This window comes from Triturus cristatus, chromosome 7, assembly GCF_964204655.1.
Source record: "Triturus cristatus chromosome 7, aTriCri1.1, whole genome shotgun sequence".
NCBI lineage: Eukaryota > Metazoa > Chordata > Amphibia > Caudata > Salamandridae > Triturus > Triturus cristatus.
In genome coordinates, this window is record NC_140590.1 from 1,688,225,756 (window position 1) to 1,688,514,113 (window position 288,358).

Here is a 288,358-nt window from a genome sequence, read left to right on the forward strand (position 1 = left end):
GAGTATTTTGAAGGTAATTTTCTTATCAACAGGGAGCCAGTGTAGGTTCCGCAGATGTTGGGTGATGTGTTCGTGTCGAGGGATGCCGAGGACGAGTCTGGATGCTGTGTTCTGTATGGGGCTGTGGTGTTCTGTATGGTTGTGGGGCTCATGCCAGTCGGTGATAGACTTAATGCCTTATGAGGCAGCAGCCCACTGGGGCAGTGGTCTTAGCCCATGGTCTGGGAAACCCTTTGGGTGTAACACACCTTATCAGGGGGTCTGTGGGTGCTAAGAAAATCAAATATTAGCAGATTAATGAAGCACATATTCTTTAAAATGCAACATTCAAAATGTAAAGTTTTAAAACACTCTGCAAATGTGAAGGAATTTGAAACTGGAAGCTAAAAAATAAGTTATTATCTTATATTGATTCGTGGGAGCAGCACAAGTACAGCAAACCAAATGTAGAATAGACGATTGGTGTTCTCAATTGAAGCATCACTGGAATGTGTCAATAAAAAAGAGCAAAAAGGCAAAATGATGTCCTAGAGTGTAGCATATTGATTCATCTTTTAGAAATAAAACTACATTTTGAAATGTTTCAAACTGCCTGTTAAAATGTTATTTTTTGTTAGTGACTTAAATGAAAGATATTATAATTTGTGTATTTGCTTGACATATAATTTTTTCTGTATTTTTCTGTATTGTTTGTGGGTTTAAATAATAGAAATTGCTTACTCGGCTGTCGGCTTCGAGAATCAATTCATTAAGGTTCCTCAGAAGTCAAAAGTTTAAGAACCGCTGTTCTAAGGCATATAGAAGAGCAGTGTTAACCTGGAACTCCTAGTCTGCTCACCTCCCTGCTTGATACAGTGGTCTCAGGATGCTGTAGGGAAAAGGAGCCGCACCAAATGTCCAGGGCCAGACTGGCCGTTGCAGGCACCGGGCGTTTCCCTGGTGGGCTGCTAGGGTGGGGACTGGTTTTAGACCCCTGGGTGGCCGTTTTTGTTACCGGGGGTAGGTTTTGCAGCATAGATACAATATTGGCCCCCTGTAACAAAAGCGGCCAAAACCGGCCCTTTGCAAACAGCTCGCATGCCCACTCCCAGGGGCCGGACGAGCTGTTTGCCAGGGCCTGTTTCGGTATCCAGTGTGGCCGTGCACATGTCTACGCTTGTAATGGCCGAATAGCTGTCTCTAGGACAGGGGTGTTGAATGAAAGTGCTGAGAATCGAAGCCCTCTGTGCATTCAGTACAGAGGAGACACTGACAGTGCCTTGAACTGAAGCCGCGAGGACAACTCCAGGGCAGGGGATGGACTTCAGAAGACCGCAACTATAAAAGGGGTAGCTAACTTCTTTGGATAATCACACTAAAAGACTGTTTTTGTTACTAAATATATACAGTTTTATAAAATAAAGTTCTAAATAGGAAACACCAGTCATTCTGCCATTGGGCCAGAGTCTGTCTGCTACCCGTTGGGGGACAGTCCTGAGGTTGGGCCCGCAAAGCTTCATGGGATGGCTCTATGATGTCATCGAAGAGTGGGTCAAGCTTCTCAAAATCCAAACAGCCCCCTGGACTTGGAGTACCCCAGCTCGGCCTTGCTGCTGATGAAGGAGACCAGTCCCACGTAGGTGTCCATTGGAATCGGCTTCTCCAGCACCAGGAGGCCATTGGCACGGCCCGGCAGAGGGTCCACGGCATGTTCCGCCTGCACCCGCTCCACCAGCTGCGCCTTGAACTTCTCCAGCTGTGGGCGAGAAGGACACACTTTCAGAGGACTGTCTACTCTGGCATACTAGACAACCCTAGGTACTGTCATAAGGGATAGGTGCAGAGGAGCGGTCTGTTACCATAAGAGCTAGGTCAACTGACATAAACCAAACTGAGTCTAAGGAATAAAAATACAACATTTGTGATTCTAATAGAACAATAATTGTTACTAACTAAGGCGTCTTCATATCCACAGTCAAAACATTTGCATTCATTCTTTTTAAATAAGCACCATTTATTGGCTGATCCTAAGATATAGTGAAAAGATTAAGTTGGACCCAAGTGTACAGCTGTACTGTATTTGCATCTGAAGAATAACAACACAGCGCCATATTTTCTTATAAAATATTTTCCCCAGGGGAAATACCATCAAAACCAAAAGAACATAGTAAAATAGCAAGTCTAGGAGGAAAAACTTATGAGATAGTTTGCCAATTAATATTTTTCGTCTATATTTTCACACTATGTTTTTTTTCAGTTCATGTTTTCACATTCTACAAGGGTGTGATGGGTTGTATTTTATGCCGAAAGAGAGGACTGCATACTGGTTAACAGGTACAGGGGACATGGATGTCTCTTGGGGTAGGAGATGTAACCAGGGCAGTGCTTAACTTGAGCCAGAGGTTTTCAGTGCTCGTCCTTATTTGTCAACACCTTCACTTATGACAGTTTGCCACATGGTGGTGATGTTTGCCTAAATTAGAGATGACCACAATAACAGCTGTTTATTAATTCAATATATATTAAAGATGACTAATACCTGCTATCCAAGCCATTCTTATAGCTTTGGAGGCCTGGAATAATCTGTATTGTCACACTTGTAGGGTGTGATAGTAACTGCGCTGGTACTAACTATCACACCGTTGGTTCTGTTATTGGCTGTGCTTGCAAGGGCAATGTGTTGTGCAAGCTGCAATGCCCTCCTGATGAGGGCCAAGGACTTATTTTTATACAAATTAAGCACTGCACAAAGCCGGAAACCAAAAGCAGTCCTAGCAAAAATGCGATTCTTTTGTCATCTTCGTCAATCCCTCTCTTTCCATTCATCTGTTTTCCTATTCTGATCTCTCCCTCTTTCATTCTTTTTCTCCCTCTCTTTCTCCCTCATGAAGCCCCGCTGCACTTACTGCTCTCAACCTTGGGGAGCTAGGGAAATGGCAGAGGTGCCAGCAGCAGTACAGAAACTCCAAAAATGGTCCTCCAATGGCTTCATCCCCGTGGAATAAAACTAATCCAGTCCTAGGTGTTACAGACCTGCCAACTCACACGGTGCCAGATTTGGACACACAATATCAGCTCCCATTACCCGGACTGGGAACAGAAACCGGCCCTGGCAAACTGCTCAGCCGCCCCCCCCTGTGTTGAGGGGGAGTGCAGCCGAGCAGTTTGCGAGGGCCGGTTTCGGACGATTTTGTTACAGGGGGATGACATTGCCGACCCCCGGTAACAGAAACGGCCCCCCAGGGGACCAAAACTGGTCCCCACCCTTGCGGCCTACCGGGGAAACGCCTGGTGCCTGCTAATGCCAGTCCGGCCTTGGGTGGCAGGGAAAAAGAGCTGAAAACCACTGTAAATAGTGGATTCCACCTCATTTTCGAGGCTTTGAAATGCCAACGTCCATTAACGGGTGTGAAAACACTCCAGGACATCGGAACCAGCTTCAGCAAGCTTCTTGTTTTTAGGAGGAGGGGGGATTGGCGGCGGGGTGGCGGCAAAAGGGCTATTTATGTACTTCTCACATGAGGTCCCGTCCCCTCCTAAACCCCGCCCGCTCCTCACCCTATTAGATTTTTAGGTCTCGCTGAGCCAGCGCATGCGCTGCTCAGCGAGACATTTAGTTAGTGGCTTTTCAAAGTGCTACCACAATCTTTTCCTGGCCTCAAGCTTGCGTTCACGAGCGTGTGCACGCGCGCAGCCTCCATGTGGCTTTAATGGCTCATTAAGCCTTGCTCTCCCAAGCGCCTCGCTCTGCCCCTCCCCCACCACAGAGCGCGTCCCTGCCATCACTTTCGCTTTCACGGCCGAAGGGAGGAGAAATTATAACAAAAGAAAACTTTTAATTGGAGTTTTAGGGAGAAACTCCTTCTAAACAGACAGAAGCTAGTGGAGAATTACAATGAGGTCCATCTCCATTGCTGTAACTAATCTAATAATTGTCTTTACCGTATGACTTTTTTCCAGGACCCTCATGGATCTCTCTGAAGCACTCCTCCACTAGAATGGAGTAGATGCCTAAGTTAAGTGCTGGTCAGGTTGGGTTACACATATACGGTAGCAGCACTGAAAAAAAGAAGTCCATGAAGGAGTTTTAAATTGCACCTGGGTTTACTTCAATGGCACAACCAATCCCTTACGTTACCATGTTAGTCTTTTTCTTCCTTTAGTTCTTAAAAAGTTGACCTTCCACCCTTCACTCAAAACTGCTGCTTTTCAGACGTTATTGAATTCATAATAAGAAACACAATCAAGCTGTTCTCACAAATACATACCCGTTATCTGTATGATACTTATCTGTGTGACTTCTGGATCACATGTGGGTTGACTTCACAAGTGCATTTTTAGTAAATACCGAACACTCCTTGTGGCTCTGATGACAACAGTCACCACAACTACATTCTTAGGAAATAAGTTATTCTGTGTCCCTTGTGTTTGAATTGAATTGAATATACACTTGTATAGCGCATGGCTACCCAAGGGCATCCCAGTTTGACACCTGGGTCGACCATACAAATGCACATTGAGGAGCTAAGCAAATCTTTGTTTCCTTTCAAGTATATTGAAGTATGCAGTGCAAATACTACTATGTTCTGAGAAATTCAGTAATTCCATAAGTTTCATTTAAAACCCATATTTTAATGTGTCTCAAATACTAATACACTACGAAAGATAGTAACCCTGTATTTCACTTACAGGAAGAACTTAAACAAGCATTGGCATAGCCAATAGGTCTCGCCTTTGGGACCTTATAAGTTTTTAACTATGCAACAGTTAATGTTGTTGCACCAAGGATATTATGCTGCATAACTAAATACTTATAAGGTCCCAAAAGCGAGACCTATTGGCTATGCCAATGCTTATTGTTCAAGTTGGCAGGTATGGTGTTACTAATTATAACTTTATAGGTGCAGGGGCCACTTGTCTTTTATGGTGTAGGAGATATCAAACGAAGGCCAATTTGTCCGTCATTACCTGGCACATGTGGGCCACCGTTTCGTCTCTCCCGGCTGCCGGGTGATCTGCCAGCGTGACGTATGGGAGGTCACTCGCCCACGGGTTCCAGCGTGAGAGGAAAGATGGCTCGCGTAGTTTGTCCCACTGGATACGCAGGGCCTGTCCCTCGCGCCTGCAGTGGATAGAAAGCAAGATAGACCAAACATTGTAAGCCGGAGCGAGGGAGGGTGAAAGAGAGGGAGCAGTAGAGTAGGGAGGAGAGAGATGGAAAGACTGCATTAACCAATCAGAGATCTGCTCCTATAATTTCCAATCCACGTAATAAAATACCTTTTCCCATGCAACAGACACATAAAAAGGGAGCAAAACAAAATGCCTCTCCTCATTGGACGAACAAGACACATTAGGGGGGGAACTGCCCTTATTTACCGCCCATTTAAATTTTTTGTTTTCTACGTATTACAGATGACAGTGACGTGTCTTACTGCTTAGCCCAGGGGTGAGCACTTCACACAAAGCAGAGCACGCAGTACAAGATTTTAACACAGGCTCCTGTCTAACCGCCACATAACGGTGTCTGTTCATATGAAAATGCCTTCTATTGGATACAAGTGGTTGACGGGCCACTCCAAAAACAGAATCCAGTTTGGGATTAAGAACTGCCAGGTTGCTAAAACTGTAGTGCCCACCAACCCCGAAAATCCCTATCTTGGGAAATGGTACACAGCTAGGTTTGTTAGCTCAAGAGAATAATCGACCAATGACAACTATTCTAAACAAGCATTTGCAGCGCAATAGGTCTTGCATTTGCAAGAGTGTAAGCTATTGGCATTGTAAATGACAATGCCTTTTCTCGAATTGTTTTGATAATTAACACAGACATAAAAGACATTGTTATTTACAATACCTATAGCTGAAACTCTTGTACATGCAAGACCTATTTCATTTCAAAGAAGCGGGCGCCATTGTGCCAAACTGCTTGAAATGTTAAAGCGCGCATGGTGCCCTGAATGTTGCAGGAAAGCATGTTGTGCCTGCAGTAGGAGAAACTCATTAATGAAAATAGTGCTTACAGACTAACTAAGACATACCGTGTAACACCCGAAGTAAAAGGGCCAGTCCTCATGGGAGGTTGCATGGCTGTACTAAGGAGAGATTAAGAAGCCTACTAACGAATCAGAAGCCAGCTTTTACAAAGGACAGTGACACAAGCCAATTAAAAATATGGGCGGAGAGTGGGCAGAGCTTCAACTCATACTCGAATACAGCATGCCTCGAAGTGCAGGGCATGCGCTGCCCAGGCTCGACCTAAAAATGAGAAAAGCAAACCTCACAATTATAGCTTTGTCATATATGTATGAATATGCATGTAATTTGATAAGGACATTTTACATGGCAGAGACTCACATGTTCTTATGCTAAGAACGTTGCACACTGAATTCTCTTTAAAGGCGCACTCCAATATTGGTTGTATATACATTTTGTTCATTAACTATGACTCGTGGAAGTTCTAGATAATGTCTGTGACATCATGTGATGGATCATTAAAACAAGAGACAGGGCACAAATTGTACCCATTATTAAACAAAATACCAATAGGAATAAAATTGGACATTATATTTGCCATTAATTAGATTCAGAAAACCTTTCAATGGTTGAATTTATCCCCATACACTATAGTGCTATTCTAACTAGACTCTGTCCTAGTTCTTAGTCGTGTCTTATTAACCCAAAGCAAAAAGTACTAAACCATCAATACATGGACACCTACACATATCTTGGAAGTGAGAGGTGTACAGGTCTGACCGTCCGAGGTCTGTCCTCCCATCACTTTCACATCTCATGAGAGCGGCAATATTGCTCCCTTGAGAGGTTCTTCGATCTTCAAAGTTTCTGGTTTGGCATGTAGCACCAAATGAGGTAAAAAGATGCACCGCAGGGGAATGCGGACCTTCTCGCCTTCTTCTGGCATCAGTCCATGCGCATCCGCAGCAACGCATGCAGCCCTAGGACCTCTCGCCTCTGGCTCCAAGGACAAGAGCTTATAAAGGACATCAAAACCACTCCTCCTACCCAAGTTAAACCCCTACTCACATGTGATTGGCTGGAATGTAACCACAATGATCTCACCTTCAGATTTTCACCTATCATATCAGCAGTGCCGGATTAAACCCTGTGGAGGCCCCTAGATAGGTGAAATTTCAGGGCCCTGCTCGCAAATTATCTACTAATACCAAATGCACGGTATTTTTTTTTACAAACTGCCAGCTGCCAGAAGATGAGATGAGCTTTTAAGAGACAAACTATTATGTGAATCTGATGTCTCTGGTTTATGTACTTTAAGTTGTTAATGGGTACATTACACAAATACAGTATTTTCTCTAAGAGTCTTTAATGTCAAGTTTTCGTTTCTTTGAGTTGATTCATTTTTTTCAATTTTTTTGAAACAATATGTTGATGACCGGCTTGAACCTATTTGCATAATTGCGTCATTATTTCCCTTTTGGTGTGATTGTTTATCTTTTGTCTATGCCAAATAGTAGTCTTCATAACTTACTCTTCACTTGTTATGTCTCGGTTAAGGTTTGTTTGTTGTTTTTCTATGCTAGGCTATTGCAAGTTAATTGCTATATTAACAATCAAATGTTGTGCTGCAAGTTAAGTGAGTGTCATACTTCTTTGAGGGTGGTGTATGCTAGTGTTCATGGAGGGGGGGGCAACGAAGATGATCATGGGAAGTATCATGCTGTGAACAGACTCCAGGGTGTGGGTACTTCCTGTGAAGAGACTGGTGCCTGCTGGACCAATCTACCCCTCTTACTTGGTTGTGCATCTTAGCAGTGACTCAGGGGATTAAAGCGAAAAAGAACCTGAGCCATTTCTGAGATGATCCTTAAAGGCGGGAAAGTGTAGCTGATGAGCTGTTCAGCATGAGGCCTCCTCGCAGCCTGGTGCCAGAAGCATCAACTCTGGAGGAACAGAGCTACCTTGGCATGGGGGACACAGGCCTTTCACACCCCCCACTTATTCAGGAAGGAGAGCCAGTGACAGAGATCCCAGAGACTAGGCTGATCTTTTTGCAATTATTGATTCTGTCAGGAGGTCCCTGATACTCTCTTTGTGTCCATCAAAGAGACACAACACCCTGGTTTGCAAGCCATTGTGTGTAATTTATCTTTTCTGGGTCCGCGTACCCTATGGTGGCCTGCATGTGGTTTCATCCCACAGAACTTGTATGATTGTCAGCTTGCCCATAACACCATCCCTGCTCCCCAGTTCCCTTATTGTGGCTACTGCAGAGCCAAAACCCACCACACAGAGCACCGTAGCATCTTCTGTGACCACCATGATTATCCACCAATAGGCTGCCTGCAGTTAATAGTGGCCATGGGATTGTTCTTAATGCCGGGGGATATTGTAGCATTGTATCTAGCTCATTGTGCATTGTTCAGTGTGTAGTGCAAGAATTAGATTGTGTATATCCCAAACTTTCTGGTCCCAGCCCGTATATATATATATATATATATATATATTCACCTAAAAAAACATAGGTTTGTCTTTTACAAAAAAAACCATAGGTTTCACACATGTTATAGTTAGGTGGACATTTCACTCGTAAAAAAACAATGAAATTCCCCCGTTATAGTTAGTTCAGATAACTATAACTCGCGCGCCCGCAATCCACTGCTCATGACGTCACATATTACATCACTCATGACTTGGTCAGTGGCATCACTCATGACATCATCCTTGTGATAGAGTGGCGGTCGCGCGAGTTATAGTTATCTGAACTAACTATAACGGGGGAATTTCATTGTTTTTTTACGAGTGAAATGTCCACCTAACTATAACATGTGTGAAACCTATGGTTTTTTAAGTGAATTTGCAAGGTTTTTTAAATGCTAATTCCTAACTATAACGTGTGTGAAACCTATGGTTTTTTCAGTGAATCTGTACGGTTTTTTAAATGCTAAGTTATGTATGTATTATTATATTTTTTATATATTTATTTTACAATAAACTACGTATTAAAAAGTGTATTTTTTTTTTTAGGGTTTTTCACAGTGCGCGCACCGTGCGCGCACCCCGCGATTTTTTGAAAAAAATGTACATTTTTTTTCTGCCTTCGGTGTCCTTCAGGGACCCCCTGACAAAGGCTAGGGGGTCAGGAACTCTCTACCCTGCCCCCTTTTCACGTTCGCCACCTTCCTTTTTCACTCTCGCACTCAAAACAAACAAAATGGCGGCCGACACTTCCTGATTTCGACCGATTCGAACGTTGGCTAACATTTAACCACCAATCAGAATTACGCTCGCGCATGTTAGGGTGCGCGCAGGGTGCCCGGCTATAGATATTTATGTGCTTTTAACTCAATTTTCTCAGGAACTACTGAACAGATTGACTCCATATATGCAAAAGGCACTTCCCTGACCTGAGGACTACCTCTTTGCCAAATTTCAAGTAATTCTGTTCAGCCGTTCGGGCTGTACCTTCGACTAAAGGTCCTATGAGAAAATGCATGGGGAAAACGCGTTTTGGGACCCCCCTTTTTTCTCGGCCCCCGCTTGACGAATCCCCCCGAGACTTTCAGGGTAGGAGCGGAGCACCCCATTAGTTTTGAAAATTTCACGAAGATTCGTCAACCGGCGCCAAAGTTATTCAAAATAGAATTTTGAGATTTCCTATGGAAACACGGTCCTAACTATAACTATCTACTGGCGACCGCCAGTAGATAATATATATATATATATATATATATTTTTTGTTGCTCCTCCTCGCTCAGGTAACTGCCGCCACGCTCCTAATCAGAGGGTGCGTCGTCTGCCACGGGCTACCCCAGCACAGCCCGATTCATATAACCAAGTCCTCTGTACAAAGGCAAAGGATGACGACGCCGTGTCCAGGTTCAGAAAGATATTTATTTCTTATACAGCCGGTTTGGACGCGTTTCGCCTGCCCAGCAGGCTTGTTCATATATATGTGACGCGTTTCAAACTATCTTCCTCAGAGGCCATTCTCATGTGTTCAATGGCTCAGGCACCACACCTTTATTTCCAATTTGCTGCCTTCTGATAGGCTCCCGCTCCAATGAGCAATTCAGCAGTCTCCCACAGATTTGTGGTACTTGTAGTGTGGTGCTAATTTTCTCTGGATGGGTGCCATGTTCACACGATCACTGATTCATACCCTGTGTAGGTTCCATGCGCTTTGAAGCCTCTCATACTGGCACTGCTTCCTTCGTTGCAGACTGGAAACAATTTCCAGCCCACCGACCCGGTAGCAATATATATATATTGCTACTGTTGTCCCCTCAACCCTTAGTCACCTGGACAAACTTCGTTGGAATAACTTAACATGACGTACCTTCAGCTCTAAAGCCCAGTTATCTAGGCCTCGCTGGGCCAGCAGACCCCAGAGACAGCGGTGAGAAACAATACTCCTGTTTACTACCTACTCATATGAATGGTGCCAGCACCAGCTACAACTCATATAAAGACATCACAAATCATTACACCCTTGTGATTCCGCTTAATTACACCCCCCCACCATTCCGCTAAAGTGCTGACAGATGCTTATGTCTCATTTACAAGTACCGTTCAAGCCCTTGTACTCATGCATGTGAATAGTGGCAACTCCCTGCTCCACGCCCGCACACCCAGATTAATGCTGGCATTCATAAGAGCCTCCTGCAAACCACATCACGCTTTTCAAAATGCTAAAGAAATATGACTGCGTCACCCCCACTGTGATGGAACCCCACCCGCTCCTCTTGTCGGCCGGCGCCATCTTGAAAACCAGCTGCTTCATTTACAAAGCCATCACAGCCATCACCACTGCCTGTCGGGCTAACACGCTCACCATCTCCGGTGGCTCTTGGCACACCCGCAGCAAGGACACCAGCAGACTGGAGATGAAGACGTGCACAAAAGAAAACAAACAGCAACAGATCTTCTCCAGCTATGCACCCAGGATCTGGAACAAAATCCAGCTCCAGTTTAGGAAGGAGATGCAGGCCCCTCACTTGAAAGAACAGTACATCACGATGAACCAAGAACCCAGACATTCGGTTATTCTGTCGTTGCCTTCGACCCTGTACAGCACTCGCACCTTTCGGCTATAAGCAGGATAGACAAACGCCTAGTAAGTACATACAGACGTACTTGTTCAGAGAGGTGGAAGGATATGTAAAGGGGCCCCAGGTGATGGTGTCGATGAAGTTGAGGGGCACCCGGAAGAGCTGCGAGCTGCAGAGACCCACAAAGTCATACTGGCAGAGCAGCAGAGAGTGCTGTGTCAGCAGCACCAGGCGTTCCTGGTCCTGGTTCCAGTGGTCGACCCTAGAGTGGAGAAAAATCATGAAGAAAGGGCCTTAAACACTCTTCACATCTTCTCATTGTAGTTCTATCCTAGCTATGGAAATACGTAAGTCTACTGACGCAGACACATGGCCTTGGCATTAGATGACAAGTAATAAGCATCACATATATATCGCCTTATGTGGTTCCTTGAGCGCTGGCGTGTCAAACTTGGCCCCATAAGCCACACATGCATGTGGTCTCACTAAAGGGATTCTTCGTGAGACCCCCATGAATGACGTAGGCCCCAGTAACACCCATGAATGTCTCTTCTCTCAGCAGGCCTCTCTTCTGTCCAATCCTGTTAGGTCTCCCCTCTGACGTCTGTCCTTCCGCCAACCTCTACTCTGTCCCTGTACACCTTGCTTGGCTGCTTCACTGTCCAGCCCTTTTGCCACCTCCTACCCTGTTCTAACAGCTGGTGGCCTGACGCCCTACACACTTTTACCAACAATCCTCTTTTCTCACCAGCTAAGGGCTGGTCTTTTGCCCTGCACACCACTGTCCACCCCATCATATGAAATGAAATGAAATAAAGTAAACTTATAGAGGAGCACGAATACCCCAAAGCGTCAAGGTGCTAAAGACAGTGCCAGACCAGATGGTAGGAGCAGACTCTCGTCTCATAACCTCCAAGGGCTGCATTTTATAAAAGTGAAGAGACAAGTTTTAAGGGCTTTACAAAAAGCCATGTGGTTTCTCATACTCGTAACATGATGGGAGAGGGAAATCCATAATTTGGTAGAAGAAGTCTGGTTGGTACAGACCAGTGAAACAACGCTCTGATTACGTTTTTTCACTACTAGCCAGGGAAGCTTAATTCATTCCGCCGAGATTGATTGAAATTTGGGGATTCCAGTATAAATTAGGCCAGGACGGTAAATTCCGTTCTGCTCGCGGAATTTGTGGAATTTGGGTAATTTCGTGTTCCGCAGGGAACGCTGAAGTGCCCAAAATTCTGCGTTCCGCGGCATTTATTGCTTGTTCGCGTTCTCAAAATGCGTGTTCGCAAGATATTTCCTCCCGAGCATGCAAAAAGCGTTCGCGAACAAGAAAAAAGCATTGCGTGTTCGCGGAATTTCTGCGTGATCGCGGAGATTTTTTACCGTTTTGCGGAGCTTTGCATAGCGGGACTACGCAAATTCCACCCACCCCTAGTATACATCTCGCTGCTGCATTTTGATCAGTTTTCAGCTTGGTCAAAGATGACTTATTGATATTCAGATAAAGTGCTTAGAAATCAAGGCCAGAACCACTACTTGTGTGCGTTGATACTTGGATATAAAGGAAACCTTTGCAGAGGATCCTGATAACGTTAAAACATGTGTAAACTGTACGGTTAACCTGAAGATCAAAAGCTAGATGTTGGTCCACAATAACACCCAGATTTTTTTCCGAATTGGTAGGTACAGGCAGCGATCTCAGCATATCTGGCCACCAGCTATTATTCCATATGGAGGGACTTCTGTTTTGTCTGCATTTAATTTTAGACTATTAGTTCTCACCCAATTGGCAACTGTCTTCATGCAATTGTTAAAATTGATGGATATAGAATGTCTGCCATCTGTTATAGAAGCAATTATTTGAGTGTCATCTGCATATGAGAATGCCTATAACCCAAAAATCAAATAATTTAGGCAGCGTAAATACATATAGATTAAACAGTATTGGACTTAGGGAAGATCCCTGAGGCGCCCCAAATGGCAGAGCAAAAGAGCCCGACTTAAATTGGTTGTGGGACACAACTTGAGATCTCCCGGAAAGGAAAGATTTTAAGAGTTTCAGGGCCAAGTCTTGTTTACCTAGTTGTAGTAGTTGATCTGTCAGAAGGGTTGGGAGATGGTATCAAAGGCTGCGGACAGATCCTATAGGATCAGTGCCCCAGCCTGACCCGCATCAACTAATGTTCTAATGCTGTCCACAGCTGAGACTGTGGCAGTTTCCGTGCCATGGTTGCTCCTGAATCCAAATTGAGAAGTGTCCAGCAGTTCCTCTTCCTCAAAATAGAACATAAGCTGGACATTTAGATGTTTTTCTGAAAATGTTGGAGGTATTGGGACAAAGATATGGGACGACAGTTTAAGTCGTTGGGGTCTAGATTAGGTTCTCTCAACAAAGGCCTAACTGCGGCTTCTTTCCACAAGCGTGGCTAGCATCCTATGATGATGGCCCTGTTTATGATTGAGGTCAAGGGGGCAGCAATTGTGCTGGCTACTAGTTGGATAACTTTAGGAGGGCACCGATCAAAAGGGGACCCAGACTTTACGTTAAGAAGATGGGACTCTGTTCTTCTGTCATTTCTGTGACGGAACAGAGGAAAACTTCAAACTCTATAGTACCACTACAGTATATATCACATATATGTATCCCTCTCACTAATCTATAAACCATCCTCCCACCACCCCATTGGCCTGTCTTCCATCGGTAGTTCATGCTACCCCCTACCCCCATCCACTGTCATTATCACTCAAATAAACTTGTCTCCTACATATGTGACAGATATGTTTTTGAACTCAAAATGCCCACTGCAAATGAAGGTGACAAAGTTGAGGAAGCCCTAAGTAGCTAAAGAGAACACATGCATGGCGTGCTCAACCCGAGAGGGGACATCATCAATTTCCCACCCTGACAAGGTCACGTGTGGAGCATTTTATTCCAGGGGAAGTTCGTAAACTATCACAGTGTGGTTGGGTGACCTCTATACAACATGGTAGGAGTTCAGGCTCCACTGATAATCATTGAAGTGGTCACTAGTAGAGGTGAGAGGGTGAAAACCACGTACCCCGTGAGGATCCAGGCACTCTGCACATCTCCATCGACAGCCGGCGAGAGGATGCCCGTCACATCTTTGATCGCCTGCTCCAGGACTCCAGACTGGGGGAATTCAGATAAAGGAAAATGAGAGAGACATAGACAAGCAAGGAGAATAGGAGAAGGCAAGAGAGAGATGGCTCAGCTCCACATTGGAGACCTCAGGACTATATACATTTTTCCGATCTTTTGGATTCCTCTTTTTTAGCCCTGGCGGGGGTCCCCCACATCCGCAGAAAGAGAACGGGCGGGAGAGCCTTCGCCTCCATCGCAGCCAAGACCTGGAACAAGCTCCCTGTGAACATCAGATGTTCCTTGACCCTGCGCACTTGAAGGAAGGACCTCAAGACCTGGCTCTTCGACTAATCCGGAGCTGCTCCCCCCCCCTTCCCAGCGCCTTGAGACCCTCAAGGGTGAGTAGTGCGCTTTACAAACCCCTGATTGATTTTCTCTGCCTTTCTTGTTTAATTTACCACCATACTATTACTATTACCTTGAAACTACAACCGCCATCTTCTTTTTCATGAAAATTAACCAGGATAGGCATTGATTTTTTTTTAAAAAACATTTGAAATTTAGAAAGGGGGAAAAATACCTCCTTTACAGCATTTGTAAAAGCTTGGACCTTTTCTTTTTTTATTTCAATATACTTTTTATTGCTTTTTACAACATATAACATGTAATCACACAGTCAATTAAGTGGGGCTATTTCCCCTAGAATCCTTCCTTGGGAGGATTTCCAAATATTTGGGGAACCACAAAAATCCCCCAAAATCTCCTGGAAACCTTGGCCAGCTCTAGATTCCTAGGAGTGCGCCTACTGGGCAACATTTACTCGAGCAGATTTTCCACAGGGCGGAAAAAAACCCAAAATGAAATCTTGCAGAAACATACATTTATTTACATATATAACTTTTTTCTTCTCTGTATGGAAAATATTTTTCCCTGTGAAAAAGACCTCTTCCATAGCACCCCCAATGAAATATTATTGGGGTGCTGCCTTCTCTCTTCCCTACTGAAAAACGCTTAGTACTAGCTTGAAAAATATAGGACTTGTAGCTATTGTAGTAAGCGCTTCGAAAATGTCACTCATTGCGATTCTGTGAATTGGCATTTGGAATTCTGAATCCTGGACTGTCCTTTGTTCCATCCAAATCAAACTTGGGCGCTCAAAACCTTTTGTGAACCAGGCGCAAATGTTTCATGCATAAATGTATAAACAACTTTTTGTAGACGCTAAGGTTCCACATCACCCTTTGACAAAGAACAAGTTAATTATAATGGAAGGAATAATGGAAAGAAAAAAAAGAAAAACATTGAAGAACGTCTCTAAGGACGGGAGGAAAGATACAAGGATGGACATATCAGTGGGAGGAAAGATGACAGGAAGGATTTAAACCCCCAAAAAAGCATATTGTGGTGTTTTCCTTTTCAAAATGTGCACGGGGGACACCAGCCGCTCCTACTTAGGGCAGTGTTTGCTCCACTCGCTCACTTAGTGCAATTCAGCCTGTAGTTCAAAGCGGGGGCACCCTATTGCTCGTTGTTTCACTTACCCACTCCATCACAGTTTCACTCACGCTTCCAAAGCCTCGCTCACGCACCCCCGTGAGTTTATTCACGCATGCCCTCCTGCTTCACTCACACTCTTGAACTTTCACAAGTGCACTCTTTCGCTGCTTCACTCGTGCACCTGCGTTGGTTCCATGACCCCGTGCGTGGCCTTGTGCTTTCAGTTATTCGCCCACCCTCACGCCTTCACTCACTCACATGACATACTCCTTCACAGCTCCTTCACATACTGGCACACTGGATCACTCACACACTCCCTCAGTGACTGACTCCCTCTACAAGAGAGGCGGGAGTCATCAGTCCGACGACATTGTGCGTCGCCGGTTCCTCTTACCCTCAGGATGAAGTAATCGCCGCCGCTCCTCCTCGGAGCCGGCTCCAAGGCGCTAGGGGCGTACCCCGTGCGGGGCTCTTTGGGGTACAAGTGCGCAAGGGCCTCCTGATGGTCCACGTGGGAGGCGGGAGAGGGGCTGGGGTCCGCGGGGGTGTCCTGGAGCCCTCCGCACACCGTCGTCACCGGCTCCATGGCGCTCTCTCGCCGTCTCTCTCCTGGGACCGTCTCTCTAGTTCTCGCTCTACTATTTCTGTATTTCCTGCCGCACCTGCTTTTCACCCTCTCTCTCCTCCCCTTAGACACCCGGAAGATACACAAAACAGAGCGCTGTCAAAGGCGCCTCCCGCCCCTTCCCGCCCGCCCTCCCGCTTTCTAAATAGCAACAACACATACATTTTTATATAGCGCTTCATGCTGGACCTCTGCTGCTTCTGGGATTTTATGACAGTCAGTGGCACAGCCCATGTGAGTGAGGCTCGAGGCCCCCATCCCGGAAAGATGTGAGACTAAACGAGTCTGTTCTGCACGGTTCAAAGATGCGGCACACAGGTCAGCAGATCTCTGCTGCAGGCGCGCTACCCAACTGAGCTGGTTTCTGCGTGACTGTTGACCCATAATCTCCAGGTTACACAGATTCCAGCAGGTGGTGCATCTTTCCTGCTATGTTGTCTGCCACATGTTTACAATTGTATCATTTGTATGGATCTGGTTACCAACTGCATGCCCCAGAGACAGCTTGTTTCTGGTACTTAGTGTATTATGGGAGTTGTAGTCTTCAACTGAATGCAATCGGTTGGGCTAACACACCTGAATCAATGGTTTGTGGAATGACAGCCCAGACCTGGAAAAACAGTATCCGGTTGTCATGGAGTCGTCTGGTTAGCCTGCTTCTAGAGCTGAAGACAATGTCGCTAACTAGCTGCTGGCCTCATAGTACATAGTCTCTGCTGTTTAGCCTGCGACCGGATACTAAGCAAATTAACTTCACCGTTTGGCAGTGGTGGCTGGTGAAGTTTGAACAGGTGGGGCAGAGAGAAGCAGCCTGCATTGCAGCGAATAACCACGCCCAGTTCTTCCAAGGGGATTCGGAATGGTGGCGTCCCATCTTATTTGCATATGGCCATGTCTGAACTGGGGTGGCGGAGTGAGCTAAAGAATGATGATGGATTAAACCCAGATCAGTTGACTGGGGGTGAGTGCTTGCAATGTTCAACACTCCGTCCACCATCCCCTTTGGTTTTGCGGCGTTCCATCTTGACGTTGTGGGCGGGATTCACGAAGAGCCTCCGTACTCGTGGCGGAATCATCGCAATGAGAAACTGCAGTGCGGAGATTACACCAAAAGGCTCGTGGTGAACCGGGCCACAGATTGCTAAAACATCACTAACCGGACTAAGGCCTGCCATTCACCTGAGAAAAAAGGCTCAATAAAGGGGAAAAACATGATTCCCTGTCTCAGGAAGTCCAACATCCACTACCCATGTGCACCTAAGGCATCCCAAAGTGCTGCCTGTTTACATTCTGCTCAAGTATTGCCTGATATGTCTTCTATTGAGAAAGGGGTTCACGGTACATCTTCGAATCCTGGAAACTGCAGGCCAAAAGGCAAATCATGCACTTTGTGGCCTTGTGTTCTTGAAACTTTCACTTCTGCCACGGCCACACTTGTCCCTTTTCTTGTCCTCAAACTTTGAAGTTAGTTTTGCTCCATAACCAATCGCAGCTGATATCAGTTGGTGTCTACCTTACGGAAATCATGGGCTGTTAACAGGTAAGCCCTATGTAAAACGGATTCTTGCAGATGCACAGTGGCCCTCCCATCCTTACCTGACCGCCTCGTTACACTCGGGGAGACTGGTACGCAGCACGGCCTTTCAAATAGAAAATGTAAAGCCTCGTAAATAAGGTGGGAAGAGCCCCAAAGCCCCAGGAAAGAAGCCGCCGCATGACCCTCATAAAGGACGGCCTCTGGAGTTCTACATTTCAAATACTCCAGGCAGGCCCGGCTCCAGGAATTTTCATTTGGATGAGCCAAGGGTTTGTTGGGGTGGGCCAATGCGGATCCAATGTTTGTCAATTCTGTAAGTCAGCCTACAAGCACAAGATTGACATCATATCCTCTTCCAAACAGGCACACAGAGCATCTAGAGAGTTATTGAAGAGTAAGAGCTGATGTCTATACTCAAAAGCCCAGTTCTTATAATTTCCGGCAAACTCGGCTTTAGCACCAGCCCCAGGATTCCAAGCAGATTGTGATAGCAGTTCAAGGGTAAGAAGGTCCGTGATCACGCCTAAGGCTTGACATTTCACACTAGGAAGACTGGCACTGAAAGCTTCATCTGGGCTTGAGCCTGAAGCCTGCCTTAGCTTGAGGTCCCGTTGGAAATTCGAGCCCATAATGAGCCGAGCTATTACGTACCTTCCGCGTGCCACCCTCGATCTACTCAGGATGTGGCGTTACAGCGAGAGCTTCCAAATTTGGAACTGAACAGGCTAGGTTCGAGTCTCGGCCATGACTTAACATCCTATGATTCTGGGCAAATCTCCAGTGCCTAAAAGAAATGAATGTGACCTTGTATAATGTAACTGGTGTTCATGTGAAGCGTTTCAATATCTCCAGGTAGAGTTCACACTATATAAAAAACAAGCATTTACAATGCAATAGGTCTCGCAATGACATTGTTTCGAGCTATTGGCATTGTAAATGTTATTGTTTTTTTTCCCTTCGTGAAGCATTCATCAAATGCATTAATCAAATGGTGCAATGCAAAATGGCAATAGCTTACTGTGTTGTAATTGCGAAATCTATTGCATTGCATTTGTACTATAGTACATTCAATCTCGAGCACAAATGGTCATGCCCCAAGGCTCCATCTTCGTTTAAGACTTGCCCCCACAGAACTGGTACTGTGCAGCACTGCAAGCTTGGGGGAATAAAAAACGGGCACAGACATAGCAGTCAGTAAAACAGGGACACTGCACAGATGCAAGACATAAGCAGTGCAGATTGAACATCACCGTGTTTACATGCACCGTGTTCACCACAGTAAAGGCAGATCAAGTGGTTATGCCAATGCTTGTTTTTACAAATAGAAGGCAGTTAATCTCATAGTTGAAGCAGATGATTTTCTTACCATATGGCTAGAACCTCCGGCCGTGCAAGCCAGCCCTTTTCAAGTGGTCCACTAGGGGGTGCAACAGCAAGGCGGGAAACAGCCTTTACCACGAAGCATTTTCTACGCGATACGTTTACAACGGCACACTTACCTCGTAAACGTCTTCACAACACGTATTGCTTCAACGACGTCTTTAGCACGCAAGCAACGTCATCACGGAAAAACGTCTTCCTGGTCGGAAAAAAAAGCGTCAGACCATCGTTAGTGTCGGAGAAGACCTAAGAAAAAGGAAAAAAAAGAATAAAGGGGGCTTGGGGGGGTCTGCCCCCCAAAAACGAAAAAGCGGGGTAAAGGCAAGATCGAGGTAAGGGCAATGCGAGGAAAAAACATTTCGTTGTAACGCATGCGTGGTAAAGGCATGCGTTGCAACGGAATGCGTAGTAACGACATATATTCCAGCAAGGCTATCTATGTCCCCGCCTCTAGAATGACACGCCCCCTCGCGTCATGAATCAATCAGCCACTGGTTTATTTAAACGATCTTCCAACACGTCAGTGTGTTCTTCGGACCATCTGGCCACGAGTATTTTCGCCTATCCTCTTGAAGAGACGTGCGTTGTCATAGATCTTCTACCTGGCGGCTCTTTCGTCTGTTACATCTCTTAACAGGTATTTTGCTCAGATGGTGCGTCTAACTACAGCGCATTGCATTTTCCCTTTTGTGCACTAGATTTATCTAGATTATATTCTTGTCCATTATAATTTTCAGTTCGATTACAGCACCGCAACGAAGAGTAGCTTAAACGGATCCGCCAACGGCGCGCTTCACGTTTCAAAGCAATTTTAAACGCCGCCTCGATTGACATGGTTGGTGTTCTATTTATTTTTGCCTTTTGAGCATGTTTTAGTACTGTTATCGATTTATGAGCGTTTTTCTTCATTACATCTTTCTCCCTGACCATCCAGGACCCTGTTTAACCCCTTCTCTGAAAACTCCGATCAAGTTCTTTGAGCCCCTCACATTCTCCAACAGGTGAAGTCTTTTCACTCGCTTTCCATTCAAGTATATTTTCTTCGATAGCACTGAAAGACATTAAATGAGCTTGCCGGCCTAAGAGTCCCCTGCCTATGGCCCATATATTGCCGTATTAGGGTGCTATCACCTTGTACATGCTATAGTTAGATCGTCATGATTCTGAATTTTCTATTTTTAATTGTTCCTTTTTAGTGCTTGATGTTTGATTCTCCTAGAGGACTTTTGTCTCGGTTTGCTCCCAGTATCCGTGTACAACCAGAGCTTTCTAGCCGCAATTTTGCCAGCATGATCCGACATTCAGAGTTATAACCGCTACAGGTAAGCGGGAAAGCCTTTATTTTCCCCGCCCCTTTCCTTTCCCCCTTTTTTCACGCTCTTTCAGTCGCCTTGGAATCCCTACCAGGCACCTATCACATGCTTTTCTCTTTCTTTTTCTTTCCTTTTTTCTTTCTTCTACCCTCTGGTTCATATACGCCTTAGATCTACCTTTCCAATCTTTTGTCTTGAGCTTATCTTACCTCTTTTATCAGGTTTTCCAGGTTTCTTTCTGTGCATTGTAATCCCTATGTTAATACATTATCTGACACTTATAACTAATGGTCTGCTCTTAAAATATCCATTGAGACATATCATGTTATTTTTCTTTTATTGATTAACTTTTGGAATGTAATTTGAATTATTATCTTCTTGTTAGGTCCCAGCAAAGTATACCTTAATTCCATTCTGTTCGCCCTGAGGAAGGTGGCACCCACTGTTTGGTGCGCTCACCGAAACGCGCGTCGGCGCTTCTTTGAAGTCCAACCATGCCCCTATCACTCAGATGCAACATGGACCTTTTAATATTGTATTGAATGTTTTCTTATGATTTCATTTATACATTGTTCATTGCGGCTAAATTTCAGCCGGTCATTTCCGGGTCATTTTGACCATTTCTTTATTTTTGTAAGTATGAAGTGTGATGTTGGTGTGTTGTGATACCGGTATAAGTTTGTGATTTTGTGTGCAGTTGATGATGTCTGGGACCTTCTAAATTTATGGTTTTTGTATATGTTCTGATGTCTACTCCATTAAGTCACGAATAAGTACGTGTTTTGAATACGACTGTCTGAATAACGACCACTTTGAAAAATAAAAGCACTCATTAACTGACCTTTGTTTATGCATTCAAACTGTTCTTGTGTTTTTGTTATGATTAGCCTTAGTTTGAGTGTCAACCTATTTATCTAATGATACAGAGTACATTTTGGAACAAACAGGTAGAGAACTTTTTCTTTATTATTGATCCCGCCTCTAGAATGATCGAGCCAGACTGCACGATGCAGAAATTCTACATGAATTTCCATCGCTGCTCAAGTTCCACCGGTTCTTCTAAGGAAGCTTCGAGATTCACACCCCTTTGATTCTCACCAATTAAGTAATGCCCCTATGTATTAGACTGCAAAACATGGTAAATCCTAATATTTTTCAAAAGGTCTTTTGAATTTCAAAAACACAAAGGTCTGCAACTTAAGGCGTGTAGCCTCAGCAAGTGGGAGAAAAATCAGGCGGTTGTTTACAGTCAAGTCAAGTCAAGTCAAGTGGAAGTGGCATCATCAGGTTGACCACAGAAAAGGAACATGTCGACAGCGAAGACCACAGAAAATACAGAAAGGGAAGAATCTAAAGTCGAAACTAAAGTGAAGTCCACTACAAACTGCAGTATAAGCAACCTAGTTTCAAGTTAACATTGTTTTATGCATCTTGGTAGCCAACTAGTGCATTACGCCACTGAATCTTGTAGCCCTGCAGATTATGACCCTAGGGCCCTCTTTGGTGTGAAATGCTGCCAGTAGTGTCCCTCCCACAGATTTACTATTTCTGAGCGTGCCGCTAACTCAACAAATGAAGAATTATTAGGTATCAGAAGGTTTTGCGGAAAATATAAGGAAACCTGGTTTACTGTGCCGATTCCCCCGAGTTGAAGGGCTCTTGGGCTAAAGTCTCTCAGGAGCCCATCTCCGAAAATGCCACGAGAAAATATGCGGAGAAACAAAGTAATAGTACTATTTCAAAGCTTTTTTTGATAACGCGTAAGCTAATTTAAGTAATTCCGATCTCGTAACCAGTTGCAGACAGGACTGGCGTTTTATGTGAATCCGTTGTGTTCTGAAAATATTCTTGAATCCTTTCTGAAGATTTGACGTCTATGCAAAATTGTCTTTAGGTAGGGTCGTAATACAGCGTTGGGCCTTCCTTACTAAGATCGTAGCCAAATTATTAAGACAGGAAGCTGATATGTAGAAACAAAGATATGTATTTCAAGTAATAAATACCAAAGGCCCACCGGCGGGTGAAAGCCAGTCGTGCTGGTCCTGACAGAAGTACATATGAATAATGAATCTATGTTCCATTACATCATGTAAATAGAAACACAGATTCCATGATGTTAATACATCATAATGTGGACTTAACTAATTTGACACTGGAGTCAAACTAATGAACAAACGTTGGCAATGCAAAAGATTGTATATGTACAATAGTCGGTCCCCCAAAATGTATTCTACATTGCGGAAAGAGGCCAGTGGGAGGTTATTCAGAAGCATCATTTCACAGGACGAACTAAAGGTACCTCCGCTGTCGGGGCTGGGGCGCGGCAGCACAATTTCAATCAGTCGCATTCCAAAACTTGGAGGCCCCCTGCCTCCCTGCTAAAGCCCTCACCCTCCAGACCCAGTTACGAATTCTAGGCGTGTCAGTGCCAGTGGGGACCCCCGGAGCTCGTTACGCCACTGATTCCCAAATATTTATAAAGCCGCCTCAACAGCACCTGTCTTTCAGTGTCCCTCGGCAGCAAGCGGTGCGGCGCTTAGATTAAAGTTGTAAAGCAAAAAAAAAACAAAAAACCCAGAAGGATCAAGCCCTAATACTGCTTGCACTCAATAGAAAAGGAAAGCGGACATAGGAGGGGGGGCGGGAACAGGACAGCAACAGAAAGGGCGCTTAGAGTAAAGTTAACAAAAGGAAACCCAGGGATCAAACCTTAACACTGCTTGGCTAATGTACATCTACGTATGAATCCGCTGGTGCCTCCTTTCGCAGCCCTTCCCTCCCTGGGACTGGAAAATATTCAGCCCACTGAGCCGTCAGGAATGCAGCGAGGGCATTGTCTCAGCACACGAAACTGAAAGCGCGGTGGGAGCGCACAAGACGCCGTGAGCGTGCACATCGGATGTCCCGGCGTAAGCTGAGGATCGCCAGAGAAGACACGCTGTTTATCTGCGCTGAGGCTCCAAGTCTGAATCGGAGGCTGAACTGTCCTTGAGCTTGGCATGCTCGCAGGACGGCCAGCGTGACGGCGGCCGCCTGAGCTGAGAGGTACACCGAGCACCCTGTAAGCTCTGGGGATACGCTGCAGGGCATCGCGCTGAAGAATGGCGGAACGACGGTAAGGAATGTGGGGAGAGAGTAGCTGTATGGAGACGGCGTCAGTGTGTAGTCGTGGAGGGAAATGGTGGGGGTTGGCAGATGGCGCATGGCTGGCTGACACTGGAGGGGGTGCAAGGACAGCTGGGGATTGTAGATTTAATAACTTGCTGGCCACACGTGTTCACGTAAGTGTGGCGCGCACAGACAGGAGATGTGCATGCGTATGGTGTCAGCTGGAGTTGTGATAATGCCACGAGCAGTATGCGTGCACAGCTCATGTCTTGCGGTACGCGCGTGCACAGGTCCTGTCCCGCTTCTGACTTCAAGTCGGCAACAATAGATTTCACCGAGTGAGCAGCGCTTTGCACTGCGTCGCTAGGCGAGACCTAAAAAGCAGAGAACCTGGGATGTAAAAACACAGCATTAATATAAAAGGGAGAGACAAATAGCCATTTAGTGACTGATTCATAGAAAGTGAAAACATAAAACCTGGATAAATTGCAGCATTCCCACTTTAATTGTGTGAGCTTGGGCAAATATTTTATTTCACTAAAACTCGTTTTTCTTCATATTTGGGCATGAAAGCATATTCAAATATATGAATCAGAAAACCAACTATACAAAAACCTACTGTGTTTCATTTAATAGACTAATGTTCCCCTTTAATAATCTGGGCTACATACAGGGTCCACGTGACAACTGTCTTGCCTGTTGGTTCACTGATGGCACTGTCACCAGTGTGAGGACGAGGCAGGAATGACTCTAAGCACTTGTTTAAAAACTATCACTTTTAAGAAGTACTTCTTAGTGCGGCGCTATATTGTGATAAATTATTGTCAAAGCCTCCATGTGTTAAATCCACTTTTTTGAATTTTGAAAAGACTGTATCATATTTTACGTGATGTTTGTTGTATGTTTTACATAGCAAACAACATTTTCGGGGCTCGGCTTGTGCATGGGTTCTAAGAGACAAGCCAGAGCCTGCGCTCAGCTCTCCCTGTTAATTTGTTTGCTCGCCCAACTCCAACCCCAAAACACATTGCCCAATTTCAATTTTAGAGGCAGTGAAAACAATATTTCGATGTTCTGACGTTGAGTTGGAGGAAGCACTTAACAGGTGCCTTCTCCGTGGCCTCTTCTGCCGTGATTGGGTAGGCAAAATATCATGTTTGGGTTGGCCTGGCCCCCCCGGCCCCCCTGTTAGAACCGGGCCTGACTCTAGGGCTTGTGATTAGTAGTGTCTGGGCCAAGATGTCCTATTGTCTCTCAGTAGGTCCTTGGTGTGTTGTCGGGATTTAGTGAATGGTGACTGCTTGCCATAAAACGTCAGTCTCCTTTCAAAATGTGGTTTAGGGGCTCTGAGATTTGCACTACCTGTGATAAAGCACCCAAGTGCCAGCTCCAAGGATTCCACTACCTGCCAACGTACAAAATATTTTCACGCATGAGTAGGGGACGGGGACTTTGAGGGAGCGGACCAGGTGCCGAGAGCTATCTAAGAGGCACTCTGTTCCTCACCAAGCCCCCCTCCCAAAAAAACAAAAAAGAAAGGGTCATTGAGGCTGTCGCCGACGTCCTGATGTGTTATCACACCTTTTATGGCCATTGGCTGCTTACGGCCTCCGAAAATGAGCAAGAAATCCACTGTTTACAGTGGTTTTCAGCTTGTTCTCCCTACCACTGTGTGATTTTGGCTCCTCACTGGGTGACCGTGTGAAGGGAGCTGAAATCGTGTGACACACAGTGACAGTGTGTGAGTTGGCAGGTCTGGATTCAGTCAGACCATCTCAATAATAGGTTCTTTATCTGAGGAGGGGGCACCTTTACATGTCACAGTTCAGGACCTGTTGTAGGTGTTTAGTTTTATTTTCTTACGCGGAATCTGCAGGAACTTTCCTAGGAGATCACAGATTTTTTTTTTTTTTTTAACAATGATTGTCAAAGCCAGTTGGTCAAGGCCTTGACAAGCCCGTACAAAGCTATTTTTTTTGCAAGCTTATACCATAAAATGAAGGAGAAAATGTTCTGCATCTGAACATTCAAGCCATATTCTTGCAAAACAATTTCAAATAAAATTACCCATTGCATATCATTTTTATAGAACAGTATGAGCGCTTGCAACCGGGCAGGTGTACCTAGAATGGGTATAAAAAAATAAATTTTAGGTTTAATACACATCACAGGAAAATGTGATTCTTATTGGTGCAAGGAAAGACTACCACTGCATTTGAATTATGGAAACCTTAAGGCATAGATTAAGCACACAAGGATGACAAAAAAATAAAAAAGGATAACAAATGTAAATAAATACATTAGTAACGTATTGGCCCACCTACACTGGCACTCAAGTGCATTTCTTTTTAGGTATGTGTACAGATGTGATGAGAAAAATGCCATCACTCACTGCGAAAAGAAAAGCAAGGGATGAAGTAACTGACCCACTGCTCCATGGTGTGGAAGGTGGAAGCAAAATGACAGCTGAACAAATGTCTGAAGAGAACTGATCAAAGCTCCTTTATTTATATACGTGTACTTATTTTTTAATGTACTTTTTTATTACATGAATATGGGGGTGACATCTAAAACTGTTTGTAGGCTAGACCTAAAAATATAATTGGTGCAAAGTATTGCCCAATATATGAAATTGTATGAACCGGTTTCGCCTGCGTTTGCGGATGTTACTTCATTCCCGAGTGTTACTTTAAACAACACATTGCATCTCCCCGAGTTAGTTAATGGATGTTGCCTTTGGGTGTCAAATGTTGTCTCTTTATTGTCTCAAGGACTACAGCTACTGTTGTATTCTACTTGACCACTAGATGCCACCAGTGCTCCGCGGTTGGCAGCTCCTTTCAGACGCGGGCTATGAAGCTTGTACAGACACATCCACACAGGGTGGGTCTGGTTTATCAGACGTTTTGACATGGCCAGAAGGAATGGTCTCACAGGTTCCCGCGTGGACAGGGTTTTTGACTGTTTTCGGGTCTGTTTTGTGGTTGATGTGTAGTATTTTATTTACTGTTTATTCCCCTGATAGTACCACAACCATTGCCTGCAGCAAGCACACATGCATGCCGTCTCTCATGCCTAACTAAATAAATTAAGACTGCCCCGATTTTCTGGCTTGACAGCGCAACAGCCGTTCGACCTAATGGGATCGACATAAACAAGCACTGGAAATGCACTAGGTCTCGCATTTAATTGAGTTAGAGCTATTGGGGTTGTAAATGACAATGTCTTTTAACCATGTGTTATGGAGTTTATGTATTTGGTATGTAGTGGAGTTACGTGGCTTGGATTGGAATTGTTAGTTGCCGAATTGTGTGGCGTGGAATGGATTTGTGTAGTGGAATTATGTGACATGGTGTGTAGTGGAACTATTTGAATAGTAATTATGTGGTATTGACTGTAGTGTAATTATGTGTTGTGGTGTTATGTGTCATGGAGTGGAATTATGAAGAATGGTATTTTGTGTTGTGGAGTGGTATGTAGTGGAGTTTAATTATGTGGTGTGCTGTCAAATTTTTCAGCATGATATGGAATTCTGTGGGGTGGTTTGGATGTATGTGGTGCGTTGTGCAATTGTGTTGCTGAGTTGAATTATGTGGCTTGGTGTCGAATTATGTGGTGTGGTTTGGAAATGTGTGGAGTTGAATTGTATGGCGTGGAACTGTGTGGTTAGCTTTGCCTTTTTAGTGAAAATTAAAAAAAAAAAGTAGGGGGAGGAGCCAAGATGGCGACCGGAGCAGTCGCTTGAGCGCCCGGCTCCGTCGGCCCTTGGCCTCGGACTATCATCCTGATTCCTATCCTTGCCGATTTTCGAGGTCCAACGCGTGCGACGATGCGCTGACTGCGCCGCCGCTTTCCCGAAGTCTTAGCCCGCCCGGATGCCGGAGTTCTTGGTGCCTTTGTTCCCCGCACTGGACCCCTGCTCTACTGTGGCCCCGGCCGGCCCCCTGGAGGCGTCGCAGTCACCGGACCCGCTGGTGCAAATCTGAGCCCCGAGGTCCCGATCCCGTCTCGCGCCACGGACGGCCGCCGGGGGAGCCGGGGGAGGGACGCCCGGACACCTCCTGCACCCTGCACCTGACGGGCTGGAGCTAGAGGGTAAGCCCCGGCGTGACGGGTCTCCTGCCCCGCTCTGTGGACCACGCTGTGGAAGGCTGCAGACCCCCTTCTTCTATGGTCTAGTCGGCTGCAAGAGAGCCCGAGGGAGGGGAAGCGACTGTTGGCTTTCACCTGTTGCGGCGCAGACCTGTTGGGAATTGCCTCCTTGTCACGATCCCCCCCCTGGCCACGGTACCGTTCAGCGGTAAAACATGGCGCTGATTGCCTGCTCGCTGCTGGGGGGTGATGTTCCGGTCTCGCCCGCTGCCCGCTTCGCCCTCCCTCTACCAGACTCCGGCTCCCCAGTGCCGTCCCGGATTGCTGCCGCTGTGGGGGCGCAGCTTCCGCTGACATACGGCTCCGTTCTGGCTGCCCTGCGGGACTTTCGTCTGCAATTGTGTGTCGGCTTGCAAACGCTGAGTGAGCGGTTCGACTCTACACTGTCTGCTGCGGGTCGTGAGCGCCCCGTTTGTGATCAACAAGACGTGAGTCTGCCAGTGCTGTGGTCCTCCTGCGGGGAAGTAACGACTGGGTGTAGCGGTGCTCCACTGGTGTCTGCGTTTGGCTTTCCCGGCGCTCAGGATCAATCGCTCTCCCGCTCAATGGCGGATACTTTGTTTCCCCGGTCATTGCTGCCTGCTTTGTTGTTGCCTGCCTCACCGTGCCCACAGGACCCTCCAGCTGAACTACACCTGACGACCTCGAGGAACCGTTCACAGTGGCCTACGGCTCCTTTTATGTGGAACTCATGTACTTTACAAGCCAGGTCTGGATTTTATATGGTGTGCAAGGGGATCTCAATAGATGATCGGCGGCCATTTTGTGACTCTACTTCTCCATCTTCTCCCAAGCGGCCATATTGTCTTTGTCTGTTCGGGATGCGGGGCATTCACGAGGGGGCGGGTCTAATCGTAAGCCCGCGATCGGGCCAGGGCTAGATTACTTTCTATCATCATAGTTTCACGGACGGGCTGGACTGGGACTGGAATTGTTTGCATATGTTGTGCGCACTCGTCGCGATCTGTCTGCCTTCATTTCCTTGTTGTTACATGCTATCTTCCCACGACCGCCTTTGGGTGTAGTGGGGTTTCAGTGTGTGGAGGCTTGGTTGGCCGGTGGTGTCGGGCGCTCCGAGGATACGTGGGCTCCTCCCCGCCTCCTTTCTTCTCTCTTCTCTTAGTTTCTTTACTCTATTCCTACTTTCTCTCTCGTCTATATTTCGGGTTCATTGGGCGACAGGCACTATGCTGGGGGGGGGGCAGGCCATAGCCTCCGCATTGGTGTAGGGTGGGGGGGTAATTTACTGTTTCTTTTTAGTTCTATGGGCCTCTTTCTTTCATGTCTCTGCGCTATACTTGTTTCGATTCGGGGTCCGGGTGTGGGGTGGATTGAGTGGGGGCGGCTTTTAGGGGGTGCGTATTTACTACTGTGATGATCCTGTTATCTAACTGCATCGCCTTACTGTATGAGATTTTCTATGGCTGTTTTAATGATGCTGCTGCTCTCCAGTGTATGAAGCCGACTCGCGGACTCGAATCTCCTTGTTTCTATCCTTTACTGATTTCTTTCTCGATAAAATTTTTTTTTTGAAAACCTTAAAATTAACCTTCACTTCTCCTTCCCCTGGTGTCAAGGATCCCTCCAGTGTATGAATCCTGAATCATTGCTAATCTTGACCTTGACGCACAGGGGATGTACTGTTTGTCTCTGTGCTCAACCGTATTGTGGCCGGCCTGATGGTTGTAGGCCCGTATTTGTTCTTTTACTGTACACAAATAAAGGTTTTTAAAAAAAAAAAAAAAAAAAAAAAAAAAAAAGTAGGAGCTAGGCTCCAGATCTGTCTTTGGGTGTTAAAAAAGAAACACCGCGTGAGCATGGCAAAAATATAAAGGATGCCAAAGAGCAATATTCACACAAATATAAGAGGTTTAAAATTCAAAGTCGGCACAGATACTAAAAGGGTAGCTATACAATCCGGGAGGAAGCAATGGGGTGATTTAAAAAAAAAATTCCATACAGACTAGATACAAAGGGGCAATGTATGATCTTGGAACAGAAAATAAAGGTGCGCTGTATTGTTTGTCACCAATACCTAGTAGGTTACGTATGAAGCTGACACAGACACTATGGCGGCAACTTAATCATCACACAATTTAAGCATTGAAGCCATGACTTATCCAGCCAGGGTCATTTTTACAAACAGTACTTAAATACTTACTGACCTTGAAGAAAAATTCTGCAACGTCACAAGTAGCAGATAACTACTGCAAATAAACTCTGTACTCAAGAAGGAGATTGAACGATCACAACTAATGCACAACTATTGCAACCAGTACTTGACTGTTTAAAAAAAAAAAATAAGATTATCACAAATAATTCACATCTGTCTCCAACAAACAATACCTGTCCAGAATACTGGACTATCCCAGAGCATGCAGACATATCACAAACAACACACAGCCATAACAAGCAACATCACCCCGCAATATCACACCTGTCCAGAATACTGGACTATCCCCGCAATATCACACCTGTCCAGAATACTGGACTATCCCAGAGCATGCAAGCATATCAGAAACAATGCAGAGCCATTACAAGCAACATCACCCCGCAATATCACACCTGTCCAGAATACTGGACTATCCCCGCAATATCACACCTGTCCAGAATACTGGACTATCCCAGAGCATGCAAGCATATCACAAACAACGCACAGCCATTAAAAGCAATATCACCCCGCAATATCACACCTGTCCAGAATACTGGACTATCCCAGAGCATGCAGACATATCACAAACAACGCACAGCCATTACAAGCAATATCACCCCGCAATATCACACCTGTCCAGAATACTGGACTATCCCAGAGCATGCAGGCATATCACAAACAACGCACAGCCATTACAAGCAATATCACCCCGCAATATCACACCTGTCCAGAATACTGGACTATCCCAGAGCATGCAGACATATCACAAACAACGCACAGCCATTACAAGCAATATCACCCCGCAATATCACACCTGTCCAGAATACTGGACTATCCCAGAGCATGCAGACATATCACAAACAACGCACAGCCATTACAAGCAATATCACCCCGCAATATCACACCTGTCCAGAATACTGGACTATCCCAGAGCATGCAGACATATCACAAACAACGCACAGCCATTACAAGCCATATCACCCCGCAATATCACACCTGTCCAGAATACTGGACTATCCCAGAGCATGCAGACATATCAGAAACAACGCACAGCCCTTACAAGCGTTATCACCCCGCAATATCACACCTGTCCAGAATACTGGAGTATCCCAGAGCATGCAGACATATCAGAAACAACGCACAGCCATTACAAGCAATATCACCACACAATATCACACCTGTCCAGAATACTGGACTGTCCCAGAGCATGCAGACATATCAGAAACAACGCACAGCCATTACAAGTAATATCACCCCGCAATATCACACCTGTCCAGAGTACTGGACAATCCCAGAGCATGCAGACATATCAGAAACAACGCACAGCCATTACAAGCAATATCACCCCGCAATATCACACCTGTCCAGAATACTGGACTATCCCCGCAATATCACACCTGTCCAGAATACTGGACTATCCCAGAGCATGCAGACATATCAGAAACAACGCACAGCCATTACAAGCAATATCACCCCGCAATATCACACCTGTCCAGAATACTGGACTATCCCAGAGCATGCAGACATATCACAAACAACGCACAGCCATAACAAGCAATATCACCCCGCAATATCACACCTGTCCAGAATACTGGACTATCCCAGAGCATGCAGACATATCACAAACAACGCACAGCCATTACAAGCAATATCACCCCGCAATATCACACCTGTCCAGAATACTGGACTATCCCAGAGCATGCAGACATATCACAAACAAGGCACAGCCATTACAAGCAATATCACCCCGCAATATCACACCTGTCCAGAATACTGGACTATCCCAGAGCATGCAGACATATCACAAACAACGCACAGCCCTTACAAGCGTTATCACCCCGCAATATCACACCTGTCCAGAATACTGGAGTATCCCAGAGCATGCAGACATATCAGAAACAACGCACAGCCATTACAAGCAATATCACCCCGCAATATCACACCTGTCCAGAACATTGGACTGTCCCAGAGCATGCAGACATATCAGAAACAACGCACAGCCATTACAAGTAATATCACCCCGCAATATCACACCTATCCAGAGTACTGGACTATCCCAGTGCAAGCAGACATATCAGAAACAACGCACAGCCATTACAAGCAATATCACCCCGCAATATCACACCTGTCCAGAATACTGGACTGTCCCAGAGCATGCAGACATATCACAAACAACGCACAGCCTTTACAAGCAATATCACCCCGCAATATCACACCTGTCCAGAATACTGGACTGTCCCAGAGCATGCAGACATATCACAAACAATGCACAGCCATTACAAGCAATAAAATATCACCCCGCAATATCACACCTGTCCAGAATACTGGACTATCCCAGAGCATGCAGACATATCAGAAACAACGCACAGCCATTACAGGCGATATCACCCTGCAATATCACACCTGTCCAGAATACTGGACTATCCCAGAGCATGCAGACATATCAGAAACAACGCACAGCCATTACAAGCGATATCACCCTGCAATATCACACCTGTCCAGAATACTGGAGTATCCCAGAGCATGCAGACATATCACAAACAACGCACAGCCATTACAAGCGATATCACCCCGTAATATCACACCTGTCCAGAATACGGGACTATCCCAGAGCATGCAGACATATCACAAATAACGCACAGCCATTACAAGCAATATCACCCCGCAATATCACACCTGTCCAGAATACTGGACTATCCCAGAGCATGCAGACATATCAGAAACAACGCACAGCCCTTACAAGCAATATCACCCCGCAATATCACACCTATCCAGAATACTGGACTGTCCCAGAGCATGCAAACATATCAGAAACAACGCACAGCCATTACAAGCAATATCACCCCGCAATATCACACCTGTCCAGAATACTGGACTATCCCAGAGCATGCAGGCATATCACAAACAACGCACAGCCATTACAAGCAATATCACCCCGCAATATCACACCTGTCCAGAATACTGGACTATCCCAGAGCATGCAGACATATCACAAACAACGCACAGCCATTACAAGCAATATCACCCCGCAATATCACACCTGTCCAGAATACTGAACTATCCCAGATTATCATTTTTGTGTGTCTCGCCCAGTAATTTTGTATTTGTTGAAGTTAAACTGTGGAGACCCAACAGTGCCAGGATACCATTTTTGGGCACAGTGCGCTCTATAAATAACCCCTACAATACAATGCAATACAACACTTGTTGTCGAGTATTCTACTAAAGGTTTTCAGTATTTTAAACATCGACTTACAATTCTGGACTGATCGCACTGTTACAAATGCAATGGTCGTCAATAATGTATTAATGGAGCTGTACAGACAGATTTGTAGCGGGTAGTGAACCGGGTAGTGTTTCTACAATGTTTATGTACCATACGTCGTTATATAAATAGAGAATGTGCATGGTGCTTTATGTGTCAAAAAGGCGGGTCACACAGTCAAAGTGCGTCTATGGCAAGTCATGATTGAATAAAGGCTTGTGCGAAAAAAGGATTCCAGCTGTGTTGAGCAGTCGCGACTGGCATGATTCGCGGGTGGGGGGGTTGTGCAGGGGTTCAGGGGGGAAGGGTGGGGTAATTAAAATAAATAAATAAATAAACGTACCGACCCACACCGTCTCAGCTCCGGCCAGGTCCTGCGTTTTGCTGAACAGGAAGCATGCAGAGCAGGCAGCCTCACTCCCCTCCCCAAAGCCAATCACAACACTGCATGGCAGCGTTGTGATTGGCTGGGACGCCGACCCCACCAGCCTCTATGGGTAGGCCATTTTCTCCATGTAGGCTGCAGGCTACATGAAGAAAATGCAGAGTGCGTATGACTGATTTGGTCGGCCCTGGGGCCGACCAAACAGTCACCACACTCAGAGTGGGCAAGCCACTCCTTCCCGGGACACCAGCAGACCCGCCCGCCCCCAACCATTTATCTATGTGTGTGTGTGTGTGTGTGTGTATATATATATATATATGAAAGTCACAAATCCTTCCGTTCTGAATTCCAAGAACACAGGTACAGACCACAACGTGCTGGTATCATTATCATTGCAGATTTATTGTGGTTTCAATTTGGCATATATATATATATATATATATATACATATATATATATAAGCTTCCCAAGAAAAACGGAGCACTAATGGGGCACAGCTCAATTCTTTATTTGCAAGAAGTTGCGTTTCATCATTAGCCTTTTCTAAATAGTAGAGATGCAAATGTAGTTTATATCCAAACAACATGAACCACAATTGTTTGATTCAAAGCAGCCACTCAGAAGAAGGCTGCCGCCGTCATAGTTCCAAACGTAAGTTTGTAGTCATCTTAATATGATTTTATACTCCGATAATGATGCCCTTGGTTTGTCCATTTACTTTGATGTTGAGCCTTTATGGTAAAATCTTTGATGACTTCTCCGAATGGACACACAAACGTTAGGGTATACATTGTCGATATGGCATGCTAACGGCCCAATTTGTTTTAGCCCGTCCTCCTTGCTGTTACACAAGAGGCATGCATTTCACTGACGGTACAACAAATCTATGAGCTGCCCCTCGCACACACACAGACACACGCGCGCACACACACCCCGCCGCTGCCGACCCCCCTCACCGCATCCGCGGCTGCCTAACACGCGCGCACACACCTCGCCACCGCCGCCGCCGCCGCCCCCCCCTGTTAGAGACCAGTGTTTCTTTTGTAGCTCCCTGCAGCCTGTGGCGCGGAGACACCGAGCGAAGCCATCCAGCCCAGCCACATCAGAGAGACCCTCCGGCGCTACAGCCACAGGGCTGGCCCGCTTTCCCCATTCACGGTGCGTAATAACAGAGAGATGGAGAAAAGTTATACAACCAAAAACATTCTCGGGGTCGTCTTGGGACACTTCACATCGACTGACTGAAAAACAACATTTCGCAAAAGTGAAACTATCAACCTTCCCCTTCACTCCTCTGGTTCCCTGCCCTACGAGACGCCGAGTCCCATAACCCAGATGACCTTACACTCAGACCCAAGTATCTGTCCCCACCACATGGGGGCTTTCCCCTGTCCCACGGGTAAAGATTAGGTCCGTCACGGGCGTCCACACCTTCCCGTTCCCTGGGAACCTGTAGACTCACCGCCCTGGTCCGTAAGAGTGCTCGTCCCACTGCACCGCCGGCTCTACACACGGACGCCGCCATTTTCTCCCTGACAGAAGAGAGGACGAGGAGACGCGCAGGCGCAGTGCGGAGTTCCCGTGCTCTGAGCCTGGAGCGCGCATAGGGTAGGCGTGGTCGCGCCAGGAACACGTAGAGAGAAGGTGGCCATCTTTAACGCTTGTATTCTCATTTTATGTCAACAAGGTATGTGCTCGTAAACCTTGCAAAACATCAATAAACTGTACGTTTTCAAATTTAAACTACTAAATCTTTGTTCTATTAAAAAAGACACCAAAATAATGTGTTGGTTTGGAAATGTATTCTTATAATGTGAGTGAACAAATGTTATAAGGATTAATAGCGGGCAATAAAGCTGTATGAATTTTCTATGAAAAAAATTAAATTACGTTATACGGTGGCAGGTGTTTTTCTTTTGGGGGTGATTGAGTGACAGGAACGTCAGTCTCCTATGTGTATTGTTGACGTTTGATGCGAAGGTGCTGCCAGCAAATGGAGAGCGACCATATAATATGATGGAACTTGAAGGTAGACTAGATGTGATGGAGCCGCCATCGCCTATTGGCTGAGTTGTTTCGTTGTATCAGGAAAGGGTCGAGGAAAGAAAGTCATGTCTTCACAGAAGCTTATTTAAATATCCCGGGATACCTACAGTTTTAATGGGGAAAAGCGCAAAAATAAATAACGAGCATTGGCATAGCCAATAGGTCTCGCCTTTGGGACCTTATAAGTGTTTAGTTATCCAGCACAAAATTCTTGGTGCAACAACATTAACCGTTGCATGGCTAAACACTTATAAGGTCCCAAAGGCGAGACCTATTGGCTATGCCAATGCTTTTTATTTTATTTTAGATAAGCATTGTCAAAAAGGTCTGCATTAGCAAACAAAATGTAAGACCTGTTGCCTTTGTCAGTGCCTTTTAACTAAAGGCCGTGAGAGGGATGCAAAACAGCTTGCAATTTTTGTAAAATATTTCATTAAAATTAATATGTTGTTTATAGTGATTGTTGGTTAAACCACGTTGTTTTTTTAACTTATTAAATGTTTGGAAAACACCTTGACATGATGACTTGTCTGCGTTGCTAATCCATCCAACCTTACCAATAAAGCCGACTTCATTGATATTTATTTGTGGATGGTGGCAGATTGACATTGTTGGTCAGATTTCCTGTGGATCAACTATTATCCCTACTTTCTTTATGTGACAGTTTAAGTATCTTTTATACTGTAAAACTGCTTTTTGGATTGCAAAAGTTCATTGAACACAAAAACGTAAGAAAAATATAGTTTTGCCGAGATATTTTTAGCATTTCACCAGTACAGATTTTCATCAGGTGGTAGAAACGCAGGTAAACAATAATCACACGTGCTTGAGCACAAAGGCAAAATGGTAGGTAACTTATAATGTCTGAGCAATTGATCTCTGTACCTTAAGTATTGTTAACCATAATTTTTCCTTATTCCAAACAAGATGGTCAACACACTGTATATCTTGAAGTTAAGTTTACCAGGAACGAAACCAAAACCAATGTAAGCCCTCTTGATTACGTAGGTCTTTACTTTCTTTTTTCTTTAGACTAACAATTTTGAGAGTCATAATCCACACTGAGGATGATTTTTAAAATTAACCTATATGCCTTTATAACTATTTCAGTGGGTGACTCAGGAAGGCCCTCTATGCACTTCTGCACTTCCCTTCATGGGGCCCATTGTATATTCTGAGTGGGGTAATACTACTAACGAATGTCAGTGTGACATTACGTCACTCCAATGACATTAAGTGGGTTGTTTAACTATGCATTTCCCTATACCTCATATGTTTGCAGTGATGATTTGCCATAATTGTTTTTGTTTGCCTTTCGAGCACATCATCTCTGGCTCAAAATAACCCACATGGAGCATTTTGGCCTTTTGTGTACCTGAATTAAATATTTATGTGTGTCTATTATTTTGTCATACGTTGTTCTACAGATCCCTAAAACAGAGAAGGCTCAGCCTTTGACTCAGGCATAATTCTGATGCACTTAATTGTGTGTGCGTGCGTTTCAATAGGACACCACCAACTTTGTTTGTTATAAATATAAGGCCTTATTGGGCTATTCTGAGTACAGAGATCCAGGTCCTGAATAAAGCTGTAGCTCCCCATTTGGGACCACTAAAATAGCTGAAACATGTTGCCCAGTGGGCTGCGGGTTTTATAAGTGTCCCTAACATCTCCATACTCATTTGGTGTCAATATCCCCATAGAATCCAACAATAAATATCACTTTGGACTATCTGTAGAGATCTTTAACCACTTGTGTTGTATCCCAATATTGGCATAAGGAGACAGCTCCACCCCAAATACTCCCTAAACATTTGGGAGCCCATCCTCCCCCCCCCCCTAAGAATGTCGGACAGGTGTGAGTCAAACATTATCATAATGCATACCACCTAGATTGGTGAATGAGGGTTTGGCTCCAGTTTTTTTAATTACACCCACAATTTAGGTTATATTGAAAACGTTCACAATCTCTGGGGTTACTCTACCATCTTGATTGTCAATTCTGATTTTGTAAATTAGTTATCAATCTATAATTTGATGCAATATGCCGGCCTTTCATTACTTTTTTTGATCATTTTTGATTAATTTACTGATGTAGTTTTCTAAGTGTAGGGCATAAACCTTAGAAAAGATAATGCATTTAGCTTTTATCATTGATATAGGGGTGTAACTAGAAATAAAGGTCGATTATCTGTGATGCTTTAGAAATATATTTATCATGTTTCCAAAAAAGTAAACATTTATTTTAGTGTTTTATATAGCGCGACCTAGACCCGAGACATCGGGTATCAGAGCGCTTTACATGAGCACCAGTTTTGTTACAGATTGACACATTCATTCTTAGGTCTTGCCTACGCAGCGTGCATGCGCTGCTTGGAGGAGACCTCTAGCCATCGGTCCCCTTTTTCACCCACAACCGTGCACGCGTTCCATTGCCTTCAATGGGAACGGGTGCACATGTGGAGATTCACTTGCGGGAGCGAGCGCCACCATATGGTAGCAATTATCGCTCCCGCAAGTGAATCGCGCAGGCCCCCCTCCTCCCCCTGCTACCACGCGAGGCACGCGCCTCCCCTGCTGCCACGCGGGCTTGTTTGTATTTATTATTGTACCGCCTAACTTGCGATCGGCCTTTGTAAACTTAGATAGTGCTTATGCTGTTTTATTTTGCTTAAATAATAAGCAAAATAAAACAGCATAATCGGCTTTATTAACCTTTGATCATGTGTAAGCTGTTTTATTTTGCTTAGTATTTCGCATCGTGTGTATGCTGTTTTATTTTGATTATTATTTCGCAATATACTTTATTGTTGTGTTATCTCGCCGCGTTATTTTTTATTTATTATTGTGCCGCCTAACTTGCGATCGGCCTTTGTAAGATCGTGTTTATGGTATGAAGATTACAAAAGCCAATCGTAAGTTAGGCGGCACAATAATAAATAAAATAAAACTAGTTTTTGTATTGCTGTGTTATCTCGCCATGTTATTTTTTATTTATTATTGTGCCGCCTAACTTGCTATCGGCTTTTGTAACCTTCATAGCATAAACACGCTCACTCTCTCTTGCTGCAGGTACGACGTGCTCTGGTGCCTATTTTAACCCCCTCCCTCCCATTGTTGTGCCTTCTCCCTCCCCGTACCCCCACGTCCCCGCAGCCCGCCCGCTGTTTGTGCCTTCTCCCTCCATGTCGATACTTGAATATATCATGCCTTTACAGGTCTGTTTCGCCTGCATGGGCTTTATGCCTCCTTTAAGGCGAAAGTGTGCTGTTTATTTGTTATGTCGTATGGTTTGGACGGTTGCAGCCATCAGGAATCTTTTTGCCTGATTTTAAGATGGCACCTTGAGAAGCAACGTATGCACATGCAGCTGTGTGTAAACCATAGACACAAGCATTTGCAATCCAATAGGTCTCGCATTTATGCAAGTTTAAGTTATTGGCATTGTAAAGGATAATGCGTTTTATTTATGTTTTAAAAATCAAAACATAAATAAGAAGCATTGTCATTTACAATGCCAATAGCTGAAACTCGCGTAAATGCGAGACCTATTGCATTGCAAATGCTTGTTACCTATGACCCCCGTATGTGCCTCCCCTAAAAATCACTTCTAGAGACGCCGCTGCATTCATCTGCCCCGTCCCCTGGTTTGTAGTTGGTGTACAACTCGAAAGGCCTGCCACAGATCACGTCTGTTCTTATTTGTAGTGTTGTGCTGGACACATTCTAGTGTCTCAGGAGGCACTTAGCTTGCCAGTCACTTCCTCGAGGGCTGGACACACTGGCACCCTACACCCATCCACCACAGGCATCACGAGTGACGTAACCCTGCCAATAAAAGTGCCCGGGTGCACATGCATGTGGCTGTTAACAAACCATACTCCCTGTGTCTGTGACACTCATTCTGTAGCATGTGGACCCAGGGCCCACAACACTACAGTCAGGGCAAAAGTCCTAAAAAACGGAAGGGGGGGGGTACTGACCAGGTTAGGTAGTATGCAAGTGAAATCATGCCACGTGCCATCACACTGCATGATATCACGACATGTGACATTGCACGTGACATCACAGGAAGTGACCTCACTGGAAGTGACATCGCAAGAAGTGACATCAGATACTAAGACCTCACACATATGTTCATCAGGTATATAATGAGTACATTTAAGCGCATTATGAAGTTTAACAAAAGAGATTTGGCGTTGGGGTAGTGCCAAAATCTATGCCTCAACTAATACATTTTTTTTTAAACACTGCCACAAAGAAATTGGCATCTGGTAGTAGATCTGTTATGCTTACTTGGTTGCAAAGTCTACATTTTAAAGTATTTGATTGGGTTAAGGCACCTGCTGTGAAGGTGCATGAGCTCTAACAAGCTGCATTGGGTTGCGTAGCGCTATAAAGGAAATAAAATAGTGCTATTGAAATTGTTATTTGTGTAAATACTGGGACAGACAAACACGCCTGATATTCTTACAGTGCATTCATCTCTCATATACAGGGAGTGAACAAAGGCAAAAGCTGCCTCTCTTAAGTACCTGTGAAGGGATAACAAGCTGGGTGCCTTTGTTTCCCCTCCGTGGCATTTACATTTAAGTGTGAGGTTCCAGTCAGGATAGTCAAAAAAAAGGAGGACTGATGGCCCCTTAACTGCGGCCCAGCTGGAGGTGAAACAAGCATTGGGGAGAGGAGTTGGCCTAACGGCTAGGGCGGTCGACCTCGAATCTGGTGAACTGGGTTCGAGTCTCGGCAATGACGCTGAACATCCTGTGATTCTGGGCAAATCACTTAATCTCCCTGGGGCATATTTGCAACAGGCAGCGATAATTATCGCTGACCTTGTATACTGCATATTTTTCTATCGCTGAAATATTTCGCCAGGCTAGCGTTGTATTAACAACACTTAGCGCCATGGCGATGTATATTCCAGCGATAGCGCCCTTTTCCACGGAACATCGCTGGTTTTCCAGCGATGTTCCATGTAAAACGGCGATATGCTTGATGATACGACCCTGTGGTCGTATCACATGAATCCACCTCCCATGTTAGGTATGCCTTAGTCAGGAATTTAACAGACGTTAAATTCCTGCGTTAAGGCATACTTAACGCGATTAAAATAATCGCTTCCCCGCATTGTAAATATCGTGAAGCTGCCTTCGCGATATTTACCCATGTTGTTTCCACAGGCATGCCTACTTTGCATCTCATTAGCGATGCGAAGTTAGGCGTGCTGGAAACAGGAGAAAAATCAGCAAAACACGCGATAGCCTGTCTTTGCTGATAAGGCGATAAAATTATCGTCGCTTTTCGGCCGAAAACGGCGATAATTTTTTATCGCCGCATTGTTAATATGCCCCCCTGTGCCTAAAAAAAATTATTGTGTCCTCATGTAATGCAACTGGTGCTATGTAGAGCTCTGATACCAAATTCGGGTCAAGTTCGCGCTATAGAAAACTCTGTTAAAAAAAATAGAAATTGGCAAAGCCAGCAGGTCTCGCCTTTTAAATGTGTTAACTGACCCTTTAGCTTTCGCTTGTGCTTGTTCCTGATGCTAAACAGCATTGACACAAAAGCCAAAATGCTCGCCGAGGCGTGATAACTTATTCACATTCATTTGTCTCGACACTGTGACAAACACCCATCTTGGAGTTGTAATTTAAAAACACGAGAAAAGGTGCACAAAAATGCAATAGTGGAAGAGGTGTGGCGCAGCGGCCAGGGCGACTGATTCTGGAACCCGGGGACTCACGGTTCGATCCCCGGTGCCGGCGGCAGAACAGCCAAGCACCATGTGACTCTGGGCAATAGCTCGCTTAATCTTCCCGACGGCCCCCAGCACCTTGACACCTTCGAGTAATTGTTCGCGCTTTACAAATACTGGACACATTATAAGGAAAGAAGCGGTCTGTGGCAGATTGCATCACGGGGGAACAATAACTCTGAACAGAGAGGTGTGGGAGCAACAGAGTAGCTGGGGTGAGGGGGAACTTTTAGGGGGTAAAAGCAATAAAAATATGCGGGACATGGAGCAGTGGAGAAATAATGAGTTCCCTGGGAATCATTGGGAAGAGCTACACAGAGAGCATGGGGGAGATTTGTTGAGTAAAGCAGCAGACAGAGGAGAGAACATGAAAACACATGCTACCCCGTGGGGCACTGAAGGAAAAAGAAAATAAGTCTTCCCTGTTAAAGTGAAGTAGGTCTTGTAGTTAAATTGTCTCAGCACTCAAGACACAAGCCTACTCTTTCCAATGGAAGGGACACCTGTACCCATGTAGGGTTCTCCTGAGGTGATCTTCCAGGCTCGACGTACCCAACATTCACCGGCTCCAGGGATACTTGTCACCAAAGCAGCAGGAGGGCCTAGTCTTCGTCACTACCCACCCCCTTCTGCACATGCCACCCACAAAACAAGCCCCTCTCTTTAAAGGAACAAAAATATCTCGACTTCTAACTCCTGTCTCGTGATCTATGAAGCCGTAGGCGGTCAGGTGACTGAAGTAAATCCGACATCTTTCTTTTGTTCCGTCCCCTTCAAACTACATTTCCCACAACGCAACGGGTGCTGCTATACTTAACCGGGACAAGGAGAGGTGGAGGTAACTGAGAAGGCCGCAATGACACGGGGGAGAAGTTTAGAACGTGCTGGTTGTGCCCCTTGTCAGAAATGCTATATTTTGGCCTTGTGTACAGGGACCCTTCTTTGTCTGCAGCAGTTGAAATGTATAAAAACATTTGTAATGAAATAGGTCTCGCATTTACCAAACTCGCAAAAATGCCAGACCTCTTACATTGCAAATGATTCTTTGAAAAAGTGCCCCATGCTGCGCTTATACTTTAATTGCGACCGTGCCCCTTTCCTTAGAGACGGCTCGTCTAAAGAAAGGGTCGCGGCCGCCATTAAAGTGAAAGCGCAGCATGGGGCGCATTTACAAATTAAAGTTGAAAAAAAACAAGCGCCCGCGTTCCACGCGCAAATAAACAAAGGGCACGGCCGCCACAGTGGCGTGCTGTGCTTTGAAAAAAGTAAATAAAGCCCTACCAAAGAGCGTGTCCTGAAGGCAGGCAGGAAAAAGCATTAAACAAAATAGTACTCGGAGGCCGTAATTAAAGCCTACTGAGCAACAACACACGTAACAGGGGGTGTCGCCATAGGAGGTTACAAATGAAGACAAGACGGGACTAAGGAGGGACTAACAAGCCTATTATCAAACCAGAAGCCAGCATTTACAAAGGACAATGACACAAGCCAATGAAAAATATGGGAGGAGAGTGGGCGGAGCTTCAAGTCCATACTCCAATACAACAGCCTTGCAGAGCAGCGCATGTGCTGCCCAGGCTCGACCTAAAAAGCCCCCTCCCTGCCTGCACTTTGCTGCTGGGAATCAAAAGCAGATAACGTGCTGGCGCTGCTGAACATGTCCTGTTGTCTGAACATTACACCAGGGCAATGTTAGATTTGGGGGCCTCTGGTTGGCACAGGTTGGTACTTGTGACAAGCAGGGACCCTCTCCTCTAGTCAGGACAAGGGGATTACCCTTTCAAAATAACCCCTGCTCACCCTCTAGGTAGCTTGGCGCGAGCAGTCAAGGCTTATTTCAGAGGCATTGTAGGTCAAGCATTTGTGACCACATACAATAACTTAGTGACAACACCACAAATGGACACCACGCTTGTATTATATCAAAAATAGTTTAGCTTTTATGTAAGACTTAGCACAAGACCATATAACGACAAGGCTAATCCACAATACAGTCAGCAATAATGAGTTCTGATTTTAAGAATGCTTATCTAAGAGTTCTGTGCGCTACGCACCCTTTGTCGGGCTCTTCCGGTGATGAAACGGCCCAGAAGAGGCTAACTGGTGCAGCGGACGCTTCGGTCCGATGTGCGTGCAAATGCAAGGCGAGTTGCTCACAGTACCTTAATATGGGTGTGTCCGGCACGGATCGGACGATATAAAAGAAAGCGGTGTACGCGGCGATGTCCTCCTGTCACGGTGCAAGCTACGGCTCGTAGACGGCCTCAGTGTGGTCGTTGGGAACTCAGAGCCGCGTTACTTGAGGTGAAGGTGCCTGGTGCGGTGCGATCTTGTTACGTTGCGGCGTACGAGCCGTACCTTGGGAGGGGTGCTTGTCAGTCCTTCGGCACGGTGCGAGGCGGCCAGTACGACGCGGATGGGCGAAGCGTACTTCACCTGTCAGCGCGAGTGTAGGCCTGACATCAGCGGCCGGGTGTGCTGTGATCAGCGCGGATCGAAGGGGGGTGAAACTAAGTGCGGTGCGGTGTCCTTCTGTCACGGTGCGAGCTACGGCTCGTTGACGGCGCTGGTGCGGGTCGTTGGGCTCAGAGTCGCGTTGTTTGAGGCGGACGGCGCGGCACGGGGTTTCACAGAGTTCGGGCAGATCTTACGAGGCGGACACAGCTCCCTGCCTCAGCGCTACAGGGAAAACAGCGTTTCCAGCAGCTCTCCTCAAGGCGGGTGAAGTCCACTGGTCCTGGGACTTCGTTCAGGGGACAAGCTCACTCACAAGCCCTTGGAGATCTTTGGCACGAGTTGAAAGTAAAGTCTTTGAGTCTTTCTCCTCTCCTTCAGCAGCAAGGCAACCACTGCAGGCCAATTCCCCAGGTAGGGGACAGTATTCCTCCTTCAGCTTTCCCAGTTCCTTCTTTTCAGGCAGAGGTTTCTTCTTGGCAAATCTGGACCTAATTTCTTGGGAGCAGGGTCCCAATACCTATACCCCTAATTCCTTTGTTCCTTTGAAACCAGACAGCAGATACACATCATAGCAGAGGCGGGCTGAAATGGTTAGGCAAGTGCCAGCTTTCTAAAAGTGGTATTTGCAAACACAGAATATTAAAATAAACTTTACTAAAAGATGTACTTTATTATTCTGAGTTCAGGCATACTAAACTCGAGTTTCTACCATGTTCCCTGGGTCTGTTAGGATCATAGAATGTAATAATTCTAACAGCCCATTCTGGCCTATGAGAACAGGTAGCCTTGCAATAGTGAAAAACGAAAATGGCTGTAATTCACTATTAGGACATGCCACACACATCAGGGCTTGTCCTACCTTATGCTTACAGTGCACCCTGCCCTTGGGCCAACCATAGGGGTGACTCACATGAAGTAAAGGGAAGGTTTAGGGACTGGCAAGTGGGTGCACTTGCCCAGTCAGCATGACAGTACCCGACTGCACGCAGGTTCTGCAATGGCAGACCTTGGACACCTTCTACGAGGCTGCTTCTGTGGGTGGCACAACCAGTGCTGCAAGCCCACTAGCAGCATTTGGATTTACAAGCCCTGGGCACTCCTGGTGCACTGTACGAGGGACTGACAGTAAACCAAATAAGCCATTCATGGAATCCAATCAACATAGCAATTTACACAGGGAGCACTTGCACTGTGGCACTGGTTGGCAGTGGCACAGTGCTCTGAGCAGCCAACACCAGCAAAACACATGAGGCACAGCAACAAAAAGTGGAAGGGAGACTCACGCCAAGGTGCCAGGTCTAACAGGCAAGCTCAGCATATTTCTGTGGGGCCCAACTTCTTGGCAGGGGGGACGGTATCCTCCCTGTGAAAAGAGTGGGTGGACGCCGTGTACCTGCGTGTACCCCTGACTTGTGCCCTGACTACAGTATTCTGCCCCGATGCCCCCTCCATTGAATCTCGCTCAGTTAAATTGTGACAGATTTAATAAGCCCCCAGTCACATTCAGGTTCCCGAGGGTTGGCTGCCAGGGTGGGGGCCGGTGTTGGGCCCCTGGGGTTCCATTTTTGTAACCGGGGGCTGGCAATATTGGCCTCCTGTAACAAAATGGTCCGAAACCAGCCATGAAAAACTGCTCGGCCGCACCCGCACCCTTACCCCAGGGGGGCCGGCCGAGCAGTTTGCCAGGGGCGGTTTCGGTTCCCAGATGCTTGTAGTCAGCCGTCAGACCAGCTCGACAGGCAGGTGCACACGGCTGTCAGAGATGCTCAGGTGTAGCAGGCAAGTACGGACTGGCCTTGTTACAAACCCTCCCTCAGGTGATGTGTTTACTGAGCAGTACAAATCCCTAGGCGCCTTTGTCAGTACAAAGTGTATTTTGATGCTGGCGGGGCCAATGAGGGTGTGGCAGCAGGAGGGCCCGGAGTTAAGTTAAAGGGGCCTCACATTTAGACAACTGGCCTCTGTGGAGCCCAAAAGGGCCCGGATGTGGGATGTCACCTGTAAAAACAGGTTGGCAGGCCAGAATCTTAAATGGAAAAGACGAGGCAGGGGTCCAACTTGGTTCTAAGAGGCAAACATGACGTAATGCTGCAAATATATTGTGTGAACCCTGATTTGTTTTTTTGTAAATCAAAGAAATGCTGTAAATTATGCTAAACAGATATAAGCGATATGCATTAAGCCCAATATGCACTTAAATAGCATAGACAGGAACAACGTTACAAACAAGAGACAGCAGCAACATAACATGGATAGCAGGGACATAACATAAACAGCAGCAACATCTCACATAACACAAAAAGCAGCTGCATAACGTAACATAACACAACATAGAAACCAGCTATATAACATAACAGATAGTAGCTGCATAGTACATATCATAGCATAACATAGACAGCAGCAACTTAATGTATATTTTCAATGATGGTCTCCACAAAGCTACATAACAACATACACAGGAGTTGTGTAACATAAGCAACAACAGCTACATATTACTTAACATGAAATGACATATCTGAAAACAGCTTTATAAAACAGAGACACAAACATAATATAACATAATATTGACAGCAACATAACATGACATAGACAGCAGCTGCATAATACAGCATGGGGAGCTGCAATGTAACATAGACAATAGATTGATAGCACGGCAAGTCAGCAGCTACATAACATAACATGGACAACCGCTAGGAGGACATTGGGTGCACTTACCTCGTTGGTGTGTGATGCTGCTGTGCTCTCCGGGGGGGTAGGTATCATTGGTGCAGCAGGTGCAGTGGCACAGTTTTGTTTTTAAGGGGCGGGGCCTTCCTCGGCCCAGGTAAGGATGCTTTTACTACTACATGGCTAAAGAGAGGCTCATTACCCATGCTTGGCCTAGGGACCGCGACTCCCTTGCCGCACCGCTGGTGCTCTCCTATCCCTGGATACGAATGATGGGCACCTTTTATCGAGTGCTTTCCTCACCTCCATCCTCTCACTAGCTCTCGTGATGGTCTGTGAAAGGGTTAATCATCTGCACAAAGCCAGCAGCAGTGAATGAGCTGGTGATGGTGTGTGGACCAAAGAATATGATAACGTGGGGACCAAAAAAGGTGATGGTGTGGACACCAAAGAAGGTAATGGTGTGGAGAACAAAGAGGGTGATGGTGTAGGAACCAAATAAGGTGATGGTGTGGAGAACAAAGAAGGTGATGGTGTGGGGACCAAAGAAGGTGATGGTGTGGAGAACAAAGAAGGTGATGGTGTGGGGACCAAAGAACGTGATGGTGTGGGGACTGAAGAAGGTGATGGTGTGGATACCAAAGAAATGGTGTGGAGACCAAAGAAGGTGATGGTGTGGAGACCAAAGAAGGTGATGGTGTGGAGACCAAAGAAGGTGATGGTGTAGGGACCAAAGAAGGTGATGGTGTGGAGACCTAAGAAGGTGATGGTGTAGGGACCAAAGAAGGTGATGGTGTGGAGACCAAAGAAGGTGATGGTGTAGGGACCAAAGAATGTAATGGTGCTGATATCAAAGAAGGTGATGGTGTGGAGACCAAAGAAGGTGATGGTGTGGAGACCAAAGAAGGTGATGGTGTAGGGATCAAAGAAGGTGATGGTGTGGAGACCAAAGAAGGTGATGGTGTGGGGACCAAAGAAGCCTCTAGCGTCTTTGACTTTCCTGGTGTGGTGACTGACAGTTCCTTGTGCTAAAACTAAGTTGTCCTGCTGAGGCCCATCACTTGGGATCTGGCCTGCCTAGGTGACATGGGGGAGTTATCAAAAATGCAAAAAGCCCTGCCTTTTCCATAACACACAGAGCCAAACCGTGAAAAAAAGATTGTTTTGAAAAAGATTTTATACATTCATCTGCTCCTTTCATGGACAACCCTAAACCTGCTTGTTTTATGTCTTAATATTAAAAGATAAACGTGCAAATTGTGTAAAAGAAAATGAATTGATTCTGGAAACAAAATTAATTTAAGGCGGAAATTAACCAAAAGAGCATATATGCAATTTTCCGGTCCGACCCATCTCACACATCCAGCAATTTCAAGCAAAACTGCATTTAAATGTGTCCAAGTAAAATCAAAATGTAGTGTACTTTTTTCATCCGTTTTCATTAAAATGAAATTTGCTTCCTCAAATCAAAGTAGCTTTACTTTAACAAAACAGCATTGTGCGGCCTCTTACAGAAGCTGTACCTGCTAACGCCGCCTCTATCTCCAGGCCGCATTCATTGGAAAAGACTGTTTCTTCCGAGCTCAGCTGGCTATAAATGTGGTTCACAAAGCTGTCTTTAGGGATGTGGGCAGACGAGGGATGCTGTTTTTAGGTTTCAACTGAACAGTGCACATGCGCTTTCAGCGAAATATATTATTAACAAAAAAATGCTTAAAAACGAGCTTAGAAGCCCCCATTACTTTCCAATATTTATCATTGGTTGGCTTCTACATCACTCTTGTTTCCTTGCTCCTTATTGGTCACACCTCCTATTTCCTATAGTTGCTTGCCTCTTCCTGCTTTCTCTCGGAGTCTTCTGTCCAGTTGCGGCTGGTGCAGGTAAGCGTGGTGGGGCGGTGGAGTGGGGCGGGAGTCGACAGAAGATGGAATAGCTGTTATTTATTTATTTAATTTTACCCTTGGAGTCCTTGGAGCTGTTGGGCTCTTGGGTGTTCTGAGTACCTGGTGGGCATAATTAGGAGGGGTTGGCTTAAATGTAGTTGCGAATGATATATATGTAAGGACTATACATTGGTACAATGCGGTAGAAAGAAATGGTTTGTTGGAATCTTTCAGATAAATAATTACTTTGAACAAATGAATGCGTACCGGATGTTACTGCCTTGGTACAGTAAAATAAGCATTCTATAGGTAAATCTTAATTTTATCTATTTTGTGGGGATTTAAAATTATGCTCATTTATGGTCTGAAGGAATCATCTGATACTTGCTTCGATCAACAAAATACATTGTTTTTACTTTTTTTTAGGTTTCACCTGTACAGCACTTGTGCTGTGCCTGCAAAATCTCTTGTAAAGAAAAATAAATATAAAAAGGGGCTCAAATCCCGTCCCTTTACTTACCTTTACTCACCATTGGTTGGCTTCCACATCACTCTCTTTACCTTGCTTCCTATTGGTCAGCACCACGTCCTCACCTTCGGCTTCCTCCTGGACTTCGAGTCTTCATCCCTTCCACTGAGCATTAACCAAGTACAGCTTTCTGTGGTGAGTGTCCTCCCATTGGCTGCAGGCTCGTGCAGGTACTTTGTTTTTAACATTTTGGTATGCGCTCTTAGAGAGTGCATGCATCTGCTGTCCCTCTCCTTCATCCAGGGCCTCCTCCCGCTCTCCGTCATTTCATCTTCCTCTACTCCCTCCTCCCGCTCTCCATGGTGTCAATCCTTCCCCACCATCTGATCTTTTTTACTCGCCCTCCTCACACCTTCCATTCTTTTTAAAACATACCCCACACAAATAAAACAAGCCCTATTTCATAGACTAGGACCATTTCCTTGGATAGTTGAGGATTCCCCAGTGTTACAATACGTAACAATTTGTAGGAAATTCAAAGGCGCAGTCTCTGGATTTTATAATCTCATAGGGCATAAATTACACTCATACCCATTACTAGCACAACTGCATGTCAAATGGCAAGGGTTAATTACTGTAGTTTATTCCGATGAGGAATGGGAGGATGTTAATATGAACATGGATAAGGGTATCAGAGAGGCCAGAATGAAATTTACTCTCTTCAAAATTCTTCATAACTGGTACTGGTCACCACAAAAACTCAAGTCAGCAGGTTTACTACACCGATCTACCTGTTGGAGGTGCCCAGAGGAGGTCTGCGATACACTACACATTTTATTCCAATGCCCAATTTGGAAGGAATATTGGTATTCCATATCTGCCTCTCTACACAAAGCTATACAAGTTTCCATTCCTTTAACAGAAAAATTAGTTCTATTACATGATGTTATTGATCTCTCAAATCTCCCAAACCATACAAGACGATTGATAGTTATTTCACTCACTGTAGGAAAAATTTGTATATTAAGACATTGGAGAACAGCACAATGCCCTACACCTGATAAATGGCTTATTGAAATGTATAAAATAGCATCATATGAAAAATTAATTTATAGATTGCCGGACAATGTTGGAACTTTCATCCAAATTTGGAACCCTTTTCTAGCTGATAAATATTCTATTTCTGGTAATATTTCAGATTTTTCTTCTACTTAGAACCTACAATAAGGGAATCATTCATTAATTTATTACCATCATTATTTATATTCATGCTGTTGATGTTATCATTAAGACTGTTGATGCTTTAGCCAATAACACTGTTATTTGAATTAGGACTTGCTGTTAACCTATTGGAAATTGTTGAGTTAGTGGGAATATCTCCACTTGAAATATTATATTTGTATGATATTATCGCTACTATCTTCCAACTATCTATAATACATGGTTTACTACATATTGTATACTATCTATATCATCTCCTCCCTAGTCCACCCTTCTTATTTCTTCCTTTCCAGGTTTTATGAGCATCTCAGATATTGTATCTTTTGATATCTGTATTATCTTTTTTGTATTTAGAAATCTGAGAAGTTAACATTTCATAGTAGTTTATTGTGTATAATTTGATTTGTTTATACTTCTTTTTGTAATGTATTCTTTATAAACTGACATGTACTTCTCAATAAAAATATACAACAAAACAAATTACCCCACACTTTTGTTCTCTTTAACCCACCCAACTGCCCTCCTCCTACTGCACATTCTTTGTTCCCCACCCTCTTGTTGCTTGACACCCCTAACCCCCCTGTGCTGTTTTAAGACAAATGGCACAGCAGCGTGGGCTGCTGTGCAACATGGCTTAAAGTAAATAAAAAAGGAAAGCGCTATGGCATGGACAATGCTGACCAATCCATAGGCCTTTGATTTTATTTACTTCAAGCCATGTTGCACAGCCGCCCATGTGGCTGTGCAACATCTTTAAAAAACATACTTTTTGAATGCACTTTAACCACTGATTGGGAATTTTCATTCTTAAGAAACATTCCACTTTGGCCACTCTACCTTAAAAACATTAATTCCGAGTTGGCCGCCCGGTTAGGTGAGTCTAGACTTGGCCTGCACGCACACGTCCTCTCTCCATGCCCACACAACAGAGAACCATGAGTGGGAATTGTTAACTAAGAGGTGTCAGTTGTTTCAGAGTTTGCTGGAAGTTTTACTGTGAGGTTCAGGAAGGTAGTGCTGACAGTGACCGTTGCCACGGAACACGGACAGGTACACTCTAAAGATAATTCAGATTTTGGTCTAATAATAGGAGACGGGAATGATCACAGTTTTAAATTGCGAGCAAGACTGAGAACCCTAGACATACAATAAACACTTGACTATACGCCAAAACAGAACTGGAATAGTGTAGCACTTTTTATTGTTTTCAAGAACGCACCGTCCATCTTGGATTTATTCCAGCTGCGTTGAAGGAAATGGGATAACATATTAATTGAGATATTATAGTGACCAACGCGTGTGCTAATATGTTCCCTTTGTTTTTGTATTGCTGACTGTGAACACAGTAACGGCTGGTGTAAGGGAAATTTGGCGGGGCAGTATGAGGGGGCTGAAACAATAAAAAAAACGTACCTGCCAGTTTTCTGTTCGCCGCTCTGCTCGGCGGTCTTCTCCTCTGGGCACAGGCTGAAGATCCCAGCTTCCCCTGTAGCCAGTCCCAAGGCTGCTCTCACCATGAGAGCAGTGTTGTGATTGGGTGGAGCTGGCTAGTTTTTCTCTCCATTGGGAGCTGGTATTCTGTGCCTGTTGATCTCGCCACCCAGCAACACAGCTGGGTTAAAGAGATGTGAGTGCATGTGACAGTTTGGCCTTCCTAAGACGACCGGGCAAACCATTATCTGCACTGACAGCAGGGCCCACCACTCCTCCTCCCCCTGCTGCAGTGCCCCCAAGACTCAGCCACAGGCCGAAAAATAAAATGATCTGCATTAAGATAATTTTATTGTTTGTTGCCTCTGCAGACAGTGGGGCGCCGCTCCTCTGCCATAGCGGAGGAGCTACCCCGCCATGAACAACCGGTTTTCATACCATAAACAGGTATAAAAATGATTATACATGTAAAAGTGTATTGGTGTACAATTATTTTATTATAAACACTATCATAAAGCACCTTGTCCCTCTTTGCAACATGTCTCATAAACATTGTCAAAGCCAATAGAACTTGCATAGGTGAAACCTATCGGCTTTGCCAGCGGGTGTTACATTATTTATCTTCCATGGTAAGCTGCACATCCATTTGTCTCGGCCACACATTTACTGCGCAATTTCTAAAGTCTCTTCATTGATGTGCTCTACTGGACTGCAACTCAGTAGCGGCCAGCATGGATCAGGGATGGCGAACCGGAGAGAGAGCAGAGGGAGTGGGGGGGATAAGGGGATATTAAGAAAAAACGTACCCTGCTGCCGCATCTCTCCGTCATCTCTCCTCGTATCAAAATGGAACAGGAAGCATCCAGCCTCCCCTGACCAATCACAGCACTGCAATGCAGCGTTGTGATTGGTAAGCACCGAGGCTCCCCTGACCAGTCACAACGTTGCAATGCAGCATTGTGAATGGTCTGAGCGCTGCGGTTCGGTGCTCAGCCAGGAGATGTAGGGCCTGGGCATGTTCTCCATGCAGCCTGTATAGAGAGCAGGGAAAGTGCGTATGACTGTTTGGCCGGCTCTGATGCTACCACTCCTCCCCTGCTCTGCATCCCCACCACATCACGTGAGCTGCCGTAGCAGGAACACAAAATAAAAAGATAATAACATTACGTTATTATAATTTTCCTCTTTCCTTTCTTTTACTGCTTCAAGGCAGTGGGACGACACTCCTCCGCATTCGCCGAGGAGCCACCAGTCCTGCAACAGATCCTTACATGCTCTGTTTGATTTTTCGTCCAGTACATCTTTCCCAAGAATGAATATCTGGCCATCTCTCCCTTTGACTTCCTTTCCAGTATGTCTGCTGCATGTTTGTGGCACTAATCTACCGCTCCTGACATTTCAGTTAGAAAAAGAAGCATACACATATTTTGCATTCAGCCAATGCATCTTCCTTCCAAGTCCAAGCATTGTAAAGGCCAGCAATACGCTTACAAAGTGCTATAAAAATGTTGGGAAAAATAAAACCACTAAGATAATCAAAAATATATGTTTACATAATTAACCTTAAATGGTTATCCTGAAATAAAAAGAATGAAAGCACTGACAAATATGTAACATCCCCAGGGCTGTACCAAATCAGCCGCAGGATGGAAGTTCTCTGACTACAAGCTCGTGCATCTACCAGTGCTTAATTTGAGCCGGTGGTTACCAGTGAGGGCCACTGACACTCATTTTTGGGGACCTGCACTTATTTTTCTGCCTCAGACATTTACTTAGAGCAAGGGAGGGATGAACAAAGTATTAAGATGGAGGAAGAGAACGATGGTTAAACCATAATCAAAAGAGAAAAAAGGAACCTGCAAGAAAAGGAGCAGGGAGAGTCGGGCAATAGATTAAAGAGGTCTAAGGTAGATTTAAGACTACGCAGCCTTGGCATTTGGCACCCCAACATTTAATCACACTAGCTGCAGACTTCCGAGCACAGCTTTGTGCACCGGAACTCACTTTCTTTTACACATTAAGCACTGGCTATCTCCCAAAACTTTAAAAGCTTCAATGTGGAAGAGCTTTCTGCAGACTCCTATATGACAAACTGTGAGGGGGCGGAGGCACGCTTTGAGTCTCTAATTATACTAAGCGAATCAGTATCTTCCAATCAGCTGACACGTGTCATTAGCAATGCCCTGGCTGTTAACCCACTCTCTAATATAATCTTTCCATCTAATTCCAAAGAGCAGTCAGCCATGAATGAGAGAGATCAGGTTATAATGCACAGATCAGTTTACTGCTTCAATATTTTGCCGCTGTATCCCTCCCCACCCCTGAATACAGCATTTTTGTTTACTTGTAATTTGGTGCCACTTAGTGGGTTGCATGAGGCAAGAATCTTGCTAAGATGTATGGATGCTCCTGACCTAAATCTGGCATCTTAAACAACCAGCAATGTATACGGTATTCGGTTCCATACATAGGGCCTGATTTAGATATTGGCGGACGGGGTACTTCGTCATAACGTTGACGGATAATAACCCATTCACGAAAATATAAATCCCATAGGATATAATGGGATTTGTATAGAGGCGGACAGGATATCAGTCACCGTTGTGATGGAGTAATCTGCAGTGGCGTGACAAAACTTGAGAGGTACGTGGAGGGGCCCCCTCTGGCCTCAATGGGGCGCTCTCCGGGCGGAGTACTGTGCTGAGGGGCCCCCTGGAGCTTGGGCCCCCCCCGGCCTGTGTTACGCCCCTGGTAATCCGTTCGCCAAGATCAAATTCAGGCCCTTGGTTTCATCCACCTGGCAGCTGCTCTATACACTGCTTCATTTCTCTTTTATGATTCAGATGAGGTAACATTATCCCTTTCTCCATTGACAAGAAATAATATAATAAAGCTCAAAATCAGCACCATAGAAACAGAGAGAATGCAATCCACGAGCCTCAGACTGCCTCTCATACTGCCGCAAACACTGACTCACAGTGGTGGCTGCTAGGGAATGGGGGCGGAGGGGGGGTTAGGGAGGCTAGAAAAACAATAAAGACGACTTACCTGCCGCCCCCTCTCATCCGTCCTCCCTCTGTTCCTGGCTCCCGGCAGCACCCAGGCTCCCCAGACTCCACTGGACAATCACGACACTGCTGTCACCTGCATGACAGCAGCGCGGTGATTGGTCTGAGCGGCCTGGTTCGGCTCTCAGACAGGGAGTGGGAGCCTGTGCATGTTGTCTACCCAGGCTGTGCAATACAGCCAGGAGGAGAACCTGCTAAGTGTGCATGTGACTGTTTGTCATGCGTCATGCGCACTTCAGTGCACCAACCACTCCTCCCCTGCTAGCTGTGATGACAGCCCAGCCCCGCCCCATAAAACTATCTCAGTATGGAGAAAAAAAATGAAAATAACATTGTGTTTTCATTTTATTTTTCCTTTCTGCAATGCTCAGAGAGCCGTGGGATAGACCTCTCCCGCTTTATGATTGGAGCCGCTGCTGAAACACCTGCTCCACAGATAGATCTATTCTGGCCAATTATACACACAGCTGCTGATAGACAAGAGCAGCCGACACAACAGAACACAGCACTACTGGGTGATATTTCTAATTCTCATACAAACCAGGACAGGTCGCTCTGCCAGACCGCTGCCCTCCTTGCCCTATTAGGACCTTGCATCAACAGTGACCCCAGCTCTGCCAAAGATGGTTGTTTTTGACACACAAGGATCCCTCCTGCCTTTTTACAGGAGGCCCGCCTGTTGGCGTAGGAACTCCTTCCCTGCAGGTTTCCACCAATAGCAACTTTCATTCAGACAGAGAATACACTATTTAACCAGTAATTACTCCATTTTTAAAGAGGCTGGGTAGTCTTAAGGATTTTTTGGGGCCCGGAGCAAGACATATTTTGGGTCCCCCTGTTCATAAAAATTCAGAATTTTACTACCCACTTTTCTTTGCTAATTGTAGCCTGCAAGATGCCAAACAAAGTTTCAGAAACGAGTTTCACTCAAATACAGTTGAAATATTGTGTTTCCAGGAATCCAGACATTCTGAAGATGGCACTGGGCAAACATAGACAGAGGTAGAGGTAGGCAGAGCGAAGACAATAATAGATAAAGGTGAGCTAATGAGAGAGAATGTTTACTTTCACAGGGGGTCCCTTGGAAGTTGGGGGTCCTGGGCAATTGCCCGCTTTCCCATGCCTTAAAACATCACTTGACTTGCAGCCCTTCTCCTTTGACATTCTGGCAAGGTTCAGCTATATTATTCAGAAGCACTTAGCTGTTGTGCCCACCCCGCCTGCATAAATGCATTGATTACACCCAGCACTACTCCTCTACGTATCAGGAGCTGTAGCCACTCTTTTGCTGCCTCAGCCTCCTCCTTGGGCTGTCTTCCTAGTCCTGGTGAAGACCCGCTTATTGCAACGGAACCTCAAGTCATCAACTTACCACAGGTCAACCAAAACGTACACATTTTTCTCCATTTTCAAATCACAAAACATTTTTTATACAAATGAAGGCATTTGGGGGCATATTATCAAGAAAGGCATGAAAATTTTGGGCTTGATAATATGCCCCTGAGAATTCCAATAGAAGCCCAGGTTCACACCAGAACATGGGCTTCTATGGGAATTCTCAAGGGCATATTATCAAGCCCATTATCGCCGCTTCAGCGGCAGTTTCCTGTCGCTAAAGCGGCGATAATTTTGTTATTTTGATAAGTTTGTTTTAAGTTTAACTTAAGACCAAAACTTAAGTTTAAGAGAGTCAAAATCCTAACTTTAGTACTCCTAAATGCCTTCTGTGAATACCGAAAGTCGTAAAGTTAGGATTTTGTCTCAGATTACTTTTGTGAATCGGGCCCTGAGAGCCTCTCATCTGAGTTGTTGATGTTGCCAGGTGTGGTGAACTGTATCAAACTGAGCACCAGAAAAGTCGGTAAAAAGATAAGAAGACAATGAAAGTCAGAAGTGAATGGGTGTACAGCAGGCTCGGAAATTGCATTAACAAAATCAACCTAACATAAATAACTAATTTTATAATGCACTCTCTGTAACTTCATTCTTCTACATATGAAATGCTCTATTATAAAGCACCCCCGGGAACTGTGCATGCTGCTGGCAAATCACCTGGAGAACAGAAGGCTTTTATTTGTATCCTCTTCCTGTCCTTCTGAATTTGGAAATTAACCACAGATCTGGGCTATCAGAGGCGCTGGGCCTGGGGACAAATGATTGGCATCCTGCCCAACCTTGTAATGGCCTGCTTCGGACTCCGCTGGCAGTGGTCTGGCAAGAGTGTCCGGGGCCCTGCTGCAAGCAAATAAAATGGGCCCGGTATCATTCCATTTAGGAGTGTAAGGCAGTCATAATGGTGCTGCAGTGGCCACTTCAAACCACCGGGACGCGGTGACACTGCATCTGCTCCACTAGTGATAGCTGTACCCTTGACCTCAAGCGCATCTTTAAATATCAACAGTCTCACCTGAGAGAGGTTCAGAAACCCCCCACCTGGCTCTGGGTCACCTCCAGATAGACCCAGAAACTCTCAACTCACATTCAAAGGTGATGGAACACAACCATTGGTCTTGAACATTATGTAGCGCTTAGGCTTAGAGACTCTCGACATGTACTTTGACACTCCCAAAATGGCTGTTGCTCGTGGTCCTTTTGTTTAAATGTGTCCTTGCTCAAATATAGCACAAATGACAGATTTGCATTTTGTGTAACTATATGTAATTTTGCCATCCTTTTGTGTAATTACACTTAAGCAAATTTCGCACACCCCTTCTTAGAACCTCCATCTTGTCCTCAGTTACCCACAGATGTTACTTGGATACCACTGGCATGCCCACAGAGGCTCTCGGCGTCCCTTCAGAATATAAAAGCCTGCCCTCAGAAACTCTCAGCCTTTCCGTCACCCCAGTTGGTCCTACACTCCCTTCACTGACCTTAAACTTCCTCAAATGGCCCGTAATCACCTCTCGCAAGCCCTCAACTCTAGCAATTTCTCAGAGACCTTTCTCTGATTTTCAGACACCCACAGCTATCAGCAAGTCACAGCTCACAAACAGAGCTAGCCCTTAGAGGCCCCCAGACAGCCCCATATGTTCCACCAACACCTTCATTATGCACTCAAAGAGGTTCAGAGAACCTCAAATGGCACATCTTACCACCAGACATCTCCAGCTCTCTTTCAACACACCCAGATGTCTCTTTGAGATCCTCCATATACACTCAAACCTAAAAGAGATAATATTCACAGCCCTAGATAAACAAATAAGATTGCCTAAGGAACAATTAAGCTTATATTTAAAAAAATGTTTACGCTTATCATATTTCTTTGTGAAGCAACACATTTGGTATAGACAACATAAACTAAAATAGCCATTCACAATGAGGTAAGCAATGAAAGCAAAAAACAGGTGAACATTTGGGAACTTGGCAGGTGCAACAAACTAAGCATGCATCAAGTTGCGTTCCTTCACCAAAACTCTTTTTGTACACTTGTGAGCTAGTGCTGTACCAGATGTGAACATTGGGAAACACAGATAAAATCTGTTGATGAATCTTAGATACAACAAGAAATCAACACTGGGTTTTTATTAAGAAGATGGCCAATAATGATCTTGTCCTCTGGTATAGGCCTTGATGACGTGAGGGCCCTGTGGTTTTTAGGTTGCAGCCTACTAGACTGCATGCTAAAGACATCTTGTGGACTTTCTGTAAGTTGACCTGGCAATGCATTCCCTCTGTTGCTTGCTAATAGCTTTGTAGTTTGTCTCTCATGTTTTATTGCTTTCCACTTGCTGGCTTTATTTGCTTTAGGCTGTCCAGGTTCAATTCATCCCTCCCATTGCCTAAACCATATTTACAGTATTCTTCCACAAACTCCTTTTCTGTAAACAGGTCTTTAAATCTTGTTCTTATCGCGTCACATTTGCTGTACTTTAAATGACCGAGATCAAATGTCAGGCGCGGTCTTCCGAGGGTTCTTGTTTACTTTTCTTTCCCTGACTTCAAAGTGAGAGGATTTATGTGACAATCTTGCTGGGTACTGGGGGTAGGTAGGAAAGAGGTCTTTTTTATAGCACACAATAACATTTAAATGAACTGAGTATGAGAGAGCAAGAACAGAGTTTGCACACAGCCTAGTTCTAGTAGGAGCGCCGATACAGACCTTACAAGCAACACACAATGAGCCACTAACTGTTAGTGCAGCCACAGGTAGGAGCCAAAAACCCACTACCGTATCAGACCCCGAGAGCAGCCAGTGAGCTTACACATAAAAAACACAGAGCCACTAATGCTTGATAAACAGAGGGCCTTCACTGAGTTTGCGAGGAGAAGCTAATGGACCACGGGTGCTTTATGACTTGAGAGAGCGGCCACAGGTCGTTGGTAATCTGCAGAGAGGATTATAAGACGCAGCAGCAGGCACGCTTCAGGGGCAGGAGGATCAGGTACATCAGTCCAAAAACTCTCCCCCATGATATGGGAGTTGTCTTGTTTTAGTTCCAAAGAACCTCCCCATGCGTCATAGGTGCACGTATGTTTAAAGTCATTGTAAAAGAAATGTTAAAACGCGCCCTGTCACCAATCCTGTACAAGAAACTTATAAAGAATACAATAAAAGCAAGGGGGCGTAAAGCAACTCACATCTGTATCTGGAAGTAGAGGTCTGCTTTGCCACTATACTCTAAACCACTCCACTCTATGCCAATTTACTCTACACCACTTTACTCAAAACCAACGCCCCCTAAGCCACTGCCCCTATGCTATCTACTTTGCACCAATGCCCTTTATGCTACTACACTTTACAACATTCTACTCTATCTCACTGCACAGTACATCACTCTGCACCATTGCACTCTGCATCACTTCACTCTACATCACTGCACTCTATGCCACTATTCTACTCTGCATCACTGTACTCCATGCCACTGCACTCTATGCCACTGCACTCTACGCTACTGCACTCTATGCCACTCTACATCACTGCTCTCTGCACCACTCTACGATCCTGCACTCTACGAGTCTCTGAGACTCTGCACTCTGCGACCCTGCACTCTGACACTCTACTCTGCATGATTCCACTCTATGACACTGCACTCTACTCTGCACCACACCACTCTACAGCACTCTACTCCACTCTATTCCATTCTACAACACTACTCCAATCTACAAAGCTCCATGCAACTTCCCCTATGCCACTCCATGCCACTTTACTCCACTATATTCTATGACATGCTACTCCACTCCACTCTGACAATCTACTGTGCTTTACCTCACTCTACCTTATAGCACCACTCCACGACACTCTATGCCACTCCACTCTATGACACTGTACTCAACTCTGACACTGTAGTGGAGAGGATGTGGCCTAACAGCTAGAGCAGTCGACGTCAAAGCTGGGGAACCCAGTTTGAATTTCGGCAGGGACGCTCAACATCTTGTGAGTCTAACTGGCCGTAGCAGGAATTGGGCATTTGCCCATGAGGCTGGAAGGGTGGGGGCCGGTTTTGGCATGGTGGGAGCCGGTATGTTCCTTGGAGCTGGTTTTGCAGCGATGCTGCAATATAGGCCCCGAATAACAAAAGCAGAAGTGCTGGTGGCGGGTATTGTTAGGCAGCAGTGCTTCATGCTTGCACCCCACCCCTCTCCTCAGCTAGTCCCCCAAAAAATTGCCAGGGCTGCTTTGGGTTCCCAGTCCGGCCCTGGACAAAACGAGCTAGAAACCCATCCTGAGAGTAGGTTTCTAGCTCGTGTGAGGAGGCTCTGCACAGCCGATGTCCATTCAGGGGTCTTGGAACCTCCACAGGACATCGGTGGTAGCCTCAGAAGCATTTGTTTTCTTTTTGTTTGGGGTGGGTGCTTGTGACTCTTGGCCTGTGCTAGAACAGAGCCACACCCCCTCTCCATATGCCCGCCCCACCAACTGGTCAGACATTAACAGGCTCGAGGTCCCGCCTCCTCCTCTCACACAATAATTCTTTTTTCATGTCGGCAGGTCTGCTCTCGGTAGAATACAGGATACACTACTCACCGGCCTTCCCGGTAATTGGACAGCCCCACTGAAAATGATCCTTAACACAGCTGCCAGAACGATTACAGGCATGAAGAAGTGTGAGCTTATTACGCCTGTACTAGTCAAGCTCAAATGGCTCCCTTTACAAGCCCGCCGCACTGTCAGATCAGCTTGTATCAGTTTTGAGACACTGAAACTTAACACACCCCACTGCCTCAAAAGGAAAATTACAACCTCAGGGGGATGGAGAGAGCTTCGCGACAGTACCTGCACCTGAAACCCAATGATATAATAAGACTCTTATACTATCCCCTTCCTTCTCAGGATTTGCACCCAGAATATGGAATAACAAACCTATGGAGATGAGGCAGGCCATGCTTTATCTTCTTTCAGTGCCCACTGGAAATCCCACCTGCTTCTGGATCAGTTGTTACACATCATGGAACCTCACCTACGGCCAGTGGCGGCTGGCATCAGGACAGGTTGGCGGACCGGAGTGGGAGAGGTGGGCGACCATGACGAGAAAAAAAAAGACGAAAGAAAAGAAAACGACTTACTTCCGCTCAGCGCATTGCAGACTCGTGCTCTTCTGCTGCAACTGTGCAGGCTCCCAGACTCCCCTGCGGTCTATCCTGATGCTGCTCTCATGCATGCTCTGCTATTGGGGAATCTTTCATTGAAATTCAGCATTTTTCACGTGGCAATAATAACACTGAAAATGAGACACAAAGATCATATGGGCCAAATCAAGGGGCATATTATCAAGACGGGCAATGAAATTATCGCCACATTAACGGCAGAAAACTGTAGCTAAAACGTCGATAATGGGCTTGATAATATGCTCTATGGAATTCCAATTGAAGCCCAGGTTAGAGGTGAAGGACGTCTAACCTGATCTTTATCGCCTGTCTTGATGATATGCCCCCAAGAGAGCATTTCTGAGTATGACCCATAATACTGCAGGAGTACTCTCTTGTGTACTCTAACGTTCCTTCTGTAATTGGGCGAATACGTCCAACTCCTGATTACTAAATGTGGAAAACGGCTACAGATCTTTCTGTTTGTACTAAGTGGGTATGAATGTTCCCTGAATATTTCCATTTTAGATGTTTGGGACCAATTCACAAAGGCATGTAAGAGTAGGAAAGAGAGTATTACAGGCTCCAAAGGCCCGTGCACATAGGCCCCACAGTGTCAGTTAAAACATCTGTCCAACCTGTGACAGCTTTGGAAATGTTTTCTCATATAAAATATTTGCTGTGGGTATTGTTCTGCTAGAAAAGAACAGTTGTTACTGTGAATTTGTTTTTGTACCTGCTTAAAGTACTATCAAAGCCTTTGCATTATTGCACATCAACAAAGATTTTAAATGTACCTTGAGTAAGCGTAGCCTCACTGTGAAATTGACACAGTGAAACGAGAACTGCAGATTTAGTGACGTCAGCTCTCCACCGAACCTCGCGGTATCTACACTTCAAAGTCTCATCACGTTATTCCCACGAGAAGGGGTCAGGCAACTGCTCGCTAGGGCTCTCCAGAGGTTTGTAATGTATCATAAGTTCTATCCTCTGCTTGGTGGATTATAGAGAATATATAAAAGAAATGTTGAAGTAAATTTAGCATTGTATGCTACAACCCCTCATACTGCGAAGCACTGATCTGCTGACTTGCAAATTCACACTTAGAATATTTTTGTTCCATGCTATATTTTTATATTTGGAATGTGTTAGACTTCAGTGAACTTCTGATAGGGTTGTTTTTCTTCCACATTAAGGCCCTAATTACGAGTATGGCGATCCATGTGGTGGCGGTCTGACGACCGCCATACTGCAGGACCACCCCCAGTATTACGATTGCGGGAGTCGGACCGTCACCATACCACTGGCACTGCCGGGATGAAGAATCCTGCTGGGCTGGCGGTCTTTCCCTGGCCTTGGGGTGAATGCGGGAGGGGCACATGTAGTGCCCCCCCGGATTTGCACCCTCCTTCCTGCATGGTGTGGCATGTATGTCACACCGTGCAGGAAGGTGCAGTTGGCGCACTGAGAGCAGCGGTCTTCCCATTAGGCTCTTTTCGAAGACTGAAAAAACTCCTGATCAGATGGGCAGTCACACAATCTGCTATGGTACCCCAAAACTCGTTATCAGGCCCTAAGTATCTTGAGCGAAATGACAATAAGGCATGGTAATCTATTGGTTTTCGCTCTTCACATGACTAAATAGCTGAAAGTAAATAACTGTCTCTTTCCAACTTCATGTAAGAATCTAGGGGCCCGATTCACAGAACTAACTTAAGACAAAATCCTAAACTTACTACCATTTCGGTATTCACAGAAGGCACTTACTCATTTTGGTATTCACAGAAGTTAGGAGTCCTAACTTTAGGACTCCTAAATGCCTTCTGTGAATACCGAAAGTCTTAAATTTAGGATTTTTCTCAGGTTAGGAGTAGTAAAGTTAGGACTCTAACTTCTATGAATGCCGAAATGAGTAAGTGCCTTCTGTGAATATCAAAATGAGTAAGTGCCTTCTGTGAATACCAAAATGGTAGTAAGTTTAGGATTTTGTCTTAAGTTAGTTGTGTGAATCGGGCCCTAGGTTTATACCACACTAATACTTAAGCTAAGGAAAGAACTTATAAAGTATTTGTAGTGGCCCTCTCATTGAGTATAAAATAACATCGTTTTTTATTGTTTTAACTAAGGGGATATGATTTCTGTAATAAAGGAACTTTGTAATATGATTTCAAATTACGTTTTTTGACAATGATTTAATGGAATTTTGTGTAAAGTTTGAAATACGTTTATTTGGCTGATAACTGGTTTCAAGAGCATTGCTGACATCTTGTTTAACCGCATCCTGCTCTCTCCCTTCTCCCCCTTTCTAGGGACGGCCTTTCTATACAGAATTTTAGTTGCATGTCCTCACCCTACATCTCGCTTTCCGACTCTCTCTACTCACTAGGATAACTCTAATCGGACCGCCTTCCCAGCATTGGTAATTTTTTGGTACCCATGTGTTCACTTGTATATTTATTTTCTTGACCAATACAGTTCTCTCTCTTCCGTGGCGTAGAATTATCAATGTTATATGTCATATTTTTGTACATTCATTAAACTGATTAAATAGGTTTACCTTCTCCAACCTCTGCAAAGTGTTCTAAAATCTCCTGGAATGATATCTACATTAAGGATCAATTTAATGTCTCAGTTCAGAAGGTGGCAGGCGACATAGACTTTCACGCAGTCTGGCTTGTCCATAATTAGCCCACTTGAATTGTCAGTCACCCCCTACATTAGCCTTCCTGTAAATACTCAGCCAAACAAATGCTCTTTCTAATAAGTTTAGAACGCCTCAATTTTCAGGCAGAAGAAATCCATGTTCATTCAGTGAAGAAATTACCCAGAGGTCCAGGGCCGTTTCTAAGTGTTTTGTCGCCCTAGGCGAGAATTGAAAAATGCCGCCCCCTCCCTTTTACTACCATCACTCTCCCCCCCTATCATCCAGGTGTTGGGGAATAGAGGCCTGCTTGGGTGCCTCTCTCTCTAGTCTGGACTGTCAAATCCGTATTAAAGATTTCATCCCACATACTACACCTTTCACTCATTCTCCCACCTCTCCAGGTTCACTTTGTGCCACGATCGAACACAGTCCAGCGCTCAGCTGGTCATACGTCTACCTTCTTAGATGGTCTAAGCCCACGCTCTGCATACCACCACCCTTACAAATCTTCCCTTGCTTAACAAAGACAGTTTTCTATACCACATTCTTAAACACTCCCAAATTAGTCTCATGAGATCAATATACGAAACACCGTCCCAGGGAATTATGTTCCTCTCTCTGACGTAGCTGTGTCCGTACCGGTTGTCTCTGGGTCATCTTTGGTAGAACTGAAAACAATATGAAGTTCAGTGACGTCGTCAGACCCCTGCTGCCTGCTACCTGTCCTGAAGGCCTGGCTGATGATCTGTGACTGACAAACAATGTCGTACATCAAAGGGGAGAGAGTGGGTTGACAACAACAGAGGAGACGGGCCTTCGCAGCAGGGTACCACGGTCACATTGTTACTTTGATGCACACTGTCTGTACCATCCCATCCTTTGATACATACATTGCATTGTGCTTGTTGTCAAACACCAGTTAGCCCACGGCCCTCTCCTGTCTCCAGCCCAGCCCACAGCGCTGTTAGGGAGGAAATCTTTGTAGCCCCTGATGGAGCTGCCGCCCTCTCACCTTCATGTGATGTGCTCAGTCATGAGGAGATGTTTCCTAACGGCCAGAGCTCTCCACTACCTTTGAAAAATGAATCTGACCTTGTGTAATGTAATTAATGTAATCTCTGGTGCTCGTGTAAAGCGCTGTAATGCCCGTGACCCAAGTTTGCACTCTATAAAACTGCAACAGCAAAAAAGACTTGGATATATTTACTGGGGTTCTGGTGGTCTCCTTTCTCACTGCTCAGAGTTTTCTTCAGTTATAAATTGTTTTGAGTTTGCGGTCTTGTGGGAGCTTTGCACACGTGGGAATACAAAATACGTGATTTGGACACCTGGTGAGATTGTTTAATGGCGTGCGTGTCAGAGTCTAATCCCAAAGCATGCGCTGGGTACCCGTGCGTCACGCGCTGCCTGCCCCTGAAGCCCTGCCCTATGCTTTGCTAACAGGCTGTGAAAACTTGTGAACGCTTGTGAGCTGTGGTGACTTGTACCTCCTAATTCCATATGCTTGTCTGACGTTTTTTTCTCAATTTACTTCCGAAGTGTCTATCGACTGACTGGTCCAACGCATGATACACATTTCCAATAGCAGACAACAACTTAAATGCAACAGGTCGTAAAGTGCCCCCTCCCACGCATATGATGTTTTTTGCTGCCCTCCCCCTTTTGCTGCCCTAGGCGGCCACCTAGGCTTGCCTAATGGTAGAAACAGCCCTGCAGAAGCCATTATTTCCGGTGTTGACGAAAGAGAGCCAGTGCAGAAGCGGATTCCAGCCACGGCCCGTGCAGTTAAGAGTGGTGGAGACGGGTGGGAGGCGGGGATTTCGACAAACGATGACGAGGGAAAATTAAGCTGGCAGCTTCTTCGCTTATCAGTGTCAGGCAGAGAGCAACGCCGGTGACCATGGCAGCAGCACCAGCGCAGCAGGTCACAATATCACTCCCAGGGGCGCAACACAGGCTCCTGCATCCCCCGCGGTGTGGGGTGGCCCCGAGCTGCAGGGGGCCCCCTCAGCCCAGTACTAAGCCCTTAGAGCTCCGGATTAAATCCGGAGTGGGGGCCCCTCCATGTACCTTGCAGGGGGGCCCCCTGAACTTTCGTCACGCCACTGATCACTCCCTCTTCCATGGGTGCATGGCGTCTGGAGTCATCTAGTGTATCAATGCCGGATTTCAACAGATGTCCAAACAAAGGACAAATCTGGAAGCACATTGCACACTTTCAACCCTTCTTTCTCCTCCTCTCGCTGTTAACTATTCGGTGATCCACCAGTAATTGTCCCAAAAGTTAAATTCCCATACCTGAGAGTGGCCTTATAACTTGACCTCTGGCCACAGTGCACGCAGAGGATCCCCTAAGTAAGGACACTGCATTATTTTCGAGCATGGGCTGCAGTTCTCACTATTAGCTCATTGCAGGATTGTCTTGTTTGCTTTGATTCCCCACTGAAGACTGGTCTACTTTGCCTACACTTCAGATTCATGCTTTTGTTCAATAAATAGATTTTTCAATTGCAAGGTCTCAGTTTGGATATTCAATCAATTATTTTTCACTGGCCTCTAATTGTGTGGATTTGCTGCTTTGGGATTCACCTGAAAAGAAACTTCACAAACTTGAAATATGGTAAGTCTTGCATTTGTTACAAGATAAAGAGAGCGGAGTGAAAACCAGGTCAGGCCACTCAAAATCTGACTTTGATGATTCCCTGGATGAAAGTTCTACCTTGATCTACAGGCCGCATCACTCTTTTTGTCCTTTGTTCTCAGTGGTGTTTTCTGTGTGAGCAGGGTAAAGGATATAACATGTATCACTGTGTCTTGCTTGTAAAATCAACCCCCCCCCCATATGAAGTAAGCTTCAAAAACTCCGCTTAGGGGAAAAAAGCATGGTTGATGTTCTTCCTCAAGTCTTCAAACTACGAAGTCATGCCAGCTCAGCCCTAGCACATGCAATGATTGCGGTGTAGGTCAATATATCGATAGGAACAATATAATTTTGATTGAAAGCTCTCGCTGAAGCAACAGTTACAGAAATATTGCTCCCTTTAGTATAGATTTTCAATTATGAATTCCATTTGGGGAGATATCTTTGTAAAGGATGTGGAGGACACAATGTTTTTGGCTGACAATAATGAATCCAGGATATTCTGGAACGAAGCAAGAGATTGACTTTTGCACATATGATAGCTGCCATGCAATTTCCAATTCTCCTTAGAAATAAAAGGGGCAACCCAATAACCCAGGGACCAGGGCTGGACAATATTTCACCCAAAAAAATTGGTCCCTATGGGGGAAGTGTAGCCCTTGGCATCCATGGCAGAGTGTTAGGATCAGGGCACAAACACCTCTAACACAATTAGCCCAAAGTTATACATTCATTGTTTTCAATTTATTCTTAGAGATTTTCAATTCAATTCATCAGATTGAAAACAATTGTAAGATGCTCCTCCAGAGTGACGGCGTAGTGAAAGTGTCTATTGGTACGCAAATTGCGTACGTGCTATGTACAGAAACATAAACATGCGGTTGATAGGGATAATAGGATATTCCGAGTGTTGCTATCCACCATCAATATATTAAAAACAGTCCAGATAAGTTATTTTGTCGTCATTTCAACCCCCTTTTTTTGTCAAAAGATGCTCTTAGTCAAGTTTCTGCAGACATGCTATTTTGAAAAGCAGTTTATAAAATCCTGGGTGACACGTGCACCTTTAAAAGCCCAAGTCTTGTCTCCGATGGGCTCACATGAAAGATTCAAGATACTTTGAGGATTAATGCCCCCTTAATTCTGGGACCAGTTGCCCCTATCAATTGGTGTCTCCTATGTATTTTTTGTTCTGATGATGACCCCGTTTTGAATAATACATACTTAGGGGGCCGAAACGTTGACACAATAACTTATGTGGACTGTTTTTAATATATTGATGATGGATAGTAACACTCGCTCCACTGGTGCTAACACGGAATATCCTATTATCCCTATCAGCCACATGTCTAAGTTTCTGTACATAGCACATATGCAGTTTTGGCCCCAATAGACACTTACACTGCGCCATCACTCTCTAGGACATGGGTACTCACAAACTTTCTCTTGGGGGCCAAATTTACAGTGTGGTTTGTGGCCGAGGGCTGCACCGGTGGGGGCGGGGGCAGTGGGGGAGGGGGCGGGGCTAGAGCAAAAAAAAAAACTGTGACCACGAGGTTGAACATAGGCCCCTGCAGCGGACGCCTACGTCCACTGAGCCACCAGACCCGGAATTCATACATCTCTATCTATCTATCTATCTATCTATCTATCTATCTATCTATCTATCTATCTATCTATCTATCTATCTATCTATCTATCTATCTATCTATCTATCTATCTATCTATCTATCTATCTATCTATCTATCTATCTATCTATCTATCTATCTATCTATCTATCTATCTATCTATCGATCTATCTATCGATCTATCTATCTATCTACAAGTGACTTTAAATACAAAGAAAGTGTATTCGGATATTTGAATTAAGCCTTAAAAACCCAATGATTGATCAATCTGGTAGAGGTCAAACTGAATATTAAATCTCGTAAAAAATATTTCAAGTCTGTTGATGAGTATTAAATATATGTGCTTGCCTGATATCTGCTCGACAGAGAGAAGCAGATCAGTGAATTTCCAGGTGTCATAGCCATGAGACAATCTGTGTACCTGATGTAAGGCGCATAGTAAAAGAGTGCAGCACAAGGGCGTTTCTTTAAAGTTAAGAATGAACTCTATCAGTGGTTTTTATTTTCTAGATCTTTAAATTTGGCATCACTAATATTCTGTAAAGGGTTACATTGCTGGCTTGAGTAAAAAGAAGACTATAAAAATAAGTTTGAGATGGTAAAAAGAAATGGAGTCATGGCCAACGGCTTGCGTTGCTGCCCAGAACCACTTTCTCTTTTCCGCACTCGGTGGAACCCGCCAACATTCGTGTGTGGGTTTTCTGTCATGTTCCACTCACATCAGAATCTCTGGTCAAGATGGAGAAGTCGTTCTTTATAATCCGCTACGGAAAGACCTGTTCATTATCACTCAGATAATAATAAAACCCACCATCGTCCCACAAACTTGAACAACTCATGTTCAGCTGCAATTGCTTAATCCATATTACCTCATGGAGCGCGGGAAGGTTGATTACAATGAAGAATGTAGGGAGGAACAGAAAAGCATCCCACTGGATACTAAATGGACTGCCATGGAACAGTGGCACATCTTTTCATATTTCCTTCATTCTTTTAATTAAAAACCAATGGACATTTTTATTCATCAATTTTCTGACTTGAGAGGGGGTGCTGTGCTCTTCCATTTTTGTGTAATTCTGTACAGTGATCTCTAAAGCTCCATCCCCTATGGAAGCTTCCGGCACTCTGTGTGCGGCAAACACAATGTTTTTAAAAAGTGGGAAGGTGGATCCAACTTCGAGAAGACGTGTGGTGCCCCTTGAACTGTGGAAGTCGTAGATGAGATATGGCTGAGGAGATGGACCAAATGACAATTTACAACTTTCTGTAGATCCAAAATGCACTTCCCTTGTGGGAAATTTGTTTGGAGTGATTTATTGTCCTTTTGGTCTGACAAGTGACAAGTGCTGCTCTGTGCAATCGCAAGATGCATGAAGACTGAACAACTTAAACCGATCTAGAAAACGTATTGAACCCCTTAATCTTGGATTATAGAGATCGCCAATCCAGCAACTTGGCATTGGAATCAACATAAACAGTCTGATCAATGCAGTCTGCACAAACCCTGCACACACCCGCTAACACACACTCCAGCAGGACGAAGAAAACTACAGTTGCACCCTCTACAGCACTAGGTCTGCAAAGACTCTAACAAGAGTTCAGTGGAGGCTGAAATGACACCCACCACAATACACCCCTTACAGACACCCCTGAAAACATCTCACCCTGATCCAGGTTTGGACCTTAGTTCACAATGACTGCAAATGTAGGGTAAACCCAGCATCCAGAGCAGCACCATTCTTTCCATATCAGACATGGTCTGTCGATGACCAAGCCCATCAGCGATCCTCTGTGGGCAAATCCACAAGGGCAGCCATATACATCAGCCAATAAATCCCTAGGGGGCCAAGCAATTGGGAGATATGTGCTATATAAAACTGCATATCATACCAATATAACATGTCTTCCTTTATGGATAGTCTGTGTTCAAATATTGTTCTTTCTCGTTAAACTCTTTGGATCAAAGCAAAGATATTTGTGCAAAGTAAGTGCCCTGAAATGATGTATTGTATTTGCATATTTTAAGCTCCCTATAAAAACCAGGACTGATGCTTAATTTAAGAAACAATGTTCACTTCACTTTGATGCCAAAGTGAATCTGAATGGTTTTTAATTGTAGGCTGCAGCAGGTTTCAATCTGTGCATTGAGACAAAGGCCCCAAAAGAGTCATTTTATGTGCCATGCAATGCAACAACTATATTTTCTGTGCGGAGTTGGGTAAGGGGGGAAAGAGAGGGGAGAGCCACATCTATTAAGATTGTCCTGGTGCTTCTATCATTCTTCCGCTGCTGCTGTCGTTCTTCCGCTGCTGCTTCAACAAGGCTGCCTTGCATGACACAGCCTCGTACCATGGTACAGAGGTAAGTGTGCATTGTCTTTCATAGGATTTCTACTGGAGGCATGCCCTTCAACAAAATCTTATGCCTAGGTAGATTCAGATAATCCCATGCATAAGGTGGGGCTGTGTGCTGCACAGAGTTAGCTTTTGATGGAAAGTCAGTCAGTATATCAAGCTTTGCTTCAAAACCTGTGGGTGTTTGTGCTGGTCTGCCCCAGTAATGCCCACATGACAGAGAGCAAGGCAAAGCAGCTAGATAAGGGCCCCTTTCCAGCACAGAAACATTTTGTGCTGAATATTCCTCACCATGTGCCATTTTGCGATGCTTTGCGTCAGGGCAAAGTCTTAGTAAATCTAGCCCAAATCTCAGGGCACAGGTGTCGCTGGAGGTACTTTATAACAGGCCCTGAGCTGGACACAAACAATATGAAGGCTAGGACCAAGAGAAGGGAATGAGAGAGAAGATAAAGAAATGAATCTGATGAAAAAAGTCAACACTTCGGAAATAGGACTAAGCAGAGTTGTCTTCTAAGGGATCGTTAAAGGGTAACAGAATCCAAGGGCACCTACAAATGGATGACACCTTCTTCGTGAAAGGGGGTCTGTTCTGTCTTGGCGGGGCACCAAAACCAGTGAGGCACTCTACTAATGAAAGCTTTTTTCTCCGCATCAGAGTGTTTATGCTCTCCTGTGGGTACCAAAACCCAAGGGGCACCTGGTATTGGGAGACACATTCTCTATAGCAGAACATCTGATTATGCCTATGAGTAGCAGAATGCAAAGGCATACCTAGATGTAGCAGAATGCAAGGACACCTCTTAGAAGAGGAACCTTCTCAGCAGCAGATATGCTGTCCTCTCCTGGTCCTGGGCTTCCAAGACCCATGTGGCACCTTGTATTCAAAAGTCCTTTTTCTCTGGCATAGGATTTGTTCCCATCTTGGTGTAAACAATGGGCACCTCAGAGGACCTGTTCTCTCTTCAATGTAACCTATGGGTTCCACGGAAGATATATTCTCTCCTCAGGGTAACCTCTGGGTTCCTCAGAGGATCTGTTCTCTCTTCAGGACAAACCATTGGTTCCTCACAAGAACTGTTCTCTCTTCAGGGCATACCATTGGTTCCTCACAAGATCTGTTCTCTTCTTGGGGTAATCCATGGGCTACTCAGAGGATTGGTTCTCTCCTCTGGGTAACCAATGGACTCCTCTGAGGATATGTTCTTTCTTGGGGTAACCCATGGGCACTTCAGAGGATCTGTTCTCTTCTTCAGGCAACCCATGGGCTGTTTGGAGGATGTGTCCTCTCTTTGGGGTAAACCATGAGCACCTCAGAGGATCTGTTTTCTTCGTGAGTAACCCATTGGCACCTCAGAAGATTTGTTCTCCCTTTGGTGTAACCCATGGGCACCTCAGAGGACCTGTTCTCTCCTTGGAGTAATCCATGGACCACTAGAGGATCTGTTCTCCTATTGGAGTAATCCATGGGCTACTAGATGATCTGTTCTTTCTTGGGGTAACCCATTGGCACTTCTGAGGATCTGTTCTCATCCTGGGGTGACCCATGGGCACTTGAAATGATCTGTTCTCTCCTTGTGATAACCCATGGTTCCTCAGCGGATCTGTTGTCTTATTGAAGTAAACCATGGGGGTACTAGAGGGTCTGTTCTTTCTTGGGGTAACCCACGGGCACCTCTAAGGATCTGTTCTCTTCTTGGGGTAACCCACGGGCACCTCAGAGGATCTGGTCTCTCTCATTGGGCTAACCCACAGGCCCCTCCTATTCAAAGGTCCTTTCACTCTGGCAGAGGATCAGTGTGCTCCTAGGGTCTCGGCAGAATCAATGGGACACTTCCTTCCTGACAGATGGTCTGTACACTCCAGGGGGCAACACAACCCTTTCTCTGTGGTAGTAAATCTGTGCCTCTCTCCGGCATAGTCCACTTGCCAAGTGATAATAGATGGAGTTTTCGCTGACTTTTGATGAGTATGACGATACAACTCACAGAGATAAAGATACAACCCTTCTCAAATATTATGCGACCTCTCGTCAGTGGGGCTTTCTTCAGGGCAGTAGATGGGTTCCCAGATTGACAGGCTTACCCATATGACGTAGGTCCTCGTCTCCGGGCATTATGTATGTAATATTGTACCCCGTTGAACACTGTAAGATGTATCATTCACAGAAGAGGTTTGAGGCACGGATCGCTGGGGACAGTTATCTACAGAAATAGTACTTGAAGAGGGTAAATGTTCCTGAATAATACTAAAATAATAACTGATCATCTCCTTCTGAAACAATCAGGGGATTTTCTTTCACTTAGGAGACCTTTTTTTAAAGTTTACAAAGGCTGTGCAACTAGATATCTCTTAGAGTGGGGAGTGCACCATCCGTCTAGCAGATTGGGAGAAACCATAGAAGTAGGGGGGCTTTTGTTGCAAAGAATCAGATTATCTTCAGGCTTTGCTTCAGATAGATGTTGAACACTAAACTTAAGGTGAATAGTCATGTCTTGCACAGAACAAAATATACGTTTCCATCTTAAAAAGGTGGCAAAGACTCATGACCCTGAAGCGTCCAATCCAATTCATATTTTAATTCCATTTCCGGTCACTCTCCAGTGCTCTCTCAACACTACCTTTATTCATCATGGTATTTGGGAGCCTAAGTGTGAAGAGGTCAATCAGAGGTAAAGCAGAAAGTGGGTTCCCTCATACAGTCAATACTCCCATTCCTACTCCCACCATGTGACTCCCCACCAGGTTTGCCTGAGAACTGTCACCCGTAATGTCCCACAGTGTCCTGCAGTTGCTGATATGTTAGTTTGGTGTCGCTTGGGTGTCCTGTTCCGCCATTGAGGCATCTTTGGCACCGCCATCTGGCACTCCCCATTGGGCTGCACCACCAGAATTTCTAATCATCGGGTAATAGAAAGGCCCTCAGATCCCCTCCTCTCTGTAAAGTTATAAGTTCAGTTCTTGAAAGTTTTTCAGAGAGGGGGCTTGGATCTCAGTGGGCCGGCAAGTCCTCTTAAAGGAGTGATCTCGTGGATCCACCCTGCCCCGGTATGGTGGCCCTCTAGATGGAAGGCGGTCTGCTCTGGACCGGTCAGGCGATCGCCCTGGGTCCCTGTAGATATGGGGCTTCCTGGAGTTGTATGGCTGAAGGCCTAAACCGGGATCCGTGAGTGAGCAGCGGCGGGTCCGCGTGGCATCTGGCTCAGGTGTGCTGAGAGACATGCGGCGGTCACGACGAGGGCTGGCTGCCTGGGGACGAGCTCGGTATGGGCTGCCGGAAGGTGAGGCCATTGGTGTCTCATCAATAAAGGTGGTTATTTCTTCTCGGCAGAAGAAGGCATCGTCTGCCCCATTGCCATCACGCATGCCCGCTTCCAAGAACTGACGCAGGGTAGAGAGTCCATCATCAGATTTCTGCCGCCTTCGGTGGTACTCCAGAAGGTCAGGTGGCTGGTGGATAGGCCCACGGCGTGGGCTTCCGCCCCGGATATCATCCGATGATGACCATTTCTGGATGAAAGGAGTAGTGCGTTGCGAGAACATGTCACTCTCGTCATGGGACATGCGGCGGGAAAGCGGCACCTGTGGAGAGAAAGAAAAGAAAGACTTAAAGTTATTTTTTTTTCCTTCTCTATTCTTACTTTATTATTTTGTTCCAAATATTTTATTGAGATCAAAAGACTTGAAGCTATAAAATAAAATATGTTCGACGACTTTAAAGAATAGTAATTCGAAGGCACCGCGCTCTGTACACCTTGTCATGACTTTCTGTTTCGATTTATTGCTCCCTACTCTTACATTTCTCCTGTCTGTCAGCACAACTTCTGTATGCTGGTCTGTTTTTCGATTTCCCTCATAAACAGAGCCCCTCCGATCTCCCTGTCTTAATTTCTACGCCCCTCAATCCAACTATTGTTCGCTTTAAAGGATGCATTGAATATGAATAGGGCTGCCGGTTTTATGGTATTTATTTTTTTGACATTTCCATCTGTATTTATCCATATTTATTTCTTGCTAATTTTATCTGTATTCATATTTATCTTGGGTTTTGTGAAAAAATTAGGCTGAAATTAGTATATTGCCACATTTATTTAACAGATAAAAATGCACTCATGCTTGAATGTCTGCCAGGTTTCAGCGCTGTGATCACCCACAGAAGATAAGTCAGTTCCCTTATATGAAAAATATGAAAATTTCAGTATCAACCTTGAGTATATTTACCTACTGCTGTTCAAGCCTCTTTATTATAATCCCTCTCTTTTTTAACCCCCTTACCTATCAATCCACACAGCTATTGGCTTGGCAGCCATGGTAGAAAGTATTCAGAATTACTCGAAAAGCAACGCATTTCTGTTTTGAGCCACATTTAAAAATAAATACAGACATGAAAATAAAGGTTTTCTGTCTAAAGTTATCTGTAAAATCAGTAACAAGCATTGGCATAGCTTAACTAAATACTTATAAGGTCCCAAAAGCGAGACCTATTGGCTATACCAATGCTTGTTTATAGAGGCACTACAGTTGAAGATTCTAAGGGTGGAAGAGCACTGCTCCGTTAGCAAGCATAGACACTACAGCGCTTCCAGCTTCAAAAGTAACTGCAGACACAAAAGAACATGGAAGGGGGGTGGGGTCGGTGAGTGCTAAAGCAACACAGGGAAGGCTGGCATATGGTGAGCACTTTCGCGGCCGCTTTGATGTTCTTAGTGGCCGCGCGGCTCACTGAGAACATCAGAGCGGCGCGAAAGTGATCAGCAGGCTGCCAAATGGTGCACGTGCCCGGCGCACATGCACTGTAGTTGGCGGCCTGAAAAGCACTCGTTTTCACTTCCAAATCCCGCTTTCTATAGCTCTCGCCAGAGTAGCGCTAAAGCGCTGGCTCAGGCGAGACCTAAAAAGGGAAAACAGGGAGCCTTAATTATGAATTCCTGGGTTTTCGGCAGCAGGTTTCCAAACGGCCTGCAACTCCCTTAAATTACCACCAGATGGCAGAACAAGCTTGCAAAATGCATTCATCAGACGTGTGCTTTCTAGTTGGTGCCACTGGTAGCACAGTGAACATTGGGCCTGGTAGAGAACTGGATGATAACAGAAAATCATTTGTGAAGGGAAATACAGAATTTAGAGGAGAGTCCATTGGCATAATTTCCACCACCAGAGGGCTAGCCTAGAGGATGAAATTCTCTCGGAAGATTTTCGTCTGAATCTACTACTTCCTTCATCGGACTGAGAACAAATTAGCATATTTGGTGACATCACAGGAAGTGAAGTCACATAGACATTGACATCGATGATAAAAAGAGAAATAACCGAGTAAATAATAAAAATACTAGTACTTCGTGTGCTGGATTGGGTGAAGATGGAGTCTGCCACTATTACTGCTTCCTGTGGCCCTCTGCAAGCTCCCATGGATACAATGCTATTTACTTTCAATCCCCAACGGTGCTCACTCTGCCTGGAGACGCTTGTTAAATATATATATCTTCCTGGACGGCAGCGACAGCATAACTATGTCTGTGTCACTCTCAGGTGTATTCCTGGCCTCAGATAACCTTCCTGAAAAACAGATGGGTCTTGACAGGAATTGCATTAAAAGGGTTACTTGGAGGCCTTGCACTACATATACTAGGTACTGGGTGCATCACAAGATATGTGTCCCAAAAAGCAATTCCATGTGAATATTGGTTCCTGGAAGGTGTACTTCTTATTTTACAAACAGGCACTGTCCACTGCACGTGCTGCGTGGCCCGCGCTGCAAGGGTGCAGCCGCGGTACTGCGTTCACTGGGTTCTTATGACCCGCCATTGCATGCACTAAGTCCTAGATGCTTTTTACTGAGCACAATGCATCCTAGATAACCCCCATGGCAATCCTACATACACTGGGCCTACAGGCTCCATGGTGACAGTGCAATCTGGATTTTGAATTATGTTTTGTCGTAATACAATAGTCTTACAAACGTGCTACAAAAAGCTACTCACAAAACTACATGCAGAGTTTCTGCCTCTCCTATCTCTATTTCTGTGCAGAGCTCTCTGTCCCGACTTCAGAGTCTCCACACACATTGGTATACGTTTTAGTAGTAAATGCTGAGGAACAGAGGGCTTGGCTGGAAAAAGGGGGATACATGTGGCTAAAGGAGAGGGATTAGGGAGGAGAAACAAGGGGTGCAGGGAGAGCCGGGGAGGGCGTAAGGGAGGGATGTCCACCCACCCACAAAAGAGTAAGCCCATTGCTGCTATCAAACTGCACTTCTAAAGTTACCCAAAACAGTAGTAAATTACTCCATCTCAGAGCTAAAGTAAGTCCAGCACCACACATAGCCAACCACTTGTATTGCAACCCCCTCCCATAGAAAATAACAGAGTTAGGGACTTGAAATGAACCCCCATAGGAGATTACATTACATTAAATTAAGTAATTCAAAATATTGAAAATGTAAATACCTTTAATGTAATGTTAATAAATATAAAAATAGCACATACTCATTATAAAATAGTTTAAGAACCTAATTTGAATTTAGAAATTAATGTAACAATTTTTTTAATTAAAATATAATAAACTTACTTTTCATTTATTCTATACTTCACTTTTGAATAAATATACTTCTACTAATATTACTACTATTTTTTTTCAGTAGTAACTTACACTCATACATTAATCTCCACCCTCTTTTTCAGGGGGTGGAGGAGTGTAAGTGTACACTTTCGAGCAACTTTACACTCCAATTATGTAAATAGCCATAAGTAGTAAAGTTACTAAAAAGAGTAAATTACACATGTAAATTACTCACAGCTGTAATTTACTTTGGTGAATGGTCCCACCTTTATCAAGGGTCCTCCATTACCTAGACTGTGTTGTTGACTTCCCCTAAACACACATACACCTAGCAGCATGCATTGGGTGCAGGAATGTATCTGCAAACTCTGTTGCATAACACAGGGTCCTGTGCATTCATCTTTAATAATACTGGGTGGCGGGAATCCCTACCTGCATGCACTGTATCCTTCAGGGTCCCCAGGACAGCCCAGGGCCCCGATTGCCTACACTGTGTTCTGGATTCCCCGCCCAGCACAGCACAAGCCCACCTAACTGCATAAACACAAAATTTGCCCTCAGAGGCACCCACTTCCTAAATTTGTTCACATTGGTATATTGTATATTATATAACAAATGACAAAAGACAGCATTTTCCTCCTCTTGCATATCTGTTTTAGGAACCCTTGCACTGCGTCCTTGTAATCTGCTACTGAGTAACCTTGGCACAGTGTCCCTCCACCGCATGTACACGTTTGATGACTTCCTGTGCTTCATCCAGTAGTCCAGTGACTCATATATTGCAAATACCTACCAACTTTGTCCTTAAGGCCATTGATAGAGCGCTTTCAGCACTCTATATTGTATGGGTGCACTATACTCATGGTTAAAACGCACTCACATGTATTCTTATTGTTTGCAGTGTTTTATGATCATTAACATGTATTCAGTAGAGTCATTTAAACATTCATTATAGCGAAATGTTATAGTATGACTATGTATGTATCATAATGCCTGCATATATAAAGCGCAGGACAGTCTTATAGCCACATAATGTAACTGTGTTTGGTTTAAGTTGCCCGAGTTCCTAGGCCCAAGACTATAGTTGTTTTTGCACCTCCTTAGCTTCTCAAGAAATAAATAATTAAATGCATGTTGTCTTTGAGAAATAGCAGTGTTCTCATCCTACTGCAGGTGTCGGAATACCTACTCGTTATTTTCATATTGGAAAAGATACAAGAGATGCTTTCAAGAGGGTTGGAAGCGAGAAGGGAGGATGCCTTTCGTGTCTGGCTTGCCTGGGAGCCAAGGTCAACTCGATGAACAAAGAAAAATTAATTAACAGAGCATGAAACTCGCCACATAGAAAAAGTTGCAATGGAAAGTTTTACCAGAATGACTCAGAAACAATCGAACTCTATTATTGTATGATGCGCAGGGACAGAGAGCCAGACTTCTGCTAACTTTCGGAGAGAAGAGAGCATCTTAGAACTAGCTCCTAGCCTTAAGCATTTTCACCCATTTGACGTGAGTACCTCTTATGAAGTCAACACGTGCTGACACCTTTGGGAATTGATGGAAGGGTATGAGATAGCATCTCCTTCTAGTACAGCGTAAGGACAGATTTGTTTTAATGAAAAGAGGTTTAGACTCTGCATCCATTTTGAGTTGTATTCTGATTTTGGCATTTACTATTATCTTTCTTTTATGCCAAATCACTTATATTCGTAGAATCGACTCTGTATTGATTTTTCTGTATCTATTTATGTTAATTTTGAGATGTGTAAACATCTTATTAATCTTGGCCTTATAATAAATTGACAACCCCAAAGTCGGAGTCTGTGGTCCTTTCAGGTATGATATATTGATGTATTGTCATGAAGTGTTTTTTCCCCTCCACCACTTTTAGTAGGTAAATAAAGACCATCGGCGCTACATTCTAGGAAGAAGACAAGGGCGCAATTTAGCATAATCACCATCCTTTACAAGCACTGTGTATCAATTGTACTTAAATTCATACAGTGGGCCATGGTATGTCTCTGCTGCACCCACTGTATATTGCATACACATTACATTAGTCTCTTAAAGTTATCAGAGTTCCCCGGCTCACCTGATGCCGTTGCACCTGCAGGTAGTGCACCCTCTCGCTGGGCCTTAGGGGCAGGAACTTGCCCTCTTTTGTTTCAGCCCCAATGAACTGAGGAACTCGCTTCATGGAGGCCGTGCCGTTGGCATCAAAGCGCACCTCACATAAGCGCCCATCCAGATAGTTGTCACGTCCGTTGTCTAGAGTGGAGAAAAAGACACCAGATGAATGTATAATTCCTCTGTCTTTGAATATAGTTCCTGCAAACCACCTCAGGGGTGCAGGGTACACACCTCACCGCAAAGGATGAATATGCTTTTTCGGGCACATATTGTGTTTATAATTAAGGCTTCCAGTTTTCTGTTTTTACAGATTTCTACAGTTAAAGACAGACAGAAAGCAATGTGTTTTCTGTCTGCATTTATTTTTAAACGTGGATAAATACAGAAAACTGGCCTTCTTTTATGTGACTCTCTGTGCTGTCTTTCATGAATTATAGCCCAACAGCTGAGCAGAAGGACAGCATGGGAAGTTAAAAAACAAGATGAAACTTCTTTAAATAACAGCATATGTCAACATACATTTGTGGTATAATGCTAATATTTATCTGTGGATGTATTGTTATGTAATATTTGCAGCTTAAATAGCTAAAACACGACAGACACAAAGTATGACTGCATGTCTATCAGTTGAATAAATACAGAAATGTACAGTTTGACAGCATCATTTATCTGCAAAGCACTAAATAAAGATGGATGAATAGAGATAAAATGGCCCAAAAAAATATGGATAAATACAGACGGAAATGTTAAAAAATAAATACCATAAAATCGGTAGCCCCATTTATAATCCAAGTCAGCCACATGCCGTCCTCCACTCCAGATCAGATTGCATGCAATCATCTTGACTTCCCTCCAAGTCTACATCCTAAAGGCTTTTCTTACACTCCATGAACCATGTTTAGTTTTTCTACTGAAGGCAGGCGCAGATGTGCCTGATGACTCATCTTCCCTAAGGAGGCACACGCATTGTTTGTCTTGTCTTTTGGTGCCAAGTAGCTTGCCATGTTTTAGGATGGTTCAGCTCTGACCCAGTTCATCCAAGCATCAAAATACATAGCCCCAGGTGATCACTAGCTCAGTCCTCCTTTCAGTAGAGAGACCTGCCCAAGCCTTTCCCATCATCCATTAGCAAAGGAAGTGAAAGCACTGAATTTCCCATCATCCATCTGCACAAGAAGTGACATCATGGCATTTCCACATCATTCATTTGTGCAGGAAATGACATCACCTCTTGCCTTCTGCCTACTTCAATCAATCCTTCAGGGCTTCTCACCACTTGGGTGTCCCCAGTAAATGGCTGATACATAAAAGGGTGTTGCCTGTTTTGGCCTGTGGACCCAGGGACAGCACTGGACAAGAATGCCTATTTTACTGAAACTTACCTCACGCTGTCAATCCTCACAATCACACCCAGATCTGGATGATACCAGTACTCACATAGCAGTCACACAACAAATACACCCAACTTCGGACAAATCCCGCTAACTACCACACACTCTCAAACTACAGAAATCTCATTGCAGCTAATGCCCATTAACCTTTGCTCTATAGTACTCCATTACCAGTCATCGCAGATCTCAATACCTATCACAAGCTTGACTGATGCCCTCACCCCACATCGTTGTACATCCTAGACATCCTTCTTCCCACCGGCTACAGCATCATAGTTCTGTACCCAAGGCATATAAGTAACACACAACTCAATGGAGCTGCTGACATGCCATTACCTACTCTCTTCAAACTAAACCACTGCCTTCCAGGCTCCTGGGTTCAACTAGGATTTCATTGATGAAGTTACAGATTTCCTCACCGCCTCATCCATCAAACATTCCCATACTGCACTTCAACCTCCCAGACAGCACACGCTCAAAAAAGCACAAGAAACACCATCGTCAACCCCATTGACATACTCATCGTGATACGGCATTTCACGCATTCAACAAACTCCAAAGGCCACCTTGTCTTTCCAACATCACCAACAATACCATGCAAACCAACCATACCTCTGTACTGGAATCACCACTTTGCCACACCTATCTCCCTGCTTAGTGTCCTACCAACAAATCAAGGTCAACAAAAAAAGAGAAGACTAAACCTTCAGGTCGTTCAAAGACTTCTCCGTAGACAACCTAATGCTTGAATTCATCTCCTACCCTGCCAACTCCACACCAAATGCCAACAATCTTCTAAACAACTTCAACACTTTTTGGGAAAACTATGCGAACATCCACACCTTAATTAAAACAGGCAAATTGCAGGCCAAAACGTTCAGCATCCTGGTACTCTAAAGACCTTGCTGACAATAACAATCTTTCCACAGACAGGTGGAAAATGGAAGAAAAATAGAACTGCTGGTGACCTCACAATACTGAAGTCTCTTGGGACATCATGCAGATATTTCATCTCATCAGCCAAAGCAAAGTACTGTACCAACAACACCACTGAAGCCACCAATGGAAGCCAAATGCTTTTCAGGACAATGAAGCACCGCATCAACCCTCTGCCAGACTCCCCGATCCCTCATTCCACAGAAAAGTGCAATGTCATCAACCTCTTCTTGAAAAATACATAAGATATGAAAAGACATCAACAACACCCCGTCAGCTTCCTCTCTTATGCCCAACCCGTCCCGTGGAGTCTCTCAATTGTCAGCCTTCAGAGCCCTATCTCTCCCAGATCTCACTTTCATACTCAACTCCTCCAAGTCACTTCTTTTGAAAATGATGTCTTATACTTGTGCTTCATCACTGGTCTCTTTGGGGATGTTCTCTCACCCCTATTCACGACTGTCCAAGCTTCCCTTACTCCTGGCATCTTCCCAGTAGCTCTCAAGACCGGATAGATCACCCCACTCTTTAAGAAACCTAAACAAGATCCTGATAACCTCATCAATTAATGACCCATCGCTGGTCTACCCTTCATGGAGAAGATCATTGAAAATAAACAGTCACATTAACTCCAAGATCATACTAATACTAAACATCTCCTGCACGACTACCACTCCGGCATCAGATCACATAAAGCCGGGAAACAGCTGCTTTACATATTGTAGACAATGCCCTCTCGACCACAGATGAAGATGATCCCCTGCCTTACGATATTGCTGGACCTCTCACGCACCCTGGAGACTCGAATGGGATTTACGGAGAATGTCCTTCACTGGTTCTCATCCTGTCTTTCGAACTGAAACAAGTTTTTTGACAAGGGCCCTGCCAGGTCCCAAAAGATCCCTGTCAGGTACGGAGTCCTCCAGGGTTCCATTCTGTCTCCTGTCTTCTTCAACTTCTGTGAGGACTCACTTGGTGCTCAACTCACAGATAAGAGCATCAAGATTGACCAATGTGTCAGATGCTTGAACTTAATAAAAAGATATTTAAAAAAAAAAAAGATTGACCAATGTAGCAATGATACACAACTCTACTTGAAAGTCTCCTCTGCTTCAAACATCCAATCCCTCAAACTGCCTGCACATCATTCAAACATGGATGTCCAGCGCCTACCTGAAGCTCAACCCAACCAAAACAGAATTCCAGTTATTTCCCAAGAACAACAAACAAGAATCAGTACAAACTTAATTGAACCTCATCTTTCACCGAATGCCAGGTCACTTTGGTTCACCCTCAACACCAACCTCACTCTCAAAGGACCATGCCAAAAAAGACAAAGACGACATAGTACAAGCTCTCTCTCCTATAGAAAGTGAAACCGTTTCTTCCGGAAAGCAATTTCAGGACTGCTGTTCAAGCTCTCATACTCTTGCATCTAGATGGTGGCAATGGTGTGCTCTGTGCCATCCAAGACTACACCCAGGCACCACTTAGGGGCATCCTGTATGCCAAAGCATGTCTCATCCATGGACTGAAAAAACATGATCACTTCACCCCAAATTCTGATGGAAATCCAATGGCTCCCCTTGCCACCCGCACCCCTTCAAAACTTGCTGCTTCATTTGCAAAGACATCAAAAGCAGGACAACCGGTTCTTTTTCCAACAAGCTTACCGTCTCTGGTGGTTCTCATTACACCCGCAATAGGGACACCATCAGACTACAGACTAAGAAGTGTAAGTAAAAAAAAAAAGGTACAAGGCCTTTTCCATTTAAGCACACGTGATCTGGAACAGCATCCCTAAATCCATCAGGATCTCCCCAACGGGGCTTTCATTTAGGAAAAAGTTGAAGACTCACTCCTTTACAACTACCTCACCGTGCATTAGATGTCCACAACCCAGCTACCTCTTCCATCCCTCTTTGAGTTTATGCTTGTCTTCGACCTTGTGCACTGCACCCTTGCCCCTAACTAGGTTCTCACTATGGAAATACCATATACATACATACAGAAAGCTGTCAAGTGTAGCTGCTAAGTCAAACAAGGGGTACGCACCCCATATATACTCTAATAGCCTCAGTCCACCGGTTGGGGTACTTAGGGTTGAAATATGGCTAATGGTAAATATGTATGCCACCTAATGCAGAAATCACCAAGGGGCATCTGTATCAAGCTAAATTGCGATCGCAAACGCTGAAATTCACAGAATTCCAGCATTTGCGATCGCAATTTAGCTGTATGCAATATATGAAAAAAAAAACACTCGCAAAATAAGGAATCGCAAAATTTGCGATTCCCTATTTTGCGAATGCATTTAAGGAATCGCAAATTGCGATTCCTTTAATGTAATGTAGGAAGCACAGAAAAATTGCAATTTGGCCTTAAGGTATCGCAAATTACCACCAACTTCAAGTTGGTGGTAATTTGCGATTTCTTTGAAAAATGCACTTTTGTGTATTTGTCAAAGTGCCATGTGGCACATATACATGCCCTTAGGGCATGTATGTGCGCCACATGTGCACACTTACATATTTCAGGGGTGCAACAGGGTGTCTTTTTGGCACCCTTGCAACCTTGAAATTGCGATTCTCAATTTGCGATTCTCAAACTGGTAATCGCAAATTGAGAGTTTCTTCCCATTATTTGCGAAACTCAATTTGCGATTCGCAAATAAGAAATATGTAGGATTCGCAACATTTTTAGCAAATCCTACATACATTGTATTTTGCGATTCCCTAAGTGCGATTCTCTACAAATCGTAATTTGAGAATCGCAAAACTCTTTTTTGACACATATGCCCCCACATGCAATATTACTGCCCATTTCCAAGTTAGGGAATCGGCTATAAAATTGTATTAATATGTAATTGCCCATTCTGAGCAACAAACTCTGAAAGCGATTTTTATCTGGCAATATTTTGTGAAGATAAAAATGTGGTCACATTCTTCTGTGCAGCAGGTGCAGTGGGACCAGGACCTAGGGATGTTAGAGATCCAGTGAACCCCAATTATGCTTTATTTTTCTCCCAACCGGCACTAAGGATGCCCATTTTCCTTGTTGCACTGGAGTCCATGGCACCCTTTCCCACGCCCCTGCAGCTGACTCTGGATTACACACTCATGTTCTGAGGGCTGAAGTGTCCTCAAGTGGGCGAGCAGAGTTCCCTGCACAGTGGCTAATGGGGAGGGTCCCTGAGCTACTCCCCCAGCCTGCAGGCACCAAAATGCGGATCTCCTGTACACAAGACCGGTGCGGGTGGCCTCCTACCCTCTCAGACCCGTGCACACGCCTTGAAGACACAAAGCAGGGTAGATTGGATTGGATTACCCGTGATCACCGGGAAGCCCTGCTAAATCTCCCAGGCACTGCTGAATTATGTATCATTTGGTATTTCTAAAGCGCGAGCCTAGCTGGCTAGCAATGGAGGGGGGGGGGGGGGGGGGCAAAAAACTGCAATGAAGTTGAGGGTAAAATGCCTCGGCATTAGTTAACTAAGCCTTTTATGTAGGAAATTGAAAATGCTACTTCCCCTGTATCCTTCTAATTCTTGGCCTGTCTCCACCAAACCTTACAGAGCTGAAGGCTGGCTTCTACTGTGCTGCAAGGAACGGTCAGTAAGCATTGGCGCAGCACAAAAGAGGCTGGAATACAAGCGAAGCCCCACAGATGACGCTTTCAGGGCAAATCTCTCTAAAAGAGTGGCACCAAATTTCACCAGATTTGACATTCCGAACACTTCTACCCTCCAGAAAATGAGTACGTTGGTGAAGCTGTTTTGGGGAAATGGATGTCAAAGTTTTGAGAAAGTGTATTTCTAAGATGGACGTGTTTGCCAGAATCTGAAATACTTTAATAAAAAACAGAAGTGTCACCAAACATTTTTTGAAAGAAAATTTGACCAACAAATCACTTTTTCAAAACAAAATTTACCTTATAAAATCGGTTTCTATTGAGAAATATAACAAACAGTTTTGTCAGACATCAATTTTAATAAATTGGCAAAGCAATACCTTAAACACAGCCACCGACAAACCAAGAAACACGGAGACGATATTAAAATGGACAAAAGCGTATGGTACTCTGACTAAAACTAACACATTCATTGAAATAAAACCCGTTTGAAGGAGTAAAAGCAACAATTGCTGCTCAGGCTAACAATTTTGTGAAACAAAATGTGTGCAATTCTAAATCTTTTCAACAAAGTCTGAAAAGATCTCAAATGTTGTGAATTACAAACGTTAATGTGCAAATGTGCCCATTATTAATTCAAACACCAACAATGTTTAAAAAGATAGATAATATTTCAATTTCATGGCATGCAGGTGTTAGAGTAAAGAGTCCACTTTTACTCGACTTTTTTTTCGATACTTATATCCCATAAAAAATGTTTAGTGCAAGGTGTGTTATGGTTTCAATCAATTAACAACCATTGTAGTCAGCAATGACATCACAAATGGGATAATCTGTGATACGACTGGCAATACCACACTGGGGATGCCAACCCCCTATCCCCCATCGACTCTCAAATAGTTAATTAAATAACCCTTTCAACAAATGTCCTACCCCGCCTTACCACACTTTTCAACCATTCTCTGCTATTTAGAATGTTCCAGAGTGATTTAAGGCCGTGGTTCTCCTGTTCCTTCTAAAGAAGTCGACTTGTGATGAGTGGCGGCTAGCATATCCCAAGGGTGGTAAGGTGGGGGGCACATAAACAATAAAAGGCACTTACCTTTTCTACGAGCGCAACATCCTCCTCCATCATTCTCTCCTCGAGGCACACAGGCTCCCGACCCCCAAGCCAATTATGGCGCAGCTCTCATGCAGCATGAGAGCAGTGCTAGGATTGGTGGGAGCGGCCTCTATCAGTGCTCACAAGAGCACTGGAGGCCTTTGCTTTCTATAAAGCAGTTCTCTGAAGACAGCTGGGTTAGAGAGGTTTAAAGTGCACATGCCTGGCTGGCCGTCTGAAGACGGCTGGCCAAAGAGACATGCACATTTGAAACTGGAGAGCACAAAACTCCCTCCTGCCACTCAGCATCAATGGCCCCGCCCAGTCCAGAAGCTCAGTTCAGGACAGGTCGGTTGTTGAAAAATAAAATTGTGAAAAATAAACTTTACTACCATTTTATTTTTCAGCTCTGGCCTGGGGCTTTTGTTTGTGGAGCGAAGCTCCTCCGCTCAAATGGAGGAGCTGCTAGGGCCGGACTGGGAATCGAAAACGGCCCTGGCAAACCGAGCGGTTAGCTATGGCCGGTTTCAGCCGATTTTGTTACAGGGGGCTGATATTGCCGGCCCCCGGTAACAAAAACAGCCCCAGGGGGCCAAAACCAGCCCCCACCCTAGCAGCCCACCGGGGAAATGCCCAGTGCCTGCTATGGCTAGTCCGGCCCTGGGAGCTGCCTCTGCTCGTGATCCCTCCTCCCCCTCAAACCAGTGGCGGCTGGTGACTTTTGAAAGTGGTAGGGCGTGATTAGCGAGCGTGACTGGAATAGATGGTCGTGAGGGTCCCTCACTGAACAAAATTTGAAACAAAGGACAAAATGGTACATTTTACTGCAAATCTGAATAATTGCACATTTGCTTTGCGGTATTTTGTCGTGCTGATGACGTCTTCTATTTTTTTCATGCTTCTGTCTTGTTGTACTGCATTATTTAAATGTGATTTTTATTTTGTTCCATTGTAGTTTTTGCGCTGTGTTCTGTTTTGACTGTTCTTGTGATGTGCGATGTCATGTTTTAATTGTGGTGTCATGTTGCTTGGTGTATGTTACTGTATTATATTTAGATGTTTACTTTAGATAGGTCAACAAACGCTGCTATAGTTGCAGCCGAAAGCAGCACATTCCTTTAAAGTTCCAGTCATAAACAACCATTTACCACTTTCTAAGGTAGTAAAATAGTGCTGTTGCAGCTCATCAACCACTTAAGGCACTAGTCGGCTCTAAAGTGGCAAAATGGATTTGTCTTATTTGCCACATAATCAGTCATTTGATGCAAAATGTGCAGATTTTAACTAAAAGAATTATTTGTAGCTCAAAAGTTACAAAAACACAGCAACATGTGTTGCTGCGCAGTGGAACATTTGACTGGTCAACTTTCTGTTGCTTTTTGCTGTATTTGTGTATTTGAGTGTGAAACTGATACTAAAGTGGTGAAACCCTTGCCCCTGGTGCGCCAACGTGTAAAAATGACATAATAATGAAGCAAGACTTTCACTAAATTCCGCTGCAAAATATGCCTTTTCAGGCCACATAATTTAGCCAACCCTACCTAATTTGGGTCTACATTGCCACACAATTCCAGTGACCCTGCAAATACCCAATAAAATATCTTAACTCAATTGCCTTTGCAATAATTGTCAATCACAACGTGCCAACAGTTGTAAATTACGTCAATATTAGTTCCCCTGCTAGGAAAAAATTAAAAGAAGCTCCTTCGCTCCCTCCCCTCCCCAACCGGCCCGTGTGTGAGGTTTGGAGCTACAAGTATATGAATTAGCATATATGCAGTGGTCGAAGTGGGCGGGAACGGAGGGGCACGGCGTGCCCCTACTTATTTAATTTAACAAAGTCCGTTCCCCTACTTCTTCCTTTCAAAAATGCGTCCCGGGACGGCAGGAATGCTCTGAGCTTAAAAGAAATACTACAGCATCATCCAGGCCGGTGTGCTGCATAGCGAGGAAGGCCTCTGCAGTTGCCAGGACCCCCTCCCCCTTCCCCACTGTATCTGTGGGCAGGGACCTGCCCAGCAACACTGTAGGAGCCGTGGGGCACTGGAGGAGCAATCAATCGGCACAAAAACCTGGCTACCTCTGATGGGCCCGGCTGTGCAGTGATTTACACCTCATTTAGTGAGGAGGCCACCCACCTGCCCCCACTGTGACCAATACAATGGACACATTAGGACGCATTGGCGGCCCCGCCCTTGACCTCATCTGCCCTTTATTCTCGAGCTCACCCAGACAGGGCCGGTTTTAGGGCGGTGCGAGGTTTTAGGGCGGTGCGAGCGGTGCCACCGCACCGGGTGCTGGCTTCCTGGGGGCGCCGTGTTTGAAAGTTTATTGTGCTTTTGAAGCACCTGCTGCAGCGTTTCTTTCCTCCACAATTACCAGGCCTCACATAAATGTCAAGATAACTCGTGTGATTAATTATCTTCCTGGAGAGAGATGAGCATTTTGTATAGTTGAGGTTTTGACTTCGGCGAAGTTAGTGCAGAGGGTTAATATGCCTGCTGCAAAGAACGTGTACCAAGTAGATTACAGAGTGGGTATGATGTAAACAGATCAGCAGGTTACTGCTTTCAAAAGAGACATCTTTTTTGTTACTTGCAATTTATAACAAAGTCCTAATATAGAATAGTGAGCTACTAACTTTCATCCTAGAACTGCATACACACTGCAAAGTATACATTATTAGAACATTGATTAATGTTGCAAAAAGATTTAATTTGGCTAGAAATCGATTCTTGTTATTAAAGAAAACTCCCAACTATGCTGTTTCTTGTTCGACTCCGAGTTTGTGCTTTTCCACACCAAGAACTCTTAAACTATACTAGTATGGATGACATGTGACTCCTACACTTTTAGGGCCCGATTCACAGAACAAACTTAAGACTAAATCCTAAACTTAGTACCATTCTGGTATTCACAGAATGCACCTAGTACTTCTGGTATTCACAGAATGAACTTACTACTTTTGCTATTCACAGAATGAACTTAGTACTTTTGCTATTCACAGAATGGATTTACGACTCCTAAACTTACGTCCGCACTCGGGCCGGAAATTCCGGCCCGGAGGCGGAGCTTCCGGCCCGGAGGCGGAGCTCCCGGCCCGGAGGCGGGGTTTCCGGGCCGGAGGCGGAGCTTCCGGGCCGGAGGCGGAGTTTCCGGCCCGGAGGTGGAGATTTCAGCCATAGCTAAATCGGCCGGAATCCCACCTCTGGGCCGGAAGCTCCGCCTCCGGCCTGGAAGCCCCGCCTCCGGCCCGGAAGCTCCGCCTCTGGCCCGGAAGCTCCGCCTCCGGGCCGGAATTTCCGGCCCGAGTGCGGACGTAAGTTTAGGAGTCGTAAATCCATTCTGTGAATAGCAAAAGTACTAAGTTCATTCTGTGAATAGCAAAAGTAGTAAGTTCATTCTGTGAATACCAGAAGTACTAAGTGCATTCTGTGAATACCAGAATGGTACTAAGTTTAGGATTTAGTCTTAAGTTTGTTCTGTGAATCGGGCCCATTGTCCTTTGGGTTATGTAGCATTTCCTATACACTGATTTACACACGTATGATTGATTGTCTCTCTGTAATGTGTGTATGATGCAAAGTGCTTGGACACCCTACACTGGTATGAGTGGCGCTATATAACTAATTCAATGCATCTGACAGACTGTGGTTATGGAGACTTGGTCACTGTTAAAGGGTGCTAGTGAGAGAATCCGAGGTGGTCATTGGGGGGGGGCTCCAAAAAACATTGTCGCACAGGGCGCCACCAGCTCTAAAGCCGGCCCTGCACCCAGACTGACAATACCACACGGAAAGGAAGAGGACTGGAATTCGTGGCAGACTGTGCTCACACCTTGGCGCGTTTTAAAAATAAATGTGGAAAATGTTTAATGTCTTATCTGCTGTTTTCCGTATTATATTTTATAAAATGTGTACTGCTTCTCTGTCTATGTTCAGAGATGTGGTCTTTTTGAAAATACTGTTTACCCTTTACCCAAGGATATAACATAAAAGCAGCCCGAGGTGTCCATTTCTGTGACACCCGAGCACCAGAGCCCCTTGTGAGCCCCATCCAGGGTCTGACTGTGAAAACAAAAAAGCCCTGGCTCCAAGGCCGGGCTGGTGTACTGGGCATCTGGTTTTATTACTGGAGGCTGCAAAATCGACCCCCAGTAACAAAACCCGCTGGGCTGTCCAGCACAATGACTCACTTCTCACTCTCAAAAACGCAAAAATCACTGCAGGATTCCTTGTAAGCCCAGCAGATTTCAGGCAACAATAAAAGAGTCAAGATTTATATCTCTGGTGGTTGATCTTCCTGTTGGAGAGAGATTGGAGTATTGTCTATTGCCAGTTTTGACCCATCCATTCATCCATTGTAGCACAGAGGGTTAAAATGCCTGCTGCAAAGAACCTGTACCATACAAATCACAGAACTGTATTTAATGGGCAAAGCTCAGTGGGTTACTGCTTTTGTCACAGAGAGCTGCATGCAAACTGCATGGTGAGGGTTTGGAAGTTATGTTTTTTCCCCAGTTATTCATTATCCTAATACTGCTAAAATTGGTTTGTTTGGGAAGAAATACATTCTTTTTAGAAAATCCAACTACTGTGTTACATTTTGAACCCTCGGGTTGTGTTCCAGATCTTAAAAAAATGCCAACCAGAATTGATGGCATGTGAATCCTAACACCTTGCAGCCCTTTTTGTGTTGTAAACATTTTCTAAACATTGATTTACACACGTATGATTAATTGTCTCTGTATGTGTGCATGATGTAAAGTGCTCCAAGTCCCTCACTGGTATGAGAGGCACTATAAAACAATTTAAATACATGTGAGAGAGGGGCAGTGGAGAGATGAGGGGCGCTGTTGGAGGGTGATAGTGAGGGAATCCTTGAAGGGCCCCAACAAGATTGTCGTATCCTGGTGCACCGTAAGGTCATCATTTACTGTTCTCTAAAAGCTAATACAATGGAATACATAATACAATGTGTTGTAGAATGCACCATTTATGTAAATTTTTCCAAAATTTTCTAGGGGAGAGAACACCCTCTCCCCGTGTCCCTTGTGCAGTCATCAGGCTTGCTTGCTGCGTTCGCATGCATCACACTGTGCAGGGGATGGACACAAATTTCCCAGGGCTGCTTTGGGTTCCCAGTTTGGCCCTGCCTGGCACCAAAGTAAAAGTGCCCCATTTAGTAAATGAGATATCTAAACAAGCATTGGCAAAGCCAATAGGTCTTGCCTTTGGGACCTCTCAGGTTTGTGATTTTGTTTTAGCAATGTATTACAGCCTAACTAATGTACGATTGTGTCACCACAAAAAATAAAGTTGGATGTATCCTTCACTTCCCGAATGAAAATATAATTTTGCCTTTTACCCTCAAGAGCTCTTTCAAGTTTTTTGTGGGTAGGAGAGTTAGCAAGCCAGGCAGTTCAAAAGGTATAGTTAGCAGGACACTTGAATACATAATGTCGATGTTTGAGCAGCTTGCTGGCTGACATGAATGTGGAGGAGCCCTGTGGGTTTCTGTGAGTCAGATCAGATTTTCCTCAAGAATCCGTTAATCTTCTGAGCCCTGCTTATGCCCTTCCTTGCTGTCCACGAGTACACCAAAGGCTTACCTGTGTACACTAATAGCACAGTTTTCATGTCCTCAACGTTTGAGGCAAAAAACACTCATTGATTTCTAAACAAGGAGTGTAAAAACTAAAGTAGCCATGTCGTTCCTGCTTATTTCGCACGCTTTACATAATCTTCCTGTGCCTATAAGTGTTTGCTTTTTCCAGGATGTTGTTACTTTTTTCAGGCAGTGCGTAATTTGAATTGAGTCACAGCCAGGTGTTTATAATGGGGCAGAATTGGGTTGTAGCTGAAGGCAGTGCAAGTGTCTCTCAGTGGGACAGAAGGGTGCTCAGGGAGGATAGGATGTGGCACTACGGCCAGAGCTACCAAATCTGGAACTGGGGAATCGGGCTTCATGACCAGTCCACCAGACCACTCTCCTGAGGGAGCACATTCCCCTACTAGACCTTAGAAGGCCATACTAGACCATAGAAACCCTGGTCTCTAAGCACCAGCAAGTGGACCCTACCGGTGGCCAGTGTGAGTTAACCTTGAAGGCCTGTCCATCACAATCCATACTGAAGTTCACCTACAGTCTTGCGAGTAGGCCTACGAAGCAGCACACCCTAGAACAGCAGTGACTTTGTCACTGAGGTCACAGGACCCTTGAGGCCAGTCCGCCTCACACATAGGTGCCTCCATTGGTCTTGTTCCAGCAGTATTAATGCAACTCACCAGGGATTGGCAATGCAGGATTTGCATGCACACCAGACTAAGGGGCATGTTTACAAGGGCCTTGCGTCATGCTTGCACCACGGAACGTGGTAAATGCACGTCACAAATCTGCAAGTCATATTTATGAAGCCACGCAAAGTCACATGAATACAATTTTGCATTGACCGTGGGGCACAGAATGATGTCATCAACAGTGCTCCCCAACATGTGGGGCTTCCTGTCATCGAATCTAAAGCCAAATATTATGTTCAGAATTGGTTAGAAAAAGGGAGGAGAAGTGCTAATGAAAGAAACTGCATGGCTCGGACACAAATGGCTTATGATTCCACCTATATGCGTATTTGGGACATTCTGTGATTGAATACGTATCCCAAATTGTAAATGTATTTTAATGTCAATAACTCATCTATTAAACCTCAAATAAACGTGTATCTATTGGTTGCATTAAATAACATTATAAGCTGTAACTCGTCAGTGAAATGCCAAACATACTAAAAATTGGGATGTTTTCCTCTTTCTAGCCACACCTCTGACTCCGCCCACTGACCCAATCCTCTGAATATTCCCGCCCCCTGATGCTCCGCCCACAGTTCCCCTACTTTTTTTTCCCCACTTCGACCACTGCATATATGAAAGTGTTCTGCCCTAGCACCTTGTTGCAGTGGCAGCTTGAACGAGTAACTGCTCTGACACATCACAAAATCGTGCTAGGAGTCGCCTTTTTTAATGCAAAATTGCTGTGGTCGTAATCTACGAGGAAAATCCCAAAAATATAAATGTGCAACTGCAGGGACTATAGACGTGGGAGAGGATGAAGGGAGCGAGGGCTGTGTAGGTAATGAAAAAAAAATAAAAGGCACATCTCCAGACTAAATATTTAGCCCAAAAAATGTGCACAGCAACGAAACAGGAGCCCAGTGTGCACAGCAGCGTAGCAAGCGTTCATGCCCGGAAACAAACAGCCAGAGAGCGAGATTGTATTGACAGGGAACAGACAAACGGCCTCCTGGAGACTCAGACTTTGAGGTCACTCTCAGCGCTAGGCCCAAGTATATCTTCGGATTCTGGGCAAACCACTTAGCCTTAAAAAATCTGACCTTAAGTAATGTAGCAGGCGCTCCTGTAATGCGCGCCAATACCGTAGGGTTGTGTTTAACTTCAAACTCTCCTGCGTGAACACCACATGACTGCTCAACTGCACCCACATAAAAATACACAAAAAGTTAAGTGTATTAATTACAGCTTAAAATGAAAATAGGCACCTACCAGCCTGCATTCTTTAGAGCCTACGGTGTAATAAACACGAGACATGGCTCAGCTTCAGATGCATAACGCTTTCAAAAGTGAAAGCACACTCGACTCCACGTGAGGGAAAGAATGAAGAGAGCAGCGACCTGCACACCTCCTACAGCCCGGCCGCTCTCGTGATGGCTTGTAATTGTTGCCACCCACTACCTCCTTCTCCCTCCTAGCCTGCCCCGCCCACTCCCATTGAAATGAATAGAGTTCTGCCAACTCCTCCCAGGGCTATTTTGTAATCGCCCGATAAGCAGCCTTATCCAAGGCATTCTAACTCGGCACACCCCCTGCCTCGATGTCACTGCTATAGCTTGTGCCTGCAGGTCGAAAGATGACCTCGCCCTGGCAAGCACATGCGCAGCAGGATGTCTGCAGTTTATTACAGAGCTGCCTCATTAAAAGTAATAAATAGAGCAGCCAGCAAATAGAAATTTCTTTTCGGCTGCTTCGTTTTTTACATTAATTTCTTGCCTCTCCCCTCAGGCTCAGAATGGCAGGGCAACGCCCCTTTTGCCCACTAGCACCAGCCGCCCCTGCCTCAAACCACTGCCCAGCTTCCAGCTTCCGGCTTCCTGTCTTCTCTAAGACACTTTAACAGCAGCTCAATCGATTAGCTCCATACCGTCCCTCCTCCAACTCACCAAATTCATTACAATCTATTTGACTTTTGCAAATGATAGTCCCCTGAAACAGCCCTCAGCCACATCTCAAACATTCTCACCTCTACTCCCCACAACCATCTTGCCTCCATTCTCATGGCTGTGACCTCTCTACAGCATTCGACACAGTCAACCACACTGCTATACTAATTACTCTTCCCTCTCGGGGAGTCGCATAAAATTCACCGGACAGGTTTTTCCATCTCAAATTCCTACTCTCCACCAGTGGGTGTTTCCCAAGGTGTCGTCCTGCAACCTTTTCTGTAATCCTCACCGTCTGTATTAGCAATGAAATTCCCTACTTTGGGTCGATTACGAGTTTGGTGGTCTATAGACTGCCAGACTCGTGAAGGCACCGCGGTGGCGGTCTCCCGACTGCCCTATTACATTCCGGGCAGTTGGACTGCCATGGCCCCTCCACAGCTGCCAGGGAACCCCCGTTCCCTGGCCATGTCGCTGGGGTCAGGAGTCAGTAATATGCTTGGCAGGAGCACCACGGTCCCGTTAAGTATATTACAAGTTTCCTCTTCGCCATGGTTTTCATGGCGGTTCCATCGCCATGAAAACCGGAGCGGAGAGAGAACAAAGGGGCCCTACAGGGCCCCCTGGTGCCTCATGCAAAGTGGATGCACACAGGGGGTCACAACTTGTGCTCCCCTGTGTGCATGCATACCAGTTCCTGCACGGCATGGACTTTATAGTCCATGCCACGCAGGAACTGTTCTGATATTCCCATTGTGGCAGCCATTTTCGGAGGCACCACATTGGGAACGCCAAAAACCAACCCGCCAGACAGGAGGAAACTCCCAATCTGGCAGGCAGCCTGACCAGGGGTTTGGCAGTGCGGACCCGGCACCGCACCCCCAACCTCGTAATCAGCCTCTTAGACTTCTTGTGACATCTGTATACAGACAACATCCAAATCTTTCTCTCATTGTCTTCCCTTACATCACATCTCAAAACCAAATTTTTGGACTAACTAGCCGTATGAAACTGGATGTCCCTAAGCTCAATCGTGCTAAATTTCTTCAAGACGGAAATCTTTTTCCCAAAGTTCTGCATCTTAGATCTGTCTCAGCTGCCCATTCTTATTCCCACCCAGTAGCTTGGCACTATCTCCATGAGCCAGGAGCTGAGGCGTATCATTGACGTCCACGATGTGACTCCAATCATTCATCTCATGCACTATGACCGATGCCAGGCTCCAGCTGCTAAACATTAGTAGACCCAGCAGCATCTCCCCTCCCAGATGGCGAAACCCATATTAAATACACTGGTCATGAGCAAGTTAGATTACTGCAGCGGCTTACTGGTGATCCTGTCCGTCTAAGCTTTTTCCGCGTGCAAGATAATTAACGTTGCAATTTGATACCATTTATCCTAGCCACAATCTCATCTCACTCACTTCACTAGCCGCAGGCTGGCTGGCTGTCAGCCAAAAACAGGGCACAGGACAAATGACTCCTGTTGGTCTTCAAAGCTTTCCATGGCACCCACCAGCCATCCATCTCCCAATAGTCCCATGTCACACCCCATGTCGGTCCCGACTGTCGGCCAACTTTCAGCTATTTGCTGTACTCAGACACGACTAGCACCACATACAGGTCCTGTTTGTTTGTACTTCTCTAACACCCTCTCATACCACCTCAAAGCCTCTGCTTAGGATTCTGAGTTCAAACTCCACCTATTCAGCTGCTCCTGTGCTGCCATTACATTTGCACCGCTCCTCCTAGGCCCACGGCAAGTGCCAGCTGCCCCTGTGCCCTGTTTACCATGGCAAACAGAGATCAGGTGCAGCTGTGATATTTCCAGGTCCTCTCGACACAGCTTATGTGAGCCATGGAGAAGCAGGTCACCTCAAAGCGGCCTACGTGTTCAATTTGTATTTAGAAGCAGGGTGCAATGTTACCCGCAGCATTTTTCCAGCCAACGTGGCTTGTTCAGCTGATACCTGCCCAGGTGTTTTGTTCACAAATAGAAAGTCAGCATGGTTCAGATTCTAGCTGAACCTCAACTGCAACCCTTCTAATTCCTTGGCACCGGCTCGAGCTATAGTCTTTTTTCCATTACTATACTTCCAGGCAGCCATTTTACACAAGGACTTCCCGGCAGCCATTTTACATGAGGAAGAGTTGTGGCAAAAGTAAACTTGCTTACAACCCACACACTTTCGCATTACGCTGCAGCAGTTCTCCTACTGTGCTGGTCGACAATTTTTCCTGACTCTCGATAACCACAAATATGAAGATGGCTTCTAAAAAATGAAGCCTGTTCTTCAAATCGGAAAATGCTATCCAAATTGCTATATACAATGTTGAAAGATGTAGTGTGTTTGCTTGAATCAAAAAGGACAATGATTCCCTTTTCACGCCTTTGGTTGTGAACATCTTCAGTGCTGTGATATGTGAGAAACAAGATGACATTTTTCAAAGGATTCCAGTCAACTGAGAACATATCATCTTTATGTAATCGTTTTTGTTTCCATAAACCAAATGAGGAAAACTCCGCTAACTGTTAGGCTTGCTTCCCTTTTTAGGTCGAGTCTGTAACAGCGGGCGAAGACTTTATGTAAGGGCTTTTGAAATCTCACCACACGCTCGTGTGTGTGGTTTTGTTTTCGTCGCAGGCTATTGGGCTTTGCGTGCGTCTTTCTAAGAAAGACAGTACGCAATTGGGCAAAGGTGGCCACATGACAACATGGCGACCATTAGCGCAGGAAGGGGCAAGGGCAACCATGCGGCAGTGCTTAATTTGTGCCGGTGCTTTCCGGTGCTTAGCACTGGCACTTAATTGTCAGGGCCGGGTCTACACGCAATGCTGCACGTCATTGATTTTGATAGCGCCTTTGCACAGTGTTACTGTTACGGTGGTTGCTTTGTCATGGAACTTTAAGTAACACTACACACCAGGAAGAGTGCGTTGGAAGGCAGCCCTAGCTATGTGTAACTCGGGAAAAGTCAATGTGCTTGAGTTAACTTGAAACAATGCTGGACACCTCACCGGATCGTGTGGCACTGCTGGGGGCAGGGGGGTGCTAGAGCAGTGTTCTTCTGGTGTTCAGTGCCACCGGCTTGGGAAATTTAAAAGACGTCCGGGAAGGCGACAGGCGGGAAGCATCACGCCGGTCAGGTACAAGCAGTTACTGTCTGTCTGGTGTCTGCAGACTGCGCTGCGCTGGTACCTGGATGCCGAGAGTTAGGTCGGTGTCCGCGGTGACGGTGTCCCAGTCCCAGCGGCCAGCCCAAACTGTGTTGCGGGCGGCCCGCGGCAGCTGTGAGCCAGCCTGGCCTGCCCTCTGCACTGCCTGAGTCAAGATGAGAAAATGGAGATTTGATGAATCTCAATCTTCTCAAAGACGCAATCTGCAGTCAGTGTCTGTCTCACTGTACTGCTGATGATTATATGTTGGCAAGTAGGCCGCGGCCCTTAGCAGTGTTCCCGGCCCGGTGGGTGGGTCGGGACACTGAATTGGGCTGGATTTTAGTTCTGCGGGGGGTTGGGCGGCAGGAGGCAACGTGCGCAGATTTGATTGCGCTTTGCCACGCCCCAGCATACCCGCGCTTGGCACCTGACCCCACACCACCGAGGTTTAAAGGGCCACAGGCGGCCTTTCAACTCGCCTCCTCAGTCACTACTCACTCTGAGTGCCAGCCAGCGTGACCCCCTCGACGACGACGTTGGTGTTAAGGGACTCACTGGCAGCAAAGCAGTAGTTACCACCAGTTGCCAGTACCGCCCGACGGCCAACAGCACCCAGGTGAGGCAGGCAAGCAAGATCATGGCGCACCTGGCAGGCCCCGCCGCCCCCCAATCAGTTAATAAAGCAGCGCAGCAGCCTAAGGCAGTGCACTGACTGACTGTCTGCAGTCAGTGTGTGTCCCGGGCCCACCGCGAACGAACCGCCACCAACAGTTACTGGCCACCCACGCCCAGTAAGGGTTAAGCAGTCAGTGAGTTAAGCACACAGACAGTAGAAACTTTAACTAGTAGGAGCCGCCACGTGCCCGCCCCATTCCATAATGATGCCTTTGCCAAGAGGAGAATGCCGAGATTCATCAGATGCTGAATGAATCCCAATCAAGTTCTTCTCAATTTGATATGGCGGCCCGGCGGCCGCGGCCTTTAGTTTTAGTGTTGCCGGCCCGGTGGGCGGGTCGGGAGGGAGTCGGGACACTGTGATTTTATTTGGGCTGGATTTTGGTTCTGTAGTTGTTGGGCTTGTGCGCAGTAGGCTGCAGGCAGCGTGTGCGCACTGCGCAGTTTAATTTATTGCCAAGCCCAGCATACCCGCACCGCGGCACCCCCCACCACCCAGTCATCGTGGTTCAACGGGCGGCCTTTTAACTCGCACCTCGGTCACTCTGAGTGCCAGCCAGCCAGCCAGTGCGACCGCCTCCCGACGACGACGTTGGTGTTAAGGGACTGGCAGAAGAGAAGCAGTTACCAGTAGCCAGCACCGCCCGGCGGCCAACAGCACCCAGGTGAGGCAGGAAAGATCATGGCGCACCTGGCAGGCCCCGCCGCCCCCCAATCAGTTAATAATGCAGCCTAAGGCAGTGCACTGACTGTCTGCAGTCAGGGACAGGTGTGTGTGTGTCCCGGTGTCTGCCATTCATTAACATTAATTATAAAGCACAAAAGCAGAGGGTGACTCAGACAGTGCCACAGAGCTGTTCTTCGCTGTGCAAATGAGGAATATAACTCCCTTTAGAACATTTGAAGCACATTTCTTTATGTACTGACCCTGCCATGTGAAAAGGTCAATTTATTCAGAACCTGAAAAAGTGACCACTCAGCAGAAAGCAAAGCCAGTGAGTACACCAAAAGCCTTCCCCTGTGTGTAGATGTACAACACTTGTGAAAGTGCTAGACCACACGCAGTGGAAAATAAGGCCCACCAGGCATCAAGAGATCAGGCGCAGCACCCCATGGGTGGAGCTCTCTCACGGCACCAGTCACAGGGCCTGATCATATGTGGGTGAAAAGCAGACCCCCTTCTGATCTTTGGCCTCTCTAGTCAGGCTGTTCACCAGCTGCGCAAATGTGACATTGGGTGGATAAGCTATTCCAGCTAAACTTTAGGTCTATGTAAGGCTGAACCGTGAATGCAATAATAAATGTCTCGCAACATTTCCTCAATTCTGATTCCTGGCTGATGACAGAACTGCAGCCGGGTTTTAGCAAGAAGGAATGCAGTTTACTCATGAAAACCTGTGTAGCGAATGTGTTTTGTTATTATAATAAAGGTGATGTTTTGTTAGTCCTACCTCTCTTTCTACAATGTGGGCGACATTGCCACCTAGTGGACAGTGCTTGAAACTTAGATAAAGCTGAAGGAAGACAAGGAAGGGGCAAGGGTGCAAGCTCAAGTCTCTCAGGTGTCTCTCTCGCAGTGCTTAATTTGAGCTGGTGGTTTCTTGTGCTCGGCACCAGCACATCAGTGCCAGCACTGGGGCTTATGACAGTCTGCCACATGGTGGCGCTGTTTGGCTACTTTAGCCATGAGCACAACAGCAGCTGTTTATTAGTTCACTTTACATTTATAATAACTAATAGGTGCCTCCCAAGCCATGCTTATGGCTTTGGGGACCTTGGATAGTATGAATCGCCCCACTTGTAAGAGTGTTAGGGTCAGTAGCTGTGTTTGTACTGTCATTGGCAGCTGGTGTGGTGCAAGCTGTAGTGGCCTACGGACGAGAGCCCCGGCACTTATTCTTTTACTAATTAAGCACTGCCATGTGGTGGGTGAAGTGTGGTGGGTGGCAAATGAGTAAAGAAGCAGGGGATAGTGTCGCAGAGCCAATAGTTCTCGCTTTATTATGAGAGTAGCAAGCTGTTGACTTTGCAAATGTTCGTGTGTATTGTTTAAGAGAGTAAAAGTAAAAAATTAAAATACTGGAGAAAAAGCAAACACATATCTCAAGGTGTCTCAAAACTGCTTATTGAATTCAATGTTTTCAATCTTTATAAATGGCGTTAATTTTTCAAATATTTTTCACTCCAGAAACTATGGACACAATTTAAAAAGAATAACAAAATATCTGAATGTCTGCAGAGTGAGAAGATTTATGTGCCTCCAGGAGAAATGTCATTCTAAGTACACCTTCTGACTCAGACACCTGCTGAGTTCAGCAGATGGCCCTTGCACAGTGCCATAAAGGCCTCTGTGTGCTAATGCCTGTGCCGTCACCAGTGGCGCTGGAACAAGAGGTGCGTGCGGTGCTGCAGAACCGCATAACACTTGAAAACGTTGAACTACAGAATAAACAGTAAAGGAGCCTCTCAAATGTTGTTTTCACTTGGCAGCATGTGTTGTGTTTTCAAAAGCAGACTGACACATACCCCAAGTGGCTTTTGTGAGGTGATGTTGTTGACAAGACTACCAATCAAAAAATTGTTCTAGCACATTGGCTGTCAGGTAATATGTGAAATGTAGGAAAAACAATCCATAAAGTCTGCTCTCCACCTAGGGGTGGGCGAAGAATTCCGCTCCGCCGGCGGAGTTTGCGGAGTTTTGCAGTGGTGAGGGAATGTTAACGGCACCCCTGTGGCTGTGGTTGCTGTTACGGACCATGGCGCAGAGAGGCCTGCAGCTGATGCAGGGAGGACCCTGTGGCCCCATGTGGGGTGAGGACCAGCCCAGTAGAAACGCCCCGTGTGTGTAGCGGCCGCCCCGTGTGAACGCGGCTGGGGCCCCAGAGAGACTTGCCTACAGGGCGGCGATGTTGGGAGGTGCGATCGCCCCCTACCGCAGACATGGACCCTGTGATAAACCGCCAAACCACGAGATGTGAGGTGGCACCAGGGCGGTCCTTGTGGCCCCCTGTAGGTAGAATACGTCTCCCAAGGGGGACGGAGCTGTGGCCTGGAGAAGAGTCGCACAGAGGTGAGGAGATCCTGTCTGGGATCAGATCGGCGAACCTGCTGGGGAAAGGACTGCCTTGCGTGACCACAGCGGCTGGCCAGTCGTGGTTACCTGCCTGAAGCGGTGCGGCAGTGACGGATGCTGGCGGTGTGAAGACCCGCGCCACCTGGGGCTGAGACGAGTGGCCTGGCCTGCTGGCATCCTCTCTGGGCCTGCGGGTGGAGCCACCGCAGGAGGTATTCGGCGCTGCCCTTTCAGGACCCCCGCGAGGACTATGAACTGACTGCAGGCTCCATTCTGAGGAGGGCAGTCTTTTCTGGACTACGCCGCAGCCTAGCTGATTATCGGGGGGCCCTGGAAGGCCTGTGGGGGCCCGCACGGGGCCCTGCAGCGATCCTGATCAGGGAGCATGGGTGCTTGCCAACAGCAGGATTCATTCAATGCAGGGGACAGCCGATTGAGTTCTGCATTACTCCTCCCGAGCCTGGCAGGGCCCCGGCCTGAGGATGCCCCACCTTCTTCATCGTAGTGGTGGGACCGACCGCCACGCAGAGATTAGCATCTGGACTCCAGTTGGCGACCTTGCCTGATGTGTTTGCTGCCAGAGGCAGTGATGATTCACTGGTGCAGTGAGATCGGCCGGAGTAGTCTTGCCCTCCGGGGGCCCCGGGGGATTGAACCCTGGCAGGTGGACCGAGGGCGGCATTGGTGGTGATGCAGTGACTGGCCCGATAGCCCTCTGGGCAGCGGAGCATTGAGTGGGCCCAGCGGCACCCTAGGCCGGAGTGCCCCCCGCCCACATTTGGAGGTGCCATTAGACTTGTTCACTGAAACACCGGCCGCCCTAGATAATCGCAAAATGGGTAAAGACAAAGCGGCTCGCACCTTTACTGCCAACACAATCACTCAGTATACCACACCATCCTCCCAAGTGGATAACTAGACAAACGGGTGCCAGCGATAAGGGGGAAGGTGGCTTCGGTGGGGAGATCTCCCGTGCGGATCTGCTGATGGCCATACGGGGCTCCAGAACGGCCCTGGAACACCAAATAGAGACATCTCAATTGACGTGAATCTACTGAGGGCGGACCGCCGAAGAGTGGCGGATAAGGTGCCCGCAGCGGAGGGGGACATTGTAGAGTTAAAAGGATAGGTGGCAACTCTTAAACAGCAGGTGGTTCAGATGACCACGACTACAAAAGCCCTGGAACGTCGGACTGAAGATGCAGAGGACAGTGCCCGGAGCAGCAACATCCAAGTCCTGGGATTCTGGAACAAGTGAAGGACAGCTCATAGAACAGTTCCTAGAACAGTGAATCCATACTCAACTTCACCCACAGGGACTATCAGACTTCTTTGTTGTGGAAACGGCTCGCAGGGCATTGGTGTCGCTACCTCCTTCGGGGGCCCAGCCGCGGGCAATCATAGCCAAGATTCTTAAATACTGTAACATGGACTGAATACTACGTGCAGCACGGGAGCGCCAAAACCTCAGCCATGGTAATAGTAAAATCACCATATACCCGGACTACACCAAGCAGTACAGGAACTACGCAATCATTTCTTGGAGTCAACCAGAAGCTGCGGACCTTATAACTACAATATATTCTTTTGTAACCCGCCAAATTGAAGATCCTGGTACAAGGCAGAGCATATTCCTCTGAGACACCGGAGGAAGTGTGGGAATGGCTTGTGGTTATGGGGATGCCTTCCCTCTTCATGAAACCTGCAGTCAGGGGCGACGATGGGGCTCTCGTGCAAGGAGGGGGGCACGACGGAACAGACAAGCTGCAGAGCAGAGGGTCACAGTAGCTTAGGATGGCACCGTGCACCTTGAGGCTGTAGAAACACATGTACCGGACCCGCAAGCTACTTCGTCGGTGCAGGAGCTTGGCAATATGACAATGACTCTGAACCCATTGGCGGACGTTGTCCCGGATACCCTGCCGCTCCTGCACCAGAAACGGAAGACATGCGAGAGCAGCAACCACAAGAACTCCTGATTATTTCTTCTTATTATGGTAGTATGAACATTGTGCGTGACTGAGACATAGATTCTGGGTCCAGCGTGTGTGGTGAAACTGCAGGACTGTGTGATGGATGAATGGGGGCGTTGTTACGCCAGAAGCCCGGGTGGAGTGGCAGATAAAAGACGTGACTGCTGTCTGCATTGTGTATACAGTGGAAATTGACACTATACTGCCCGGTGGTGGGCTTCGGCTGGTTACACTATTGGATCGTTCCTGGTCGATACTCTAGTTTTCGCTTGCCGAGTTAATCGATCTATGTTGGACTGATGGTGAGGCATTGCATGTCCTGGCACGAGCATGGGGAGGGCACTTCCGAATGCACAGTTGCATGTTATTTATCCATGGGTGGGGGAGGTAAGATATTGTTACAGTATTGTTTGTTTATTGGTTGTAGTACTTTGCAGCAGTTTGGGGTTGTAGTACTGTAGTATGGGCAACGTTTGAAGCACACAGCATATTGGATGACAACCAAAGTCAACCTCCTAACCTGGAACGCCCGGGGCTTAGGCACCTGTACTAAGTGATCAAGAGTACTCACCTTCCCGAAAAGGCATCACACATCCATAGCACGCTTACAGGAGACACACCTAGACAAGGTGGGTGCCAATAGATTAGCTAAAAAATGGCGGGGCCAGTTGTTCCACTCCTACTCAACCTACACTAGGAGTGTATTTATATGAGTGGCTCCCGGGACACCATTTACCTTGACATACCTGGATGCGGACGTGAGCTGTCGCTATATACTGCTCGGGGGACACTAGACGGATGGGAAATTTCCATATTAAATTCTTATGCCCCAAACGTTGATGAGCCAGCTTTTTATCAGACCATGCAGGATTTGATAACACAAAAACTTGACATGCCAATCCAGTGGATGGGGAACTCTAAATGAATTCTGGACCCTAACTGGGACAGACACCCACTCAGGCAGGGAACTAAGCCCCTGATGACTAAAAAGCTCCATGAGGTGATGCATGAAGTGGGCATACGCGATGCATGGTGAGTGGGTCATTCGACATAGACACATCAGACCGCTGCCGACTGAGAACAGTGTGTGTGTAGATGTATCAGTGACATATGGGATAGGCTAGATAAATATACACTCCGCCAATACCGACAATGCCTACACAGGGAGGGGGACAAGTCCGGTTTCCTCCTGGCCTGGATGTTGCAGAGGGAACAAGCCTCGCCCCTTACTATCAGCCTGCTCACACCGGAGGGTACAATGGTGCATACTAGATCTGCCGTACTGAGGTGTTTAAGCGAAACCTACAGCGAGTGTACACAGCGGACTGCTACACACTGTTTCTGGAAGAATTGACCATGACGTGACTTCCCCCGCTGCGTGTGAAGACACTAGATGCTCAGTTGTCACTTGAAGAAATACGTGCGGCGCTACAGGCACTTCCTAGGGCAAAAGCCTGAGGGGGCAATGGCTTTGTGCCCGAGTTCTATCAGGCATTCTCGGCTATTGTGGGGCAATCTCTACTATGGGTGTTCTGGGAGGCACTTGACCAGAGCGCATTACCCTCCTCTATGAGAGAGGGGGAGATATGCATGTTCTCGAAACCGGGGGCAATGAACCTGGATCCGGTGGCTTACTGCCTGCTCACACTGATAAACGCAGATGTAAAAGTGCTATGTAAACTGCTGGCCACTTGTCTAGCCCCACATATGCCCCACCTGGTCCACGAGGACCAGTGTGGGTTTATTACCAGCCGTAATATCAGCATGAATTTGCAGCCGTTATCTCATATATTACACAAAGTGAAACAGAGATGAGGAACTGGCCCTGGTATCAATAGACCTGGAATAGGCCTCCGGGCGGTGGACTGGGGTTACTTGCTGGAGGTGCAGAGAGTGGTGGGCATAGGAGCGCTGTTTCGGCACTGGATTACATTGCTCTACACAGACCCTTGCACTAGGATTCGTGTGGGACCGAGTCACTCAGAAGTGTGGTCACTCAGACGTGGGATACATCAGGGATGCTCACTCTCGCAACTATTATTTGCCCTGGCAATAGAACCGCTGGCCGTTTGGGTGCGTTGAGAACTCAGCAATTGGGTTATTTGTTTGGGTGGAGCCACACGTGATATCATTGTACACAGATTTCACCCTTTTTTTACATAGCCTCACCTTGTTTGGCACTGCCTAGACTGTTGCGGGTCCTTGATGACTTTGGGGACTTTTCCGGCATGCGCCTTAATCACCATAAATCACCATAAATCCCTAGTCTTACCCCTGGCGAGCATAGCAACATTACCCTAAGAGCGTCTCCGCTATCTTGGGTTACACTGGGAACTTGCACACTTTCGCTATCAGGGTGTACAGGTGGCGCTTACGGATGCCCAACTATTGCACTTAAACGTGGATAGGATCATCACACATTGCGGAGATCAGTGGCCTTTTGGAGATCCTTTCCACTCCTGCTGATGGGCAGACTGGGGAGGTCCAAGATGGTGGTTCTCCCAAGCTGTCTTTATGCTTTACAAAATTAGTTATGCCCTATTCCCAAGACTGTTTTTAAACAACTAAACGCTGTGCTTACATCTCTGCTCTGGGCAGGTTGCCACAGCAAAGTGGCTCTGAGCACCCTGTCTCATAGTACGAAGAGGGGGAGCTGGAGACACTTCAACTTGACTCATAATTGCACAGCCCACCTACAACAAGCAACCCGGTGGTGCGACACGGGGGATAACTGGGAGAAGAGATTATTGGCGGGATGTGTCTCTGCTGACAGACTGCCAGTCGCACTGATGGAGCGTGCGGGGGTCGCAGATAATGTGCCCTACATAGTGCGCCACACTGCATGCATTTGGAAAGTGTATGTGGAATCAGTACTGAAACACGCCCCGTTTCATCGGGAACGTCTCTTATGGATATTGGCACCAGTGCGACAAATGGTTGCCCACATGTCATTCCAGGCATGGAGAGACAGTGGCTGTGAAGTGATGGGCGATCTATACCCTGGTGAAACTTTTATCACGTATGAGCAGGCATGTGGATATTTTGCACTGGGGCAAAGTCACTATTTGCACTATGTGGGACGAACAGAAGTATTTAAAGTGACTTGGCCCACCTACCCCGCTATCCCTACAGATGACACATACCCTAGATGTATTACTAACCTGCGGCTCTGGACATCGATCGATCGCCTTACTTTACAAAGCAACGAGACTGGACGCAACTGGTACTCCCCCCAAGGGCGAGGGCGGCATGGGACGTGAACTCGGGAACACCCTCGGAAGACAAGACGTAGACCGCCATTAGTGGGTTTACACATACAGTATCCTGTAATGCATGTTTTAAGTTGGTGCATCACAACGTTTTGCACCATGCATACACAACGCCAGCGGCACTGTGTCATATCACCCCTTCGCGATCAGATAATTGAACACGATGTGGAGAGGGAGGAGCAGATTTTTTACACTTAGCCTGGAGTTTCCCCAGGGTGTACTCATTTTGGGCCCCGGTGAGGGACGATGTATGGAGGGGTGCGGGCTTCCCAATCGAATGTTCACTGCTACACTGTTTACTGGGCCACTTTAGAAAACCTAAGGGGTGCAAGATGGCTTACAAACTATTGCAGCTGCTTTTGGTGTTAGCAAAACTTAGAGTTGCTACAACATGGATCGTTCACCATGCCTCCACAGTTGATACATTGCACTGGGATGTGAGAGAGTGGTCCCTAGCTGAGGAAGCCCATCAGAAATTGAACTCAAGTGTCAAGAAATTGGAAGACAACCTTAGGGAATGGAGGGAGTTGTGTGCGGTATTTTTGAACCCCAATTTGGATGAGAGGGACCCGCGTGAATCCAAAAGTAGCGCAAATGCGTCTGCTGGAGAGAATGAACAATAATAGCAACAGAGAAAAAACTCAGTAAACTGCTGTGAGCAGTAAAGCTCACTGGCTTACCAGAGTATGCTCTGCTGAACGCTGCCAATTTTGACAACTGTATCTGTAGAACTGATGCAAATTCGTTGAAAATTAAACTAAAGATATTAAAAAAAAGAAATGTAAAAAACGATATTTCTTTGCTTCAAAAATTGATATTTTTGTCAGCTATATTTCCGCACACAATGTTTGTGCATCAACATATTAAAAAGTCGATATTTGTGTGCGTCAATATTTAAGACAACAATTTGTCCCAATACCGATATAACATTAATGGCAGCACCCACGCTCTAAAAACTGTTCCAGCATCACAGGGTGGGGAGCAACTCAGTGCAGTGGGGTATTTGGAGGAAAGGGGAGGAAGCAGCACATGAGGGAGAGAGCTAGAAAGACATGCACTCTCTTGGAGATCTGAAGAAAAAATAAAAAAAGTAGTTCTCTAAATGCGACCAGTCGACAAATAAAAGTCAGCTGATGAAATGGATTGTTAGGAGGCTATGGCCTACGGGAGTGACAAACACAAGAGAAGGAAGGCACGCCATCGAATAAGAACCAAGGAAATGGGAGTGACAATACAGCCAACCAATGGTGATCAATGGGTGGGTTGAAAGCCCACTCTAAGTTCATAATAGGTTTTTTGCAACCAGACAGCTTGTGCTGTCTGGTAGGCTATACCCAAAAACAACAACCCATGACACCTGACACAACAAGGGGTCTGTAGTGTGCATTAAAAGACAGGGATGGACAGTGCAGAGGATGTGGGGTGGTGGGGGACCTACAAGGAGCTTGGGTAAAAATTAAAAAACACCATCCACCAACACAGAATGGCGTCTGAAGCAACAACAAAAACACTATAGGGACCTAACAGAAAAGTAAACAGACTATGGCAGGGGAAAGGGGGCCGTCCACAAGGTGCAACTGGAGCACACATCAGGAGTGGTAGCTGCAGCACGTCCAGCAGTTCATTTATGCCTGTGTTCAGACTGCTGCGGGGGTCAGGCAGGGGGGTCACAGGGAAGCATTCCAGACGAAAGGTATATGAATGCGATGGCAATGCAATACAGTACAAGAAGTGGGTGCTCCCTAGAGCTTGAAACAAGTTGTGCAATGCAGGCAAACTGCTCCTGGCTTCTACTATTTATGTATACATACACTACCCGCCCGGTAGCTGCAACCACTGCTTTATAAGGAAGTCGCACTTTCCATTGAAAAGACGCATTTTAATTACCTATTATGTTGACCTCTGTTGACTGGGGTAGCAATCCATTAGTCTAGTAAGCTTTGGTTTGGCACCCTTAGGTGCAGGGGAAAAAAGTTAAGTGCAGATGAAAAAAAGAAGTGATTTCCCATTTTAGCTCCCATAGGAAGTTTTGCTCAGGCCTAGCCCGAACCACTGAACGGATTTACACCACACTTGACATGAAGTTAAAATGTAAGCCAGAGAGAGTGTTTTTGTTGGTTTGGTGTGCATCCAATCAGTAGTTCTTAAGTTATAAGCATTTAAAAACGTTTGCAAGGGAGATGTGAACGTTTGTATATTTCTGTTGTTTGGGATTTGCAAATTATTCATTACTCAAGGTGTTAAAAACAAGGGATCCGATTCAACTAGAGAGCCTTTTCCCCTATCGTCCCTTTCAGACCCACAGTTCAAGTGGGACCCTGATATCAAGAACAGGTTGGTATCCGCAGGGCAGACATTCCCCCTCCAGCTGCCAAATCAAGGATGCGAGGCACAGTCCCCCGCCCGTGTTGTGGTCATTATCATAAGAGGGCCCACAATGCGGTAGGTAGGCGCACCTTGAACACACCAGGCTGTAGTGGGGGACACTGAAAGGCACTTTCCTCTGTTAAAAAAAGGCAAAAAAGTTGTGAGATTTGCAAGTCTGATTCACCAACCCAAAAAAAGGGAAAGTACTATGGCCCAACCCTAATACTTGGTTGGGGTTTCACACCCAATCCATCCTGAGCATGGCTTTAGGGTGTGTGCAGTGGTGGTGGTTGTCTGCCCGTGGTCGGTTGGGTTTAGGACCTGGACGCAGGCCAGGCCTTGCAGCCAAACTCTGCATTGCTTGCCCAAAGGTCATGCACGTGGGGCTCGCCTCCTCACTGTGGATTGGGTGCAGGGTCTTGCTGCAGGCCAGACCATTCCCCTGCCTTTCCCTGCGCAGAGCTGTAACCCCTCATAGCGTGGGTTGGCTGCCCACAGCGGGTGGGCAAGGGGCCTGGCAACAGTCTGGTCTTTTGTTCAAGTCCTGCAGAGCACAGCCAAAGGCCTTGTGCAGTGGGCTTGCCCAATATGAAGGGATTGGAAAGACTGGCTGGCCACAGGCCACATCGTCTGCCCAACTCCCCTTTTGCACGGCCAAATGCAGTGAAGAGCGAGGGTTGGTATCGGCAGCCTGTACGGTATAGATCCTTGCCACAGGCCAGGCCCTGCGACAACCTCCTGATGCACATGTCCAAAGGCTGTGCACAGCATGAGTTAGCTGCCCACCGGGCGATAGGCGAACGGCCTGGGGCCGCCAATCCTTGCAGCGCACTGCCAAAGACCATCTGAAGTAGGGATTGGAAAATAGGTGCATCTTAAAAAAAGGCAATGAAGTTCACTGATAAAAACAGTTAAAAATGATGGGTCTCATTTTGATGTCGGGCGGGCGGCCACCAACGGCCCACAGGTGGTGGTCCACACAACATCCAGGTCATCTGTCCGACTGCCGGTTGGACCGTTGAGGTCGGGGGTAAAGACCGTCACTTCTGACAGGTTCCAAGATCCCGTCAAGCGGCGGTCGGTATCCTACCTCTACAATGGAGGCGATGTCTGAGCAGGCAACACCCTAGGGATTAGGATGTCCCTTTCCGACTACCTTTTCACTAGGCACGGCCGGTTCAGGTAAGAGCGGTGGGACGCAGTGGTAAGTTAATAGACGATGGAATAGGTAAAATAAAATAAAAAGATTAATAAAACTGCTTTGCCGAGTTTATCATTTTTTTTATTTTATTTTACCTATTCTGTCATCTGTTGACGTCCCCCTGCCCCCCCCCCCCACGGTCTTTCCTGAACTGGTCGGACTGCCATGAAAAGGCAGACAGAAAGGCAGACTGTGGGGGCCCCATACAGGGATCACTGCTAACTGCTAACTCCCCCCCCCCCACATCCATGCACCGTGTGCCAGGCACCATGTGTACAAAGTGATTTTTTTCTACTTAGTTTGTACTGCCATCATAATGAGGGACTTAGTTATGGTTCTGGGTCAAATATGTAAAACCACTGAAGTTTGCTAGTTATGGTTTCCAACAGACGCCATGACTTGAGCAACCTGTCATGGTCAAAACACAAATTTGCCACCGGCATGAAAACAAACAAATAGACATCAAGAAAGAGGAAGGCGGGGCCGGCGTCGGCCCCGCCGCCATTATGGTGGTCGGCCGTGCCCCTGTATCTGTCCCGTTCCGTTGGCACCCGCATTGTCTGGGGGCCGTGCCCCGGAAGCGATCGGATCGCTTTCGGGTCATGGAAGACTCCGCCGTGCCCCGGAAGTGATCAGATCACTTCCGGGGCGCGGGTGATCCCCTCACCAGGAACCAGTTTCAGCTGGTGGACGTGCGGTATTATAAAGCCGGGGGGAGCACGAAGGGCAGTCTCTTTGCTCTCTGCTCCCCTCGGCAGCACACCCGTCGCGTGTGCCTCCTCCCTCGGGAGGACCTTTAACCTTTTTTCTCTTTCGTCCTCTACAGGTTTTTTGCAATCAGCGGGGCTCGGGAAATTGACGAGCAAGGGGAAGCGGAGGCTTTCTGTAATTGACGACGGAGATCCCGGCGCTTCATACGCGGAGGTCGCGTCGGGCGCTTCCTCCCTCGGGAGGTTTTTTTTTTTTTTTTTTTTTTGAAAACCTTTATTGACAATTCAATAAGAACAAGTATGGGCCTACAACCCCCCGGGGCCGGCCGCTAAGCAATCAGAGCAATAACGACAAGTATAAACACAGGCAGCACTTCAGGGAGCAAAATCGCACAACCAATACTGTGAACAGCGTAAGTAGGGCACCAGGAGAAAAAGGTTTTCATTTTATGATGAAACAAGGCAGAAGGATCAGGTGACAAGCAATTTTAAAACAACGATCACGGATATGCAGAGTTATGAACGTTAGCGATTTACAGCAATCTATTCGGTCAATGGCGCAAACACAAGAACATCAGGATGGAGAAAAACATAGTCTACAGCTGCGCCCACAGTCCCCTGCCAGAACTCCCCAAGAACACCCCGGAAGTTGTGAACACATGGAACGGCAACGAGGCATAGCAAAAGGAGGTGTATCACGCTGATCCCAGAAAAAGAAAGACAAAAAGAATCAGAGAAGAAAAAGGAGGCCATGGAAAAAGATAAAGGAATACAGAGTCCCCTCCCCCAACCCCCCACCCTGCACCTCTGCAGATGAGTACGGCCCCACCCCCCAGCAGTGTGCCTGTCGCCCTGGAACCAGACCCGAAATGTAGGAGAATAGGGAAAAAGAAGTAGGAAAGGACCCCCACCAGACGGGGGGGTAGAGAAAGTATTTATAAACTGGAGGAGGGCCTTCATAACAGACCCCCGGCTTCTCCCTCCCGCACGGTAAGGTTCCCCTAAAGTGAACAAGGAACAGCACAAAAACAATCTTCTCAAACCACGATGGGGAGCATTATGCGTCTATTGTGCCAGTAGCCATGTCAGGAGAGCACACCACCCCAAGCCCGCCCGTCCACTAGGCGACCACCCCCGAGGGGCCAGCCTCATCCCTGACCACTCAGTGGAATTCTGCCCATGCCAACCCCTTGACCCAGCACCATACCCAATGTTCCTAGGCAGAGGAATATCCAACAACGACAGAGAAGCGACGCACACAGGTGGGGTGGAAGTCTCTGAGCATCAACACAGTCCGCCGCGTGAGGAAACAAGCTTCCAAGTGCTGCCCTAGGACCTGCACTGCACGCAAGGTTCAGGAAGGCAGAAGCAGCCAAAAGAGACATTAGTTGCCGGAGTTGTCTCTGGGTCGCAGGAGGGCATGCACGGGATGAGGCCACCACATCCCACTCAGGTCCAACGCCTCCGGGACAGATCAGGCCCTCAGAAGGTCGAACACACTGTAGCATACTGGCCGGGGCGTCCAGTCGTGTACTAACCTCAGGGGGGGCCGCCACAACGTCCTCCTGCGCGCAGTGTGGGTAGACTCTGTGTTCGTGCGGACAGGCGGGCCGCCACTGCCCCAACTCCGACGCCACACCATCAAGCTTACTCCCCAAGACCACGAAACCATGAACCAAGGAGGAGTGAAGAGTACCAAGAGCCTCGAGGAGGTCGCCGTACCCCAGCTCAGCTCTCTGTGATCTCGCCGCCACACTCCCAAAAATCGTACGCTCACAGGCCCGCTGCGGCCCAGCGGACAGGATGGTAGGCTTCATCGACCCAAGATGGCCGCCAAGTATGCCCGACCCTCACCGGGGCCGGGACCCCAGGGCAAGCGTCGCGATGACCCCGTCGCGGGTGACCGGGTTCCGGGGGCAGACAAAAAACTATCCGTGGTCACGGGCAACAGTCGTCCCCACCACGGACCAGCTCCCGTAGAAATCCGGGGGCGGCCCGCAATGATCGGGGCAGGATACGGACGGCGGCCGGGCAGCTCACCAGCAAGGCAGGGGCAGTCACCGGAGGATCTAAGATTTGCACCCCCAGTCATGCACTCGGTCAGCCACACCGGGCAGTAGAAGTGACCACGCCGAAATGTAGGCCGAGTTTGGCACCGCTCCGGTGGGCCGACTCCACCCAGTCACCACCGGCCGCTGTTGTCGCACTGCCACCCGGCCACGGCGTCCACTCGATGTCCCGGCTCCAGGGCCGCACAGGCCGCAAAGTTCAGATGCAGTTTTCTCCGGCGATAGCACGGCTAGAAACCTCGGAGTCACACAGTCGGGAGCCCCTCTCCTTCAGAAACACGACCACGTAGCACAAGTTGAGGATCTCAGGCAGGATATCCGTGCGGGATGCGGAGGCTCACGGAGCCGGGGGTCTACGCTGCCGTCCCGGTCGCCATTTTGGCTCCTCCCTCGGGAGGTTTTTGATCCTTTTCCCTTTGTTTCTCGTTAGATCGCCGGAACATCGGTGAGCGGAGCGGAGCGGCAGCGTGTGTCCCTGCCATCGGGCGTCTCCCTGCGTTGCAGAGAACATCGTTACAGAGCGCCTTCGTGGATCCCATTGGATTTCCTTTGTTTTACGAAGCTCGGTATCGTAGATGGGCGGAGCGCTGTGTGCCGGTTTTTGAAGGTAAAAGTGGGTCTGGTGGCTCAGTGTGCAGATGCTTCTATACCAAGAATCTTGTGACTACAGGTTCGAGTGTGGGCAGGTGAATGCTGCCTTTTTAAAAAATGATCAGTGCGCTGGCGCGGTTAGGAGTGGGTGCTTGCAGGCGTGTAGGGCTTCCCCCGAGCGCGATGGAGTAAGTCTGCGGGGGCAGTCATTGGAGGAAAAATATTGGCACGAGATCACGCGCGTTTCAAATACCGTCGTTTTGTTGTATGGCTGTGTCTACCACCTTTTAGGTGATCTACAGTGCATCAAATGATAGGCGTACTATAACAGTTTGGTCCAAGGAGGAATTAAGCTGAGTAGATATTTTCGGAGCTGTGCATAGGATGCAAGATTTGCTGTGCCTTGATTGTTCTGTAGCTATACTGATCTACAAGGTGTGCATGTGTTCTGCCTTGGTTTACGGGATATATGCTTTTTGCCTAGCTACGCTGATCTACATTAAGTGCATTTTGTCCTGCCTGGGTTGATAGTATATATGCATTTAGTATTTATACATTATCTGAATAGGGCGTAATACCCAGTTTCGAAACGTATGGGGCTGTTTACTTGTCTGACATGTTACTCATTGTTCACTGAAGTATCTTCCGAATATAGGATGGCTGCAGTTTCAGTTTGGGGGCCTAATTCGGACTCACTGGAATTCATGGCACACAGTACACAGTAGCAGCCGCGGCCGATGGTGGCCGTGCGGTGGATCAAAGGCGCGATGAGGAGAAGCGCCGACATCATTGTGGGCTGCAGGGTGGCTTGATCACGGGGCGAAGTGTGCATTACATCAAGCAAGAGTTAGATAATGGGGCGCGTTCAAGGGGTTCTAAGGTACTCTTGGCTTCAGGACTAAGATGTTGGAAAAATAGCGCTTTGATTAAGGAGCGCTTGCTGCGAGGTTGCATCGCACGCTATAGCAAGGGGGGATCAGCTGCTGTGGCATTGAATGGATGAGCTGTTCTGTGGAGTATGTTCCTTATACAAGCGCCTGCTGGTCCTTGGGAGAGTCGCGGTGGCAGAATATTTAAAGTCTTAGACTCTTATTCTCAAGGTTGTAGATGTATGTGACAGTAAGTTAGTTGCAAGAAATGTTGTGGTTTGCTTTGTATTACTGCGCAGCTCGCTCTTTAGGGCAATTTCACATTGCAGGGGTTATCGTTTACAGCTTGGAGGTGGGGCATCTGAGCAGCCATGTTGGGGTGATGTTATTCCCCATAGTGTTAGCGCCGCATTTAGACGATTGTGGGGTCAGGGGCGGGGCGGAATATGTTATGAAAGCTCTGATGACTTTTGAAAGGTATTTGGTAACAAACATGTGGGAAACAAGAGTTGTTCATGGCACTTTTACTTTAGCATGCCAATTTTCCGGGGTCAGGAGAGGCGCAGCTGCCCCCAGCCTCTGCGGAGGCGGCACCCGACCTTGTTTTTGCTGTAACCTAGATGACAGGCAACTGGGTTCACCGCGGGGGGGCGCAGCAGTTGGAATGTTTGAAACTACAATAGTCAAGGCACCTTAAAGCGAATTAGCTATGGTCAACAATGTACTTGCACCATTGGAAGCGGTTTTTGGGGTCTGTAGCTCGTTGGTGCAGGTTATTATAGCACTAGATTACATGGGCATTGATGCTGGGGGTATTACTTAAATGGGATTATAAAATGTAAAGTATCTGCAGCTATGCTGTTCACTTACTGTTGGCTATGGTGGGCATGGCTGACTATTTCTTCATGATTTTAGCCACAACTTGTCTTTTAAATATTACTTCACAGTGAACTTTGAGCACCTCGAACAAGGGGTGATCTTTCCACCAATATTTCACGCATTTGGTTCAAAGGATATGTACAATTTATCTCAGGGGGGGTGCGTCGTGAGGCCTACTGACTTTCGCCGTAATATGTGAACAATTGTGGGGAGGTTCCTCGCCAGACTGTTTTGTTATTCAGGCCTGTTTTTCTGGTCACTGTTGCCTTTTTTGTCATAAATGGCAGGGCCTTTTCATCCTTTTAGTCTATATATGTTCGGGTATTAAGCTATCTATACAAGGAGGGTCTTGTTCAGCGGGCTGACCGATGTTAGATCTGGGGGTCTCTGGTTGGCGGGGTAGGTACTGCTGTCCAAGTTGGGACGCTTGCCACTAGTCAGGGAAACGGGGGATACACTGTTAAGATAACCCCCTGCTCACCCTCTAGGTAGCTTGGCCTGAGCAGTCTAGGCTATCAAAGGCAATGTGTAAAGTATTTGTATCAACACTCACAGTAACACAGTGAAACGCCACAGATTTACTCCACACCAGTTTTAGAAAAATAAGGTATCTTTACTAAACACTTTCACAAGACCAAATTCTACAGAAAACCAACATACAATTAATAATGATCTCAGTGGGTGAGTGGTTAGGGTAGTGTTTAGCCCGGTGATTTCTTGACTGCTCAGGTTAGGCAGCTGCAATTGGACCTCACGCCGCCTGGTTCTTGAAAGCCCATAGTCAGCCAGCGATCACATTTTTAGCTCGGAGAAATTCTTTGATGTGTGCCTTAGCTGATTCCATGGGATCGCACACGCAGTGATAGGATTAGATCCATCATTTTATCATGCCTGTTTTGAAACACAGAGAGACGGCATTTTTTGCTGCAAATACTGGAATTAGGTTTCCCGGATGGTTCTATTTAAACAGCAGCAAGGTGCTCAGATTCTAGGAGCTGGAGTCTTAGAAGAAACTCTCACTGGGCAATTCTGGTAATACACCTTTAGCGTGACAAGGGGGGACGGTGCTTGAGAATGCAAAGCGCTCAATGTTACATGCCCATGCGTGTTTTAAGGGTCACATAGAAAGGTGGCAGCGTCAAGGTTTTTGGGGCACTAATGGCCTGGCCGGGGGGCATTTTGTTGCCATCAGAATGGCCTAATCATTGGCATTTGCAGTACAAAACGTGACTGGCCTTTCAGTGGCCATTCACATCTAGACTTCCAAGCTGTCATTGGTTGAGGTCAGTCTTGCGGGGCGGGGGCCCGGGTGAGGTCACCCGAGCGCATTGCAATGACATCTATACATTAGAAACCCATTAGGTCACAGGGGGGTGCAGCAATATATGCCAGTGGTTGTCACAGAGTACTGGTTCACCCAGGTGCTCTACTGGTAGATATGCATATTACTAAGTTATTGTGTCACACACTATCTCTGCACCCAGGTGCCGGAACACTGGTTCATTGGATGTCGGTGTGGTGGCACACGCTACCGGTCCGCCCTATATATACCTGATCACGCATTAGAGGTCTAGGGTGCGTCGCGCGGAATCTCTGCACTCGGTTCTGCGATACACTGTACCTACCGCTCACGGCTTGTGCATTTATAGTGTGTGGGATGCCCATGATATCTTGCATTCATTTGGTGTCACACATTGTATCACACTGTATCTTTTACAAAAACACTAATCATCGGTATTTGATTTTCATTTATGTATGGCTGGATCCATGACGGTTAAATGGGAGACGCTCCACATCACAATGACTGCAAGATGTGGGCAGGCAGGTGGACCGAAGGATCCAGGACTGGAGTGGCCTGTCACGCAGGAAGAGAGACAGCGACACCTCCTCACGAAGAGGACACAACCACGACGAAAGTCGATTCTCTGGACGCCAAGTTGGAACGTCAGGCGTGTGTTTTCGGCCATGCGTATGTCTACCGTCTAAGTAACCTTTTTATTGCAGGAAATGGGACAGCCCACGCAAAGCGCTTAGGTTTCAGGGTCTCCTTTTTTGGGCACGGGGGGCTGCGTTTCGACAGGTTCAGGGAGTGGATAGGTCACATGCTTGCTTCCATTGGCACTCCCCCCGACGCTATCGTTTTACATTTTGGTGGTAACGACTTGGTGCACCTAAATAGGAGGATCCTGATTGAAACAGTACCGTCAGAGTCAGCATGGCTGGCCAGGCGCTGCCCAGGTGCGGTTCTTGTGTGGTCACACATGATACCAAGGTTTCAGTGGCGGGGAAGGGGAATCAGGGAGGGCTCTCAATCACTCGGTTCAGAGGATCAATAATAAATAGACAAGCTGTTTAGGGCACCGAGATTACAAGTGATTGCTCATGGGTGCATAAAAGGGGACGTCTGCTACTGGCGAGATGGGGTTCACCTCTATAGGTTGCGGAACGAGATATTCCTGGGAAACATTTTAGCTTGGCTGGACCAATTTCAATGGTGAGTATGACCTTGGGTTTTTGGGGGGGCCTGATAGTCGGTCAACTATGCAGGCCTGTGCGGTAAGGTCATCGGTTGGACAGACTAAATTTACTAATCTTTTGGGGCGCCTTATTAAGTGGGGCGCCCAGAGGGGAGGGACATGTGGCTCTCACCAGACTCCCGGGGCAGTTACAACCGGTTGGTTGCAACGGTGCGGGGACAAAGGGGGGTTACGCTTTCCATTGGCTGGTTGGCCACCCCGCACGCGGGCGTAAGTGAGCTGCGCTGTCTGCATGGCCCCTTTATGGAGTAAGTCTTGAACGTATGGGGGTTGCCTGGAAGGAACTACTTCCGGGTCAGCTGGGCCCTCTGCGCATGCGCACCCTGGTTGGGGGGCGCGGGACAAATTTGATTAAAAGGGGGAGGGGCCAGAGTTTTTGCCCCTTTATGGAGTAAGTCTTGAACGTATGGGGGTTGCCTGGAAGGAAGTGCTTCCGGGTCAGCTGGGCCCCCTGCGTATGCGCACTCTGGTTAGGGTGCGCGGGACAATTTGGTTTAAAGGGGGAGGGGCCAGCGTGTTGACCTTGCTGTAGGCCCAAAAGGAATACGCAGAAATGTGATCAGCAATATGTTTAGACTAGGATAGGAACATTATGTATTAGATCTTGGTTAAAGCTAGGAATGAATCAAATGTACAGGAGATTACATATCTCCTGAGGCGGAAGCCGGGAGTAGGCGATTTGTTGCTAATTTCTTCTTTTAAAATTGAAAACTTGTTGTGATTTTAACTCTCACCTGTGCACATCTCCCTGCCAGCGCGCAGTGGACCCACGCCGAGGAAAAACAAGCACCACGCCGACATTACCGGCGAGTTTGCTGGCCACGCCCCCTTCTCAGGCCACGCCCCCTGACCGCCCTATTTAAGGAACGCTGATCACCAGCGCCCTTAGATTACATATCTCCTGAGGCGGAAGCCGGGAGTAGGCGATTTGTTGCTAATTTCTTCTTTTAAAATTGAAAACTTGTTGTGATTTTAACTCTCACCTGTGCACATCTCCCTGCCAGCGCGCAGTGGACCCACGCCGAGGAAAAACAAGCACCACGCCGACATTACCGGCGAGTTTGCTGGCCACGCCCCCTTCTCAGGCCACGCCCCCTGACCGCCCTATTTAAGGAACGCTGATCACCAGCGCCCTTAGATTACATATCTCCTGAGGCGGAAGCCGGGAGTAGGCGATTTGTTGCTAACTTCTTCTTTTAAAATTGAAAACTTGTTGTGATTTTAACTCTCACCTGTGCACATCTCCCTGCCAGCGCGCAGTGGACCCACGCCGAGGAAAAACAAGCACCACGCCGACATTACCGGCGAGTTTGCTGGCCACGCCCCCTTCTCAGGCCACGCCCCCTGACCGCCCTATTTAAGGAACGCTGATCACCAGCGCCCTTAGATTACATATCTCCTGAGGCGGAAGCCGGGAGTAGGCGATTTGTTGCTAACTTCTTCTTTTAAAATTGAAAACTTGTTGTGATTTTAACTCTCACCTGTGCACATCTCCCTGCCAGCGCGCAGTGGACCCACGCCGAGGAAAAACAAGCACCACGCCGACATTACCGGCGAGTTTGCTGGCCACGCCCCCTTCTCAGGCCACGCCCCTAGCGTCATACCCCAATCATATAAAAATGTGTCACTCTAGGAAGCGCAGCGGACGAGCGCAGCGGGCACGCCGTTTGCGTGCCGAAGGCGCGCCTAAGGCAAGCCCGTCTGCGCCCGTCCGCGACGGGCCGGGACCAGGGGCCATAACCCCTACTTCTCTCGTCACGCAAACTCGGTATTATGCCTCCGAGGAACTCAGAACCATCAGCTCTCAGGGAATCCTGCCCTGCGCTCATAAATATGGCCCGCTAGACCTACCGTCCCAATGCAAGGTTTGCAAAACTCACCTCAAACCTAAACCCTCTACACCAAACCAACAACTTTCTCTTCCTAGACACTGCACAGAGATTTCCCTATTAATCGAAGAGGAAAAACCAGACGCTCTCTTTCTAACGGAGACTTGGCTAACCCCTCACTCTGACCCCGAGTTGGTTCCTGGGGCAGGAATATCAAATTGTAAGACTGGACCGGGAACTTGACAGAGGGGGCGGACTAGCCATCATTTTTAAAGATTGTTTTACCTGTCGCTGTACTCCCAACCCCTTTCCGGAATGTGAAAGTATGTCCTTTACTTTGGATTTCTCTCCCAATTTGAGCTTTTCCGGGACTCTTATATACCGTCCACCAGGCACTCCCAAACAGTTTTATGAAACTTTGCCACCACTAGTCGCCGATCTGGCCCTATCGCCCTCCAACTACACGTTATTGGGTGATCTCAATATACACTTTGACGACCCCAATAATTCCATCGCCAACAAACTAAGTAGGGACCTCTCTGCTTTGCAGCTGCTCCAGCTGGTCTCATCTCCTACGCATACGAAAGGCCACTTGCTGGATCCAGTTTTCAGCAACTGCACACATTTGAAGGCTCGTCCCCCCATAGCACTTCCCTGGACAGACCATGCCTTAGTCCCGTTGCTCTGGACAACAGAGAAACTTATACCCCCTACACCCACTGTCCAAGAAACCCGAATTTGGTCTAAAATACCGCTGGCCCAGTGGACCCAAGAATTATAAAAATCCATTCCTTCAATCGGTCAGACTCCCTCACAGGCCAATGAAACATTCAATGAATGGATTCTGAGTTCCCTAAACGCCACGCTCCCCCTGAAGAAAACAGTTTTTAAAAGATCCAGAACTTCAGCTCCCTGGTACTCCACCGAACTAAGGGAGAAAAAGCGTTTTTGCAAGAGACTGGAACGTAAATGGCGACTAGGTTATGCGGAAATAGATAAAACTATCTACAGAGACGCCATCAGGTCATACAAAAAAGACATAAAAAGTGCGCAATCCTCATACTACTCCAACCAGATTGCAGAGGCTAGCTCCAGCTCAAAAGAGATATACAAAATAGTAAAAAGCCTCATCACCCTCCCCACACCCCCGTCTATAACGGAGAACCCAGAGCTCCGCTGTGAAGACCTGGCTAATTTCTTCTCTCAGAAAATTAACCTTATACACTCATCCTTCCCTTCTACAGACCAGACTGCTCTGATTAAAGCAGCCCCTTGTCCCCCTCAAATCCACTCACCCAATCACCCTCCGGTGTTGGCGGAATCCCCCCAGTTGCAGGCAGATTACCCACCCAATCACCCCCCGGTGCTGGCGGAATTCCCCCAGTTGCAGGCAGATCACCTCACTTTCCTCATGCGCCAGGTGAAGTCGGGTTCCCCTAGAGACCCAGCACCCCCATATGTTCTAGTCTCGGCGTTTCAAACCATCCTCCCCACACTGCTTGAAGTACTCAACACCTCGATTACCACCAGCATAGTACCAGCAGCATGGAAGCAGGCTATGGTGAGGGCCCTGATTAAAAAACCAAATCTTGACACCAAGAACCTCAACAATTACCGCCCGATCTCCTTGCTGCCTTGGGCAGCCAAGATCCTGGAGAAACATATAAATAGCATAATAACAACTTTTCTCGAACAACACCAACTTCTCGACCCATCCCAGACTGGCTTCCGCCCTAAGCATGGGACCGAGACGGCACTGCTGGCAGTCACAGAGGAGTCCAGGAGAATCTTAGATCGGGGAGGATCGGTGGCAATCATCCTCCTCGATCTGAGCGCCGCATTTGATACCGTTAACCACGGTATCCTTCTGCGGCGTCTCCTGGACACCGGAATATCTGACAGAGCTCTGGAGTGGCTCAAGTCCTACCTGAGTGAAAGATCCTTCCAGGTGTTTGAGGGCAATGTCACTTCCTCCAGCAAGCCTCTGGGATGTGGGGTCCCACAGGGATCTTCATTGAGCCCGACGTTATTTAACGTCTACATGAGGCCACTGGCTGAGATCGTCCGTCCGTTCGGTATCAAGATCATTACCTACGCGGACGATACCCAGCTGGTGGTCTCCCTGGCACAGGCGGGCGGTACGTCGGCAAATGTAGATCTTGCAGGCTGCCTGGATACGGTCAAATGCTGGATGACCAAGTCTTGTCTCAAACTTAATGGAGACAAGACAGAGCTCATGCTCCTGGGTCACATTCTACCATCGACCATAGACAATCTCTGGCCCACCAGCCTAGGTCCGGCCCCAACACCCAAAGACGCCATTAAGAGCCTTGGTGTCTGGCTCGACAGGTCCCTGTCCTTTGACCAACAGGCTACAAAACTTTCTGCCACCTGTTTTGGTATCCTGAGAGTCATTAGGAAGATTTTGCCTCTACTCCCCTTTGAAGCAAGAAAAACCGTAGTCCTGGGCCTGATCCAATCGCGGCTGGACTATGGAAACGCATTATATCTCGGAGCTCCCGACTTCACCTTGCGCAAACTACAATTAATACAGAACTGCGCAGCCAGAACACTCTTACAAATCCCTCGCAGATCCTCAGTAAAGTCCGGACTGAGGAAACTGCACTGGCTCCCTGTAAAGGAAAGAGTAGACTTCAAATCACTCTGCATCGCACACCAGACTTTCTGGTCGCAAGGCCCGACCATCAACCTCCCTCTCATCACACCCTATATACCCACCCGACAGTTGCGCTCCACTTCTGCAAATCTAGCCATTGTACCGCAAACAAAGAAATCAAGATCCGGAGGCCGCTCTTTCTCCTTCAATGTGGCTAAAAAGTGGAACGCCCTACCCCAGCATCTCAGATCAAACCCCGACATTCTCTCTTTTCGCAAACAGCTGAAAACGCTCCTGTTCACCACATAACCATGGTACTGAATCTGCCTTCCTCCTTACTCAAACTTCAGAGATATGCTTAGCGCTTGGACGCCTCAGGGCAGCTACCCGCGCTTTAGAAATCCGAATTCATTCATTCATTCATGTACCGAATCCTGTCTTGTCATTTCATTTCTGCGTAATTATATATTTGTGTGCAAATATTTGTGTTTGTTAATAAAATACGATCGGGGGTCGACGACCCCCTATTCCAAACAAAAATGATTGTATTGGTTTCTGTCACAATAGAAGGGAGGAGGGGGCGGTAGGCCGTACCGGACCATAGCAACATGGTAGGGACCGCGAGTTGTGACATATGTTGTGCACATTGGAAACCTGTAACTTGAGAGCTTCAGTGATTTTTAATATGTTTCAGAATCATAAGGTTTAGCCGTGTTTTTTTCTGTGAATATATTTTAATATCAGAAGTGTCTGTGGGTACTAGGCTTGGGTGAAATTAAAATTACGCTTATGTCATTCACATCATTTTTGGAATTTCGAGTTATGCTTTTTATGTGACAATCACCAAATTATGCTGTTTCGCCACTTCATGTAATTATGCACCATTCACTGTAAAAAAATGGTGTGAATGTAACTATTGAAGGAAAAAATTTACTGAAATGCTAGGGAACAAGAGAACCTGAGCAGATGTTGTTTACAGTACTTTGGTTTAAGGCGTCTTGCCGCAAAGTTTGACAGGAGGATGCATTTTGCATAAAAACATAGCACAAAATTAAAGATTTACAATTCTGGTAATTTTGCTGCAATATCACATAATTATGCGAAAGCAAAGTATGCACAATTGACACACCACTCGTCGACACTCAATCACTCCCGCGCCATAAACCCACAAGAATGGCTCCTGTAATGGAAAGCATACTGCTTGGCGTGTACAGCTGAGTGACTCTGGAGGTGGTATTCAAACATCTGTGGAACCGATCCAGTATCGACTCTGTACATGAGTGGTGACAGAAAGGCGGGATTCGGGCCAGATGAAACCTGCTATGGTGCCTGCTCGGAGTGGTCTTGGATCAGGATGCGCTTACCTTCGTCGCCATCCTCCTCGGACATGATGGCCACACACTGCTCCCACACCGTCTTCACATCCGCCCGGTACCGCTCACAGGACCAGATGAATGAGGGAAGCAGCAGCGTCTGCACCATGGAGCACCAGAGCACACACAGCACCATCCAGATGGGGGCGCTGTTGTACTTCAGGCTCACAAAGCTGACCACCTGCAGGGAGGAAGAAAGACCAGAGGGGGTCACTGCAGGAGCAGAGGCAGGAATCTACCAGTCACCATCGCCTGGGCACATCCAAAGCGAGCGGTGATAGACTTTGTATCCCGGCCCCATCTCCTGTGCCATCAGTTCTGAGAGGTAAGAGACTACACCTCCCAGCTTCAGTCTGACAAGTTCACCCAGCCATAGAGGCCACCCATGGTGGCTTATCATGATGGAGGTGTGCAGGAATTACCACTGGAAGCTCCTCATGGAAGTCTGAGAGTTTTGAACTCCGAAATCCTATTTTATGCACACTGCAGGCGAGCACAGAGCCAGCCCCAGTGAGTGAGAGTAGGCAGGTAAAGTAAGCTATGAGTGTGCGGTGAACCGAGCTAGAATATCTGATTTACAGTCTGGGTGCAAAAGCTGAGATGCTGGTAGCTCAGGAACAAGAGGTGGGACTGGGAACCATGGCCAGATATGTGTCTTTGTGAAAGGGGTGTGAGAAGTGAGTGAATGTGGGCACCAGTCTAAAGCCTGAGTGTGTGTGTGTGTGCGAGAGTGTGAGCGTCTGTGTGCTTGACAATATGTGTGTGAGAGACAGCACATATGTCTGTGTGTATGTGTGTGCGAGACAGGGAGTGTATGTGTGCATGACAATGGGTGTGTGAGAGAGAGACAGCACATATGTCTGTGTATATGTGTGTGTGCATGTGACAGTGTATGACAGTGTATGGCTGTGTGTGTGACAGTGAGCACATGTGTGTGTGGGTGTGTGTGTGAGAGATTGAGTACATGCGGCTGTGTGTGTGTGACACTGAGCGCATGTGGGTATGACAATATGTGTGAGTGTGGGTGGGAGAACAAGAGGGTACATGTGTCTGTATGTATGTGTGTGTGCTTATGACAGTATATGGCTGTGTGTAAGATTGAGTGCATGTATGTCCGGCAATATTTGTGAGTGTGTTTTTGTGTGTGTGTGCTAGAGAGAGTACATGTGTCTGCGTGTATGTGTGCGTGTGTGCTTATGACCATATGTGGCTGTGGGTGAGAGAGTGAGCACATGTGTGCATGACAATGTGTGTGTGTGAAAGAGAGTGTACACAAGTCTGTGTGTCTGTGTGTGATACAGAATGGATGCTCCAGGGGTGGTGTCCCTCTTCAACAATATCACCTGGTCACTCAGAGGCTAAGGGGGGTCTTCTGCGGAACAATGGGGTGCAGCACCAGCATGGCTGTGGCATTCCTTCCCTATTGCTGGCATTTTCGGCAGGGCGGGCTCCCGCCTGGTATAAAGGTGCCATTCTTGCTTTCCTGAGGCCATACTTGGAATGACGAAGGGCCTACTTGGCATAATGGTTGCTCTGGCGCAATAGTGCCCAAACCAGGCATTTGATGTATCAGGTTCCGTATTCATATGCAGTCTCCCTGAACCAATCAGGTGCTAGAGGTGACAGGGGAGTGTCCCTGACCCCTGGCTCCTGGGAATGGGCTCACAGCATTGTCTGCCCGGGAAGCGCCGATTGGCTGCTTTTGCAGTGATTAAGTTGTCCAATTAACGTAATGAACTTGCTAATGTAACTATCCCAATTTAATTAATGGATCAATTAACTTCTCCCCCTTTCTGTGAAAGGTTTTTGTCAGGAAGCAGACAGAGGAATTGATGAGGAGAGTAAAAATACCCAATAAACAGAGCCTGGCGGAGATAAACCGAGAGTTAGACAGTGTGGAAGACAGAAGCTGGCTGGGGTGACAGGGTAGGGAGAAGCAGACAGTGAGAGGGAGAGATGAGGAGGGGAAGAGCAAGAAAGGGAAAAAGAGAAAGGATAAGAAGGTACAGGAAGAATGAAAAATGAGAGCAGGATGGAGGAAGAAAAAGGGAGAAATCGAGAACTGGAGAGAGAGAAGAGAGAGAGAGCAAGAGAATATATATCGAGAAAGCGAGACAAAGAGCGTGGTTGAGGGGAGAGAGGAGAGAGGGAATAAGCGAGAGGGAGAGAAGAGAGAACAGAAAAAGTGGAAGGAGTTAGGGGAGCAGGAGAGACAAAGGAAGGGAGAGAGAAAAAGGCTGCCTGAGTTATATTAATAAGAGAAGTATAGAATGAGGAAACGAGAGTAAAATAAAGGAAGAGTGTATGAGAAAAGAGACGGGAGAGAGAAAGAGAAGCTCAGTGAAAGACAGAAGGAAGTAAGGGGAAGTGAGAGCATAGACAGGGAGAGAAAGGGAAGCGTTCAAGGGAAAGCGAGAGGTGAACAGAGATATGAATAAAGGGGAAAATACAGAGTTGGTGGGAAAACGATATAATAAGTGGCGGAAGTTGGTGTACGTTGCATTAAGAAGAGGGGTAGAGAATGAGGTGGAGAGTGAGTGTGTCACACAAGATTGATAGAGATGGAAAAAGAGCAAACCAATGTGTGAAATACTGTTGGTGAGAAGAATGAAGCAGGAAGGAGAGGAGTCTGGTGATGCACCCACAAGACAAGGATTTGGCAGTCTATTGCAATGGGCTGAGCAGTGGGGACATCAGCAGGGGCATCAGTGGGTTGTATATTGGGCATGGCAGGAGGTAGAGACAGTGGTCTCTCTGGTATATGTGGCAGCAGGAGTGGCCATGGGTGGAGCAGAGGGTATTTTATCGGGGTGGGACACCAGAAGTGTGGTGGCAGTGAGTGGGGTGAGCACTGAGCAGGTGAGGCAGTGGGCTTGACAGCATGAGGTGGCAGTTGGCGCAGCAGCAAGTGATGGTAGCGGAGGAGGAAGCAGGTGGTTGAAGTGAGTGTGGCAGCAGGTGGTGGGTGTGAGTGGGGCAGCAGGTGGTCGAAGTGAGTGTGGCAGCAGGTGGTGGATATAATTGTGGCAGAAGGTGATGGGAGTAGGTGTGGCAGCAGGTGGTGGATGAGTGTGGCAGCATGAGGTGGAAGTGAGTGTGGCAACAGGTGGTGGAAGTGGGTCTGGCAGCAGGCGGTGGATGTGAGTGTGGGAGAAGGTGGTGGATGTGAGTGTGGCAGCACGTGGTGAAAGTGAGTAATGGCAGTGGGAGAAGCAACAAGTCTTGGAAGTGGGAGCAGCAGTAGGTGGGTGTGAGTGTGACAGCAGGTGGTGGAAGTGAGTGTGGCGGCAGGTGGTGGATATAATTGTGGCAGAAGGTGAAGTAAGTAAGTGTGGAAGTAGGTGGTGGATGTGTGTGGCTGCAGGAGGTGGAAGTGAGTGTGGCAGCAGGTGGTGGAAGTGAGTGTGGCAGCAGGTGGTGGATGTTATTTTGGCAGCAGGTGGTGGAAGTGAGTGTGGCCACAGGTGGTGCAAGTGAGTGAGGCAGAAGGTGGTGGAAGTGGGTCTGGCAGCTGGTGGTGGATGTGAGTGTGGCAGAAGGTGGTGGATGTGAGTGTGGCAGCAGGTGGTGGAAGGGAGTGATGGCAGTGAGAGAAGCAACAAGTCTTGGCAGTGGGAGCAGCAGTAGGTGTGGCAGTGCATGGTGCAGCAGGTGGTGAGAGTTGGTGCAGCAGGTGGTGAGAGTTGGTGCAGCAGCAGGAGGTGGCAACAGGGTGTGGCAGTGGGTGTGTTAGCAGGTAGTGGGTGTGGCAGCTGGTGTGGCAAGGAGTGTGGCAGCAGACTGTGGTAGGGAGTCAGAAGCAGGTGATGTGGGAACAGGAGCTGGAAGCAGGTGAGGCAGAAATGGTGACATTGGGTGTGGCAGAAGGTGCTGGAAGTGGGTGTGGCCGCAGGTGGTGGATGTGAGTGTGGCAGCAGATGGTGTAAGTGAGTGTGGCAGAAGGTGGTGGATGTGAGTGTGGCAGCAGGTGGTGGCTATAATTGTGGCAGAAGGTGATGGGAGTGAGTGTGGCAGTAGTTGGTGGATGTGTGTGGCAGCAGGTGGTGGAAGTGACTGTGGCAGCAGGTGGTGGGTGCGAGTGTGGCAGCAGGTGGTGGAAGTGAGTGTGGCAGCAGATGGTGGATGTAATTGTGGCAGAAGGTGATGGAAGTGAGTGTGGCAGCGGGTGGTGGATGTGTGTGGCAGCAGGTGGTGGATTTGTGTGGCAGCAGGTGGTGGGTGCGAGTGTGGCAGCAGGTGGTGGGTGCGAGTGTGGCAGCAGGTGGTGGAAGTGAGTGTGGCAGCAGGTGGTGGAAGTGAGTGTGGCTGCAGGTGGTGGAAGTGAGTGTGGCAGAAGGTGGTGGATGTGAGTGTGGCAGCAGGTAGTGGAAGTGAGTGTGGCAACAGGTGGTGGAAGTGGGTCTGGCAGCAGGTGGTGGATGTGAGTGTGGCAGAAGGTGATGGATGTGAGTGTGGCAGCACGTGGTGGAAGTGATTGGCAGTGAGAGAAGCAACATGTCTTGGAAGTGGGAGCAGCAGTAGGTGTAGCAGCGCATGGTGCAGCAGGTGGTGACAGTTGGTGCAGCAGGAGGTGGCAACAGGGTGTGGTAGTGGGGTGGCGGCAGGTAGTGGCAGTGGGTGTGGCAGCTGGTGTGGCAAGGAGTGTGGCAGCAGACTGTGGCAGGGAGTCAGAAACAGGTGATGTGGGAACAGGAACTGGAAGCAGGTGAGGCAGAAATGGTGACATTGGGTGTGGCAGAAGGTGTGGCGGTGGGTGTGGCAGCAGGTGGTGGACATATTTGTGGCAGAAGGTGATGGGAGTGAGTGTGGCAGTAGGTGGTGGATGTGTATGGCAGCAGGTGGTGGTTGTGAGTGTGACAGCAGGTGGTGGATGTGAGTGTGGCAGCAGGTGGTGGATGTGAGTGTGGCAGCAGGTGGTGGGTGCGAACGTGGCAGCAGGTGGTGGAAGTGAGTGTGGCAGCAGGTGGTGGGTGTGAGTGTGACAGCAGGTGGTGGAAGTGATTGTGGCAGCAGGTGGTGGATATAATTGTGGCAGAAGGTGATGGGAGTAAGTGTGGCAGCAGGTGGTGGATGTGTGTGGCAGCAGGTGGTGGAAGTGAGCGTGGCAATAGGTGGTGGAATTGGGTCTGGCAGCAGGTGGTGGATGTGAGTGTGGGAGAAGGTGGTGGATGTGAGTGTGGCAGCACGTGGTGGAAGTGAGTGATGGCAGTGAGAGAAGCAACAAGTCTTGGAAGTGGGAGCAGCATTAGGTGGGTGTGAGTGTGACAGCAGGTGGTGGAAGTGAGTTTGGCAGCAGGTGGTGGATATAATTGTGGCAGAAGGTGAAGGGAGTAAGTGTGGAAGCAGGTGGTGGATGTGTGTGGCAGCAGGAGGTGGAAGTGAGTGTGGCAGCAGGTGGTGGATGTTATTTTGGCAGCAGGTGGTGGAAGTGAGTGAGGCAGAAGGTGGTGGGTGTGAGTGTGGCAGCAGGTGGTGAAAGTGGGTCTGGCAGCTGGTGGTGGGTGTGAGTGTGGCAGAAGGTGGTGGATGTGAGTGTGGCAGCAGGTGGTGGAAGGGAGTGATGGCAGTGAGAAAAGCAACACGTCTTGGCAGTAGGAGCAGCAGTGGGTGCGGCAGTGCAAGGTGCAGCAGGTGGTGACAGTTGGTGCAGCAGCAGGAGGTGGCAACAGGGTGTGGCAGTGGGTGTGTTAGCAGGTAGTGGGAGTGGCAGCTGGTGTGGCAAGGAGTTGAAAGAAGACTGTGGTAGGGAGTCAGAAGCAGGTGATGTGGGAACAGGAGCTGGAAGCAGGTGAGGCAGAAATGGTGACATTGGGTGTGGCAGGAGGTGCTGGAAGTGGGTGTGGCCGCAGGTGGTGGATGTGAGTGTGGCAGCAGATGGTGCAAGTGAGTGTGGCAGAAGGTGGTGGATGTCAGTGTGGCAGCAGGTGGTGGATATAATTGTGGCAGAAGGTGATGGGAGTGAGTGTGGCAGTAGTTGGTGGATGTGTGTGGCAGCAGGTGGTGGAAGTGAGTGTGGCAGCAGGTGGTGGGTGCGAGTGTGGCAGCAGGTGGTGGGTGTGAGTGTGGCAGCAGGTGGTGGAAGTGAGTGTGGCAGCAGATGGTGGATGTAATTGTGGCAGAAGGTGATGGAAGTGAGTGTGGCAGCAGGTGGTGGATGTGTGTGGCAGCAGGTGGTGGATTTGTGTGGCAGCAGGTGGTGGGTGCGAGTGTGGCAGCAGGTGGTGGAAGTGAGTGTGGCAGCAGGTGGTGGTTGTGAGTGTGGCAGCAGGTGGTGGAAGTGAGTGTGGCTGCAGGTGGTGCAAGTGAGTGTGGCAGAAGGTGGTGGATGTGAGTGTGGCAGCAGGTGGTGGAAGTAAGTGTGGCAACAGGTGGTGGAAGTGAGGGTGGCTGCAGGTGGTGCAAGTGAGTGTGGCAGAAGGTGGTGGATGTGAGTATGGCAGCAGGTGGTGGAAGTGAGTGTGGCAACAGGTGGTGGAAGTGGGTGTGGCAGCAGGTGGTGGATGTGAGTGTGGCAAAAGGTGATGGATGTGAGTGTGGCAGCACGTGGTGGAAGTGATTGGCAGTGAGAGAAGCAACACGACTTGGAAGTGGGAGCAGCAGTAGGTGTGGCAGCGCATGGTGCAGCAGGTGGTGACAGTTGGTGCAGCCGGAGGTAGCAACAGGGTGTGGCAGTGGGTGTGGCAGCAGGTAGTGGCAGTGGGTGTGGCAGCTGGTGTGGCAAGGAGTGTGGCAGCAGACTGGCAGGGAGTCAGAAGCAGGTGATGTGGGAACAGAAGCTGGAAGTAGGTGAGGCAGAAATGATGACATTGGGTGTGGCAGAAGGTGTGGCAGTGGGTGTGGCAGCAGGTGGTGGATGTCAGTGTGGCAGCAGGTATTGGAAGTGGGTGTGGCAGCAGGTGGTGAATGTGAGTGTGGCAGCAGGTGTTGGAAGTGGGTGTGGCAGCAGGTGGTGGATGTGAGTGGTAGCAGTGAGTGGCAGCAGTTGGTGGAAGTTGGTGTGGCAGCAGGGGGTGGATGTGAGTGTGGCAGCAGGTGGTGGAAGTGGGTGTGAAAAGAGGTGGTGGATGTGAGTGTGGTAGCAGGTGGGGGAGTGAGCATGGCAGCAGGTGGTGGAAGTGAGTGTGGCAGAATATGATGGATGTGGGTGTGGTAGCAGGTGGTGGAAGTGAGTGTGGCAGAATATGGTGGATGTGGGTGTGGCAGCAGGTGATGGATGTGAGTGTGGCAGCAGGTGGTGGATGTGAGTGTGGCATCTGGTGATGGAAGTGAGTGTGGCAGCAGGTGGTGGATGTAAGTGTGGCAGCAGGTGATGCATGTGAGTGTGGAAGCTGTTCATGGAAGTGAGTGTGGCAGCAGGTGGTGAAAGTGAGTGTGGCAGAAGGTGGTGGAAGTGAGTGTGGCAGAAGGTGGTGGATGTGAGTGTGGCAGCACGTGGTGGAGGAGACTGTGGCAGCAGGTGGTGGAAGTGAGTGTGGCAGTGAGAGAAGCAGCAAGTCTTAGCAGTGGGAGGAGCAGTAGGTGTGGCAGAGCATGGTGCAGCAGGTGGTGACAGTGGATGCTGCAGCAGGATGTGGCAACTGGGTGTGGCAGTGGGAGTGTTAGCAGTCAGTGGCATTGGGTGTGGCAGCTGGTGTGGCAAGAAGTGTGGCAGTAGGCTGTGGCGGGGAGTCGGCAGCAGTTGGTGTGGGAACAGTAGCTGGAAGCAGGTGAGGCAGAAGTGGTGACATTGGGTGTGCCAGCAGCTGTGGCAGTGGGTGTGTCAGCAGGTGTGGCAGTGGGTGTGGCAGCAAGTGTGACAGTGGGTGTGGGAGCAGGTGGTGCCAGTGAGTGTGGCAGTGATTGTGATAGAAGGTGGTAGGAGCTGGTGTGTCAGCAGGTAGTGTTAACAGGTGTGGCAGTAGGTGTGGAAGCAGGTGGTGCCTGTGAGTGTGGCAGTGATTGTGATAGAAGGTGGTAGGAGCTGGTGTGGCAGCAGGTAGTGATAGTGGGTGTGGCAGTGGGTGTGACAGCAAACGGTGGAAGCGACTAAGGAAGCAATTGGTGGCAGTGGGTGGGGCAAAAGGTATAGCAGCAGGTGATGCAGCAGGCACAGGCAGTGGTTGTGGCAGCATCTGAGGCAGCAGGTGGTAGCAGCTTGACCACAGCTGGTGTGGCAGTGGGTGTAGCAGCAGTGGCTCTGGCAGCTGGTGGTGGCAGCATACAGTGGCTGTTGGTGAGTCAGTAGGTGATGGCAGAGGGTGTGGAATTGGATGGTGGCAACGTGTGACAGCATGTAGCAGTTGGTGTGGCAGCAGGTGTTGCACATGGGCACTACAGCAGGGTAAGGCTCTAGTTTTTGCGGCAGATTTGGCAGCAGATGAAGCAGCTTGCGGTGTCAGTGCGCATGGCTGTAGGTGGCAACAGTGAGCGAGGCAGCAGGAGGTGGTGCAGCAGCAGGTAGCAGCAGTGACTGTGGAAGCAAGTGGTGGCTGTGGGTGAGGCAACAGGTAGTGGCAGGTGTTGCCGCACTGGGAGGCAGCAGGTGGTGGCAACAAGTGTGGCGGGTATGGTAGCGGGTAAGGCAGTACATGGTGTCAGAGGTGGTGGAAGCACGCTGTGGCAGCAGCAGAGGCAACAGGTGGTGGCAGTGTGTATGGCAGCATGTGGTGGCTGTGGATGTGACAGATGGGTATTGAAGCAGGTGTGGCAATGGGAGAGGCAGCAGATGGTGGCAGCAAGAGGTGGCAGTGGATGTGGCAGCAGGTGCAGCAGGGGTAGAAGTGAGTGCAGCAGCAGGTAGCAACAGTGACTAGGAATCAGGTGGTGTAACGGGTGTGGCAGCAGATGGTGGCAACAGGTGTGGCAGCGGGTGAGGCAGTAGGTAGTGGCAGAGGGGGTGGCAGCACGTGATGACAGCAGGTGAAACGGCAGATGGTGGCAGCAGGTGTGGCAGTGGGTGAAGCCGTAGGTGGTGGCAGAGGGAGCGGCAGCGCGTTGTGGCAGCAAGTCATACAGCAGGTGGTGGCAGTGCCTCTCGCAGTCTGTAATGGAAGTGGGCACTGCAGCGTAGTGTGGTAGTGGGTGTAGCAGTGGGTATGTCAGCAGGCGGTGGCACTAGGTGTGGCAGCATGTGGTGGTGGCGAGCATGGTAGCTGGTGCAGCAGAGGGTGAACTAGCAGGTGGTGGCACCTGATGTGGCATCATGTGGTAGTTACGGGTAAAGCAGTGGGTGGTGGCAGAGAGATTGGCAGTAGGTGCGGCAGCAGGTGGTACAGCAGGCCATGACAGTGGGTGTGGCAACATGTGATGACAGAAGGCACTGTAGGGTGCAGCAGTGGGTGCATCAGCAGATGGTGGCAGTGGGTGTGGCAGCATCGGGTGGCGGTGGGCAGCGCAGCACGGTACAGCAGTAGGTGTGCCAGTAGGAGGTGGCAGCTGGTGTGGCAGCATGCGGTAGCTGCGGAGCGGCAGTGGGTGAGGCAGTAAGTGGTAGAAGTGAGTGCAGCAGCAGGTAGGGGCACTAGGTGTGGCAGCAAGTGGTGGCTGTATGTGTGGCAGCAGGTGTGGCAGCAAGTGCTGGCAGCAGGGGTGGCAGGTGATACAGCAAGTGGTGGGAGTGGGTGTGGCAGCATGTAATGGCGGTGGGCACTGCAACATAGCGCGGCAATGTGTGCGTTATCAGGTGGTGGCAGCTGCGGGTGCGGCAGTGGGTGCAGCAGCAGGTGGTGGCAGCAAGCGGCAATAGGTCCAACAGTGGATGTTGTACAGCTATGGAAGATGATGCAGTGCCAGTCGCCACCAGGGGCTCAAGAGTGTTCTTGTGATGCCTGACTTACCAGTATGGGCAGCCCGGTCAGCGTGTCATAGAGGAAGACGATGGCGCCAATCAAGTTGGTCATTTGCATGGAGGTCTTGGCAGATTCTGAGCCGTCCAAGGAGGAGCGACGCTTGCCTTGGGCATCCTCCACCACAATGGTGGGCACGTTGAAGGCATTGCGGGCGGCACGACGGCCTGCCCTCCCTCGCCCGCACAATGCATGGTAGAACGTGATGGCCACACACACCAGGCCCATGGAGATGCCACCCAGAAGCAGCAGACTGAAGCACACCCCGAAGCCCAGGCCAATCTTGCTGACGATGAACTGGCACCCGCGAGCGTAGTAGCGCTCAGTGTTGTCATGCCAACCGATGCTGGGCAGCGTGGAGAGGATGAAGGACACCATCCAGATACCCATGATGGCGTGCAGCGCCTGCTTCTTGGTGTTGCTGAGGCGGTAGTTGACCGGCCAGCGCACCATCCACATGCGGTGGTAGGACAGCGAGGCCACGGTGAAGCACGTGGCCAGGGCCAGGGTGTAGTAGGTGGAGACGAAGACCTTGCAGATGCCTTCGTTCCAGTCGTACTCCGAGGCCTCCTTGCGCAGCTGGATGACGGAGAACATGGTGAGCGGGATGGCGACCATGAGGATGTGGGTACCCGCCAGGAAGCAGAGCAGCAGCTCCAGCGGCTTGTGCTTCTGCTGCTTGGCCGAGATGCTGAGGATGGTCCAGGCGTTGGCCAGCAGGGAGAGCACGCCGCAGGCCAGCCACGAGAGGGAGTTGTTGTGCAAGGTCTCCACCTCGGGGCTGTGATGCATCTTACACCCAGGCAGGGCAGAGGGGGTTGGGGCAGGCAGGAGGCTCAGGAGAGGAGGCCACTGGTTTATGTCTTTGTGGCACAGAGGGTAGTGCGGATGAATGGGCAGTGGTGAGGCCACATTTGTTCTGTGCCAGTGGAAGGTGGTAGTCCAGCTTTCTGAAATGTGAGGTGTGTTTTTCTCTCTGTTTCGCCTCTCTTTTCCTTTCTTTTTTGTATTTATCCCCTTCAATGTCTTTATTTCTCCTCTCAACTTCTTGTCTCATTTCTTTTTCTTGTCTGCCCCTTTCTGCAGTCTCTTGATGCGGATACCTCCTCAGTGGTGGCACTCATTCCCCATCACATGAAAGGGAGTGACCTTTGTCCAGCGATGACTCCTGCTCTCCAGCAGTTAGTTAACCCCTTCTCAGCCTTGTCCCCAACTTCCCCCCACATGCAGAATTGTTAAACGTATCCCAGCAGGGCCTCCACTTTCCCCAGGTGCACTGCACAAAATTAAAAACCTCATCTCCAAGCAGCCCCAAATTCTTCACCGTGCCCAGAATTGTTCAGCTCTTTCCAACTGTGGTGTGAAATGTCCACTCCTCCCCTCCATCATATGCCAGTTACTGCCCTCTTCTCAGAGGGGTCTATGATTTATATCACGCATCGGGGCTACCAAAGTCCAGGGGTGGTTCTGTTTGTCCATCGTGCACTGAATTGTTAATGCACTCCCCGTGGGGTCTCCAAAATCTCCCGCGTAAACCGGAGTGTTAAAATTATGTCACGCAGTTCATCCAGTCTTTCATCCAATGCTGCAGGCAGGGTGTGGTAGGTGAGATGGTCGGTTGTTCGCTGTCCCCTCCTCTGGCAGAGCGGTGCACGGCCCCTAAATACTGCAGCCAGTCCAATACTTCAGCGCATCCCCAACCTCGCGGACTAGGCTGCCGTCTTGGCGCTCTGCTCCAAGCATCCCTCCTTCCAGGCGCGCGCCTTCTTGTCGCCTCCCTGGCCCACGGAGAGAAATAAAGCGCCAAGCTGTCACTTCAGGGCGCAGTGCCAGGGTAGACCCAGGTGCAGCGACTGCGACTGTCGCGCAAGGATGTGTGCCTGTCTCCTGGGGAAGTGTCTCTCAGAGGACGGTGCCCATCTGTCGGTTAGAGTGAATGTCTGCCAGTCTCGGCGTTGGCGGCGTGCCCGGCTCTTCCCCCGTGGATGCAGTGTATCAGTCAGGGATGAAGTCTGTCGCCTCTCAGGATCCGGGGGCAGATGTCGGCGTGACTCGCGGAGCCCTCGCCCTCCTGCAGAAAAGGAAAGAGATGACATTAGGAAGACACAGACCCGTATCCCACAGACCCGTATCCCACACTCTCCTGTCCACCTCTCACAACTCTTCCCTCACTTGTCCTCTCAGACCGCCCCTCCCTCCCTCTCGCTGGGCGTCCCTTCAGCCCCCACCACAGTGCTCGAGAAGCTCTGGAGTTTAACCTGCCCCTCGAAGAAGCGGTCCGTCACCAGCTCGGATACAATTGTGCCAAACTCCAGTCACAAGTGTCACGTTGTCACTCAGCCTTCTTCCTCCCCCAGGCTGGTACGTCTGAGATGCAGTTCGCTCTGCCACGGGGCACCCACACACACCTCCGTACTGAACCCACACAGAGCTCTTCTGAAGTGCCTCTTCTGAGCTGCAGCACAGTGGTTTTTGCCAACACCGTGGTTCCCACACAGCTCTGCCAAGGCACCCCAGTCACGAGGCGCAGCACCCCCTATTCCAGTAAAGAGGCACACACATGCACAAACTTGTGAGGACCCCCCCCCCCCCAACTGGCATTCACTCACACTTGTATATCTATGAAGGTGTGTGTTTGCGTGTGTGTGTGCTTGTGTGTGTGTGTATTTCCATTAGAATTTGTGTAGTGGGGCCTAAATTGTTCAGTTTTCAGACACTGAATTCTGCTTGTGATGCCTGTTGTTCCATGATTCTTAAACAGAGATGTCTTCGAGTCATGACTAAAGTAACTTCAGATTGGACGCTGAGCGAGTGTGCGTGGTGTGTGTGAGTGTGTCACTGTGGCGGTGTTTGTGCTGGTGTGTGTATTTGTGTTTGTGTCTGTGTGTGTGCGCGTGTGTGTTTATGTCTATGTGTGTGTGTTTTTTTGTGTGTGTGGATGTGTGTGTGTGTGTGTGTTTGTGTGTGCTTGTGTTTTGAGTGCCTGTATGTGTGTGTGTACAAATGTTCTCTGATCCCCAAGTATAAAGCACTGCTCAGCAGTGCCTTTTAATATTAGGCCTGCCCCTGGAAGCCTGTAGCTCTCACTATCAGTGGAATGCCTGCACATGAAACAAGCCTTTTCAATGCAATAGGTCTCGCATTTGTGAGAGTTTGACCTATTGGCATTGTAAATGCGAAGTCCTTTTATTTATGCATTTTAAAAGCCAGCAAGTGCGTGTAAATATGCACTTAGTACTAATGGTCCTTGCTTGCGAAATGCACGGCTGACAGTAAAACAGGCACAGTTACTAACAGCCTTGCTTCTCCTAAGCAAATACTACTAAAAGTACAAAATGTGTGTTTATGCACTCATTGCAGGGTTTCAAAACACATAAACAAAAAGCTTTGCTATTTACAATGCCAATAGCACAAACTCTCGCAAATGCGAGACCTTTTGCATTGCAAATGCTTGTTTAAATATGCTGTGAGGGCATGTGGCACTTTACCATTCTAACAATCTGCTGCTATTTGTAATCACTCTTTTATTAACATTCCTGAATATGTTTTTAACTGGATGAAATGTTTATTTGTTACATGCATGTTACTTTTTTGGATGGAAACTCCTCCGAATAAAGTGTTCAAACCGAAACTGACAAGAGTCTCATCTAACCTTAAGATAGCAAGTACAGCATTGTCTGAAATTATGTGATATAATGTACCATATACGATTAAATAAAATGTAACATATCATTATGATTATATATTCTAACACAGGAATACCATGAATTTAGCATATTATGCTAAGCTTTGATATAACTGCATAATATGCTCAAACAATAATTTACAAGCAACCCAAATAACATAGCATAAGTTAGCTTACGTATCAGAGCATGGCGTGGTCTATCATTACATGACCGAACATAAGGTAACATTAACTAGCATAAGGGAGTGTAAACTAACATGGGCGAGTGAGTCTGTGGAATAAAGGAAAACTCATGTTGGAGAGGTGGGGGAGAACACACTTAAAAACTAATCGGGCAGATATAAATACAAATCTAGTAGAAGTCTTTGAAAGGCAATGAATCTGTGCGATGTAAGTGGGGATTCATTGATGGAGTGTGGAAAAGTGAACGAAGTTGCCAAAGCTGCAGTGGAGATGGGCCTTGTGCCTGCTTTGGAATTCGAAGACAGGAGTGACAGCGAGGATCAGCACAGCATTTCAAAGCCCAGCTCCTAAACTGTGTAATCACCTTTGTCGGGCCTTTGTTAGTGTTAGGGACCAGTGGGCGTGACCTCGCCCTGCAAACAGCTTCTGTCAGCCCCGGCCGAGTAAACTTTACTCAAGGGGGGCTTTCAGGCCATTGTGTGCAGCAGCCGCGGCCCTACATCCGTCCCTCGTTGACTACAGAGTGAGGAAGTCGGTGCGTGGAGTTGAGAGCAACAGAGAAGGGAGCCCGGGGATGCAAAATAGACATGTGAGGCTGCGAGGTGATTAACGTCGCTTTGGCAAAAATGCAAGGTGAGGCTGTCCCAAGAGCGAGGGCACGGGTGGGCTGCAGGCGCAGTTGTTTTGGCCAGTGCTTATTTATGGAAGGGTTGCTATGCTATGATACTCAAGGCGGGGTTGGGGGGGCTTTATGACTCAGCCTCATGTCCTGGGCTGCATGCGCTAGTTAAAAAGAAAAAAAGCATATGCGGGGGCATGTGTTATTGCGGTAGGGTAGAGTATCACAAAAGCAGAAGGGGCCTGATAGAGGGAGAAAAAAAAGTAAAAATCGAGTGAAGAAAAGCGAAAGTAAATACCGTGCGGCAACAAAAGCAAAGAGCATGCATATGGTTTGTCCTTAAGAACGAAAGCAGAGTGCGTGCAATTGTTTTGTCCTCCGTGCGCACAGCGAAGCTGTTAGACAGACGTATGCGTGCACATGCCCTGTCCCCCTTCGCCCACCAAACCGACAACAATAAGTCTCGCCAAGGGGGGCAGCGCATGCGCTGCGTCACTAGGCGAGACCTAAAAAGGACTCTGCATATGGTAATGCAAGAGACATCCATGATTCCCGCCAATGTAGTGACGTGTCTAAACCTAACTCGCATTTGGTTGGTTCAGACCTGCAGAGGCCTCTCTGGTGTGAGATGATGTGCAATGATGGAGTTCTCTCCACTGAGTGAGTTACTCACAGCCTTCCCACCCTTCCTTCATCTGCATAGTGACTTGGAAGTGTCACAGCACTCAGTGACTATGCCTTCTCTGTGTGGGCCTTGTGTGGCAGACTGTATCATGGAGTCTCTTGTGGTGGTGCTGGGTGCAGTGTCCTTGTGGTCAGTTTCTACATCATAGTGGCCATTGTGAAGGACTGCGTGCTGCCTCCTGGGAAAACTGACCCACTTCACTGCACCATGAGGACAATAACACATCATCATGGACTTCATCTTCCACTTAGTTTATCCTAGTGACAATGACACACTACACTGCGCCCTGACACATACACAAGGAGCTGGGGTGAAATGATGGCGGTAATTTCAACCAATGATGAGACAAAGCTTTGGAAATTGGTGCGCTCAAGGGTACATGGCGTGGAGGTAAGAATAGGAAGTACGGTATCTGAAGAGGGCTGGGGAGAACACCTAAAGTTACTATATGCAGAGAAAGATAATCTGGGCACCAAGAAGCCTGTCCCACCGACCCGAATTACTCTCCTCGTCTGATGAATCTGCAATTAGAGATATTATAATGCAAATAAACATGACCAAATCTGCAGGACCGGCTGATCTGCCGCAGTCATAATAAAGGCTAATACAAATTGGTGGGCAAAAATCTATCGGGATGTGTTTGAACGATTTATATCTTCTAGACCTATCCCCAGACCTGGAAAGGTGCAATAATAAAATTAATATTTTAAAGGGTGATCCAGCAGACCCCAAAAACCACTGGTTGATACGTTTAATGGATGTGGGTGCAAAAAGTTATAGCAAAGTATAGCTCCAGGCACTCCCACAATAGTGCGGACTGCAGAATCTGATCCCAGGCGAACAGGGCAGCTCCACACCTGGCCATTCGACGGTAGATCACTGCCTTAGCCTATCCACTATTGCACCAAAATGATCAGAAATTGTGGGCTGTGTCTATATATCTGCTTTGTAGACTTCCGGGCTGCCTTTGATTTGGTGGAATGAAAGATCTTCTGGGACAAACTGGAAAGTAAGGAAATTCCAGGTTCTTTTTTGGGGATACTAAATGATCTCCACATTGGAAATTGGACCAGAGAAGAGTTGGTCACTGATGATAGCTTCTCTTGAAAGATTATCATTATAATGGGCAATGGCAAGGTAGTGTGAAGCCCCCCAATTTTTTCACTATATACATAGCTGACCTCCCAAAAACACTATTAGGTACTAACTCCTTTTCTCCTAAAATGAGGGGTTCCCACATATCATGCCTGCTCTATGTGGATGATCTTGTTATGGTGGACAGGTGACTTACAAAGGAAATTGGTGGAGTTTGACAAGCACAGCATGAAAAATAATTTAATAATTAATTTAGATAAAACCAAAATTATGACCTTTGGTAACAGAAAACACTGCTTCAAATGGTTAATTGGGCAGTCCAAAATCGAAGACATCTCAGGGTCTCATTTATGAGTCCCTGCGTCACTTTTGCGCCACAGGTGCGTCACTTTTTGTGACGCACCAGTGGCGTAAAACATGCGCCATGTCGCGCCATATTTACGAAGTGACGCATCTAGGTAGATGCGTCACTTTGTAAACCCCTGCGCTACATTATACCTGCGCCAGGTATAATGTGTGCAGGGTGGGCATACCCCCGCAAGAAAGGGTCGTAGGAGTGGCGCCACTACTAGGACGCCAATGCGTCAAAACCTTACACCTGCCTCATGGCAGGCGTAAGGGTGACGCAGGCCCTTTCACATGGGGCTTGCCCCATGTGAAAGGAACATTGCTGGAGTTGCGTCAGGCTTCCGACACAACTCCAGCAATGTGCCGACAGATACGTCAGTTGTACTGACGTATCTGTCCTTCCTTGCGACATGATGCGTCATATTATAAATATGACGCATCATTGGTGTCGCAAGGAGGGCGCACTGGGAAGTGACGCATCGCTGCTTTCACGCAGCGATGCGTCACTTCTCATAAATGAGGCCCTCAGTATCTAGGGATGCTTTTTGCTAGTGAGTTGGCGTTCCCGTATGGAGACGTTAAAGGCAAAAGCATTATTATCCATCAGAGGTTTACAGAAAATCAAGCGAGAATTTGGCAGGCCAACCCATCATCTGATGATAGCAGTTTATGAAGCACTAATTCATCCTAAAATACTATATGGAGTAGCAGTGCCGGGCTTAGATAAAATTCTAGGCTGGTATAAGATAGAGGGATGTTGCTTAAAAACCCTATAATCCCTCCCTAAATGCACAATGGTATTGGCCATTAGGGTGGAGTGCAGTATAATGAAGAGTGCTCTAAGCCAGGTAGCTTTTCAGTGTAGGTTTATTGAGTAGCAGGATACGCAGCAGAGTGAGTAATCCTTAAGTCAGAGAGTAAGCAAGAAAGCAAGCGCGAGCCCCACCAGGAGCAGCTTCCCTGCTGCTCAGCCCATCCACCAACTCATTCACACACGCAATCATTCCAAACACCAACATTCTATCAAGCAGTCAATCTGGCTGAGCAGCAGGATACCACGTGGAGGTTGTGCTCCAATCTTGGTCCTTAATTACAGCTATACGAACATTAAAGTTTGGGAGAAAATTATTAGTTTCCAAGGAACCCAAGATAACCACTCTATGTCGGGATGAGACCATTACAGGTGATCTTAAGTGGGCTCAGAAGACACGGAAACTGCTGAAGGCGATGGCGGATGTGCTAAAGATCAAGAGTTGTACTGTGGCATCTCCACTAACGTACTCCAAGAAAGTATTATCAATAATGGGTGGGTTAGAATAAAAAGAAAGGGGGTCTTCATTATCTGAGAGCAAAGCCTTTAGTTGAAAAAGTTTTTAAGACATGGGCAGTCAATGCAACCTTCCCCTATCTTAATAGTCTACTAAACTCTAGAATGCACCATATCCTCTCTAAATGTAGAGTGGGTTTACACCCACTTGATGCGCACCCTTCCGGGTTGTATTGGATACTTCTATGAAGGTCTATATACTTTTAGACTGCCGATATTTCTTTACTTCGCGACAGGGAATTTTAAAGCCTACTTTCTTAAAATATAACATTAGATCAGGATTGGTTGCACTTCACTTTTTATTTAAAATGCATTATTTTAGGTGTAGCATGTGCCTTAGATAGATTTTTAAAGTTTATAAACAGCGGTGTACCATATCACTCATTCACTCATATACAGCGCCCTACCACACTGTACTGCGTCCGAGGCTGCTCAGCCAAACCAGTACAATGTGTTCTAGAGGCGGAAAAAATATTATTCTCTGCTTGATCCCAAGGACACAGACCCACCAAACTAGGCATTATTCTAGAGCAGTAACTCAACAAAAGGTGCTGCATCCTATCGGGCCATGCACTGCATCAAAGGAACACTATCCCACCACACTGCACTGCGTCAAAGGAACTCTACCCCACCATATAGCACTGCATCAAAGAAACACTATCCCACCACACTGCACTGCATCAAATGAATGCTATCCCACCATACTGCACTGCATCAAAGGAACTCTGTCTTACCATACTGCACTGCATCCAATGAACTTTAGCATACCATTATGCACTACAGCCAAGAAACGCTAATGGGCCATGCACTGCATCAAAGGAACACAATCCCACCATACTGCACTGCGTCAAAAGAACTCTACTCCACCATATTGCACTACGTCCAAGAAATACTATCACGCCATGCTGCGCTGCATCAAAGAAATGCTATCCCACCATACTGCACTGCATCCAATGAAGTATATCCAGCCATACTGCACTGCATCCAAGAAACCCTATCCTACCATACTGCACTACATGCAATTAAATCTTACACGCTACACTGCACTGCATCAAAGGAACCCCATCCCACATACTGCACTGCATCCAAGAATGACTAGAGAACTTCAGTGTACTAGCACGTCACCTTGCACTGCATCCAAGAAACACTGTCCAACCATGCGGCACTGCATCAAGGGGAAGCTATCTCACCCTATTGTATCAAAGGAAGGCTATCCCACCATAATGCATGGCGTCCAAGAATCTCTACCTCACCATACTGCACTGCATCAATGGAATTCTATCCCACCATACTGCATCAAAGAAACTCTATCCTACCATATTGCACTGCATTTAATGAACTCTAACCCACCATACTGCACTGTGTCAAAGGAACTCTATCCCACCATATTGCACTGCATCAAAGGAATACTATTCCACCATACTGTACTGCATCAAAGGAACTCTATCCCACCATATTGCACTGCATCAAGGGAATACTATTCCAACATACTGTACTGCATCAAAGGAACTCTCTCTTACAATACTGCACTGCATCCAATGATCTCTAACCCAACATACTGCACTGCATCAAAGGAATGCTATGCCACCGTACTGCACGAAATCAAAGGAACTCTACCCTACCATACTGAACTGCATCCAATGTAGTCTTTCCCACCATACCACACTGCGCCCAAGAAACACTATTCCACCATGCTGCACTGCATCAAAAGGAATGCTATCCCACCATACTGCACGGCATCCAATGAAGTCTATACCGCCATACTGCATTGCATTCAGGAAACTATCCTACCATACTGCACTGCATGCAATGAACTCTTTCAGGCTACACTGCACTGCATCAAAGGAACCCCATCCCACGTACTGCACTGCATCCAAGAGTGACTAGAGAACTTCAGTGCACCATAGAATTACTAACACATCACCCTGCACTGCATTCAAGAAACTCTATCCTACCATAATGCACTGCATCCAAGAGTTGCTTCCGAGCCTCAGTGCACCTTAGAGGTACTAACACATCACCCTGCACCTCACCCAAGTAATGCTATCCAACCATACTGCACTGCATCAAAGGGAAGCCATCTCACCATACAGCACTGCATCAAAAGAACGCTATACCACCATACTGCACTGCATCCAATGAACTCTATCCCATCATGCTGCAGTGCATCCAATCAACTTTATGCCACCATACTGCACTGTATCAAAGGAAGGCTATCCCACCATACTGCACTGCATCCAAGAAATGCTATGCCACCATACTGCACTGCATCAAAGGAATTCTATCCCACCATACTGCATCAAAGAAACTCTATCCAACCATATTGCACTGCATTTAATGAACACTAACCCACCATACTGCACTGTGTCAAAGGAACTCTATCCCATCATACAATGAACTATATACTGCCATACAGCACTGCATCACAGGAACGCTATCCCACCATACTGCACTTCATCTTAGAAACACTTTCCCACCGTACTGCACTGCATCCAATGAGCTCTATCCCGCTATACTGCATCAAAGGAACTCTATCCCAGTGTACTGCACTGCATCCAAGAGTTGCTAGAGAGCTCAAGTGCACTCTAGAAGTAGTAACACATCACCGTGCATTGCATCCAAGAAGCTGTAGTCCACTATACTGCACTGCATCCAAGAGATGCTAGAGAGCCTCCATTCACCTTAGAGGTACTGACATATCACCCTGCACTGCTTCCAATGAACTCTATCTCACCATACTTCACTGCATCCAATTAATGCTATCCCACCATACTGCACTGCATCAAAGGAATACTATCCCACCATACTGCGCTGTGTCCAATAAACACTATTTAACTATATTGCACTGCATCAAAGAAATGCTATCCCACCATGCTGCACTGCATTGAAGAAACGCTATACCCACATACTGGACTGCATCAAAGAAAGACTATCCCACCATACTTCAATGCATCAAAGGAAATGTATCCTACCATACTGCACTACATCCAGTGAAGCTGAACCCACCATACCACACTGCATCAAAGGAACTCCATCCCACCATAGTGCACTGCATCTAAAGGAACACCATCCCACCATACTACACTGCATCCAATGAACTATATACCATCACGCTACATGGATCCAATGAGCTCAATCCCACCATACTGCACAGCATCAACGGAACGCTATCCCACCTTACTGCAGTGCATTTAAGAGACGCGATCCACCATAATGCACTGCATCCAATGAACTATATATCAGTATACTGCACTACGTCAAAGGAACCTGTCTAACCATACTGCACTGCATCTAATAGTTGCTAGCAAGCTCCAGTGCACTTCAAAAGTACTAGCACATGACCCTAGCACATGACGCGTAATCTTCGCTCAGCCCTCCCCAACCTGCTCGCTGTCCCCAAAACTAAAACCAACAAATTCGGCGGCCGTCGGTTCGCCTACCTTGCCCCCAAATTCTGGAACCCTCTTCCCTTAACCATTAAATCCAGTAGCTCTCTCCTTCATTTCAGAAAACTGCTCAAAACCTTCCTCTTCCCCTTACCCGGCTAACTCCCACCTCCTCTGATCCCCAGACTCTCCTCTGTCTTTCAGCGCCAGGAAACCCTCGGTGTCAGTGCGCTCTATAAATTCCACTTAACATAACATAACATAACATAACATAACCCTGCACTGCATCCAAGAAACGTTAGCCCACCATACTGCATACATCTAAGAGTCGCTAGAAAGCACCAGTGCACCTTAAAGTACTAACACATCACCCTGCACTGAATCCAAGAAACGTTAGCCTACCATACTGCATTGCATCCATGAGTTGCAACAAAGCCTCAGTGCACCTTAAATGTACTAACACATCACCCTGCACTGCATCCAAGAAACACTATCCCACCATACTGTACTGCATCAAAGGAATGCTATCCCACCATGCTGCACTGCATTGAAAAAATGCTATACCCATATACTGCACAGCATCCAATGAACTCTATCCCACCAAACTGTACTGCATCAAAGGAACGTTACTCCACCATACTGCACCACATCCAAGGAACTGTATCCCACCATAAAGTATTGCATCAAAGGAACGCTATCCCATCATAGTACACTGCAACTAATGAACTCTCTCTAAACATACTGCACTTCATTCATGATACCCTATCCCACCATATTGCACTGCATCCAATGAACTCTATCCCGCTGCACTGCACTGTATCAAAGGGATGTTCCCTCACCATACTGCACTACTTCCAAGGAACTCTTTCCCACCATACTGCATTGCATTAAAGGAATGCTATCCCATTATAGTACACGGCAACCAATGAACTCTATCAAACATACCGCACTGCATCTAAGAAACCCGAGCCCACCAAATTGCACTGCATCCAATGAACTCTATCCCACCATACTGTACTGCATCAAAGGAAGGCTATCCCTCCATATTGCCCTGCATCCAATGAACTCTATCCCTCCAAACTGCACTGCATCAAAGGAACACTATCGCACCATACAACACTACATCCAATGAGCTCTAACCTGCCACACTGCACTGCATTAAAGGAACGCTATCCCGCCATACTTCCTCAAATAAATTATTTCCTAAAATATTGCCTTGTATCCAGGAAACGCCATTCCACCATACTGCACTGCATCCAATTAACTCTATTCCACCATACTGCACTGCATACAAGAAACACTATCCCACCATATTGCACTGTGTCCAATAAACTCTATCCCGCCATACTGCCCTGCATCCAATTAACACTATCCCACCATATTGCACTTTATCCAAGAAACACTATCCCACCATACTGCACTGCATCCAATGAACTCAAACCTGCCATTCTGCACTGCAGCAAATTAACTCTATCCCACAGTACTGCACTGCATCAACGGAACACCAACCCACCATACTGCATTTAACAGCTATGTAACAGTTTTATTGGTATTTAAATAGCTCACTCTTACAGCTCGACATCAGCAGTCCTCCCTGCTTCACATTTAGATACAGATGATTAGAACATTGTCCATCTCCCAAACCACCTGGGAACATTTAGGACTCCCAGCAAGTACCAGAGGCCGTAGCAGGTGCCTTGGTTTTTGAAAACTGACATCTCGAAAATCTGAGGTCTTGAGCCCTCTCCCCCTCTTCCAGGGGCGGCTCCTCACTAGGGCGGAGGAGCGTCGCCCCACTGCTTTCTCACAGTGCAAGAAAGGCAAAATTTAAAATGGTGAGAACTAAAAGTTATTACCATTTTATGGTTGCTTTGCACATTGCATGCAGCTGCTCTGCTCTTTGAGCAGGGCAGGGGAGGAGTGGTTTGCCTACTCCTGAGTGCGCAAATATTGTTTGGTCGTCCTCTTGGTCCATCCAAACCAGTCATGCGCACTCTGCCCTTCTCCATGCAGGCTGCATTGCAGCCTGCATGGATAACATGGCCAGTCTATTAGCCCCTGGCTGGGCGGTGACCCACCCAATCACAATGCTGCTTGCAGTGTTGTGATTGGCTTAGGGGAGGGAGCCTGGCTGCCTGCTTCCTGTCAGAAGCAGGAGAGCAGAAACCGAGAAGACGCGGGACCCGGCGGAAAGGTACGTTTAATTTTACTATTATTTTTTTTAATTTGCCATGAACCCCCCCACGACACCCCTCGTGAATCCCCCCCACAACCCCTGATGCCTACCACCCCACCCGTGACCATTGCCAGCCGCTACTGCCCTCTTCCTGATCTCATAGTCTATTCTCTCTTACCCTATTCCTCCATATCTTTCTTATACGACTCTTTACTTTATCTCAGGTTTACTAAGGGTTCTCTCTACAAGGGAACTAACCCACAATTTATTCTTAATTAAATTAGTGTTTTTAAAAAAATTATGGTCCTACCTGCCTTTCTCTCTGTTTTAGAGCACTGCTAATGGAATTGCAACATGTATTACAATAATGTCTTGCTTCACCATCAATTTGTAAACCCCACCCGTTCAAGCCTGTTACGAACTCCTAATTATGTATATTTCTTCCTATAAAATCAAATACAAATGTTTTGAAACAAAAAAAGAACACTGTCTCAACTGTACCCTTTAATTACTCACAATATCTTGTTGTCGCCCCATCTCTTTTAGCCAGGCGCTCTAGTACTGTACCGCTATATCATTTATACAGTGGTAGATTTGCAAACCCCAGGCTGAACACTTTGCAAAACTACCAAACATAATCTAACATCAAACAGAACAGAGGCTCATTTTTCCTATATTAAGAGTCCTGGAGAACCTCAGTGAATTACAGCCTTAATATTTCATTAAGAGGGTGCAGTTCAATGGGATTTTCTTTGCGGTAATGAGGGGCAAGAAGTGGGGATAAAAAGCAGCAATCTAACTTTGCAATAAACTCCAAAGGCTTTGGTTCAAAATATGGTCCAGGGTGGACCAGCACCCACCACTGCCAGCCAAACCACAGTTATGTACTATAGAGCCGGGGTTTCAGGCTTTGTATCGCCGGGGGAGGCTGCCCTTTCACTACCCGGGAGCTTATATGAAAGAAAGAAGCATCACGCCCCATGCTGCTACTATCAGCTTTTTATCAGGGGTGGGCGAATAATTCTGCTCTCCCGATGGAGTTCACCCACTCCGTTTTCCACTTGGAACGCGGAGTTCTGGTAAAACTACGCCACATGGTTGAGTTTTTCTGGTGCACGGCTCGCCAACATTAAGTCGGCAAACACGAGCGAGAATTTGAGTCCCCTTAGTGCAATGTTCAGGCATTAGAACGCCTCCTGGTGAGATTTCTCAATGCGGGCGGTCCCGGCAGGTCAAGACCATTCATGTGGAGGAAGCTGCCACTCAAGTAGAAGATCGAGCAGCAGAAGCAGCGCCCTTCTAGCATGTCACGTGGCGCTGTTCACTCTGATTTTACAGCACAGGACTGACTCGTGGCACAAAAAATGAGCGTGAGCAGCAGAAAGTGCCGAATTCCACCACCTCGCGGAACCCCGCAAAATCTCACTGAGTTTTTATGTAACTCCACGGAATTCTGCCCACCCATACTTTTTGCACACCCCTTTGTTCACTTCTCTATGTAATGTCATGCTTTCCACCTCCACCCGTCTCTGCACCAAGTGCAACCATTTTTCTAGTGGGGTGGCGGTGCCGGGGCTGATATCCACCACATGGCAAGTGCCCTTAACAATTGCATTCCTTGCTCTACTGCATCCATGCTAATGACACCAAACTACTGCACTGCGCCTAGCTGGGGGGGAGGGGCCTGGGTGGCACAAGTTTTGGGGGCGGCAGCCTCCCCTTGCTCCTACCTGCTGTCTCCGGGCGGAAATCGCCCCCAGCTCTTCAACCGGCCGCGAGGGGTGGCAAATGCAAAACTTCTCGCCAGCACCTCCCCCCCTGGTCTTTGATTCGACTGCAGCGGGGCGGCAAACACGTGGACCGCCATGGGCGGCCAAAGTGCTTGCTACGCCACTGAGCACATTACAGACCACATGCACATCAGCCCTCATCCGTCATGATGGAACCATCCTTGAACCTTTAGACTCTAGGAACCAGCAGTGAGGAGCACTTCCATTGATGACCTAAATGTGAATCTCAGTAGCGTCCTTTGTGCATTTCAACCCTCCACTCTCTGAGTGATAGCACTGCTGCTGAGACTACATTTGTAGGGGCCATTGGACACCCTACTGGAGGTGAAGTAACAGAAGTCCAGCTGTACTCAGCACGCCTCTATATTACAGAAGGAGGGAAGGATCTAAAGCTGATTGGACTAAAAGTAACTACTTCTTCACCAAGCATCACCATTAATATGACTGATGAAAAATATAAAACTAGTTAATAAAGAGGAAACAGTAAAATCTGTACAGAAGGATGAACGTTTGCTAGACAAGTCAATGAAGTATGTAAATGATAGAATGTATACTGTGATGTACAAATGAATATTCCTAGGTGGAGAGACCAGGGTGTAGCACTAAATGAGAGGCATACCCAGGGCCACTGGAGTTATGCAATTGTGCGGCCGCTGAGGTTTTCGCATAACTATAGATTTTCCTCATTTGCCACATAATCCATCATCTTCTGCATAATCTAAAGGGTTTCAATTAAAAAAGAAATTCTAGTTACAATGGATCAAAAATTACAAAAAATGCAGTGACACATTTTGCTGTACAGGGAAGGCCCTTTGCAAAGGTTGACTAGTCACCTTTCTGTTGCCTATTGCTATATTGGGGTGTTAAACTCGTACTAACGAGGTGCAGCTAATGCCCAAACAGAGTAAAAATGACAAAATAAGGAAGTGGTACTTTAGCAAAATGTGCTGTATTACACCGCATCATTTGTTTATTATTGCCGCATAATTTACTCAACCCTGATGCATAATTTAGCCCTCCTGTGATGCAAAATTCCAGTGCCCCTGGGTATACCCGATTCAAGGCGGTAGTACCTCCCACTTCTCGGTAATCACATTATTCCTGAGAGAATCGACCTGTCACAATCGCAGCCTATTATCTCTGGAATATATTTGGTTTTGAAAGATGGCTGAAAACGGAACCCAGATTTAGGCTTAATAAGCAGAGTGGCAATTATGATGTTGCAAGAGACATGGCTGACACGTCAATTACAACTCCCTGGTTTTGAATTGTTTGCAAAAAAAAAAATCAATTCCCGTACATAATGGAGGTCTTCAGGCAAGCTAGCTAAATTAGTTAGTCAAGACGTTGCATGTGAATGTAGTGAAACCAAAATAAAACTTGGAATGTTATAGCCCTTAAGCTTGATATATTTGATTTGACATTTGTTTATTTTTAATGTTTATATTAAGACCAATGCTGATTTTAAAACTGACATTATTACAAGTGATGAAGTGATGCATGAAGTCGGAATTGAAATCTCAGATTTATTCATTTTAATTGGGGTTGATTTTGATGAGAAGTTAATTTAAAACATTGATTGGAAAATTGGGTTGAAACTGTGGGGTGGAAGTGTTCAATAGAGATAACTGAATGATTAACCACCTCGACAAAGATGTACCGGTGGAAGGCACAGCTTCGATTATTTTATGTTTCATGATCAGTTCTACTCAGTTTATGTTACAGACTTTTGAGTCTGTGACTCGGTAGGTGGTGACAGCCCCTACATTGCATGTAATGCTTTTACTGACAAATTACCTTCATAAACCATTTTTTAATGCCATGGGCCTTGTGTGGCGTGTGGTGGATGGGTTACTCAATCACAAACATGGTGACAGTTAGTCACTTGCGCCGTTTTTCCCCCTCACATCTTTCTAAAATCCTCCACCTGCACATTTCACCCCTGACCTCTTTACTCTTCAGCGCCTTCTTTTCATTCTCTCCTGTATGTACTTCCTTGCATCTCTTTCACATAACTATCCTTACACGTGCCACGCACACACTCAACTTGTAAGTACAAATGTTCTTTTACTTTCGCATAGAATAACAGCTATAATTGGCACACATGACCACTGCTCTGTGCCCTTTGCAGAGAGGCCAAGGATTGGATGAGCATGTCATCTGAACACCTTCATGATCCTATGACAGGCACTGAAAGAACCTTGCACTGACTTCAGCCTCAGCTCCAGGGCTTTCAGTCAGGCCTAACTGCAAGAGTAATTTGCTACAGAAACACAACATTCTGGAAATAGCAAATACTTTGAGAGAATGCGAGGTTAAGTAAAACGAGTCACTGACATGGATTACCTTAACAGTCTTTACTGTCCTTGTTCAGAAATAAATTCGTGTTTTTCCCTGTTAAGTTAAGAACATGAATAAAGGGCCTAATTGGGTCCCATTTCCACGCTGGTTTTTTAATTAAAGACAGGCCTGAGCCCATTGCTTCATTTGTGAAAACATAAGTGCCATGGCTCTTGTCAGGAAGCCACTGCAGATTGCACCACACATTGTTCCTGGAAAGCGCTGCCAATGATAGTAACAACACAACTACTAACCATCACACGCCTACAAGTGTGATAATTCAGACTATTCCAGGCCCCCAAAGTTTTAAGACTAGCTTCCGCACAGGTAATAGTAATTTTTTTTAAGTATGGTGAATTAACAATTAACTGTTGTCGTGGTCATCTCTAAATTAGCCAAACAGCGCCACCTTGTGGCAGACTGTCACAAGTGCCAGTGTTGCCAATGAAGTGCCGGTGCTGAGCACCGAGTACTACCGGCTAAAATTAAGCACTGCCTTAGACCCGGAGGGACCCACCCCACTTAAAACACTTCCGAATTGTTTGCTATGCTTGACAGCACCTAGAAGCAGGAATGTTGCAAGGATTTTTAGCACTTTAGGCATAATAGAAAGTTGGCCGCTGGAGAGCCACCATGCTTGTTTTTTAAGTTAATTTGGCGACATCACTAGGTGACGCCAAAGAGATACTATTTTCTGTTTATGTGTGCCTCAATCCTGTGCCACTGCCTAGAAGTGCCACAGGATCGAGGTGGCGCTTGGAAGCCCATCGCATAGATGATCATTGGGCATTTCTGTAGAGTACAAAACCCCTCCCTTAACGGATCCTTAACATCTACCCCCATCTGTGCACCTCAATCTAGAGGGGCGGATTCAGAGGAGGGTTCTTCATTTCTGCATCTGAGGAAAGACCTCAGCCTTCCCACTTTTTAGGGTTGGAGTTAACCAAGATTTTTTTTTAATATGCTATATCTAACTAGAGAGTTTGGGAAACATCGTTTACATCGAATGCGCTACAAACCATTCCATTACAACGTGGTCGTTACAACGACAGCGTTGTTACAACACTAACCATTACATTGCAAGCCGTTTCAACGACTTGCTGTAGAGGGCGCACTGGTGTTGAATTTACAATCCAACACCTTCCCTGCTGTTGCACAAACTGGAGTAGGAATAGTAAATTATACTATTCCTAAATCCAGCGCGCCCCCTACAGCAAGTCATTGTAACGACTTGCGATGGAATGGTTCGCGTTGTAACAATGGGGTCGTTGTAATGACCACGTTGCAATGGAATGCGTTGTAGCGCATTCGTTGTTAGGAGATATATTAGAGAGTTTTTCACTCAGCTCTGTTCATTCATATTTTTCACTTTTCATATTCACATTTTTCTTCCGCCCACCACAGCATACAGCAAAGGATACTGGGTCAGCCACCATTGCACAATGTGCACATCCACCAAATACATAATCCCATTCAATGCTAGAGACTGCTGATCCAATGCCGCTTTAAAAAATAATCTATTTTGGCTTTTAGGCAATGATTATTTTAATTAGACAAGAAACTGGCAGCTCCTCCAACAGTGCTACCAGGCCGCGTCTGTGGCCCGTAAATTAATCCACCACGTTCGCATAATTTTGTATGGAATAAACCTGCAACAAACTTTTCCCAACAAAATTGTGTTGCATGATTTATTCCAATTGCATGCTAGGTTCTGAAAAGGTGGAGAGGGTTTCCTATATAGGTACTATGAGGCTGCCCGCGGCTCATGCAGTGGGCCATCTCAAAAGGGTGGCCACCTTAGTGCCACATTATGCATACCGCCACCCATCTAGTTGAGGGGACACAGGGAGGAGTCCTCCAGCCCGGTGCGCCGGCTGCATCACTTCTGGCGCAAAGAGGGTAGGGTCAAGGTATTTATACCTGCCCCCACCCATCTGGCACCCTCTTTCGCTCTGGACACGCCGTCTCCTGCCCCACTGCATACCACCACTGCCACTGGATTCAAGCTAGCCTGGCTCTGTGCCACTAGATTCAAGCTAGCCTGGCTGAAGAAGGGTGAAATACCCTGAAACCGATCCCAGGATGCTTGTTTCCGGTCCAGGGAGGACCTGGCCTGGCAGTTTGGTCTGGACTGTTCCCATGAGGCACAGGGTCAAGACTGGTATGCATATGGCTGGGTCCAAACTGGGGTGGCGTAGTGGGCAAAAGAACAATGGATTTAACCCAGATCTTCTTACTGGGGGAAAATTTTTGCATTGTCAGCATTTTGTCCATCATTTGTTTGCTTTAACACTTTTCACCCTAAGTAGGATGGGTGTGCCCAGACGTGGGTCCATTGCTCACTGTGCCACTGGATTCAAGCTAGCCTGGCTGAAGAAGGGTGACATACCCTGAAACCGATCCCATGATGCTTGTTTCCGGTCCAGGGAGGACCTGGACGGGCAGTTCGGTCTGGACTGTTCCCATGAGGCACAGGGTTAAGACTGATTTGCATATGGCTGGGTCCAAACTAGGGTGGCGTAGTGGGCAAAAGAACGATGGATTTAACCCAGATCTTTTGACTGGGGGAGAATGTTTGCATTGTCAGCATTCCGTCCATCATTTGTTTGCTGTAACAGTTTTAGCCCTAAGTGGGATGGGTATGCCCATACGTGGGTCCCTTGCTCACTGTGCCACTGGATTCAAGCTAGCCTGGCTGAAAATGGGTGACATACCCTGAATCCGGTCCCAAAATGCTTGTTTCCGGACCAGGGAGGACCTGGCCTGGCAGTTCGGTCTGGACTGTTCCCATGAGGCACAGGGTCAAGACTAATTTACATTTGGCTGGGTCCAAACTGGGGTGGCATAGTGGGCAAAAGAACGATGGATTTAACCCAGATCTTTTGACTGGGGGAGAATGTTTGCATTGTCAGCATTCCATCCATCATTTGTTTGCTGTAACACTTTTCGCCCTAAGTGGGATGGGTATGCCCAGACATGGGTCCCTTGCTCACTGTGCCACTGGATTCAAGCTAGCCTGGCTGGAGAAGGGTGACATACCCTGAAACCGGTCCCAGGATGCTTGTTTCCGGTCCAGGGAGGACCTGGCCTGGCAGTTCGGTCTGGACTGTTCCCATGAGGCACAGGGTCACGACTGATTTACATATGGCTGGGTCCAAACTGGGGTGGCGTAGTGGGCAAAAGAACGATAGATTTAACCCAGATCTTTTGACTGAGGGAGAATGTTTGCATAGTCAGCATTCCGTCCATCATTTGTTTGCTATACCACTGCATACCCGGCGAGTCGGCTGTTGAGCACGACTAGGTAGGACTGTTTAATGTTTTCATTTGTATTACAGGCGGAGTTACAGAGCGATCCGGAGGTGGAAGGGTACGGAAGTGTACCATATAGACACTATGTCACACGTCTTGACACAAAAAATTCAACACAAAATAAAAAGCATTGGCAGGTCAAGAGGTCCGCGGCCAACGCCAGTCGTATTGTGGCCTTTTTTATGCTGGGGCAGCTGTGGAGATTTTGTAGACCCAGGCCAGGCTGCTGGACCTCCCCTTCTCTACCGGAATTCCGAAAAGTGCTCAACACCTGGTTATTTGACTGAGTCCCTCAGACCCTTCAAGTGCCTGGATACCCTCGCAGGTGATTAGCTGCGCTATACAAATCGCAAGATTGATTGAGCGCTTCCATAACAAAAATGGCCTTTTTATTTAGGGACAGAAAAAGCTCAATTGACAAAAATCTGTCGTGCCTGGTTCTGGAGCACCGAAGCCTTCCACCCTTCAGTGCCTGCACTTTTGAGACCCATGCTAGGGGGTTTGACATCTTTGAGTCTAGAGACCCTGCCGTGGCGACCCCCAGCCTGGCGTAGATCTTCGTCTATGCTGCTTTTAGAGACCCATGGTCCAGCACTCGCAGTCCTCCATTTTAGGTTATGGGTGGAAACTTGCATTGTGATTGGCGGAGAAGGATGTCTGTGCTCAGATGCCCGTCTGAGCCTTTTCAGCTGTCATCAACCGATGCGGTTCTATAGCCATTGCCGGGGGAGGGGGCGTTAAAACTTGCTGCTTCCATTTCCCCCCCCTGCAAAACTCAGGAGAGTATGCTGCCAGCTGTTGCACTGAAAACTAACTAAAAACACGAGCTAGCCAAATAGAGGCATCATCTCTACAGTACTGGATGTGTTAAAATGGGATGGTCACAATTTACTGGAGGACGGGCCCATTGATGTGTTTGACATTGTACCACATCACGTTATCCTGCATTTTGCACCATCACTACTGGTAGTGCAGCAGGTGCAGTGGCACCGAGGCCGAGAGGTGCGAAGAGGCCTTTGCACCACAAGCATACTTGGGGGCATATTAACAAGGGCCGGCATATTTATCGCCGACTATCTCTGGAATTCATCACCTGGTTAGTGCGTTATCAACAACGCGCATCGCCGAGGCGATAAAAATTCCAGAGATAGTGTGGATATCGCCGTTTTCCATGGTGGAAAACGGCGATATCCTAGATGATAGGGCCTGTGGTCTTAGCCACAGAATCCACCCCCATGTTAAGTATGCCTTAGTCAGGAATTTAACAGACGTTAAATTCCTGCGTTAAGGCATACTTAACGCGATTTAAATAATCGCTACCCTTTCTTGTCAATATCGCGAAACTGCCCTCACGATATTTTCCCTGGTTGGTTTCACAGCCACGCCTACTTTGCATCTCATTACCGATGCAAAGTTAGGCGTGCTGGAAACGGGCGCTAAGTCAGCAAAACACGCGATAGCTTGTCTTTACTGATCAGGCGATAAAATTATCGCCCTTTTCGGCCGAAAACGGCCGCAAAAGTGGCGATAATTTTATAGCGCCGCCTTGTTAATATGCACCTTGTTTTTTTTACTGCTAAACCCGGAGATATGTGTGTGGTGGGGCACTTTCCATACTCGCAATAGAGCCCATGCATGGCACCATTGCCACTCCAATGGCACCCGAGGGCCCCTGATTGGTCCCCCGACATCACCACAGGGGCTGGACTGCTGGGCCAAGGAAACCACTCAGTACAAAGAGACGTCTGCCCTTCACTTCAGACGTGTGTGTATGTGTGTGTTCATTAGTAAACGTTTTTTGTGTGTGCATTTTTAGATGTGTGTGAAGGTGTCGACGTATGTATCCCTGTTCGTGCGTGTGCATGTGTGTTTACAGTAAGACTGTAAAACTGTACACAATGACGTACAGCTTGGCATGCAAGGGCTTCCTCTGCGTCTTGTGAAGGTGTAAATGAGACACTGGAGGCGGCACCCGGAAGGAAGGCGGGGGCTGATGGTTGCCTGGCAACACCAAGCTCTGGTGCGAGTCACAGCTGAGCTGAAAGCAACTGGTCTCCCATTGATAACCAGAGGATTTTTGTAAATCTCTGAAAGGGCGACACACAGGCAGGAGAGGGGGTGTCGCGCAGGCGGGGAGGTGGGTGTCAGGATGGGGAGGGGAGTAAAAATAGAAGCGGGGTCCGCTAGGAGTGCAGGGGCTGTTGTGCTCACGGGAAATCTCAGGCTACACCTGCTTCTGTGTGTTTGTGTCTGTCCGTATTTTTCACCAGTTTGTGCTTTTGTCTCTACATTTATACGTGAATCTGTGTGCATGTGTTTTTATCTGTGTTAATAATAATGTGTATATTTGTGTGTTCACACATCTGTGCGTTGGGTCTTGTTTAGGCCTGAGCGATGAACCCTGCTCCGTTTGCGATGAACCCTGCTCCGTTTGCGGAGTTTTCCTCATTTTGCGCCCCGGGGAGCACGTGGAGATCCCAAAAACCCAATGTGGCAGAGCAGAGTTTTTTCCTCGCTCATCAACGTTAAGTTAGCGAACTAAGGGGCATATCAACAAAGGCTTTATCTCCGCTCTTTTGGCTTTAAAAGCCAAAAAATCAGAGATAAAATTAGCACCCTATCAACAACAGGGGGCTAACATGCAAATTCACATGTTAGCACCCTTTTACTCTACGCTTCCCCTTGCATCTCATGCAAAGGGGGCGTTCCAGAGTAAAATAATAGGAGAAATGTCGCTAAGCGACATTTCTCCTATTATCAAGAATATCGCTAACCCTGTTAGAGACAAAAAAAGCAGCGCTAACCGCGGTTAACGCTGCTTTTTTACGTCTGGTATTTTTTCTGACTTAGCCATGATATCCTATGGAAGGAGGATATCATGGCTAAGTCTGTCTGTCCCTATCAACAAGCTAACGTGAGATTATCGCTGGGTTTCCAGCGATAATCTTACGTTAGCCACTTAGCACCAGGATTTTTATCGCTATTGAGATAAGCGTTGCTAGTAGCATGCTATCTCAGCGATAAACATCGGCGCTAGCGATAATTATCCAAGCGCTAAGTGCGCTCAGCGATAATTATCGCCGGTTGTTGTTGATATGCCCCTAGATAATTTCAAGGATCACGCCTTTGTCTAGGGGCGCTGAATAATTAATCCGCAGATGTAGCTGACCGTTTTCGGCGGCTTCAGAGTGATTTTCTCACGCCATAGGGACCTCGACTTTTCCCGGCCCTTGAAGTTTGCCCCCACTTTACCCCTGTCCTGAGGAAGACCCCGTTTCAAGGTTTTAAGGATACCTAGAACTCTATGGGGTCGAAACGTCGACAACCTACTTATAGGCCAGCTTTTATCGCAACCAGAAGATATTTACAAAGGCGTCTTTAGCAGGGCTTTGTAGATTTTATGGACATTTGCTGCACTTTGTTCTGGCTCTGTGTTGAAGCCAGTAATTAATGTTCGTCGATAAAGGACACATGACCTGCACTTTAAATCTGCCCAATCTTTACACCTATTCTCACTGTCACTTTCCTTTCACCTCTTTGGGGCACAATTATTTTTGATGAAGCAATGTATTTTCTGTGCTAAATTTGATTTTCAGGCGCATTGTGATTAAATAACAGTGTACCTATTTTAGTGTACGATTTTTGTTTATGTTCCTTGAAAGTATTGCACTAATTGTTTCCTTGTTTTTAATGAATGTGTACTGGAACCCCTTCCCCACTTGTACTGCTATACACCCAGGTCCCAGCGACATTATTGGGTATACCCTTTTTTGTAACATAGATAATTTCAACAGCAGACCACCTCCCAGAGAGATTTCTTAATGCGGATGTTTGCAAATGGTCACCAGCGCTTGCGTTGAGAAATATTCCGTTAGCGGTGAGGAAGCTGCCACTCGAGTAGAACTTCTACTCGAGCGAAGGAAGCAAGCTGCGCCCTCTTCCGCTGCGGGTGGAGTTGTTCACGGTGATTTTTCAGCTCGGGACAAACACCCAGCGCTAAAAATCAGCGTGAACAGCGTGACTTAACACATTTTGCCGATTGTGGAACTCCGTGTAGCGCTGTGGAATTTTCGCAGAGTTACGTTACCACAAACTTCGCCCTGGCCAAGTTGTTTTTTAATGTGACTGCCGGCTTGCAGGATGGCGTCTGCCTTTTGTACGTCCTGCAGACGTTAGTTTAGTATAAAAAATGGGATTATTGTTTTGGGGTGGGTGAGTACTTGCCGCAAGGAACAATCACAGGCCTTGTCAGGGAGAACCCTCTAAGCCACTTAACATGAGCTCAAGCCATAGAAACTACGGCACAGAGCCGGCAGGTTGAATTTAGGGCAATGTGTAAAGTATCAATGCAGTAGCAAAATAGTAATAGCATTGAAATGCAACATAATAAAACACCCAAACCAAATTACACTAGAGTAACATTTAATAAACAGAATGAGGACACCAAAATAACAAAACTCCAATAAGAGGAGTCAGAGAGATTCATATTTTTAAATGTAAGTCGGAATAGCGCTAAGAAGCATAAACTGCCAGTCACAGTCAGCTGTAGCACTAGACCCAGACCTAGGAGAAATTTGAAGCTGACCATGATGGATTGATAGTCCGATAACACCAACGAAGTTCCTCCTGGTCAAAGATTATACCTTCTCACTTTAGTCCTTTAAGTCCCAATCCGCCACAGAGGTACACCACGAAAGTTCCACCCCCTACACCCCCAGGATCCCATGAGAGGCACTTAGAGAGTCACAGAATGTCAGGCAGAGGCCCGACAGCAGGGTCCAGTCCAGCTTCAGATGCCACTGGTCAGCCAGCTGGGCAGTTGCAGGAAAATGTTTCTCTTTTGTGTCTATGTAGCTTTAACAGTGGGTCAGCCTTATGACCCTTGGAGTCCACTTCTTTGTGCAAGTGGGAGAGCCTTCTAGGCTCTTCTCAGGTCCCAGATAGTTGGTTCAGTCTTTTTCTGATCTTCTACAGATCCAGAAGTGATCTGATGTGGGTGCCTGAAGATTTATGCCTGTCTCGAGCTGCAGGCCGGAAATGACTCCTGATCAGGCTCTAAGCAATAAGGAAAAAGTTCCTGGGGTCAACCCTATCCACTTTGGCCATTTTCAAGAAGGCGAAAGTCTTCGGCCACACTCAACTTGGGATCTGAGCAATTGCGGGGTGTGTGGGGAGTGTACTATGGTAATCCTAGTGTCCTCCCACATCTAACGCTAAAATCCAGTTTGAAGCAACCCCCACTCAACCCAGAGACAGAAGTCTGGTACAACAAAGCAAACTTTTCCAGCAACTCAACATTTGATACCGATGAATCGTCTTCCAACCTGTTTCTGCCCTTTGAAGTGTGCCCCAGGTGTTATGTGTAAACCCCAGCAGACCTATGTAGCAAGATTTGACATTCAACAGGATTTGACACTGTAATGCCAAAAGGATTACCACAGCTCCACCCTGTATATTCTGTCTGGTTCAGAGAGGTCATATCTGCTCATTCAGGTAAGCCTATTGTTTGCTAGTGGGAGACATTTCACATCCATTTACACCTATTCAGATGCTAATTACTGGTTAGCAGTAGTGAGAGAACACATCCAAATGAGCCTCCAGAGACATTAAGCAGGAAAATGGTAACTTACTAAAAGTACCCTTTCCTTAATATTTATCAAAAGTACAACTTCCTCATTAAATTACATTTTTGATAACTATTATAAATAATGTTTTTTATTATTTTTCTATCAGTTTCCTCGTTCAAATTAGCATTATTAAATTTAATGATTTAAACCAGGGTTTTTCTATGGAATAGAGGTTGCTATAGTGAAAAGTGAAGCACCAGCCATATTTGCTCGGGCCCGCCACTGGGACTCTTCTTCATCTACTGCATTGGATGCTCTTCATTGGCTCCCAGTGGAGAGGAGGATTGTCTTAAAGTCCTTTTGCCATGTCCACAAAGCCTACCATGATATGGGATCCAACTATCTTAAAAACAAGTTTTTTACACTATGTCCCGGGTCGGTCCCTCCGATCATCGAATGCTGTCCTTCTCAAGATATCTTGATATCAACGTGCCCTAATGGGAGGCAAAGCCTTTTTAATTGTGACTCCCAAATAATGGAATTCCCTCCTGTTATTCTTACAATTTTAGTAGAATTTGCTGCACTTTAGAAAAGTGCGGAAGACTTTACTCTCTTCCAAATGAGCCACTTGCGTATCCTCCTTCAAAAAAGCCTCTTCGTAGCACTACAACACCTATGCACGTAGCAATGCGCTCAATAAAACTGGTAACATAACATAACATTACAAGATAGCTTTGGAGGCTCTTTCACTGTAAGAACCTGTTTAAAATTCCTGTATGTTCTAAATTTAAATACAATGCACCCTGCCTTATGGGCAGTAAGGCCTACACAGCGGTCACTTATAAATATGGTAGGACTGCATGCATGTTGGCACTGTCACTATAGGGGATGGCACAATGGGTGCTGCAGTCCACTAGATACATTTAAGTTACAGGCCCTGGATAAACTTTGTACCATATACTAGGGACTTGTAGGTAAGTTAAATATATCATAAGAGGTATATCAATTTCTTAAGGTTGACAGGAGACTCATAGGTGCTTTATTACAGATTAGCAGGGGTAAGGTGCATAGATTTCTACAGCCAGCAAAAGTATAGTTCTCAGCAAAACACAAAAAATCTGTAGTGACCCTGAAGGAAGGACAAATTTCCGATATGAGATTGCCTAAATTTAGGTAAAAAAATCAGGTTTTGGTTTGCACTTTTCCACTGATCTAGCTAGCTAGCAAACTAAAGGCCATATGTACAAGCCCCTAGCACCATCAGAGCATCATATTTTTTGATGTTCAGGTGGCACTATGCCATGCACCATACTTACAAAGTGGCGTTTAGCCACTTTCTATAGCTTAACGCCGCTTTGGAAATATGGTAAGTACCCTTTCACACAGGTATCTGCGTGAATGGGGCATGCACTGAGTGTTGCTGTGGCCGTTCCAGCACCACACCCATTCCTTTTTGACGCTGGCCCGGATTTACAAGGAGGTGTAAATCTGTGGCAGCGCCGAAAACTAACGCCATGCACGAGCAGGCGTTAAAGTGGCGCAAGAAGGTTAAATGCTTTTATTTCTCCTTGTTTTTGCTTTTTCTATGTGTGCTGCATTCTGCACATAAACAATCATTCCCTGCAACGCAAGCACCCTTGCACACTGGTGCAAGGGTGCCTGCGTTGGCAGCAAATTTTTGCGCCAGTGGTCGGGAAAACATAGGGGTGCACCTTATTGAGTAAATACGGCACATCCCTGTATTTTGAAAATGTCGGAGCGTGCCACTGCCAAATTTGGCACATCTCCACGCTCTGTCATTTTATTGTACATATGCCCCTAAGAGACAGAGACAGTCCATCAAAATACTTGGTAAGTAAATGGTGCACAAAACATCATGTTAAAGATAGCATTAAGGAGCCTATTAGAATGGCGGGTGGACGCCACCCTTGCGGTGCTGGGACCGACCGCCAGTGGTGCGGCGGTCCCGCACCGGCAATTAGGATGCCACCACCACGGTGGCGGTGGCATCCCCCATCCATGTCATTGTGGCGGGCGGTCACACAGCACCGCCCGCCACAATGCTGTGGCTGCACACTGTGTATTTGCATGCACAACGTGGCAGGCACCGCGCAGTGCCTGCCACGTTGTGCATGCAAATGCAGGGGGTACCATCGGTACCCCCCATGTGCCCCTACCCCCCAACATCCTGGAGGCCCGCAATGGGCCCCCAACTGCGAAATCCGCATGCCTTTCTGGGGCGGCACTGCTGCCACGGAAAGGCTGGTCCACGCATACACAGTAATATGGATGGCGGTGTCTAACAGACACCGCCACCATATTCAAACCTTTTCTGCCCGGTCGACTCATCGACCGGGTGGAAAAGCGGCGGACGGTCTTCCTGTCTGCATTGGTACCCCCACCAACATAATCAGGCGGGGGGTAAATTGCATGCGGGCAGTGGATAATGGTGGGCGGATCGCCATACGGGCGGTGGCAGTCCGCCCGCCATTATAATAGACCCCTAAGACTTCAATATTTTAAACAAGATTTTTTTAGTACACTCAGTTATATCACTGGATTGTGTGCCATTTATGAGACGTATAGAAACATTCATGAGCTGCTTTTGCCACAAGGATGCTGTTAATGAACCAAGATGCGGGTGGTGCAAACAGAGCCCTGTGTGGCTCACGCTGTTATTAAAGATTTAACAGAGCTCGAGACCATTACTTCCTGAACAGCGCCCATCCTGAACTGATGTATTTGATGGTGCTCTCTGAGGAGATGATGCAGGAAAAGAGGGACACAGAGAAACAAAGCTATTGCTGGGGATCACACAGGTTGATCAACAAGGGAAGCTAGGATTTATGACAGGTTTCCAGGCTTCACGTTGTTCAAGTCCAGCCTCTAGAAAGGCTTCTCTTTCCCATTTTACTTCAAAGGTTTAGTCTTTGTGTTGAGTAAGATGTATTAAATCAGTACACTCCTAAATTAATGTATGCATTACATGATACATGATGTTGCCAAAAATAAAAGCACACAGTGGAGGCAAGGCACTGTATTTGTAATGACGATGCCAGCGTCCCCTGACTTAAAGAGACAGACCTTAGGAGAGACCCAGCATCCCAGGAAAGGCAATTACACCTGTCAGCAAAACAAAAGGTCTGGGAGAGCCAACACCATTACAGGTCTTCACACCAACAGAAGGGAAGTGCAGCCATCAGCGGGGACAGACGTTTGTGGCAGAACGCGCACTGTGCAGGCAGGTTCCATTCTGAATTACCCTTTGCAGGTACAGATGGGCTCTATGGCTCCTCACAATCCCACATATGCAGAGAGACCATTTTGGTATAGTGCTAAAAAACACCTCTCTGCCTCTCCTATCAAAAATGCAAATGCTGTCTGGGATGCTAGGGGGCAGTACTGAGGTCCGGAGTTACCTCATTGCCTGGTATCTGAGGTTATTATTTCATCAAAGGAGGTGGGGCGGCATCATTAAAGCGCTTCTGAAAAAGTTACCCTGGCTGAATAAAATATTGGCGGAAAGTTTTAGTGTCCTGTGGTGGTACTGCTGGTGGGTGATGGCATTAAAGAGTATGTGAACCACTAGTTCCGGCACAAAAGCTTGTCTCATAATGATAGACCCTTAGTAAGTTGGACTGGCCTTCCAGTGAGCTGCACATTTAATTTCTTTCTTCACCCTCTTTCTCCTTCCACCACCCTGTATATGCAGGGGCGTAGCTTCAGAGGGGATGTTTGGGGTGTTACACCCCCTCTAATAAATGCATTATTTAAGAAATAGTTGGGTACAGGAGCTTCCGATCAGGTATGGTAGGTGTCTGTCAGATTTCACCTGGGATTAATAAATACTTACTCAGTCATATACAGACACAGATTCTCGTTTCTGTTTTGAAGGTCTTAAAACATAGTTATTTTACAAAATACTGTGTTTTAAGTGAAGGTCTTAAAGCATAGTTATTTTACAAAATACTGTGTTTTAAGTAACTGGCACAATCCGTACTTCTGTCTCTTTCCACTGGTTCTTAATCCCTTTCATGCTATGCTTCTCATAAAATCAGTGCTTAATTTGAGCCAGTGGTTTCTGGTACTCGGCACTGGCACTTAATCGTCAACACCAGTGCTTGTGACAGTCTGCCAGAAGGTGGCGCTGTCTGGCTAATTTACAGATGACCACAACAACAGTTCATTATTAATTCAATATACATTTAAAATGACTATTACCTGCCACCCAAGCCAATCCTATAGTTTTGAGGGTCTGAAATTGTCAGAAATGTCACACTTGTAGGAGTGTGATGGTTAGTAGCTGTGCTGGTACTGCTATTGGCAGCGCTGGCAGGGGCAACATGTGGTGCAACCTGACGTGGCCTCCTGAGGAGGGCCCTGGCACTTGTTATTTTACAAATTAAGCACTGCATATCATGATTTACATGAAATGCCAGCTTCAATGTCGTAAAATCTGAAGCTCACTCCCTCTCCAGTCTCACTGATAAGCTGCGCCTCTGTGTATATATGAGCCAGACGTTGCCTCTTAAGGTGCGAGAGAGCAGCTTATAGAGTAAAGGCAGTAATGGAGTTCTGGAAAAAAAACACTGCGCTCCTTAAGGCTGGTTTTCTTTCCCCAAGAAAGATAAGCTGAGAATGCACTTTTTCTATATATCCAGTGGCGTAGGAAGAGAGGTGCAGTGGGTGCAGGCCACCCCAGGTGTCATCACTGAGGGGGGGGGACAAAATGGCAAAAATATGTGTTTTTGCCATTTTGTCAAGCCGGGTGTGACAAGAAATTTTCTGCGCCGGGTACCACCTGACCTAGCTACGCCACTGTATACAGGCGCACCACGCCCATTGGGCTCAAAGGGTTTCAGCCCCCCCCCCCCCGTCGTGTGTGGCAGCCCAGCCGAGAAAGCTTCCCAGGCACACACACAGCCACACCTGAGTACTTCACATGTCTTTAAAAGGCCTTTTGCTTGTAAATAAGGCTTTATTGTGTTTTTTCACCCCTTCTTAAGCCCCTCCATCTCCACTCTGCATATTGCTGGAAGAGTCAGCCCCTGAGCCGGACTGGCCATAGCGGGCGCCAGGCAATCCCCCGGTGAGCCGCACGGGTGGCGGCCGGTTTTGGGCCCCTGGGGGGCCGTTTTTGCTACAGAGCCGTTTTTGCAGCATAACTGCAAAATCGGGGAGGGGGCGGCCTGCCGAGCACTTTGCCAGGGCTGGTTTTGGTTCCCTATCCAGCCCTGGTCAGCCCCCCCCCCGACATTTTTTCTTAGCCCCCCCCCCTACCCGAAATTCGGAGCTACTTGCGCCTCTGACTCTATATATCTGCACAACACCAGGCCATGTGAAAGCCCAGTCATGCCAGATTATCCGTACAAAGGAGGGGGCCGGCTGTGCTGTGGAAGGTGGTTTTAGAAAGCGTCTTTCTGTCGGCCCCACTGCTGACTGGAAGAGAGTTTTACAGACTAACTGGGTTTTTTCCACTCTCTGCTGTGTTCGCCTCTCCCTCTCAGTGGGCGCCTCGGTTTCAAGCTGGGCGGGGGAGGAGGAGGAGGGAAGGCTCCGCATGAGTTCAGAGGCCGGGCAGTGTGTAGAGGCTACAGGCCGGCAAGGCTAGGCTCGTTTTGGGCTCGAGTGTGTAAGAGGACTTTGAGTTAAACCAGAGCCAAGCAGTGGCATGGGCCTGGCTCCAGCCACAAGGGGGTTCGCCCACCTCAACACTTCAACCCTAATACTCGATGATGAGACAAAAAATCCTACTAGAAGTCATTTTAAACAGTGGCGTAACAAGGTCAGGTGGTACCCGGTGCGGAACATTTCTTGTCACCCCCCCACATTGAAATTATTAAAAGACGGAAAAATAAGATACTTACCCTTGCAAGTGTTATTTTTGCCATTTTGTCACCCCCCTCAGTGATGACACCCGGGGCAGCTCGCACCCACGCACTCCCTTCTTACGCTGCTGATTTTAAACAAATTAATCTTTGTCCAGAACTTGACGCCCACTGACAAACCTTGTGAAATACATTTATAGAATTCTCTTTGCCCCCCCCCCCCTTTTTGCTTGCCTCAAATTGGTGGGTTTAGACTCGTACCAATTACAATAGGATGAGACATTTTAAAAATGTTATCTGTGGTAAATTGTCATGTAATGATATGTGTTTTTTAAATAATTTTACTAGTTACTGAGACTCTTTACACTTAAGCCTTAGTTATGACCCCCCCACCCCCAACCCCACCCTCTGGTTAATTCTGATATGTGAGGTGATTCCTATTTTTAGGGCAAAAAATTGTTTATAGGCACTGCATCTGATATATCCCGAATGGTGCCATGTGTTTATTTCATCACCATTAATTACTCCACATATAATATTGGGAGATTATCTTCAAGGTAATTAAATAGAGGGTTCTGCGTCCTTGTAAACGTTTCACTAAAAACATCAGATTAATTAAAACGCCTTTATCCGATGTTAATTTCGTTTTTGCCTGTAGACAGCAGCGTTAATCCATCTTTAAATGTTATGTTATTGCTTTAAGTGTAGTCTTTTTGTTTAAAGTCCCTGTTCATATTTAATTCTCTGTTAATTTAATTAATTTCTTTATGAGGGGAGACCCCATCGGTCGGCCCTCCTTTTTCTTTAAATATTCTTTACTCTCTTTTCCACAATACACTGTTTATTTACTTTATGAATTTATCATTTGTACTTATATTTTCTTCCCAACATTTTTGTTTTCGTTATTTTAGTTATTCTTGTTTAATTACAAGTAGATATTTTTATCCCAAGGTAATTAAATTGAAAACATAGGGGGATATTCTCACGAATGTGTGATAACCATCGCAAATTTAGCTTAACGCAACTTTGCATATCGCAGTCTATCGCGGGAAAATAACACCGTGTTAGCATGGTATTCCCAATACGGCGGCACCATGCTATAGTCGCACTCCGGATCGCCGACCGACCCGTGCCCCCACCATGTCTTCAACAAGGCGTAGAGGGTGTTTCTACCATCGCACCCTACCTCCGAAACATCATCAACACCTCCTTCGACACAGCCACCTTCCCGGAGAGCTGGAAGCACGCCGAGCTCAGCGCACTGCTGAAGAAACCAACAGCGGACCCGACCGACCTCAAGAACTTCCGCCCCATCTCGCTCCTTCCCTTCCCCGCCAAGGTCATCGAGAAGATCGTCAACAAGCAACTAGCCGCCTTCCTCGAGACGAACGGATCCCTCGACCCATCGCAGTCCGGATTCAGAGCGAACCACAGCACCGAGACCGCCCTCATCGCAGCCACCGACGACATCCGAGCCCTGCTCGACAACGGCGAAACAGCGGCACTCATCCTCCTAGACCTCTCCGCAGCATTTGACACCGTCTGCCACCGCACCCTAGTCCAACGCCTTAACGACACTGGCATCCAAGGAAATGCCCTGGAATGGATCATCTCCTACCTCTCCGGCAGAACACAGAGAGTACGCCTCCCTCCGTTCCGCTCTGAAGCCACCGAAGTCATCTGCGGCGTCCCGCAAGGATCATCGCTCAGCCCCACCCTCTTCAACGTCTACATGAAACCCCTCGCTGCCATCGCACGCCAACACAACCTCAACATCATTTCCTACGCCGACGACACCCAACTGATTCTCTACCTCACCAGAGACCGCGACACCGCCAAAGTCTGCCTACACGAAGGAATGAAAGACGTCGCCGAATGGATGAACATCAGCCGCCTGAAGCTGAACACGGACAAGACAGAAGTCCTCATCCTGGGACCATCGCCCTCCGCATGGGACGACTCCTGGTGGCCCCCGGCACTAGGAACCGCACCCAAACCAACGGACCACGCACGCAACTTGGGCGTCATCCTGGACTCCTCCCTATCGATGACCAGACAAGTCAACGCCGTCTCCTCAGCTTGCTTCCACAACCTTCGCATGCTCCGCAAGATCTTCCGATGGATCCCGATCGAGACCAGAAAGACGGTCACCCAGGCCCTCGTCACCAGCAGACTAGACTACGGAAACACCCTCTACGCCGGTACAACAGCCAAGCTTCAGAAACGACTTCAACGTATCCAGAAGGCCTCCGCCCGACTCATCCTGGACGTCCCCCGACGCTGCCACATCTCGAGCCACCTAAGAGACCTGCACTGGCTCCCTGTCAACAAGAGGATCACGTTCAGACTCCTCACCCACGCACACAAATCCCTCCACGACCTGGGCCCAAGATACCTCAACGACCGACTGACCTTCTACACGCCCACCCGCCAGCTACGATCCGCGAACCTCGCCCTCGCCGTCGTCCCACGCATCCAGAGAACCACCGCCGGAGGAAGATCCTTCTCCTACCTGGCGGCTAAGACATGGAACTCCCTGCCCGTCCACCTGCGACTGACCCGGGACCACCTCGCCTTCAGGAGGCAGCTCAAGACCTGGCTGTTCGAGCAGTAGCAGCCCCCCTCCCCCAAGCGCCTTGAGACCCTTCCGGGTGAGTAGTGCGCGATACAAATTTCCTGATTGATTGATTGATTGATGATAACGCGTCAAATGAACGTGTTAAAATCAATGCGACGCCCCAAAAACGCAAAACACATAAGCGAAAGTAGTAGCGATGATGCCAATCGCGATACAAAAATCAGCGAAAACCAGCCACAGGGCTGCAAATCCCACGAATCATGCTGGAAAATGCAGCATAAAAGTAGGAAAAAAACCACAAACAAAAGCCAAACAACAGCGAAGCACAATGGAGATAGCCGGAGCAAGTGCAGAGGACAACCAGAACCCCACAAGCCCCCCGGAGGACCAGCCTGGGACCTCGGGGTCAGGGAAGGGCAAGGACAGGAAAAGTAGGAAGAAGCGGTTCAGTCCGCAGGAAAACAGGATTATTGATAACAGAGGTGAAACAACACCATCAACTACTGTTCGTCACCTCCACTGTGTCACTGGCAACTAAAAGTGGAATATGGCAGACCATCGTGGACAAGGTGAATGCAGTCAGAGTGCTGGAGAGGACAATGGAAGAGGTCAAGAGGCGCTGGAATGATGTCAAGCGCAAAACCAAGCAGAAACTCGCAAACAACCGGAAGGCAGCAATGCAGACTGGAGGTGGCAGTCCAGCGCCCCAGGAGGAGCTGGACGAGATGGAGGAAATGGTGTCCACAGTCATCAGTGGGGAGACGGTGGCAGGAGTAGGGGGACCGGACACTGCTCAACATGACTGGACACAACAGCAACAGGGTGAGTAATGACCAGGGACTGGGGGGACAGGGGGAGATGAGCACAATGGCACACACACACAAATAAGTAGAGGACATCTGCGGACAAACCATGCCCCTACCCCCAAATCCCACCATTAGGCCAATGCACCGAATTATACAACATTCCAACACTGCATAAGCACGGAAGCCAGAGACACACCTCATGTAAGGGCCAAGGGCCAGCCAAATCAGAGCTGCAGGGGCGACTCCCCCAAAATGCGGCACACACACATTACATGCAGAGCACATCAACATTTACAACGGTGTGGTACAAACCGTAACACGTCCACAACAGAACAGAGGACACAACTGGTGCCGCATGTGCGTAGAAACTGGCTATTCACATTTGGCATTGCAGGGAACTGTGAGTTAACAACGTACAAGTACAAACACACATCCGTGCTGTAGTTGGAATGTCCACTGTCCCGCATCAAATAGGCAGCTCCCCCCAAACACAATGTACACTGTCATGCAGTCTGAATGTAAACATGTACAACATACATGTGAACAAAATGTTAAACTGCATCTCCCCTTCACATTGCAGGTGGAAATCCAACACCTCCTGCAGAGCAGATCGAACCTCTCTTCACTGATGATGAAGAGGACCCCCACACCTTCGACTCCGACACCTTCCAACAGCTCGTGGAGATCCCCCACAGCCCACTTCCAGGAGCAGGGCAGCCCAGCTTGGCCTTCCAACGCTGTGTGTTGGGGTGCCAGGAGAAGCTGGCTGAACAGGTGTAGGTGGGTTCGACCGCATGGCAGACAAACTAGACGCCATACGTGGGTGTCCAAGTCCCATCAGGGACCACTCACAGTCCCTAATGGACACCCACAGTCCGCTCCATGCTCTCCAACGAACCATGGCTGACATCGCTAGAGTCCTGACTCTGCGACAAGAATGACTGTCTAGTCAGAGTGCCTCCAGCGATCTCGCCTGGGAGTTGGGACACATGCGGAGGGTCATGGAGAACATGGAGAGGATGCGGGTGGAAAGAGTGGCTGCCACAGCTGCACACCAGCAAGAGGTAGCTGGGCCCCTCAATGCCATAAAGACCCTCCTCATGGCATTGCTGCCACAAGGCCTGGCGCCGATGCATGCTGCTGCTACCACCCCATCCACATCTCCTGCCCCTGATGTGTCAGTGCCACACAGTGCATCAGACATATCTCCTCCTGCCCCTGATGTGTCACTGCCACACAGTGCTGGAGACAGAACACCACCACCAACATGTGAGGCACATGAAACAGCAGAGGACGAAGATACGGATGAATCTGCCCTCGTGGTCAGAAGGAAGCGGTAGCATTCATCTCGGTCATATGGCCTGTTACTGCCTGGTTCTGCCCTCTGCATCATCACCTTCCACTGTCCCCCGATGCACTCCGCAACACTCACCTTGGACCTCGACATGGACTGCCATATTCTGTTTTGGCACCAATGACACAGCTATCCGACTGCGGACTGAACTCCACCTCTTCTGATGTACTTGTCATTCCCTGAAGGACTCTGGCCGGCCCTCCACGGGCCAACAATGTGAAGTGGGGTTTGCATGGCCCTGTACTGCTCCAGCTGCAACACTCCACTGAATGTGCAATAAACATTCATGTTAACACAGATGTATCATGTCCATGATCTTTCAAGTGCGAAAGTATGGATGATTGTAGTGTCAGTGATTCCCCCTTACATCCATGTTGCTCATGTTGTGGGACTTGGGTCACAGGGTAACATATTGCCGATCGCGGACCGGGTGCCCGCCGACACGACAACAGAGACACATCCATTAGTCACTTCCTTGTCCAGCCCACGACAGATCCACGCCCAGAGCCCCGGGGTCATTATTCACACCCTTATGCTGGACTGGCATACGCCAGGACAGTCCATTCTGCTTACGCTCACAGGAGGGATGACAACGCTAAATTTCCCAGGTCTTCCCTGTAGGGATCTGCTGCTCACAGGTCGAGTTGTCAGCATGTCACAGCCACTCCCTCACGGCTTGTTTACACCCACACCACACCCCTCAAGCACAGGCGACACAGGACATGTGACCCTGCCAAGCAAAAGGGCCTGCCGCACATATGCTGGACGCCATTTCCACTTTCTAACTGGGTGTCTCCGTGTGGTTCTCATTTATGCATGAGGGCCTAGGGCCCTGCCACCTCACATTGCCCAGGGACGGGGGTGACATGATGCCGTCCGCACCACGGGACTCAATCATAAAGGGTCCATGGCTAGAGCTGCACAGACTTGGTGGCACCGGATACACTCCGGCAGGCACAGGCACACTGCCACGGGACAGTGTCTTCCAGTGCAGTGAGATAGGGGCACCTGAATTGCTGAGCGGGTGTGCAGCCTGCGATGATGTGCCGTCCTGGCGGTCCTTACTGGTGAGGATTAGTGTGCGCCCTGCTGGACCGCAGTGTAGGCCTGAGCCAGTGGGCAGTGCAGGCCTCCCGCCACGTGGCGTTGCCTCGGGGTTCACAGAGTTAGTGGCACCTATAGGGCTGACCGGGTGTGCAGCCTGTGATGATGCCGTGTGCACTGATTTGGTCTCTGCCATTGCATGATCAAGACCCAAAAACAAGTGTGTGACCTGGTGGCCCGCGGTGCGGGGCTGTATGATGTGGAGGGTGCCTTGGTCGTGGAACCCGGGGTTGGAGCGTCCACCGGCAAGTGATGTGCCCTCTTGGAGACACGACGGTGTCAGAAGGTGAGCAGTGAGGCCTGGTTGCGCAGGGGCAGGCAATCAACGCTGGGCGGCGGGAGAGGCTGGGGTGCAGCAGCCTGTGTGCGCAGGGGCGGACAAGCGATGATGGTGTGTGCAACTGTATGGATTCTGCCATTCATGTCTCTGTGAACTGTTTCAGATAAGGGACCTGGGGGACCGCAGTGTATACCGGCACATGGTTGGAGACACACCGGTGGCAGCAGGTGAGCAGTGAGGCCTGGGTCCGCAGTGTTGGCACTCTCTCTCCCTCTCTTTCTCTCTCCCTCTCCCTCTCTTTCTCTATCCCTCTCTCTCTCTTTCTCTCTCCCTCTCTCTCTCTTTCTCTCTCCCTCTCTTTCTCTCTCCCACTCTCCCCCTCTCTCTCTCTTTCGCTCTCTCTCTCTGTACTTTGATGGGCGCATGACACACCTTCTTATCTGTATTTCTGTCTTGCAGGCTGTGACTTACAGAATGCCCTGAGAAGACCTGCAGTGCCTCTTCAGAATTGTTGTTTTTGGTTTGATCTGTAATAAACGTTTTATTTGGATAATGTGGATGTATGATTTCCCTTTTCCTGGCCACACCTGTATGTTAGGTGTTGTGTTTGTGCGACTTCTGGCGATTTGTTTGGTTCATGGTTTTGCGGCGTTGATGTGCAATATCTTTGTCCAAAGGGGGGTGGGAGGGGAGGGGGGTGGTGGCGGTGGGTGTTGTTGCCCTATTGGGGCTCTGGGCTGCATGTTTAGGGCATCTGTTGTTCTTCATGTTTGACTCTGGGCTGTGCTTCCTTGGCTGGTGCCAGTTGTCGTCCGACTTTACATCAGGTCAGAGCAGGTGGTAAAATCCTGCTGCTAACGCGCCTTATCACGTTTTGTGATCTTATCGCAGATCTGGCTGGTCATTGAGAATGTTGTGGAGTAGTGGTGTCGCGGCTTTTTGCTCCGGAACGCCTACTCTGCATATCATTACCGTTAGTTGCCGGGGTCATCTGTGGCGATGTTTTTTGCGACTGCTATCGCAGGGATGTTAGCACCAGCTTGTGAATGGAGCGATAAATTTATCGCGACTTTGGCTGCGATAAAGTGCCAATAACTCAGCGATAGATCCTTGAGAATATGCCCCATAATGTCAAAGTACAAACCCCTTGGTGTCTGCCTTTATTGGGAGTGGTTCTTACCCTGTCTGACTGATGGAGTTGTTGTGGTCAAGGGCCTGTTGGTTGCCCAGCAAAGGGGAGGCCATTTCTTGCCAGAGTGAGTGTATGAGTTGTGCTGTGGGGAGTAAAGGCTGTTCTCAGAAGAATATAGGCGCTGTTACCTCCCAGTACTGTTACAACGCAATTCGTTAAAATGACTTGCTGTAGGGGGCGCGCTGGAATTAGGAATTCTATAATTTACTATTCCAACTCCAGTGTGTGCAACAGTAGGAAAGGTGTTGGAATAGTAAATTATACTATTCCTTAGTTTAAAGCGCCCCTACCGCAAGTCGTTGTAACGACTTGTGTTGTAATGGTACTGCGATGTAACAACGCGGTCGTTGTAACAACCGCGTTCTAATCGCATGCGTTGTAACGCATGCGATGTGATGGCTGTTTCCCTCCCCAGAGTGGTGTTGGGCGAGGTAGTTGGCAGGGGGTCAGATCTTGCAAACTGCAACCCTAGTCCTTGTGCCTGTGGTAGATGTCCCACAGGGTCATAACACAGGCACCTTCAGCCCCTGTCTTTGTGGGGCCCTACATTTCAGGGGGGGCTCACATTCAGCCCAAAGGCCTATGAATCGCTCTTAGTTTGGGGAGTCTCAGAGGCCTTTCACTGCACCAGCTGGGGGTGGTGAGAGAGCAGTGCCTTGTGGGTCAGGGGCTGGTGGGGGTGAGGCTGGCTTGCCCACTGTTGGCTGACACATGTGAGACCTATGTTAGTTATGGTTGACTCTGTGGGGTGCACTACACTGGAATCAAGGGCAAGGAAGCTGAAGGGCCCAGAAGAGACAGGCAGAGGACTGAGGCTGAGAAGCCTAATTCCACAGAGGAGAAGACAGACAGAAAGGACTGAGCTCAGAACAGCACCCAGGCCAGTCCAAACTCGCGGCTTGGCCACACACACTCCTGTTCCCTGACCGTGGTGCAAACTTTGCGCCAAAGTACTTGCTCCTTAAACCAACGCGCTGCCTCTGGTGCAGACATCTGCATTCTGCTACAAAGGGAGTCTTTCCAAACACACTTAGAAGTATCCAGTGAAAGTTTGTTTCTCATTAGGAAGAACTAGAGCCTTAAATTGTGAAAAAGAAGTGCTGGTGCCGACCAGTCTCAGGGTGGGTTTGAGTTAAGGGCATAGGAAGTTGTTGAGGGGCATTCAATGGAATTTCCATATTTTCTAGGTGCACCTGCTCACTTCTGCCATCTGCGTCTCCAGCACAGAGACCGCTGTCCACATCCAGTACAGAGACCTACTGTCCGTCTCCAGCACAGAGACCATTTTCCATCTCCAGCACAGAGACCGCTGTCTGTCTCCAGCACAGAGACCACAGTCCATCTCCAGCACAGACACCGCTGTCTGTCTCCATCACAGAGACCGCTGTCCATCTCCATCACAGAGACCGCTGTCCATCTCCAGTGTAGAGACTGCTGTCCATCTCCAGTACAGAGACCGCTGCCCGCTTCCAGCGCAGAGACCGCTGTCCGTCTCCAGCACAGAGACCACTGTCCGTCTCCATCACAGAGACCGCTGTCCGTCTCCACCGCAGTGACAGATGTCCTCAGCACATAGACCGGTGTCCATCTCCATTACAGAGACCGCTATCCGTCTCCAGCTCAGAGACCACTGTCCGTCTCCAGCACAGAGACCTACTGTCCGTTTCCAGCACAGAGACCGCTTTACATCTCAGCACAAAGACCACTGTCTGTCTCCAGCACAGAGACCTACTGTCCGTCTCCAGCACAGAGACCGCTGTACATCTCAGCACAGAGACCTACTGTCCGTCTCCAGCACAGAGACCGCTGTCCGACTCCAGCACAGAGACCTACTGTCCGTCTCCAGCACAGAGACCTCTTGTCCATCTCCAGCACAGAGACCGCTGTCCGTCTCCATCACAGAGACCAATGTCCACCTGCAGTACAGATGCCGTTGTCCATCTCCAGCGTGGAGACTGCTGTCCACCTTCAGTGCAGAGACCGCTGTCCACCTCCAGCACGGAGACCGCTGTCCACCTCCAGCACAGAGTCCGCTGTCCGTCTCCAGCACAGAGACAGCTGTCCGTCTCCAGCAGGGAGACTGCTGTCCACCTCCAGTACAGAGACCGCTGTCCACCTACAGTACAGAGACCGCTGTCCACCTCCAGTACAGAGACCGCTGTCCATCTCCAGCACAGAGACCGCTGCCCGCTTCCAGTGCAGAAACTGCTCTCTGTCTCCAGCACAGAGACCAATGTCCATCTCCAGTGCAGAGACCGCTGTCTGTCTCCAGTGTAGAGACCGCTGTCCATCTCCAGCGCTGAGACTGCTGTCCCCCTGCAGTGCAGAGACCGCTGTCCACCTCCAGTGCAGTGGTTCCGATCCATGATACATTGTGTCCTTTCACTAGGCCAGTAGACTCACTCCAAGTTACTATGGATACAGTTTCGAGTCATGTGCGTTTCTAATGGGATGAATGAAAGCAAAGCAAGACCACAACACCCAGAATGCACGTGGGTGGTCTACAAGAGCTCAGGAGTGGAGACAATGTCCATAATGGCGTGGGGTGAGGTGGTCGCCCTGCAGGCAATGCGTTCGTAGCTCACCCAGACACTATTTTTCTGTGTATTTTCTTTCCTCTCGGCCTCGTTATTTTGCAATCCATGAGCAAACCCTTATTTGGCAAGGGATCAAGAATTTATTTAAAAGGCGCAAAGTTTACCACACTCCACCCCCCTCCACCCCCCTCCGTCCTCTCCTGCCCTTACAAAATCTGCATGTTATTGCCCATTTTTAGGGAAAATCCTTCAAAAGTGTTGTTTTTTTAATCGAACCCTATGCTTCTCAACGCCTCTCTCCAGGATATCGAAATTTATCAGACACCATAAATAGCACACCGAGCTCCAGGGTGTAACTAGGGACTTCATAAAAACAAACAAAAAACCAACACTGCAATTATGAAGAAAAATACAGGTTCGTTAAAGGTCCTTTCGCTTAAAATGGGACAACAGGTGTGAAATGCAGGTAGGGTCTTCTGTTCATTTGCGGTACCTTACTGGCAGGAGAATAGAGAGTCCTGTTCCCAGCTTGGTGGTCTGATGTCAGGAGGACGAGTAATCCACCTAGACATTGTTTCTTTCTTGTATTCTGCCATTTCTGGTCATGCATTAAACAAAACTGCAAGTCCCAGAATGCAAAGGAGAGTCAAGGGCTGGATGAGATGCTCCTCAGCCTCCCTTCATCATCTCGGTCTGTGTCACTCACAGGCTTGCAAGTGCAAGCAGTGCAGAGCTCTGATAGAGCACCTCTACCCTGGCCAATCAGATGCATCCGTGCAGTAGCGTCATAGAGCGCTTCCTTGTGTACCCTGCTGGTGACGGCCCTTCCATGCCGAAACACATCCATGACAGGCCACAGTCTGTTGGCATTTATAATAGGCTGTCGCTTTCTGTACTTCAAATCTGAGACCAAGTATTTTAAAGTGTACACGCCATTTCTTTGGAGAATGACAATTTTCCAATTATTATGCAGAGAGAATCATGATTTCATTAAAGACAAACGGAGGTTATGACAGAACATTGTCATTCCTCAGGGCAGGCTCAGAGAGCCGACCAAAGTCTGTGATGCTGAATTTAAAATTCTTTAAACAACACATCATTATGCAATATATAAGAATTACTTATTTAAAAGTGAATGCAACCAGGGAACTCCAAGACTTCATCTCTACCTGGGGCGCAGGTGAGTGACCGAGCCACACCCCAATGACCTGTTCATCTGTGGGCAACCCCGGGGTAGGACCAGGGGCTCTGGACCACTAGCCGGCCAGTCCGCCCTATAGCAAGCCCCACACTCACCAAAATCTCATAGCGAGAGAAGACACGGAACTTCAAGGCCCCACCCCTTCTGGGGACACCCGGGATTCATCCCAGGCACACCTCAACGAATTGTCCATTCATGGGCAGAGTACAGGCCGGAAAGTATAGACCGTCAGCAGGCCGGTCCCTCCTCCAGCCCATCTGCGGCTGAAGGGACTGGCCTGCTGGTGGTCCAGGCCAGGCCAGTCGTGTAGACTGATTTACATACTTGCATAATTGTTTGCCCCTGTATAGTGTGTGCGTGATCTAAAGTACTGTGACACCCTACACTGATATGAGTATCGCTATACAACAAATAAAATGCATATGCGAGAGGGGCTACGCAGAGATGAGGGGCATTGGTGGAGGGTGGCAGTGAGGGAATCCGAGGAGGTCCTCATTGGGGGGCGGGAGCTATGGAGAGATGAGGGGCACTGGCGGAGAGTGGGAGTGAAGGAATCCAAGGAGGAGGTAATGGGAGGGGCTTTGGAGAGATGAGGGGCACTGGAGGAGGGTGGCAGTGAGGGAGTCTGAGGAGGAGGTCATGAGGGGGAGGGGCTATGGAGAGATGAGGGGCACTGGTAGAGGGTGGCAGTGAGGGAATCCGTGGAGAAGGTCATGAGGGGGAGGGGCTACAGAGATATGAGGGTCACTGGCGAAGGGTGGCAGTGAGGGAATCCGTGGAGGAGGTAATGAGGGGGAGAGGCTACAGAGAGATGAGGGGCACTGGAGGGGGTAGCAGTGAGGGAGTCTGAGGAGGAGGTCATGAGGGGGAGGGGCTACGGAGAGATGAGGGGCACTGGCGGAGAGTGGGAGTGAGTGAATTCGAGAAGGAGGACAATAGGGGGAGGGGCTATGGAGAGATGAGGGGCACTGGTGGAGGGTGGCAGTGAGGGAATTTGAGGAGGAGGTCATGGGGTGATGGGGGCTATGGAGAGATGAAGTGCACTGTTGGAGGGTGGTAGTAAAGGTATCTGCGGAGAAAGAAGTCATTGGTGGGGCGCCAAAAAAGCCTTTCGCACCAGCACTAAAGCCAGCCCTGTCATGGCCTTTCTGTTTTTGTTTATTTAATTAACAGTTGGGTCATTAGGGCAACTGTGGAACATACTTTAAAGTACATGCTAATTACATTTACTGCCTAATTCAATGTTTCAAGTTTGAAGGTGATTTTACTAATGTTTTTTTCTGGGAACAATGAAAGTGGAGCCGGATGGTGTATGGGGCTGGAGCCCAAGGTCAGCTGTGAGATAAGGTGCACTGGAGATGGGTGGCAGAAAAGTGGATAATCAGGCCTGGAAGGGAGTGAGCTCCAGAATCCGGGTCAGGTGGAGGTAGTAATGAAGAGGGATTCTCCCTGAAGGCTCGCAAAGAGGGGGCCCGAGTAGTGTCACTTGCCTGAAACTCCCACCTCAGAAACCTCCTCTTCCCATCAAAAGTACATTACATGGAAAAAAAACACTTTTTGAGAGTGATAAGATTTAGAAAGAGATTTGGAAAACAGTGCATTTTACTGGGCTTTGTAAGACTAAGAAGAGATAAAGGAGGGCTGTGAAGCAGACCTGACTAGACATATAAGTGACAAATCGGGCCTGCAATGGCCCACCCGAATGCACCCTTGGCCCACCCAAATAAAAATTCCTGGAGCCGGGCCTGTGTACAACCCGCGGGGTTCAGGTTCTAACCTCAAACCACTAGCTCAGTGGGTTGAGCTTTTTCTGCAGCTATCCATTCTTAGCTGAAAGTCACGGGTTCAGAAGCTTGGTTGGTCACTGCATTTGCTGCAAAGGGGTGTGCAACTTGAGAGCTACATGTTCAAATCCTGGTAAGGAGTCGGGTGAAAGAAGCTGGAATCCATCTCAAAATTGCCCCTATGACCCAGAAAGCGCGGCACCACAGACGTCACCACCTACTCCTTCACCTGACTAAAAAATTGACCCTATTGGGCAGAAACAGGTCTCCCAGGAGCATAAGTGCCCTACAACTTAAGCCTCAAAAGTTCAACAAAAGGAAAACCTGCAATCGATCCTTTTCCGGAATTGCCCCCAAAATGTAGAACTCTCTCCATACAGAGATCGGATGCAACCCATGCACATAAATCTTCAGGAAAGAAGTAAAAATGCTGCTATCCCACAAATCCCTCTCTCACTGAGGCCATACCTCCCTCTCCTCATGTGCGACGCTTTACTCCCTGTCTGTCGTTCCATTTTTTTCCACGCCTCGTCTATACCTGCGTGATCCGTTCTGCTTCCTCCTTTCCCCAACCACTCACCATCTTGACACCTATCGGACTTTGCCCATGCCAGTACTTATGATTTACTATGTGTTCCTATCTTTCTGTACCGTTTGCTTATGCAATTATTTTCAACATGACATATACCATGTTTGTGTACATTGGCTACCGCTTGTATCATACCCACTTCTGTTACTCTTGTAAAGCGCTCTGTCACGCAGAAGGGTCTTGTACGGACTATATGAAACTCTAAAATAAACTAGCATGCACATGCGCTTAATTAATAGTTTGCACTTCCCAAGGGCAGTAAATTAGGTAAGGGATAGGTAGGTATCCACTGCAGACCTTCTGTGTGATCTGTGGGTGCTAGGTTCCAGTTCCACTAAAATGTCTCTGGGTGTTGAAACACCAGCTCATGACAGGTGCATCCCTGTCATTTTCAGGGGACATTTCTCCATCAATGCAAGGCAGCTCAGCTTGCTAAAGTGCCAGACGTGGAGCTGATTTCCCCTCAGTCACCACGAACAGTGCATGGTGAGTCAGCACTCCAAGCCAAACAGTATTTCGCCTGCATGAGTGCTCCTCATGAAGAAAATGGCATTTGTTCCTGGAACTTTGCATGCAGACCAGCACACAGTGAACCACAAACAGGCGCACATGGAAACATCTTGCAGGCACCCTGGCACACAGACCATATGGCAGGCAGACGCCAACAAACATGTTGCATTATATTGTTTGTTTGAATAAATCAGAGCTTGATGATTAACATTTCATTCACTCTAGCCTTTCTTTTGTAGCTGTAGATGTTGTTCAAGTGAATTTTTTTACACTTTATTCAATCTCTTATTGGCTCTGGCATCTTCCACCAATGAGCTTTGGAGTAACAATCTTGCTTAGTATGCCCTCACTAACACTGCCCATCTACCCACTCCTGTGCCCTGGACATTTTCACTCAGATGACCCACAAAAGTGCACAGTGCCTTTCACTGCTGATTCTTGGCCACCACTCCCCTACCTGGTTTTTCACTGTTTGGAGTTTAGGTGCTCCAGAAACTTACACTTAGCAGCAGATTTAGCAAGAATTTACTCCCCCGCAAAAGTGACACAAAGAGGAGTAAAGCATCGATAAAGTATGTCCTTTTCAGGACAAAACGTTTTTTATGATGGAAAGTTGCCCTTGTTGTAGTGCAAGTAGCACTTTGCACTGTTTTGCACTTGTTGTAGTGCAAATAGCACTTTGCACTGTTTTGCACTTGTAGTAGTACAAATAGCACTTTGCACTGTCTTGTACTTGTTGTGGTGCGAATAGCACTTTGCACTGTCTTGCACTTGTTGTAGTGCAAATAGCACTTTGCACTGTCTTGCACTTGTTGTGGTGCGAATAGCACTTTGCATTTTCTTGCACTTGTTTGGGTGCAAATAGCACTTTGTACTGTCTTGCACTTGTTGTGGTGTGAATAGCACTTTGCACTGTCTTACACTTGTTTTGGTGCAAATATCACTTTGTACTGTCTTGCACTTGTTGTGGTGCAAATAGCACTTTGCACTGTCTTGCACTTGTTTTGGTGCAAATAGCACTTTGTACTGTCTTGCACTTGTTGTAGTACAAATAGCACTTTGCACTGTCTTGCACTTGTTGTAGTGCAAATAGCACTTTGCACTGTCTTGCACTTGTTGTGGTGCGAATAGCACTTTGCACTGTCTTACACTTGTTTTGGTGCAAATATCACTTTGTGCTGTCTTGCACTTGTTGTGGTGCAAATAGCACTTTGCACTGTCTTGCACTTGTTGTAGTGCAAATAGCACTTTGCACTGTCTTGCACTTGCTGTGGTGCAAATAGCACTTTGCCTCAAGGAAGTGTTCGATGGGTGGTACTTAGGCATTCCAATGCCACTAAAAGTGGTTTTGATGCAACGCCAGGTCTACAAAGATTGTCAGATCTGGCTTTGCGTCAAAAAATGACACCTCTTTTAGGCATGCTCACAGTCGGAGGAATTATCTCCTAATATTTCAAAGATTGCACGTGTGTTACACCATATACCAGACATCCAATGTGGCTCATGTTGAAAAAGATTGTCTAAGCATACGATTTTGTACTGGAAGGGTACCATTCCATTACAAAAGCTATGGTACACAGCACACACACACCCCTTTGCCCTATGGTGAAGGGTGTGTGTGTGTGAGCGCATGCGTGTGTATGTGTGGCGCTACTCAGCCTTAAAGTGTACAAGAAGGGTAAAAAATACAGCAGCAGGCTGTTTTTAGTAAATATGGCTCTGCGATGCTCTCTCCCCCAGCACAGCTCACCACAGCAACTTTGCTTCCTGCGCTGTGTCTTCGTCAGTCTAGCCTTAGAACTTGACATCGCTCAGGAGTTGTGCTTTAGTTTTGATCAGCGTTACATTTTTAATCATACAAAACAGTCCCATTACAAGATATAGAATTTAAGGTGAGTTTCTGCTGAATCTGCTTACTGCATTTCTAAATTCATGAAACAGCGCCTCAAACAGAAACCTTTCTAAACCTTATCTTGGCGCTGTGCAGTGTTTCTTTCTGCTCAGCTAACAACTTCTTGCACAGTAAGAAAGAAGCTGCGTCTTTGACCTTTCAGAGCTCCTATGACTGGCTGTTACTTCATTACATTTCCTTCCTGTGAAGTGATGCTTGCGCTTGGGTGAGCAAGGGCTAAGGTGGATTACCTCAGGCCACCCCCCCCCCCCCCCAGTTAATGTGAAGCTAGATCTTCCAATGGTTGTTTGTTGTACATTCTACATCCTAGGAAGTGCTTGGATCCCAATGGCCGAAGGGCTATTTGATTTCTGAAAAGTACAAACAAACATCCCTCTTTGTCACAATCACCCTTTAGCTAAAACATGCATCCTAAACGGTAGAGCATTTGTCACAGCTGGGATGAAAGCCTGACTCTAGCATGGCTGTCTTGAAGGTTTTACTAATACTTTTGCATTTGTGCATTTGTCACTACATTCTTAAGCATGTGAAACCTGGCCCTTTTAGCCTTTCCAATGCTTGTTTTTATTCTTTGGAATTTGTCTCAAGGCAAAGGCATGTCGAACAATGAAGCAGGGGCATATAGGTGAACATTGCAGCTGTGCAACAAACTGACCCAGCTACAGAAAATATGAGGGCTCACTCTACCAGGGCGCGGAGTCCATTTTTTTCTGGAATGGTCCTACCAAGAAATATGCAAGAGAGACACTTTGAGCTCTGCACACTTCTCCAAATACTACTGGACTGATTTTGCTACAAGACCTGAAATTCAGCTGGGACAAACTGTGCTTATAAATGTGCATGCATTGGCTTCAGCCTGAAGTCCTCCGCAGAAGAAAGGAAATCAATCTTTGTAGAGCAAGTAAATCAATCATGGATTTAGACTGAAAAGGACAGCATTTGTGTGTATCGAGTCCTCTAACATTAGCTCTTTTATAGATTCACATGCTTAAGTACTCCCCAACGTCAGCCTCGACTTCTCGTGTAATACAAAGAACTTTTTTATGGCCTGGTTTGACAGCACAGCTGTTGCCAGACAATTATGTGAGAATCAACAGGAGAGGGTCTTTGGCTCCGCCCCCCTGTTGGAAGCCAGAGATCTGCACTGGCTTCCTGTGGTCCAGAGAGTGCAATTTAAAGCCCTCACCCTGGTGCATAGAGCCCTGCACGGCCTTGGACCATCGCACATCAGGAAGCGCTGTGCTTTCTGTGTCCCCAATAGATCGTTGCGCTCTGCCACCCAACGACGGAATGGCGATCCTACGATTCCGTAGAACGCGGATGGGGGGCCAGTCCCTTTCCATGAAGGCAGCTATAGCATGGAATGCCCTGCCCCTGGAACTACGGAACACTCAGCATCTCAGACTTTTTAAAAAGCAACTAAAAACCTTCCTTTTTAAGCAGCTGTTTTAAACTCCTCGTTTTATCTGGTCACGGTTATTTTGCGCGCCAGGACACTCTTGAGTATTTGTGCACGGTATAAATTCACCATAACATAACATAACATGTTTTGATTAGCAGTAAAAAAGCAGTAAACCCTTTCGCTGCAGGCACTGCAGCACATTGTGATACACCTTATCCCTTGAAAACAGCAAAGTAAACAAGTCAAAATGTCAACATCATAAATACAAAATGTATATGTGTTTCTATTTTTCCATCCTGCTGGCTTACCAATGGCCTTTGTGCCAGTTATAGCTCTGTGTTCTACAGAACTGTCTACTTTACCTCTCCAGGGTGGCCATCAAAGCATGGACAATGACTGGTCGTGTAATGTCCATACCGAAGGGCTTTTGTTAGCAGTGGCGTAGCTAGGCCTTAGGCCGCCCGTGGCGGCGGCCCCTGCGTTTGCCGCCTGTGGCAGCCTGATCAAAGAGCTGGGGGGGGTGTTGTGCTCGCGATTCAGGCGGCCACAACGGCCGCACGTAGAGACGGGGGTTGACGGGGTGCTGCCGATTCTTGCTACCGCCGCCCCCAAAACTCATGCCGCCTGGGCCGGTCCGCACCCACCACCCCCCAGCTACGCCACTGTTTGTTAGGTGAACCAAGAGCATATATTAAGGCCTGTTTTGCAGGGCCCTATCCCAGGGGCTGCTCCTTTGTGGCTTCTTGTGGACCCACTTACAGCACATTTAATGCAGGGTAGGTGCATAATGCCCATTTCATGGGTTGCTCCATTCCGGGGGGAACTCCCCAGAGGACATACTAAGGCTGGTTATGTAACGCCACATTCAGTGGGTTGCTCCTCGTCCTCTCCTATGTGAGCTTCAAAGTTTACTCTATATCCAATGGAGGGCTGCACCCTCCAGGATGGCATCTTTCAGCTCTGGGTTCTGTCTACCTACATACTAAAAGTGGTATAAACTGTATGAAACAGACCACTGTAAAGATGGCAGGTGTCTGCCTGGTTGCATGAGCATGTCTGTCCTCCATTATTCCTGAATACAGTGACACTGCTTGGCAGTCTCTGCTGGCAGTCGCGTGACACTAAAGCACTTCCCACACAAGCCACACATCACCCACACATTCCCCACAAATCCACACAGCCGCTCTAATGCTTAACTCTCCTATGGGTCACTTTTATTCATTTCAAGCCCACATCTAGGTGCAGTAGCAAAACATGATAACAACACCTCTCTGATCCGTATGCACCACATCGAAACATTACCCATGTAAGGACACATCCCAGACACACATCCTTTCATCCATAGCACTTCCAGGGAGTAGCATGCCACCCACTGGCAAGTCCTCTGCGGCACCTCAACAGGGGTATGAAGCGCTACGTAAATGAAACTACAGTTCCATCCAAATGGAACTTTGATATTGGTTTCATCTTGTCAAATAATTTTAGTGAGACTATATGGATGCTTGCGATATAGCCATATTGCTTCGAACGTTTTACATTAACTGTCCGAATCGCAGGCCAATATTAATACACACCAGTCACATAACACTTCCCAAATCTACCAATATGAAGCTGATACCTTAGCGACACTTGAACCACCCTTTCCCATGTGTTCTGGTGTTTCCAGTGCTTAATTTGAGCCGGTGGATGCCGATGGGGGCCACCGGCACTTATTTTTTGGGACGGCCACTTATTTCTCCGCATTAGACATTTACCTAGCGCAAGAGAGGGAAAGAAACACAGATCGGAAAGTTGAAAGAAGAGAAAAACAACAAAAGCATCACCAAAGGAGGAAGCAGGAACCTGCAAGAGGGAGAAAAGGAGGCAGGGAGTGTCTGGTAGTGAGTTACAGACAACCAGCCTTGGTATTCGGCACGCCGACATTTAATTGCACTGGCCGCCGGCTTCTGAGCAGAGCTTCGGGCACTGGCACTCTTTCTTTCACAAATTAGGCAGTGGGTGTTTCCTCATTGTATTAGATCTACTTTTTATATAGCTATTGGGGGATAGTTTAAGGGATGTGGTTGGCACATTGCCCCTATCTGCTTTAGGACCCTATATACACACCCAATGGAAAAAGTTGTGTACTGGTGCCCTATGTCAGTTAAAGCGTAAAGTGTGTTTTGTTTGTTCTATTCTCTTTTTTGCTTGGTTGTTTCTCCATAGTCTAAGTATTTGATACTAACTCATCAGCATGCTAGTATTGTGTATTGATTCGTTCTATACTGCCAAAATATATCATTTATAATGGTATTGCAATATTTGTGTCATACATGTATAGTTAAAAGAGTGATGTGAGCCTGCGTTGGGGCAGTTGAGATCAGGGACGGACTGGAAACCAAAACCAGCCCTGGCAAAGTGCTCGGCCGGCCCGCCCGGGGCTTGGGGGTGCCGCCGAGCTCTTTTTGGGGCCGGTTTTCGACCGATTTTGTTACAGGGCCGATTTTGCAGCTATGCTGCAAAAACGGTCCCGAGGGACCGGCCCCCACCCGTGCGGCGCACCAGGGGATTGCCCAGTGCCCGCTACGACCAGTCCGGCCCTGGTTGAGATGGGGAAGCAGTGGACCACTTCTCTGAGTCGCTCCTTGAGATGTTGGGTCACCCGAGCACGAAGGGGTGATGTCCCCAGCTCAGCAGAGTCCCCGGCTGAGGTCGTGGGAGATCTTGTTCAGCAGAACCCCTGCTCAACACGTGGCATCCTTCGGCCAAGTAGGAGCTGGTGAAATCTGGGTCCTTTGAAGTTTGTGCAGTTTCTGCTAGACTGCCAGCCTTGATTTCTTTTTCACATCCTCCCTCCTTTATGGGGTGTATTTATTTACACAGTGGTCAGCAGTGTCCCTGGCTTTAATTTTTTTTTAAAGATACAGAAATAAAAAATAATTGGTGCATGGCTATTGCTCGTGTCAGCAATTCTCGTTTTTGTCTTTTCGGTACTCCTTTTCTCACTCAACAGCATCTGTGCTTGGTGTATAGATTTTTGGGCCTTGACTGATTTCCGCTATTTTTGGCATAGGGGCGCACAGCATCCCGCTAACCCTGTGGCTGTTAGCCCTCGTTATAATTCACACATCTATCTCTCACAAACCCTCACACATCAGACTGACAGGCGCTGAGTTTGTTAACAAGAACCACACCTCTGTGGTCATCACACATGACATGAAAACACTTCCCGCATAGGTTCAAAACAAAAACAAGCATTGGCATAGCCAATAGGTCTCGCTTTTGGGACCTTATAAGTGTTTAGCCATGCAACAGTTGCATAACTAAATACTTATAAGGTACCAAAAGCGAGACCTATTGGCTATGCCAATGCTTGTTTGTTTATTACTGCTCTGTAGTAATGGCGGCACCCCTGCTTTAGCTTAAACATCTTAAGCTAAAGTCGGGTGCCGAGATTGCTTCAAAAGTAAAGAATTGTCTATTTCTTTACTTTTGAAGCAATCTCAGCACCCGACTTTAGCCTAAGATGTTTAAGCTAAAGCACGTGTGCCACCATTACTACATAGAAGTAATAAACAGAAAAAAAAAGAACTGGCACACCGAGAACATCAAAGCGGTGAAAGTGAAAGCGATCGCGATCATGATCAAACATCAAAGCGGCGCCCGCGCACCTGCACTGTAGCTCTAGGCTGGCCATGGTAGCACTTTTTTGAGCCCTCACAAAAAGTCTCGCCAGAGCAGCGCATGCGCTGGGTCAGGCGAGACCTAACAACAACCTCCCAACCACACACGTTACTTGGCGTAGCTTACCATCCTTGTGGGTGAGCTCTAGAGTCTATACAACTCCACATAGGGGTAGTAAGCGCTATATAAATGCTACAACACAGTACTGCAGGGTGTAGAGTGGTTATGCTGAAGACAGTGATGAAAAAAGGTTGTTCTAATCCAGCTGTGCCTGTTTCCAACCCCTGGCCCGGGCAGGAGATTGAGACAGACCAAGTAGGCGCTGCACCTTGAGTCAACATACGCTTTGGCAAAGAGAGAAACCAAAAGAAGTAACGAGAAAGGATAACAAGTAAGGGCGAGAGAATAGGCCACACAGGGAAACAGGGACTGACCTATGCAAAGAGAGGGAAAAGACAAACTGGAAGAGAGAGGCAGCCTGAGGCCCAGGAGATGCTGCACTTGGAGTCAGCCTACTCTCTGGCAAAGAGAGAAAATGACGGAGGTGGAGAGTTCGGGAAAAAGAGAAAGGCACACACAGGAGGGAAGGAAGAAAGAGAGAGAGGGAGAAAAGAGAGGGAGAGAGAAGAGAGAGAGAGAGAGCAGAGAGAGAGAGAGTGGAGATAGAGAGAGAGAGAGAGAGAGAGAGAGAGAGAGAGAGAGAGAGAGAGAGAGGCTGAAGCCTAGGATATGCTGCAGCTTAGAGTCAGTCTCCTCTATGGCAAAGAGAGAACATGATGGAGGTAGAGAGTTGGTGAGACAGAGAAGGGCACACACAGGAAAAAAGAAAGAGAGAGAGAGAGAGAAAGAGAAGAGTGAGAAGAGAAGAGAGAAAAAGAGAATAAGGGAGAGAGAAGGAAGAGAGAGCGAAGAAAGAGACAGAGAGGGAGAAAAAAAGAGAGAGAGCGAGAGAGGGCCTGAGGCCCAGGAGATGCTGCAGCTTGGAGTCAGTCTCCTCTATGGCAAAGAGAGAACATGATGGAGGTGGATAGTGGGTGAGGAAGAGAAGGGCACACACAGGACGAAGAACTGACCCGGAGAGCGAGAGAGGGAAAAAGACAGAAAGATATGCTAAGGCCCAGGAGATAGTGCAGCTGAAAAGCCAGCATCCTCTCTGGCAAAAAGAGAAAATTATGGGGGTGGAAAGTGGGTGAGAAAGAATACACACAGGAAGAAAGAAAGACAGACTTAAACAGAGAGAGAGGGGAAAAATACAGAGAAGAAGAGAGCCTGAGAGGGAGGCAACTTGAGGCCTTGGAGATGGTGCAGCTGGGAGTCTGTCTGTCTTCTGGCAACTCAAGTTAGAAGCAGAGACAACAAGGAGAGAAGGGCGAACACAGGGAGAACATGGGGGTGGGCGGCGAGAAAATGAAGTTCAAGAGGGAGTATAAAGATTTCCAGGAAGTGAGAGAGAAATGTTAATAGAGGAAAAGAAGGGAGATGAGAGAAGGTCACATGAAGGAAGAAGGAGAAGGAGGGGCAGCTAGTCAAAACGATAGACGTGAAGGATAAACACACAAAATCAGAACAGGTAGGAGGGAGGGCAAATACAGAAAAAAGTAGAAACGACACAGAGATATAGAGAGTATAAAGACAGACAGCAGAAGACAGAGAGAGAGAGACATAAAGACCGAGGGGGGATAAAGTAGGAAGATGTAAACAGGAAGTGAGAGAGAGAAAAGAATAGATGTAGAAACAGAAAACGAAATGGGAGGAAGGCACATGCTGAGAAACAGAGAGAGGGAGAAATAGAGGACGGGAGAGAGTGGAAGGGTAGCTACAGGAAGAGAGAATCAAGAGGTCAGCAGAAGGGAGAGAAAGAGAGGTTTGTAAACAGTTGGAGCGCTCACAGAGAGAATAGAAGATCGATGAAGAAAACAAACAAGGTAGGAAAGGAGAGGGCATGTGGATAGACAGAGAGAGGAAGAGACAGAGAAAGAGACAGAGAAAGAAAGAGAGACAGAGACAGAGAGAGAAATAGACAGTGAGAGAGAGAAAGAAAGAGAGACGGAGAAAGAGACAGAGACAGAGAGAGAGGGGGGAGAAAGAGAGAGAAAGCGAGGGGGAGAGAGAGAGAAAGAGAGAGACAGAGAGAGAGAGAGAGACAGGGAGAGACATAGAGAGAGAGGCAGAGAGAGAGTGAGAGAGAAAGAAAAAAAGAAAGAAAGTAAGAAAGAGAAAGAAAGAAAGAGAGAGAGAGAGGAGGTAGAGGAGAGAGAGAGAGCGAGAGGTGGGAGAGAGAGGAGAGAGAAAAAGAGAGGAGCGGAGAGAGAGAGAGATAGAAAGAGAGAGAGGAGAGAGAGGTGGGAAAGAGAGAGAGAGTGAAAGAGAGAGAGAGGTGGAGATAGATAGAGAGAGAGGAGAGAGAGGTGGGAAAGAGAGAGAGTGAAAGATAGAGAGAGGGGAGAGGGGAGAGAGAGAGAAAGAGAGAGAGGAGAAAGAGAGGTGGGAACGAGAGAGAGTGAAAGATAGAGAGAGAGGAGAGGGGAGAGAGAGAAAGAGAGAGAGGAGAGAGAGAGGTGGGAAAGAGAGAGCTAGAGGAGAGGAGAGGGGAGAGAGAGAGGTGGGAAAGAGAGAGAGAGAGAGAAAGAGAGAGAGACCTACTAAGTGCACATGATCGCTCTCTCTGGGGCCTTCTGCCAAGCATGAGCCTGCAGGGAAATCTGTAAAAAGCCCCCAGGTCCGCCAAAACAATCTAACTAAAATATGCCATCGCTGACACATCAATCAATATGTTGTTGTTCGGCCAAAATCCATAAAAACCGCATTGTACAATAAACTTGATTGCCGCATCAGAAATACAGCACAGTTTAAACTGCACACGCCTCGACCTCACACTACGCGCCTCTGGGAGCTTTCAGCTGTCTGTCAAATCACTACAGCAAAAAGCACTTAGTGACTTCTAAGAACCAAAGAGCCCACAGGACACACTTAGCCTGCTGCAAACCACTGCAGCCTGGCTCTTACTGAACAAAAGCATGAACCGCACATACACATGCCGGGGTCCTTCATCACTCCTCTGTCCGGCTGGGACCAACAGCCAGGGCCATCCCAGCCATCTCTACTTCCGCTCAAGAGGACAGACTCAAGCAAGGAGGGCGGCCCCAAAAAGTATAAGTACCAGGGTCCGAGGTATTTACAGTTCACATCACACTGTAGGGATACCCCCCCTCCCCGCGGTTTCAATATTTTCTTAAGTATATTGAACGCCTTTTCTTATTTAGGAGCTCTGCTCCGAATCAGGCAGCGCCACCATGTGGTGGACTGTCATAAATAAGTGCTGGTGTTTAGAAACAAGTGCTGGTGCTAAGCAACGGTAAACACTGGCACAAATTAGGCATTTGATTACACCCACCGGAGGGTGCAGCTAGAAGGAACCAGCAGCCCACTGCAACTCTTTCTATACACCAGTGGCCTTTTAGGGGGTCCTAGGGCTCTAGTGTCATCAGAGAAAATGGGACCCCATACTGCTGGTTGGAAAGTAAAATGCTGTACAAATATGGGCTTTCTCCACCCCACGGGCCTGCTGCACCACAGACAACCCATAGGTGCAGACACAGGCCATACCTGGAGGTGGCAGGAACAAACCCCAGTCCAAAGTCCCTGTCCCCTTATTCAGCGGCTGGGCCTGTGTCATATATTGTTCCCTAGGTGGCCAGCAGGCACCAGGCAGAGCTTTCCAGCTATACCAATGACAGGGGTTCACTCTGCCAGATATAACCCCTGATTCGGAGTTGTCCAGAATTGGGGAATATCCAATTCCAGTTGGAAACCCCCCACCAAACACTAGCAATCCCCACTTTTCCACCAAGAATGTGAAATTACTGCCCAAGCCTGTAAATTAGGCCTGGGTGGAATTTGTGGAGTTCCACTACACGAAACACCGCGAAGTGACAAAAAAACTCCACCAAGCTACAAGGAGTTCCGCGAGAAGCAGAGTGCATTACCTTGCACCGTTCGCACTGATTTTTAGTGCCAGGTGTTTGTCCTGAGCTCTAAAAGCAGTGTGAAAGGCATCACGCTCAGTGCAAGAGAGCGCTGCTTCTTTCTGCCACTTGAGTAGAAGTTCTACTCGATCGGCAGCATCCTCAACGCGAACGGAAGGTTTCTCAAAGCAAGCGGTAGCGTCCATCCCTGACCACCCGCATTGAGAAATCTCGCCGGGAACCGGTCTCGCGTTGCATTTTCCTCACTTGCGCTCTCCAACTTACCGTTGGCGAGGGCAGTGCTTTAAATGGGCCGGTACTGTCCGGTACGGAGTACCGGCACTTGGCGAGGGTGAGCGAGGACAAAACGCTGCTATGCGGAGCTGAATTTTTTGGAACTCTGCGAACTCCGGGGTGTGCAAAAAACTCTGCAAACTCTGCAAACGGAGCGGAGTTCACCGCTCAGGCCTACTGTAAATACTGGGTCCTTTACCAGACAGTTTTTCATGATTCTGGCAGAAAAAAACACTACTTTCTGTCTGTTTTGAGCAAACGGAAAGTGTTAGCAGGGGAGCGTGGGAAAGAAGGAGGGTTATGGAAAGGTGGGGGGGGGGCTGGAGGGTCTTGGCAGGTTTCCATCTGCCTGGGGGAGGCCAGGGAGCATTGTCAGCTCCCCGTGTGAAGCTGCAGGGGGCTAGGTGTGGGCTAAAGTTGGGCGATTGCATGCAGTACCAGACAGGCCTGGAGCTTCCCTACCCAGAAGTAACCGGGTCTGGAGTTTGCAGCCCTGATAGATAGTTCTGATTCCAGAGAGACTTGTAATTGTGATGTGAGGCTCTGGCTGAACCAAACCAACTTGTAATGAGGGCCATGGAGGCACATAAGCTGCCAGTGTAGGGTAAATGGTCCATCGCTATGCCTGATGGAGTTGATCGACTCTGCGCGGGATCACCTTGGAAACGGTGGCAGACATTCAGGAAAAATAAGTACACGGTCCCTAATATACTGTACAACAGCCCAGGGGGCTCCAGAGAGTTGGATGGAAGCATTTACTGGCAGACATTCTGCAAGCATCAACAACCATTAGTGGATGTTCAATCAAACTACTTACCCTCCAAAGTGGTTCCTCCCATGATGGATACAGACTCTTCGACACAGAAACCTGCACTGCAAAGTCAAAAAGCACAGCAGAAAGCACTGGCAAAGCCAAGGAGTCAAAAAAGGTGAGATTTACTGGCTTTGCCAATGCTTGTTTTCTGAGTGTTATGAGTTTCTCATGGGCAGGTCTGCTGGCCCACGCATGGTGAGCAGGTACACGTGGCACAGTGCTGGAAATTCGCAGGGCTGCATTGCCGAATAAGCGCTTCGACGCCTAGCCAGGGGTAGTAAGCGCTATATAAATGGAATTTCAATACAATACATATAACATTCTAGCTTACAGCAGCTGGTACCCTACGCGGAAGAGTGTACCAAGCAAAGACAGATTCATACTATCCCAGAATGATAGATCTGTAAGTGATCTATAAGTGATAACAGATACATTCAGGCTTAGACAAGAAGTATGGATAACGCTTGAGGAGGGCAACATTAAAATGGAGCCCTTCCTTGTGAAGGAACCGTCTGACCCTGAGCATCTCAAATGCAGAGTGTAGGCTCAGGAATGGGTTTCACGTGTGTGGTTCTGTCTCAGAAGAGAGGGCGAGTCAGTGCTGTCACACTCTCCCGAATAAAGGAATATGAACAATACATTAATATTCAGTAGTACACACTTTCCAAATGTAAACTGCCCATTTTGCGTCAGCCGTCAGGTATCATAGGAGCGCTCCCAACCAGAGTTCAGGGTAATAGAGCCCCTCCTCCCCCCTTCGGTATCAGATGTTTCGATTTCCAACGCACTGACATTTCTTAATTAAAAAAATGATTGAAGTCAGCAAAGTACAAGGTGACCCCTCCCCCAACGATAAGGAGGTCGTAGGGCTGCCACGTGACCCGTGAGCTTTACATAATGCCGGACAAAGCAGCGTAATTTGTCTGCATGTTGGAGAGGGACACCGTCACGCTCGGAAGACTTGAGTCCAGGCCAAGGCTATTTGTCACAGTCAGGCTTCCGTAGTATCAGCTTGGGGAAAAGTCATGAACGCAGCCCACTGAGCCGCTCAAAGGACTCAAAGGTACGAGCACTCGAATTTCAGATCAAACCAGCCAAATTTGGGGACCGCAATACTAGGTGCTTAATTTGAGCCGGTGGTAACACGTGGGGCCACTGGCACTCATTTTGGGGGCTGCAGTGCTTAATTTGTAAAATATTAAGTGCCAGGGCTGTGACCAGGAGGCCACTGAAGCTTGACCACTCATCGCTGCCAAGACAACTACTAAACATCTCTCTCACATGTAAATGCGACAGTTCAGATTATTCCAGGTCCCCAAAGCTAAAGGAATGGCTGGGGAAGCTGGTATTGACAATTTTAATGTATATTGTCGTCCTAAACAACTATTGTTCTGCTCATCTCTAAATTAGATGAGCAGCGCCACAATGTGGTGGACTGTTCTAAGTACGGTTTTGACACTTAGGTGCCGGTGCCGAGCACCGGAAAACAATTAAGTGCCGGTGCTGAGCACCGGAAAGCACCGGCTCAAATTAAGCACTGGGGGGCTGCCGCTTATTTTTTACTCATCTTTGACACAGAGAGAGAAAAATATAAAAATGGGTAAAGAGGAGTAAGATGGAAAAACAGTGAGAAAGAAAAAAAACAGGGATAAAAAAGAACCTGAAAGAGTGAGGTAGAGGGGTAGGGACTTGTCTGGTGGTGGATTAAAGAGGCCTGGGGGGAATCAGGGCCGGGCATTTGCACCCCACCCTTTGATAGCGTCGGCCTCCTGTCAATCACTGAGAGAGGCAAGGTTAACCAGCTAGCTATCTCCCCTTTCGGGCCATCCACTACCACCCACAGCTGCTTGAGAATGGTGAATCTACATTTAGGCTTTTTTTTATTCCTAAATCACATATTACATCTCCTTCCGGATTTATCTGCCTGGGAGTATCATTATGTGTAAAAAGCTTGAATTGCCCCAATTTATAACCAAGAATTGCTGAACAGCTGTATTTCATTCATCCGGCTGGCGGGCGGGTTCACATTTCCAAGAATCCTGTGAAAAAAGGAGTCATTCACCACCATATAATCAGTACTATTCTGTGGGTGGACAGCCTAATGCTTTCCAACGATTACACAGGAAAGGGGTTCAATAACTAACGCAAAGAGCAGAGGTGGCAGCGGGGACCCCGGTCCTGCAGTGCGATTCCATTAGTGTACGTTCATTGTAGAGCTGCACTCCCATCCGAGGGCGTAGCCAGAAAAATTAAATGCCCCCCTCTTTTAACCATATCCTGAATGGCACTGAGTGAGTCGGCGAGTGATGGAGCCACCCTGCCGCTTGGTTTGTCGCTTCCTCGAGGGAGTTCTGAACGTAAAGTGGTCCAATGAAGCCTTGTACCGCTCGAGTCTCACTTCATTTGGTCGCCCTTTCTTCTCTTCATTCATTCGTCCACATTTCCATCTGTCATTCCTCCTTTCCATCGTTCTCTCCATGCAGCAATCCTTCCTTCTCGCCATCAATCAATCCATCCATTCCTTTCCTCATCGATTCGTCCATCCGTCCATCCATCCATCCACCCACCCACACATCCATCCATCGAAACCCATCCATCCATACATTCATTTATCCATCCATCCTTCCTTCCACCCACCCATCCTTCCATCCACCCATCATCCATCCAATACACCCACCCACCCACCCATCCATCTATCCCTTTCCTCATCTATTTGTCTGTCCATCCATCCACCCGACAATCCACCCATCCATCAAGCCATCCACCAACCCAACTACCCACCCATCCATACATCCAACACCCACCCTTTCATTCATTCCACCCATAATCCATCCACTAATTCATCATCCATCCATTCCACCCACCCACCCACCCACCCATCCATCCATCCATTCCACCCACCCATCTATCCATCCACCCACCCATCCACATATTAATCCATCCACCACTCACCCTTTCATCATCCACCCATCATCCATCCATCCATCCATCCATTCCACCCAGACATCCATCCCTTCCTCATCTATTCAACCATCCATCCATCTATACCCATTCATCCAAATACATCCACCCACCCACCCACCCATCATCCATCCATCCATCCATCCATCCATCCATCCATCCATCCATCCATCCATCCATCCATCCACCCACCCACCCTTCCATCCATCCATTAACCCACCCATCATCCATCCATTTCACCCACCCACCCATCCCTTTCCTCATCTATTCGTCCGTCTATCCACCCATCCATCCATCCAAACCCACCCTTCCAGTCAGTAACCCATCATCCAACCATCCCTCCACCCACCCATTGTCCATCCATTCCGCCCAGCCACCCATCCATCCCTTTCCTCATCTATTTGTCTGTCTGTCCATCCATCCATCCATTCACCCACCCATCCAACCATCCACTCACCCATCCATCCACCCACCCACCTATCATCAATCCACCCACCCTTTCACCCATGCGTCCATTTACCCACCGACCCATCCATCCACCCACCCACCCACCCATCATTGATCCATCCATCCATCCTATCCTTCCCTTTCCTCATCTATTCATCTGTCCATCCATCCATCCTTTCCTTTTATTCTTCCAAGGGCCATGCTTCCCCCATCCCTCAGATCCATCATACTATTCATTTACAATTGTATTTTTGAGCTTCTGCTCAGATCCAGAGTCTCCGAGCAGATGCTCATAAGGCGAGAGCCCATCAACAAAATGTTAACGTTTTCTTGTCATCCACACTGCCCAGTGGCATCCTCAGCCCAGATGCTAAAGTGGGAGAAATGTGACGCCCCTGCCCCCATCACCTGATAGACCTGCTGCGGGGCAGCACCTCCATCAGACTAAGTTACTACACGGAATCTAAGCCCTTCTCTATGTCAATGGACGAGACAATCTCAGTGAGATACACAGGTAGCGCCTAGAAGAGAATCTCTTCTGTGCTTGAAATCTTACTTCTACACCTCACCACCCACCACCTCTTTCTCCATGTCTCACTCCCTGTCCATTCCTTCTTACTGTCCTTTTCTGGGTCAAGGTTCATATCCCCCCCCCCCCCCGCTTCCTCCATGAAGTCACCCAGCCCCTTTCTGATGCTTCCTGCTGAGGACACCAACACCAGAAACTTCCACCTCAACATATTCAACAGAACCAATCCCACACAATCAGTCCCACCCAACAGTCCCACACAACCAATCCCACACAATCAGTCCCACACAACCAATTCCACACAACCAGTCCCACACAACCAGTCCCACACAACCAATCCCACACAATCAGTCCCACACAACCAATTCCACACAACCAGTCCCACACAACCAGTCCAAACAACCAATCCCACACAATCAATCCCACACAACCAATCCCACACAACCAGTCCCACACAATCAATCCCACACAATCAATCCCACACAACCAATCCCACACAACTAGTCCCACACAACAAATCCCACACAATCAGTCCCACACAACCAATCCTGATCAGGTATATCACTTCGGTGGGTATCTATCCTCAAGCCCTCAACAGCGCCATCCACAACGGCACCCCGCACCAACATACAACAGATCCTGAAATACAAGGAAATTTTAATTTGTAAAGCGCTCTACTACCCAAAGGTGTCTAGGCGCTGGTGCTCCACCAAGCTGGAAATGAAAAGAAGAACAAAGAAAAACTGAGAAAGAGAACTAAGAGACAGAGACGCAACTTATTAAAAGCCACATTTTTAGGGTTTCGCGGAAAGAAAAAAGCTTTTATTTTGTCCTAAGATCTGGCGGCATTGAATTCCGTAGCCTGGCTGTGCCGGCTACAAAGCTTCCACCCCCCCAGGTGGCTCTTTTAGCTTTGGGCTTCACAAGCTTGAAGGTAGATGAAGACCGCAAGGATCTATTGGGCATATACCACTGAAAACTTACTTTGAAGAATTCAAGTCCCGAACCATGCAGTGCTTTAAAGGCAACGCAGAGGGCTTTGAATTCGATCTTTTTTTTTTATAGGAAGCCAGTGCAAAGCATTAGATACTGACTGATGTTTGGGGATTGCCAGCAGCAGCTAGGCAGCTGCATTTTAGAGAGCCTGCAGTTTGTTTGAAAAATCTTTTTTAAATATTAGGAAAGAGCACACTGCATTAGTCTATTGTTGACAATAGAAGTACGGAAATCACAAATTTCTGCAAATCAAGTGGGATAAAAGGGAACATTTTCCTGAGTGTTTTTTAATATAAAGAAACAAGAGGGACTGATGGAGTTTACTTGGCCTTTGAAGGAGAGCCTATCATTGAAATAGACTCCTAGATTTTTTACCTTAGTGACTGGGGAGGGGAGCTCTCCCATCTCCTGTGGCCACCATGTTGGAGACCAAAAAGACATATTCTTGCCAAACAACAGGACACCAGTTTTGCCTGAGTTTAATTTCAGGCGGTTCCCTGACCTCCAGTTTCCAGGTTCACGCATACAGTCATGGAATCTGGACGCGGGATCCTTTCTAAGTACAACTCCTAGCTTTACTCAACACACTCTATAAGACCAGCAGAGAGATGTCAGGTCTGTGCACCTCCACCCCGGCCTTCTAGATATTTCACTCCTATGCAACCCTTCCGGGTGATGTTCAAGCCAAATCATCCAGATTGCAGGTAAGCGTCTGGGCAAAACCTCCGGCCACACCCGGCAAACCTACAACACATTGAACCAACAACAGCAAACACATCAACTATATCCATCCAAAAGTCTGCTCATTAACCTCTTCAGTGCCCATGACGAGATAGTCTCGTCATGGAGCACGGTTGCGCTGTGCCCATGACGAGACTATCTCGTCATGAACCCCACCCACTAGTGCAACGCCCGGCACAGGAGGGGGAAAGGGCGTGGCACTGAAGGGGTTAAAGTCCTTACACAAATCAGACTCAGGTGCAATATATCCCATTCTGCCCCACAGTATTGTTGTCGCGTGTGCTAAGAATCGCACCTAACATCTGGCCACTATCAGTAAAGGCCACTGTGTTTGGAGCTTGACACCAATGGATGATGTACCATTATCACAAGTCGCTGCATTGTGTTGTAAATGGGGAATAACACCAGTGTTTACATCATTTCTTAGCAGAGAGTACACACCAATCAAACAGGTGGGACTGCCGCAACATAGATTGACTTCCGCCATTTTTCTCTCCAGGTATGAAACAATGTTCCTAGTTATAAGAAAATAATGAGGTCTGTTGTTATTTTATACACAGTGCTCCAGTAAGACCATGTGCCTTATACCTACCCAAAAAAACCCAGATTGCAACAAATGCCCTAAAAAATCATTGACTTGCGGGGGGTGTTTGGGGCGCACAAATGGCTAACTGTTCGGTTGGTTAGGGGTCTAAAAACCCTTGCAGGAAAAGTGATTCCATCCAAAGATATGAAGATTCAGAAATTAGAGAATGACTGACGGCTAAACCCACGTCAGCTCGACTCTGAGAGGAAACAGAAATACACACTCAAACCATCTAAAAACAATAGACTTCCCATAACCCGATGTCTGCGAGACCATCCGCGCCTAACAAAGAATACCCTGAGACAACAGTTCCTGAGGAACACAACAGCAACAGATAAAGAGTCAAAAACATAAACAACTCGACAATGCCGAGTGCACACTGGATGAAACCCCGGAAGCTCACCACAGTAGCCACCCATCCTGGTGTGTCTCCCAGCCTCACTCCCAGGTGACCACCAAAGACCTCGGGTGCCTGGTGGGGCGTGGGCAGACCCACAAGGAACATCATCATTGTTGTTAAAGGACAGCCTTGAAAAAGCCATTGGCTCTAGCCGTGTCAATAAACCGTATACATAAAGCTTCCAGTTTTCGGTTTTTACTGATTTTTACAGATACATACAGACAGAAAACGATCTATTTTCTTGTTTGTAGTTATTCGTAAATTTGGATAAATATGGAAAATATGTTTTCTTTTAGGCGATACTGCTATCAATCACGAGTGCCATTTCAATAGCTGTTAAGATTGATCGGTAGGGGAGGTAACAAAAAAACCACTAAATTCTAATAAAGCTGAAATAACTGCAACAGTCCAGATGTTTAAGCTGCTCTATGATGCAAGCGGTTTCAAATGACTGTGTTGTACTGTAAATGGCTAAAATCCATTGGAAATGCAAACATTAGTAAACATTTGTTGCTTGAATAAATGTGGAAATATACCCACTGGAGCTACATTTTTCACACGAAGCACAAAATAAATACGGACAATAACAGATAGAAATGGAAAAAGACTTAATACCATAAAGCCGAGATCCCTAGTTATAAAGAATTGATCATTTGGTGGCAAAGTGCATGGCTTAGTATATCAAAAAGCTCCCACTTGACCTCTTTCTTTGCTCTTTGGGGCTAGAACTGCTCCTCTGGATTCCTAATATATTTTCTGAGACATGCAACTATATAATTTATCCAAAAACATTAAAACCATATAAATTATTAATACGGTGAATGTGAAAATGGTGTAGTGAATTTCCACCTTCATCAGTGGACGATAGAGGTCTAAACATCTCGGGCCTCATTTATGAGAAGTGACGCATCGCTGCGTGAAAGCAGCGATGCGTCACTTCTTAGTGCGCCCTCCTTGCGACATGATTGATGCATCATATTTACTGTATGACCCATCATGTCGCAAGGAGTTACAGATACGTCAGTATTTCTGATGTATCTGTAGACACAAAAGTGACGCATTGCTGGAGTGTGTCACAAAAGTGACGCAACTCCAGCAATGTGTCCTTTCACATGGGGCAAGCCCCATGTGAAAGGACCTGTGTCAGTCTTACGCCTGCTGTGAGGCAGGCGCAAGATATTGACGCATTTGCATCCTAGAAGTGGCGCAGTGAAATCTCGTAGATTTCAATGCGTCACTTCTACGAGGCTTACATACGTGAGAACGCCCACCCTGCATACATTATACCTGACACAGGTACAATGTAGCGCAGGGGTTTACAAAGTGATGCATCTGCTTAGATGTGTCACTTTGTAAATAGGGTGCAACAGGAGGCATGTTTTACACCACCAATGCATCACAAAAAGTGATGCAACGGAAGCGCAAAACTGTCGCAAGGCCTCATAAATAAGGCCCCTCGTTTTTAGAAGAGGTTATGTATACCATTGATGCGACATGTACATCATGAAGTAATGGAGTAATGGTTCTGTTAGGAGATTTCTAATACTGCATCCTCCTATACCCCTAACCACTCAAATTTGACGGTCCTGAAGAAGGTGGTTAAAACGTGGCTAAGACCACCGAAACATACTTGATCTGCCTGTGTTCGCACCCAACCCACAACACGGTCACAGAGACTCCAACATCTTTGTCCCTTACTTGACCATTATGTGTATGTGCTTTTGGGGGTGTTGTTAGTGTGGCTGGTATGGAAGAGAGCAAATGTGGATGCAAAAGGAAGTAGGAGTATGTGATGAACTGCTAGGGGGATCGTCAACATTGTTCTTTGTGTTTGAAAATAGTCAGGATATTCACATTTGTATAAATAGCACAAATATTGATGTCAAAACAAAAAAAAATGAAAAAAAAAGTAATCATAATATATATGGTTTTAATGTTTTTGGATACCAATAATGAAATACCTTAAAGGAAAGCAATAAAAATGTTTTGATAAAATAATATTGTTGCATGTCTCAGAAAAGATATTAGGAACCCAGAAGAGCAGTTCTAGCCCCAAAGAGCAAAGAAAGAGATCAAGAGGGAGGTTTTTGTTATACTGTTTTTTTCCCACCCTTTTCTCCAAGACCTTCTATTTAAAATTCAGAGGGGGTTCCCTTTTTTAGGAGAAAGTGCATGGCGATATCCTAATAGTTGTGGGTGGGCTACTGAAGTTCCCAAGCCAGGCTCGCGACAGATGAGTGGCTCGGGCTCAGCCTGAGAACGCCTTCCAACGTCGAGCCTAAGACGAGCTGGGCATTCGTGTACTTTTCTGCCACACACCCTATTACTTCAAACATTCAGCCCCTACTCCCCACCACACCACTCTGCAGTGGGGAGGTGTTAAGTTCATTTTGCAGATGAGCAGCAGAGTGCCATGAAAGTGCTCAGAGAGGTAGGTTATGTTAACAATTTTTCTCTGAGCACTTTCACAGCACTTCGCAGGGTCTTGATGCCAGACCATCCGAAATGCCACACCAACCAAGGGTAATGAAAAATGAAAAAAGCCCACACGGTGTGAGCTCTCTGGGAAAGTCTGAGCTCTGTGTGAAATTCTCCCAAGCACTGAGCTCTGAGGAAAAGTCTACCAGCCACTGAGCTCTGTGTGAAATTCTCCCAGGCACTGAGCTTTGTCGGAGTCTCCCAGGCACTGAGCTTTGTGTGAAAGTCTCCCGGCCACTGACCTCTGTGGGAGTTTCCCGGACACTGAGCTCTGTGTGAAAGTCTCCCAGGCACTGAGCTCTGAGGGAAAGTCTCCCAGCCACTGAGCTCTGTGTGAAATTCTCCCAGGCACTGAGCTTTGTCGGAGTCTCCCAGGCACTGAGCTTTGTGTGAAAGTCTCCCGACCACTGACCTCTGTGGGAGTCTCCCGGACACTGAGCTCTGTGTGAAAGTCTCCCAAGCACTGAGCTCTGAGGAAAAGTCTCCCAGCCACTGAGCTCTGTGTGAAATTCTACCGGCCACTGACCTCTGTGGGAGTCTCCCGCCACTGACCTCTGTGGGAGTCTCCAGGACACTGAGCTCTGTATGAAAGTCTCTCAGCCACTGAGCTCTGTGTGAAAGTCTCCCAGCCGCTGACCTCTGAGGGAGTCTTCCGGACACCGAGCTCTGTGTGAAAGGCTCCCAGGCACTGAGCTCTGTGTGAAAGTCTCACGGCCACTGACCTCTGTGGGAGTCTCACAGACACTGAGCTCTGTGTGAAAGTCTCCCGACCACTGACCTCTGTGGGAGTCTCCAGGACACTGAGCTCTGTGTGAAATTCTCCCGGCCACTGACCTCTGTGGGAGTCTCCCGGACACTGAGCTCTGTGGGAGTCTCCCGGACACTGAGCTCTGTGTGAAAGTCTCCCAAGCACTGAGCTCTGAAGGAAAGTCTCCCAGCCACTGAGCTCTGTGTGAAATTCTCCCACTCATTGAGCTTTGTCGGAGTCTCCCAGGCACTGAGCTTTGTGTGAAATTCTCCTGGCCACTGACCTCTGTGGTAGTCTCCCGGACACTGAGCTCTGTGTGAAAGTCTCCCAAGCACTGAGCTCTGAGGAAAAGTCTCCCAGCCACTGAGCTCTGTGTGGAATTCTCCCAGGCACTGAGCTTTGTCGGAGCCTCCCAGGCACTGAGCTTTGTGTGAAAGTCTCCCGGCCACTGACCTCTGTGGGAGTCTCCAGAATACGGAGCTCTCTGTGAAAGTCTCCCAGGCACTGTGTTGGCTGCCCGTGGTCCACGAAGGGGAACCTCATAAGAGGGTGGCTGCCTTAGTGCCACATAAGGGCACACAAGACAGTCTAGGTGTAGGACCCCCCCTCCCTCCGGTGGGAGGGGTTAGCCCCTCCCCCAAAATTGATAAGCACCGATTGGCGACGGCCACGGTGTAATTTGGCTCATCAGGTGGGCAGGCGGCGGAGGGGCTGCCTGCCCTTGGATCGCCCGTAAGATAACCCACCATGTTGGCATATTTGCTATGCAAATAAAGCTGCAGCAATTTTCTCCACAAACAAGGTGTTGTGTGGTTTATTTCCAAATAATATTGCTGTATGTGGGATGGGGAGTGTTGCCGATATTGGCACTAAGCTCTGTGTGAAAGTCTCTCGGCCACTGAGCTCTGTATGAAAGTCTCTCGGCCACTAAGCTCTGTGTGAAAATCTCCCAGCCGCTGACCTCTGAGGGAGTCTTCCGAACACCGAGCTCTGTGTGAAAGGCTCCCAGGCACTGAGCTCTGTGAGAAAATCTCACAGCCACTGACCTCTGTGGGAGTCTCCCAGACACTGAGCTCTGTGTGAAAGTCTCACGGCCACTGACCTCTGTGGGAGTCTCCCAGACACTGAGCTCTGTGTGAAAGTCTCACGGCCACTGACCTCTGTGGGAGTCTCCCAGACACTGAGCTCTGTGCGAAAGTCTCACGGCCACCGACCTCTGTGGGAGTCTCCCAGACACTGAGCTCTGTGTGAAAGTCTCACGGCCACTGACCTCTGTGGGAGTCTCCCAGACACTGAGCTCTGTGTGAAAGTCTCCCAGCCGCTGACCTCTGAGGGAGTCTTCCGGACACCGAGCTCTGTGTGAAAGGCTCCCAGGCACTGAGCTCTGTGTGACAGTCTCTCGGCCACTGAACTCTGTGGGAGTCTCCCACACACTAAGCTCTGTGTGAAAGCCTTCCAGACACTGAGCTCTGCATTTCAGCTTGTGTCACGTGAACTCCGGGGACTCCCCCAGACCTTTGTTTTGTTAACACATTCAATTGACTCCACTGACTCTATTATGCCTTCCAGAAATCTCCTGAAGCTGGTCTCCTTCTTAAGGCAAGGGAAGCAGGTGATGTCAAAGTTAAATACATACTCTGCCGTCCCTTCAATTAATCATTTTTAGGTTTTGTCAGCACAGCTCTTGCGCTGTGATTGATAAATATTGTTTCTAATATAAACTTAAAAGGGACTCTCTTTCCGGGCTTCTAATTGGTTCTTGTGCGTGCCGCTTACCTTTCCTCCATTTCTATTGACTGCAGCATATTTTCCTGCATTTACTAATGCTTGTTCCTCATCTGCTTCTCTTATCAGTTTCCCACCACTGAAATACTGTTAACATCTGCTTTGGTGGAACTATTTTTTCATAAAGTTTTGCCTGTTACTATTGCAGCATATTTATATAACAAATTTTCACCAGGAGAGATTAAGTGATTTAAGGGAGCTCTTTCCTTCTCCCGTACGATGATTGATAAAAACAGCACTTTATTCATTACTAAGGCGAAACAGATGCATTACCAATGCTTGTTTCTAGAAACCCTTCTTGTTTTAACTTAATTTAACATGTAAGTATGTGTATTTATTTACCAGTGTACTGATGTAGATACTGAAAGAATTGAAGTCAAAGATTAACCTTTGATGTAAAACAAGAGAGAAAGAGATAATCACCTAATGCCTGAATTGCACAATGTGAAACTACTAAACCATGGACCAATCCCGGCTTCCCCGCTTGACCAAACTGTGTGATCCTATATAATTATCTCACTTAACTGTGCCCTCATTTTCGTTATCAACACATTTGATAGCACCTTGCAACACACCAGTTCAAGATGTGTGCTGTGGAGAAACCTTTCATGTACACGTGTAACGTACTTTAATGTTGCTCCTTCTTGAATACCAACCTAGGCCACATGGAAGGTGAATGAAAACTCACAAGCCTCTTGGTTCAATCATAGCATCCTCCTTAGGTTGGTGGGGGGGGCATCAATGTTTGCAAGTTCATGTTTAGAAACGATGGGGCAGATTTACAAGCACCTTGCAACAACTTTACGCCGCCGTTGTGTCACTTCTGTGACGCAGCGGCATCGTAAACAATGCGTCACGTTGTGACATATTTACAACGTGGCGCTTCTAGGGAGATGCGTCACGTTGTAAAGCCCTGCGCTACATTATACTTGCGGCAGGTATAATGTATGCAAGGTGGGCGTTCCAACTTGAGAAAGCCTCGTAAAAGTGACGCAGTGAAATCTACAAGATTTCACTGAGTCACTTTTACGACGCTACTGCGTCAAAACCTTGCGCCAGCTTGAAGCAGGTGAAAGGAGTGACGCAGCATGTTAGGAGTAGGCAGGCATTCCTAACCTTTGCTGGAGTTGCGTCGTGCTTGCGACACGACTCCAGCACTGCGCTGCCTGTACGCCAAAAGATGTGTCACGCATCTGTCTATCCTTGCGCCATGGTGCGCCCAGTGCTTTAAATGGGAAAAAATAAGTGCAGGTACTCATTAGAATAGAGGCGTGGCAAGTGGGCGGGGCTAGGGGCGGGGCGAAGAGCAAAAAAACGATAGTACCTAATGACTTATGTACCAGTTGCAGCACGTCAAAACACACGAGAAATGCGTTTATGGCAATAAAACAGATTAACCCACGCTCCTCAGAAGCAGAGCGGAATGTGTCCTGGAGGAGAAACCTAACCTGCGCCTGTCGTGCTGTGGATCAGGGTACCGGTACTCTCCCTGGCTACAGAGAAGTGCCGGTACTAACGGCAAAAAAAGTCGGAAGTGCCGGTACTCAGTACCGGTGAGTACCGGCCCATTTAAAGCACTGGGTGCGCCGCATTGTAAATGCGACGCATCCATGGTGGCGCAAGGTTTTTTTTACGGGACGCAAATGAACTGACGCATCCCCGCTAATATGCAGAGTTGCGCCATTTCTCGTAAATCTGCCCCGATCACTTCAAAACAATGCCACGAAAAACAGTGATGCAATTTATTTAATCTCCTGAAGTGAAAGGCGTCAGCGTGTTAAAGAACTACACTTTTGTGCATTTTCACGTTTTTTATCTCGTTTTTACACGGCGTTTATTGCACGATTTACAAGCCAAATATGTCAGCGGCTTGTACGGCTCTTAGAGCCAAGCCAGTGCCTTGCCACGGCTCTGACGTGGCTTCCCGACTAATTTGCTAGCTTGCCTACTTCTATACACACAGCAATCAATGTTCTACTTGGCTTAATCCGCCTCCGGATAAAATACACAATCCCTCCCAATCTGTCAAGAAAAATGCTCGTCTCTTTGACATGTTTTTCAGCCCTGTATGAAATAACGCTGCCTTCCAGAATCCCTTCTCATCCATCCTGCTTTTCACTTGGAAGCCTTCCTTGCAAGCTTCTTGTAGAGCAGGAATGGGGTCTACAAAGATCCCAATATGTGATCCTTGGTGCCGCAGGAGTCAGGACTTGTGTCTTGTGTTCTTGTAGCACAATCAAAGCTCTGCAAATGTGTGCCTCGTAGGAGAGGCCCTTCTGTTATCCTAGTGGGTACCATGCCCTCTGAGGGGGCAGCCCTGTCCCCCTTCCACTCCTAGGGGGTGCCATGCACCGAGAGCATTGCCCAGCCCCCTTCCACTCATAGGGGGTGCCATTCACCCCAAGGGGGCAGCCCTGCACCCTTTCCACTCCTAGGGGGTGTCACGCACCCTGAGGGGGAAGCCCTGTCCCCCTTCCACTCCTAGGGGGTGCCATGCACTCTGAGGGGGCAGCCCTGCCCCCCTTCCACTCCTAGGGAGTGCCATGCATCCTGAGGGGGCAGCCCTGTCCCCCTTCTACTCCTAGGGGGTGTCATGCTCTCTGATGGGCAGCCCTGCCCCCTCCCACTCCTACGGGGTGCCATGCACCCCAAGGGGGCAGCCCTGCCACCTTCCACTCCTAGGGGGTGTCATGCACCCTGAGGGGGCAGCCCTGTCCCCCTTCCACTCCTAGGGGGTGCCATGCACCCCAAGGGCGCAGCCCTGCCACCTTCCACTCCTAGGGGGTGTCATGCTCTCTGAGCGGCAGCCCTGCCCCCCTTCCACTCCTAGGGGGTGCCATGCACTCTGAGGGGGCAGCCCTGCCCCCCTTCCACTCCTAGGGGGTGCCATGCATCCTGAGGGGGCAGCCCTGTCCCCCTTCTACTCCTAGGGGGTGCCATGCTCTCTGAGGGGCAGCCCTGCCCCCTTCCACTCCTACGGGGTGCCATGCACCCCAAGGGGGCAGCCCTGCCACCTTCCACTCCAAGGGGGTGTCATGCACCCTGAGGGGGCAGCCCTGTCCCCCTTCCACTCCTAGGGGGTGCCATGCACCCCAAGGGGGCAGCCCTGCCACCTTCCACTCCTAGGGGATGTCATGCACCCTGAGGGGGCAGCCCTGTCCCCCTTCTACTCCTAGGGGGTGCCATGCTCTCTGAGGGGCAGCCCTGCCCCCTTCCACTCCTACGGGGTGCCATGCACCCCGAAAGGGCTGCACTGCCCTCTTTCACTCCTACGGGGAGCCATGCACCCCGAGAGGGCTAACTCCACGCCTAGGGGGTGCAATGCACCCCGAGAGGGCAGCCCTGCCCCCTTCCACTCCTAGGGGGTGCCATGCACCCCAAGGGCGCAGCCCTGCCACCTTCCACTCCTAGGGGGTGTCATGCTCTCTGAGGGGCAGCCCTGCCCCCCTTCCAATCCTAGGGGGTGCCATGCACCCCGAGAGAGCTGCCTGGTTGAACGCTGTCGGATGCACTTAAGATAGATTTGCGGGATCACAGCAGGTACTTGCGCGCGCTCTGAACACAGCGACACGACTGTGTCTCACTTGCTTGGCATTCACGATAACGCTCGTGGCTTTCACTGCCTTGGACTCGGGAGCTTGCTTATGACGCTTCACTCGTGCAGCATTGAGTAGTGCGTGTATTCTCGTGAGCGCTGTTTCAAAATCCATTGTGTCGTGTTCACCAGTGCTCACGCAGCACGCAGGCGCTCGTGAGTCTATTTCACGTTCCTTCAGGTTAGTAGTGTTCAGTAGTTTGTAAAGTTGGCACATTGCGATCGCCGATGGGCACCTGATACTCTCCCTTCCCTTTTGAGTGTTAAATAAGTTGCACCATGAGTTTAGTTGTGGCTTTTCACTGTTTATTCAAGTGTTACTTGCACTTTTGAGCATCATGAATACCGTAGCATTGCATTCTGGGAATCCTTGGATTTCTACATTTGAGGATGTGCATGTCATGTTTTACAGAAATAGCCCCCTGACGAAGGGCAAATGCCCGAAATGCACTGGGGCACCTGCATTATGTGAATACCCATATCCTAAAATGATGCACATGAGAAGAATCATATGAGCTATGTATATGAAAGAGAAAGATGAAAACAAGAACAAGGATGAAATAAATCATTAATGAAGATATCAATTTTGGAGCAATTTTCAGTGCATTGATTTTCTTAAAGAATTCGCAAAGCGACACTTTGTCGTCAGGAGTGAGTTCGCTCTATCCCTGATGGAGGGCGCTTCTATTCATCAGTATTTACGCCTCGTGGACCAGGAGGTGATACTCATCAGCACCCAAGGGGAGATTAAACGTATTTAATTATCAAAACATCACGTAAACAAAAGGGAGTGCAACAGTTATTCATACATTTTTAGAGCTGCCCTGCCCCCTTCCACTCCTAGGGGGTGACATGCACCCCTAGAGGGCAGCCCTGTCCCCCTTCCACTCCTGCAGGGTGCCATACACCCCGAGGGGGCTAATTCCACTCCTAAGGGGTGCCATGCACTCTGAGGGGGCAGTCCTGTCCCCCCTTCCACTCCTAGGGGGTGCCATGCACCCAAAAGCGTTGCCCTGCCCCCTTCCACTCTAAGGGGGTGCTATGCACCCCGAGAGGGCAGCCCTGTCCCCCTTCCACTCCTGGGGGTGATATGCACCCCTAGAGAGCAGCCCTGTCCCCCTTCTATTCCTAGGGGGTGCCATGCACCCCGAGGGGGCTCCTTCCACTCCTAGGGGGTGCCATGCAGCCCTAGAGGGCAGCTCTGTCCCCCTTCCACTCCTAGGGGGTGCCATGCACTCTGAGGGGGCAGCCCTGCCCCACTTCCAATCCTGGGGGGTGCCATGCACCCCAAGAGGGCTGCCCTACCCCCTTCCACTCCTACAGGGTGCCATACACCCTGAGGGGGCTCCTTCCACTCCTAGGGGGTGCAATGCACTCCGAGGGGGTAGCCCTGTCCCCCTTCCACTCCTAGGGGGTGCCATGCACCCGAGAGCATTGCCCTGCCCCCTTCCACTCTTAGGGGGTGCTATACACCCCAAGAGGGCAGCCCTGTCCCCCTTCCACTCCTGGGGGTGATATGCACCCCTAGAGGGCAGCCCTGTCCCCCTTCAACTCATAGGGTGTGCCATGCACCCTGAGGGGCCCTTCCACTCCGAGGGGGTGCCATGCACCCTGAGGTGGTATCCCTGTCCTCTTCCACTCCTAAGGGAGGCCATGCACCCTCAGGGGGTAGCCCTGCCCTCTTCCACTCCTAAGGGGTGCCATGCACCCTGAGGGGGCAGCACTTTCCAACTTCCTTTCCTAAGGGGTGCCATGCTCTCTGAGGGGCAGCCCTGCCCCCCTTACACTCTTAGGGGGTGCTATGCACTCTTAGGAGCAGCCCTGTCCCCCATCCACTCCTGAGGGGTGCCATGCACCCTGAGGGGGTAGGTCTGCCTTCTTCCACCTGTTACACCTTTCTACACCTGAACCTACAGATCCTGTTGTCTGTGAGGCGGATGGAGGTACATAGGTTCACACCAGAGTAGCTCCCGGAGAGTGTAGGAGCTTTACCTGTCCTACCAACACACTCGGAACAGATAATGTGGGGAGCAAGAAAAGTGCCCCTGGGCATGAAGCTGAAGATGCAATTCAAGCTGTAGAGTCCCACCATCCAGTACGAATGGATTTCTGGCAACAGAGATAATGTGTCCACATGATAGGATTTTCAATACATCTGTAACACAAAATGCCTACACCCTATCTCAACTGGGCATGCAGAAGCACACACAGCAGGCCCCTTGTTTCTGGCCCAGAATCAATTGCTTCATTCAAAATGGCCGCTCGTAGCAGTAAACCTCTCATACAAGATGGCCGCCAGCAGGCTTGACTCGCTGAGTCCGCACCGCAGGATGAAGGGTTTACATCCCAACAACTGACAGAAATGTCCAAAGAGCCCAACCTCTATCGCTATTGAGGAAAGAGGCTGGAAACCTCAAAGGAATCTATATGCATGTTTGCTAAGGTGAGCCCACCCCAAAAGCAGTGGATAAGCAGCGATACTAACAATTAGTAGGCGTGGAAGATACCACCAGTAACCTTGAGGTAGTCATGGCGAAACATTGCTAGACGAAACACGTGCCGGCTAGCTGGTGATAAGGAAGATACAATTAAAGGAACTGAACTTAGCGACAATGTGAAGGACTGTTGTGTGATCCTTGATTGTCCCCACAGAGACTTTACATTTACTGTTAGGGCTCTGGTTTTTGGGGTGGAGGCTCTCTCTTTTCTGTTACAGCACATCAAGGTCACTTGCTTCACGTTTTAGGACTAGATGCATGAAGTGTTACGCTGATACGAGCTCTGCCCACCCATTTTTTGCAAAAAGATATTAGGAAATTGTCTGGAATTCGGATATTGCAGAATATTTGAAGCTAGTGCCTGGAACTCCTGAGGTAGGCGGCCAAGTGAGATGTTTAAACTTCCAGGAGCCTACCCAAAAACTCCTTTGAAGACATTTCACTCATCAGTCGGCCACCGCAGTCTCCTCCCACTGAAGAGTTTTCTTAATCAAAATGTAATCAAAGTCTCAGCAAAGAACACACCGCCTCCCCAAGTTTTGCCACCGGGCGCGCACACCAGCTCGGCTGCACCTGTAAGCATGTACTGTCCAAGAAGATTTATGCGGTGACCTTTTTTGTATTTTAAGTACTAATTTTATTTTAATACCAGAAACCTTAAAGTTTTTTGGACCTCGCCATTGGACCTTTTATCTTTTATTGGTTCAATGCTATGCCAAAGGTTTTTTTCCCCCTTTCTTTTAAGACTGTCCTTAATAGTTTTGAGACTGATTTACATATAATCCAAGCCAAATACGAGTTCAGCCCCGCAGAATAAAATCTCATAACAAGCCCAACCAGAAAGGGCTTTTAAAATCAACACATCATTGGTAGGTAAGTGAAGCCTGACAAGGCGTCTTCCAGGAGAGTGTGTATCTCGGGTGCTCATACCATTGTCTCCTACCTCTTCTTTCCCCCTTTGTTTTCTGCCTTTTTCTGCCTGCCTCTCGCTCTTTTTCTCTAACTATCCTCATGTGGGGTTAGCTAAACAAATATGACATAATGTCTCAATACACTGATGTACAAGCTGCGCTTGGTACAACCTATGCTAACCCTGTAACAGAATTGCTAATGTGTTCTTTTATAAAAAATAAAAAAAATATGTTGAAATAAAAAAAAAGAAAAGAAAAAAACAGCACAAGCCTACCCAAGCAGTTGGACTACATATTGAATACAAGTCCAGTGAAAGTAATAATAATAATAAACCATATTTGTAAAGCGCAAAGATATCACCCCTTAGGGTTTCAAGGCGCTGGGGCCGTCGGGGAGATTAAGTGAGCTATTGCCCAGAGTCAAATGATGCTGAGCTGAACTGCCGCCGCCGGGGATCGAACCGTGATCCCCACGTTCCAGAGTCAGCCGCTCTGGCCGCAGTCGCTTTCATGAGATAAACACATATTGATTATATTTTGGTTGACATGTTGATATCCCATATATGCCTTCACATTGGTGATGATGCACAGTCACTTAATCTTGTAAAGATTTATTAGATTTGCTACAATGGACAGTCATTTCATTTGCATTCCAGCGCCACACACATTATGGTTGCTGCTTTCAACCAGGATATTGGATCTCTGCAAGTTCAGAAACCCTCTGATAATTCTTAACCCCTTCACCACTGCCACACAAGCTGCAAATAAATCCACTGAAAATAAATATACAGCTTTTTGTTCCTGATGATGGGTTGCACGCTAAATTGTCGTCCTAAAAGTAAGACCTCTACGAAGATAGTGTAGCGATTGAATAAACTACAACTACACGTGGTGTAGTAAATAATATTGTAGTATCACAAATGGAATAGGTTTTTCTCTATTCCATCAAAAAATGAAATTGAAGGACACAAATCACTTCTGTTTACCCTGCAGAAGGCTCATTTATGGACTGAAACGTGTTTGTGAGGTGTTTTGGTGGATTTTTATAAAGTTTAGATTTGTTTTAAAGGTTGCAATTGAATAAATGTGTTCACAAATTGAAACTTGGACCGGAGCAATGTGAACCTTTTGAAGCAAAGCGGTTAAATCTATTGCTGTTAATTAAACTGGTGGTTTCCTATGCCCAATGACTTCATTTGCACCATGTCATTATTGAAATCAGACCACATTATTGTTTTGGAATTGCATAATGGGGGATAAATAGAACAATATTATTGACCTATCTAAGCCCTCCTTGCTGTGACCGGGTTTGTGTTCTATTAGGTACGGGTTCTCCATGTGCATCTGTGCCCATGCATGTATTCTTTCATGCACATGCTTACACCAACGCCTGCATTCTTTCATGCACATGCTTACACCCACGCATGTATTCTTTCATGCACATGCTTACACACACAGGTGGGATAGCCAACAAACTAACAGGAAGAGGCAAGCCATAGTTGAGCCATGGGTCGGCTCTGGCTCTAAGAGCCCAGACAGGAGCTGAGCCATGAAACTATGTGGCATGTATATCATACAACAAAATTAGAATACGGTAAGGAGTCTTCAGACGGACAAGATCATGGGGCCGATTACAATGTGGCCCGTTACGGCTCCGACCATCGGTCGGAGCCTTCAGGGCCGCATCGTAATTGGCCCCGCGGTTTACTTTCCGACCACTTAATTATGATCTAGGCGGTCGGAAAGTAAACCGGCTGGTCATTCTGACAGGCTTCTGATGGGCTCTAGGAGCCCGTCGGCCAGTTGGAAGCCGGCTAGTAGTCTTCAGGGCGGGCCTTTCCACCCTTGAGATTGCGATGTATGGTTTTGGCATGGTTTTCACATCGGCTTGTCCGACATAGAAACCATGTCGGAAAGGGTACTTGGGGGCCTCCAGCAGGGCTCCTTTGAGCCTTCGGACTCTGGTTGGAGGCAGAGGGGGCACCATAGTGGCACCGCACCCCATGGCAGACACCTTGCGGTGCCTGCCACCAGGTGCAGGGATGAACTGCACCTCCCTTTTCTCAATGTGAGCTTGTGTTACGGCTGGTTTACGGCCGTACTACAAGCTCCCATTGAGAAAAGGGAGCATGCGACCGACCTGGAGGTCAGTCCGTCCCAGGACCGAGACAGTGTCCAGCGGACTTCGTAATGAGGCCCATAGTATTCATCAATAAGCATTTATAAAAGTGATAGTTTTAAAATAGAAACATTACTTCTTGAGCCGAGATGACAATGCTATCAGTGATCTAAGAAGCAAGTCAGTTGTCATGTGTACCCTATATGTGGCCAAGATCCTTTTTATACAGAGAAGAACATTATAGTATACTAAATCAAATACAAGAGGGGTTATTGAACAGCACAAATCCTGAAATTGGGTATTAGAAGTTATTCTGATCTGTGAAAATGAACAAAAAGGAGGCTCGGTGACAAAGTATTTGCCTAGATTCACACACTTTAGGCAAACAGGTAAGCTGGGATTGATCTCAGATGATTTTCCAGTCTCACACAGTGCAATACAGTCACTAGGTGGGTATCCCATTCTGAGTGGGTGACAGGCAGAAACCACAGTTATGTTTTTTTGCTGTTTCATATAGAGCAGACCTTGCCCACAGGCACACAAGCACTTACATACTATGTAACGGTTTTTTCTAATGACACAGGGAGATTTGCCAGTATTCCCATGATTCATAGTTGATGCAGGAATTCAGACTTGGTTTACCATATTCATGGTCTGCATTTGTAGCCATGTCGCCTCCTGTTAAAACTCGACTCGTTCTGGGCTCGAGGTTCCAAGAGGATCTCGAGCTGAGCCAGAGCCAGGCATCTGCCCGAGCCTGCATGAGCTTACGTTGTCTCATCCACATCTACATCCAATTAATGGTGCAACAGTGCATTCTTGCACAAATAACTTGACCACAATCAGAGGCCATGAATGCAGCAGCTGTTGTACCACCAGGTCTCATCTCCTCGGTGTGTTTGCCTCAGTGGCTCTTTGATATTTCTTCTATGCGTCATTCTCGGCAGCGCTAGGTCCACCCCTGGTTACCTCGCGGAGGAGCATTGACTGATCACTGAGGTATTTATATATTTATAGACTTAACCTAATATTACCAGAGAACATATAAAAAACGAAATTGCATGTATACTTGTAATGTCTACATATCTGCATTGTACATGTCAAACATTGGAAAACTACCAGTTAAATATGCAGAAATATTGAACCATCAAGGTGCAAAAGTTTCCTGGGTAGATAAGGTTCCTATATCAAACCTCAATGCAAACCTATCTATATCCTCGTATCCTAATTGTGTCATGGGATCGACCTATCGCTGTTCATCGTTGGCCACATACTGACTTTCTCACCAATACTAGGGCAAGTGAGAGGTACAACTGGATTGTGGCGGGCTGGCCTCATTGGTGTCACCTCCATCCCAAGGCTATCATTTACAAGATTGGATCGCAAAGGCCACCGTATATCTTGAGGTCTACCAGTCAGCCGCGGCCCGAGCAGGTAAGAGCGGTGGGGCCGGGTTGGCGGGTTTTCGATAGATGTGGGAGAAGGAAAAATTCAATATTTATTTAGTTTTCTATCGTGGTCATCTGTCGAATCCCCCCCTCCAACCCAGCCCACCGCTTTTACTGGCATGAGTCTATTGGCAATTACTCTATCCTATTGTCTAGATTTAACAAAGACAATGCATGATATGTTTGGCAGAGGTCTTCATATGTACCTGGTTTCAACAATACAACGATTATTGCTTCTCTCATTTTTTACGGCAGGCAGCCAAGCTCTAATGCCTGATTAATGCCTTACATCTCCTGCAATTGAAAAGCTGGTATTGCTTTGTATTTTTTATACAATTTAGCTGTAAAGCCATCAGAGCCCAGGGCCTTGCCTTCAGCAAATCAGTGTATAGCCGGTTTGATTTTTTCTACTGTAAGCAAGTTAACCAGGGGCCTCAGTGGACATCATTCACCCATGCCAGAGCTATCTCAGCAAGAGAGGCACTAAGGGATCATAAGTTGTTGTACCTTTAGACGAGCAAAGCTCTGCATAGAAATCTACAAATTCCTGCAGGCTAGCCTCTGTGCTGCAGACGTGATCACCAGTACGGCATGCGTCGTTGACATTTAAGTTTTCCCCACTTGCAGTGGGCACACCAGCCACACTAATGTTCTGCTTGGTCTCTCTCTCTCTCCGTACCCCCTACCATTGCATATTGAGCTATATATTTTACCTCCTGTTCAGTCAGCTCCCTATGAGCCAATAAGCAATTATCTATCTCTGCTAGGGTTTTCAGAGACCAGAGTTTTAGCATGAAGTTTCTCCAATGCTACTAATTTAGACTATCATTTTTGTAATTGTGTCCTAATAGATTTGAGGAACCCTGGAAGGCTGTGAAATAAAAAAAAAATGCTCCTAATATACACCTTGAAAGTCTCCCAGACAGTGCAATCATGTGGGACACACCAAATGTTAGCTCCAAAAAGTCTGCGGCTGCTGCTTGATTCTCCACCCACAAGCCCGCATCCCGCAGTGCCTGGATGAAAATCTCCAACAATGGTCACGCAATCGATAGAGCAAGAGCTCCAAACTCAAGAGCATGTGTGGAGTAGTATATACTCTCCCGGGCCTTGAGGGCCCTCCAGAGATCCAATAGATGGCACAGCCATCATTTTGTTGCAAGGCTAACAATGCCTTAGTGCGATGGGGGTGAATTTCCTCCTATTTGTATGTACAATTCAGAGCTAGAATAAAATCCCCACCCACATCAATTAAAGACCAATTACTGGCCATTTATTGCCAATAGGACATTGCAAAACCCGAGGGACTCAACATTGGGGCCATAGAAATTGGCACAAGTAACTGGAATGTCGTTTTGGGTGACTGCATTAATCAGTAGCCTGCCACCTGGTTTCACATATATATTGTGGGGGCTAACGCATACAGACTTTTCAAAAAGAATTGCGGCATCCCTAGCATGTGTACTGTATGAAAGGAAATACGGATCCAGTCCCCAACGTCGCAGCAAAGGTAGGGTCCCTGTGTCTGATAAGATGTGTCTCCTGCAGCAATGCAATATCTACATAACAGTGGTTCAAAAGAGGCATGGCCGATCTGGGCTTCTTCGAAGCTGTACATGACTGAAGAGGCCCGAATAGGCTGAAACAGGCTCTTGGGTTGCTTTTGTTCTGGTTCGGAGAGGTCCTGGCTTGGCAGTTCGGGCTGGACTGTACCCACTGGAGCAGGACCAAGGTTGACTTGCACATGGCTGGCTCTAATCCGAGGTGGACTGGAATGCTATACCTAGTGATTGCCAGTGGTTAGACTATCCAAGCCTTCCTCCAATCACATTTTGTGTGTTTGATATAACACTCTAAGTGGACTGTTCCCTTTAAGGCAGGACCTTGGCTGATTTGCATATGACTGGGTCTAAGCTATGGTATAATGGGAAAAAAAAATGATGGGTTGGAATGCTATCCTGAGCAAATGCCAGTGGCTAGACTATTTTTAGGCATTCTTTCTATTGCCTTTTGTCTGTTTAATTTTACTATTAGCAATTTTGGCAGTTTTGTTAAAATGTTTGCCAATAGAATGTGGTAGTATTACAAAGTGATGGTGCAAATGTGGTTCGGTACTAAAGATTTATGAACAGTGGTGAAAATATCAACACACTGAGGGATGGTACACAAATCTGAATTTGTTTTACAATTAATGAATGATAATGCAAATATGCTAATGTAGCAAAGTCCTCTAAAGAGTAGTGCAACTCTGGTCTGACAAAGAGGATTTCACAGTGCAAATTTGAACAAGTATACAAGATGGATGAGCAATGGTACAAATCTGAACATGCACTAACAATTACCCAGTACTAGAGAAAATGTAACCATACACTAAGGATTAGTGAGTACTGTGGCACATCTAAACATATTTAGGAGTAGTGAGTGAGCATACAAGTCTGAGCATGCGTAAATGGTAACTGAATGATGGGGTAAAAGTAAACCTACACAATTGTGGCAATTCTTGATATATTGTGGGGATTCTTGGCACAGTGGCACCCACTCCTGCATAACGCGTGCACTACCATGATTGTGGTAATTCTTAACATATAGTGGCACCCATAGAATAAGGATGACCACCTCTTGTGTTATGCTTGCACTGACATACTGTTTGAAATTTTTATACAAATTTGAAGAATTCTTGGATTAATTGTACTCTGCCATGATTTAATTATTGACTGGCATGTTATTGGTAGTTTGTGCCATTTCTATAACACTGTTACTACTTCTGTCCGAGGCCTCACGCTGTAACACTGTTGTAACCTGTCTGAATTCATCCATGCACTCAATTATTTAACCATTCACCCATCTCTGAACATACGTACCCTAAACTTATCATTATACTACTCACTTGCTGATTCATCCATTCATGAGCTCACTCATTCACCCAAACAACGACTTTTTATCATGCTCACCCACTCAGCTATCCACTTGAACACTCACACACTTCAATAACATTCACTGATAAAATAGCCACTCTGTTGGATTTGCCAGTGCTTGTTTGTTTTTAGAGATTCCTGTTCTACTAATGTCAGGACCCTTGGCCACCAACAATCATAGTGCCTCAATAGGGCTGGGCAGTGGGTCACACCCCTCTAGATATCCTCTGCTATGATTCATTGGGGTGCTGCAAATCTTATTTGGGTGTCTGAGAGCTTAGTGCAGCTGATTATGCCTGTGAGGATTTTAAAGAAGCCCAAATAAGCCCAATTTTGCTTATAATAAGCATCATTGAGAACACAGCTGGGTTGGCCCACATAACCATTGGTGGGCCCACTGTGTTCATGGATGTCGGCCAGCCTCTTAGGTTATTACCAGGGCCACTGGAATAATGTGATTGTGCGGCCACTGCTTTCTTTGCCTGATTATAGATTTGACACATTTGCCACTTAATCCATAATCTGCTGCATAATCTGTTTATTTTAACAAAAAAAATAGTCACCAGCTCAAATAGTTCAAAAGTTACTAAAAACTTAGCAACACATGTTGACACTCAGTGGAAGACCCTTTGCAAAGGTTTAACGTTCCCTTTTCTGTTGCCTTTTGCTATATTTGGGGGTTAAACTTGTACTAATGAGGTGCAACCAATGCCCAGACAATGTTAACAAGTATAAAAATGACAAAATAATGAAGTAACTCTATCACAAAATGTGCAGCATTATGTAGCATATTTTACCTTTTCTTGCCCCATAAGCTACTCAACCATTCTGCATAATTTGCCCCTTCGCTGCAGCATAATTCCAGTGGCCCTGTTAATGACGTGATTTACTATTCTGGTTAATGCCCAGTCAGAGAGCGATAACCTTTGACTTGTACTCTTGCTGGTGCAGCTGGTTCTTAATACCTAGAAACTGAGAAGCAATTCTAAGACTCACATTGTTCAAAGAACCATGTTATCTAAATCTCTCTGAGACAAAAAAGACTTATTTATTTATTTTTATTTTGAGCGTTTTATATAGCGCTGGCTAGACCCGGAGGTATCAGAGCGCTTTACATAAGGTTCCACAGAAACTACAAAATTACATCAGTTACACGTTACTAGAAGTTACTAGAAGCGCTGGCGAGACCCATGGGTATCGGACTAAACAAGAGAAATATGTTGTCATCTTAGGAGCATCATGGAAAGAGGTGTCACTTATGTTATCTTGTGACACCAGGAAAGCAGGAAAGTTAGAGTTAGGCATTTCTAAGAAGTGGTATTTATGTTGTTGTGCGGCCCAATAATGGTGGCGAGCTACTGAAGTTACAGTGACCGCGATCAGAGAGGGCTCAGCCTCACAGATCGCATCACCCTGCACCCTTCAGGGAAGATGACTGCTCTTTATGTCTATTGTTTACTTGTCATGTAATAAGTCATAGGAATTTCAAAGGTAATGCAATAAATCACCCGCAGATGAACGGAGGGAGGGAGAGAAACAATGAGAGAGAGAGAGATCCAGGGATAGGGAAAGAGAGAGGCAAGAACAGACATAGAAGGGAAAAGAGAGACCTGCGTAGAGTGATAGAAGAAGACCTAGACTTGAGGGTCAGTAACTGTATTAGAAATTGGAGAAGACGTGAAACTGAAGCAAGGGTTTGAAACCCTTTGGAAAGCTTGGTAATACAGATTGCTAGACAGGCATACAAATATGCAGAACTGACAGAAAGACAGATATGCAGATGAAGAGAGAGGCGTGAGGGTCAGTAACAACAGGGCATTAAGTGTGGCCGAGTCCTGCCGGTACACAGCACCAGCAGGTCTAAAAAGCAGGTGCTGAGACAGGTCCCTATCGGGCTCTCAGTTTTTCCCCTCACCCTCGGTGAAAAAATAATCTAACCTATGCAGCAGTACCACCCTTCACTGCCTTTGATGTAACTTCAAAGAGACTTGTTATAATTCTTTCACAGTCCGGTCATTTTAGAACTGAAGCAATTTCAATGATATATACAACTAAGCCATAATTGCTGCTTTTTTATCTTATGCAACTAACAACCATTGACATAGCCAATAGTCCTCGTTTGTTGTAGGTGTAATGTATTATATATCTGGGTGCAATGACAGAACCAGCAAAATACCATTCAGGCAGCGCACTATGCTAAGCACAGAGTTTTAGCTTATGTTGTTTCAAGCCACACCCTTAATTACATTGGACACACCTCTTGGAGAGACCCCCCCCCTGACTTTTTTTATCCAACTTAAGCCTTGAGTAACAGCATTACAAATTAGAGAACGTGTGTGAAGCTGAAGAAAGGGTTTGGAATCCTTTGGAAAGCTTGGTAGTACGATAGACAGACTGACAGACAGATAAGCGGGACACACAGTCAGGAATGCAAGACAGAAAGACAGAAAGACAGATATGCAGGACAGACAGACAGATATGTAGGGCAGAACAGACAGACAGATATGCAGAACAGATATACCGAAATAATGGATGGATGGACGGAAGGACGAACGGACGGAGGGACGGACGGACGGACGGACAGACAGACAGAGAAAGAGAGAGAAAGAGAGAGAAAGAGAGAGAGAGAGAGAGAGATAGATCAGCGTAACCAAGATTATAAAATGTAGGAGAACTGCTCTGTGTACAAATGCTGAAAGAACAAGAAATGCCCAATAATATATGCCAGGCAGTCATGGGCGAGCCTCATACCGCATGATAAAGGGAAACAAGACACAAACTTAAGACACAGATGATGGAAAATTCCCTGGTCACTAAAGAAGAACCCCACAAACCAGAGCTTCAGACCTAATTGTCCAAGAAAAGTAATCAGAAACCAAGAAACATGCCATCTAACATCTGACTTTGAATTTGACTGAGCTAAGGTGTAAAACCCACCCGGAAACCCAAATACAAACACAAGCCCGAATGATAGACCAGGACTGAGAGACATGAGCTGGGTATTAGCGGCCAATGTGAAAACAACAATTGATGGACAGAATGCAGAACAATGTCATACATTCACCCCAGTACAAAGATCTGGGCCTAAATCCATCGTTTTTTTGCTCACCATGCCATTCCAGTTTGGACCCAGCCATATGCAAATCAGTCTTGACTCTGCGCCCAATGGGAACAGTCCAGCCCGAACTGCCAGGCCAGGTCCTCCCTGGACTGGAAACAAGCATCCTTGGACAGGTTTCGGGCTTTCAGCCCTCATCAGCCAGGATAGCTTGACTGCCTGCTTATGGTAAACCACCCCAAACACAGGCACTGTGTCAGGTTGTCTATGATTGCAGCCTGGCAGTGGTGTACTGAAAATGGGCCTCAGGGTCCCTTCAGAATATGAGAAGGACCCTGAGATCACTTCACTCCGTGTCATCAGCACCAAACCACCAGCCTTCATCCCCTCAGGGTGACACTTGGGGATTCATACCAGGGGTGGACAGGATCCCCGACAAACAGCTACTCAGCTAGGGCGTGAACACATCCGAAAATCAGCCACTATGTACCGCCCTCTGTGACCGACAACAAACAGCCTGACCTAGGTAAATTAAGAAATGCAAGGCTATCAATACCTGCACCCACCCCAACTCAAGCAGAAAAAAATAAAACCAGTCAAACCACCAGGAACAGATGTGCTATTGAATGGACGGTAACTTACTGCGGCCCAGGCTGCAAACAGCAACTGTGAAACTCAACAATCTGGCATTCCGCGCAGGTAAAGCCACCCCTCTATCACCGTGTTACTTAAAAAACAGGCACCACCTAAAACCCAGTAACTACAGAGGATGTGAAAAATGTCCTGTCCCATCATAAACAAAACAATCGTGCATGCATCAAAGACAGAGATCCTGAACAAAATTCAGTAGGACGTTCTTGCAATCCACATGACCACCAACCACATACGCAGCTAAAAGTACATATGTGTGTGATTTAATAACCTCCACCACTCTACTGTCTCAATGAGGAACAAATGGCTACACCTAAAGCTCACTGAAAGGGGAGAAGAGGGATATAAGCACAATTCAAGGGATGCTCACCCAGGTAGAAACAATGGGACGAAGACAGACTCCCCCAAAGGGGAAAGATGGGTAAGGCAGGAGTGCTGGCTCGGCCAGAGTGCAATCATCATACACATGATCACCCTGGAAATCACCCTAAAAGCATCAGACGCCCTGCATTACTACTAGATAATGCAAATATTGCAGGTGACCCACCTTCTGCCCTGAAAGGTTTTTTACATCCTGATTGTGAAAACAAATACCATTATCACTGTTCTACAGAAACAATCAAAAATAAAAACCAATCAAACTCAGATTAACAGTAACTCAACCCCAGTGCACCAAGTAAAAGCTTTCAAAAACTCTATAAGACCCACATAGTCCAAACAATGCCTCCAGGAAAAGGCCATGCTCTGGCCATAAGAGCAAGGGGTTAGATCCTCAGTGAGAAACTTTAGGTATTGCTCAACCTTGAATAAATCACAGCTAAAACGCATCCTACAGAGAGCAACAACAAGAGCAACAACACCTTCAGTTGAAAGTCTTATAAAGTCAGCATAACATCCCCTAGCAGCAAGTGAAGAGCTCCATCGGTTAGAGATAAACATCTCAGAGAAACTGGAGCTACATCTGCCAGAAACAGACAAACATCTCAGGGAAACAAGAGCTCCAGCTAATAGAAACAAACATCTCAGGGAAACTAGAGCTCCATCTACTAGAAACAAACCTCTCAGAGAAACCAGAGCTCCATCTACTAGCAACAAACATCTCAGAGAAACTAGAGCAACATATGCCAGAAACAAACATCGCAGAGAAACTAGAGTTCCATCTACTAGAAGCAAACACAAGACACAGACAAACTAGAGCTCCATCTACTAAAAACAAACATATCAGAGAAACTAGAGCTCCATCTACTAGAAACAAACACAAGTCGCAGAGAAACTAGAGCTCCATCTACTAGAAACAAACATCTCCGAGAAACTAGAGCTCCATCTGACAGAAACAAATGTCTCAGAGAAACTAGAGCTCCATCTACCAGAAACAAACACAAGCCGCAGAGAAACTACAGCTCCATCTACTAGAAACAAACGCCTCAGAGAAACTAGAGCTCCATCTACCAGAAACAAACACAAGCCGCAGAGAAACTAGAGCTCCATCTACTAGAAACAAACACCTCAGAGAAACTAGAGCTCCATCTACTAAAAACAAACACAAGGCACAGAGAAACTAGAGCTCCATCTACTAGAAACAAACATCTCAGAGAAACTAATTCTCCATCCACTAGAAACAAACACAAGACACAGAGAAACTAGAGCTCCATCTACTAGAAACAAACATCTCAGGGAAACTAGAGCTCCATCTACTAGAAGCAAACACAAGACACAGAAAAACTAGAGCTCCATCCAGTAGAAACAAACATCTCAGAGAAACTAGAGCTCCATCTACTAGAAGCAAACACAAGTCACAGAGAAACCAGAGCTCCAACTACTAGAAACAAACATCTCAGATAAACTAGAGCTCCATCCACTAGAAACAAACCGAAGACACAGAGAAACTAGAGCTCCATCTACTAGAAACAAACATCTCAGAGAAACTACAGCTCCATCTACTAGAAACAAACACAAGTCACAGAGAAACTAGAGCTCCATCCACCATAAACAAACACCTCAGAGAAACTAGAGCTCCATCTACTAGAAACAAACATCTCAGAGAAACTAGAGCTCCATCTACGAGAAACAAACACAAGTCACAGAGAAACTAGAGCTCTGTCTACTGGAAACAAACATCTGAGAGAAACTAGAGCTCCATCTACTGGAAACAAATATCAGAGAGAATCTAGAGCTCCATCTACTAGAAACAAACACACGTCACAGAGAAACTAGAGCTCCCTCTACTAGAAACAAACATCTCAGAGAAACTAGAGCTAGCTCCATCTACTAGAAACAAACATCTCAGAGAAACTAGAGCTAGCTCCATCTGCTAGAAACAAAAATCTCAGAGAAACTAGAGCTCCATCTACTAGAAACAAACAGAAGACACAGAGAAACTAGAGCTCCATCTACTAGAAACAAACATCTTAGAGAAACTAGAGCTCCATCTACTAGAAACAAACATCGTAGATAAACTAGACTACTATATGCTAGAAACAAACATCTCAGAGAAACTAGGGCTACATCTACTAGAAACAAACATCTCAGAGGAACTACAGCTACATGTGCCAAAAACAAACATCTCAGAGAAACTAAAGATCCATCTACTAGAAACAAACATCTCAGAGAAACTAGAGCTCCATCTACTAGAAACAAATATCTCAGAGAAACTAGAGCTCAGTCTACTAGAAACAAACACAAGTCACAGAGAAACTAGAGCTCCATCTACTAAAAACAAACATCTCTGATAAACTAGAGTCCTATCTGCCAGAAAAAAACATCTCAGAGAAACAAGAGCTTCATCTACTAGGAACAAATACAAGTCACAGAGAAACTAGAGCTCCATCTACTAGAAACAACATCTCAGATAAAGTACAGTCCTATCTGCCAGAAACTAACACAAGTCACAGAGAAACCAGAGCACCATCTACTAGAAACAAACATCTCAAAGAAACTAGATCTCCATCTACTAGAACAAAAACACAAGTCACAGAGAAACTAGAGCTCCATCTACTAGCAACAAACATCTCAGAGAAACTAGAGCAACATGTGCCAGAAACAAACATCGCAGAGAAACTAGAGTTCCATCTACTAGAAGCAAACACAAGACACAGACAAACTAGAGCTCCATCTACTAAAAACAAACATCTCAGAGAAACTAGAGCTCCATCTACTAGAAACAAACACAAGTCGCAGAGAAACTAGAGCTCCATCTACTAGAAACAAACATCTCCGAGAAACTAGAGCTCCATCTGACAGAAACAAATGTCTCAGAGAAACTAGAGCTCCATCTACCAGAAACAAACACAAGCCGCAGAGAAACTACAGCTCCATCTACTAGAAACAAACGCCTCAGAGAAACTAGAGCTCCATCTACCAGAAACAAACACAAGCCGCAGAGAAACTAGAGCTCCATCTACTAGAAACAAACACCTCAGAGAAACTAGAGCTCCATCTACTAAAAACAAACACAAGGCACAGAGAAACTAGAGCTCCATCTACTAGAAACAAACATCTCAGAGAAACTAATTCTCCATCCACTAGAAACAAACACAAGACACAGAGAAACTAGAGCTCCATCTACTAGAAACAAACATCTCAGAGAAACTAGAGCTTCATCTACTAGAAGCAAACACAAGACACAGAAAAACTAGAGCTCCATCCAGTAGAAACAAACATCTCAGAGAAACTAGAGCTCCATCTACTAGAAGCAAACACAAGTCACAGAGAAACCAGAGCTCCAACTACTAGAAACAAACATCTCAGATAAACTAGAGCTCCATCCACTAGAAACAAACCGAAGACACAGAGAAACTAGAGCTCCATCTACTAGAAACAAACATCTCAGAGAAACTACAGCTCCATCTACTAGAAACAAACACAAGTCACAGAGAAACTAGAGCTCCATCCACCATAAACAAACACCTCAGAGAAACTAGAGCTCCATCTACTAGAAACAAACATCTCAGAGAAACTAGAGCTCCATCTACGAGAAACAAACACAAGTCACAGAGAAACTAGAGCTCTGTCTACTGGAAACAAACATCTGAGAGAAACTAGAGCTCCATCTACTGGAAACAAATATCAGAGAGAATCTAGAGCTCCATCTACTAGAAACAAACACACGTCACAGAGAAACTAGAGCTCCCTCTACTAGAAACAAACATCTCAGAGAAACTAGAGCTAGCTCCATCTACTAGAAACAAACATCTCAGAGAAACTAGAGCTAGCTCCATCTGCTAGAAACAAAAATCTCAGAGAAACTAGAGCTCCATCTACTAGAAACAAACAGAAGACACAGAGAAACTAGAGCTCCATCTACTAGAAACAAACATCTTAGAGAAACTAGAGCTCCATCTACTAGAAACAAACATCGTAGATAAACTAGACTACTATATGCTAGAAACAAACATCTCAGAGAAACTAGGGCTACATCTACTAGAAACAAACATCTCAGAGGAACTACAGCTACATGTGCCAAAAACAAACATCTCAGAGAAACTAAAGATCCATCTACTAGAAACAAACATCTCAGAGAAACTAGAGCTCCATCTACTAGAAACAAATATCTCAGAGAAACTAGAGCTCAGTCTACTAGAAACAAACACAAGTCACAGAGAAACTAGAGCTCCATCTACTAAAAACAAACATCTCTGATAAACTAGAGTCCTATCTGCCAGAAAAAAACATCTCAGAGAAACAAGAGCTTCATCTACTAGGAACAAATACAAGTCACAGAGAAACTAGAGCTCCATCTACTAGAAACAACATCTCAGATAAAGTACAGTCCTATCTGCCAGAAACTAACACAAGTCACAGAGAAACCAGAGCACCATCTACTAGAAACAAACATCTCAGAGAAACTAGATCTCCATCTACTAGAACAAAAACACAAGTCACAGAGAAACTAGAGCTCCATCTACTAGAAACAAACACAAGTCACAGAAAAACTAGAGCTCCATCTACTAGAAACAAACATCCCAGATAAACTAGAGCTCCATCTACTAGAAACAAACACAAGTCGCAGAGAAACTAGAGCTCCATCTACTAGAAACAAACATCTCCGAGAAACTAGAGCTCCATCTGACAGAAACAAATGTCTCAGAGAAATTAGAGCACCATCTACCAGAAACAAACACAAGCCGCAGAGAAACTACAGCTCCATCTACTAGAAACAAACACCTCAGAGAAACTAGAGCTCCATCTACCAGAAACAAACACAAGCCGCAGAGAAACTAGAGCTCCATCTACTAGAAACAAACACAAGTCACAGAAAAACTAGAGCTCCATCTACTAGAAACAAACATCCCAGATAAACTAGAGCTACATGCGCTAGAAACAAACACAAGTCACAGAAAAACTAGAGCTCCGTCTACTAGAAACAAACATCTCAGAAAAACTAGAGCTCCATCTACTAGAAACAAACATCTCAGAAAAACTAGAGCTACATGTGCCAGAAACAATCACAAGTCACAGAGAAACTAGAGCTCCACCTACTATAAACAAACATCTCAGAGAAACTAGAGCTACATGTGCCAGAAACAAACTTCTCAGAGACACTAAAGCTATAGGGGCAGAAACAAACACAAGTCACAGATAAACTAGAGCTCCATCTACTAGAAACACACATCTCAGATAAACTAGAGTCCTATCTGCCAGAAATAAACATCTCAGAGAACCCAGAGCTCCATCTACTAGAAACAAACATCTCAGAGAACCTAGAGCCACATGTACCAGAAACAAACGTCTCAGAGAAACTATAGATCCATCTACTAGAAACAAACATCACAGAAAAACTAGAGCTCCATCTACTAAAAACAAACATCTCAGAGGAACTCAAGCTCCATCTACTAGAAACAAACATCTCAGGGGAAACTAGAGCTCCAGCTACTGGAAACAAACATCTCAGATAAACTAGAGCTACATTTGCCAGAAACAAACATCTCAGAGAAACTAGAGCTACATGTGCTAGAAACAAACATCTCAGGGAAACTAGATCTCTATCTACTAGAAACAAACACATGTCACAGAGAAACTAGAGCTCCATCTACTAGAAGCAAACATCACAGAGAAACTAGAGCTCTATCTACTAAAATAAACACAAGTCACAGAGAATCTAAAGCTCCATCTACTAGAAACAAACATCTCAGAGAAACTAGAGCTACATGTTCCAGAAACAGACAAACATCTAAGAGAAACTAGAGCTCCATCTACTAGAAACAAACATCTCATATAAACTAGAGCTCTGTCAGCCAGAAACAGACACAAGTCACAGAGAAACTAGAGCACCATCAACCACAAACAAACATGTCAGTAAAACTAGAGCTACATGTGCCAGAAACATATACATCTCGGAAAAATTAGAGTCGCATCGGCCAGAATCAGGCACACATCTAAGAGAAACTGCAGAGTCATCTGCCAGAAACAGACACATAACTCAGAGAAACTATTGGTCCTTCTGCCAGAAACAGACACACACCTGAGAGAAACCAGGGCTCAACTTGGCTGAGACAGAAACACATATCAGAGTAACTAGGTCAACCTCGTACACGGCCCACATTGCTAGTGAAAGATTGAGCAAAGAAACACAACTCACTGAAAACCCAACTACAGGTGCGAAATCAAGTTAAATACTACAAACTGCTAGACAGGAACTGCAAATAAGCAGAATGTCTGCCCCATCCTGAACACTATGGCGGACATCTGGGCGGTGTGACCAGTGCCATGGCCAGCTTTTGGGTGGTGTGACCAGTGCCCTGGGGGGCTTCTGGGCGGTGTGACCAGTGCCATCGCGGGCTTCTGGGCGGTGTGACCAGTGCCATGATTGGCTTCTGACTGGTGTGACCAGTGCCATCGACGGCTTCTTGGCGGTGAGACCAGTGCCATGATGGGCTTCTGCGTGGTGTGACCAGTGCCATGGCCGGCTTCTGGGTGGTGTGACCAGTGCCATGGTGGGCATTTGGGTGGTATTACCAGTGCCATAGCGGGCTTCTGGGCGGTGTGATCAGTGCCATGGCCGGCTACTGGGTGGTGTAACCAGTGCCATGGCAAGTGACGAGTGCCAAGTCCGGCTTCTGGGTGGTGTGACCAGTGCCATGGCCTGTGACCAGTGCCATGGCCGGCTTCTGGGAGGTGTGACCAGTGCCATTGTGGGCTTCTGGGTGGTGTGACCAGTGCCATGCCCGGCTTTTGGGCGGTGTGACCAGTGCCATGGCCGGCTTCTAGGCGGTGTGTCCAGTGCCTCCGCACCGGGCACCGAGCTTGCAGTGTTTTGAAACATGATAGGGATTTGAAAGCGCCTCCTGCTGAGCTCTTTGTGTGTCCAGAAATGCTCAGGCAACAATAAAAATGTTGAGATAACTCTGGTGATTAATGCACCTGCTGGAGAGAGAGCATGTTTTGTCTAGTGACAGTTTTGATTCTTCATAAAACAGGCAGAGGGTTAATATGGCAGTTGCAAAGAACTTGTACAATGTTCCATGCATGTATTTTATGTGTATAGCTTAGTGGGTTACTGCTTTTGTCACAGAGATCCTATTGTTGCATGCAGTTCATAAGTTACAATCGCGTTATAGCACAGCGTGCTATGAACTGCCATCAAAGAGCTGCAGGCAAACTGCAAGGTATGGGTTAGAATGTTATGTTTTTAATTATCCTATTGTTGCTAAAATTGGATTGTTTGGGTAGAAATACATTTGTATTATTAACGCCAACCCCAACCACTGTGTTATGTTTTAAATCGTAACTTTGTGCTTCTCAAGACCAAGTACTCTTAAAATTGACTGTATACCAGTATGGATGAACATTGTCTCTGTATAATGTGTGTGTGATCTAAAGTGCTCTGACACCCTACACTGGTCCGAGAACCGCTATAAAACAAATTAAATGAAATTAAATACATGTGAGGAAGGGTCCATGGAGCGATAAGGGGTGATGTTGGAGAGTGAGAGCGCTTAACAGTCAAATAGAGTTTTTATACCTAAATCACAGGGAAATTGTAACATCTATACAGAAAAAACATAATGCAAGAACACAATGAACAAGTACAACGGGCCTCTATCCTCTTGAAACAGGAGTAGGAGGTGATTGGGGGCACCAAAAAAGACTGCCGCACTAGGTGCCAGCAGCGCTAAAGCTGGCCCTGCCGACACAGCCAATCACAGCCCATGTACTGGCTAGGCCGGACCTTCACCTGAATGCAGTATCTGCGCAGGGTGACAAACCCGAACCAAACACAGGCAACACAGGACAAGCACAGAACACACCGGACCTTCCCCTGAATACAATATCAACTCAGGGTGACAAACCCGAACCAAACACAGGCAACACAGGACAAGCACAGAACACACAGGACCTTCCCCTGAATGCAATATCAACTCAGGGTGACAAACCACAACCAAACACAGGCAATCACAGAACAAGCACAGGACACACAGGGCCTTCCCCTGAATGCAGTATCTGCTCAGGGTGACAATCCCCAACCAAACACATGCAATCACAGAACAAGCACAGGCCACACAGAGCCTTCACCTGAATGCAGTATCTGCTCAGGGTGACACACCCCACACACAGGCAATCACAAAACAAACACAGGCCACACAAAGCCTTCACCTGAATGCAATATCTGCTCAGGGTAACACACCCCACTCACAGGCAATCACAGAACAAGCACAGGCCACACAGGACCTTCCCCTGAATGCAATATCTACTCAGGGTAACACACCCCACACACAGGCAATCACGGAACAAGCACAGGCCACACAGGACCTTCCCCTGAATGCAGTATCTGCTCAGGGTGATACACCCCAACCAAACACATGCAAGCACAGAACAAGCACAGGCCACACAGTGACTTCACCCGAGCAGATATCTGCTGAAAGTGAATGATCCCAAACACAGACAATCACAGAACAAGCACAGGCCACACAGAGCCTTCACCTGAATGCAATACCTACTCAGGGTGACACACCCCACACACAGGCAATCACAGAACAAGAACAGGCCACGCAGCACCTTCCCCTGAATGCAATATCTACTCAGGGTGACAACCCCCAACCAAACACATTCAATCACAGAACAAGCAGAGGCCACACAGTGACTTCACCCGAGCAGATATCTGCGAAAGTGTATGATCCCACACACAGGCAATCACAGATGGAGTAATTCTAGTAACAACAGGGAGGAGATCGCGGAACAGGCAGACCTTAAAATTCCAGGCTGGATCTCCCAGTGGAACAATGCCGCGCGCTGTCATATAACATCTATGTTCATATTCAATTTCATCAAGTGATGACAAATTTTTAGGCATCCCTCAAATTGTTTCAGTTTAATGAAAAGTTAATATAATATTTGATGTTGAGTTGATGTTCTATATTATTTCATTTAATTGATCCACAGGCTTATATTATGAACTTCCTGAAGAAGGGATAAAAGTAATGCCGAAATGCGTTGAGCATACAAAGGACATGATCTGGAATTAGGGTAATTTCAATCCGTGCAAATGAGTTACTTGATGAAGCTTGATTGTATGGTTCTAGTAAACAGAAAGTGAAGTTAATTGAATCCTGCCTAAGGTGGTGTGCGATTCATTCGGAGGGATTTCTGAAGTTATACTGCAAGAGTAGTACCTGGAATTCAATACTCTGAACAGGGTCACTACACCCAAAAATGCACAAACTGTCACTGAAGCACTACTCACAAGGACTATATTAATGTGTCACAATGCCACGCGCTGTCCCAAAGGGGCCTATAGATGATGTCTTTCATGTCCTACCCACCCAGGTGGCCGGTGAAGGGGTCTCTTCCTTGCTAGAAGCAGGGACCAGGCACCCTTGCTATCCCTCTGGTCTCACAAACATGACAGACACCGAACATGGACCATGGTAAATTGATCTCAAGGGTCACGAGCTGATCAGCTACTGAACAGGAAGACAAGATTAACGTTTTGTTGGGAAATGAACCGGAAGTGTTGGAGAAGAGAGCAGACACTTTCAGCTTATGACTTCAGCGGAGGTAAAAACCCATCCGTAAAACCTGTAAAGCTTTGGCAGGACTTGAAAACCCACCAGTCGTGCCAATAAAGCATTAGTGGATGAAATGAAATTGGACGAGAGAGTCTGAGAGAGAAAAACAGAGAGGGAGGGAGAAACCTAGATGAGGCAGGCAAGGGGAGGGATGGATGAATGAATGGATGGATGGATGGATGGATGGATGGATGGATGGATGGATGGATGGATGGATGGATGGATGGATGGATGGATGGGCGGGCGGGCGGGCGGGCGGAGGGATGGATGGATGGATGGATGGATGGATGGATGGATGGATGGATGGATGGATGGATGGATGGATGGATGGATTAAGAGAGACAGTGCAGACAGTGACAGAGAGCTTGGAAAGGACGGAGGAAGAGAAAAAAAAATAAGAAAGAGGGAGGGAAAAATAGAAAATGAGGTAGAAACAGAGAAGAAAGCGAGAGAGGAGTGGTATAGAGAGAGAGAGGGAGGGGGAATGCTGAAGAGGGACAGAGAGAGTGAAAACCTAAGATGGACAGAGAGGAATGAAAGACAAAGAAAATGAGACTGAAAAGAAAGAGGATGAATGGAGAGAGGGGGAGATGGACAAAGGAAGAGACTGAGAGAGACTTAGAAGGAAAAGAGGAGGAGTGAGAGAAAGAGGGAGAAAGAGAAAAATACTAGAAAATGAGAGAAAGACAAGGTAAAGAGAGAGTATAACAGAGACAGCGAGAGGCAGAGAACATCTTGTTAGGTCATGAAAGAAAGATTGTAAAAGACCAAGAAAAAGAGTAAAAGAGAGAGAGAGGGGAAAGAGATAGGGGCAGGGAGAGAAAGTAAAAGCTATAACTGAAAAGACTAACATCCAAGTATGGTGTCAGTGATGGCAAACTGGGATTGAAAGAGGGCGGAGCAGGCGTCCTTGAAAGAGGAGTGATGAAGGGCATCTCTCAACCCTGAGACCGGGGCCTTGCAGGAAACGAGTTACAGGGCCTCACAACCCCCACGAACACAGGGAGACACAGAGGTGCCCGTGAAGCAGCCTCAGCGAAGCACACCCCGGGTTCACTGGGAGTGAAGGCCAGCCCTAGATTCACCAGGCTGGACAATGCAGCCAATATGTATTCATAGCTTTTTACCCTGAGCTCTCCTTCTGCAATTCCAAAGTACTACTTTCAACCCTTCTTACCAATACCTGGGGAATTTATAACTTCCACCAAAATATTCCAGGAATGGAGTTGGAATAGTAAATAAGCCTCCTGGAATAGTTGGGGAGAAGTTGCTCTCTCGCCAAATATTCTAGGACTGTGTGTGGCACCTGACAGCCTCTCACAGGCCACTAATGCAGGGCCCGGGAGTCGAGCTCCGGTAGCACTTGTGAACTTACAACTCCTGGTGAGAAAGTGTGAACTAAGAAACAGAGGCAGGGACGACAGGAGGGGCGGGGTGATCACAGGAAGAGACAAGGGGAGACGGGGAGGTCTAGGCAACAAGCAAAAGAGAGGGCGAGAGTGTGGGAGCACAAAAGAGAGAGAGTTGCTAACTCGGGGAGAGAGGGTGAGAGACTGGCAGGTCTTGGCAACAAGCAGAAGAGAGAGTGAGAGCACGCGAGAGAGAGGTTATTACAGGAAGAGAGAGAGCGAGAGACGGGCAGGTCTGGGCAACAAACAAAAGAGAGTGTGAGCACGCGAGAGAGAGGTTATTACAGGAAGAGAGAGAGCGAGAGACGGGCAGGTCTGGGCAACAAACAAAAGAGAGCGTGAGAGCACAAGAGAGAGAGGTTATTACAGGAAGAGAGAGAGCGAGAGACGGGCAGGTCTGGGCAACAAACAAAAGAGAGTGTGAGAGCACGCGAGAGAGAGGTTATTACAGGAAGAGAGAGAGCGAGAGACGGGCAGGTCTAGGTGACAAGCAAAAGAGAGAGTGTGAGAGCACGAGAGAGAGAGAGTTGCTAACTCGGGGAGAGAGGGTGAGAGACTGGCAGGTCTTGGCAACAAGCAGAAGAGAGAGTGAGAGCACGCGAGAGAGAGGTTATTACAGGAAGAGAGAGAGCGAGAGACGGGCAGGTTTGGGCAACAAACAAAAGAGAGAGCGAGAGTGTGGGAGCACAAAAGAGAGAGGGAGAGAGGGTGAGAGACTGGCAGGTCTTGGCAACAAGCAAAAGAGAGAGTGTGAGAGCACGAGAAAGAGAGGTTATTAGAGAAAGAACAGAAGGAGACGGCCCGCTCTGGTCAACAAACAAAAAGAGAGAGAGAGAGAGTGAAAGCATGAGAGAGTGAGAGAGAGAAATGAGTACAGCAAGACAAGAACAAGAGACGTGCAGGTCTAGGCAGCAAGCAAGAGAGAGAGTGTGAGAGCACAAGAGAGAGAGAGAGGTGTTATTACAGGAAGAGAGAACGAGAGACGGCCAGCTCTAGGCAACAAGCAGAAAAGAGAGAGCGAGAGAATGAGAGCATGAGAGAGAGAAGTTATTCCAGGAAGACATAGAAACAGAGGTAGAGGAGGACACAGAAACCAGGAGACAGCATGGCAGACATCTGTACAGCTAGAGATGCAGGGAGAGACGTGGTAGAAGGGAGAGAGAGGCAGGTGAAGTGCAAGAAAGAGTGAGATGGTGGGGGACAGACAGAGAATAAGAGAGAGGCACCCATATTGCGATAATACAGACAGGTGCATAAAGACAAAAAAGGCCAAAAGCATAAAGAAAAATTGGGGGAGCAGATGCAGGAAATGGAAGAAAGGAAAGGAGAAAAGAGGGAAAAGATAAAAGCTAAGAGAACAAGGGATGGAATGATAATGTAAACAAGAAGAGAGAGGCAGGGAGTGACAGACAGAACAAGAGGGATATACTGGAATAAAAAGAGAGAGACAGATGAGATACACGAAGAGCAGGCGAGAGACAAATCCAGGGAGAGGAAAAGGGAGAGAGAGTGGGAGAGAGAGACAGATGCAAGGAGAGGGAGAGAGACAGCTACAAGGAGAGGGAGAGAGACAGATACAAGGAGAAGACGAGAGAGACAGATACAAGCGGAGGGAGAGAGACAGATACAAGGGAAGGAAGAGAGACAGAATCAAGAAAAGGAAGAAGGACAGATACAAGGAGAGGAAGAGGGACAGAAACAAGGAGAAGATGAGAGAGACAGATAGAATGAGAAGGCGAGAGAGACAGAAAAAGGAGAGTAAGAGAGACAGATAAAAGGAAAGGGAGACAGACAGATACAAGGATCGTAAGAGGGACAGATAAAAGGAGAGGGAGAGAGGCAGATACAAGGAGAGGAAGAGGGACAGATACAAGGAGAGGAGGGAAGAGGGACAGATACAAGGGGAAGACGAGAGAGACAGATACAAGGAGAAGGTGAGTGAGACAGATACAAGGAGAGGGAGAGAGACAGATGCAAGGAGAGGACGAGAGAGACAGATACAAGGCGAGGGAGAGAGACAGATACAAGGAGAGGAAGATAGCCAGATGCAAGGAGAAGACGAGGGACAGATGCAAGGAGAGGACGAGAGAGACAGATACAAGGAGAAGGCGAGTGTGGCAGATACAAGGAGAGGGAGAGAGACAGATATAAGGAGAGGACGAGGGACAGATTCAAGGAGAGGGCGAGAGATACAGATACAAGGAGAGGGAGAGGAACAGATACAAGGAGAGAAAGAGAGACAGATACAAGGAGAGGGGGAGAGAGACAGATACAAGGAGAGGACGAGGGACAGATTCAAGGAGGGGGCGAGAGATACAGATACAAGGAGAGGGAGAGGAACAGATACAAGGAGATAAAGAGAGACAGATACAAGGAGAGGGGGAGAGAGACAGATACAAGGAGAGGGAGAGACACAGATACAAGCAGAGGAAGAGGAACAGATACAAGGAGGGGAAGAGAGACAGATACAAGGAGAGGAAGAAAGACAGATACAAGGAGAGAATGAGAGAGACAGATACAAGAAAAGGATGTGGGACAGATACAAGAAGAGGAAGAGGGAGAGATACAAGGAGAGGGCGAGGGACAGAAACAAGGAGAGGAAGATAGACAGATACAAGGAGAGGAGGGAAGAGGGACAGAGACAAGGGGAGGACGAGAGAGACAGATACAAGGAGAAGGTGAGTGAGACTGATACAAGGAGAGGGAGAGAGACCGATACAAGGAGAGGACGAGGGACAGATTCAAGGAGAGGACGAGAGAGACAGATACAAGGAGTGGGAGAGAGACAGATACAAGGAGAGGAAGAGAGACAGATACAAGGAGAGGAGGAGAGCGACAGATACGTGGAGAAGGAGAGAGACAGAGAGGAAGGGGAACAGATACAAGGAGAGGAAGAGAGACAGATACATGGAGAGGAAGAAAGACAGGTACAAGGAGAGAATGAGAGAGACAGATACAAGGGGAGGGAGAGAGACAGATACAAAGAAAGGAAGAGAGACGGATACAAGGAGAGGAAGAGGGACAGATACAAGGAGAGGAAGAGGGACAGATACAAGGAGAGGGAAGGAAAACAAGGAGAGGAAGAGAGACAGATACAAGGAGAGGAGGGAAGAGGGACAGATACAAGGGGAGAATGAGAGACCGAGACGGATACAGGGAGAGGACGAGGGAAAGATACAAGGAGAGGAAGAGTGACAGATACAAGGAGAGGAAGAGGGATACAAGAAGAGTTAGAGGGACAGACACAAGGAGAGGAAGAGAGACAGATACAAGGAGATGAGGGGAGAAAGATACAAGGAGAGGGAGAAAGACAGATACAAGGATAGGGGAGGGACAGATACAAGGAGAGGGAGAGAGACAGAAACAAGGAGAGGACGAGAGACAGATACAAGGACAGAGAGAGACAGGTGCAAGTAGTAGAGAGACTGATACAAGGAGAGGACGAGAGACAGATAAAAGGAAAGGGCGAGGGTCAGATGCAGGAAGGGAACGACACTGACAGAGAAAGGCAGTGAAGGAGGGAGTGGAGAATAAGACTGATATATCCAATAGGAAGGGATTAGAGATGGACAGACAGGAAGAGAAGTGGGGTGGCAAAAACAAGAAAATAGAGAGGAGGGAGGATACAGGAAGAGAAAGAAAGATACAGAAACAGGAGAGATGGACAGGGAGTGATGAAGACGGAGGGCTGCAAGAAGTGAGTGAGGAAGACAAGAAGAAAGAACGAGCGGTCGTTACAGGACAGGGGAGAATGCTGCAGATGGGGGTGGGGGTAGTACAACAAGGAAGTGAGGAGAAGATATAAAAAAGAATATAAATAACATGCAGGAGGGGAGATACCGGAAGAGAAAGAGATGAAGAAAGAGAGGGGTTTATGGCTACAGAGAGAGGTGTTTGTGTGAAAGGTCATACAGAGAGAGAGAAACGGATGCACAGGAGAGAAGCAAAGAGAGAGTCACGAAAGAGAGAGAGTGGGGTTTAGGAAGGGAAATATGGAGACATAGGGAGTAAGAGCGATACACGGGGCACCTTCAGCAAGAGATAAAGAGAAAGAAATATATACATATGAAAGAAGTCAAGGACAGAGTCTGGGAGAGAGCGAGGGAGAGCCTGGGTCAAAACACAAGGAGAGAAAGAGTGACAGGCGAAGGAGAGAGAGAGAGGGGTGCCAATGCATGAAGAGAACGCTAAAGAAAAAGAAAACAAAAGAACGAGAGGAGAGGGCAAGAGCGGAAACGAAAGAGAAGAAAGAGAGGGAGCGGAAAAGGGAAATGAGAGTGAGAGGAAAAGACACATAAGAGAGAACGATTGAGATTCAAAAGAAAGACAGAGAGAGAAAATGAGAGAGAACGGAATGGAAAGAAGGAAAGGCGGAAGGAAGGGAGAAAGAGAGAGAGGTGCGGGTAATCCAATCCACTCAGTGTGCAGCGGAGAGAAAAGCATGGCCTGAGGGAAGGTAACACCCCTCCCCCCCCCCAAACCCCAACTCCAAAAGTGAGGCAGTGCTGTAGGACGGGGCCATAATGGGTTCACCGGAGCCCCACCAGTCCCTTCCGAAGGCCCAGTGAGACGAAGGCCTCGCCAGGGCACGACACACCATCGGGGACGAGAGAGATGCTGTGAGGGTAAAAGGTTGGGTACCACTGTGGGGGAGGGGCAGGAGGTTAGGGGGTACAACATCAAAGCATGCTCTAATCGAGATCGACGGGGGAGGAGGGGGAACACGGAGAGAGGAGAGGTGAAGAGATTGAGAGACGGCGGATCAGGTTTACCTCCTGGTTACAGCTGCCATGGCGACCACCTCAGCATCCTCCTCCTCACCTCAGCATCCTCGCCATCCTCCTCTCAGAATCCTCCTCCTGCCTGCATCCTCCCTCTGACAGCACCCCCTCCCCTCTCAGCACCCTGATCCTCGACTCATCCTGCCCTCCCACCTCACCTCAGCATCCTCCCCTCTCAGCACCCTCCTCCTCACCTCAGCGGCCATCCCCTCGCCACATCCTCCTCTTCACCTCAGCATCCTGCTCCCTGGGCATCCTCAGGACCAGCCCATCGGTGTGACATCCCAGAGCCCGGGGGGGAGGAACCAGCGCTTCGGAGGGGGGGAGGGACCAGTGTCAGAGAAGAGGGAGGGAGCCAGTGTCAGAGAGATGGAAGGAGGGGCCAGTATCAGAGAAGCGGGAGAGGGACAAGTGTCAGGGAGGGGGAGGAGGGACAAGTGTTGTAGAGGGAGGAAAGGAAGGGATACTAGAGAGGAACCAGCATCACGGAGGAGTGAAAGGATGACTCAATGTCAGAGGAGAGGGGGCGAGGACCAGCGTCAGAGGAGGCAGGTGTCACAGAAAAGGGTGGGGCCAATGTCGTAGAGAAGGTGTGACCGGTACCATTGAGGAGGGGGGGAGGGACCAGTGCCTGGGAAGGAGGGAGCAGTGTCACAGAGGGAACAGGAGGGATCGTTGTCATGAGGGAGAGGAGAGACCAGTGTCAGAAAGGAGGGAGCGCCAGAGAGACAAAGAGAGGAGTGACTTGTGATGGCTTTAGTTATTTATTTAATGAATGCTTCACCGGCAGAGTTGGACAGCTCTGTACAAAAGGCAGGTGTGACGCCCCACGCCGAAGTAAACCATCTATGACAGGGCTCTGAAATGTAAAATGATTTACACAGTACCGTGTTTGTTGAGGGCATCTAGACAACTTAAGTACAAAAGAGCGTACGGTAGAGGATGGATCTAATCACAGGTGGAGTGTGTCGGATTTTGAGAGGGTTTACAGAATACGCAGACTTCGGTCAGAGCGAGAGAAAGAGAGAAACAGGTGTCTGGGAGGAAGTATAGAGTCTCAGTGAAAGAGAGAGAGGCGAGGTGGGGGGACCTGGGTCAGAGAGAAAGAAGGGGGCAGTATCAGAGAGGAGGGAGTGAAGGAGCCTGTGTCAGGGATGAAGGAGACAGGATCCCTGGTCAGAGAGAGCGAGAGAGAGAGAAAGAGAGAGAGTGGGGAAGAGAAAGAGGAGAGAGAGAGAAAGAGAGAGAGGAGAGGGGGGGGGGGGAGAGGTGATGGGCCCTGTGTCAAAGAAGAGGAGGGGCCCAGTATCAGAGAGGAGGGCCTGTGTCATGGATGCAGGAGAGGGGATCCCTGGTCAGAAAGAGAGCGAGCGAGACAGACAGATGGGGAGATAGGGCGTGAGAGACGGGGTGAGAGAAAGAGAGAGAGAGGGGGAGGAACCTGTGTCAAAGGAGAGGAGGGAGACAGTATCAGAGAGGAGTGAGTGGGGCCTGTGTCATGGATGAAGGAGAGGGGATCCCTGGTCAGAGAGAGACAGACAGAGAGAGAGAGAGACAGACAGAGAGGGAGGTAGGGTGAGAGAGACAGATAGACAACGTGAGAGAGAGAGACAGAGGGAAAGAGAGGGAGAGAGAGAAGAGAGGGAGAGAGAGAGAGAAGCGAGATAGACGAGAGAAGAGAGAGAGAGAGAAGAGAGAGTGAGGAGAGAGAAGAGAGAAGAGATGAAGAAAGAGAGAGAGAAGAGAAAGAGAGAGAAGAGATAGATGGAGAGACAGAGAAATAGAGAGAGAAAGAGGAGATAGAGAGAGAAGGAAGAGAGAGTGAGAGAGAGAGGAAAGAGAGAGAAGAAAGAGAGAGAGCGAGAAGAGTGAGAGAAAGAGAGAGAGAGAGAGAAAGAAGAGAGAGAGAGAGAGAGAGAGAAGGGTCCAGTATCAGAGAGGAGGGAGTGAAGGGGCCTGTGTCAGGGAAGAAGCAGAGAGACCTGTGTCAGAAAGGGGGAAGAGGAGACCCCCTTTCAGCGACAGAGGAGTGAGAAAAGTGAGATGGGTGAGGGGTGACCAGTGTTGGAGAGGAGGGGACCCAGGTGTGAGAGAATGGAGGCTGGGAGGTGTAGCGCCATACAGGAGGGAGGGCGGGGCCAGAGTCGGAGAAGAGATAGGGTGCTGACCCCCGCTTTGGCAGCTCAAGGGGGGGAGGTGGGCACCACGGCCCCGGGTGGCCTGGTAATCTGCCTCCAGCTAAGAGGTGATTCATGTTACTCAGGCCTCTTCATTCTGCAGGGATGCAACTCAAAGCTCGTATCTTCTGTTTGGTTGAATAATGTGTTTTGTAATATATTATATCGACTATACTGTTACAATGGTATTATATATGTATTTTTTAAATGTTTTTTACAGCCCTGAGGAAGTTCTTTGTTAAAGAACGAAACGCGTTGGCTGTCCACGATTTGTGAAGCAGAATAAAGAGGAATACTTGAATGATTTATACTTTATGGACAATCATATATTATTGTTTGTTTTTGATTGGACCAAGTGGTGCAACCTACAGTGTGGTTCAAAGCTCATATAGTGCTCTGAGGAAAAGGCAGGGCTGAGAGATGGGCGCGGAGGGTTACTAAGTGAAACAAGTTCAGTGAAGGGGATAGAAGAAGAAACAAGGAGGGCACAGAGCAGCAAACAGACCTAGGGGAAAGAGGAAGGTAAGAAAGAATTAGAATGTCACAGAACAATGATGACTGAAAGTGGAAAGGAAGAATGAGAGAAAGAAGAAAGGGTTAATGTTAGCAGCCGCGGCCCGTGCAGGTAAGAACGGCCGGGCCAGGTGGGGGGGATTTCGACAGACGACGAGGGAAATTAATTATTTGTTTAATTTTCCCTCGTGGTCGTCTGTCGAATTAAAAATAAAGAAGTATGGAAGGAAGGAAATATATAAGGAAAAGGGAAAGTAAAGAGTGGAAGGAGGTTGCAAGTTTCAATATTTGGATAGATGGATGGTTAGATGGATGGAAGCATCTTTGTTGCTGAAAAGGTGAAACAATGGATGGATGGATGGATCATTGAAAAGAAAGATTGATGAATCTGTAGGTGCGTAAATGGCAGTGGCATGACAAAACTTGAGCCCCCCCCCCACAAAGTACATGGAGTGGCCCCGTCCAGACTCACTCAGGAGCTCTCAGGCCAGGGTACTGTGCTGAGGGGTCCCTGCCCCCCCCCTGCACTGCGGGGGCTGTGGGGCCTTTGTTACACCACTGATGAATGGATGGAGTGTTAATGGATTGTTAGAATCATGAAAGTACAGATGGAGGGATGGTAACATGAATGAATAGATGGATGGATGAGCCATAGAAGGGAACTATTATAGAAGGGTTGTATTTACCTGCTTTGCTCACTTGGTGCCATTAAGGTTTGGTTCAAAATGGGGGGTATTTTAATATTCTGGCTACTCTCTTGGTCATAAGAGACCCGGTGCCAGAGAAAAGAGAGGTGTGACCAGTGCCAGAGAAAGAGAGGAGCTCATTGTCAGAGAGGGAGGAGGAGGAGCAGGGAGAGAAGGGTCAGAGAAGAGGGAGGTGAGGGGTGCGAGAACCCGCAATCAAACAAAACTATTTTCTTCCCAGGGAGTTTTGTGTTTTTATGGTCTATGCACAGTCTGAATCGCGAAAAGAGGAAGGTCAGAGGGTGGGGGAGGCCTATATACCCACCCCCTCGTTCCTCGCGCCCCGGAAGTGACGCGTCCTGCGCGCCGCAGCCACTGGCTGATAAGAGTGGGGGACTCCTCCCCGAGGGGTCCCCTAGCAGAAGGGGGGTGGGCTGGTGCCTAGCTGGCACTAGAGGCCCGCCCTTCTAGGGCACCCTGCAGGCGCCAGGGCAGCCGCACAATCACAAGACTATTTTCTTCCCAGGGAGTTTTGTGGTTTTATGGTCTATGCACAGTCTGAATCTCTGAACCCGGCATTTTGCTGTGGGCTCATGCTTTCCTGAGCTTGCTCCCATGTCAGCTGACTTCGGTCATAAGCAGGGTCACTGGAATTATGCGATTGTGCGGCTGCGACGATTTTCGCATTAGTACAGATTTTCCCCATTTGCCACATAATCTATCATCTGCTGCATAGTTTTCAGATTTTGACCCCCAAACTTTTTTTTGCTCAAACAGTTCAAAAGTTACTAAGAATGCAGCGACAAGTGTTGCTGTGCACTGGAAGGCTGTTTGCAAAACTGGACTGGTCAACCTTCTGTTGCTTATTGCTATATTTTTGTGTTAAACTGGTACTAATGAGGTGCAACCAATGCCCAGACTTTGTTACCAAATTTTAAAATGACTAAATAATGAAGCAATAATATTACAAAATGTGACGCATTATGCTGCTTAATTTGATTTAGTTTGCCGCATAATTTGTCCCTCTCCTGCCACATAATTCCAGTGGCCTTGGTTATAAGCTTCTGGAATAAAATAAGAGACTCGGGGTCTCCTGGTAACATTCTGCAGGAGTGGAGGAAGGGGTTATCATTTTTAGTTACGCCATTGAGAACGGCACGGTATTTTGAGATAATAGTGCATTCGTGCAAGGTCTGTGGGCTTAACCCCTGAGGACCGTGAGGCTTGAGAAGCTCATTTGCATTCCATTGTCCTCGGACCAATCAGCGTAGCGCGGAGGCCGAATGGAATGCAAGATTGCACGTGCAGGCATGGCATGGTAGAGTATGGATGCAGTATGCCTTTTGTTTAAGATAGAGTCTAAATGGCGGTGTTGAGGTCACAGGAATTGTCATTTATGAGGGAATTGCGGGCATTTCCATCATGTCTTTATCTCCCCATTCCAGTGCATTAACTGCGAGGGAAGGAAGGAGAAAGATAAGACGTTGTGAGGAATCGAGGAAATAGACTATTGGACCAGTCTGCTACTCCTACTCTACGTTTGGGCACACCTACGTTTCTTCCAATTTAGTTTCTCCCAAGGGATGGGTGTGGCCTGATAGGCTCATTAAAATCGCTGTAAGCTGCCCTCACTTCCAAAGCTACCCTATGCTCTGCAGCAGACAGGTGTTTGTGGTATTGCAAAGGTGGCAGGGGCCCAGAAGCAATCAGGAACATGTCCTCCTTGTATCTGGTTGGGTTAGAGAAGACAGCCATTATTCGGGTGCAGTGGTCCACCACATCCTTGCTCCCGCGGGCCTCCGGTGCGCTAGTGAGAGCTAAGCCCCTGGCCACACCACTTTGCTGTGATTCGTCTATGCACTGCCGTGGCACCTGTGGCCCTGGACTTTGGGCTTCTGCACTGCGCACATTCCATCGCACTTTCTTTCGCACATGATCATTGATGGTCTTGAATTCTATAATATCTTTAGGAATGATTGTTGCTTGGTCCTGGACAAGTATCCTGTATGTATTACATTGCCTCACACAGCCCATCAAAATAAAGGCATCTCTCTATCGAATACTCTCAGATCCTAACTCTTGGATATTCTGATGTTTATTTCCTGCACTGATTGTCAGTGGTTTTAGGTGAAGCTTGCAATCCCCCTTGGAATGGCACTTTATTCACAACGGTTTATCCTGATGATGGTCCAATGCATTGAGAGTACAGGGGGACTGAAACGTCTACATTTCTATTGTTGGTCTTGCTCAAAATGGCTACATAGTTAAATGTGAACTTCAGTGCTGGAACTGTATTGCTATAAATGACAGTTTGTTCACTCTTATCCACTTACTGACACTTGGGGTTATAATCCTCCTGCCAGTTTGACTGATGGTGTTTGTACGGATCAATATACAATGTGTGTTATATCACCGTCGAGTCTTGGGTATAGAGATTCTGCAGTAAGCAGATGGTGCTAAGGCTAGTTCTCTGCAACACTGCTTCATTCCAAAAAAGCCTCAATCGCTTTGAAAATCTGCACGACTACTTTCTTCATTCTGTAGTTCAGAAGCGGCTATTTGGACGGCTGGTACGGCAACCCTCCAAAACTGCTAATTGGCATTCACAGATGGTAGGAGAATACCATTCGTGATCAGACTTGTGCCAGGTGCAAGTCATGTGAGCAACACAAAAAGATGATGGATGGAATGCTGAACATTGTCAAACATTCACCCCCAGTCATGGATCGGGGTTAAATCAATATTTCTTTTGCCCACCACGCCACCCCAGTTTAGACACAGCCATATGCAAATTAGTCTTGACCCTGCTCCTTATTGGAACAGTCCAGCCCGAACTGCCAGGCCCGAACCACCCTGGACCTGAAACAAGCATCTTGGGACCGGTTTCGGGGCATCACCCCTCATCAGCCAGGCTAGCTTGAATCTAGTGACACAATGAGCACGGGACCCATGTGATACCCCGAAACCAGTCCGAGTATGATGTTTCTAGTCAGGGAGGACCTTGTCTGGTGGTTCGGGCTGTACTGCTCCCATGGGCAGCAGGGTCAAGACTGATTTTCATATGGCTGAGTCCAAACCGGAATGGCATGGTGAGCAAAAAAACAATGGATGTAGGCCCAGAACTCAGTACTGGGGGTAAATTTTTGTCAGTGTTCAGCATTTCGCCCATTATCTTTTTGTGTTGCTATAGTCACCCAAGTGGGAAGGGTATGCCCAGATGTGGGTCCCATGCTCACTATGCCATTGAATTCAGGCAAGCCTGGCTGATGAGGGGTGTAACCCCACAATTTGTCCCAGGATGCTTGTTTCCTGTCAGGGAGGACCTGGCCTGGCAGTTGGGGCTGGACTGTTCCCATGGGAAGCAGAGTCAAGACTCATTTGAATCTGGCTGGGTCAAAACTGGAATGGCAAGGTGAGCAAAAAAGTGATGGATCTAGGCCCAGATCTCTGTACTGCGGGGGAGTGTTTAACAATGTTCAGCATTCCGTCCATCATCTAGGTTATGCCCAGACGTGAGTCCCTTGCTCACTATGCATTGGATTCAACCCAGCCTGGCTGATGAGGGGTGATACCTTGAAACTGGTCCCAGGATGCTTGTTTCTGGTCCGGGAGAACCTGGCTTGACAGTTCTGGCTGGACTGTTCCCATGGGGAGCAGGGTCGAGACTGATTTTCATATGGCTGGGTCCAAACTGGAATGGCACGAGGAGCAAAAAAGCTATGGATTTAGGCCCAGTATCTGTACTGGGGGAAGAATGTTTGACAATGTTCAACATTCCATCCATCGTTTTTTTGTGTTGCTATAGTCACCCCAAGTGGGAAGGGTATACCCAGATGTGGTTCCAGTGCTAACTATGCCATTAGATTAAAGCAAGCCTGGCTGATGAGGGGTGATACCCAGAAACCAGTCCCAGGATGTTTGTTTCCTGTCCTCCCTGACATGTCAGTTCGGGCTGGACTGTCCCCATGTGGAGCAGGGTCAAGACGGATTTGCATATGGCTGGGTCCAAACTGGAATGGCATGGTGAGCAAACAATCTGATATGTTTAGGCCCAGGTCTCTGTATGGGTGGGAGAATGTTTGACAATATTCAGCATTCCGTCCATCATCTTTTTGTGTTACTAAAGTCACCCCAAGTGGGAAGGGTATGCCCAGACGTGGATCCCTTGCTCACTATTCCATTGGATTCAAGCTAACCTTGCTGATGAGGGGCGATACCCCGAAATTGGTCCCAAGATTCTTGTTTCTAGTCAGGGAGGACCTGGCCTGGCAGTTCGGGCTGGACTATTCCCATGTGGAGCAGGGTCGAGACTGATTTGCATATGGCTGGGTCCAAACTTGAATGGCATGATGAGCAAAATAAACTATGGATTTCAGCCCAGAACTCTGTACTCTGATCCGATGGTGACCAGCATTTAGTTGCGGATCATAGAGTGATCTGTGGGGCCATTTGTAGGAGTCCCAAGGAGACAGAGGTTACTGGGTTCAGACATTAACAATCAAAGACTTTTACCTCTGGTGTTCCGTGCTTTTACTCTACCGTTAAGCTTAAAACTGAGCACCCAGTACACACCTTTAACAACTGACCCTCTAGATAGCGGTGTCAAGCAGTGCAAGGCTTAATCAGGGGGGTGATGTTGGATTATAGGTCCAAAACTCAAAAAAGCATTTAATAGAGTAAATAAATCATTGTCCCGCAGTGCTTTTTTGTAAGAGAAAAAAGTACTTTACTTCTACCTCAAAGCACAATACTGTACAAGAAAGGTCAGAGGGCAATATGCAGTAAGTAAGCTAATTTCATGGAGTGATCTGGGCAGTCAGTGTTGACTTAAGTTGGCCGCATTGAGTCAGGTAGTACTATCTTCTGTAAATCTAAACATGTGCCCTCACAGGAAATTCCTGCTCCACCCTCCTGAAAAAAGAGCAGATGAAGGAAGTGTAATGAGCACCAAAAACAGTTCACCCTCAGTGTCCTGTTCTCTGCACTGTAGCTTGCTGGATTTATTCAAGTCTCAGCAGCCTGAGACTGCTGTTGCCAGCTATAGAAGAGGCAGCGCCCACCCGGGTGGTGAGTTATCCACATGACCCACTGAGTGGGATTGCACTGATGCTGTCATGGACGGGCTGGCACTGCCATGGTCTCTGGTGCATGTGCCTCTGATGAAAATCTGTGGGACAACAGGCCGCAGAAGATGGGAAGACTCTGCTGTGCTGAATCTGACTGTGGTTAGGTGGCTCTTTGCTGGAGAGATCTTCCGCAGACCCAAACAAAAACTCAATACCTTAATAAAGCAAAGAGCCTATCCCAGCTCATTGGAGAGGATCTAACAAAGGTCAAACTTATTGCTGCTAGCGGTGAGTGATGTAGCTAGAGAGGTAAGCCTTTTGAGGCACACTGGTTCTTTCTTTGGCAACTGCAGGTGAGATGTTGTTAGCAGCAAGCCACCATCCATGCTACATCTCTCTGGCAAGGATAAAGCAGGATATATCTGTGGACCTTGTGAGCACTCAGCCATCTCAGGCCTCTGGTTTCTGGTACAGATGATGCAGATCATTCCTTGTGCTTCAGAGCAGAGATCAGTTCTTCCTGCCTTAGCTTCATGCAGCCCTGCTCTTTTCTAGGTATCGTCTTCCTCCTGCAAGGGCATCACCAGCACCCTTCCTCAGCCACCAGTCACCTCGATCCCTCAAGGTAGCTCTCCTCCTGGCAGGCTGCAGAACTTTGAGGTTCCTGTTCCTGGACCTGGCATAGAGGAAACTATTGTCTGGAGTACAGAAAAGTTTCTGGTCTCCACTGTAGTGAATCCCCAGATTCTGGTGAATAGAAATCTTTCACACCGTCCTGTGGTTTCTGTTCCATACTTATATATCAAGTTTACAAACTCAGATTGTGTACCAAAGATCCAGCTGTTAGACCAGTTTCAGGCAGCTCTTGCCTTCTGCTTATTCATCCCAGACTGGTCCAGCCTTTGTCTTTCTTTACACAGCAGTCTTCTGTCAGGGAAGACCCAAATCAAGGGCGTAAAGGTGAGAGGCCTTCCATTTAGCTACCAGGTCACCAATATCGAGGTAGCACTTTTAGGCAACAATGGAGCTGGAAATGACAAGGTCTCTTCCATGCATTTTAAAATGATACTTTGTCTCCAGCCCTAAACACCCTAGGGCCTGGTGCACTACAAAGCCCTCAATAATGCTTTGGAAGGGCCTTGAGATCTGCGGTTTCGCAGACTCCACGCTCATCCAACTACAAGCGCATACATTCGACATTCACATCTCTCAGGGATGAAGCCAAGGTCCTGGATGCAGGGGTCTGTGAGACCACTTTATAAAGGAGAAGAGGACAGTAGACAACTCTTCCTCAGGTAGAGGACACAAGGCCTGCAAAGCCATTGCAATCTTTCTGCTGCCACCACGGCCAGCCCGCCACAGCCTGGTGAGCTGACGGTAGGCACGTTCCTGAAGGAGGGGAGCATATGGTGTACCTCTCCAGACCACAGATCCAGCTCTGAGTAGCTTTCCGTTTCAGTGGGTCATAAATGTCCAAGCAGGACTATATTAATCAACAAACAGCCGGAGTCTTCCTATTTGTGAGGTCAGGACTGGGGTGCACGTTCTACTGAGCCATGCAGGCAAACTCCTCCATCCCAATACGATCACGGAGCATCAGTGGCGTAGGCGAATTGATCAGGATTTGTGTGCGCTATGTAAAAACAATGCAACATAACGTAAAATAACCTAACATGCCAAGATTTGAAGCTGGTGTATCAGGTCGAATTGACAAATGGCCTACGAAAGAGCATGTGATGAATGTGGTGAGTAGTTAATTTAAGGGTGGGATCAAATTGTCTTGTGAAGGAGACATGTTACATAGACAAGACATGCTGCATATACCCTGCGGTGTACCTGCTGGATTTATGGTTACTGCACAAGGGGATACTATGGTAGCCATGCCATAAAGACCAAGGCAACAAAGGGACTTTTTGGGGTTGGGAATGGAGAAAGAGATTGATAGGTATGCATGGGATTGCATGATACATACTGCACGTGCTGAGACAAAGAAAGTTAAAGAACCTCATTAGTGCCAATGGACCACCTAAACAAACTCACAAAAAAGTTGGTTAAATATTGTGAATGTAAGAAATTGGGTTATTAGTTAAGCGGGGTGGAAGCCCCGTTTAAATAATAAACGCAATCCTTGTCAGGGTGACTACAAAAGTAACTAAATTAACCTCTGCTGAACCCTCTGGTAGATTGCCACATAGCAGTCAGGCTTTACTTAAAGGAAATGTGTGAAGGATGTATGCAGTACACAAACAGTAATGAAGTGAAAACACAATGCAAGAAACATCTCAAATAAATTTTGAAAAAAGGATACATTTTAATAAATAGAATGATACCAGACTGACAAATATCAATGGGACCAGAGATATCAATTTCTAAACTTTTAGGTAAAAAATAGCACAAAGAAGCAGAAAGAACCTCTGATGGTCATCTGGTTTCACTAGAACGGGAAAAGTCATAAGTTCAGGCAGACCGAGATGGAGTGTGGGTCAGGAATAGGGACCAGGTGAGTCCCGTTGAAGAGTTGACTTCTCAAGTCTTTTGCAAAGAGTTCCATTTGTGTTGGCGGGGGCTGCAAGAAGAAGGCTTTTGGCACAAGGAGCAGGTTAAGCATCACTGACGGTTGTTGCTACAGCATGAAGAGCCAGTTGTCACTGGAGCTTCACTTTGATTGATTACCACGAATTGTTGCTGTTGCCATGAAGAGCAGGTCATGAGTTGCCTGTCATTGCAGACAGTCACTCTCAGTGCAAAGGGCAGGTTCGCCTGGTGCTTAGCATTGGCAGTCGTTGCTGATGGTCGATTCTCAGCACAAAGACCTCACTTCGTGGTCGCAAAGAGCCCAAACTTCAGGATTTCCACTTTTTCTTGAGGAGGAGTCCCCACTGATGCCAGCCCTGGGTCCAGCACCTGGGGGCACCCCTTGGGAATCAGGACACACTCCATCAGAGACCAGCAGCATGGCCCAGGTAGGTCCAGACAAGTGCAGTTGGTGCTGGTCAGCTGAACAGCTGAGCAGTTGCAGGAAGGTCTCTAAAAGCTTGTTGTGTACCTGTGACGCACACAGGAGGTCACCCAACTGTCCCTTGGAGTCACTCTGGGTAGCGTGGGATCAAGGAAAGCAGGTCCTGTCTTCCTTCTTCAGACAGCAAGGCAGTCCTTTTGGTAGGGCGGGCCATCTGGCAGCTGGGCAGTGCTTCTTCCGAATCTTCGGCAGGTCCAGGAGTGTTCTGAGGAGTGGGTCAGTAGGTCCTATTTTTATACCCAGTGTCAGTCTTTCTGTGGGGATATTCCCTTTCCTACCTGCAAAACTAGTTCTGGCCAGTTCTCTCCCTTCCCCTGGCTGCAAACTGTCTAGGTTGACAAAGGCGAGGGCAGGCCTGGTGTCGGGTTCCTTTTGTGTGCTGCAGGCAGAGCCCTATGAAGTGTAATCGGGGCTGGAGGCAGCTGTTCCCTAGCCATCCTTTCAGAAAGACTGACTCCCCTCACACCTAGGCCTTCTTTGTTCTCATGTCTGGAAGTAATACACATAAGACAACAGCAGACTCTTTCACAGTCATGTGAGCCAGGACACGTGCAAAAAAGGCATAGTTGTTTTGAGAAAGAAAATGCCAACTTTCTATAGTGGTGTTTTCAAAATTGTAACCTAAAATCTGGCTTCACCATTGAAGAGGCTTTTTAAAATTACAATTCATTTGAGTGCTGTGAGAAGTTGGCCTGATGTATGATGTCACTAGTTATAGTGTACACCTTATATCAGTCCAAATACCCTTATGGTGATTGGTTGTAAAGTCAACCTTATAGACCAGCTATCCTAGTGGTAGCATGGACAAGAGCAGTCTTAGGCTAAACTCTGAATGGCATGTGAAGCCAGCTGTGATACCATATATAATCCCTTGAATACCAAATGAAAGGACACCACAACAGATATATATATAAAATAAAGTGTATTTATTCTAAGCAAACCCTCAGCACTCTTTATGAGATTAGAGGTAAGTACAACACAGTCTTATTTAAGCATACATTAAGTCACACAGGTAAGTAATACAGTTAGGCCCTAGGGGCCACGCAAACCATATACTAAGTAAGTGGTATAAGAACCACTGTCACGGAAATAGAATAGGCCTAGGCCTAGGGAATCGCTGGGGCTACACTATACTAGCGTTAGTTAGGAAGTGGGAGGCCCACGGGATTCGTGTGCAGAGTGGAAACACTCACGCGTAATGCTTAGAAGTCAATAGCAAAAGCACAGTTTAGAAATAGACAGATTTAGGACACTTCCGGAGTAGCTAGGAAGTTGAGACTTGAAAACTAGACACTAGGATAGTCACTATCCTGATGAGCACCGGAGTACCCAAGTTACCTAGCCCACAGGCTGCGGGTGCATAGGGGTGAAGTTTCGTAGTTTTCGTCGTCGACTCCTATGGATGCCTGAAGAAAGATGCTGACAGGCAGTCAGTGAAGAGTGTCCGGTGGATCCCAAGGCTGGGATCAAGAAGAGAAGAAACCTGCAAGCAGAGGGGACAGAGTCAAAGTCACTAGCCAGTGACCACGTGGGACCAGGAAGGAACCAGGCGATGTCGTGAAGATTTGCAGGTGAGGGTGAAGCTTGTCGCTGCAGCCAGGAGGACCAGGAAGCGTCGAGGACGACCAGGACCAGGAGGCGAGCTGTCCCACGAAGGCTCTTGCTGTCGGCGGTGTCGAAGTTGGACTAGGACTCACCAAGCCTTGGCAAGCGGAACCCACGAAGAACGGAGGACTTGCTTCTGGTGCAGACCAGGAAGGTCTGGGGTGCTTCTTCTTTGCAGAGAAGCGGGAGCCAGTCTGGAGGAGCCAAACCAGCGCAGAAGATTTCAGGGAGCGTCGTCACAAAGGCCACTAGCCAGCGGGCAAGCAACCGGACAGACGCGGCAAGCAGGAAAATGCTGAAGGGCCCCACGCAGGACTCGGGGAGTGTGGGGGGCTGATCTTCGGTGCAGATGGTGCTTGGGGGTGGGGCTTCTCAATCCCCGGTGCACAACTTCGAGGGTGCCTCAGAAGCTGCGCTGTAAGTTACTAGCCACTTTTCCCAGGTAGCCGGTCCCACGTCGCTCGTCGCCTCCACGGATCTCAGCTCTGCTGTGGATGTGGATCAGGGTCGGAGAAGTCTGGAAGTCAAGGCTCTGGTCGGGCTCTGCAGTCGGTTCCTCGTAGAACGTGGGCAAAGCAAAGGGTAGTCTCTTGATGGTGCCTGTTTGCACAGGGTAGCCACTCCTTGGCTACAAGGGAGATTCTTCAGTCTTCTTCTTTCGTCGAATGTCGAAGGTCCAGAGTTTCTGTTCAAGTTTTGCAGGTTCAGGATAATCTCAAGTCTTGAGGCCCAACTCCCACTCTTATACTAATCTGGGGGGCTGGGATACCTGCTAGGTCACGCCTTATGGGTGGGACCTGGGAGGGGGTGGTTACACCCACTTCCCTTTGTCCAGTTTCGCGCCAGAGCTGGGGCTGGAGTGCCCCAGTGCCGGTTTGAACTGGACTATGCAAGGAACACCTTGTGTGCCCCAGGCATGTCTCATTCCTTTCAGCCCACCCTGCCCCAATACACTAAAGGCTGTCTGGGGAGGTGCTAGCACCTCCCCAAGCAGGAAACCTATTGTCCAGGCCTCCCTGGCTGGGATCACTCCCAGCAGCAGGAGGTCAGACTTGTGTCTGTGGCAGCAGCATCCATTTTGTGATGCTGAGGCTTTGGTTAGAGTTAAACAGCAAAGTAGGATTTTAACATGTCTCTCCCTCTAGAAGGGAGGAATAATATCCTCATCACCAGAAATGGTATGGGGGTGTTATTCCAAAGTGTTAGACACCTTACACGACATGTTTTGATAAAGCCAAACCATAGTTACCATAACCGTTTAAGATTATAAGGCACTTTAAGAGTATATGGTAGGCTATATCATAGAACAGCTATAAGGACATGGTTCCGAAAGCTGCAGACAGGCTCAGCTCATGCTAGAGCACCATCTCACATGTTACCAAGCACTCTGCCTCCAGGATTGTTAAGGCCTGCCATAGGAGTGACTGATAGGTACACATGTGTCTATATATAAGGGTAGATATAGGCATACTATATCTAAGCAGGGGGTGATTACACGACCTTGCCCCAGCTGAGTGATCAGCCAGTTGTGTCTGATTGGAAGGCCAGACCAGGGGTGGCATAATACATGCTGCAGCCCCTGGGAGGCCTAGGGTACACCTATGCCCTGGGTACCTAGGGTACACTGTACAGGGTCCAATAAGGTGATCCTTACCAATTGGTTATGTACCTAGGGTACATGGAGTCCATTTTAAAGAGAGAGCAGACAGCCTGAGACCCTGAATGGCAGGATCTCAGGCCAACTAAGTCGAAAAACCAGCTAGACACTAGGCAAAAAGTTGGGGGTAACCATAGTCAGATATCCACCTTCCTACACAACCCCCCCCAAACGAAAGGAGATAAGGCTGGCCTTGACAAGGTAAGCCTCTATTGCCTGAGTGGCCATATAAGGAAGAACCAGCACTGGCATGGTTACCCCCTGTCTCATGGTCCACTAAGCAATCCCTCATCCTAAAGATATCATAGGGTCTCCACCATAGGGAATCTCTACCTTTGGTGTGTCTTTGCAAAGTAAAAGGCTGGTGTTGAGATGGAGTACTGAAGTGAGTGTCCCCAAAGTGAGGCCTCAGCTTCCTCCAATCATCCTCCACCATGGATGCCTTTCTTTCTCTAACTGAGTTGCACTGGGCTCTCAGGGTCAGCCTCTGGCTACCTAAAGCTGGAGGCTGGGTCCCTTTTGTGGGCTTACTGGAGGGACAGGGCAGGTTTGGGGCCCTAAGGTCCCATGTTTGCCTGTGCCCAACAGAATCCCTCTGGGGGAGGTCCCTAACTACCTGTGAAGGGGATCCCTCAGGAATGTTTTTACCCATCACCTGGCTAGGGCAACTAACCAGGCAATCCTCATTCTTTTGAAGGGGGGGTTCTTGTGGACAGGGGCCCTCTTGGGGTCCACTGGCCTCCCTGACCTCTGCAGCCCTGGGCTGACTGAGGCAGGGTAGAGAGAGGCAGGCTACCTGCACCAGACTGGGTCCCACCTTGGAAGGGGCCACTGACATCAGAGGCTCTGCCAGGCCAGGCCTGGCTACCTCTGGGGCAGTTCCTTCACAAGGGGTGAGGTCAGATCCCTGAGGAGGCTGACCTCTTCCTAATGTCTGGGGAGAGGGAGACTTTTCTTCCTCCCCACTACTCTCTGTTTGTGTGGAGTGATCCATAGTTTCAGGCTTCACTACACCTATCTCAGTCTGAGTGTGGGCTGAGACCATTACAGCCTTGCCAACCTTTTCAGGAAGGCACTCAGTTTGTGTTTGAGCTGTGACTGTCACAGCTCTGCCAATTTCTACAGGGAAGTCTGTCTGTGCCTGGGCTGTGGCTACCACTGCCCTTCCAACCTTTTCAGGGAGGAAAGCTACTTGGACAGGGGTTGTGACTGGCACAACCCCACTACCCTTTTTGGAAAGGCCTACCATTTTAGAATGGGTGTCTTGTTCAACTCCAGCCCAAGCTGAGAGTTCTAAGTCATTCCCCAGCAAGCAGTCCACAGGCAAGGTTGGAGACACTGCCACCCTTTTAGGGCCAGTGACACCTCCCCAGCTGAGACATACCTCTGCCATGGGATGACTGTTCTGTTTGCCATCAATGTTAGTTACATGGTATGAGAAACCAGGCAAAAGCTGCTCAGACGGAACTAGCCTATGGGCCACCATAGTGATGCTAGCTCCAGTGTCTCTGTAGGCCTCAGCTTTTCTACCATTGATGTAGGGTTCCTGTCTGTACCTACCCAAAGTGTTGGGACAGGCAGTGAAGTTGGCAAACCCCATGCCACCATCACAGACAAGAGTAGCTGCTGTAGGGGAATTGGCTAAGCCAGGATCCCCCTGTGTTCCCCAAGAAAACCCAACCAAATTTTTGGGGGCACTCCCACCACCTGGGGGATTACTGCTGACAGTAATAGGTGGTGTGACAGGAGTAGTTGGAGGAACAGTTTTGTTTTTAGCCTGTGGACAACTGCTGTCAGTTTTCCAATGCCCAGGTGTTTTACACACATGGCAGTAAGGCTTCTTAACTGTGGTAGAGGAGGGAGCTTGGGACCCACCACCCTGTGTGGAGTTTTGGGGCCCTGAGGAAGATTTCTCTTTTGCTTTATCCCCACCCTTCTCTTGAGGCTTGGTGGTATCTTTCTTTTGGTCACCACCCTGATTTTTAGGCCTAATCCTGGTCCTGACCCATTTATCTGCCCTCTTTCCCAATTCTTGAGGAGAGGTCAAATCTGAGTCTACCAGGTGTTGATGGAGAAGCTGGTTCTGACAATTACTAAGGATTTGCTCCCTCATAATCAAGTTGTACAATCCTGTATAGTCCTGCACCTTGCTGCCATTTAACCAACCTTCCAAAGCCTTAGTGGCACAATCCACAAAATCAGACCAGTCCTGTGTCTGTGTCTTCTGGGTGTCTCTGAACAACAACCTATATTGCTCAGTGGTTAAGCCAAACCCATCTATCAGAGCACTCTTCAGGACTTTGTAATTGTTTGCATCCTCATCACTGACTGTGAGGAGCTTGTCTCTACCTTTGTCAGAAAAGGAGAGCCACAAGATAGCTTCCCACTGACTTTGGGGTACCTGCTGTACTTTGCAGGCCCTCTCCAAAGCAGTCATCCATTTGTGGATGTCATCCCCATTCTGATATGGGGGGACTATCTTGCTTAGGTTTCTATGGTCATAAGACCTATCCCTATCTCTAGGAATGTTGCTGCCACCAGTGGGTTCTGACCCACACAATGTTTGCTCTCTAGCCAGAGCAAGCTTCTCTTTGGCAAGGGCAATTTCTTCCCTCTGAATCCTCAGATTAGCTTCCCTCATCCTGGCTTTATGCTCCTTTCTCTCAGGTGAAGTCATTCCCCTGTGAGAGGAAGCATTAGAGATGCTAGAAACATGGGAGTGGATGGATTCCCTTGAAGGGGATCTGTCCCTCCTGCTTCTCTGTGAATGCCTACTTGTGGGTCTGTATGGGGGGACCCCATGCAAACTCCCATGTAAACTTAAGTTAGCCTGGCTAAGTCTCCTTACTTGGCTCTGGCTGTCTACCTCCCCATCTGAAGCCCCATCTGACTCCTCTGTGGTGGGTAGACCCTCCTCTGTGCCTAGGGCACCTGCCTGAGATGCCCTCTGAGCATCATACTCCTCTAGGAGTTGTCTTAACTGAAGGATGGTAGGGTTTGCACCCTGTTTTATTCCTCTGGAGGTACACAAGTGTCTCATCTCCTGGAATGTTAAGGTATCATATCTAGAGGGGATCTTTTGCAGACCTGATCCTCCTGAGAGAGCATCTACTTGATCTACTCTCAGAGACATGATCTAGTGAGGGTGTGGTGTGTGCACCTACCTACACTAGTTGTATCTACTAAACCTTTCTAGTAGTTGTAGTCAGGGTGTGTTACTCCCTTCAACCTACAACTACAAAGTCCAGTAGGACTTAAGTATAATAATCTATGTTATATGTACCTAGACAATATCTGTGTGATCTTTCAATTTAGTATCTCAAGATTACAATGGTATTACAACAGCAAGCTCAGATCCCAACCGCTGCTCACCAATGTGAGAAGTTGGCCTGATGTATGATGTCACTAGTTATAGTGTACACCTTATATCAGTCCAAATACCCTTATGGTGATTGGTTGTAAAGTCAACCTTATAGACCAGCTATCCTAGTGGTAGCATGGACAAGAGCAGTCTTAGGCTAAACTCTGAATGGCATGTGAAGCCAGCTGTGATACCATATATAATCCCTTGAATACCAAATGAAAGGACACCACAACAGATATATATATAAAATAAAGTGTATTTATTCTAAGCAAACCCTCAGCACTCTTTATGAGATTAGAGGTAAGTACAACACAGTCTTATTTAAGCATACATTAAGTCACACAGGTAAGTAATACAGTTAGGCCCTAGGGGCCACGCAAACCATATACTAAGTAAGTGGTATAAGAACCACTGTCACGGAAATAGAATAGGCCTAGGCCTAGGGAATCGCTGGGGCTACACTATACTAGCGTTAGTTAGGAAGCGGGAGGCCCACGGGATTCGTGTGCAGAGTGGAAACACTCACGCGTAATGCGTAGAAGTCAATAGCAAAAGCACAGTTTAGAAATAGACAGATTTAGGACACTTCCGGAGTAGCTAGGAAGTTGAGACTTGAAAACTAGACACTAGGATAGTCACTATCCTGATGAGCACCGGAGTACCCAAGTTACCTAGCCCACAGGCTGCGGGTGCATAGGGGTGAAGTTTCGTAGTTTTCGTCGTCGACTCCTATGGATGCCTGAAGAAAGATGCTGACAGGCAGTCAGTGAAGAGTGTCCGGTGGATCCCAAGGCTGGGATCAAGAAGAGAAGAAACCTGCAAGCAGAGGGGACAGAGTCAAAGTCACTAGCCAGTGACCACGTGGGACCAGGAAGGAACCAGGCGATGTCGTGAAGATTTGCAGGTGAGGGTGAAGCTTGTCGCTGCAGCCAGGAGGACCAGGAAGCGTCGAGGACGACCAGGACCAGGAGGCGAGCTGTCCCACGAAGGCTCTTGCTGTCGGCGGCGTCGAAGTTGGACTAGGACTCACCAAGCCTTGGCAAGCGGAACCCACGAAGAACGGAGGACTTGCTTCTGGTGCAGACCAGGAAGGTCTGGGGTGCTTCTTCTTTGCAGAGAAGCGGGAGCCAGTCTGGAGGAGCCAAACCAGCGCAGAAGATTTCAGGGAGCGTCGTCACAAAGGCCACTAGCCAGCGGGCAAGCAACCGGACAGACGCGGCAAGCAGGAAAATGCTGAAGGGCCCCACGCAGGACTCGGGGAGTGTGGGGGGCTGATCTTCGGTGCAGATGGTGCTTGGGGGTGGGGCTTCTCAATCCCCGGTGCACAACTTCGAGGGTGCCTCAGAAGCTGCGCTGTAAGTTACTAGCCACTTTTCCCAGGTAGCCGGTCCCACGTCGCTCGTCGCCTCCACGGATCTCAGCTCTGCTGTGGATGTGGATCAGGGTCGGAGAAGTCTGGAAGTCAAGGCTCTGGTCGGGCTCTGCAGTCGGTTCCTCGTAGAACGTGGGCAAAGCAAAGGGTAGTCTCTTGATGGTGCCTGTTTGCACAGGGTAGCCACTCCTTGGCTACAAGGGAGATTCTTCAGTCTTCTTCTTTCGTCGAATGTCGAAGGTCCAGAGTTTCTGTTCAAGTTTTGCAGGTTCAGGATAATCTCAAGTCTTGAGGCCCAACTCCCACTCTTATACTAATCTGGGGGGCTGGGATACCTGCTAGGTCACGCCTTATGGGTGGGACCTGGGAGGGGGTGGTTACACCCACTTCCCTTTGTCCAGTTTCGCGCCAGAGCTGGGGCTGGAGTGCCCCAGTGCCGGTTTGAACTGGACTATGCAAGGAACACCTTGTGTGCCCCAGGCATGTCTCATTCCTTTCAGCCCACCCTGCCCCAATACACTAAAGGCTGTCTGGGGAGGTGCTAGCACCTCCCCAAGCAGGAAACCTATTGTCCAGGCCTCCCTGGCTGGGATCACTCCCAGCAGCAGGAGGTCAGACTTGTGTCTGTGGCAGCAGCATCCATTTTGTGATGCTGAGGCTTTGGTTAGAGTTAAACAGCAAAGTAGGATTTTAACATGTCTCTCCCTCTAGAAGGGAGGAATAATATCCTCATCACCAGAAATGGTATGGGGGTGTTATTCCAAAGTGTTAGACACCTTACACGACATGTTTTGATAAAGCCAAACCATAGTTACCATAACCGTTTAAGATTATAAGGCACTTTAAGAGTATATGGTAGGCTATATCATAGAACAGCTATAAGGACATGGTTCCGAAAGCTGCAGACAGGCTCAGCTCATGCTAGAGCACCATCTCACATGTTACCAAGCACTCTGCCTCCAGGATTGTTAAGGCCTGCCATAGGAGTGACTGATAGGTACACATGTGTCTATATATAAGGGTAGATATAGGCATACTATATCTAAGCAGGGGGTGATTACACGACCTTGCCCCAGCTGAGTGATCAGCCAGTTGTGTCTGATTGGAAGGCCAGACCAGGGGTGGCATAATACATGCTGCAGCCCCTGGGAGGCCTAGGGTACACCTATGCCCTGGGTACCTAGGGTACACTGTACAGGGTCCAATAAGGTGATCCTTACCCATTGGTTATGTACCTAGGGTACATGGAGTCCATTTTAAAGAGAGAGCAGACAGCCTGAGACCCTGAATGGCAGGATCTCAGGCCAACTAAGTCGAAAAACCGGCTAGACACTAGGCAAAAAGTTGGGGGTAACCATAGTCAGATATCCACCTTCCTACAAGTGCAAGCAGCATTTCTCTATGTGCTCCCAAGCTGAAGTTAACACTTATTAAATTTAGTAAGGCAACACAGTGCTAGTCTATGGGGGAGATAGGCATTACAACAGTGAAAATGACTTTAGGAGTTTTTCACTGTTAGAACATGTAAAAATTAAGCACACATGTCCTACTTTTCCAATACCATGCACCCTGACTTAGGGGTGGGTAGGGCCTAATTTAGGGGTCACTTATGTTTTAAAATGGAAGGTTTAACCCTGGCAAAACAGCAGTTTAAAACTACACTACAGTCTGCAGTGGCAGGTCTGAGTCATGTTTTAAAATGCTACCTTAGCAGGTGGAACTGTGGGTGCTGCAGCCAACTAGTAGTATTTAATCTACAGGTCCAGGGTACATGTCATACACTATACTAGGAATTTACAAGTAAATCAAATATACCAATTAGATGTAGTCTAATTCTACCATGTTTTAAGCACTTTACTGCTGGTTAGCTTGGATAAAGTGCACAGAGTCTTAAGGCCGACAAAAACGAGTTCAGGAAAAATCAGGGAGGGAAGACAAAACGTTTGGGGTAATACCACGCCAAGAATGTCAGAACCAACAGTGGGCCAATATGCAACTTTAGGTTGTTTTTGTAAATATGCTAGACTATTCTAGGAAATGGATTAACTAAAGTTTGCTAAGTAACTGATCTAGAAAGAAGTGAAGTTTGTGCTGGAAATATTTTTCAGATGTGGGTTTCCTGAAATTGTTGTTAAAGATAATAGAACACAGTTTGTGTCTAATGAAGTGGCTGATTTCTTCAGAAAATATTACACAAAACACAGTCATATGGACTTTTATCGCAGCAGATGGAATAGCTTAGTTGATTGGAACATAGAAATGCGCTCAATTGGCTAGAATCCGGGCAGCTGGATTCCAAGAACGAGTTCCGGGGCTTCTCATTCTACTACAAAGAAACTGCATTTAGTGTTTTTATATAACTAGTTAACTGGAGAAGTTCCTTATTCTCTATTGTGTCTGCCATGGATTGAAAGTTCCTGTACCAGGGTGAAACCTACAAAAGTTATAGTTAAGAAGAGTAGTGGTGCAACAAAAAGATCACAGTGATGCAACACATTATATAAAGGTATGGGGTAGGCGAGCATTTGAGTGTGAAGCGTGCAAACAAAGTGAGAAACGAGTGGTAATGCTTTAACCCCTTCAATGCGCATGACGGAGCGGTTCCGTCATGCGCGTCGGTTGCGCTGTGTGCATGACGGAACCGCTCCGTCACGGCCCCTCCCGCTCAATAGAACCTTCAGCACGGCGCGGCAATCCACGCCGCGCTGAAGTGGTTAAGGAACTTTAAGAAATTGGAGTATTACTTGAAGGGTGGTGAGAACCCACTTCATATAATAATCATAATCATTGTCAAGGTGAACCACCAAAGTCACTAAATCAACCTGACCACAGCACCCTGGCAGCTATGAGACAGCTCAGAGAGGCTTAACTTAGAGGCAATGCATAAAGTATTTATGCAATACTGAAACAGTAATAAAGTCAAAATATCACACAAGAAAAATTCCAACACCAGTTTGGAAAATTAGAGGATTCAAATAAATAAAATGACATCAAAACAACATTGTTCCAATAAGTACAACCAGAGATATGAATTCCTAACATTTGAATAAAAAATAGCACCAAAAAGCACAAATCTCCAACTGCAGATATCAGTTCACACTAGACTGGGTCAGAGTCAAAGTTTTTTACTGACCGCAATAGATCACTGGTTGGATACAGGGTCCATGTTCATCCCAGTGGAAAGTTTACCTTCTAATTTAGAAACTTTTATGGAGAAATAGAATTTGTTGACGATTTGTCAGCAGGGAAAATGGCAGGCTGGATTGACGACGGCAGATTGCTGAAGAGTGGGGTCCCAGTGCGGTCATCGACAAAGGTGGGAAAGCTCCGAGCAGGAGAAGTCCGAAGCCGATGCCCCTGAAGGCCTGACTTAAATCAGCTGTTCCTCGGCATAGGTCCTGATGAAACATGCTACATTCCAACTTAGAAACTTTTCTGGAATTCTCCTCCAGCTGGGTAAACGGGCAAGTTCAGGCGTACCAGTGATTTGACAGCTGCATCTTCAACACTTACCAGGTACTCCACGCAGAAAGCTGGTAATACGTTTTTAGGTTCCACTTCTTGCAGTTTTGGGGCTGGGAGAGTACACTCTAATGTCAGTCAAGAGTTCAGGACCTGGGAGGGTACCACTTAGGGGTTAAGACTCACTCCTACAGGGGCAAGAAGCAGGGTCCAGGGCAGATACAGTTGGAACTGGGCATTTGCAGGAAAAATGCCTCTGAAAACCAGTTGTGCCCCTGTAGCTCACACAGTAGGTCAGCCAACTGACCTAAAGCCACATGTGAGGTCCTGGGTTCAAGGCAAGCAGATTCCGTCTTCCATCAGACAGCAGGGCAGTCCTTCTGATTCTCCACAGGTCCAGGAGTGCAGTGAGGAAGGTAATGGGGACGTCACATTTATTCTCAGTGCCAGCTCGTAGGAGGGGGAAACTCCTGGCCATTCCCTAACCAATGGGGAAAAAGTACTCAGTTTTGCCGCATATTCTGTATGTTTTACTGTAAAATATTCCACAGTAGCCCTCATTCCTTAAAACCAAAATTGCAGAATCTTCATTCCCCTGGTCAGGGCTCCCTGTGCCCACCAAAATGGGTGTCTGTGGAAATACGCAAACCCTTCTCTGTGGACACTCTAAACCAATTCTGGTGCAGCTCCCCCTCTCACAGGATTCTCGTGGGAAAGGTATTTTGCTATTCTGTGGTTAGCGGAGCAGACAATGGAGATGTTTGTACGTTGTAACTAACAAGTATTGTAAAATTGAAACAAAGTCTATCGCGTAGTTTTGTAAAGGAGGGGTAGACTGAGGACAGGAGTCAGGAGCAGAAGCTGCTGCAGCGACTATTGACGTCAGGAGGACCACGCTGGGATTGGACAGCTAGTCAGTGACGTAGACGCTCCAGGATTGGTGCGTTAGTGTGAGTCGCGCAGGGATTGGGAAGTTGTGACAGCGACGTAGACGCGCCAGGATTGGTGCGTTAGTGTGAGTCGCGCAAGGATTGGAGATTGTGACAGTGACGTAGATGCGCTCGGATTGGTGCGTGAGTAAGAATCGCGCTACTATTGGACTAGAGATCGGACAGTGGTAGAAAAGACTAAAGGATTCATAAAAGACAGGAAGATGTATTATCATTCACCCGAGAAAAAGAAAAAGTCTGTGTTTAGTAAAATGAGAAATTGGTTTGTGAAGAACAAGGAGACTGTGACTAGGGAAGGACAGTTACTCCCTCCGGCAAAGACCCCCGCATCCTTCATGGTTGCGAAATATGGGTACCATACCTGTATCTGGTTAGACAATTGGGCAAAGTATACAAAGGAAGACGGAGTTCTAGCATTTCCAGAGGATGGGTGTTTTAATTTGGCGATATTGAGGAACTTACGGGAGAGGATGATGAACTTAGATCCGCGACCTAGGCCTACGCAGTTCGAGGCATTGACAGAGTGGGAAGATGAGATGCATGAGCGAGAAAAGCAGAGAAATGGCAGTAGATATCAGTATATGTTTGGACGGCCAAACGACCGTGAAACTCATAGTGATCGAATGAGAAGATGGCGAGATGCTAGTCTGACTGAAGGATTATTTCCTGTTAGAACAGAAGGAGAAGGTGGAGGAAGGAAATGCCTAGAAAAGAGAAATCATGTAGAAACCCGAAGGTATGGGGCTAATGAGACTGATGATGATGTCCTAGATGATATGTTTTACAAGAGCCCACCTCCGTACAGACAGGAACCAGAAACGCCAACCTCAGGCACGCCAGTGAGGGAGACTCTGAGAATCATTAAAACAGATGTTGTGACCCCAGAAGTGAAAAGAAGAAATTCACTTAAAGAAAAAGGAAATAGGGTCGAGAACGAAAGATCTAGAGAACTAGCAGAAACCACATTAGAACTGACAGAGAAAATAAGAGAATTGACGAAAAATCTAGAAGCAGTTACAGTCCCTGTGACCATAGGTCCTGTTATGCCTATTTTTGAGAAGCAGAAAGATAGTGAGCACGGACTAACAATCCCGTATGTGAACAAAGGACAGGCAGAACAGCCCATGATGACAGCGAAAGAGAGTTCCTGGGGACATACTATGGGTAGAAGTGAATTACATATGTCAAAGAACCCATTTTATTGTTCTGATACTGCCGAGAGAAGCAGAAGGGTAGAAGGATCGATATTAGAACCACAGAGACTGACAGAACCAGGGAATGCAGAGAAGTCAGTGAGCATAACTACTGAAGAATTGAATGACTGGCTAAAAAGTTTGCAGGATAAAGAAAAAGAATCCCATACCATTGATGTGGCGAAATTAAGGATGATGTTAGAAGAATTGATTGTAGGGACCATTCCCACAGAAAAGCTGAAAAATTACTAAGATGAGGAGCTGTTATTCCTGTGTAAGTGCATCACTTGGAGAGCAAAGAATTTACATGACAGATTAGCAGAAATTGCAAGTGAAATGGGAATTGACATGGACATGGTAAAAGCTTTACAGAAGCCATACAGAGTGGATCTTACAGAAAAAGACATTAAGAATCTGAATGCTGCAGGAAGAATAGAGCAGATTAGGGACATAATCACAGTATTGAGGAAATGGGGAGATGTGGACAAATGGAGGAGCAGGTGGTATAGGAAGCGGGATGACACCTCAGACAGAACATTTCCAGCGTTTCCTGTGAGAGAGAAGGAGAAGGTGGTGATGGAGTTCCCTATGAGAGAGATTCCAGGAGGGCGATATGTGCATGTCCCATGGACCAGGCAGGACATTTTGTCATTTACCAATGATTTCCCTCGATTACGGCAAAAACCGGTCGAGTGGTACAGACAGGTAGATAGATTTGTGAAATTGTCAAAAGTGCTGTGGATTGATCTGAATAGCCTGTTTGATATAATAGTGCCAGCAGATTTGTGGGCTGAATGTAAGATAGTCATAGATTGGCCCACTAAAGAATACCCAAGAGATCCCAAAACAGGAGCCCCAGACCCAGAGGTAATGAAGAAATATGAACAGGTCATGGCATTCTTGAAAAACAAAGTGCCCCCCAAAGAAACAGACTGGGTTAAAATAGATAGAACACATCAGGAAGCAAAGGAGTCAGTCCACGCCTATTATGAGAGGCTAATATTAGCCTTGAAAAAGTTCAGTGGGGATGACAGTCTGGGAGAGAAGGATCTGAGTCATTTTGTGTACAGATTTGTGTATGGTCTGCGTCCCGAAATCGGGGACATGATCAAGCAGCACACCGTGGACTGGCAAAGCAAGAAAATAGATGAGATCCTGAGGCATGCTAAATACTTTAGTGATGAGATCGAAGCCCAGCAGCGAAAGCTAAAAGAAAAGGCAATGTGGGCTCAAGTGAAAGTAGCAGAGAGACAGGAAGCTCAGCTGGTTGAACAGGCTAATAATCCAGGCATGAAACCAATATTTGGCCCAGGAAAAGGGAAAGGTAATATAGAAGAAGCAAAGAAGAAGTTCCCCTGTCACAATTGCGGAAGATTTGGGCACTGGAAATCCGAGTGTAAATATCCACCAGGTACTAATGATGAAAATCCGTCATTAAATCCACAGGTGCAGTGTGAGGGGAGTGGCCCACCACCGCAACAGCAGAAGGCTGTTAATCTACAGAATCAGGTGCCAAAACCGCCCTTACCACAGAGCCGAAGCACACAGAAGTATAGCAAAGAGACGGGATTCTACAATGAAGAACAGGTAAACAAACCGCAACGCGCGAGCGCTGTGTCACAGTATTGGCTGCAAAATGACGAAAGTGAGCCAGAAGAGATTTATTGACGGTGCCGAAAAGAGGAAGCAGGGTGCGTACTTGGCGCATCTCTAGAAATAGATCAGACAGGACCATTTGTGGATGGGAAAGTTAATGATGAAAACATTACTTTTCTAGTAGACACTGGAGCTACACGATCCACTGTCAGATCAGCAGATGTTAGAAATCTTCCTCTTTCGGATGAAACAATCCAAGTAGTTGGTGTATCCAACACCCAGATTAAAACGTACCTTACTGATCCTGTAAAGGTCAGAATAGGGAAATTTTCAGACATGCATCGATTTGTGGTGTGTGACACCAGTCCTGTGAATTTACTAGGAAGGGATTTATTGTGCAAGATGAATTGCACCATATTGTGCATACCAGACGGAATAGCCTTTGAAACACCAGATGAGGATGTTCTGTATAAAATGACCATAGCTAACCGAGAGTGTGAGGTTGCTGGAACCTATGCAGTATTCAATCCAGCCCCCGGAATTGAAACAGACAGTGAAAGCAGCAGTTTGGAATTTCACTGGGGAAGATGTAGGTCTGATGAGAAATGTAGACCCGGTAAGAATTGCAGTAAAGGAAGGAGCTGTTTACCCAAATATTCCACAATACAGACTGACCCCTGAAATAATAGCAGGAGTAACCCCATTGATTGAGAAAATGATCCAGCAAGGAGTGCTGAGGGAGATAATGAGCAGTCCATGTAATTCGCCTATCATGGGACTGAAAAAGCCAAGTGGGAAATTCAGGATTGTGCAAGATTTGAGAAAGATTAACAAGATTGTCGTCTCATGTTGTCCAATTGTTCCAAATCCCTCAGTAATCTTGTATCAGATCCCACATGATGCAGAATGGTACACAGTAATTGATTTGTGTCATGCTTTCTTTTCCATTCCATTGCATCATGACAGCCAGCCGCTTTTTGCCTTTCGGTTTGGAAACCGTATTTTGGCATGGTGCCGAATCCCACATTGGTACACAGAGAGCCCCTCCATTTTTAATCAGTTGTTAAAGAAATCCCTGGAAAGCCTTACTATGCCTGAGAGTTCAGTTTTAGTGCAGTACATTGACGACCTATTGGTAGTGTCAAAAACACGTGAGGCCTGTGAAACAGACACCATAGCCTTGTTAAATCATTTGGCAGATGGAGGACTGAAGGTATCTCCAAACAAATTGCAGTACTGTAAAAAGGAAGTGACATACTTGGGTCATAATATCGAAAAAGGCCTGAGAAAAGTAACCATAGACAGGATCAGAATCATTAGAGGAATGAGAGCTCCAATGACCCAAAGAGAGGTGAGAATGTTCTTAGGAATGGTTGGTTATTGTCGTCAGTGGATAAGTAATTTTTCCCTGATTGCCAAACCATTAGTGAAACTGACAAAAAGGGAGGTAAAAGACCCCCTTGAACTGAACAAAGAAGAACTGGCAGCATTCAAACAGCTGAAGAACAGTCTATGTGAAGCCCCTGCTCTGGGTATGCCAGATTATGAAAAGGAGTTTGAGCTATACTGTAGTGAGCGAAACGGATGCGCACTTTCAGTGTTAATACAGAAACATGGAAGACAAAGGAGACCAGTGGCATATTTCTCGTCAATGTTAGACCCAGTGGCAATAGGGTTGCCAGGATGCCTGAAAGCAGTAGCGGCGACCTGCCGAAGCCTAGAGCAGAGTGAGGGAATTGTGATGGGGTATCCAGTAAGAGTGTTTGTACCCCATAGTGTGGCGATCCTTTTAACAAGGAGTCGAACACAGTTCATGTCACATAGTCGGCTGACTAAGTATGAAAAGGTCATTCTGGGTGCAAACAATGTGAGTCTGGAAAGATGTGTGAATGTGAATCCAGCTACACTTTTGCCTGATGCAGAGAGAGTGGAGATAAGGGAAGAGGCTGATCATGATTGTCTGGATGTGCTTGACTACTGCACAAAACCTCGTCCTGATATAAGAGATCTACCACTGCCAGAGAGTGATCATGTGTTTTTTGTGGATGGATCCTGTTTAAGAACAGATGAAGGAGTGTTGAGCGCCGCCTATGCAGTATGCACAGTTTCAGCAGTTATAGAGGCATCGCCCTTGAAAGGAGTTAGATCTGCTCAAGGAGCAGAAATAGTGGCATTAACCAAGGCATGCAAGATTGTGAGGAATGCGAGAGTGACTGTGATGACTGACAGCCAGTATGGCTTTGGAGTAGGCCTGGGCGAAAATTTCGTTCCGTTCGCGGAAATTGCGATAATTTGACATTTTCGCGTTCCGCGGAGAGCGTGAAAATGTCAAAATTTCCGGTTTCCGCAGCTTGGCGATAATTTGTTTCTTGCTCGCGCTGTAAAATAATACATTCTCGCGCGTGCGCGATCGCCTTGCCTGAATCCCTGCGTTCGCCGACAAGTTTTCTTGATCCGGTCGCGTTCTCCATGAGATGTTGTATTGTTTTTAGCCATTTGCGCTGTCTCGCGACAGTTCGCGCCCGCAGTGACGTCATGCGTCGCGCGATCACGTCTTTCTTCTCGCGATCATGCACCGCGAGACAACTCAAAACAAGAGGGCCGCGCCCGCAAGCAACCACATGGGTAAGTTGGCGACCCGCAACCATGCAGAAAATCTCGCGAACATGCGGGAAAAAAACTTCCGCATCTTCGCGATATTTCCGCTTGTTTGCGATAATTTTAAACATTTTCGCGATAATTTGCGAAAGTTAATTTCGCAAATTCCGCCCACCCCTACTTTGGAGTTGTCCACGATTTCGGCCAACTGTGGCTGCAAAAAGGTTTCCTGACCTCAAGTGGAACTCCCATAAGGAATGCAGAAGTGGTTGGGAAATTGCTAGAGGCAATACAAATGCCCAAAAAACTGGCTGTGGTAAAATGTGCTGCTCATGGACAAGGTAGTGATTACATCACTACCGGGAACCGTTTTGCGAACGACATGGCTCAATATTGTGCCCGAAACAAATATTCAATCAATCGGTCAAAAGAAAAGGAAATGTCTTCTTGCTCCATAATGTTTACTAACGTTGTGGGAACATGGGATGAAGTGAGGCAGTTGCAGGATGAAGCAGTGGATGAGGAGATGAGACCGTGGGTGAAAGCAGGATGCGCACCCAGGGAAAAGGATCATGTGTGGGTCTATCGGGATGGAAGACCAGTAATGCCTGATAGCATGATGTCAACCATGGCACGGATGTATCATGGCCAAGGACATCTGGGAAGGGATGCCATGATAAGGGCCTTTAAACAGACCTGGTATAATCCAAAATTACAGGCTGATAGCAGAAAGTCTCTGTCAGAGATGCCTGACATGTCAGCAGTACAATCCTGGAAGAAAAACGGTGGTGAGTCTGGGTACCATAGGCCGGGAGGGAGGACCTTTCACCAGAATGCAAGTAGATTTCATTGAGATGCCCCCTTATAACAAACTGAGGTATGTTTTGGTGGTAGTTTGTCTGTTCTCTAGGTGGGTGGAGGCATACCCAACCAGAAGAAATGATGGAATCACAGTGGCTAAGCTGTTGTTGAGGGAATTCATCCCAAGGTACGGGTTTCCAATAACCATAGAATCAGACAGAGGAGGACATTTCTACAACGAGATCATGAAATTGATTTGTGAAGCATTGGGTGTACAACAAAAACTGCATTGTGCCTACCGACCAGAGGCTTCTGGTGTGGTTGAGCAAATGAATGGTACCATCAAAAATAGAATTGGAAAAATGTGTTTAGCCACAGGTTTGAAATGGCCTGATGTCTTGCCTCTGGTTTTGATGACCATTAGGTCTACTCCAGACAGAACCACAGGTTTGAGTCCACACGAGATCATCATGGGACGCGCCATGAGACATGTGTTTGTACCAGTCAACAAGCTGATGACTATAACTGATGACATGATTTTGGATTACTGTAAAGGCCTGGCTGACGCAGTTCATTCTGTGTTTCACCAGGTTGGAGCGGATGCCACCACACTCGAATAGAAACCAGCCCATAATTTGAGCCCAGGGGACTGGGTGAGGATAAAAGTCCACAGAAGAAGAAATTGCCTGGTTCCAAGGTGGGGAAGGCCAAGACAGGTCATTTTGACCACAACGACTGCTGTAAAGTGTGCAGAACTGAAAAACTGGATACATGCAAGTCACACTTTGAGAGTTCCAAATCCAGCAGACGGCATTGGAAAAGAATACTTTGACGAATCAGAATCAAGTGATGAGTCAAGTAATGAGAGTATAAAATCAAAAGAAAATCCTGAAAGGGGGGAGAATGAGTCAAGACTGGTTCAGACCCCCAGAGAAGAAATACTGAGGAAAAGATTGCAGATTTCAGATGATTCAGATTCTGGAGGCGAACCGAACACCAATGGTGAGCACGGAAAGAAGAAAAGAAAAGAAAAGAATGTTCAGTCAGAAGTAACGTTCACCCCAAATGAGAGAGTAGGAGAAATTCCACATGAAACAATATTGGAAGAAGAAGAAGGGACAGTCACAGAAAAAGAGGGACAGATTGCGGAAAACTCCCGAGGAGGTGTAGGGAACTGCAACACACAGCTAGGTGAAGGGACAAGTAATCAGCAGGGAGATTGCGTGCAGGAGACCCGAGGAGGGACAGAAGTAGGGCCATCACCAGAGGTGGAAAAGGAGATTACTGAGACAGAAAAACCAAACGAGACAGAATCTGAAGACAGTGAAACAGAGATACCAGAAGGTCGAGTTCTGAGAAAGAGAACTTGGATCGAGGAAAGAAACGGCAAAGACGGCAAAGTAAGGAGGAACGCCAAAGGAGATATTTGGCCAAATAAAATCAAGAAACTAAGATACAGATTGACACGAGCTAAACCCTCAGAGGCTGAACAAGTGAATGAAGTAACCAGTCAACATCCAGAAAAAGAGGGAGAAACAGAAGTGTCAGAAGCAAGCAAACGTGCAAGAAAACCGAATCAGAAATATAAGTCACCTGAATGGACGTACGTGGCACTGCCTGAACAAGGAGAAGAGGCAGATAGTCAAGGAAATCCAGAGGAGACTTGGCTGAAATTGATAAAAGAAGAAGAAACAGGGGAGATCCTGAGAGTTATCTTATCCGACATTGGAGAAGAAGCGGAAGATCAGGAAATCCTGCATGTGGATGACGAGAAGGAAGTGAAAAACGACGAAAAGCCAAGCTGAGTAATTTGTATAGATCCTTGTAGAAATACACAGGATTAAATAAGAAAATCGAAATATTTGGACAACCTGAAAAGTTTTAGCTCTTAAAGCTATAAGAGGCGGAGTAGAAGAGGCTAAGTCAAAAGACACGGTTAGATCTAACAAGATGGCTAACATAGATGATAACCAGAGTCGATGTACCTTCATGAGAAGATGGTGCAAGGTATGTTGTTGTTGTACAGGACTATTAATGCTTCTTTGGAGCGTACTCGCTCTCTTGATCTCATTCAAAGTAACCTTAGATACACTAGCAGGACATACTGAAAACATGACTAACATAGTGAAAAGTTTGCAAAAAGTAATACCAGTGAGAACCAGCACTGAGCATGTGCATCAAGATAGGTCTATAACTGATTTTTCTAGCAATGTGTTTTCAAAATTATTGTATGAATATGTAAAAACAATGGACGTAAGGGATTGCTACGTTTGCATGCAATTACCTGCCTCTGTTTCAGAAGGGGTGACTTATCATCACCTCCCAGCAACTTATGGAATAACATGTAGCGTCTTAACTAGTATATTTTATCAAGTAGGAAAATGAGAATATAATATGTCTAATATAGATAATATTCTTGGACGATTGCCCATGAATAAAGAATTAAATCCAGCTAAAGATGCTAATGTATTAGGAGAATGTTTTATAGAAACTAAAGGACTAACTCTAGAATATATTTTTAAGAACAATTTAACTGGCAGTTTGAAACCAGAAGAGAAAACATTATTGGATATGGTTGAGGAGAGGAGGTTGAAAATACACAAGAATGCAGAAGGGGAAAACATTTGGGCAATAGATGGGAACAAGGAAACGAAAGGTGATGTTAGACCAACAATAGCTATAGATTCACCACAGAAAGGCAAATTATGCATCATGAGAGAAAGATCCCAATATGATTATATATACATAGGGACAAGTGAGTGTCATGATACATATTTCATTGCATCTGGATGGGGATTTAGAGGTGGAGAAGACCCAGTTTTTCCTGGATTGTATTATATTTGTGGGAACAAGGCTTATTACAGGTTGCCTGACCATTGGTATGGCACATGTTATGTAGGCCTGGTCTTTCCAAAGATCTTTCACATGGATAGAGTAGAAAATAGTGGATCAAATAACCTACTAATGTGTAGCAAAAGAGAAACTTGGTTAGAAATTGTAGGTGATATTTTTGGAGCCTTGATACCAGCAGTGGGAATATCTTTGAATGCAAATAATATTCGGAAGCTGTCCACCATAGTGGATCGTTTGTCAACAAGCACAGCTGGAGGATTTCTATTGGTAAACACTGAATTGGTTGCCATGCGTGCTATGATTATGCAAAATCGACTTGCCCTTGATATCTTATTGGCAAAAGAGGGTGGAGTCTGTGGAATGCTGAAAGTTCAACATTGTTGCACTTACATTCCTGATGAAAGCAGAGATCTAAAAGTCTATATAAAGAATATTACAGAATTGCATGATGAAATAAAACCACTGGAAGTTGAAAGTATCTGGACTAGAATTAGTAATAAGATGGCTGCTATAAAAGCCTTCTTGGGTAAATTAGGTAGTACTATAATAGGGAAAATATTATTTCCATTAACCAGTGTGATATTCGTATTACTATTACTTAGACTAGGATGTATGTGTTGTAGATATAGAAGAAATAAAAAGAAAGTCAAACGAGAAATTTACAAAAAGAGGGAAAGGAAACCAGAAAAAGATCTCAATGAAATAGAAATGGCAGAGTGGAAGGAGAGCATGTATGATAAAACCAAGAGAGAAGATGAAAGGGAAACAGAATTTTAAGCAAGAAGACATTTCAATTTTCTGGAAAAGGGGAAAAATTGAATTTTTTGTGGGTTGTTGGTGATAAAATCACCAAAGGGGGGATTGATGGAGCGGGTAAAATATTTTGTTTTTATATACCCAATCCATTTATATAAGTTTATATTAAAATAACTAAACGATTAATTTTAATGATTAACAGTGTGCTGTGATGAACTAACCAACCTTATTAATCAAGAGAATACACGTGGGAATGCATTAGCATGGCTAAAATAATAAGTAAACTAAGTTCGTATTCATATTAAAAATAATAAGTGTTGTTTGGTGATGTTAATGTGATTTGCGCTTAAATAAACCTGCATTAATGGCTTTAAATGTTGCTTATGGCTAGATAAATACATACACATAAGGGTATTAGTAAGGGAATAACACTGTTTAAATCATTTCTATGTATTAATTACGATTCTTGTGTCTCTTTACTTAAGTTGACCATTTCGGCCTACTAAAAGATGGCTGCCGACAGAAACCTTACTAAGTACATGACTTCATAATTTAAGAAAATGGAGAAAAGGCCTGGACTGATTTCATCGTGTCCTCTCCATGAACTAGTGAACCAGGACCATGAAGAATACTCTGGGCGAGATGTCACAATGTCCCTGAACACGGATGAAATGTTGCCATCTGGGAACCAAAAGCCACCTATTCGCAATAGACTGTTACTTTCCTGACCTGGGAACCGCTTTTCCCATGCGCTTAGTTTATACTTCATCCGTATGTGAACTTTGTTGAATGTTTCTTAAAGTATTGGGACCTGGCTGAATTCAGCCAATCAGCTGCCTGGAAATAAAGAAAATGTAACTGTTATATGTAAATTTCAGTATAAATATTAGTAGTCCAGAGAGGGAAATTAGGTTACCACCCAAAGAGCTCGAGACGCACCCTGATCGACGCTACTCTATACGGCACTCCATGCTGACAGCAGAGGACGGGACGATAGGACTCTGATGAATTTCTGAGGACCAGTTTCTGACTTAGAGAACGACAATTAGCCAGAATAGGTAATTATGACAAAAGATAATATTGCATTGTTAGGATTTAACCTGCAAATTTAATTAGGTAAAGAAAAATCATTGTTTGAAGAACTGTGTCGGGAGGTTATTTCCTTGTAATGTTTATTGATTAATATAAGAGTTGAAGTGTATTCCATCAAATTACAAATCAACTAAATGATCCAGTCAACCTCAGGAAGGAGGAACTGTTAGGGTAATTAAAGATGTGGTTTTCCTCTATCCAAGTAAAGAAACTGTAGTTCGGGATATTTGAAGATCCCTCTGTAGGCACGGATAGCTTGATTGAATGAATGTTGGTGTTATGGGCCCCACCAGCGTATGATGTGTGTATGTGCGTGTAACTGTGGAATTGTTCTGTCCGTGGAAGTAGGCGGAGATTTTGTGTTCTGAACTGCACCACAACAACATGAGCTGTTGCATGGTTAAACACTTATAAAGTCCCAAAGGCGAGACCTATTGGCTATGCCAATGCTTGTTTTCATTTGAATTCGGCTTACAGTGTGCTCTTGCTATCTTAGTACCGCATTAATTGATGGAGGGGTCAAAATGTCGATAATTAATTAGGACTAGTGGATCAAAAAACGTCTAAACCTCCATAATCCAAGCCTATCAAAACATACCACGCTTCGTGGTATTTATCAACTCACTGAAAGATTTTTGTTGTTCATTGCTCGATGGAAAGGAGAGTCGCATGTAACGAAGCCGGACTCCGAAGTGCTACTCTTCTCGAGCCTACTTAAGGGATTCATGTGCCGTCCTGTGCAAGACAACGCACCAGGTGACTGCCGAGGGAGAAAAACACAAAAACAGCAAGCTGTACGACGGTTGATCAAGTTTGGGGAACTGCTTAAGGGACAATCTATGCTGATGGTTGTCAAAAAGTAACTGGAGAAAGAAGGTTCGCACGGAGAAATGCTGCATCTGGCAGGGAACCACCCGTTAACCGGAAGACGCACCATTATCTTAAAAAACTGAAGAAAAAAAAGGATGTTAACCCGTATTTGTTTTAAAAATGGCCGTAGTCCCAAGAAAATATATGCCTTCACGCAAAAACGAAATAAACGTACAAGTATACTGTTTACAAGCCAAACACTCTGTATATACCTAAAATAATACTGTCACAGTTGTGAGGGGGTTGGGGGCAGTGGCACTTCAGGTTAGGTGCACGAAACGTGCTTACTTTAGGTTTATTCTTTCTGAAGCGTTCACTGCATACCATCAGCATGAGAGATGCAAGTTGAGCACTTTACATATGTCGTCTCTGATATGCAGACGGAAAGCCTTCCGCGTTTTGCAAGCTCTGCACAGACACCCAAGAAACAAGAGGAATTAAAGGAAAGGAAAGTGGGAGGCATGAGAGATGCAAATGTTACCTTTCCCTGTGGAAGAATACAAACAAAAACAACAAGACAAGCCCGGCGGAGCGTGGCGCGCGCGCTTGGCGGGGGCGGGGGAGCGCATTCCAGGCGGGGGAGCGGACCCTTTGAAGTGCGATGCCAAACGGATTGCATGGCGGCACGATGCGCGTGATTGTGCGCGTGCTCGCCATGCAATCCGCTTTTCGGAGCACTTTTGGGAGCCCCTTACAATAGTCTCGCTTTGTGATCGCTTACGCGATAGCAAGGCGAGACCTAAAAAGGAAAGTTTAGGCTTGGTAAAATGTTTATTTTGCCAGGTCACTACCTCCACCCGAGACCTATCCAGCCTCGGATTCAATTCAAACTATGTCATAGTTCACAATGTGCTACACATTAAGGACCCAACTTATCTCTGTGAATTAACTCTCTGTCCTGGGCAATTGCAGAGAACTAAAGAGCAATAACTCTACTCTTGCAAGTCCTAATAAAAATTGTAAAAATCCATTGCCAGCCAACAATACATCTCTGTTGCCACAGTTTAAGCGTGGGCCTTCCTTCCACCTTTCCTGAGGAGAGTAACCCCTGTTCCTTACTTTCAGGAAACAATTAAGGACTTGCCTGATAAAAACTTTCTCAATGTACTACTCTATTTTTTTTTCTTTTTCTTCCTCTCCTTTTCTCAATGACTTCAAATCATTCACCTCATTCTTAACATACTCGGACATTCTCCCTATCTCGTGGTAAACATTCCCTATTGCCTGATTCACGTAATAGCAGCCTTGGTTTACTGTTTCAATGTAAAGTGCCCCTACACATATTCCGATTTGATACACTAAAGAAATGTTTGAATATAAAAATAATGATTGTGGGTCTCATTTACCATATTTTGACGCACACAGCAGCGCAGCAAGCCTGCCTGCTGTGCTGCCGTGCGTCAATAGAAAAGGCGCAGACACCCTTGCGTCATGTTGCAAGGGTGCCTGCATTGTAGGGGTGATTGTTTTCGTGCAGGAAGGGATCACCGTCCTGAACAAAAACAATGATTGATGGCATTTTTCTCTTTCTTTGCCTGCTGCAGAATGCAACACACATAGAAACAGGAAAAAATGAGTAGAAATAAAAGTATTTCTCCTTTTTGAGCCACTCCTACGAGATTCTGATGTATTCTCAGCTTTACAAAACGTTGTAAATAAGGGAATGTGTCAGGTTCCATGGATGGTGCGTGAGAACACCCAGAGCAACACACATGGAATGCCCCTTTCACGCAAAGTAATGCGTGAAAGGGGCCCATATTTACAAGGCCATGAAAAGTCACACAGGAAGACTTTACCTGACCTTGTAAATATGGGCAACCTCATTGTGCTGCCGGTGCATCAATAAAAGTGTAATGGGCTTGTAAATGAGGCCCTATTGTGTCTAATCTTCCAAAGAGTGAGTCCTCCTCAGATTTTTTACACAATTTCCTGTATCCATAGGGTAGTTGCTGTGGAATCACGGCTGAATTAATGCATGATATTTAGGTGATTTACTTGATTTTTTTATCATTTTTATTTTCTACGAAAGAGACATGTTTTATTATTCGCTTTGCACTACACACAATTCCCATCCTCTTTAAGCCGCTCATAGAATCTCCATCATGAGAATTCTGCAATAAATAGTTGTGGCTAAACCTTGTTCGATGTAGTCTTGCTTTATTCCTAATAAACTTCCTCTCCTGTGGAAATATTTCTTTTGGACTTAATACCTCGAGTGGGTGTATAAAGTTTATTTCAGAAAATTGATTCCTTAAAACTTACAGACAATAAAACAATCATTAGAATACAATATTTAGAAATTGTTAAGACCAATCAAAATCTCCTAAAACCTATCATAAAAAACACTGTGAAAATATAAAATATACCCAGAGTGTGCCCAGTTTGATACTGGTTTAGTCATAGAAAGGATTACCCCATGGGATCCTTAGCTGCGTATATGATGTTTGTGAGTGTCCTTCTTGAACTATCGGGAGGTTCTCTCCGAAGACAGCTTGCAACGGTGTTAGCAGGACTTACTGGCAATCCTCAAGTAGATACCGGAGTCACTTTGGTGGTTGTTATACCCTTGGTCTGAGTGGTTCTCAGTTCCTTTTTACTGGGGATAAGATGGGAAGTTACCTGCTGTCCCGAAACCGGTCCTAGGATGCTGGTTTCCAGTCCAGGGAGGACCTGGCTTGGCAGTTCAGGCTGGACTGTTCCCATGAGGCACAGGGTCAAGGCTGATTTGCATATGGCTGGGTTCAAACTGGAATGGCATGGTGAGCAAAAAAACGATGGATTTAGTCCCAGATCTCTGTACTGGGGTGAATGTATGACATTGTTCTGCATTCTGTCCATCAACTGTTGTTTTTGCATTTGTCACGCCGAGTGGGACGGGTATGCCCAGACGTGGGTCCCGTGCTCTCCATGCCACTGGAATCAAGCTATCCTCGCTGAAGAGGGGTGAAGCCCCAAAACCCGTCCTAGGATGCTTGTTTCCAGTCCAGGGAGGACCTGGCTTGGCAGTTCGGGTTGGACTGTTCCCATGAGGCACAGGGTCAAGACTGATTTGCAAATGGCTGGTTTCAAACTGGAATGGCATGGTGAGCAAAAAAACAATGGATTTAGGCCCAGATCTCTGTACTGGGGTGAATGTATGACATTGTTCTGCATTCTGTCCATCAACTGCTGTTTTTGTAGTTACCTGCTGTCACCATGGTTCCGACCAGGGCCGGACTGGCTACCGGGCGTTTTGGAATTCCGCCGAGCAGGGGGCTGATTTCACTGCGGTGGGGGTTGATTTCGTTCATGGAGACCTGCGTGTACTTCGAAATAATGAAAGCAAAACGAATTTCGTTCAGTACACGCAGGTCCCCATCAACGAAATCAGCCCCCAGCTCAGCAGCATTCCAAAACGCCCGTTAGCCAGTCCGGCCCTGGTTCCCTCGGTCCGAAGTTACGGCTCGTATGGGAAGAGACCTAAGACAGCATGGAGGATCTAATTATTCTGCTCTGCAGTTGTCGAAATAGCTATGGGATCTCTGCGGCTGGGCCATGTGCTACAGCTTCAAGATGCAAATACTGTACTCCAAATAAATTGTAAATATTCTGGGTGCACTGGTCCACTCCTCCGAAGGGGTTAGTAAACCAGATGTAGTGGGATTCCATGGGTTGTCGAAGAGAAAAATTATGATAGCGATGTCGGTGAACTTTTTTATTTTCACAATATTTTATTATTAAGAATTGATATATACACACAATACAAAAAATAATATTGTATCTGTAAGGGAATATATGTGAGAAAATAGCAAAGAGGTAAAAACAAAGAGTACCTTACATAAGCTTATTATAATATTGTCATGCATAAACCGATTATGGCATAATCAAAACTAAAAGGGCTACTAGATGTCGGGGTTTTTTGAGTTTGACGCAGAAGTAAAAAACTGTCAGACTGTAGCCAGGGGGTGTCTTCACTTTATCCAACTGCTACCTGCCGCTGGGTGTCACGGCCAACATGGATGGAACATAACCTTGCAGGATTGGGGAGCTGTGTGCCCCACTGCACTGGTATCCCCTGGCTATCATGGGAAGCCGTATCATCTCCTTTCCTCCAGGGGCATGGAGTGGTGTAACGAAAGTTGATGGGGCCCCCTGCCACATACACGGAGGGGCCCCTCTCCAGATTTAATCCGGACCTCTCCGGCGTGAGTACAGTGCTGAGGGGGGCCCCCTGCAGCTCAGGGCCCCCCCCCCCCCGCACTGCGGGGACTGCGGGGGCCTGTGTTACGCCCCTGGGGCATGGAGTGGTCAGTAAGATTGGGGGGCGAGCTTCAGAGTTCCCAACAATCACTGTAGTTAACATACATTATACGTGAAGCAGGGCAAGAGTGGGGCCTTTAAAGGTAGTGATAATGGAGAGGAGTGCGGATTGTGAGGGGCACCTATACCTTAATATTTTGTAAAATAATTCCTTTTACGACCTTTAAAACAGAGGTGAGTGAGTGTGTGTGTGTTTTTGCCTGCATGTGTATGTTTAAGTCCCAAGTGAAATCCGACAAACACCTCACCATACCCGACTGAAAGCACCTGCACCCAATTACATACAACAGAACACATATATTAGGGGGGTATAGCACCACCCCTGAAGCTATGCCTCTGCTTTCCTCACTACAGGAAGCGCCATCCGTAAGCATGAACTGTACAGTTCATTCTCCTGTTAGGGTAAGCGACGGCTGAGCAGTGCACGCGCGGGCACACGCAACAGCAGGGGTGTTCCAACTTCAGCTCATGCTCCTTTTTGCCCCACTTTTTAACCTCATCAGCTGTGCTGGTTACAAAGCTAGAAAATATTCAAATGAATTTGGGTAAGTAGCATTTCACATTACATGCTATGTAGCGTGCTACTCGCCAAAAAAGCGCTTCAACACCCCATCAGGGGTAGCAAGCTCTATATAAATGCAAACCTTTTCCCCTCCTCTATCCCTCCACAATCCTTCTCAATGCAAATAACTGACTAACATATCCAGAACTCAAATTACTTTCATATTTCACAATTCTAATTCACCACTAATCCTTTATGGGTTCCGGAATAGCGTGCAACTCGCCGAAAAAGCACTTCGACGCCTCTCCAGAGGTAGTAAGCGCTATTTAAATGCAATCGCAATTCAATAATACGTGGGCTTGCAGAATGTTCTTGAGAAGAGCAGATCAACAGTATTATTATTTTTTTCAAGTTGTGTCCACTTTAGAAAAAATTATTAGCTCATCATAAGTGAATACATTCATTATGTTGTCATAATTAAAATTTAAAATATTGCATCTCAGGAGTAGTCTAAAACATGGAGCCTGAATGTCTAAGAGATGCAGACTATATTTCTTTGTTATTTTTAGATGTGTTACAATATGGCTATTTTAAACTTGGCATGGGATTTAGACCCTTCAAGGGAATGCTTGGAACTTTTAAAAAATCCAGCAAGCGAAATTGAAAAGGTAGAACTCAAACAGGCAATACAAAGAAGAGGATTTGGGGGTGAGGAGGAGGAGGGGTGGAACTTCTAAGAAATCTGTGGGGATCTCATGCTGACTAGGAATGGAGTCAACATGAGATCACCACAAAATCTTGACACAAATTTAAGTTAATTGTTACTTTTCATCGAAGCAAAACATTTTAACATTTGGAACATGAGGGAGAAACGGGTAGAAGGACTGTCACAAAGAAGAGACAAGTGCAAGGAAGTGGGGAGCGGAGGGACATGTATCACGTGGGGGGTGAAGGGTGTGGACCAATGCTGGAGAGGGAGGAGGGGGCACTTCTAGAGTGGGGGGGGAGGACCCGTGCCACAGAGGGAGGGGAGGCCGAGGTGCTAGTGGAGAGAGGGGTAGAAGCGAAAATAATACTTGAAAGAGGGTGGGGTGCGAACGTAGAAGAGAGAGGGGACGGTGTGGAAGTTAGCGAGATAATGGGAGTAGAGGAAGGGAGAACGAGGAAGTTGGGATAAATAAGTGAAAGAGAGAGTGTGGGAACGGGAAGGAAAGAAAGAAAGAGAGACATGGATTAAAGGAGGGAAATAAAGAGGCGAATGGAGGAAAGATGAATTAACGAAAAAAAAGAAAGCGGGTTAGGAAAGGAGAGTCAGTTGTGATCAGTGCTTTAAATGGGAATAAATAAGTGCAGGTACTCATTAAAATAAGCTCGAGGTGTGCCAAGTGGGCGGAGCTAGGGTCGGGGCTAAGGGCTAAGATATGATGATACATAATGGCTTCTGTACCAGTTGCAGCACATATCAAAACACAAGAAATGCGTTTATGTAAACGAAACCGGTTAACTCATTACACAAAATGAAAGCCAAACTGGAGATGTTAACATTTCCTCGTTTTGTAATATTTGCTGTTTCTTAATGCCCTACTGTTATTAATTGTTGTTTGGCATAATACTGTATATTCTCAAGATCGCACACACAGAAAGAGACCAGCAGACATGTACACAACATTATTCCACACATTCCCTTTAATATATCTCCTGAGCGTGTCCTGATACTCTCCCTCTTTCAAGCAGGCAAGCACACAGACATAAGCAAACACTCGCACTTAAGTCCATTAATGATTTCAGAACTCAGCAAATAAGTTTGCGCTATATAACACTCTCCCCAATCAATGTCTGGCATTTTTATCTGAAAAAGCGGCAAATCCTAACTTCACCTGTCAACTCACCTTACATTCCTCATTCCCTCGTCCTTCTATGTTCGTCTCGTCTTTCCCCCAACCAAAATGCATCAACAGTTGTCATGGGAGCTAATTCCTGGAGTGTTCCAACATTCCCTGCTGTGCATTGCCCTATGGGCAGGGCTCAATTCACACCCATTGTCCCAGTACCCTGGTCAGTCCCTGTTATCTTGTAAATGCAGCCATTAGTGTTTGCCGGGCACACAAAGGGAAGCAGCTCCTGTGCTAAACATAAAGATGAAAAGGAAAACGTCTTTTTTTTTTTTTTTTTTTTTTTTTTTTTAAGTTTGAGTTTATTGAAGAAATAAGAAGGGAAGGAGAAGGGAGGGGAGAGGGGGTATAATCATCATGGTAAGCATATACAAAGAATAAGCATTTCAATAAAAATTCTCAATAAAAGCAAAAGTAACAAGCATGAGGTTTATATGAACAGAACCTACGTATAGGAATGAAAAATACTGTATAATGTAGTAGAACGCAATATCATAGTAAAAAGGCATTAAGGAAACAAGAAAATCATGGCGGCTTGCGTACCTCAACTGTGTCAGGGTCTGGAGAGGCATGTGCTGGAGCAAAGGAGGAGAGATAAGATACCAAAGGGAGCCAAATCAGATCGCGTTTAATTGCTAGGGAAACGGGAGATACGTAATTGGTGTCTAGGCGGTGATGGAAGCAGACTGCATTCCACCAAGATTGATAGGAAACATTTGCAGCCTGCTTCCAATTAGAAGTAATGGTATGGAAAGCCACAGCAACTAGGAGGTCAAGTAGTAAATAATGGGAAGGAGATTGCGGAAGAGACGGTGATAGGGAACCTAGAAAAACTTGTAAAGGGGAGAAGGGAATTTGAAGTTGGAATATTTTTTGTATTTGCGTCCAAACTAGGTACCAGAACTTGGAGATAGAAGGGCATTCAAACAACATGTGTTTGAGATCAGCAACGGGACAGGAACAGGACCAACAAATAGAGGTTGTGTCAGGCGAAAAACGGGATAAAGCATGTGGAGTACATAAAGTTCTGTTATAAATAAAATATAAGGTTTGGGTAGTATTAGCAGCTCTAGAGGTTTTATGAAGCTTAGTCCATATTTTGTCCCAGAAAGGTATTGGCCAATCCTGAGAAAGATCCAATTCCCATGCATTCTCGATTTTAGACTTTAGTCTGTCAGTGGTGTATCGGAAAGAGTTATATATAGCAGAGGCTGAGGGAGACGCACTCAATAATAGAGAAGTAGCTTTGCGGGCCAAAGGAATATCGGTAGAAGGTTCCAAGGAGCGAAGATATAGGAGCAGGACTGGGAGAAGGGTGTTGTATTGCATTCGAGCAGAAGCGGGCAGGGAGAAAGAGGATTGAAGTTCCTGGAATGAGAGAGGAATATCTTGGGAAATTAATTGAGAGATCCAACACAATCCTCGAGAATGCCATGTCTTCCAGAATATGGTACGATTACGAATTCTGAAAAGAGAATTATGCCATATCGGTTGTTCGTGAATAGAAAGAAGGGAGGGATAAGATGATATTAGGTAAGGGAGAAGGAGAGTACGGGAATGAGAAATAACAGGTGTGCGAAAGCGAATTAAAGAAGACGTGAAGGATAAGAATTCGCGAAAAGTAAAGGGGGACAGGAAGGAAGATTCCATACTTAGCCAGACAGGCGGATAGAGCGGAAGATCAGAAGAGAACCAACGGGTCGATTGTTTCAAAGAGAAAGCTCGGTGGTATTCTCTAAAATCCGGAAAGCGTACACCAGACTGGGCCTTATCTTTGCGCAATGAAGCCAGAGCTATCCGAGAACGCTTGTTATTCCATAAGAATTTCAGCAACAAGGAATCAATCCGTTTAAAGAAGGAAACTGGAATATGCACTGGAAGCATGGAAATAGTATAGAGAAGAAGAGGGGATAACATCATTTTTATAGAATTGAGCCGACCCCACCAGGACAGAAAGAGCGGGTGCCAACGTTGAATAGCTGTGTCCATTTTCTTGAAGACATAATCAAAATTAAATTTGAGCGTATCAGACAAGAGAGGAGCAAACCAAACACCCAAATATTTGATCTTAGACGGTTGCCATGAGAAACCCGTTTGGGAAAAAAGATGTTTTTGACAAATAGGGTTTAGAGGTAGAATCTCACATTTATCAGCATTTAGGCGATAACCAGAAACCGCAGAGAAGGAAGACACCTGTTGGAGAAAAGAGGGAATAGAGGAAACGGGATCAGAGCAGTAAAAAAGAATATCGTCAGCATAGACGGAGAGTTTAACCTGACGCGAACCAAATTTAAAACCAGAAATACTGTTGTCCAGACGAATTTTGGTAAGAAAGGGTTCCAAGGCTAAAACAAAAAGTAGGGGGGATAAAGGACAACCTTGTCGCACTCCTCTGTGCAGCGAGAAATAATCCGAGGTCAACCCGTTGACAAAAATGGAAGCCTGCGGATTAGAATAAAGTAAAGAAATAATAGAGATAAATTTGGAAGAAAAGCCGATCCAGCGTAAGGACTGAAACATAAAATCCCATCCAATCCTGTCGAATGCTTTCTCCGCGTCTAAAGAAATAGCCGCGAAGGGAAGTGACAGTGAGGGAGCCTTGCTAAGTATATTAAGAAAAACACGGGAGTTATCAGAAGAGAGACGGCCCTTAACAAAGCCTGATTGTTCAGGGCCAATGAGGTCGGGTAAAAGGGGATCCATGCGCAATGCCAGAATTTTAGCCAGAATTTTATAATCCGTATTGACCAGGGAAATTGGTCTGTAATTTTTGCAAGGAAAACGTCTTTGATGAAGGTAGAGTATTGTATTTCGCAGCCACATGCTTTAGTAGGCCCAGTGCAATACACTAAATGGGACTGGATGACTGTCTGGCAGTCCCAGCCCATTTCACTCACCTAATGGAGAGTTGGGGGGGGGGGGGGAGGGGCCGCCGAAATCACTTTCAGCCGAATTGTCTTTGCGCATCTGATCAACAGTGCAGGGTCTGTCTAGACCCTTCCTGTTAATCACAGCGTGATGTAAGCCCTCTTAACACCCTGCAGTCTTTGTACATTCAAGTGGGCGCTGCTGGAAATCTTCAGCAGCGACTGCCCTGAGCTGGGGGAGATGTCTATCCTGCGCCTTCCTGCCGCTGATTAGGGTACCGGTACTCTTTCTGGCTAAAGAGAAGTGCCGGTACTGACGGCAAGATAATTCGGAAGTGCCGGTACTCAGTACCGGTGAGTACCGGCCCATTTAAAGCACTGGTTGTGATGGTAAGAAGTTTTAAAAGAAGGCAGAGTGAGGGCGAAGAGAGAAGCAGAAAATAAGTGCCAGGAAGGGCGCACAGTCAGAGTGAGGAGAGATGAGATCCCCGCCCTCTCCCGTACCGCTCCCACCCTCCCCCAAAACAACCCCGAAAAGCTTTTAAGTGCTGGTTTTATCGCAGGCTGATTGAAATGGCTGTTTTTAATTTGTAATTTCCTGTCATGATCAGCCCTCCCCCGCCCCACAAGACCTCATCTGGGATTAAAGAACAATAAGTACACCATGCGGGGAGGGGCGCCCTACCCCCGCAGCATCTAGAGGGAGGGGCGCCCTCCCCGCAGCATCCAGAGGGAGGGGCGCCCCTCCCCCCCGCCCCCCCCCCACACCATCCAGGCCCTGCTATTTCTAGGCACTGGTCCTGGGGAGATACCATTCGTAGGGGAGTTGGGAGACGGCGAGGTTGACTGTTGTTCTGGCTGTGGTCTTGGCAGGGGCAGTGTTGGCCTCAGTGTTTGAAGGACGTCCCCTCCTAGTGATAGAGTTAGGAGTGGCTACTGAGCTAGTGATCATATTGGTGGTGAAGGTAGTGTTGGCGAAAAGGCTTATGGTGGTACCAGTGGTGGCGTACATCATTGTTGGCATGTGGCTGGTGGGAGTGGGTGTGTGGGAATCACTGTTGATGTGGTAGTTTGGGTGCTGGATGTTGGGTGTACTCAGGGCTTTAAGTGGGATGAAAAAACTGTGGGTCTCTTAAAGGGGCGCGGCCAATGTAAATAAGGGTGTGGCTTAAAAACAGTAGTTAAAAATCTGTGTTTAGCATAGTGTGCCACCCGACTTGTATTTTGCTGTTTCTGACATTGCATCCAGATATTCGATACAACAAGTAACATCATACCTACAAGTCAGGACTATTGGCTTTGCCAATGGTTGTTAATTGCATAAGATAAATAAGCAGCAACTATGGCTTGTATAGAATATTGAAAAAGCTTACACTTAAAGCTTTTTTGCCCGGGAAGGTGTCTCATCCCGGCTGCCCCACACGAGGAGGGGGGGGGGTGGGGGGGGGCTGAAGCCCTTTGAGTCCAATGGGTGTTGTGCGCCTGGTGTGAGCAGGGTACAATGATGTGCCTGCTGTCTTGAAACGGGTCTCTATCGAGCTCTGTTTTGTGCCCTGGCACTTTTTTCCGAACTGCAGTGACAGCAGACGGCTGTCACTGCAGTCGGACCGTCTGGGCCAGCCGGTGCTCAGACCCGGTGAGACCCGGCCCACTTAAAGCCCTGGGTGTACTGGTGATGGTGGCATGGCTGAAAGTGGCAGTGCTGTTGGCGGTGGTTTTGGTGGGTGTGGTTGTTTGCGGTTCCAGTGGTATGTGATTCTTGATGTGGACGAGGTCTGGTGGCGGCTGCAGCGTCACTGATGGTGCGAATGCTTGTTGTGATGTGGAATTTGTATGGTTGCATGGGTGTTGATGATTTTTTTTTATCAATGCTGTTGGTGGTTTGTTGGGGTGGTTAGGTGTTGGTTATGTGTATGTTGCGGTTGGTTATTTCCTTTTCGTGCTAATCTTTAATGTCGACTGCGGCTGTTAGTTGTGTTCAGTTGATGATCAAGTCCTTCACACTGAAGTTCTAGCAAGCCACGAATTCAAAGAGATGAGTTTTGAGTCATTTCCTAAATTTTGTTTCATCCTCAGTCATTTTCAAGGATGGAGGCAGCAAGTTCCAGATGTGATGTAAGTGCCGGTGATGCTGCAGATGTTGGTATAGGTTCTGGTAGAGACAGTGCTTAATTTGTAACAGAATAAGTGCCGGTGCCCAAAGCTCTGCCCACCAGCCAGCGGCTGGCACTGGTGCCCCGAGGTTGAAGGCTGCGTGGTCTAGAATCCACCTCATTCCTCGTTAATCGGGTACTCACTTCTCGACCCTTTATTTCATTCTTGCAGGTTCCACCTATGTGGCGGGTTTTCTGCCTTTCTCCATCTTTCCCCTTTCTTTATTTTACCTCTTTTGCTCTCGGGAAATGTCTGAAGGGCAAAAATAAGTGCGTGGGGGCGATAAAGAAAAAATGCCGGCTGACATTATGCACTGGGTAGTGGTTTGTGTGTTTGTGGTAGCAAGGCTGGAGGGGGGGGGGGCACTGACCTCATAGGGCCCTGTATTTTTACAATAATTCATTAATAGAAAATCACCTGCTGCAGAGTTCCTTGTGCCTCCAGCTTTCAGGCGGCAATAAAAATGTCATAACTCTTGTGATTAATGTTCCTGCTAGAGAGAGGGATCAGAGTTTTGTCTACTGGCAGTTTGGACTTGCCATAAAGTAGCACAGAGGGTTAATATGCCTGCTGTAAAGAACAGATCTGTATTTTATGTGGGTAGCTGAGTGGATTAGTAAAGCAAGCCATTACCAGCGCTTAATACAAACCAAATGTATGTGAGAGAGGGTCTATGGAGAGATAAGGGACACTTTTGCTGGGTGGTAGTGGGGGAGTCCTCGGGAGGAGGTCATTGGGGGTGGGGCGCCAAAAAGCATTTTCGCATAGGGCGCCAACAGAGCTAAAGCCGGCCCTGTGGGATAGTGGTGTGAATGTTATGGAGGCTGATTGGGTAGCGAGGGGGTATTTTCAGCTGTTAATATCTCTGAATGTTGGTGATGAAGGTGGGTTGCTGGAGCTGGTGATGTTATCTTTTGTGGTGGCGTGGGTGCTGTTAGTGGTGCAGCTCGTTACTGTGGTTCCTGATAAACATTTTAGGAATGTACTACGTTTTGATGTACTTCAGCGAAAAAGCTCACACTCTGGCGTCATTCTCAGTAAACAAGGATTTATTGGTTGATTTTTTTTTTTTTTTGTAAACGGGTCATTAGAAAGCCACCATCCCATGTACCTTAGTTATCTGGGGAGAAAGGGTTAAACATCGCTGGGCACACCCTTCTCATAATAAGATGCTGCATTTTTAATGAGGGGAAATTAAAATAATGCCAGGCGCTCTGGTAGAAGCAGCCTGTACACAAGGGGTTAAAGGCGCCTGCTCGTCTGAGAGGTGATTCCTCCCAGAGTGGAGTGATGCCAAGGGTATCGATCAGGAAAGACTAATCCCCCCAGACACTGATTAATACATGTCAATCGATCGCTCTTCGGCACCCGTAGGAGGGGTGACTCAGGAGGGGGGGCGGGCTCAGACTGGATTGGAGTCTGGAGACTGTCGGTATTTGACGGCCGGTGTCCACGCGGGGTCTCGCGCAGACGGAACTTCTCCCGGGCGGGTCACGTGCCGTTTCAGTAATCGCCATTTGCAATCCCCTCCGTTCATTGGAGGGGGCTTGTGCACCCACAGGCCTCCGTCTCTTCTAGAAAAGGGCTGAAGGCTTTGTGAGAGTTTGATGTGGGAAATGCGATTACTAGTCCCCCGAAGCAATATCATTCGCATGTTCAATTTGATCTGCTCCCAGGTCGCACTTGGGTTAGAAAAGGAATTGAGTTTTGATGTGGTGCGGGTTCTTGCAGTCAGGGACAACTCCTTTTTAGGTCTGGATTGTGCCTGTGAACGCTAGGAAAAGAGCTTTAACCAGTACAGGGTCTTGGGCTCCGCCCATATGTTGAGCTTCCTCTCTACAGTCTTTTGATTGGACAGAAGGTGTGTATTTCCACTGGATTCTTGCAGTGCACGTTTTCCATGGTGGGACTCCTTATGCTCAAATACAGTAGGCTGGGGTTATGGTGACGAGCCAATTGCTTCATTGTGAAAATTCATGTCCACTGCCAGAGGTCTGATTTGTTTATGATGAAAACGTTGACGCTTTTGATACATTGAATATTACAGCCACCAGTTGTAGGCCACGATTTTGGTACTGTCAATAATGCTTTGATTTGATTTAGTAAAAAATATAAGGGTAGGACGAGCCACCATAGTACATGGTAAATTGGCTAAACATTTATAAAAGAGCTAAAGATAAACACACAACAGAGTCATATCCTTGAGCAATAATCAACGAGTTAGATAAAAACAAAAGTTTTTATAAATGTGAAAAGTGCAACATTGATTTTGGTACTGGTTCACCCCTCTGGCACTCACTAGGGGTAGAAAGTTACACCGTGATAACCCTTGATAGACTCTGGGCTATTGGTTGAGAGGGGTAAGTACCAACCTCATGGAATAATCCCAGTCATCGTCAGGGTGAACCACCAAAGTCACCAAATAGCCCTGAGCTCATCTCCCTGGTAGTTATGGTTCACAGCAGACAGGCTTAACCTATGGGCAACGTGTAAAGTGTTTATGTAGAACCAAAACAGTAATGAAGTTGAAATGCAAAACAAAAAAATCCCAATTTAATAAATAAAGTGGCAGGAAAATGATAAAAATCCATTAAGGGGAAGTGGGTATATACATGTTTACAATTTTAACTAGAATTAGTGCCAAGAAGAACAAAGGGCCAATGATAGTCAATGGTCAGGGTAAAATGACCTATGAACAATTTAACATTGTCCATGATGGAGCATGGGTCAGAAACACTAGCCATGTTCATACTGATGAAAGATTTTACCTTCTTACTTTAGTCCTTTTAAATCCCAATCCACCACAGGAGAGAACCTAAAGCTCACCAGGACCTCACGGAAGACACTGAGGGCCTAATTATGACTTTTCAGCGGAGTGGTGGCGCAGCGGTTAAAACCGCTGCGTCACCGCTCCGCCGAAGGTCGCCCGCCCGCCAGATTACAACTAACAAGTAGTCTGCCAGGCAGGCGGCGTGGCAGTTCCATGATGGTGCCTCATTTAAAGGCAGCGGTGCCTTTGAAAAAGGCATAGCAATTGAACCGCACTACAAGGTTCCTGCACAGCGTGGGCTCAAAAGTCCATGCCGTGTAGGAACCTATGACAAAAATATATGGAGTCAGCTCTAATCACCCGCATCACATGAGCCACAAACAGTCAGTTGGGATGTGGGGCCTGCGGTTGCAGGGGAGTGACTCCTTCACTCAAAGGGAGATACCTTTGGTTGTCCTTGATGCTCCACTGGTCCTACACAGAGCCTGTATGGTGCACGGGCACAGATGATGCTTCAGACTGAGAGGGAGATGAAGTCGGGTCTAAACAAAGTCCAGCAAAGTCCAGAGTGTCCAGACGGTCGAAGTTTAGTGGTTTCTTGTTCAGAATCTTGTCCACGGCGAATCTAGGGTCGTACAGCCAGGTAAGCCCTTTTGTACCCTCAGGAGAGGGTTGAACAGATTCAGGGAACTCTCCCAGGTGTGGGTCTGGACAGTGGGGAGGTTACTCCCATGTCCTTTGTCCAGTTTCACACCAGAGCAGGAGCCAATGGCTCCCGGGAGTGGTTTGAACTGGACTATGCACAGGGATGCCAAATGTGCCCCTCATGCAGACTTTCGGTCGCTGGCAAGCGCACCCACCCAGCCCTAATACACTAAATCCTGTCTGGGAGGTGGTCACCACTCCCTGTGACAAAAGGCCTGTTATTCCACCTTCCTCTGCTCGAGCCTGGCTCAGCAGCAGGAGGGCAGAAATGTGTTTCTGATCGGCAGCAAGCATTTTGTGCTGCCCAAGACTAGAAGGCTGGTACCAGGAACACCAGGGAGCCAACGAAGCTCGCTTCTGAGGGGTGGAATCATACCTTCCACACTTGTTACTGGTGTGGGGGGTATGATTCCACAATGTTTCACACCAAACACAATAGGGTTACTTTCAGCCATTTTAGAGTTGGTCATCACGCGGTCGCATAATGCCACTCTATATGTCGTAAATGACTGCTGCACTAACAACCCGGGAGAATGGTCTCCGTAGGCTGCAGGGGTGTCCTGTTCATGCAGTGGCACCCTCTCACTTAGAACCAAGCGCCCTGCCTTCAGGATTGTTAAGGCCTGCTATAGGGGTGACTTATAGGTTTTAAGTGTAGTGACCCTCAGATATAGTAAACCTATATCTTAAGTAAGTGGTGCATGCACCAGCTTACACAGGTTCCAATGGCAGGCCTGTAGTTCCATTTTTCATGGCCTCTTATGGGTGGCATAATACATACTTTAGCCCATGGGAGGCCTCTGGGGTACCTATGCCCTGGTTCCATGGGTACCATATACTAGGG

General features: G+C 47.0%; 2 protein-coding genes across 3 annotated transcripts in view; both read right to left on the minus strand.

The window, feature by feature from the left end:
* Positions 1–16,303, minus strand: part of LOC146812753 (tumor protein p63-regulated gene 1-like protein) — a 19,892-nt gene extending 3,589 nt beyond the window's left edge. Inside the window, exons 1-5 of the mRNA XM_085619852.1 lie at positions 16,004–16,303; positions 14,069–14,160; positions 11,092–11,268; positions 4,948–5,101; positions 1–1,735 (exon numbers count right to left, since the gene is read on the minus strand). The exon at positions 1–1,735 is cut by the window's left edge and continues 3,589 nt beyond it. Of these exons, the coding sequence (XP_085475978.1) occupies positions 1,541–1,735; positions 4,948–5,101; positions 11,092–11,268; positions 14,069–14,160; positions 16,004–16,195 (810 nt within the window). The 5' untranslated portion in view covers positions 16,196–16,303 and the 3' untranslated portion in view covers positions 1–1,540. The remainder of the gene's footprint in view (positions 1,736–4,947; positions 5,102–11,091; positions 11,269–14,068; positions 14,161–16,003) is intronic.
* Positions 16,304–72,887: 56,584 nt separating this feature from the next.
* Positions 72,888–237,171, minus strand: GPR162 (G protein-coupled receptor 162). 2 transcript variants are annotated; one of them, XM_085619854.1, is made up of 5 exons: positions 236,890–237,171; positions 133,301–135,380; positions 123,477–123,666; positions 78,971–79,146; positions 72,888–73,905 (listed from the first exon to the last, which is right to left on the minus strand). In XM_085619854.1, exons 2-5 carry the CDS (start codon positions 134,099–134,101, stop codon positions 73,270–73,272), a joined length of 1,803 nt encoding a protein of 600 aa, XP_085475980.1. In that variant the 5' UTR covers positions 134,102–135,380; positions 236,890–237,171; the 3' UTR covers positions 72,888–73,269. The 2 variants fall into 2 exon arrangements, with proteins under 2 accessions (XP_085475980.1, XP_085475981.1); XM_085619855.1 differs by lacking the exon at positions 236,890–237,171 and adding an exon at positions 236,687–236,777.
* Positions 237,172–288,358: the final 51,187 nt, after the last annotated feature.

What these genes read in the sequence shown, in the direction of transcription:
- GPR162 (XM_085619854.1), bottom strand. Translation starts at nt 134,101, where the DNA reads ATGCATCACAGCCCCGAGGTGGAGACCTTGCACAACAACTCCCTCTCG. An exon ending in TGACCGGGCTGCCCATACTG is followed by an intron (nt 123,667 to 133,300) that starts GTAAGTCAGGCA and finishes TCCTCCCTGCAG; the next exon opens with GTGGTCAGCTTTGTGAGCCT. An exon ending in TGCAGGTGCAACGGCATCAG is followed by an intron (nt 73,906 to 78,970) that starts GTGAGCCGGGGA and finishes TTCTCTCCACAG; the next exon opens with GTGCCGCTTTCCCGCCGCAT.